Below are 282535 nucleotides of genomic sequence, written 5' to 3' on the forward strand. Positions count from 1 at the left end.
CATGCTGAGACAATGGAGTTGTAGCAAAAACAGTCCAGAGACAGATGAAATCATTCGAGGTTTGAAACAGAAACAAGCACTGGTAAGCAATCTGAGCGGGCTTCTAAAGAAAGATGGGGAATGCATCAGTTCTTTACTCTTGTCTGTCTGTGCCATACTTGGCACATGGCTCTTGTAAGCTGTGTTCATTCTACCCACAGCATTAAAAGTGTTCCAAATTAAGATTCTGAAGGCCAACAAGATGCAAATGTAAGAAAGCCTTTGGAGCACTTCTCACTCTCATTATCATTCCTGAGAGGAAGTAAGAATTCCTACCTCCACCTTCTGCAGATATGTAGAGACATAAGCAACTTTAAAGATGACAACAACCCTTGCTTTTTAAATGCAGATTTACTTGCAACAGGCCATTGTGCTGGATGTCTGACAGTTCTCTCCAGTGTGCTCACATCAAGCTGTTCACAAGTTTGATCTTCACGTTTTAGTGAAGGCTCTAAAAATTAAGAGTAACAACTGTCAGCATGTAAGACTGGTGATTAAAATGACATGCACAGCTGAACAATGCACAGCCTTTATGTGACAGCAGCAGAGACTGGTTTATCAGGTTAGCAAGCATGCAAAGGATGGAAAAGTACAAAAAATAAAAGCAAAAAGTGCAAAGATCTATTGATATATGGGCTGGTCTTCTCACCAAACAAGAGTTCCACATCTAATGGCAGCAAAGCAAAAGCTACAGAGTCTAGGCTGTAGTTGCCATAAGGCAGTGAGATATCAAGAATGAGATTTGTTGACTGGATGTGAGTAAACAGCAGCCACCGACCTGCAGAGTAGAAGTATCTTTGCCTTGAAAATCTGCTAATGTTGAGTTACTGTCAGCTATGTATTGTAGTACAGACTTTCACCTTTTAAAGCACAAACAAATGTGTTACTATAAGGAGTAAAGTGAATTCCCGGTCACACATTTGATCTATTTTAGTGTTAATGGTGACCCTGTATTGTTTACCTGCTCTCTTCCAGGATAAGAAACAGCTATAATTGTCTCTACTGTTTCCTTTCAAAGTGTTGTTCTGCAAAAAAATATTATAACCAATGAAGATCAAACTAATTTTTAATATTATTAGTGTAAAATGGTGCTCTAGAGTCCTGGGGACTAGGAACATGAACTGTACTAAGGGATCATATAACACTCAAAAGACTTTCTGAAGATGGATCATTCACCTTTGTTGAGTAGAATCATTTAGATTAAAGAAAGTCAAGAACTGAACAAGAAAAGCAAATGTGCTCTTTCAGTGGGTTCCTCTTTCACGGCCGGGTTTGTGCACATGGCCAAAATCTGCTCAGGTTCTCCGTCTTGGGTTGAAATGTGGAATGTATCCTTGTTAGGGTAAGAATGTTGAAAAGCACCTCCAAAATCCCATTGTTTCTACTCAGGGACTGAAGTACTGGAAAGGTTTTGAATAGAGATTCTAAGACAAGGGAACTGCCTCGCCTCTATGAGCTGTTACTTTAGCTTCTGTAACTCCTTTATCTCACAGATATTCTGCAAATGATCCTGAACCAGGCCAAGGGTCAAGCTGAATGAATTCGAAGTCACTGAAAATACAGTAAATGAACCACAATTCGGCATACTGTTACACACAATTCATGGCTTGTGCACTGGGATCACCACCTCCAGCTGCCGAGCTGAGATAAAAGTGTATTTCTTCAAACTCTCTAAGGGATAGAAGGGGATGAATGAATCAGTTAAAGTCAGACAGGAAAAGGAACAGACAAAAGGAAAAAAATAAACAGTGGCAAAGAATACCGTGTAAAGCCAAAGCAAGAGCAACTGGCCTTGGTATATTGTAGCTGCTCAGCTGTCTATTTCCTGTTTAATTCTGCAGCAAGCTCCAGACGTTGAATGTTTTCTAATCCAAATAAAGGGTTACAGTTTGTTTTGTCAAATAACTTTACACAAAGCAGATGTTCTTGCAAAAATGCACACTCAGAAGATGCCTTTTGTTTCAATAACCGCAGCATTTTGGATAATAGAATAGAAACAAAGCAGAGATATCCCTTTGTTTCAAGGCACTGGGAAGGGTGAGAGGGAGAGAGTGCAGGGCTCCTTCCAAATCCCAGCAAAACAACATCCAACAAAATGGAGTAATAAAGTAGCTGTTCAAATACCACATAATCAAGATGGTGGTTGCCAGCTCCTCAAATACAGTGTCTGCACAGCTCCCAAAGACTCTCGCCCCTTGGATAATATTTTCCAAAACTGGTGAGTGGATTCAAAATGCTTTGGGAAGCAGGAAGAGACAGATAGATAAATACAGACACACAGCCTGGCTGTGTTAGCCTCTATTTTCTGGAGCTGGACAAAAACAAAAATAGCATGTTAGAAACAGAAAAACAGATTTGGCACTGACTGAGAAGGCAGCAGGCAGAACGACTTCCACAGAACAGCACCAGGCTCCTTCTAAAGCTTCATGCTCCACGGATGTCATAATCTTTATTTGCCCACTCACAAATGTGAGTCTCAGCTGTGACTTTTCTGACAGCGGCTATATTTAAAATGAAAACCATGGGTTTGCACTGAGGAGTCTTGCTCATAAGCTCAGGGAGCAGCGAAACATTGTGACTTATGGTCATCCTGACTTCATTTTCTGTTTCTAAACATTAATTATTGGCTGTAATATCCTACTTTGTTTACTCTGTATCTTATCTCAGAACTTCATCCTTCAGCCCTTAATGGCGTTGTAATCCTTGTTGTCAGTAGGACTGATTGCAAGAAGGAGGATTATTTGTGTAAATAAATTAATTCCAGTTAATAAATTAACTGGAAAGCACATGTACAAGTCCCCACAAGTAGCCTACTCAGCTATTCTGACTCCAGAAATAATCAGTTATTTGCTAAAGGCCTGATCCAGCATCAGTGGATATCAGTGGATATCTGTTGGCTTCAATATGCTTTAGCTTGGGCTTTTGCACTGTGCTTTTGTGTCCTCTGAGATCTGGTAATGACTCTCACTTTCAATACCTCCATCCCGGTGGACAAGGGTTGGGAAGTTTGTAGAGGTATCACCCAGATGGGGAAAAAGGTCCTCCTGCTCCTCCCAGCTCAGCAAAGCCTACAAGGACAATATGAGTGCTACAAATCTAGTGTGTCCTTACTGTTTTACTGCATGCATGACCTTTATTCTAGGTGGTGGCAGTTTTCAGAGGGCTCACACATACTACCTGTGGCCTTGTTTGCTCTCAGAATCATGGTTTATCTGCACTCACCATCTGTACCTCAATCATAACTGGTGCTGTATTGGACACAGAAGAGAACTGACACAAAGGACATCAAATTGTGGGGCTATTTTTCTGTTTTCCCCATGTTTTCTGTGGGGGAGCGCTAGGTCGAGTCCCACAGCACCTAGAAGAAGGACCAGCCCCATGGAGCAGCATCTGAACTTCCCCAGAAAGCAGCTTAAGGGGTGAAATCACAGCCCTTCAAATCATTTGTTCAGTACTGCAGAAGACTTGTGACCAGCTGATTCCAATGGTACTTTGCTGTTCTGATGAGGCAGTAGCCATCACTACAAAGGTCTGCTAACCAGGCCTGGTGTCACTGATGTGCAGAAGCATCATGTGAATATATTTCTTTAGTACCAAGGTTTGCAAAATGAATGCTGGAGATCACAGAGCCTTCCCATCACTGGCTTTGGACAAAACCTGGCTCCTACTCTGGCCTTGCTCAGCAGGAGCTAAGCACAACCTGCTCTTGCTCTACAAAGGCAAAAGTCTTATGTACCTTGCATTTTTGTAGCTGTTTTATTTTTCCCTTCTAAAACATCTAATCTTTATGTCTTCTGTTTCTTGTGGTGTGATGAAGTCTAGTACATAGTCAGACAAAATCTCAAAGCTTCAAAATAGCTTTGGTAGAGCTGGATTTGATGGGAAACTGGAAGGATCTACTGCTGTCTTCAGTCATATTTGTATTGCAATTAATAGACATGGCTTTTTTATCTTCTCAGGCAAAAATGCCACAGTGTATTTTGAATTATTAAGTTATCTAACACTATAACACTATCTTGGACAAGGATAGCAAAGGAAGCATGGGGTATGAAGGTTGATTGATAAGGGAAGACCAGAGAACACTGATAGAATGTCCTTCTAACAGAAGAAGCAGTTTTTCTGGACAAGTTAAAAAAATGGTGATAAAACTGGTCTTTCTATCCGTGGTACCTGAGTGTTTTCTTTGTTTGTCGATGTGCTGAACAGCAGTTAATTTCGATTTTGTAATGTATAAAGGATTACTTGGGGAAAATCTCTGGAAAAAGAAGCCTCGTGTCTCAGATTGCATGTTATACTTCTGCTTGGTAAATTGAGACTTGCAAATGAAGTCAGATTCTCAAGGGTAACATGTTCTACCTTTCACCCTGGGGCAAGATGAGATCATTTTAAATCCAAAGGCTGTGTCACAGCTCAAATACTCTGTACCACTTTAAGGGTAGGCAGAAGTGCAAGTCATGCCCCACCTTTCAACATAAAATACGTACATTGTTTGCCATGATTGCACCATAAAAGAGCATGCTGTTAAGGACTTCCATGCTACTTTCATTCTTTTCATCACACTTCTATTCTTTTCATCCTGTGGTCAAGCCTGTTACACCCCTTGGCTGCTCCTGCCCTTCCAGAGCAAAGGCGTAGACAAATATAACAACCAAAGCAAACATTAAGAGGTAAAAGGAAAGCTGACTTGGCAGTTCTGGAAGATTTTACACTCCAATTGTGGTCATCAACCCCAGACCTCAAACACTGCTTCATAAATGCGTATCTGTGTGAATAGTGCCTCTGATACACTTGAAGAACTAAGAGAATGGTACCCGATTCCAAGACTCAATTGTACAACAGCACAAAAACTTGCATTCAAATGCCAGCAGCAATCTGATGCAATGCAGCCAAGTTCCTTCACTGCAGTGAAGCAATGCTGATGGCCAACTAAGGGCAAAGCTAAACACGAGTCCTTTTATCTACATTTCATCTACTCCCCATATTGTTTCTAAGTTTACCAACCATGAAAGTTACTTTGATTGATATTACAGTTCTTCATACATCCCATCCATGAAAAAGTCATTTTTTAAAAACCCCACCCAGGATATAATCAACTTTCTATTGACAAGTTTGTAATGAGCAAATCAACATCATAGCTTTTTGAGAGGCCATTTGAATGTCAGAGACCCATCTCAAAACAGGAAGCAGATTCCTGACTAAATGCTGCTGAATAGAAATTGCTATGTCAACACTGCCAGTGTCTGGTAGGCGTTAACTCAGTGTGATAACAACTGCCAGCGATAAGAATCTGGGGCACACCTGCAATGGCCTGCTTTGGATGGCCATCAGTCCTCATGAGAACCATGCCCTGGGTTCCTGGAAACTGATCATGAAAGTTTTGATACATCTGCCACATAACAAAAATGACCGTATGTCTTAAAACTCTTTGTATGATCCTATTACTGCCCTGAGCTAGAGGGCAGGTGAAGGTCTGCAAACCTGGGACAGATCACTTCATTTGAGGAATGTGCAACACCTCATGATGAATTAAATGGTTCTCTTTGTTTTCCATCAAAACCTTGGCCCTATTCATGTTGAACTGGCAAAAATCCCACAGCTTCTCACATGGAGCAGAACCAGTACCAAAAATGTTGGTGCTTTATACAAGCTGTGCCATGAGGCTGTCTTGCAGGAAGTGCTGCTTTCTGATACAGTTCCCAGAGTGGCCTACACAGTTCCCAAAGGGAAAGAAACGGTCCCTACAGCAAAGATCTTATTCCAGGAAATAATTCATTTGTTAATTTGTAGAGATAATTACAGGACCTGGTCTTGCAGTCAGTTGTACAAAATGAGGAAGGGCAGAGATGATACAGAAGTAGCTAGATTGATAGATTTTGCTGTCCTGATGGCTGCTTTTGCAAGGTATGAAATCTCTGTCCTTGGGAAACAGCTGCCAGCTGTTTTCCTCTCACCTTTGCAGAGCAAGGGAGGGATGACAGCCTGGCTGGCAACATCAGGAGAAGAACTGGAGCACAGATCCCGGTCAGTGCTGTTCAAGCCACTGGATATGAAGGTTTTCCTATCCACATATTCAGGGAAGCTGTGACTTTTTTCTTGACCAAGAATATTAGCTGTATTTTTCTGAAGCCGTGTAGTTATTTTACACCTCACAGGCGAAAGAGCCATCAGAAATGCCACCAGGAGCACCACTTTTCTCCCAGAGATGGCACAGAGCATGAACATCATCTTTCCCATGAAGAAAAGGGACGCTCTGAGGAGTGAGGTTTGTTCCACTGCACGTAACAGCCATCTACAGACAGGCATCTCCTTTATCTTCCTTTCCTTGCTAAGGGAGGAGAAGGCACTTTTAGAGTAGGGTTATCCTGAGTTGTTTAGACATTTCCTTTAGGATGCAATATGCAGCAGAAGTGCTTGTTTCCTTCCAGTGACTGCAAATTTGCTCAGCTTACTCAGACCCAAAAGCCTGTGCTGTTGGCATAGTCCCCTCCATTACTCCCACATCCAAACACATTGCACTGCTGTACGCGTTTGAGAACACTTGTGAGAACAGAGAGAGGCCCTCTCTTACCCAGAACTCCCAAGCCAAGCTTGAATTTAGACTTCTCCAAGGCCACCTATAGGCTTGCAAGGTGCTCAGGGAGGCAGTTTTCAACAGGAAGGCTGGAAAAAAAAACAACCTCTGTTTTAAGGAGATTATTTTCACTAAAGATTTGAAGCAGAAGTGCAGCCAGGGGTGAAACCAAGGCCTGTGTTCCTATGACCTGTTTACCTTCAGGAAACCTAAGCAGGACAGAAAGGATCTTTGCTTCCATCTGTAGCAGAGCAGGTGAACCTGAAGACATGATAGTCCATAAATACTTTATTCCTTGAAAGAATGATTGCAAGCAATTATTTTTTATTTCTTATCTTTGCTGCCAAGTAGTAGCCTAATGTTGGTGCTGATTTTAATTAACTACCCAATGGGAAGCAGGACTTGCTGATGAGAGAATTAATGCAAATGTTAATTAATGCTCTGACCTAGTTTAAAGTGTTGCTTAAGTGAAAACTGGAGGGAAGTTGGCATGAACCAGTTATGGATCTTTTAGCACTGGTGATCTGTATTACCGGTCAGTTAATGAGGCTGTCCTTAAGTGCGAAGTCCTCCCATGTGGTCCACCAGCACTTAAATTAGCATCCTAGAAGTGAATCAGCACACAAGAAATAAGGAAGTAATTTCTAAGGCAAACATAATTCCTTCTTCACAAGCACACCAGAGTTAGAACAGGAGTAAGCCCTTGTTGCTCGAGCTGAGCACCAGGTTCATGTCTGTGCTGATACCAGGGCAGGCACTGGCTGTCATGGGTCCTGCTGCCTGCCTAGGAAGCAGATCTGCACTGCATCAGACTGCAGTAGCAGAGCTCTGATCCTTAGCTCAGTGCTACTTGTGAGACAGGACAGCATCTTACGTGTTGTGGAAAAGGAGCTGAGTTTGTAGAAGCATCCCGATGATAACTCGCTATCCCTGTAACTCTCTCTGTGTTTCTTCTTTTTGTTCTTCACAGACCTGTTTTAATCATACATACCTCAGATTAATAACTTTCATGCTGATTTATTTTTTCATTACTGAAAATAAGACAGCTCAGGAGTTTATTTAATCTTTCACTATTTGGAAAATGGAAGCTTATTTGTCTTCCTGATCATCTGTAAATTCTTCATACAGAAGATTTCTCCGTATCTCCAAAAACCTCGACCCTCTGTGACTCCCACCTTAGGTGCACAGCTATTTATAACTGCCAAATTACTTTTGCAAACCAGTGCCAATGAATGAAGGACATTAAAGATGTATGAATAAATACACTGCAGGAGAAAGGAAGTTTTAGTTCACTCCGATTTCACAGGTAGGGATCTTGAGGCATGAGGACATTAAATTACTTCACCAAGGTCATGCTAGTACAGAGCCAAACAGTTCCATCTTTGCCCATTCTTCAGCACCACATTGTATTTCTTGCAGCTGAAGGGAAGGCTGGCAAAGCACAGTTGGAAGGGAACTGACAGACATAATAGCAATATTAGTGTACCAGGTCAACTACAGTCCTAGAAGAATCTTTTCCTTTTCACAAACAACTTAATCAAGGAGGTTGGGCATCAGATCCTGAACTCAAGGTCTGTGAACATTGACTCACTGACCAAGCAGCTCTGTTTTAATGACTGAAGCAAAATATTATCAGGCAGCTAAGAATCACATCCTTGTTTAGGTCACTCCATAGCTATCTTATACACTATGCCAGTGGAGCCTCACAGCCTTTTCTAAGGCCATACAGAAGTCCCAGACTGGAAATAAACCTTAATATCTTTCTGAAGCTTATTAAACTCTTTGTGCCAGGGATACACTTAATGTCTTTTTTCTCCTTTTTTACTTACATGCATAATGATTTTTTAATAAGGCATGTTGTCTTGTTGGCATTCAAACCAAAGCTGCCCTCAGAGGAGGTGATGCATCTGCCAAGGCACGTTCTTATTGGGCACATTTTCTTTTCAGGGAAGATCTTGCAGTTGCAAACAACCTCACAGCAAGACACACCTCACCTGCCAGGTAGACAGAATGCTGCTGAGATGTCTTCTCCATAGAGCTGCTGATGCTCTTCTTTGTATACCTCGTATTTCCTCTTGCCTGCATACCTCGCACATTACTCCTGCTCTCTCAAGAAGGGCATCCTGTGAGTTCTGTCTCTCTGAATAATGGCATCCAGAGCCACTGGGGAGCAATATTTTCCTTGCCTCATCTACAAGTGCTTCCCAAACTCTGGGTTTTTACTCCATCATGCTGGTTGATGCTGAGCTCTCTAATGGTCTCCTTTGTCAGTCCTTCCCCCAGATTTCTATGAATATGGCTGAGCTGGACCTGGTCAGAGATGTTCTTCAGTGATACTTCTTACCTTTATTACATACTTCCTCTTTTTTAGTTTACCAGGTGATGATCAATGCAAATGAAAATAGCTCCCATCTGCCCCATCTGTGAAAGATGTGAGAACTGAGTAGGCAGCCTTTAAGAGATTCCTGGGAGAGGGTCTTGCACTTGGCACCCTAACCTAAGGCAGACAGTCACTTGGCTCTGTCTGTATACACCCACTTGCATGAGTACTAAGAGGCTTGTTTGCAGATACAGTGACTACAACTGAAAGGTGCCAGGGGTCCACAAGAATCCAGGAGGACGTTGTTGGTGACCTTCTTAGTGAAGAATGTCCCGCCCTTGGTGCCAGCAACAAAGCCCTGTCATGACCAGGAAACAAAAGAACCACGTAACAGCAGATTTCTTCCTCTTGGAAGGCACTTGAAAAGATAACAGAGCCAAGATCTTCTCAGAGACAAATTCTTCTCAGTGGTGGCGGATGGTGTAACAAGAAGTAAAAGCCACACACTGTAGCTTAGTTTGGATGCTGGGGAAAAAGCTTCCTCCTGGGGAGGATGTGCAGCTCTGGGCAGGTCACCATATTCTATATCAGTAATGATTAATGCACATGTTCAAACACTGGTTAAAACCAATCATACAACTTTCACCCTCCTTGTCCATATCTTATCCAAGACTGTCTAATACCAACACGTGTACTGGCTTAAAGTCTACACTGACATGTAATGTATTAATCTCTGTTACTAGTTAGTGCTAATGACTGCAATTGTTCAGAGGCTGTATTACTTATAGGGATGGTATTGCATTTCTGGAGGTACACAGCATGTTATCTAGGGCATACTCTCAGCTTAATTTTGTCCAGAAGTTCTATTGAATCCAATATCATTGCAGATGGTTGGTCTATTTGGCATTCAGTATTGGCCATTTTGGCCAAGCACAAAGGGCACATATGGCTGCGCTCTGATCCCTGCTAAAGGGTTTGCCTTCCTAGTGACAGTCCAGTGACCCATCTCCAAAAGACTTGGCTGTTGTTGTTGAATACAAAGCTGACATGTAGCCATGACCACAGTGATTCCAAGTCATGCTGGACTTGGACATGTTGCTGGAGCTGCTGGAGACAAACATGAGGATACAGCCCTCTGCCAGCACCTTGTGTTAAACCTACCCTTGTTTAAAACTTGGGTGGCTGGTTCACTGGATCAGTCCATCAAGTGTCTTCTTCCTTTTGACTCATTGTATCTCACGTTTTCTTTATGTGCTGAGTAAAGATGGATTGGAGACCAGCACCAATTTATATTGCAATACCTGTGAGTGGATACCTGTACTTCACAGGAGCTCTCAGTGATGGGGGTCTCTCCCCCTAAATATTAGACCTCCAACTTTTAAAAAAACCCTAAAAGTCAGGTTTTTGCTGCCCCCCCAGTTTTGATTAAAACGATTTAGGTACGCAGGGAGACATGACCGTTTGCTACCTGTAGAGTGGCTGTCTTCTTTCTGCTTCCATTAGGGTTAAAGTTTGCATTGAGTGGTGTGCTCCCACTAACGTAGGTAGAGGTCTCTTACACAGAAAGCCTTTTAAGAGGCATTAGAAGTTGTAATTAGAGCCTTCATTCATTTCTGAAGCCTTCTTTATACTGAATGCCATGAATCATGCCAGCTGATGCCAGCTTGAGTGCTGATGGCCAATGGCATTAGTGTTCCACTTAAACCTCTGCAGAGAAGTCCCATGAATTTTTATGTTTTATTCCATTATCACCAGTTTTCACATCACTTTAGATGGATTTGGTATTTATGTGGATACAGAGGACAGGTAAGGCTTCTATTCCTGGTGTTTCTTCTGACCCGGTCTCAGATTTTTAACCCAATCTGTCAGTTTTAACTGTGGTTCATAGATTTTTGGCTGCTCTACTTAGGCAGGATTTCTAAAGGGAATATTTTTCACTGTCTCCCTGTAATAATAGGAAATTTTGAGCAGGATATTCCATAGATGTTTTGCATTTTTCTGCTTGTCTGTGTCTGTTTTAGTTGCCTTTCAGTCCTCAGTAGTTCCCCGAGTTTGTGATTACATTCTCATTTAACATCCTTTGCTATGGAAACTTGTAGTACTGCCAGGGAACTGCTAAACAACAGCCAATGCAGAGTTTAAGAGTGGGAGGGAAGCATCATGAGCCATGATGTTTATGAGAAAAGTGGAAGATGGAATTCCTTTCACATAAAAAAAACCTGTATCATTAAATCAAATTTCCCCTCCAAATCTTTCTCATGTTTATCTCCCTTTGCACTTTTGTACCCATAAGTATCTGAACAACTGCCCTAATTTATCCCAGAAACAAGGAGTTTTTCTAAGGGAATAATGAGGATATTGTGAGGACACAAGACTTGCTTTGCTAATGCTATCCTCTTCATGGAAAACTGGTGGATGGGGCCTGGAAGGTAGCAGGGTAAGTGAAGGAAGGAAGGATGTACTCACTGCCACTGCAACTTGCAAGAATCACGTAACTGTCTTAATTTCTGTAAAATGAAACATGCTGTGCTCTAAAATGACAAGCTTAATTTCCTAGCGATGAGAAACCGCTTTTATTTTGTAGCTCCAGGTTGTCTTGATGGTGCGTTTCTATTAAATGATGTGAGTCATGGCAATTACAGCTCTGTGGAGATCCAGGTCTGGTGCCTGGCCTCCATGTTTGTGCTTGGCACACACCTGCTGAGCAGTGCTGGGAGCTGCAGGGTCTGATGTGAGGCAACACAGTAATGACAGGAGGAGGGGCTGTCCAAGGAAGCAGCTATTTCTTAGTCTCAGTGACAGATCCCACAAAAATGTTTAGTATAACATTGCAACAGTTATTGATGTAGCAGGAAACTTGGAAAATAGCTGCTTAATCCTTGTAAGTTACAGCCGAATATGCCCTGGTTGTAACAGTTCTGCCTCTTAACCTACTGTAGTGTCATACTGGCTTGCTTTGTGAAAAATATTGTGACACTAGAAAAGAAAATCACAGACTTTTGTGTGGGAAAATTTGGAACTGGCTGAGCTCTCCCAGCTTCAAGTGACTTGTGCTGATGTGTGTGTATTAGAACTCCACCTTGAGAAGAAAATCAGCACTTATCACTGTGGGATGTATGGAAAAAGAAAGGTACATTGGCTCTAGTAATAAGAAATCACAGCATGAGTAAAAATGGTTACTGGGTGGAAACCATTTAAGCACATGCTTTCTGCATTAAAAATAAGAAGAATCTGAACTTTGTTTAAAAACAAGTTTCAGCAGTGATTTGGAGGCCTAAGTGAAGTTAGGTCAGTCTGTTAAGTTACTGATTAGTTCAAAAACACACTGTAAGTATCTCGGCTTGCTTGCCAGAGCCAGTGCTGCCATTTTAGAATGAAAACTTTGACTTAAAACTTTCAGGGTTGTGGAAACAACTGTGATGGGAGGTGCCTCCCCTTTTTATGCTGTGCCCTGGGTAACTTGGGCCAGAAGAAGACTTGCTGGGACTTCTGCACTATAACCAAGGTTTTATTTTTTCTTTTTGGCAGTTTTTTAGAGGGATTCCCCATTAATGCTCTAATCACAGAATCACAGAACAACAGAATGACCCAGGTTGGAAGGGACCTCAAGGATCATGTAGTTCCAACCCCCCTGCCTGGCAGGGCCACCAAACATACACCTTTACTAGATCAGGTTGCCCAGGGCCCGTCCAACCTGGCCTTGAACACCTCCAAGGACGGGGCATCCACAACCTCCCTGGGCAGCCTGTTCCAGGGCCTAACCACTCTCCTAGTAAAGAACTTCCCCCTAACATCCAACCTAAATCTTCCTTCTTTCAACTTAAAACCATTTTCCCTTGTCCTGCTATTACTGGCCCTTTCAAAGAGTTTACTCCCGCTTTTCACACTTGAGCAGATTAGCAAAAAGCTGCTAAGTGTACCTTTCTCAGGTTGGACATATATATCTCATTATATATGAATTCTGCATGGTTATCTACTCTAATAGCCACTTGAAAAACTCCAGACATTCCTTTTAAATGTTTGCCTTCCAAAACTTCAGCATTTCTTTTCAGTTCAGCCATCTTTAGAGTTGGGAACATTTGGCTTTGATGCCTTGGGTGGGGTCTTACAGCCTTGCAGTGCAAAGCCATAGTGACTGGCAGTGTGGTTTGGACTCTCTGGTATTCCTTGGAAGAGGCAGATGGCTGCTGCTCCCTGAGAAGGGAGGTTTGTGTGAAACTGAGAGCTTGGGATCTGCAGAGGTTTTCTCTGTGAGGAGAAAAAATGTCTATTGAGATGCAGTTTTGCGAGCAGTTTTCTCCTGCTTTTTCAGGGGAGACTCCAGTTGAAAGTGCAAGAGTAATATCTGCCTGTATGTCAGCATAACGTAGCCCTGAGGCATGAGCCAAATTCCATCTACTGAAGTCCTGTTTTAAAAAGTGCTGAGAGGCCAAGATTCTACATTGCACCACCTCACTGTGCTGAAAAGAAGTCTCTACCTGGGTGCTGGCCCTATTCCCAGAGAGTGACTCTATTCCCAGGTAATTGAGTCACCACAACTTTGATTTTTATTAATTCTTCTTTTAATTTGAGGTGTTTTTTTTACCATGTCTGCCCAGGTCTAACCCTGACTGTGATCCAGCTAAGTAGAATATGAACTGAAGTGATATGACCACAGATGCAGCAGAGTGTCCACTACTGAGAAACAGGAGCATCAGAAACCTCAGAGTAGGTATACAGTGGGAACCAAGCAAACTCTTAAGAACAGCTAATCTAAAAATAACAGCGATTAGGGAGGGAGCTCTCCCTCAAAGCAGTTAAGGAGCTTATGTCTGGGAACTAAGGACAAAGAACAGGCGTCTGCCTGCTCTTTACCTTTGCCTTTGGGTAATAAATAAGGCCAGAGGGCAGGGCCTCTTCTCTGCTCATCCACCAAGCACTTTGCTGGATGTGAGGAATTTAAGGCCTTCTCCATCTGACTCAAGAGTAGGGAGTGAGAACTGGAGGTCAAGAATAATTGGTACTAGATCGACATCAGAAATACTAACTTAATGCCCACAGCTCCATTTCTTTTTCCATAAAGAAAAAACATTGTTGGCTCAAATCTTTTGGTACTAGGGTGGCCCTTAGGAGCTGTGAGAGTTGAAGCAGCAGGTGGGCATGATAGCTTGGTGTTCTTTCTGAGGTGGTCATGTAGATTTATTGCATGATAACATGGCTTAGAGTTCGTGACACAAGATCAGGGCAGCTCAGGTGAACACTCGCAAACAAGCACAAAGCTGCTGCACAGAGGGGAAGATCAGTTTATGCATTAATGTATTGCTGCCAGGTTTAGCTTGGCTTTCCTCTCTATCTCCAGGCTGGGGGAGAATTTCCATTGTGCTTCCATGCTGCTCTGCTTGCAGCTTCAAAGAGGAAGGCACAAAACCACTTACTGATGAATAGCCTAAGGAAAAAAGTAGCAATGATAAAAGTCTTTACTGATAACTGCTGGGCCTCCCAGACAACTCAGGACTTTGGGAGCATTTCACAGCTCCTGCCCTGAATAAGGAAAGAGCCCTGCTTTGACCAGCTGGAGTACTGGAGACAAGCTAACAGTGCTTGGAATATTCTTATGGAACTTCCTATCAGCAGCACATCTCTAGCTCTTCAGTGCCCCTTTCATGCAGGGGAATTGATGTGTCTTCAGTCCTGTTTAGCTGGGACTAAGCACAGGAAGCTGGACTTCAGGCACTGGAAATGAGCACTTCTTGAATGGACCTTTAGAAGACGTTGGCAGCCATAACCTCATAAAAATCACAGGAAAATGACAATGTAACTACTCTAAACGAGCCATCACCCAAACAGGTGACATTATAGGTAATAAAACTGCTGCCTCAAATCAAAATGCACTGAACCAGATTAGTCAGGAGCCTCCATCATAAAGAGCATCATAAAGATGCTCTCCAACAATTGATGGGTATAATTAATACAAAAGCCCTTGTCAATCTTATGTCTTATGAATGAGAGCCTCAGTTAATTAAAGTACAACAACATGCAGACAGCTACAGAACCTAGTTAGAAATTCCCCAGGGCTGGAGAGAACTGCCAGGGCAGACAATGCCGTGCATAAGTACTGGGCTATTTCTTCCAGCACTCCCTGCTCTCTGGCCTTTGGTTTCTCTGTATTCACCATCACCCCACTTCCAGGAAAGAAGCCTTTTAGATGAAACACATGACTTTTTTCTTTACTTTTAGCCTCGCTTGCAAGGGAAAGAAAGCCAATGTGTTTGTGCTGATCTCAAGTTACTTTTGAACTCTGATCTAACCTGATAAACAGGTAATGGTCTTGGAGCTAATGTGCTTGCTGTAACAAAACTCCGTTACTAGACAGAGGAGAGACCTTACCAGCGTACAAGTGCAGTGAAGGTGGCTCAGCTCTTGAGCACAGGGAGACCAAGAGTGAAGTGCTGTGAATGATGCTGCTGACACTTCTGGCTGGACATCCGTAATACATCAGGCATTGGAAAATCCAGGCAAGAAGCCAATCTTTATTTCCTGTGCTCCTGGGACTATTTACTTCAGATCAGGCTGGAAGCATCTTTTGGAAATTCCCTGGAGATCTGAAGGCATGAGAACATGACAAATCTTTGGGGGATATTTATGTGTGAATAGACATATGTAGGTCCATTTGTAACAGTTTCTGTCCAGTGTCCAAGGAGCTCTCTGGAAATTCTGGATCTGGAACTTCAGACCCACACTTAGCCAGCATAATCACAGTCCTGTTGCTGATTGCTGTGTCTTGTAAGGTTTAGAGAATCTAAGAAGAGACTGGAATTCACTAGGTTCATACAGTTAAAATGAGAGTGAAATGGGATAAACATCAGATCACCAATGCTTAAAGGGTTATTTTGCCCCAAATGGAGAACAAAAGATAGGCCTACATAAGAACTGTCACTCCAAATGTATCTGCTCTTTCCCATGTTTCTCTATCACAACTGCAAAGCACAGGATTTTATACAATTATACAAAAGCCCTGGGAACAGAAATGGAAGGGAAGAGTGTGGGTGCTGAGACTAATACAGAAATACATTTCTGGAGGGGGAATCTGGAAGAAGCAAACAAATGCTACTTAACACAGCCCCAAGTTGTCTTTGGGTACAAGATGAGAGTGTAGCTACAGTGTACTTTGTGTATAACTTCCCTTCACATGATGCTTTTGTTTTATGGTTAGAAAGATGCAGAAAGGCTCCTTTGTTGGGAGGGAAAGAGGCCCCACAGAACCCACCATCTGCATCTACTGTACTGTCATCGGATCAGACGGCCGAAGTCATGACATACATTGGTTATATATAGGGTTAAATCATGCTTCCTGTATTGCCCAAAAAGCCGTTCTTTTATAGCAAACAGATGAGGGCGTTTGAAAATCACACACACTCATCGGTAGAAAGCTTCTACAATAACAACCCCGAGCCCCCCCCTCCAAAGCTGTGAGCTGTTCTTTCTTCTCGTAGAGGTGTCCTTGGTTCTCATGCTGTTTATCTTGCTCCACAGCAATTGCTCTGTAAAGTCCTTCTTGTATTCCCACACTGTACAAAAAGTTTAAGCAGAACAATAATAGTGTTAGCATCATAAAAAGCTTTCCTTCAAAGTTGCTTCAAGATGCAGAGTGGGTAGCACAAGAGAGAAAAGAAGCCACATCAGTAGGAGGGGCCAAGAGTCACATTTCCTGCACTCATTCCAGCAAAGGTGGGAGACAGGATTTGGTAGGGGGTTGTAAGAAATAGGTTTGGCTCCCTAGTTTCCGAACCTGATACTGGTGTCTATCGTTTACTTGAATCAGTTGGTGGAGGATGCAACTGAATGTGCTTGCACCAGAGGCTCCCTCAGAGAGAGCCTTCTGATGGCAGGATGAAGGCATCCTCAACAAGGATGCACCAAAAGAAACTCTGAGGGAGAATGCAGAATACAATAAGGATGGTCACAGAAACCAAGGGAGAGCAAAGAACAAGAACAGCAGAGTGGCTAATGGACAGGAGTGTGGCTCTTATTGGCATCTTGTCTTAGCAAGGGAGAGCTTTGCTAAGGGTCATTTGGATGAAATGCCAAAGGAACCACTGGTTCAGAGGTCACAACTGGTATTGGCAAAGAGGAACATGAAGCACTGGGAGTAAATGGCACTCAGATCCGCAATTGCCATAATTACTGTGATGAGGAGCCTCAAAAGGCAAAAGGGCTGAGAGGAGCAGTGAAAAGGATGTTTCTGTGCAGAGGTGAATGAGGACGGGTGATGAACTATCAAGGCAAGCAGAAGTGTTGGGAAAGAAGAGCGGAGATCTTCCAGGTACTGTAACAGAAGAACAGAAAGGGTGTGAGGCAGCCACACATTGCAAACTCTAGTTCTTACATTTTGTAGTTTCCACCTGTGCATAGAATAGAAGAGGATTTCAGGAATGAATCAGAAATAAAAGGGCTCATATAGGTAAAAGCTCTTCAGGCTCTGAGCTGCCCCAATGAGGCTAACACTGACACCCTGAGTGCTCTAGAGGTTTTGTTTCCATTCCTGATTGTACTGAAATATCCTGAACATTCAGTTTTCCAAACTTTGCCACTGAAAACAAATTTTTGTAGTTTTGAAGTGGTGCCTTAAAATGTCAGATGCCACTTGCAGTTCCATAGCAACATATTCCCAGGAGGGAAAAAAAAAAAAAAAAAGAAGTCAATTTGTTGGCATGTGGTACAGCAGAAATATCACTTGGTCTTTGAAACTTCCTGTACATTAGGGTGTTGATTGCAGCAAGTAAAAGGCTTAAGCTTCTCATTACTGAAAGAGGAAGCAAAAAGCATTATTTATTTTACAGCCAAAGAAGGCCAGCACAGGCTGAGTTTTTCAGATGCTTGGCTGACCCATTTTTAGCACTACAGATTGCTTGCTGTTAGAAACCTTAACCTGTCCCAAAGAGAAGTACTGGAGTATAGTTTATGGGGTGGGGATAATGTGTTAGACTGTGATAGTTCAGTCTGAACTTTGTAGAACAAGCCACACCAAACTCCATTAGCCCCTCATTTATCATTGTTTGGAGTCAGTGATAACAAGGAGGAATATTTCAGTTTAAGTGGAACTGATCCCCTAGAGGGAGGCTTTCTGGTTTAAACGATTGCTTTGATGTGGCAAAACATGACATACACGATGTTTTTATGTGGTCCTGAACACTGTTAATATCCTTTATCTGATGAGCTAACACAGCTGGATAAATCAATCAGTTTAAGGCTATGGTATGCAAGCAAAGGACACAGCTAAAGGCGAAGAGATGATGACTGTGAAAAAAACTTCTGAAGAATGACAATTGTCTTACTCTTTCTGTGTGGTGGTGAACTCTTCTCTGACCTTCCTCTGCCCTTTCCTGGCATAACTGCAAGAGGTCTGTATAGAGCAGAAGCACATGAAGAGCTGTCTGGAGAGCTTGAGAGGGCTTCTCAATAGAAACCCAGCACAGTCTGATTCTCCACCAGTTTTAATAGTAGTCTCTAGGGCTGGGAAACAGAATGTATACATAAAATGGATTTATATACATTTTCATGCTTTCAGTTGTGGGAGTAACAGAACAAACTTATACAATCCAATTGGGAACAAATCAGCCTTGTTTGAACCCCATCTGCATCCCTCCTGCCCTGGGTGCTTCCTGCTGAACTGAAGCTGTTCAGTTATTGTTCCGTTTTCATGCACTAACTTCATGTCTAGTTATTGTGAAAGCAGGAAGTCTTGTTGACAGAGTTACTCCTCTGTGGTGTGACAGTGGGAAAGAAATGAAAAACATGAAGTTCCTAGGCCTGCTGTTTATGACAAGGTCTTTTTTTTCATCTCAATTACTCTTTAAGGTGGTAAGTTAGTAGACACACATTAGCTTTGGCGACATGAAACTGTACAGCTTGAAACCGGTATCGAAACTGTCAACACTTTGAGAGCTCCCGTTGCGACAGAGCTGCAATAGTCAGAAAGCATTTCCTTTTTCCCATGCGTGCGTCTCAGTTATCTTCACAAAATACCAAGAATGAGGCTTCATTCTGCATTTTTTTTGGCCCATGGGCTCGCTTTAACCAACTTCAGAAGTGGCTGCTGGTGTAGTTATGTCATGTGCTAACGTGAACGCACCAATACAAAGGCACATCGTGCACACTGACCTTCCCTTCTTGTGAAGGAATCAAAGGGAAGTCCAAAGATTTACACTGAAATCTGAAAGTAGCTGAAGAAGGCTACTTAGAAACATTACAGCATTCCTCCCGGCCACATCTTCTGGCTGGTTCAGGAGCCAGCAGTACCTTCCAAGTTCCCCACAGTCAGTGCGCTTCTGGCGGCGGAGACTTCACTCCCACGTCGTCATTTTCCCCCCCAGCATTCAACAACCTTCACCCCAACGCCCTTAACCCACATATTCCACCACCCCCAGCCCTCTCAGTCCGTCCTATCCCCCGTATTCTTCTCCCCGCCCCCTACACGGAGGAGCCGCCCCCCGAGCCAAGATGGCGGCGCCGGCTTCTTCTGCGTGTGGAACTGGGGCGGTGGGTCCGCTCGCCTCCCTGATGTCTGCGGGGGGAGAGGGGGGAAAGTGAGCGGGTCGGGGTGCTTTGGCCTTCACCTCATCACCTTCCACTCAGCGTTTTGTTTCAGCCCGATTTTCTCCTCAGTAGCAGGAGGGGGAAAGCTTGCAGCCACGGCTCCCACTGCTCATAGGAAGGAAGGGTTTCACCTGTGACCTGCTCCTTTGCTTCGCGGGTTTTGAGCTTGTACAGAAAGCGTGGGCTTGATTTCTAGTGTGTATTGAGCCCCTTCCAGGAGGTCTCCGTCACTGTTGGAAGATTCAAGGGCATTACTAGATGTTCTATTTCTGATTCCTAGAAAAAATCTTTCCCTGTGCCAGCCCTGACAAACAGCAATGTATGTGGTGACTGGCTGTTGACTTGAGGTGGCATATGTGTTTTGAAAGGTCACGCTGTCCAGTCAGCCCACTCAGCTGATGCAAAGCATGTAACAGGCCTGTTTGTTTCATTCCAGTGAGCTGAGGCTGGCAAACCGTGAAGGAAGGAGAGAATCCTGAAGCAGCAACAAGCTCTTTGTGCCTGGCATCTGTCCCAGAAGACTGCTCCTATACCAGTGCTGTTCCTAGGTATGGCCCAGGGCTAACAGCATGTCCCTTCCACGTGTCTGAAGGGCCAGGGCTGAGCTGAGGTCTTGTTTGTCCTCACAAACACATCTCCCCACCAGTTCTATGAGTAGGACCGCTGTAGCTTCTATTTAAATGTCCTTGTGTGGTCAAAATGCACTGTGAAGTTGTGGGAGCAATTGACAGAGCTGGTCTGAGGGGAGTACTTCAGGAGGGAGAAAAAGAAAAAGAGAGAGAAAAAGTAATCATTAGTTTCCATTAGGAATAGCTGTCTGGTTCTTATAATCACATGGCTGCAAATGCTGTTAACTCTGTTGTAACACAGGGGAAGAGGCCAATACAGACCCCTACAGAGAGGGCCAGGATTGCAGCAGCCCACCTGTGTTAGTGTTGGCCTCAGAGTGTTCTGCTGTGCCAGCTCCTCCTCTTGATATAACCTTCCACTTGCCCATGGTTGAATAGCTTTATTTTGTTTTTCAGACCAAGAACTGAATTAGAATATTCTGTAAAGTATTTCTGTATTGAAAAAGCAACACAGAGTGGTTGTGTGAGCTCCTGGTGGCTAGTGACTGGGGCCTGATTCTGTACTGCTCAGAACCCTCTAGGGAGATCTGATTGTCTGTGGGCTCCTGGATATCCAATTCAGGGCTGAGGGTTATTGTCTGTCATTTTTGGTGTTGCTATGGTGGTGTGGTGTTTTTATTTTTTCAGCTCAGATTTTCATGCTAAACAAATTCGGCTGAGCTAGGTTTGTGTATCTACAGTGGGACCATGGAAGGAGAAGAGACATCACCAAGTCATCACTCAGAGGAGAGCAGCATATTGGATCTCCCTTCTGTCTGTGACCTAGCAGAAGGCCTGTCTCCACATAGCACTGAGAGCAGCGAGGAACTTTTTAGTTCTGTGGATACTTTTCCCTCTCCACTCACAGGTAACAGCTCTATCCTTTACGTTACCTTCCTCTAGCCAGTGCATTATCTCTTTAGGCAGTGTGTCATTTGGATGAGTAACAATGGTCTGATTGTGGTGCATCTGCCTTGTCTTAAAACACAGTTTACTCTTCCAGCCTGATAGATGCAGCGTGCACTGTAGGTAGAGGGAATATATGAGGGGAGTTCAAAGGATGTTCTCTGCTTTTAAAAACACTGTCTCTTCATGTTTAGTGTTATCTTGGTGGAAGAAAGTTGCTTGAACAAATCCACAGAGCAATCCTCTGGGCATCAGGAGGAAATACTGTCTCAAATTACCGTTGTCATTAAGAACTTAAAAAAAAATCTCGCCTGTTAAGCTCTTTATGTGCTCTTGGTATCATGCATCTTTTACCAAAAAGCTCAGGATGTGGCCTCTGTAACCTATTACTTGAGTATTACAAGAGTGAATGTTTGCTTGTGTTAAGACAAGTATGATAAGAGCTGCTTCCTTTCAGCTCTTGGGGAATAGCATTTTCCTCATTTTCCTTAAGGGTGAGCTGATTCCTGCAGAAACAGTGTTTCAGACTGTCCTCTTCTGATTCGTAGGAGCATCAGCATTTCTGAGAAGATGAAATGATAGCATGCTCTGACTACTATACCTTTCAGCCCAACCAATTTGAACGTATGGCAAGAAGCATTAAATCAAAATGTAGTGGCACAGTGACACTTCCTGTCATACATTGATACTGGCTGGACGGAGGATTGTAGTAATTATATGTAATGTAATGGGGGGAAGAAAACTTTGATCACAAATAACATGATGAGATAGTTTTTCAAGGCAAATCCACAGGCTGATGATACTTCTGATTGCTTTGGAATTTGAAGTAGTGTAAAAGCACGTCTTTCTCTAGCACTGGGTGGCATATTTTGGCCTTGTAGAATAAAGAGATCTGCTTGGAATTAGATATGTGAGTGAGGATACTGCTGTTTTGCATGCTAAACAGGTAGGCAGTGGGATCTACCAAACTAATCTTGCTCAGCTGATGTTCATGGCATGCATGTGTGGTTGTCCTCACCTCTAATTGCGAGTCATCCAGAACCTGTTATGAAACATGCAAATAGTAGATATCAAACCTTGCTTGGCTTTCCTCAGGCAAGGAAGTCATGCATCTTAGGTTTCTAATGACGCAGATCTCCTTCTGGATGCTCTAATAAACCATGATCCTTATCTTGTTGGAGGAATAATATCTGCTTTGAAGTTTTGCATTTATTTTTGTGAAAAAGAGTGGTGACCACCTCTGCAAAGAATGTCCTGCATAAGCCCTTTTCTGCTCTTGTGTGAGAAGAGAATGGGGAAGTTCCCTTGATGGTAGGACAGACCGGAAGGCTTTTATCTACTTGTATTTCAAAAGCCCAATGTTGTAGATATGAAGACATTCTGGGAGCTATGAGACAGTTCCTGTAACATGTATAGGGGGGCTTAATTGCTCAAACACGCTTTAGTATATCTTGGGGCATGAAGACTTGATTGTACTGGTGAATGGGGAGCACAGAAGAACTTTGTGACCAATCCTCAGACTGGTGTGAGAGATAGCAGCAATGACATATGCGGAAATGAAGATACACAGTCCTGAGCCCTAATGATAACACTGGGTGATTTGTTTGCAATGAATGCGTAGAATAGATTGCTAAATCTTGGCACTGAGGTATGCTGTGATGCTGGATCCTGCCTCCTTGTTGTCTCTGCAATCCCTGCTGTTTTGAGGGATTCCAGGTATTCTGAGAAAGGCAGAACAGACCCATGAGCCCTCTCCTTCCTCCTCCTTTTTTTGAGGTCACTCACAGCCTAAAACCACTTTGCAGTAGGAGTGGGATGAGCACTGTAGGAGGGAGAGTTCATTAGTGAAGTAACTAAGTATCACAATAAACCCATTTCATGCTCTGAACATCTTCCTTCTTTTCTCTTTATAACAGTATCAAACCGATGTGCTTACTCCCTTGAACTCTTTCTTTTTTTGATGACACTTCAACTCAATAAGCTGAGTTTGGTCAGGGCAGCAGAAAAAGCAGGAGGAGTGTTCTAAAAGCATTGTGCCTCTGTCAAATTTTTTTTTGGCATGCAAATTCTGTCAGCCATGGAAAAGGAAGCTCCTTTGCTTGTTTCTCATATGACATTGTGTACCACTGCTGTGACACAGCCTGGGGTGGTTATAGCCTGCACCCCACAGTGGGCTTGGGCAGCGTGATGATGAGTCTTCCTGCATTCCTCTGATTCAAAATCATTTCCCAAAGGCCTTTGAGTCTCTGGGAATGTGACAGCTTCCTCAGTAAAGAAGCAGACTGACAGTGCAGTCTATCAAATCTGACATCTGTCATATGAGCTGGACTTCAGTCTGACTGAAATGCTGTGCCATCCCAACCTCAGGATTCGGAAATGAATATGTGGTGTTCCTGGTGCCTGAGTCATTGGCAATAGGTCTTATTAAGTCTAGAGAGGCTATGTCATTTGTAATAGCAGAAGATAGTCGCCATTAGCTGTGAAAACAGGACCTCGTGATAGTAGGCATCCCTAAGCAAGGGAAGAGTAGACCTGCAGAAATAATGCTGTCTAAGTTAAGCATAAATTAATGCTTCTAGGATTTGTGAGGAAGAGAGGGCTGCACTCTTGTAACACATGTGTACTGTTTGTTTATTGTTATTGTGAGTTCACGTGTTTGTGCAGCGGTAGACTGAAAAAGATTAAATTGGATCTGTGAACTTTTTGCTATCATTTTTTTATCCTCTATGCTGGAAAGTAATTAAAACATAAAAATAAAAATCAAGGCCAACATTCACTGTCTGTGGTGTTTCTAATCTGCATCACTGCATACAATACTGCAGCAATACCTTACAACTTCCTTTAAACTGGGAAGAATGTCCTGCAAAACTTCTTACTCATCAGTGACCAGGATGAGAGAAAGACCTCCAATGATTTTGTTTTATATTTAAAAGATGGCTAATAAAAGCTGTTTATAATGGGATAAGTCACCGGAGATGTTCCTCTTTCTTGTCTTGTCAGAATCAGAGTGTAATGAGGATGGTGGAAACAGTCTTGGCCTGGAAAGTTCACAACCTAATAAAGGGTTAGAGAGTAGACTGCAGACATGGGGCTGTGCGTGGGGGACTATCCCTGTCTGACACATGGTCAGAACTCAGCCCTGTCTGCCTGCATGGCTTTTTCGAGAGCTCCTGATCTTGGGAAAGACTGAGCCTCCTTGTATGTCACATGGCTTCTCTGTCAGTCTTTTTCTTTGTTATGAGAAGTTAAGAAGATCTGTCCTTAAGAGGATGGGTAGGCAGACAGAGTCATCCAATGAAAGGGGGAGATGTATGGAAAATGTTGCATCATGAAACAGAGAAACTAGAGGAGTAGTAGACAATAGAAGAAAGATGATGATGGAACAGCTGGGTGGAGTGGGGAAACAAAAATAATTTACTGTGCGATTGGAGAGACTTGTGTGTGTCTAAATGCTGGCTTTTAGAAAAACATCAGTTTGGGAAATAGAGGCTTTCAACATTTAGTTACCCTCTCCGGAATCACTACTTCTGTTCTTGCAATTTGCATTGTGTTTGAGTACAAACTTACTTGGTTACCATCCATGGACTGCTGTGACTTCCCCTGCCATACAGCAAGTGTTCCAAGCTGGCCCTGGTTCTTATTCCTGCTCTATCCTTAGTGCTGGCACTGGTACTCAGGTGGGGATATTGATGTGAGGAAGCTACTCTTGCTGGCAGCAACAGGGGTGTGTGTCAAGCTACTGAGGTCTGCAACGTGTCCTGTCTTTCTTATGGGCTTACACTTTTTCCAGAACTGTGGCTCCTGGAAAAAATAATGTTAGAACATAATTGCTTTTTCCTTGTGGGCAGCCAAGCTTAAGGTTCTTTTGATCGATGGTGTTGTTCCTTCAAAAACATGTTGTTTGTAACTACTAGTGAGGGCCTGGGAAAAGCTGAGCAGAACCAAAGAGCAGTTCTGCAGTTGTGTGTGGCCTGGAGCCAGAAAGGCTTGGGTGAAGTGGTGAGTAGCTCATGGCACTGCTGCTGCAGCAAAAATCAAGAGGAGGCCTGACCACAGGATAGTGCTGTCATGGCTTTTGGATTGTTTGGATTGTGTTTTTTTCCTTCTTTTTTTTTCTTTTTTCCCTTCCCCCTCAAGCAGCCTGTGTTAATGAAAGCAGAAATTCCCAACCTGTTGACACACCGCTCAGTTCTACAGGTAATTATGATTTCTCTGAAAAAAATGCTACACATAACTACTGAGTTTACACGCTTCCTTTTGCGGTGGTTTGTCTGTGTCTTTTATTAGCATCTGAGGAGTCACATTAATGTCAGTACATGTGATTTGTCCTTAAATGCTCTCTCCCATTTACCATATCCTCTTTCCTGTCAAGAATTGCTTAATCCCTTGCAGAATCGTGTTGTGTTTACTGAAATCTGGCATGGCTTGTGCTTTTTTTTTTTTTGTAAGGGAGTTGCACACAAGTGCTGATGTAGAAGCTGGAAACGAAAGGAGCAGGCTGTACTTATGTCAGCAGTAATCTTTTGGGGCTGGCACTTGTTGGGTACTTCAGCCCTGAACAGTGTGTCCAGTTTTGGGCCCCTCACCGCAAGAAAAACATTGAGGCCCTGGAATGTGTTTGAAGAAGGGCAACAAAGCTGGTGAGGGGTCTGGAGCACAGGCCGTATGAGGAGAGGCTGAAGGAGCTGAGATTGTTCAGTCTGGAGAAGAGGAGGCTCAGGGGAGACCTTATTGCTCTCTATAACTTCCTGAAGGGAGGTTGTAGTGAGCTGGGGGTCGGCCTCTTCTCTCATGTAATTGGTGATAGGACTAGAGGGAATGGCTTCAAGCTGTGCTATGGGAGATTTATGGATGTCAGAAAATACTACTGCTCTGAAATAGTGATCAGGCAGTGGAACGAGCTGCCTGTAAATGTAAAACACAAATGATATTTTAAATAATGTTGAGAATGAGCCACAGTTGGGCTAAAGACAACCCCTTTAACCTGTATTTCTGACTGCCAAACTTATAGAAATATCTTTACCAAAAATATATAGGCTGCCCAGAGAGTATCTTGCTATTTGATTTGATGTGAAGGTGAAGGCAAAGGTGTAGTAGAAAAATGCTTGGTGCTGCTATGAATATTCTTGGGCTGCACAGTGATAGCATTCTCCCACTTGTTAAAGGCATTTTGGTTTGATCTGTGATCGCAACTGCCTTTAGGAATAACTGTGTCTTTCAAGATAGGTGGCCTGTGCCTAACTGCTTTTGACTTGCTGAGGGTCGTGGCTCCCATTCGGAGAATTACTGGGGTTTTGGTTTGTTTCGGCTGCCCTCTAGTGAGCGATGTTACTCATTTCCTTTGCTACCAGCCTTAGAGGGCTGGTCACTGTTTTTCAGCTGGTGCAGATCATAGATGCGTGCTTCTGTACTGAGCTCAGTCCTGTTAATTTACTGCCACTGAGAAACGATGCTAGACAGTTTCCAAGGCTGATGTGGGAATGCTTCTGGGGAATGTTGACTGCTCACCATTCAGAGCGTGAATTTTGGCATAAGGAAGCTTATATTGCTAATTTGTGGAGGATGTATTTGGTGAAATGTCTCAAATCCTAAGAATGTCGGATAGAGCTGGTTATCCAGTAGGGCGCATACTCAGCTGAAGGGAATTTGTCCTGCTCCATGGGAGTGATGGCCAATCCCTCAGGTGGGATAGCTCTGTGCCTTTGAAGGCTTTAAAATTCCCAGTGTCTCTTTGTGGCATGGTTGTGTTGAATATTGAATGAAGCAGCAAAATGGAATGTGTGTCACTGTCACAAACTCACAAAAAGTGAGGTTTACACTGACTTACTTAGAGCTGTCTTATACTGCCCCTTACCCCAGAATAAGAGGATCTGTGGGTTTGCTTTTTAGACAGTTTGAGCTGCAATACCGATCAAGCTACTGAGTCTCAGGACATAGAAAGGAGCCTAATATGTGTTTTGTGTGTTACCCCCAGCTCCTTTAGAAGTGCTTGCAGAACACAGAATTTGGAACCTGTGTGTTATTTTCCATTTAAAATGTAAAGGGTTAATTTCCATTTCAAATGTCAAGTGCATGCTACAGTGATGATGTTGATTTGTTTGTGGCATGCTGTGTGATCTAGAGCCCTAATACTGAATTGTCAAATTAACTTGTACAAAGCAAGGCTTAGAAACTGAACGTGTGTTTCTTCATCCCTTGCATTACTAAAATATTTTAGTGATGGTTTTGTTTTCCTGCGTGCAGAAGTGCGTGGGGTTATTTTCTTCTAACACCTTTCATTTGGTAGAAATTTCTTTTAAATGCTTCCAGCTGTTCCTTTACAAGTATCAAGTCACCCTACAAAGAAGACATGAGGTGTCGGAGTCTGACTGATAAGGCCTTTGTGAAGCTAAGTCACAGCTTGAATCAGTGATTGAACACCTGGAGGACAAGGCCAATCCAGGGAAGCTCAGGTGCATGCAATGCTCCTGAGTGACCGGAAGGGCTGGAGCCAGGATTCACCCCTTCCCAGACTCATTTAAGGACTGGCAGTGGAGGCAAGAGGATCTTGTTGGAGATCCCTGTGTGCCTGAGTCCTTCTGAAGGTAAGCAGCTTTCTTTCCTTTATTTCTGTGCCTGTGGCTGTTGCTTTTGAACAAATCCTCACTTGCTGCAGCCTGGGACCTTTCTGCTGTAATTGCTTGTGCTTTCCATTGTGTTGCAGCCTCACACTAGCAAACTTGGAATTTATGCACATCTGTCAGTTATAGTTGGTGCACAGTGCAACAGGTAGTGTCTCCAAAGCAGAAAATACTGAGCATGTGAGTACAAGTGGTCAGAGTGGAGATTTGAGTGGTGTTATCTTCAACAGCAGGTACTAGTGGTGTTTAAAGAAAGACCAGTGTAAGCAAAAGTGCAATCCTGTCCCTGTGTTCTTCTAGGGATACAGGGATGAGTACTGTGCACTGTGCAGTGTCTGTGATGTGGCTCAGAACATCCTGTCCAGTGCCATAGTCCTTGCTTTTAGTTCAGTGTATGTTGTTTTGCTGGTTGTTTGCTCTGCACCTGCCGCTGATGTTTGCTTAGTTTGTAGTCCTTGTGTTTTCCAAGGTGCTCTTCCAGTCCTTCCCAGTTACAAGGCTCTAGGATTTGGTTTAGACTCTGAAATGGCGAAACTAAAATATGAAGACAGTGTTAGTGATTTTAGAAAGGTCAGATGGGCTGAAGAGTTGGGTTCAGCAGCAATTACAGGAATTTATGGAATCTCAAGTGAGGGAAATGTATGTATTTGTGTGAAATGTCACGGTAAAAGAAATATTACTGGTGTTCATTTCAGAAAGGAGGCTGCATGGAAGATTCTGCAGGCGTTCAGGCTGCAGTGTAACTAATTCCATGAACATAACATGCAGCTGTAGGTTTTCCTAAAGCTCCATCTACTGGAGATGAGAAACCATGGATGCTTCACCTTACACCAATACTAGCAGGCTGGTTGTTAACTGTAGAATAACAAACTCATGAAGCTCTGAAGAGGGCACACGTTGCATATACAAAGATACATAAGATCTCATTAATCTTTTACCAGTTATCTGGTGTGAGAGAACCTGGTTCACTTACTGGCTATAATGGGCTCGCTGTTGGTGCCAGGTAGCATGGCCTGTGATGGGTGCATATAGCTGTGCCTGCTCTCTGGTGGGACTGGGATCATTCAATCTTGTCTTGCTCTGTGGCTGCAGTATAACAGTCCCTGGGGGCTATTTCTGCCTTATCTTTATCTAGCTGTCATTGCAGTCCAGGGCTTTTATTCCTCTCATTATAGCTATCTGTGTTTGTCTGCTGCTGTGACCTAATCTAATTCAAACTGCAGTAATTTCATTATGGCAATTGTTCTGAAGGTGGCTGGAAGGCAATTTTATACATATTTATGCCAACGCTATTTTATCTTACCAGGCCAGTTAGTAGTCTGAGCTGTTTAAATAAGAGGGAATTAAATCCTGTAAATAAAAAACAGAGAACAAGACTTTGTTCTGTTCTTTATGAATCATTTCCAGTCCTCTGAAGTGCAAATGTGGGCTCCTTTGACATGGAAAACTGTCGATTGGGAACAGAAACCACATAAGTGTGTGTTTTGCAGGAGAGTTGACAGACAAGTTCAGACTCTATAAAGCCTGTGCCTTTCAGTTGTCATTAGTAATCGCTGCACTGCTATTAAATATTATCAGGCCATATAAGAATTTCTAAGGCAGTAGAAGACCACCTCAGTCATTCTTACTGAGTGAGGTAGACTGATATCTGTGGATCAGGATGGGGCCAGGTATCTTTAGGCGGTCAGCTGCTACTAGTTGTGCAAAGCTGCAGAATATTGTTCAGATGTGGCTGGTAAGCTGTTCTTTGTATGAGTTCCTCTTTAAAGGATGCTTCCCTGTTCTGTAGGATTTTACTGAGTATCCAGCACGAAGCTTCTTCTGAGTCTGAAGGAGTTAGTTTTATTTTTTTTCAGTCCTACTCAGCTTTGTCAAAAACATTAGTTCTGTTCTTCTGAATCATCAGTGGAGGTGGATCTGTCCTGGAGCAAGTGGTTGCTTAATGTTGGCAGTGAACTGATGCAGATGTAGCAGAGTGTTTACTGAAGTTAAGTCACCTGTAGACTAAGGTCTGCTTGGGGTACCCTCACTACACTGAGTCCCCATCTGAAATGAGTTTGGTTTTTCTTGCCTGTCATAAGTCACTGAACCTCTGACTTCTCGCTGAAGGAAGACATGGCTGGAGATTCTTGTTTCCTACGGCATCCATTGCAGTGCAAAATTGTGATGTAAATGCTTCAATTTCCAGTGGATTTTGTGTGAGAGAAATGTCTTGCTTTGTCTCACCTGCTTGGTCTTTCCTGTGTTTTTCTTCCCTGTCTGACATTTAGGTGTTGGCTTTGAGTGGGCAAGGAGTGCTGTTTGCTTCATGTGGTCAGGGTGCAAGGCATGGGCTGCTCCTGCTGAGAAGAGCCTTGTCTGAATCCCAGCTGACTCCCTTCCTTTCTGCAATGTTGTGATGCTGTGTGAGGATACGTGTCAATAGAAAGGAAATAAGCTGAAACAAAGTACAGAATTCAGGAAAGGGAAACGGGAAACTAAAGCAGCTCTGAAGTTAGAAGTGGAAGATCCTGTGGAAAACAGGTTTTGTTGTTTAATCTGTCTCTGGAGTTTTGTTTCATTTTGTCACTGTTTTGAAGCAGAGGAGCTCTAGCAATTATCACCAATATTACTGTGGGGCTGGAAGAACATGGGAAGGCCTGTTGCAATGGTGGTGATATTGGAATATGTGTGGGTGCTGGACAGCCTTTCCTCTTTAGCTTTCTTCTTGCAATACCATTTTAATTGTAGTTCATTTCTTCTTTTCCACTGAAGTTACTTTTCTATGTGCTGAGTTCCTGGATAGCTTTCAATAGCTGTACATTTTAACATTGAGAAGTCGCTGCTGATCAGTGTTTTCATGTTTAGATTCAGCAAGTGCCCTGCCTCTCATCTGGGGATATGTGTCTATAAAAGTTGGGTTGGGTTTTTCATGCTTTCTGAACAGGAATAATAGGAACCAGATCTCATTGTATGTGTGAGCAGTGGGTGCTCTGTGTTTGAAAAGCTTCAGTGGCAAGGAAAAGGGTTTATCCCACTATGCTCACACTTGTTTGCATGCGTTCTTTACATCTGTTTGTTATTTTTGTGAGGCTCCCAAGATCTCAGTTCCTTTATTGTATAAAAAAGCAGCTCATCACAACTTGGCATTACGGTCTTGTTGCAGTGCAGATACTGCAAAAATGACTCAAGACATAGATATGCATTTAGCAGCCAGCAAATGGCAAAATGAATGTGATAACCTCATTATGTAAAAATGACATTACCATTCCACGCTGTCTGCAGATTGGGCTTTGGTCTTCCAGCTTGTCAGGCTACATTGCTTAGATGTAGGTGGTAACACACTGTGAAAAAGGCTTAAAAATCCTGATTTAAATCAAGGAGTATGTCTAGTTAGGACAGAATGATGAGGCGAAGCAAATTGGTTTGGAAAGCCATGTGCCAGCTAGCCAGCACACTTCTCTCATAGCACAGCACTGTGTGTCACTCAGCTTAGTTTGAGAATTTGAGGTGTGGTAAAGTTGCATTAGCCTGAAATCCAGCTGTGCTTAGGGCAGAGATCCCAGTAATGGTGCTGCACAGCACTCAGTTTTCTCTGAGCTTCATGCAGCACGCGTTAATTCATTCACTTTGGGGTGTATCGCTCCAAAGTTTTGAGTAGCATTTGTTGTTTAGGGGGAGACTTTGTGTTCTGGTAGTACAAAGCTTAGATTAAAAAAAAAAAAAAAAGACTTCTCGAATCTCTTTGAAAATTGTTGTCCATCTTTTTTTCTCTTAAAGTTTCTGGCTTGTTGACTTTCTGATATTCCCAACTGTACACAGCCTTAACACTTACTGCAAAGCTTTGCCTTCTGCTGTACTCCATGGAAAGACAGTGGTTTGCATCGAAGCACATGTTTGAGCGTGTTTGTTCCTCCCACTCTGACAGTGCTTTTATGTAATCCATCATAGCTACTGCTGAGATAGCAAACAGCCTCCTGGAGCTGCATAAATAAATAATCAGAGATGTTCTTTTATTACCAATTTGCAAGGATAGCTTATGTAAGTAACATGTGCTAGAGCACTGTGTGCTGAAATACTGACATCTCTTGGGCTTGTCTGACTGTCACTGAGATAAGGTGGTAGATGAGCCTGTGTGAGTACCTGCACAGCCTAAGCAGTGGACTTGTTCAGTAATGAAGGCTCTCTCTCTCCTTGTTGTTGTGTTAGCAAGGTATTTCTTTTCTGGTTTGAATATAAAACTTGAGAATCTTGACTTGTAAATTATCTGCCATGTGTCCTGTTAAACAAGATGTCTTGGAAATCTTTTGAAGGCTTAAATAGTTTCTGTGAAGTTCAGTGTTTTCTAGGCATCTCTTGAACAACCATTTGAGCACAGCCTGACTTTCTCCTTTCTCTTTTTCTCTGGAAGGCATTCCCTGCACGAATCTCTATCCTTGAAACCTTTTCTCAGTCATATAGCAGGACTGTGTGCTAGAAAAATGATCGAGTTTGTCAGACCTGAAAAGCTGTGCACTGAAAACTGCAATTGACATGTCGTAAGAGAAAAGATGATATATCTGCCCTGATTGTCGTGGTCTCATATTGCTTCTGAATTTATTCTGTGACTTTGAAGCTTTTTTAGATGCTGCTCTGAATTGACAATAGAGAAACACATCTCAGGGAATCCTCAGTGGCTGGCGGCAGGCAGGAGGAGGAAAAAGGGCTGCTGGCGCTGCTGAAATAAGGAGCTGTCATTCTTGCTATGCTTCCTGGATTCTACTTAGTAGGGAGGCCAGGCTATGAGAGGATGCAGCTTGTTCCAAACCAATTTTGCCGCAGGAAATTTGGAGTAAGAGCCAAGCAGGAGGCTGCAGGCAGGGATGCCCTTGTTCCCTGCGTGTGAGCAGAGCTTCCAGCAGATTCAGTGTCTGGAGCATTGTAGGGGATGCTCTGTGGCTGTGTGACAAGGTAGGGCATAGTGGTGCTACCTGGTCAGCCATACCAGCTTCTGACATGTCAGTGCTCTATGCAGTGAGGTGGCTGGATCTGTCTCAGTATTGTGGGGATCACTGTGGAGTTGGTCCCTGCTTTTTTCTGTGTACTTTTTCAGTCCCTGCTTTTGAATTCACACTCAGCTTTTGATGCCCATTTATTTCTGCTGTATAACATCTGGCTTGTCCCATGTGGATCGGGTCCAGATGAAATATTCCTAGAGCCTCACAGCACAGGCACCTATCACAAAAATAAATTACGTAAGTGAGCAGTCTGGCCCTGGATTTAAACTAGATGTGTATGCCTTACTCTAAGCCTCATTTTCTTTTTTTCCCCCTGTTTCTGTGTTGTACTTAACTGAGCTCATTGATGTGCAGCTGACAAGGCTGCAGCATAAAAGCACATAAAACAGTGACTCATAACCCTTTAGGAGCAGACTGCGAGTATAAAATACAGCCAGCACACTTTCATCATCCACAGTATTTTTTTTAAACAAAACAACGTAGCCCTGTGACTCAGCACCGAAGTGGGTAATAGTGCATAAAGTTTTATCCTGTAGCCCTCTTGCCTCTAATTTCTTCCTTCATTTCCTAGGTTTAACAGCTGCCGCCTTCTCAGTGTTGCATACTGTAGAATTCACAGTAGCGAGGTCCCTTTGCTAGCTCATACAGGCACACGTATATATTTCAATAAAATCTCCACAAACAGATGGAAGGTTGTCAGTCTGAGCAGTGCTTCTGTGTTTGCAGTGAGCGTCTCTTCTAAGGTTATATGCAAAGGGTAGCAGGCACCTGGTTATTTATTGCTGTAATAAGCACTGGCAAGCAAATGGCAGTATTTTGTGCTGCTTGCTGTTCTTTTCAGCATGTTGAAGGTTTTCTCACTGTGCTCTGTTTATGTTCGTTGGTGAATGGAGGTAAGTGGTGGTTTGGTTATTATTTTTTTTCCAGATTGACTGTGTTTTATGAAGAAAGCACTCCCTGTGTTCTACAGATAGTCTTTATTCCAAAAGTTAGTTGTTTGTCAAGGAAATAAATCTTTTGTATTTCCACTACCCATAGCTGTCCACAGACTATTTTGTACAACTCTAATTCTACACTGTGTGGTAGTACTGAAGCCTGCTTTGTACTGCAGGCTGTTCATAGGCCTGTTCATTGATGCCTTACAGGAAAAGTTGTTTTGTTTTGTTTTTTTAATCTGAAAAGACAAAAAAGAGCCAGAGAAGAATTAATATAGAAGAACAGGTAAGTACAGTATAACACCTGCATGTCAGCTCCAGTGGTGTCATAGTGGTATATTTTATACAGACCATTTTGTATAGAGGAAGAAGTCTGGAAAATACTAATGATCTAGAGAGGAATCTGAATGTTATTTCTGCCTGGGTTAGAAGATGAGGAAAAGGAAGGACAGTAAAATCAATATTAAGCACTTTCTTACACAGCAGGTAATAAGATTACAAAACTCACTGCTACAGGAAATTATTGAGGCTGAGAGCTTAGCAATGTTAAGAAAAAGAACTGTGCACTGGGTTGGATAATAAGAATGACCTACGTAAAGTAGTTCTTGCTGACGCAAACATTGCAGAGACATTGAACATACAGGTTGGTATATATAGCTTGTACTAATCACTGCTGGTTGGAAGTGTTGGGTCCCGTGCACATCTCCTTGTTGCTGTGTAGAACAGACCATGAGTGGAAGGGATGTAATGGACTCGGGACACTTGTGATCTGATACTGCCTGGAAACATCTTCCTTACCTCTTTAGAAAGGTCAAGGTTTCTGTTGTAAATTTTGAATGCACACCAGGATCCTATTGGCCTTCTTGGCCACCAGGATGCACTTCTGGTTCATGGCCAACCTGTTCTGTACCAGAACCCCCAGGTCCTCCTCGCAGGGCTCCTCTCCAGCAGGCCAGCCCCTAACATGCACTGAGTCATGCAGTTATTCCTCCCAAGGATTAGACTCCTACATTTGCTCTTGTATCAAGACTGCAGATAAACTTGTCATCTTTACTCCTATTCGTGGTATGGCACAAGTGGGATCTGCTTCAAGGCGTCTTGTAATTTAGGAGTAATTTCTTGAAGAGATGAGCTGTTGGTTGAAATTCTGGATTGAACTGAATGGAAACTGATTTACAAATCTTTCATCTGCAGACATTGCTGAATTTAACATTGCTTTGCTTCGCTTTTTTTTCCTGGATGTCTAATGAGGCTATTCCAAGGTTAATTTTTCTCCTGGTGCTGTTTTAATTAAAATGTAATGAAAGCAATAGAAGTTGCAAAATACAATAACTTGAGAAAATCCATTCCATGCTGCACCAGTGCTTTGTGATGGGATGTTTGTTATTGCTGCTAATTATTATTGTAGGTGAGGCACTTGTCTAATAGCGTGTGTGAATGTGTGAATCATCTGCAGAGCCTGTGGCAGGATTCCAGAAGTGAAGTTTAGTCCAGTGGCTGAGTCACTGAATTTGCGCCAGTGGGTTTCATTCCTGTGTTAGATTAAATGAGATGAAGTTTCAGTGATCTTCAGCCCAGCAACCTTGAAACAGAAAAAGTACTTTTGTACTGTTAAATCCTTTATTAGCCCTCAGCAGTCCACTGAAGCTATGAATGTCTTTCCTCCTAAAAAAGAGAAAGCATTCTTTTGCAGAGGATAAAAGCAAAAGTGAGGTTGAAAGTTGGATCTTATATTGAGAAGGCAAGCGTCATGCTCTATATTTAACAACTGTGAGATGCATAAATGCAGGAGTGAGTTAAATCACGTGGGGAAAAAGGGTGAACATACGTTGTTGGTAGATGTGATTCTTCACACAGAAAACTGAATCTTGTTTTTGTCCGTGTTGTTCCCACACAGGCACAAAATATTCAGTCACTTCAATTCTTGTCAGTTTCTCTTGCATTAACAATATCTGCCAGGGAAACATTTCTAAACAAGCCTTCCTGTTTGATCATAGATTAGTCAACTGCTGTTTCTTTACACCATGCTAAGAGCTGGTCATAGAACAAGGTGATATAAAACCTTATGGTATTTTTTTAGATAATCATAGAATCACAGAATTACTCAGGAAAAGACCTCAAAGATCATCAGGTCGAACTGCAGCCTAACCATAGTACCCTAACAACCCTCTGCTAAGTCATATCTCTGAGCACCACATCCAAATGGCTTTTAAACACATCCAGGGACTGTGACTCAACCACCTCCCTGGGGAGCCTATTCCAGTGTTTAACTACCCATTCTGTAAAGAAGTGCTCCCTAATGTCCAACCTAAACTTACCTTGGTGCAACTTGGGGCCTCGTCCTGTCACCAGTGAGAAGAGACTTACCCCGCTCTCACTGTAAGGACCTTTCAGATACTGGAAGAGAGCAATAAGGTCTCCCCTCAGCAATGTTCCTCCTGCCTCCTTCATCACTCTATTAAAAAAAATAATAATAGAATAGCAAATCAGTGTGGCCACTTCTTAAGAGTAAGTTATTTCGGGAGGAAATTCTTCTGAAAGGCTGTAGCAGGAGTCTCTCCTGCCAGTTCATCTCTTCTCAGCTGTGCTCTAAAAACAGGATTTTCCTTTCCAAACTGATTCTAAACAAATGTGTGGAACAGCCAAATTCTCCTTGCAGCTAAGCTGTAGAAAGAAATATAGAATGTTACAGTGAATAACTGCTGGCCACCTAATAAATAGTATTATTCCATGTGCCTTAAGATCCTGCACATCTCAGTTCTTATTTAGTTCTGGGGTAGATATATCAGTATGACCAGAGCAATCCTAAGACAATGAGAGAAGACAGAAAGCTTGGTTTGGTCCAGTAGCCTCAGTGAACAGATGTAACCTGAATATTTCAGGATATTTGAAGCCCTGCAAGGCCCTTTCCTTCTCCTCACCTCTCAAACAGGCCCTTCTAACTCTTCTCAGCTGACAAGTTACTGGCTTGCTACAGGAATCTGGTTCTCTCCCTTGACTGTTTCATGAGCAAGTAAGCAAGCTTTGGTCCTGTTCTGGAAGCTGTTGTAACTGGTAATGTGTTTGGAGTTTTCCTTTAGTAAAATGCTTTTTCCTGATAAGTTGAAAACAGATTGTTTGTGTTCCTCACTTAGGAGCAAACGTGCTCCTATGGATTTCACTTCTTTTCTGGACACTGTAATGCTCTAATTGTTCTTGCCTTAGTTAATAAATGAACAGCACAGATGACCTGTACTTGAAACTTCAGGGTGCAGAGTTTGGATATGTACCTGAATAACACTGTGTATTGGTTCTAATATTGTTTCCACTTGTGATGAGAGAAAGGAGCAAGCAATGAAGCAGAAGCATAGCCCATTGTCTTCAGGGTTGCAGGGATCAGACACGTGTGCACTGTGGGTGAATGCTGCAGGCACCCTCCTACTCTGCTTGGACAACTTGCCACGTGTTCAGTACCTGTCAGGCTTTTCCTCTGTGCCTTTCTTGCCTTCACAAGGAGGAGTAGCAATGTGAGTATAAATGCTGCAGGGATTATAGAAGTGCATGTAATAGGATTGTGATTATGTTGACTCAAAGTCCTGATGCTCATCTACCTTGCTTGGAGTCCAGTTACTCTGAAGCATTGCGCTTGGGAGAGCATATTGCTTTTATTTCTGGTGGGTTTGAGCAAGCCTTGGCTTTGATAGTAAGGCTGTGAAGGCAAGAGGAACCAAAATGGGGAAGGAGATAGTGTGCCAAGTAGCACCTTTTGGTCTCTGCTTCCTGTCTGAAGGCTGGATTATGACTATAGATCTGGGTACTACTCTGACGTGCCAGGTATACTGCTACCATTACTGCATGTTATTGCGGAGTAAAAGTTATTAGGCCCGAGCTAAACTATTTCTGGAAGTTAAATGGTATGTAGTATTATGACTCACCAAGACTTTAATATGGCTGCCCTTGTCTCTTCCTACAGCTGTTAATTACCTGGAGAACAGGTTAATGTCCTCAATTCTGCAACTGTTAGGGCATCATCTACGTGGCTATGTTGATTTCATTCTTGTTCTTTTCTATAATGCTATTCACAAAACTGTCTTTGTTTTCCTCTGGGAGTGTTTGCAGGAACATCTCTGGTTTCATCAGTGTTCATGTAAATTATTCCCGGAGGCTCAGTATGGTCTTTGAAAAAATACTGCTGTCCCAAATGTGCCTTGGTGCATGTTAAATCCTGCTTAAAGGCAAAAAAAACCCAAAACACTTAAGACAAAGGAGGTGCCGTAAACCATCTGTTGTATATGAGCTCTATATTGATGCAAAGGGTGCTCTTAGAGCTGGATGACATACAGCATGTGACACCTTGAAGCATATGTGCATCTGTAGGACAGCGTGTAAGTGAGCACTAATCAGTTCATTTTGAACAGTGTCAGTCAGTGAATGCCTCCCAAAACCATACTTCTCAGGGCACGTTAGAGAGGACTTGTTATGGATGGTGTAATTATTGAGTGGGTTAATTTGTGTAAGTGAATCCTACTGATCTTTTCCTACCCATCTGTGGCTCCAAACACAAAATGTGTGAGGAAACAAGTGCAGGTGGTGAGGTGTGAGTATGGGAGCTTGGAGGAGAACTCAAGCCTTAACTGAGAGATGACTCCTTTTTTCAGCTGATAATGTATTTGAGAATGGTGCTCATATACAGCTAATGCCTTTGTTTGTCAAAACTGCAGAAACCAATGTGTGCCCTTCCTTGCCTTGAGCTGTAGAACTTTGCTTCAGAAAGGCGGTGGGGACAAACATGTTTGAAGAGTAGCATTTCATGCAGGCTCATTGAGAGGTGCTGTATTGATCAGCTGTTGGCTGGAGATGGGAGGAAGTGGGATGCAATTGTTGGTGTTCCACTGGTCTAGTGGTTCTTTGTCTTAGATTTATTCAATCTATTCATGATGATATCAATAATAAATATGGACATTTCAGGGTGAAAGTGTAGTTGGGAAGCTGTCCAAAGAAAGACTCCTTTGCTTTTCTGGAGACTCTAATTGTAATTCTGCTCAGTAAAGGTTTTTTCATTCATAGTCAATTCCCTTACAAAGAGAGTATGGCAAGTCCTTTGACTGGGAGCTGGAATGCTCCCCACACCACAAGGGCTTTGAGTTGCTTGTGTGTCTGAGCAGTGTCAACACCAGGCAAATAACTGGGCTACTCAAGTGGTGCATCACAGATGCTGGTGTGCGTGTTGCCCTACATGAAATGCAGAGCCAAGAGTGCCCCAAGATGAGGAACACCTCAACGCAGTCAAGATCAGAATAGCAGCAAAGCCAAGGGTCGGTGAGTGGGGTCACTGAACCACACTGTAGCATGGTGAGACTGCGCTCTTCTCTGCTGCTCCAGAGCACAGGAAGAGCTGGACATTGGTGTTACAGTGTGCAGCAGTCTGAAAAGTGGTGCTGGAAAAGCTGCTAGGAAGATGTTGGCATCTCTTGTAACTGTCTTTCAAATCTGTAGGTTTATAGTGAATGGAACAGAATATTGCTGCCTGGACCTTTGGGTGACACTGCAGAATGAACAAACAAGTTAGCTGTAAGAGGGTATTTTATTTTAATACATCTCAGCTTGTTTCCTGTAAAAAAAAAAAAAAAAAAAAAGTTAAACATATTCTTTCATATTTTCTCAGTAATCTGTTCATCTGTTCTTTCATCTTTTTAATATTTTTAAAATATTGGAGACTTTCCTATTTGTAAAGGAAATTGTTTTCAGCCAGGGAGCTTTCATTCAACTCCTGTAGCGTGTCTCTGTAGCGACAGAAGATCCTGATACTGGGCTGTAATTGAGTTTTGGGCTGTCTGAGCAGAGTTCATCTCAAAACCCAAAATCGAGGCGAAAAAATAATTTGTGCAGATGGTCTTCATAAAACAAAGGCAGATTAAATCTGGAGCTGTCACAGAAATGCTCTTATAGATGCATCTTCTGCAAAGTAATTACCTCTCTTGAGCCCAGTAAGTTAATCAACATCTTCTGTTTGTGTCTGCAGTAAAAAACAATTAAAAGCTCAACTCCCATTTTTTAGGTAAACTTAGAGATTCTCTGATTTTTAAGGGTAATTAAATTTATTTTGATGTGTATCACAGTCCACAATGTTCCTGTTGTCCAGCTAGCTGTCTGTAATATAATTTACCTTTAGCCACAATGTAATTACTTTCCAATCACCTTTTTTTTTGCCTTGGTTGTTCTTTTTGTTTGTTTGTTTTGTTAAAGATTATAAGATCCTTTTGTGTCCTTTCATGTACATTATGTTTTAAAAGCATAGGGCTTTCTGTATAGAACATATAGAGCATAAGAACTGCTGGCTTTTTGCGTTTACTTGAAATCTTCTTTAAATTCCTGTTTTGTAACAAGAAGGAAAATTCTGTAAGGAGATAATAGATGCTTTGTTTGTAATCACTGGACACTTGTGCTGGGAGTCTGACCTCTCAGTCATGGGGAGGCACAAATAGACCTCTAGGTGACATGGGGAAGCTGGCATCCTGCAGCTTCTGATGCTGCTGGTGCTCCTTTGACCTAACAGTGCGAACACTGGTGCAGAGGGAGGATAGAAAGCCAGCAGCTACTGTTGACAAAGTTTGCCTGTTATCCCTATCTCTGTTTGAATACTTCAGTCTCTGATTTTTTTCAGGTCCTTGCTACAGCAGACTGGCCTCTTGTTTTCTTTTTTCTTTTTATTTTTTTTTTCTTACAATGACAGTATCTGTGGGACGGGGGGACTTTAGAATCATAGGAACCTTAGAGTTGGAAGGGACCTTTAAATGTTGGCTTTGTCCAACTCCCCTGCAATGAACAAGGATGAACCAGCCTCACCTTGAAAGTCTCCAGGGACAGAACATCAACCACATCAATGGGCAGCCTATTCCAGTGCCTCACCACTCTCCCTGTAAAAGACTTTTCTTATATCCAGCCTAAATATACCTTCTTTAAGCTATTCATAAAATCATAGTCCCTTCCTGTGTTGGAAGGGACCTTTAAGATCACCTAGTTTGACCTCCTTGCTTTAGACAGGGACACCTCCCTCTATACCAAGTATTTGTTTTGTTTTCATTCTCAGTGACCTTTATTATATCTGGATTCAATTCCTCACTCAAAGGCTTCTGCCTTTTTTCATCCCTTTAACACATAAAATATTCTTTCAGGTAAGGGAAGCTTTAGATTGTATCTGTTTTGTCTTAAAAGTCACAGTTAACCTTCAGCAGTGAAAGTGGTCAAAAGGAACTGGAATAATGTGAAAGTAGAGTGGGCAAGATGAAGGGCTGTAGTGCTGTGATAGGTTTTAAAGTTTTGGAGCTGAGGATCCCTTGGATATCAATTTCATTTCCTGAGAGTTGTTCCCAGCTTAATTAAATTAATAGAATATGAACCTACTTATTTAATTTGCAAATTAATGATGTTCATATTCAAGTTGTCCTCGCAATCATGTAATAGAATCATAGAATCATTAAGGTTGGAAAAGATGATTAAGATAATCTAGTTCAAGCATCCACCTACCACTGATACTGCCCACTGTCCGTGTCCCTCAGTGCTGAACTGAACATTTTCTGGCACAGCTTAAGGCCATTCCCTTTTGTCCTATTGCTTTTACATGGAGAAGACTCCAACCCCCACCTCGCTACAACTTCCTTTCAAGCAGCTGTGGGAGCAGTGAGGTCTCCCCTGAGCCTCCTCTTCTCCAGACTGTGCAATCCCAGCTCCCTCAGCCACTCCTCATAAGACTTAAGCTCCAGACCCTTCTCAGCTTTGTTGCCCTTCTTTGACATGCTCCAGGTCCACAATATCTTTTTGATATTAGCATTTTCTGGCATGCTTCTGTACTGGTGGTGATACCATCCATAAGTGACATAAGTGTCCATACAGTCTGCAGAAATGCCTTCTCTCATGAGGGCAGCGAGGCTTTGGGAGTGGCTTAGGAGAAATCAATCTGCTGAGAAAATATAAGATTAAGGAAGCGGGTTGTCAAGGCAGCAGAACACAAATTCATTACTTTTATCCTTGGGTTCCACGTGTTGTGCAGACTTGAACTGAAATAAGCATTAAGTAGACTTTGAAGACCAGTTTCAGCATGGGCTGAAAATGTTCACGGAAAGCTTTTACTTCAGAATTCCCTGCTTTATTTACAAATAAAACAGATGTATTTACTACAATTACAGAATCCAATCTGTTTGAGTTAGGTTTTCTTTAGGCCATTTAAAGCAAAATTATTAATCTGATCATGAATGCTGGGGATTAAAAAAAAAACAAACAACTAAAAGAATATTACCGACTTGTATAGTCTGGCTATATTATCTATATTGTCAAATCCCATCTCACCAACCTATTTAAAATCTGAATGAGGAACCTTTAGCTTATACCAGGGCACAACTGTCAGAAGAAACTCCAGGCTAGACATAAGAAACCGAATACTGTAAAATTTGCCAAAAAAACCCAAGCCCAAAACCCAGAAGAGTGTTAAAGAGATGCTTTCTATCCTATATACATCATTCAATTTTATCATTGGCTATAAATGTCCAATATTTGTTGCTTTAAATATTCGCCTTTTCCTTTCAAGTGCTGAATTGCCATGTTAATATGATGTACTGTTTGCATCAGTGTTTGCCAGGAGCACTAATAAGTGGCTCCCACAGTACCAGAAGTAACTAAATATCATCCTGGTGGGGGTTGATTTAAATATATCTCTCCCATTTATTTCAATGTAGACTGATTTCAAAGCAGGTTTTCTTTTCAGATTACTTTTTCATTTGAGCTAACAACGTGAACTCATTTTTTTCTGTAAGTAGAGCACTGTTCACAGACACAGTGACCTTCCCTTGCTCTTTAGGATGTAGTTGCACATGGGAACCCATGTTCTCATTTAGATGACAAAAGAGCAATGGAAATTGGTAAACGCCACATTGGTTGTTTCACATTTGAAATACAAACCAGACACCTCTGAGATTCTGATCAATTGACTACAAGTTGAGGTGCTGTTCTGACTGTTTTAAAGTTCTGCAGGTATTCACACAAGTCTCAGATGGGTTGTGGAAACGCAGTGCAGTGTTTGTAGATCCATGCAGCTTGTATGGAGGTTAACTTAGCTCTAACTCTCCTACTTATTTTCAAGCTGTGTGCCGTAACGTGAGACCTTTATGTGCCTGAACACTGTTGTGTGGCTTAAACCTCTGTGTCACATATGTAATGGAAAAATGTTATGTTTGCAGTAACTATCACTAACCACAGTTCATCAGTAATTGAGGATGTTACTGAAGAACCAGCAGAGCAAGCGGTTCTCACGTGGCCTCAGGCTCTTGTACAGCCTCTCAGTAGAGCTGCTCAGCACAGAATTGCTGCTGGCCAGCTTGGCAGTGCTTGAAATGGTGAAGGGAATGTGGTCTTCTGCTTTGTTGGCTTTTAAAACAAAATCTGGGCTCTTACTGACCTTCGTGATTTACCTCCAGTTATGTACATGAATAATTCAGTTGAAATCTTAGGTTTGAGGCTGGAATGAGAGGTTTGAGTGTGCACAGATCTGCGCATGGCTAAGAAACCAGCGTAAAATGCAGGATTAATAGGCTGTGGAGCCAGCAAAGGGGTGCAAGCAAACCTGAAGTGTGGAAAAGCTTTTACTGTTTGGCCTCAGAGAACACAGCTGTTAGAGTAGGGTGACACCAAGCCTTTCTCATGACTGGCTGAGAGGACAAGGTGAGAAAATAGGAAAGTTGACTGCTGTATTTTATTGCTGAGTGACTTTTCTCACTTTACTCCTTTTTGAAGTCAAGTCATACTCCTCTGTTAAAGGCTTTCTCCCTTGTGCTCTGTCTTCTTGGTTTTTAGTCCACTCAGAGGCTTATAGAGCCACACAGCCATGCCGCTGTCTGAGAATTGAAGCTTGGCAGGTGAGCCAGCCCATTAATAAGGACCTGAAGATTCACTCCTAATGCACTTCTTACCCGATAACCATTAGCAATTTTGGTTTGTGGTTGCTTGCAATGCAGAAATTCCTGCAGAAAGCAGATTGATTAAATGGCAGAGCACTTCAGTTCAAAACCCAATTTTCTGTGGATCTGATGAAGAGACTTTCAGTGATTCCCAGCAAGACATGCAGATAATTAAAAAGAAACCCTTGTGGTTCTCATTCTCTAGCATTTGTGAATGGCCTCTCAATGTGCCCATCATCCTAGTCTAATATTCTCTTTGCTCATTTCTTGCCTTCATGTACTATTGCAGGAGGACTAAATGGCTCAGATGTTTATACAGCATGCTTTTAAACTGGCAAGTCGAAATGCCACAGACTAGTGATGAACAAATACCTCTAAGTTATTAAACTTGTATATCTCACTTGCTTTTCATTGTACTCTGTTGAAATTACATTTTCTGCCTCTTGAAAATTTCTTGATGACTGCTTGATATGTCTGACTCTCTGCTTTCTTCAATATGAGGACATTTTGTTTAGCCTGTGGAAAGTTCATAGATGCAGATTGGAATCTTACTTCCATACGGAAAGAAGCTTTTCTGAGGGTTTTTTTTTTTTTAAGATAATAATGATTTTAATCAGTATCTGATGTGGAACATTTTCTGGCAGTGCAGAAAAAGCAGCGGCTGTGTGACTGGAGCTGGGGACAGGACAGAGCTGCTCTTTCAGTGCCCAGCTGCTGTGGGGCTGGCTGCATGTCTGCACAGCATCCTTCGTGCACACAGCTGTATCCAGCCTGTGGGGAGGCTGGGGAATGTCCAACTCTGTGTTCAAATCTTTGTCAGGATATCAATAGATTTCTTCACTTCTGCATGTGCTGTTTGCTTTCTAAGGGTTTTCTTTGCTTGCTTTTCTCCTATATTTACATTTATAGTAAGTAAAAGCCTTGCTACGCTTCTGTGACATACAGCATATTTTCAGGAGCATGATGCAGACAAGAGGCACAGCTTCACAATCACTTTGCTGCATGTAATTTCAGAAAACCTACCTTTGCCAATGTCCCTCTGTTGTTCCTGATGAAAGTTAGTCCTAACTGGAGGTAGAAAACTTTGATCTGAAGACAGACTGCATGTGTTCAGCTATTTCTTTGACATCTGGAGAGAGTAAGTCCAATCTCTAAGCACGTCTTTGTTAGGTCCATATTGATGCTTTTGGCCTTAGAAAAAGACAAAAAAGTTGGACTTCCAAATCTAATAGCCAAAGACACCTGTCTCATTTCTCTGTACGATGCATGTACAATGAGCTGCTGCTAAGGAATTAGTAGCATTCAAGTTATTAAAAGTGGCCTCACTGTCTTCCAGGAGGTGAAACCTCTCTGGCTTCTGTGAAACTTGAAAAGAGCACCTGGGTGCTCAAAGCTGCTAAAAATCGATTCACTGATTTGGGATCTAAACCAAAATAAGTTGATAGAAATTTGGACAAAATATAACAGATATAAATGACTAACAGACATATGGGTGTGTAGACTGGGGAGGTTGAAGAATTGGGGGGAAGTTCTATTTAATTTAGTCTTTGCTTTTGTTTACCATATTTGACTGAATTTTCCATCCCTGCTGTTTTTAAAGTGCTTTCTGTTACCCACAGTACCAGGTTTACATGTGCCCTGTGTTACCCAGGCATCATTTTCACGGCAGAATTCAGGCCTCCAAGGCTCCTCTTTAAGATGGATAATGATAATATGATAGAATGTCAGTCTCTTGCTCTCAGAAGTATGTACAAGCAGTATAATTTTCAACCACTATTCAAGAAAGGTGCTTGAAATTATCTTGCTCTGCAGCATTTTCTTGGTCTGGAAGCATCTGGATTACAAAAATAATTGTCACTGCAAGCAATATGAGAATCACAAGAGCTGTGCCTATGTGGTCAGAAGGCTTATCCTCTTCTGCTTTATCTGTATGAATAGTATTGTATTCTTGATCTGTGTGTTGTTTTTTTTTCCAGGAAAACTGTCATGTGTATCACTCTACGATGAAAAGTGGAGAGTAGAATTGTTTTTTTTTTTTTTAAGCTGTTGCTGAAATTTGAGCTATTGATCACCAGTGAGAGCCATCTGTTTGTCTTCTTGCCAAAAGCGTCAGCTGAGAATTGCTGGCTTCTCTTGAGTGCTGAAAATGTGCAACTGAATGAAAGTACTTAATATATCAATGAGGGATATTGCTTTGGGTTTTGTTTTTAATTCCTGGAATTATAATGGTATTGTATTGCCTAGTAAGACTTGTGCTGTAGAGTTGCTTCCTGTCATTGGGAGTGGTCATTATTGGAATGAGAGGTACTTTTCCATCCTTTATTTCATCCCCATCCTCCAGAATGTCTGCAGCATATAAAGCTGTTGAGACCCGTTCTTGTCTCTAGCAGAGGATTTGTTAAAGGAAGGAATTTAATAGCTTCTAGATTTTATTTTATTTTTTGCCAGACTTGTGTATGATCACTAATTGTCATCTAGATAGATGTTCAGGTTCTCTTTTAATTTAAGCTCTCGACATTGGCAGTTCTGCATGGCAACATCAGCAAGTGCAGTATCTTTCCCTCATTATGCATCTTGCCAGAAACTGGAAGTTTTTTTCTTGCTCATCTTTTACCTTGGAGCTGTGAGGAATGATACATTTCATCAGTCCTTTTTGTATCTGCAAGAGATCGCCTGGGATGACTCAGGTTCCCCAATGACTTGCTCACCTCCCAGACAAAGAGGAGGGCATAGCAAGTCTTCCTCCCAATTCTGGAGTTAACTAGCTAGTAACCAGACCCAATGGGCTCAATAAAAATTCCTTAGCTCTCAATTGAGATTCTTTGAAAAATTCTTATGTCAGAAAGCTTAATGGTTCTTGAAGTGCTCATAGAGTCAGCTGGAGAAAGAGAGTAGACGAGACTGGGGATTTATAATCTCTAGGCAGGAAGAAAATACAAAGAGAAACAACTCCATTTGCTTTAGTTGTGCAGTGTAAGTGAGAAAGCTTCTTCAGGCTCCATAAAATGCAAATCCCAATTTTCCCTCATGAAATTCTTTTTGAACCTTATGAAATGAAAATAATGTGAGCAGAATTGTTTCTCACTGGATAGAAAAATATGATCTTTTTAATAAGAGGTTTCTCCCATGTCACAGGAAGAAAGGAATCAAACTTGGCTCAAGTCTCAAATGGTGCAAATCCTCCCCATAGGCAGCACTGGTGTTTTTACAGTGAGGATGAGACTTCACAAGAGAGGATGCTTCTTACTTTCACTCTGGGATAAGGTGGAGGCTTGGTTTAAGGATATTTGTATTGCAACTTGTCTATCAAAGATTGAAAACCCACCGGAATATTTTGCTGTGGCTAAGGAGACACTGATCTAGCACAGCATTGCTGTATCTGTGCCTGTGAACATGCTCTGCTAATGCCTAATTGGAATCTGAGCAATTAGCTTAAGAAGTCTTGTCAGAGTTTCTTCTTGGAAATTGGTGCCTTTTGTATTACACAGACAAGGTCAGTTTGGTTGTCATTGCTCAAGACTCTGTATGTGGTAGGAAAGCAGATAGTCACAGTTTTAACAAAGCCCTTGGTACCCTCATCTACAGGATAATCACTTCAGTAGTTCTCAGCTGCCTGTTTCTGCTCCAGGGAAGGTTATTGTTGGTAGTAGAATCTTTTAACCTTAGATCTTAAGGTGCTGTATTTTATCACGGTTTGAGACAATTAGCATATTCTAGGATTTTTTACTGGCTACAGAACCACTCTAAATAACTTAAACGAGAAGCTCTTTCTAACTTTGCTTTTTCTAATTTTAGAACTTAGAGTAACCTGTTCACAGGCAGTTGCATCCAATTCCCACTGCTGAGGATAAGTCCACACAAGGCTCTTTTTGGTGCACAGCTGTATGTGAAGGTATTTATGGTGTTGCTGCTGCTCCTGCCCATACTTACTGTCCTGGACCATGGTGTTTGGTTGCTTAGGAACAGGTTTGTGAGATGACAGCTGTGATGATGACTTGGCTTTTGGAAAATAAGGGGTGTTAATCAGTTCATACTGTAGCTGACTTGCTCAGTGGTTTATTAAATCCAGGGTGTTTAACGAGTTCATCCTCTGAAAGACTTTGTTTACCTTTTTGTTTAGCTGAGGTTTCCAGCTGTCTTCAAAGGATGGTGCAGCAGGCATCAACTGCGAGCGTTCAGAGCAGGGTAGAGCTTAATACCAAGTGTGACATTTGGAAGAGTGTCTAGGGGGATGAGCTATGCCTGTTTATTGCATTTCAGAAGCACTTTACCATTTGCCAGGCTTTTTCTTGAATTTCGAATTCCTGGGGGAGTTAGAAGAGGAAGGGTTTATGCTTCCCCAGAATAACTGTGTGTGCCTTTTCCCCACACAAATTAAAGATCCCCCCTGCTTCTTCTCCCCTAGCTTTTCACACAAGCAGGTAGAAGAGAAAGGCAGAGAGTCTGACTCAGTACTGGGCTATGACCAGTGCTACTCCTCCATCCCTTTTTGCTCCATACCCCAGATTCCTCTGGCTTCTTCCTTCCATTCTTGCTGCTGCTCACCTTCTCCATGTCTCTTGGCAGAGCAGCCAGCATTTGCACAGCTCCTTAGCCTTGGACACAGCAACATGTGCCTGTCCCTTGGGCTGGTGGATGGACAAAATAGCTGCTTGTGTCACGTGTAAAGCAGAAGCTCAATGATAATTGCCGTGTGAGCTATAGCCTGCTGCATAGTGTGGCATGAGGAGGCTGCATTATGTATCATTGGGGAGATGGCAAAGTAGCAAGGTTTATAATACTCTTATTTTCACTTTCAGTTCATTATTTAAATGCCCACGAGGAGCAAATTTTCTCTTTAAATGTTTGTTTTTTATTTTTGAATGATAATGTCATTGAAAATTCCATTTTGCCTGTGCTTTAACTGCGCTGGAAGGCTTTTCAAACAATGATACAGGAGGAAAACAGCTGTTTTTGGTAAGGTGGAGGTGAGTGCAGAGAAACTGTAAACTCTGCAGTAATTTTTTCAGTACTGTACTCAAAAGGCTTTAGGATCTGTCAGTTACTGGAAGCAACTGGGAGTGATAAGAGAGCTGTACCAGCTCTCTGGTATGGTGCATATGTCCAGGTTTGGTGACTGTCTTAGGAAGGCAGGAGAGTCTTCTTCTCTGAGGAAAAGTTTGGGAGCATCACTTAATTTTCTGCTGCACTGAGCCAAGAAGCAGGATCTCATGAGGTCTCTTGCAGATCTTGAAATTGGCATAAAATCATAGTGATGCCTCAGGCCAGGCAGTATTTTGAGCTCTGACGTGGGAGTCCACAGCTGGAGTTTGTCTCCCCAGCTAGGACATTCTCCTTCTGCTCTTCCACTACTCTGGAAAGAAAAACTGTATTTCAGTTATGCTCAGCCCCATTTGCTCCCAGGTAGAACAGGCAAAGTAGTGATGACTACTGGGTTAGTTCTGCCAAAGAAAGATTTAATCTCTATATAGCTCTTTTTCATGTTTTTCCTTCATATTGTCGCATTGCTCAGTTCTGTGGTAATCGTTGTTCAAGGACATTTGCTCAATTGAGCTGATTCTCGTGGTCTTTTCTGGCCTTCAGAGCATGTAGGATGGCTGTAGTGGGAAGCAGATGTTTTCTCAGTGTACCATCTCATAGTTGAACGCCCAAGTGATCTCTCACTGTGGTTTGCAGTTCCACTGTTGACTTGACAACATAGAGATGTGCTCTACCATCAACTAACTGATGTCTAGTTGAATTTCAGTCACTGCTGTGAATGCAAGGGAGATTTGTGTCATTAACTTAGTTCTGTTCAAATAAGTGATTCACGCTTCCTAATCCTCTAGATTTCTTGATACTTATTTAGGGTGGTACAACAGAGGCACTAAGGAGAAGAATAGCTCTTGATTCAAGTTATCCATTCTATTTGACCGTTCAAATCACTGAAACATGGAGGGCTTGAACTTCAGGAGGAAAAACAAAACCAAACCCAGCCCCAGTAGTACAACAGCCCTCTGCATTTGAATATGGGTCTTTCTGGCTTTGTTGAACATGATTCCTCCAGTAGCACCTGAGAGCATCAGAGCATCTTTAAGGGTGGGTGTGGGTTTGGTGTTGGTTTTGGTGGGCTAGGGCTCCATTTTGCATACAGATGCCAGAAGTGAGTCATTCCTAAGCCACAGGATAAACAATTCCTGCTCTTAAAGAAGTGATATAATTGCCATTTCCATAGCATTGTTGTGAAATTCTGTGACAAACATTCTGGTTTCACTCTCACCTACTCAGATCCACAGCCTATGTCTTCCAGGCACAGCAATAGGACAGGCTTTTGTGCCCTCGGCTGGAAAGGAACCAGCATGTGTGCAGTGGACAACATGGGAGAGGGCAGGAGATGTAGACAAATCCAGCTGCAGGCATAACTCAGGAATAAACAGCTGCTTCTGTCTAGATAAGCTCCTGCAAGGGGCAGAGGCGGGCACCATGGCAGCACCAGCTCTGGTAAGCCCCAAGAACCTGCAGGGATTGCTGCCTACCTCAGTGGGGAAATCTCTTTCCTCATAAATCCAGCATTGTTGGAGCTTTGCTGTTTAAGGGATGTTTTATTTTATATATGTGCTTGAACACAGTTAGACAAACAGCTGCATGAGCTGCCCTTGTAGAAGTGCAAGTAATAATATTGCAGTGCTGTTGTATTGCTGGAAATGGCCCAAGTCCAAAGCAGGATTTGGTTGTGTGCTTCTGGCGGTAAGGTTATGTGCTTGTACCAGATGGAGACTTTAAATTTTCATCAGCGGGCTTATAAACACAAAGAATATCCTTTTATCAGCCCCCAGGCCTCATGCTAATAAGCTGCAAGTGCTGATCTTCAATTAATGTGGAGTGGGGGCGCAGATGAAATAACATACATTCTTCTTGATGATTATCCATCATGTGAAAATGAAATCAAGACATGAGTAATGACCTGTTTGTTTACTTATTTACTTCTCTATCTCCTTTTAACGCCTCTTTGATACTAGCAATGAGTAAAAATCATTAACAGTTATGTGGGACATGTTCTCTAGTGATGAAACTCTATTGGCTACTTGTAGACATTGGGCCAAGCCAACACAAAGATGTGTTAAGTTTGCTATGGAAGGACAAGCAGAGAGATATAGGCTTCACAGCCTGTATAGGCTGCAAGAGAGGTATAGGCTGGCAGTGTAATTTACTGAGGATAGGGCCTGCTGTGGGGAAATAGACCTATGTACATTTGAATCAGTAAATGAAAGAAAACTCTCTTCCTGATAATATAATTCATTATTTTCTGACTATTCAAAAGCCAAAGTACACCTCTGAAATGTTTACTGCTCGCTTCCTTGGTGACTGTATGGACTGTGCTTCATTAGAGGACAGTAGCTAACTATAGCTACAGCTATTTATAATTACAAAGAAAGCCAGAACAGAACTGCGAAGATCTTCCTCAATACTGTGAAGCCAACAGGATTTTGCTTTCCCTGGAGCATGCAATAGGATTGAGATATGTAATTGGAGGCAGCTACTGCTGTTTTACAAAATATAACAGCTAGCTGAGCATAAGAAGTAGCAAGAAGACAGCATGGTACGGGGGTTTGCAATTGCAACTGGAGTCTGGGCACAAGTGAAACTTGATTGAATTATTGGAGATGCGTGAGGTTTCAGTCCTAACTTAACATAGGCACCAAGGCTGTGAAATCGAGGTAAAATAGACCTGTTTCCTTTGATCATCTCTGATTTGCCACTCTGATGGCATATATTCACGTTAAAAGAAGGCCACTGAGCTTGTCTTTGTACTGCATTGGCAATAACATTGCAAGAGAATTTCTTAAAACTGCAGAATCAGACAAAGTGAAAGGAAAGATCAAAGAAAGTAGGGGGAGGGAGGAAGCGGCAACATACAGTATGGCTGCACAAACATCTTAATTTCATTTTAATTAATCTGACCACTCGGGAAGGGAGGTAAGGATCAGCCTTCTGTCATAACCCTGAATTTCCTTTGAATGTCATCTCTTAATGAAATGGAGGGCTGCACTCTGCTTTGTATTTCACAGAATTAGGGAAGATCAAGCAGCGTGCTGATCCCCTGCATTGTGCTTATGAAACCTGCAGATAATGGATATGCAACCTCTGTAAAATTTTCCTGTTGGTGACTCAGGTGCTTGGCAAGCAGGCTGGTGAGGCAGGCTCAAGGTTGACATTGTGGTTAGAAAGACTGACTGGGTACCAGAGCTAAAATCCATATCCCTTTAGGGGCATATGAGAAGGAGAAGCTGAATGTGGCTTCTGGTCATGCCATTGCCAAGCATCTTTGTGCTGCTGGTGTATTAATTATGATAGCTATATCCCCCTTCATTGCACTGGAGCAAAGGAGAACCAGAGCTCTGACTGTTGCTTAGAAATGTGGGTCAGCAAAGGAACAGGAGAAGAGCTGAACAAGAGTAAGTCCTTGGCTTTTATTGGGAGAACTCCATCAGGATGTGGGAAGAGTGACTAGTGTAGCTGGGCTATGAATGTGGAACTTCATGAGAAAACACAAGGTCCTCTTTTATTGATCCCCTTCCCAAACACTGTGCAGTCACCATAACAGTGTTGGCTTAGAGGCTGTAGGTCCTGCTCAAAAATAGAGCAAAGAACTATGAAAAGGGAAGGGTTAAAAAGAAAATGAGAAAAAAAGAAAAAAAAGAAAAACTATTTCAGCTTCAAACTAGACTTTCATGTAGGTCAACTGTTGTCTTTAACAGCGGCAGGTCTCAATTTCCACCTCTTTGAAAGTATGAGAGGAACCTAGAGGTGTGTACCAGCCAGTGACTGCAGAGCTATGAAAGTGGGACATTTATGAGATCCCCAAATACAAGATTCATAATTACTGGTCTATGCAGAAAGCCCTTCTAGCAATGCAGCCATGTTTAAAGCAGAACTTAGCTCGCTCCAGCACAGAGCCTGTTTGCCAGACTGCGTTGAGGGAGGGAGAAAAAAAGATTTTGCCACAGGGGTGACCTGGTGACTAATGAGTTTCACTGATCTTGTGCTTGCAGGAGAAAGCAATCTACCCTCTACAGTTCCTGGAGACTTTTCTGCTGGAGGCTCTGAGAAAGCAAATGTGAGATGTTATCCAGAAACCAGGATGTACGAGCACACTGAACCTAATGATGTTTCTCTCTCAAGTATGTATGAACACGATAGTATGGAAGATGCAAGCATCAGGAAATCTCTTGAAAGCTTTTACAAAACATATTGCAAGAAACAGCCAGGCAGCACTGATCCCACCTATGAAGCTGCATCGCGATGTCTTTCAAAGAAGATTTCAGAACTAGGAGACCAGGGTGGTACCAAATATGCATTGCGCTGCCTGCAGATGGCCCAGCTGGTCTTGAACAGAGATGGATGTAAGATCTTTCCAAACCACCCCACTTCTGCATGTTTTTCCAAGCCAGCTGAGGGAGAAGTCATGCTAGAGGACAGAAAGAGAACACCTGGACTATCAGATGACGTCCTGCAATTCCTCTTCAAACAAACACAGATAGAACGTAGCCCTGATGTGCTGCATGAGAAGTGATTAAAATACTGAATTGTTTGTGTCACTGGTGACTTGGCTTTAATGCAAAGAAGAGGTGACTTTCTCAGAAAGACACTGTTCCTCTTAGCACTACTTTTGACAGCCCATATTCAATGGGAGAGGGCTCATAAGGAGCAGACCTTGCCCACCTGGTTTCTGCAGGGTAGCACCACCTGAAGAGCATCTGTGGTCCAAATTCAGCCCCTGCAGAGGCTTGGAAGTATGTCCGTGTGCTGTTGAGTATACCAGATAACTGAACAAGCTGGCATGATATGCCCCAGACCTAAGGAAGTAACTTAAGATTTTGTTCTTTACCCAGCTGATACTGTAAGGCCTCCGTCCCCGAGATGATGGTTGAAAGTTGGTGTGCCTACCCCACAGACATATGATCCCACAGGTTATCATTGCAGTATGGCTGAGCTTCTTCAACAGAGAAAACATACACACATGAGTTAGAGGAACTACAGCTTCTGAGTAGGTTATTTTTTTACAGGAGGGGAAAAAAAAAGAGAAAGGAAAGCGTTATCACCTTAGTGATGTTTCTAACGCTTCAGATACACTAGCTGAGCAGAGTGAGTTTTTTGCTGATATATATGAGCTGTTATAAGAACAACCTGAAATAGCTGTTTGAGGAGGGACTCAGCAGACATTTTCATAAAGACACAGCAGAGTTGGTGCCTGCTGCTCCGCTATCTGCCTGCTGTGAGATGCAGAGAACTGAAGAAAAGCATAGATCACATCTCAGCATGCACAAGACTGTGGTTTGTTTGGTTCATTCTGTAGCATGGCTCTCCCTGCCCAGTAGGCCCTGCTGATTTCCGCTGTCATGAAGTATGGCCCTGGAGCTTTTACAGAGAGGAAGCCGATCTTGGTGCTTTAGTACAACCTGTTATCTTCATTGACACTGCATGAGACTTTGAGATTACTTTCCTAGTGTGTTCATGGATGAAGTAAAAAAGTTCTATGTGAGTTTTGAACCATGGGGGTGCTTTCTGTGCAGTTATGGATCAGCTGGCACTAGCTGTCAGCATCAAAGACTTATTTCTTCTAACACAGTCTGCTGCTGCTTGTACCCAGAACTTTCTCTGGCTTTAGTTGGCAAAATTACCACTGTTTGTGGTGGAAACTGGCCTAATACGCTGGTTTCCCAGCTTGGATTGTGATGACTCCATCGCTTACCAGATGACATTAAGAGACAACTTGAAGGACTCACTCCCAGCAGTTCTTCATCACTGCCATCTGGGAAATTTACAGAGCGCTGGGTGTGATGCATCACTATGGATTTAGTAACTCTAATTCTGCTTTGCTTTGTGCTTATGGAAACCAGGACTGAATCCCAAGGAAAACTAATTTATGAAGGATGCTGGATTGCTGAAGCTTTGGTGTGAGGGTGCTACTGTCACATAGGACTACAGTTCAGGCCCCTCTGCTCAGCGCATGGGAGTCCTTTGAAGTGGTCATTCAGGTGCAGTCAGAGTTCCTGATTTTTCTCTGTACAGGTAATTACAGGATGGCTTAGATTAGAGGGGTCCTTAACAATCATCTAGTTCCAATCCCCCTATTTTAATCTTTAAAGTTATCAGTCATTAAAGCTGCAATTATTATTATAAATATTCTGTTTTTGAATGATGATGTCTCAGGTTTTAAAAGACCCACTTAAGAGAGAGCAAAGATAGTCATGTGAAAGTTCTTACTGGTGTAACAGAAGTAGTGGGCCTGGTAGCTTTTGCATTGCTTCACAGTTTTCTCAAAGGGCTCGCTGGAAAAACTGTGAGTTTTGTCTTCTTTATTATTAAGTTTCATAACAGTTTGGAAAAAAATTGTTTTATGACAGATCTTCATTTTTTAGGTGCTTAAAGAGGCAGAGCAGAAGTCAGCTGAATAAAGTAAGCTCCAAAGTCCAATTTTTTTTTTTCTTTTAATGATAATAAAGCAAACTAAACTTTTAGGGGAGCCTGACCATTGTGCTGGAGTAAGTAGCCTAACTACATTTGAGTTCAGAATACCTGATCGTTACTACTGTGAAGTTACTGTCTCTATTTCTGGAGGAACACTTAATTTTAGGAGGTGTTTCACTGGGATTTTATAGTTCAATCACTGTTACTAAGTTAAACAAAACTGCTGTACAGAGAATAACACCCATCGCTCCCTTTCCCACTCGCTGCTAATTAATTTTTTACAAACCTGTGTGCTGGAACCTGCTGTATGTATTTCCAAGTCTGCTGAAAGCCAAATGTTTTGCATTACTCATTTCCTTGATAAACATCTCAGTTTCTTCAAGACATGGTGAGATGAACGCATCCCTCCCCTAAGCCACGTGCTCCAAATGAGACTCCCTGGCTGTTTTTGTGAGAAACACAAAATCAATAGTTTCCAGTCAGGCAAAGATCTTGAAGCAGCAGTTTTTGTTATTGCAGTAGTGGGTGTGCACCCCCTCATGGCAAGGGAGAAACTGCATGCTTTTTCAGTGAAATCCATACTATTTTATACCCTTTCTATGACACATACGGCATCTCTCCTGTCGCTCATTGGCTGAGTGTCTCAGGCTCACAATCAACTTGGCACGGTTGCCAAGGTGCACTTCATGTAAGGTTTATCACTCACCTGTTGCTTTTCATTCTTCAAAGGGGGACAGGAGGACAATGTATAGTAAGCTCTCTCTATCCTGCTGTTCATCATAGCTAGTATCGGTGTCTACCCACCTGATCAGAATGTTCTGGAAAAAAGCTTACCTGGCATTCTCACACTACCCTGTACTAAGCTCTGCCTCAACAGCTCATTGTGATCACTGGGACAGGTGGTGGAGTCTCCTTCTCTGGAGGCACTCAAAACCCACTTGGATACATACCTTTGCAGCCTGCGCCGCAGGGGGCTGGACTAAATGATCTCTCTAGGTCCCCTACAAACCCTACAACTGTGTGATTCTGTGATATTCCAGTACAAACACAGCACTTGTATGGATTTTTGCTTTTGATCTTCAGCATTTCTGTTTAGAGATGGCCCTTACCCTGCCAACCCAACTGTTGAGACCTCTAACTGTTCCCTTTTCACACTGGCTAGATCCCCAGCATGGATTTTTTTTTTCATGCATGTTGGATTTTGCTCTGTAGTTTCTTGCAGGGCTGCTATTCCTGGGGACTGGTACAGCTGCTGTATTCTGCATTGCCAGCTAAGGCAATAAAAACTGGGCTCTTGACTTCAACCACAGCAAGAAAGAAGCCCAGCTGGCTGCAAACTATGGCCAAGATGCTTGGGTTTGGTGCGGTCTCTGTGCAGGTAGGTTTATGCTGGGATTGTCTAGGTTTAGGTTTCTGTCCTTGAGTTTGTTGTGAAGCTGAGGTATATGGCTTCCTGATGGTTCTGCTTGATGATTTGCTTTAGCTGATTTTATGGTGAGGATGCTTTAATTGCATACATGCTGGAGGTTGCACAAAACATTGGAGCAGACCTTCAGCTGATCCCCCAGCTACATGAGTTTATAGAACTAGGGGAAAAAAATAGAATTGAGAGGAAATCTGGCAGGTGAAGGGAACCAGTCAGTTCTATAGTAGTAAATATCTCCTCCCAACAGGTGCTTCTCTGTCAGCATCTAGAGGATAGCATCCTGCAGGCAAAGGTTATGGAGGAGGGAAATATCAACTGAAACAACAATAGATATAGATGGAAAAAAATAAACGTACGCTTGAATGTTCTCTTGATAATTAGCCTGTCCCTGCCAGCTCACACTGCTTAACCACCACAGATCTGATGCAGCTACAAGGACATTCATACTGATGAGTGTAGGCAGCTATTGCTAAAGAGGTTCAGTGGGGAAGGTATTCAGTGTGAATCAGATGTCACTTATAATTTTTGCCTGCCTTTATGATGTTCCACTGTGTTAAATGAGATGCTGCACAAAGCAATTTAACTGGCATTTTAAGAAACGTAATCTCACAGAAGGAGAGGTAGAGAAATCAAAGCTGAAGCATCTGAATGCCTTTGTTTGCTGGATTGGGTTTGGTCATGAATTGGTCCGTGCTGTGAACTAGCTCTTAAAAACACCTAGTTTCTTATATAAAAATTGTTATATATATGTATATATATCACCTTCTGCTTCAGGTCCTCTGGGCTGAAGCAACCACTGCCTTCAGCCTCCCAGCTTTCTCAGCAGAAACATTTGATGCAGCAAGAAAAGGGATTGTAGGATGCATTTCTCTTCAGCCTTCCAGGAAATGAGATGCAAGTAATGTCAGAATAGGTGGTTGCTGAAAGAGCATGAAGATAGATATCAGCAAAGGAGAGCATGAAAATCTTTGATTTGAAAGAGAGCCATAGGCAGAGATGGATGTAGCAGAAATACTACATTTATGACTGACATCTACAAGTCTTCGTTGGCATGTCACAGAGGACGTGGTGAGTAAATTCTGTGCAGCTGAAACACACAGTCTTTTCAAAAGTTTGCACTTCTCGTGATCAGGAACACCTGCAGTTCTTCTTTTTCACTGTTCGTTTCCAGATACGATGTTCAGCTGATGCCAATATGCCTGCCAAAAATAGATGTATGTCTCACACTGAGACAGAAGGAAGGGCAAAACAGAGCCCCTTGGAATAAACATCCCTGGAGCAGGTGATATGTTTGACGCAGATCTTGTCTAGAGGAGAGGATGTTTTTTCTTATCTGTATCTGATTTCTTCTCTGGAGTATGAAGCTTGTTCTGGTGTTCAGTGTAGATGATTAAGTGCATAGATTTTGAGGATAGTTAAATTACTTACAAGGAAAATGGAATAGGTCAAGGAGATCCAGGGGGTAGCTCTTGGTTCAGGTGTTGTCTAGGTAGGTGTTAATTTGATATTCTCGGGAGTGGTTTGGAAGTAGTTGGCCATAGAAACAACTGTGAAGTAACCTCTTTGAATGCTTGCCAGGCATCTTCTGAACAACAAAGCAATTCTGGGTCACTAACTTGCAGGCAAAGCTCTACACTTGGTGCAAAGAGAAAAGGAGAGAGGAAACTTGAAGCCTTTAGGAGTGAAACTAGAAGTTCTGTGCTAGGAGCTCCTTCATAGGAAACAATTCAAAGTTCATGTAACTTCAGATAAGTGTAGCAGCTGTACTTAGAACCATACTAGAAGGTCTTTCTTTTTCACATCTGATATCAAAGACATAAACCAACCCATGCTATTTATCCCAAGTCTCAGCCCTTTTGAAGGGATCTCGCTCTGGCACTGCCCCGTCATGTGCTTGTGAAAGGGTTCAAGCTCTTATGCAGGCATTCCTGCCCTTAGATGTTAGTCCTATTAGTCTTAATGGTCTTGAGCGCTGACTTCAGTGCTCTGTTTCCACAGTATACTCCTAGTCTTACACTATCAGGGTGTCTGTTACTGCATGAAGCATTGCCTTCTCCTGTTGTGTTGCTCTTCCCTGAATTTCAGGTACTTAAGAATTTTCAGCCCTGTTGCTTTCTGAGTTGTTTTTGCTTCCTGTGGCTGCAGTGTGCCACAGAAGCACCATGATGGGCTCATGGGTTTTGACCTGCTTTTGCCTGGCTGCCCTCAGAAGGAATGAAGCAGTGGCCTGGAAGTATTGACATTCATGGTTGGATAGATGATAGCTCTTTCCATTCACAGGTGGAGAACTGTTTTCCTTCTGAATGTTTAGGTATTGAGAATGTGGCTTTCAAACCAACTGGCATACCTGGATTTCATACAGGACCCTCACCAAAATGTTCCACGTTTGTACCAGGCTATGTTCTGCATTGCCAGGCTATGAAACAGTGTCTGGGAAACAGTGCACTTGTTCTTCTGAAGGAGCAATATGCTTTCCTCTTTGCCTGGCTCACACTTGACTTTGATATGAAGCATAATTGGCTTTTGCAGCTCAGAGAAGCCCAAACTGTTGTCGTCTTGGAAGCCTTTTGTGGCTCCTTCATTAGTTTGTCTCCATTTGCTTTGCATCTGTGACCTATGCCATCATTTTATTTTTTTTTTCCTCTGCTGCATTATTTAAGACAGGAAATAACCTGTTCTCTTTCAGGTGATAAACCAGTTGATGCGGAACCACTTTGTATTCAAACGTGCTCTGTTAGCTTAGTAGGCAGCTGGGCTGCATTGGTTTAGCTTTTAAAAGCAGACATAGCTTATTTTTAATAGAGGACATCCCTCCAGGTTGCTCTTTTTCCCCTGTTCTGGAACTGGCATGACTTGATATTCTGAGGGGCTGGCTGTGTGACCGCCTGGTAGAGCTGCCTGGAGGGGCAGTCCCAGGCTCTCTCAGATGCCTCCTGCCCTCTGCTGGTTCTATGAACTCTAGGAGGGAATTTTTCCCTAAATTATTCTATGACTGGCAATTTGAACAGATGGGAGAGCAGGGACTCTGAATGTGCAAGTCACATTCATCTCCTCCTGTGTATCATTAACCTTGTCACAAATTCCTCTGTCCATCTTCCCTCTTGTTTGCCCCTATGCGCACTCCAGTAATAAAAGGAGGCTGCTTTGGTGATGGCATTTGGTACCTTCCAATGCAGAACATATCTGAGGATTTTCTTCTTTCTGCTTGCTCAGAGTCTCTTGGCTTGCAGCAGAAGAGCAGCGCTCTGAGCCTGCCTTAGGACAACACTTAACACAGCATTGCTCAAGGTTGAATGTAAACAAGTTCCCACAAGGTCTTCAAGTGAAATGTGTAATAAAAATCAGGAATAATGCTCACCTTACAGGTTTACAAACAGGGCCAAAATTGGTCCTTCATCACCAGTCAAGAGGAACACAGGACACGGTGAGTACATGACAGCCAGTGCCATTTGTCCTCCATACTGTACACAAGCAGGTCTGGAGAGATCATTGACCAGGTACATCTCGATGTTTGTGAGAATGAGAGCAGCATGAGTGGTAAAATCAGCTTAAGAACATTACATAATGTGCTGTGCCTCCCTTTCCCCTGGCTCCCACATGGAGCTATTATTTGAATTGTCTGTAGTGTGTCACAAGGAGTAAGAGCTGACCTCGCTGTGACAAATCTTCTTCAGGGGGAGATGCCCCTGCTTAGCATTGGCTCCCTGCTGCTGCTTAGCACGATGCTGAGCAAATCCCAGGGCATGTCAGCCCTGCAGAGTTCATCTGAAGCCCACCTGAGGTTCTGAGCAGGGCTCTCATTGGAGATGCTTACTCTTTGGTTTGGGTTTTTACCAACTGAAGAGGACTAGCATCCCTTGCTGGGGTGACTCATGCTGCGGCAGGCACAGATCCCCCTGCCCATGCGCACCAGCCGCCCTGGGACTAATCTTTGGACTGAGTCTGGCAGAGCTGAGACTACCTCTCTGTTCCCACAATGAGTCTTACATAAATGCCTGACCCAAATTATTTTGTCATCGTTGATGAATCCTCCCGCTATTAAGTCATTCTCCACTTTCCTCTGCTCCTCCAGGTTGTTTGGTATATATGGCCTCTCTGATGCCTACTCTGACAGAATTTTTATTTCCCCTCCCACGCAGCTTCTAAGTGGGAGGCACTGATTCATGCCAGTGACCTGCCTGATACTGGAGCCGAAAGGCAGGGAAGAAGCTGAGCTCCTGTGCCAGGCAGGCATCGGAGCAGATCCACAGCAGTGTCTGTGGAGTGACTCCCAGCCAGTGAGTGGAGTCAGGGCTGTTTACACCACAGAAGATATTTCTTTAGGAGCTTAAGGTGTTTTGGTATTGTCATGGTTTGAAGAGTTCGTCGCATGACACGTGTGGGTATATCAGGACATATGGTTCCTGAAATCAGAGTACAACAGGCAGTGTACAACCTGTAGAGATGTGTCTGTTTCATTATGGAGCGTAGGTGCCTTTGTGTGGTGTGTGTGTTTTCCCACAACACCAAAGTTCATTTTTAAAAATACCCTCTCCCGTAGGCTTTCCCTAATGACTATTTTCCCCCACGTATCTATTAGACAACAACATATACCAGCTTTTCTTCCTTAAAAGTAGAAACCAACACAGAACATGAAATAGTAAGTAAGATGCAACTAAGACAGTAGCTGGAGCTAACCAAAGACAGAAGGCTCATGGCTGAAAGGTCAAACCTTTATTTAAATTGCCTTTGGTTCTCTGAATTAAGAAGGAAAGCCTTGTAATGAGGGAACATCTGGCATGGAAAATCTCACCTCACTTCAAGTTGAGCAGAGTTTTATTGGCAGAAAAAGGCAGGTTCTTGTAATAGGAAATGTCAGTCACCCTCAGGGCAGGTAACCCTATCTGGTATTATCTGCAATGACGACATTTCTGGCTAAGATGCAGTACACAGGCAGCAGAGTATGCTGCTCAATGAATGCTAGAAATCAGCATATAAAACCAGACAGAGAAACCGAAATATATCTGTGGTTAGAAGTACTGAGATGGAAATACAGCAAGTTTAGTGGATAGTTTCAGTGCTATGCTCTGCAGGGCCTTCACAAATTAGTTCATTCTGCATTCCCTGCAGCTTGTTCTGGACAGCTGAGAGCTTCAGAGGAGGAGGAAGAGGGTGGGATTTACACCCACATCTTTGCCCAGCAGCCAAATTGCAAAGGCTAAAACCCTAAAAAGGCCGCAATTAGCAGTTGAGTTATCAAGTAAGGTTGAATACTGTGAGATGAGAACCACGGGGGGTGATAAGAAAAGCATGTGTATAGACAGGTCTCTCTGGGTCTCTGACTCCTTGAAGGTTCATGCTGGTTGTCTGGTGTTTAAGAGTAAAATTGCCAGGTGTGAATTATTAAGAAAAATCTTATGGGACAGAAAAATGCCCATTTTACACAGGTGGGGCAGTAACACCAGAATATTAGTAGTGCAGCACGTGCTCTCAACAGCCGTCTCTTCCAAGCAGAAGGGATAATGTTGTTAATGTTAGTCCAAGCCAGCTGTGCTTGCAAGGCCCTGCAGAGCCCAGTGGGTCACAAGGATCTACAAAGTGGCTGCTCTGTTTGGGCTGGGTGCAGTGAAAGTGCCAATGTCCTTAGCAAAGATAAGTTGGCTATTCTGGGCAGCAGTATCCACTATGCTGCAATCAAGAGCAGAATGGCTATGGCTTGCTGTAGTGGAAATGCTAAGTCATGGCTTGAACCAGTGATTGAACACCTGGTGAGAAGGCAGGGCCAACCCAGTGGAGCACAGGTGCATGCAATGCATCTAAGTGACTAGAAGGGCTGGAGCCAAGATCCACCCCTTCCCAGACCTCATTTAAAGATTGGCAGTGGGGGCAAAGGTATCTTGTTGAAGATCCCTGTATATCTGAGGCCTTCCAAAGGTAAGCAGCTTTTTTTCTTTGTTTCTATGCCTACAACTGTTGTATTTGAGCAAATCCGCACTTGCTGCAGCCTGGGACCTTTCTGCTGTTATTGCTGTGTTTTCCATCACATTACACTTGCTCTTCCCCACGTCCAGAGTAGTAGAGGTCTCCTTCGGAGTCATTTTTATTTTTATTTGTTTATTCCACTTGGTTCACCTCTTTACCCTGCAGCTGGGTGCTGGGCTGGTACCAGCACAGGTTTTTAATTGTTGTGTTGTTGTTGTTTTCCTCATGGAGTGTTTAAAGTACTTTTTGCTCTGGCTTCTAAGCTTCATATGGACTGGATAAACTGAGTCACCCCGGGGAGCTTGCCTGAACAGCTGCCAGTAGAAAGGCTCAGCAAACTCAGAGGCATTGCTAAGGGCTGTGATATGGAATCAGGCACAGCTGGTAACTGGAAGTCCAGCAGAGAGTGTGCCAGAGGGAATGTCCTATGGGCGGTTCTTTAAGAGAAAAGTCTGACGATCAGGTGGTGCTTAATACAAATGGCAGCAAATATGCCCAGGAGCCCAGAAAGCAACCCTTCCTATGGGGTGCTGGTAGGCCGCCAGTGGGCGCAGGCCAGCTCCACTAGGTCAGAAGGAAGATGTGACAGGTTTCCATGCTAGTGCCCCTGGGTAATAGGTTGTGACTCTTGGCATCTGCGGATTTCCACCTTGTGAGGACATTTAATTTTGAAAGAGCTTTTTCTCTGTATTCCTTGGCAGGCTCTGTGTTACCTCTATATCCCTGGCAAAGGGCCTGCGCTGCTTTGCAATTATTTTTTTTTTGGCTGAAAAGCAGCAGAGGCAGAAGTATATGATGGTATTTTGAACATCAGCAAAGATAACCATTGCTTTCTGCCCAGTCCTACCCGCAGGCTGATAGGTGCCAGCTACAGTGAGCCCCTGTTGTTCACAGTGAGTGCTGCTCCTTGAAAACTGGAGTTTCTCCAGGGAGCTTGGTGTTTGCTTTTTGGCAGCCACAAAGTCATAAACCTTTCATCGAGACCAGCTAAGGTGGATGGGATGGTGGGCAAGTGCCAGGCAGCATGAAGGTAAGACATCTGGTGTTTCTGCTGCACTGTGCTCCTTTGCCAGCTATGGAGAGACCACTGGGGAAGAGACAGGGTGGTATCTGTGATATGGAGCCATGGGATCAACTTGTGATATCAGTGCTGAGAGTGTTGGTGTGCTGGTGCCACCTGGCTTAGGTTGTAAAGCCAGAAGTTTAGTAACCATTTACATTTGAAGTGAAGGACCTAAGTTAAAGTTCTTGGCGAGCAGACAGAGAAGACAGAACCCAAATTAAAGCCTCCCTGAGGGAAAGACAGTTAAAGTCATCTCCTGTCCATCCTGCCAGCTGGTCACTCAGTATGCATCCTGTCAGCTCTTGCATACCTTATGGTTGCACCATGCTCGGTCAGAACAGTTGGAAAAAAAGTCTGGAAAGGGCACTGGAGCCAGGTGGCTGGCTCCATGGGCAGGAGTGAGCTGGAGACCCTGGAAGGAAAGCAGAGAGAGAGAAGGCACAAAATCATTGAGTTCCTATGCCATTATTTCTGCCTCTTGCAGAAAGCAGCTCTACTGTGAGAGTTCTGTGATAATCCTTAAAAGGGTGGTTTTGGGCTACAGTAAGGAAGAGGGAGGTTTATTGTCATTTGATTGCTTTCTCTTTTTAGGAGCAAAGTTCAGAGCACTCTTCCCACAGTGAGAAATGGTCGCTGCGTGGTATTTTGCAGATTAATTAGAGCTATTGTTTGCCTCCTGGAAATTGTCCTTCCATCACAAATGTAGGTGGTTGCGGAGGGAGGAGTGCCTGGAAACTCACTTGTCTGTGAGCCTAAAATGATAGGCTGGGGATATGCTCTCCAGACCTGGCTCCTCAGGTGGTGTCATTTGTAGGCAGTCTACAAAGTTTCTGGGACCAGACAAGCTTATGCTGGCATACTGTCTGCCAGGTACTCTCAGTTCCCGAGGCTGCCTTTTAAACTTAAGTCCCTTAAGCCTTTTTTATAAGCATGTGGCATTTCATGCAGGCAGCCTAAAGTGATGGAGAGCAAAGAAAAAGAGGATTTTCCAGTGGGAAGAGATCTTAGCAAAGACTCTTCCTGTATTTTGTGGGTTTTGCTCTCTCTTTCATAGGGTCTCTTTGTGGCTTGTCTTCTGCTTTTAGTGCCAGTGGCAAATGAAAAATATAATTGATTTAAAATTTCTTTGGCAGTGTGAGTGTTTAACTTTTCCTTTTGCTGTGGGGATGTTAGTGTACTTCTCAGCACCATGCTTTTGCTCTGGAACTTTGTGCGAGGTTGTTGTAATGAGATTTATTTATTTGTTTTTCAGTACATAGTCAGCGATGATGAAAAGTTTCTTTGGAAAAGGTTATGGTTTATTGCAGAAATGTATATATTATTATCTTACAACGTTGAAATTTGCCTCTGTGAAATTTCCATGCCACAATCAACCACAGCACAATATTATTCTTACCAAACAGAACCTGTGCTGGGAGACTAAGAGCCATAAATATTTAAAGAAATGAATTACTAAACCAAACTAGTGCCCCAGTATGTGAATATTAAATGGAACATATGCAGTTGACAAAACGAAGGCAGAAACACTGAATGGGTCCGTTTCATTGCCTAAATGTAATTATTTGTAGTGCAAAGGCAACTGTAAGTCATTTTTCCTTAATGACAAGTAACACTTGGAATACGAGGGCTTAAATCAACATGTGAGTTGCTGAAAGAAATTTCCATCCTGTTTTACAGGAGTTGCACAGGCTCCAAGCTTCTTCATTTAGGAGGTTACAAGCGTGGTTAATTGGATGCTTAAAAAAATGTGGATTTTTTTTTATTTTATGGGGTTGTATAGGGGTGTTGTTGTTGGGTTTTTTTGAGGGAGTGAGGGTGTGGGTATGCAACTTCAGTATGTCTGGGACAGAGGGTGAGGTGCCCAAAGCTCTCAAGCTGTTCTCTGAGCAGTGTTGGCCTGCAAGCTGCAGTCCTGTAGCAATACCAAACATCTGAAAGCTTGGCCTAGCAGATGGGCTGGCACTGTCTGACACTTGTCTCCATTGAGGAGTGTGCCAGGTTTGTACTGCCTTCCTGCCTGTAGATGTGGCTGGGGCTGTGAAGGTTGCTCCTGTTGTCATCAAGGCAATTTCATTACGTCTGGGGCTGGGAAAGGCTTTATCATAGCCAAATTCATAAAGCCATGAGTAATCGTTTAAGGCTTTTTTGAGCTCTGGTGGATTCAATGCTGCATTTTAGTTTGATGATCAGTTAATATTGAGTGTCAGGTTTTGACTGTTATTCCAGTATATTGTTTTCAGACATCAAGTCTGGAATTTATACCAAGGTAAGAAGTGTCAGTGTGGATGAAACGAAGAGACTTGAGACTAAAAATCCCAGTGGTGCAATGGTATTAGGCAAATTCTGACTTCCTCTCGTAGGAGGGCAAGAAATGTGTCATTTTGTACCAACAGCCTGGTTGCCAAACCATTGCAATTGCAAGAGATAAGTTACGTTTACTACCTAAAACAAGCAAGGTAGGAAAGCTGCTGTCCCAGGAGGACCAAGATAGTGGTCTTGACTGAAGTGTTGGTCTTGCAGAGAGTGCAACATGGGAAAATTATCCTTGATTCTGTAGCTTTCTCCTCTCTGGGCTGACAGTGAAAAAGGAATGATAGAAGACAGGTGTGTGTGTGTGTGAGCAGTGTATGTGTGGGTGTTTGTGTAGAAAACAAGGGATGTGGGGGAGATAGTTATGTTTAGATTAAGTCCTGCATCTTTTACCTGTGGTGATTTATCTATTTATTTATTACCTGGTGGTATCTTTACAGCTTCTGTAGAGCTTTAGCTGGAAGACCAGAGCAATGTCTGTACGTAAGTTTTAAAATCCCCAAGTCTCTATGTTGTATAATAGGCATATATGGTGATGCATAACAGCAGCAAAAGCTCAACATCCATGCAACCCCAAACCTGTTATGTTGCAATTGATTTGGTGTGTACTGCTGAAAGGATTTTCAGTGTTGTTAAGGAAGCTCGAATAGAGGATGTTGCTTGAGGTGCTGGGTTTTCAGATTTGTTTGGTGTCTGTTTTGAGGTCGATCCTTTTAGCAACTTCTGAATGAAAGAGATGAATTCACGAAACGAGTTACAAGATTTTCATTCCATGCAAAATAATTGGCTTCCAAGAATGAACATAATCCTGCTAGCACATCTAATTAGAGGATAGCAAGCCCCATATTCCCCAAGCAGTTTCATCTTAGCTTAGAAGGATGTCAGGCATAGAAATTCATATGTCATCCTTTGAAGCTCTAGCTCCTAGGATGAGCCAAATGTGTATTTTTTAAAGCGTTTCTCTTTGAGAGGATCCAGTAGGATAAATACTGTTTATTCATAGAGTGAAAGATTGTCACGTCGTTCTGAGGCATGTCTGTCACTGCAGTGAAAGTTCTGACACATCTGAGAAGGGAGGTTGGGGTGTGCCATTCACAATTGATCCAGTGCAATGTGCTGCCTGCTGTAGTTCTGCCTTTGTGTGCTTTCCTTTCCTAATCTGAGGGGAAGTTGGTACCAGCTGACAGCAGACTGAGGTGACGGAGTGTTTCAGCTCCAGTATATATCAACCTACCAGCAAAGAGGGGGAAAAAAGCCTTTGATGCCCCCGAGGATTGTGGTTACAGTGCAAGGAATGGACTACAAACCAGAGGAGCTAGGAGGGTGGTTTGCTTTTAATTTCAGATGTGTATCGTGCAGCTAGAAGGTTTCTGTGGTGATGGTTGTACACTGTTGAGAGGACTTGCGTGGAACAGGTACCTAGTACAAAAAACCTTTCTGGGTACTGCTTTTGTTCAGGGTCTTTTTATTGCTTGCCTCTTTTGACTTGTCGAGCAGTGTAGCCAAGCAAATGCTGCAATAAGCAGTTTCACAAGGGTGGAACTGACCAGAGTGTGTTTTTTGTATTTCCAGGGAAGTGGAGAATGCTTAAAAGTCAAGTGTTTTACCTGAAGTTCTTTGTCACAAGTGGATGAGGAGGTTGAGGCCTGGCTGAATCCTCATGCACAGAGGCACATGGGAACCTTGGGACCAGTGACATTCTTCAGTTACTTGCATCTGTTTCTCAGCTCCCTGTAGTCAAGACTGGTGGTGTCCAGAGAAGCATCTGCTTGTTGATGTCGGTCTTCTGTAGGTAATACAGGGATGCCATGAAGGAGGATAGGGATGAGGAAGCATGGAAGTAATTGTGGCATTGATTTGCTTTTCAAGGTGGCCAAGTGGCTGGGCTCTGGTATTTTGTAGAGATTGTAATCTGAATGCAAAGTGAACAAGGCATTTGACGCTGCCTCCCAGAGTTGAAGGCTGTCTTTCAAAACAAACCTAGAATGGAGCTTCAGTTCTTGGCTTCCTTTACACACCACTGAGGCTGTATGAGTGGTACCCGTGTGTTGTATCCTTCAGCCCCACTCTGCATGTTTAAAAGATGCATGGTTATAGCAACCAGTCATTGCTAATACACAACATAATGATTGTACAGAACAGTAGAGAACTGCCACTTTGATGTGTAGATTCTTTGTCTTCTGTGAATGCTGGCAATTAGGAGGGCATCTGCTTGTCACCAAGAAGGTACTAAAAAGAGCAATAAGAAACACAGATAAGTTGAAGATGGCCACGAAGAGTTAATGGAAGGAAAACAAATCATGTCCTGGCGTTACAGTGTCTTTGGCTCTGAAGGGAGCAGGGCAAACGTTCAGAATGAACTGGGACAGTTGGTAGGGTTGTTGCAGCTCCCCAGAGCAGTGCCAGAATAAATAGGAGGTTTGTGTGGAGGGGGACGCTGAGTGCAGTGGTTTTCCCAGTGAAAGCTCTTGAGGAACAGTGTCGTTCACTCACTGGCAGAAGCACGGGGAGCACTTTCGAGTAATGCTCTGCTTCTGGGTTTGCTGTGTGCAGCAGGAACAGCGATTTGGATGGAAGGGATCGAAACCCCTCGGGGGGAGGGTGTGGAAATTAAAAAGGATGCCTTGGCACCTGGAAAGGCTCTGGTGAGAACGAATGCAGCGGTGATGCTGAAAGCTGTTCCGGAAGGGACTGATCGCTGCACCTCCTCCCTGCCCTGCTGCGTGTAGCTGACGCTCAGCATCCTATGGATGTGGGAAAGACCTGAGGATGATAGCGCATCCTCACGGCGGGAGGAAAGGGCCGGGGAACCCCCCTCCCTTCTCCTTTCGGCGGGGTGGGCGAAGAGAGCTTCGCCTTAGTGCCGCCGTAGTGACAAAGGGAAACACCCCCCGTGCCGAGGGGCCGTGGCGGCTCTATGCGGAGAGCGGTGGTGGTGGTGGAGGTGGTGGTTGGCGGCGCCTCCCCCGCCGGCCCCGGGGGCTCGCGGTGACGCAGGCTCCCGGCGGGGCCCTCCGCCCCCGCTCCCCCTTTTAAATAGCGGCGAAGCGCCGCTCGGAGCCGAGCCGAGCCAAGCGGAGCCATGGGGCCGATGGCGCTGCTCGGCATCCTGGCGGCCGCCGCCCTGGCAGGTGAGCGGGGCCGCGGGCGGTGCCTGCGGGGAGGGCGCTGTCACAGACGGGGTCCGGCGAGGGAGAGGAGGATTGAAAGCCCCCGCAGGAGTTCATTTTATTTATATATAAATATATATATATAGGGGGTGGGTGGCTGGCAATACTGGCGTTCTGACTGTGCGGCGCCCTGCAGCCGGGGGTCGCCCCGCACAGCCACGCGGGCCGGGGGCTGCACCCACGGGGTGAGGGCTGCGGAGAAGAAATAGCCGATGCCCGAGGTCCCCGGCGAGGAAACTTGTGGTTCTGGGTGCCGGGGAGGCTTGGGCGTTAGCGCTGAGGAGAGCAGAGCAGGTAGAGTGCCGTGGTCCTTCAGCACGGCATTACTCCGGCGCTGTTCGTGCCGTCGGGAGACAACTTTGAATGAGCGGGTCTGCAGCTTTCGTTAACAGCGGCTGGGGCTTTTATTTGCTTATTTTTGCGTGCAGCTTTACATGTTAAAACCGAGCCGTGAAATTGAAATGGAACGCGATAGGATGGGGCGGCTGCCTCTTGGTGTTCCTTCTGGCTCGTTTGTCGAATCAAATGGTGGCCGGGATCAATGAACTAAGGAGCTCGCGGCTAAGGAACACTAACTTCAGGAACTTTCTAGTATTCCTTCTCCAAAGCAATACCTTGAATTTCTGTGATCTTTCCATAGGAAAGATGTCTCCCTGAAATTCTGGTGACCAGTGGCATTGCATGGAGTCACTGGCAGTGCTGAGAACAGGGTCTGCCCTGATAGTGAAGATAGAGGCAAGAGCCATGTGAATTTGTTCTGTGTTATTTTCAAAGGCGTGAAGAGTTTGCGTTTCTCATCCTCTTCACTGATGTTCATCTCAGTGCTTTTGCAAAGTAAATGAATCTGATTGTAACTGCCTGGGCAGATTTGGTTCAGAAGCTCACCCAGAGCTGTCTGTATGGGCAGGGCAAGGCTTTTGTTTTCAGTGTGTGCCATGACTTTGTTTCCTCTGCGCAGCCCCGCAGTGGTACCATCTGCAGGTCCCCGATGGCTCGGTGGGTGGGTGCTCTGCCACCTGGCCATGTTGGCTGTGCTGGGTGGTAGCTTTGCTCTGCAGTCAGGGCACATGTAGAGAGGGTGGCAGAGGTGCTAGCTGCCATCCACAGCTGGCAGCAGACACAGAGAGCTCTCGTCAGCTGGCACGGGTGTGAAGTGGGGTTTGCTGCCTCTCTCAGATCTGGCAAAGCAGCTGCTTCACAGTGTTATTCCAGGCCCTAGAATGAATCGGATACTGATTTTGGCCATCTGCACAGGCTAATGTGATGTACGTCCAATACTGTTTCTTCTGATGGGGTTACAATAGCCTGATGCAGCTCTTTGTGCAAGTCAGCTTTCATCATTAAACAAGCGCTTGCTTTAATGGTCATTAATCTAACTGTAAATCTCCTTGGAGAGAGATGACTTCAAAATGACGGAGCAAAGGCAGTCAGCTCAGCCTGACTTTATATTCATATACCACTGACGTAGTGCCTGAGAGGCAGCCTGAAGTTGGCATCTTTCACAGTAAACAACGTTCAGAAGCTTGTCTGGTCCAGCACTGTCACACCACAGGACAGTGCACCTCACAGGAGGACTGCTGTGAAGGACAAGATCAGGTGTTTGCCCTTGTACATGTCCTGATTTCTCATGACACAAGGAGCCTTGTCAAGAAGAGGAAGAGTGGCAGATCAATGCTTGTCATTAGTGCAGTGCCTCCAAGCTGTAAGAAATGAGAAGAATATATATATATTTTTAGTAAATATCTTTTTCTTCCCCCCCCCCCCCCTCCCCCCCCCTTTTTTTTAGTAGTGGGGTCTTTGCTGACCTTCTAATGCCTCATCCTTGTTCTTTGTGCTCAGATGGAGAATGCAGGCAAGTGAGACTGCAACAGTGTCATCAGTGTGTGATGTGGCAGTTATTTACTAACCTAGTTATGCAAATAAAGTAACCTAAAACCTGCCTAGTTCAGCACTGACTCCAACTAACACTGGGGGAGTGGATTGGCTCTGCATAGCACCATCTCCCCCATACACCACCTGGCATTCTGGGATGATGGCTTGGTTAGGGATGCGGTGCTATTTTAAGGAGATCCCTTCTGTGCTACCCTAGCGTGGGTTCCCTTTTCTGTAGTTGTATACTCGGGCTGGAGAAGCACATTCCTACATGTGTTTCAGGGAGCAAAAATAGAAGACAGTAGGAATATCAAGAGAGCTATTTGCGTAGTATTCAGATATTACACAGAGTCAGTGGAGTCGGTGCTCAATATCTGCTCCCTCTGCAGATGGAAAAGAAGAAGAGTTTTGCTGCCACAGCAGTCTGAAGTTGCACACTGCTCTCCTTTGCAGGAAACTTGCTGGGGAAAATGTCAGTTTTACTGATGCGGGTGTCCAATCTTTTGGCTCATCTCAGCTGTGCTGAGTGAAGAGGAATTTTCTAGGGCTGCATCTAAAAAGGTTGCTCCAAAAGTAATGCCTCCTATTTTTGTCAGTGGAAACTGCAGCAGATGCAGAGAGCACAGTAGCAGTATTTAATAGAGAAAATTCTGAGCTACAAAACAATACAGTCAGCTGTTTTTCAATACAGTCACCATCATTAGCTGTGTATTTTTTTTTTACCAGTGATGAACAAAGAGTCCCCATGCTTCCCTTGTAACAATCTGCACCAGCAGAGGTGACCCGCTGTGCTACTGTGCTGAATCACATCACTCACCCCTGCTGTGCTCACACCCACTGTTTGGTCTTCAGAAACATTCAGCAAGTGTTGGTGAATGTCAACAGATGCAGTTTGTTCAGCGCTGAGGAATTCAGTTCCACACCTTTGATCATATGCACTTCCATGTCAGATGTCTTTGTGTCGACCTGCGCCTCTGCTGCCATCTGTCACATGGTAACAAAATGCAATGGGATATTAGTGGGAAGGTTCAATCTCTATTGCCATGCCACCAAACATCCTCCTTTGACATCCTGGACCAACATAATGAAGCAGGAGGCATTACTTTCAGAGCAGCCCCACTGATGATTATTTTTTGCTTTCACAGGTTTAGCCAATGTATCAAAATCTGTGGACTTATTTACCATAGCTTGAGCTGCTGCTTGTCCAAGCCCTGTGTCCTGGTTTTAGCCCAGATGGTTGGCGCTGAGGGGCCAGGCTACTTGGCATGGCAGATCTGCCACCATGATAGTGTGGGGAAGGGTCTGGGCTGTATGTGATCCAGGGGTTGGGAGTTGGATATGCCTACTGTAAGGTAAATTGGCTTCTGTTCTCCATAATCTTTCTATTCATTGGGTCCAGTACTATACTCCTTGAGGAGTATTGAAGAGAAGGGGATGCTTCTAAAAACTCCAGAACTGCATCCCAAACTGTGTGTCTGGGCATGGAGGTTATAATAAGTGTAGTAAGTCTGTAAAGCAGTGATACAATAACTCTTTTCTTTACCTACTCTTGTGTGGCTGGCAGACTTGTTTAACTTCAGTAAGTCTCTAGGTGGATAAGACTTGACAAAGTTTATTAGTGCCTAACAGACAAGCACGTTCACAGGTCTCTTCCAGCTCTAACAATTCTGTGTTAATGCAGCAGTGATGGCAAAAGTAAAGCAACCTTAAGGTTTTGTTTACAGCAGGTTCTTTCCAAAGGCATATATATTGGACCAGCAGTACAAGTGGTGTGGGGAGCTGTTAATTACCCAAAGTGTCTTTATGATTGAGTTGTACTGCTTCTTTCTGGAGCTTTGTTTGTTTGTTTTTCACTGATATTTAACTTCCAGTTCATTTATTGAGCTTATAATGGACCACTTTGTGAATGGAATAATCCAGGTGAGAGACAGGATTGTTCCAGAAGGATTAAGCCAGTAGTTGTTTTTAATCATTGAAGTTGTCTCTTGCTTGGGGAGATGGTCATGGGGCAAACTAAGCCCCTGCAGAAGGTGAAATACATCTCAATTTGGGAACAGATTTTGTTTCCTCTTCTTTCACCACCAAACAGGTACATCTACATGAATACCCATTATTGTCAGGCTCTATTCCTGTTATTTGGGTTGTATTCTTTCAGTGCTAGAAATGTTGGTGGTCCTGCCTTTTACGGGGTGTTGGAACTTGATCACCTTTGGCATCTGTTCCAACCCAAGCTGTTCTATGATTCTTTCCTTCGAGGGTGAGTCTCCACACTGCCCCATTCTGAGGAAGAAAAGATAAAATGCATCTGGTTTACTTACCCTTCCAACCCAAAGTTTAGGCAGCCTTAATGTGCTGAGGACTTCTGCCAGTGATATTTATGGTCCTGCTAAGACTAATGAGTCTATAATAATTTATTTTTCTTCCAGGTGTCAGCACAGTTCCAGTGGAAAAAGACCACATGGAAGAAATGGTGAGTAGCTTGAAGTCAAAGCAAATTTCATTAAGTATGAGTCTCATGCTCCCTGGCATTCTGGCTCCTGTTTTCTTTTTAAGCTCTCAGGGAAACGTTGGGTTTTGGTTTTATCTTTCTTGGCCGTTGTTTATTCTTTTTTTCCTAAGGGAAAAAGCTCAGAAGTCCCTTTAGCTATCAGTGCGTTTGATGGAAACAGAAGCTGGCTTCTTGTGTCAAACTCTACGTTTTGCAGCTGCCTGAAAAAATGATCTGAAGTATTACTTGATAGTACATGTAATCAGACTGTAAAAAGTGAAATGGTAAATTAGGAGTAAAGTATAATGGTGGAAAATGTCTACAGTTGTTATGTAATGGCCTTTCTAACGCAGTCCTTGCTTGCTCCTTGGAAAGAGGTTCTTAACCTGTTTGATTAAATCTACTGGCTGCTCTCAGGATTTCTAATGTGAACTTAGGATCTCTCCACTGATTAATAGTGTGGTTTTTACATTAGCAAACAGCTGTAAATAATTAAAAGCAGGGAAAAGAAAATCAGCTATACGTACATTTTTCTTGTCCTCTCCCATCCAGTTACCCAGGTTGTCAACCTGAGGAGTGTCTCGGATCCAAAGATCTGAGTGCTTGCTCGCAAACAGCAACTCCAAACTTGAAAACCATTTTGGATGAATTTATATAGAAGAACTACTTTGCTTTTTGCAGTTAGGTGTAAAGGTGGTTGTGCCATTTTCAATATATTTCCTCAGCATTTAGCAGACTCTCCATTTTAAATGTAAAGTACAAAAAGAGGTGGTGCTACAAAGCACATACCCGTCCAAGAAGACAAGATTTTCACAGAGTAAACTCCTCAAATATTTTTGTATAGTATGTCACTTATAAAGGTATTTTTTAGTTTACCCAGAGCCCAAGCAGTACCTTTGTTTTGTCCTCATTTGGGCAGCTCATACTGGATGATCCTCATATTTTGGATGTATTGTGGTGGTGTTTTTGTGTTGTTTGAGTCTCCTTTGTACAGAACAGGATGTTTAAAAACATAGAAAAGGAGCCTGTTAACTATATGTGCATCAGATCTAACTAATGACTGTTCTTGTACTAATAGATGAGTGAGGAGCAGAGCACTTCTTACCCAAAGGCACTGGTAGAGCTGAGGGTTGCCCAAAACTCTTAAGTATGTGCTAAGCTCATAACCATTAACCATGAGCTTTAACCCTAAATTAGCTTCACTTACTGACTAGGTCAAAAGCAGGATTTCTGTTTTCACTGTGAGAATTTGTTGTCTGATTTTTGTTTCTCCTAGATAACAAGGTGCATAGTGGAAGTTCTATCCAATGCTCTGTCTAAGCCAAATGCCCCACCAATTAATCCTGAATGCAAAGAAATCCTCAAGAAGGGTAAGTAAAACCTTATCTGAACTCGTAAACGAAATTTGATATTTGTTTATAAAGCACAATTTTCAAGAGATGAATGATTTTAATTCCACATGTAAGAGTAACGTACTGGACTTACAGTCTTTTTGTCTTGCCTTCTACAAGTCCATCGTCTGAATTTAAGTTCAGAATGTCTGATGTTCCAAGTGCAAACAACATGAATAGTCAGGTTTCTTTTCACTCCCCCAGTCTTAAAACTGATTCTGCTATGGGCATTGAGTGATTTGTTTTTATTTCTAAGACTAACATGGAGTGAGAAGGGCAAGTTAGAAATATTCTTAAAAAAGAAGTGTTTCAGCGTTAGGCTCTCTGGTTGGTAACACTGAGAAAGACAACTTTCAGGTGGATTCTGTCTAGTGCTGGAGCTAGCAAACTGATGGGTCAGCTCGTGAATCTGTTGCCTCCTAATTTCAGTGTCAGAATTCCTGTTTCCCTCTCTTAAGTCTTTCTGGCTTAAAGAACGAGCAGTTGTATCTGGTAATGGTCAGTGATTCAGGGATTCTTGGCTGACAATGTGGCTCTGCTTCAGCCACCTGCAGCTTCTGAGAGAACTTGAAAAGCTCTTGTCTAGCCTGGGAAGTCAACAGGTGCAGCCAGGTTCTGACCAGGTTCTGAATTCATCCCAGAGCATAGGAACTGACTTCAGCTGACCTCCTTTTAAAATCAATAAGGTGTCCAGTGGCAACTGAATCCATGCCCAGCTCAGCAGGGACTCTCACTTGGGTTGTAACCAGCCCAGAAGCGATTAAATTCGTTGTGCTGATTCCAGAGGTCTGGAGACATGTGCTGAATACTCCCTTTGGGAATCCTAATTTCTGATGAGCTTGTTCCTGCAGCTGCCTCAATGTAGAGATATAAGGCTGCATGTGAAATGTGGTAGACACTGTGCCAAACTGCAAAATGCATGTGTTCCTTCAACACAGTATGTGTTTATTTGACTATAGAATGATAAAAGGGCACATTGAACTTACCTACAAGCAAGAAGCAGTGATGAAACTAATCCATCTCGTGCTTGTTTATAGAGGAAATATTACATGGCTGTAATAAATTTATTGGAAAAGGATGAGTTTTGAGCTTTAGAGTTACCTCTATTGGTATCTGTCTAAGCCCTGAGTTTCTGCTTGATGCTGAATGTCATTAGATGTCATGTGGCAGTGTTAGTTTCAGATAACCCTGTGTCTACTTACCACCTTCTGCTAAACAGAAATTTGCTCATTGGAAGGAGAGAATAAGGATCATGCTTTTTATCATTCTGCAAATGTTCTCCATGAACATCAGATAATGAGAAGCTTTTAGTAAAGAAGCAGCTATTTTTAAAGCTGTGAAGCTGTTGTGTGAACCTTTTATAATTTGCTATCTATTTCTGATGTTTCTGAGGCACAAGTGAGGTGGAAATGGCTTCACAGAAATATACTGTTACTTTTGTACTCAGTCAGACTTGTGTTTAGGATTTTCGAAGTAACAGGAGGTGCGTGATTTGATTAAACATAACAATTGCAAGATAACAAGTTCATTTGTGTGCAGTCAGCTTAGTTTTACATTTGCTAAGAGCCTATTTTTACTGTTCCTCATATGGTTGGTTGTTTTTCTTTTTTTTGTGGCTTGAAACAAATGTGTCTTTTTTCTCAGTAAACAAATGTGATAGCGATGACCTGACATTCAAAGAACTGCAGATCTCATTGGTTCTTAATGGGAGCGGGAGTTAGGTTAATTCTAAAAATGCAGTCACCAATAAACAAAAGAGACAAAGAAGCAAAATGATTCTGGAAATTTCCACGGGACTTTGAAAATGCTTAACTGAATGATAAATAATGAATGTTTTTCCAGGCAAATATACAAAATAGATTAAAATAACTATTTTTAAAAGCAGAACTTAAATCAGTCCTTTCCAAATCTTGCTGCTTTGAGGAGCCCGTTATGTGTGTAAAGTGAAACAGCATTTCACTGGAGAGTTGTCTTTCTTCATTTGGCTGCTTTTTTTTTTGTTATAGGTGGTAAAAGTGACAGAGAGAGAAGCGAAGACAAACAGCTTGAAGTCGGGCGTTTGAAAGAGCCATCAGAGTTTGAAAACCCACACTCTGAAAGTGTGGAGAGTGAACAGAGTCAAGCAGAAGATGACTCTAAAAAGCACGTGAAAGGAAGTGATGAAGAGAAGTCTCATCCTGGGGAAGGTAACAGCAAGGAAGATGAGGAAGGACACCACATACCTGTTCACGAAGAGAAACTTCATACAGAAGAAAAGAAACAATATCAGGAAATCAGAAGAGAGAACAGCTACCACAGTGAAGAAGACAAAGAGAACAAGCAAAGTGATGGAGAAGACCATGCTGTTCTCAACAAGAAGTCTCACTCTGCAGGCATGAGCACAGAGGAGGTCTCTGAAGAGAATGATCAACGCCCCATGGGTCACTGGCATTCAGAGGAGGGAATGCAAAGCCCTTACAAAAGAATTCATGAAGGTGAAGAAGGAGAGGCAGAGGAAGAAAGAAGTGAAAAATACCACCTGAGTGAGTCTAAGGGACGTGATTTCTCCCAGCATGAGGAACATGAAGAATCTGATGAGAGTGAAGAAGTGAAGGAAGAAAAAAAGTCCTACAAACCAAAACGTTATCATGGGAAACACAGAATGGGTGATTCCTCTGAAGAGAAGAGAGGCCATGGTGAGGATAAAGAGGAACTATCTGAAGAATCAAATACAGAGGAGTCTCATCTCTGGGACAAAAGGAACAGCCATCAGAAACACCACCACGAAGAATCTGAGCAGCAGCGTGAAGAGAAGAGTAGTTATCGTGGAAGGCATGGATCTGAAGGTATGGAGGAGAAGAGGTATGTGGGCCAGGGAAGTGTGGAGTACAGAGACAGGTGGCAGCAGAGTGAGGAGAAGAGCCAAGAGGAAAATAAGAGGCATCACCACAGTGAAGAAAGTAATGAGAAATGGCATGAAGAGAGGAGACACCATTCTGAGGGAAGGGAGTATCGTGGAGGTGAAAGTGAGGAAAAGCTAGACAGGTATCACAGCGACAGCAGCAAGGAGAAGCAGCATCATGCTGGAGGAAGGAACCGCTTGTGGGACAATGAAGGTGAAGGGACACAAAAAGTGTACACACGAGAGCACAAAGGGCAGGCCAGAACACACTACAGCAACGAGGACAGTGTTGAGCAACAGCTCTACCCTGGTAACAGTGATGAGGAGGAAGAGGAAGTAGAAAAGAAGCACTACAGCAGTGATCAGATAGAAAATGAAGAGGAGAATATGGAACAAGGAGGGTATGCAGAGAAGGAGGAGTACGGAAGCCGTCTCCCTGCAGAGAATGAGAAGAGAACCGCAGCATCCTACAGCTCTCTGTACCCACTTCTGTGGTGGAAGAGCCAGCACTTAGAGAAAAGGAACAGTGCAGGAGAGAGGCTTCCAGAGAGTAAGGAGGAAAGCAGGCCCACCCTAAGCGAGAAGAATCTTTTCCCTGAATACAGTGACTATGACTGGTGGGATAAAAAGCAGCTCCTGAGTGCTCTGAACCATGGGCGCTCTGAGAAGAGAAATCTTAGCAAAAGGAACAGATACGATATGAAAAGGCAATATGACAAGATGGATCAACTTGCACAGCTTCTGAATTACAGGAAGAAATCGGCTGAATTCCTGGAGCTGTACAATTCCGGAGAAGACATGAAGAAACGTCACGTAATCAGGAATGACAAAGGAACTCTGAACCAGAGGCCTCTGACAGAGGAGGAGGTATGTGTACAAATGTTTCTTGGAAAAGGTAGTGGAAGCTGATTTTACATGCATGCTTCTAAATCCATTCCCAAGATGGCTGGTTAACTGCGAGCAGGAAAAAAACACAAAGAAGATTTAGTCATGTTAAAAGCCAGATCTTCACCAACTTAAAAATGTTGCTGTCTTAGAATGAATTTAGTGGAGCTACCTCAGAGCACAGTTTATAAAATAAAGACAATGTGCATCCTCATTAGCTTCTATCTGCTTCAAGACAGGGAGAGAGACTAAATTCTTCCTTTCATCTAGTGTCTTTACAGAATAAAAGAAAGGTGCCCATTGCAACCGGAGCAGGGAGTAATTAAGCAGGCACCAGTTGGTGTGTTGGGATGTTTAATTCATACAGCTGGAAAGTAAACGTTAAATGTATTGAAGGTCAGCTGTGTGCTGGCTTGATATTCTGTCTGTAATTGCAGAGCAGATCTGGGCCCACACTCGTGTGCTTGATCAGTGCATGTAGTTCCCATGTATAGCAATTCCTCCAGTGAGAGCAGTGGAGATTTGACAGGAATTGATGTAGTTTAACAAGTTTGCAAGTTATCACAGTAAGTGAGAACTGACAGCATGACTGTTTTTCCCTTACAATCTGGCAATTTGGAAGATTTCCATCTACTGCACACCACGCTTGCAGTGCGCCACAAGCCAGAACCACTGTGAGCATAAGGCTGTGGTCTCCTAAAGACTGAGGGACTTTCGCACAGGGAGATGTGACTTCATGCTTCTAGGAGTGGCAGCCATGAGGTAGCAGGAAATCGCTATGAGATAATGCTTTTTATATCTGATAAGATCAAATTGTAGCTCAGTCCAGCACTCAAAATGAGTAGCATTATACTCTCCCCAGCACTAATCAGTTAGAAGTATGAATTTGCATGAAGCATGTGCCATGCCACCATTCACTTCCCTGCCCCACAGCCTGTCTAGGGACCTGTACATAGCAGGAAACAATCCTCAGAAACTATCTTTGTCTCTAGTTTTCATGCAATAAAACATTTGCTAATATTAATCGATGTGTTAAATGACCTCTATGTTTTCACAGGCAAAAGAGCTGGAAAACCTGGCTGCTATGGATTTGGAGCTGCAGAAAATAGCTGAGACATTTAATGGCAACAGGAGAGGCTGAAGATGATCTGCTTTGGTGTTTCAAAGCTAGGTGTAGCTGTACTCACAATACCTGTATTTTGTGGTAAATTCACTGCCACTGGATTGTTGTTTGCCCTAAAAACCAAGAAACACTATTTACTGTCCACTATAGTGTAGTGATTTATAAAGCTGGACATGTCTTTAATTTGCTATTTTGCTATTGAAATTTGAATAGCGTGAATTTTAATATTATAACCTTTCATGCAAGGCAGATATTTTTAATATGCTTGTGGAAATAATTGTGTTAGTGTTCTTGGGAAATATATGTCTGAGTTTGAAATAATAAAAAGCATTGATTTTGGAGCAAACTTCCTCCTTGCTTATTTGAATCACCGGGTTATTTCTGTCTAAGCTCTACGAGGTGAACAGGTTGTGTGCAGAACGTGTTGACTCGTGGTTCACTATTATTTCTAAGTTACAGGGAGTCTGCCTCGTCCTGTTACTTGCCAGATAGCAGGAGCATGAAACGTAGGGAAGAATCCTGGTATGTTTGCTGTAGTCACTCAGAAACATCCCGTGAATAACTTAGTTTTGTAAATCAGTCGTTAAGGAAACAAAAAGGTTGCATCACCACATAGTATGTGGTAGAAGCAGGCAGAGTAACAGCATTACAGAGCCCATGCCCTGTGTTTGAGTGATGGTTATGACACTATGTGAGTATCTCAGCAGCAGTAAGCTGAGAGCTGGGTATGTTCTGTGTAAAAAACCGTACAGAATAACAAAGAGTGTGTGAGAGGAGTAATTTGGTAATCGTGTGATGTTGTGAAGCAGTAAAAGAAACAAAACCATAATTAGTTCAAATGACTCAGTATCTGAGGTTCAATTTAACTCATCCAAATTTTTCTTTTTTGCAGACTTTCTGCTGTGACAGTGCTTTTGTATCAGTTGCTTGTGTAACACCACATGCAAGAGGTGCTATACAAAGAACTCAGCTGAGCAACATTATCAGTAAATGTGCAGCATCTCTCATCCCACCTTAACCCATTTAATCCACCTGCTCATTAAAACACAAATATGCTCTCCACTTAATGGTAAGGCAGCATGCAGTGAAGGTATTTGGTGAGATGCTGATCTGTGAACTGTCTGAGCATGGCCTGGGGGTTTTGGTAAGTGCTCTTAAACGTTTCATGTCCTTTGGTTAAGGTATAGGAAGACCGCAACCTCAGAGAAGGTGGTAGAGATTTGACTTCAGCAGGACAGTGATTTCACCAGGTGCTTCCAGCAACAGTAAGGAAAGTTAGATCTGTCCCAGCTGCAGAAACACTTTGTTGTGTTTAATGTCCAACACTCCCTGAAAAAACTTACAGTACAGGAGATAAATACTGCAGAATAGTCATTTTCTTTCTGAGCTGATGCAAAAGAAAACAGCTGTGCATGCAAAAGGCAACGTGTCTGTGCATACTTGGGCACAAATAACTTTAGTTGTAACACAGAAAGCTTTCTAAAATTGTGTGTGTAATTCTTGTAAATGATTATTTTTTAAAAAAAGCTCAGCTTATACAAACATACATTCATGAATCAGCAATGTTTTGCCTGTAAACTTAAGATGTGAAAGAGGTTGCTTTAAAACCAGGTGTCATTTAGTGGGCTCCAAGAGCTCTGACAGCCTCAAACGAAGCAGAACCAAGTGGCTTTGGCTTTAGAGCGTTTCCAGCTCCTGGTGCATGTACCTGTGGGAAATAGCAAATTTGAGGTGTACTTCTAGTAAAACACAGCAATAGAAAGCTTGGTGACTTCTTTCAATCTGCTTGTATTTTCAGCAAATTTACATGGAGAAAGCAGTTCTGTGATTGAAGATAAGAGTAGAAGCAGTTACCTGGCCTTGTGACAGTGATACCTTTACCAAACCAGGTCCTGATCCTGTCATGTTCTTGTTGAAGAAGCTGAGGCTTGAGAATTTCAGTTGGTTTTTGAGACTGGGCATTGCCAGACTGTTAGAGGAAAGCTGAAGGTCCTCTAAGGTGTAAACAGCACCCAGCTCTCCTTTGTCACCTTCATTATGCAGAGGCCAGTCGAGATGAGTACTTCAGGAGATAGAAATGCAGGCAGATACACGAAATGCCTTAACTTCCAGACACCAAGACCAGCTGCCCCAGTCTGTGGGAGCCAAGTTCTCCACCTCATTGAAAGTTGTGCAGAACTTGGTGGGCAGCTTGCTTAAAGCAAGCCATCTTTGGTTTAATATCCCTGACCTTTTTGCATTCTCTATAAGCCACTGATGAAAATTAAATTAGACTGGCTTATGTTCTGTGCCTCCAGGAATGGACGCTCTTGAATCTCAGCTGTGTGTACAGGTATTCAACCGTCATCTTCCCTTTTTCTCTATCTCTTTTTGCATTTGTAAAGTTCCTTTTTACTTTTGTTTTCCAATTTATGCTAAAGATTTTTACAGGATACACTCATTCTCATTTGTTCCAGATTTTGTTTACTTTGTTACTTTTTACAAGGCTTCCTAGAGTTTCAATCATTACCTCACATTTCAACCTCTCCATTATAGCTTTTAGGATGGCATTGTAAGCATTTCAACTGAACTGGGAAGGTTACATCAAGATGGGCTGTTCCAATAATAATATAAGAAATGTTTCATCAGCATTAAAATTAATAATTTGAAGTATTTCACATGAAGTGCTTGATACCTGCTTTCTTACTATGGTAAGTAGGATTTAAACCATATGCTTCTCCTTAGCCCTAACTCTTACTGTGCTACTGTTGTGGCTCTGTGACACCCAATACCAACCAGCTCAGTGCAGATGGCAGAGGAATACTCATGGCTGCTTTACAGGTAAGAACTCCAGCAGTATTTTGGGCTTTTTTTGGTCTGTACCTCCTGGCTTACAGCCATGTCCTCATTTTCCTGCCTTTCACAAGCTTTCAGGCTCCTGTCCTTAAATAGGCTGGCTCACAATTTCATCACACAGCAGGTGTTGGTTTGAAAGTCCCACTTCACCTTCAGCATTCCTATAAAGGAAAACTTTTCCAACCTCTTCCCCTAAAAATTGTTGGGGGGGGGAAAGTTGAGAAAGGCAGCTTTTCAAAAAAGAAAAATCACATTTACTAAAAGCCACACAGTACATTTCTGTTCCAGTTGTGCGATTTACAATACTTAAACTGTATTGAAAGCTAATAAGGGCAAAGTACAACAGATGGCTGTATGCACAGCAGTGAGGGTATAGAAGAGAGGGTGAAATCTGAGTTTTTTCTATGTAAGTAATGAGAAAATCTTTTTTTATGAAAAGAGAGGGGAAAAAAGATTGGAAGCTTCCAGAAAAAAGATAGAAAGTTGAAGATAGGAAATTATTCACTGTAATTATTCACTCAGGAAAACTGGAGCTGTTTTACACAACATACAACCCATTTTTATTTTGAGCTAATAGTCTCCTAAAAGAGTGTTATTAATATAGAGAACTGTACAGCTTTATGAAGTCCAAACACTTGATCCCAAAGCTCCAAATTCCAGTAGTAAAGTTCAAGAAAAGAAGCCCAATGCTGCTGGCTCTGGGTTCCCACATGTGCCTATGGCTCCCAAACAGGGGTTGAGCACCAAGAGTATTTCTTCCCTAAAATTTCTACTTAGTCCTTAACGAGACTGTAATTTTTCCTCTTTTGAGAAATAACAAGAAAATAAAACTCATTAGGAAAAATATCCCACAGTTTAATTAAAACGTAAAATGCAAAGGTTTAAAAAAAAAAACACATTATGAAAGAATGGAACTGTAAAATAAATATATATACAGATGGCAGTTTTCAAAGTGGTCACATCTTAGACATAAAACAACTACCAGGAAAATGACACGTAACACTAACAACAAAGATAGTGTTGAAGTGTTTGGTATTTAATTTACTAACATATGCTTTCCCTTGTATTCATTTCAGGAAACACTGAGGCATTATATAAAGTTCTGGAATTTATGTTCTCTTTATTGCTCCTTTGGAAGGAAAAATACTTCTTTGTATTAATAGTTTTTGCTGCTTATGCTGCTTCCTTACATTACTCAGCACTGCAGGGCTCAGTGTCTGAAGAGGGAGCAGATCACTACACAGAATGTTTTACCCTGATTTTGTTCTAGAAAAATCAGAAGCAAAATTAAGTATGTTAATTTAGACTCAATGTTTTAAAAACTATATAATCCTATCCAGTTTTGGCAACAAACAAGAAAAGATAAAGCATCAGTGAAAGCACTCATGTCCACATTAACTTCTCCACTCGACCATCAGGTCTTTTCTTTGAAGTTAGTGTGCTTTCAGTGTGATGTCTGACACAGGGTTGGCTTCCAACACTTTATCTTCTCATTCTGCCCACATAAACTTGGAAGGAGAGACAGTTCTCCCTACCACATGATTCTGCTTTTTGTTGACTGATGTATGTATGACAGGTACTATTTCTGTGCTGTCAAGAGCACAGAAACTGTACCTGTTATTTTACTAACCACATATCTCCTGAGATCTGAAAAACAAATCAATTCTCCCACTGTTAACAACAAAGGTCTTGAACTTTGCATCTTTTAGCTGATGGCTCTTCCATCTTCAGTGCTTCTGAATTACTGGAATCAGATTTGCCTTTATCCAGCACAACAGTTATACCAGATAGAAGGTACCCTCCGCCTCCGCTCATTGTCAGTTTTGGATGGCTTCGATCTGGTAGGACCTTTAAATAGAACAAAGAAAACAAACTGAAGAACCAAGCAACTGTGAGGAGTCAAGCTCTATGTGCACATCTAATGGCGTATTTCAGTTTACAGTATTTGTTACAGCCACAACATTTGACAAGTGCATTTGCCTTGAAAGGGCAAAGTGTCTGTGTATCAGAAACACCTCCAGAAACACCTGCTGGTTTTATAGCAGAATTACAAATTCAAGGCTCAGACACCTGAAGTCTTATTTATGTGTTTAGAACTCACCTACTTTGTAAGAAGCCACACTGGGTCTAACATACCAGCAGCAATCTTTATGTATCTACTGTCACTGTAAGACACAGCAGTGAGCTAATGCTTTCAGCTCCGCTGTTCTTTTCTGCAAGTCTTCTCCTGTTTGTGTGAACATCCATTTGTCTCACCATCATTCCTGACAGCCAGTAACTATGGCCACCCTTGCCTTAAGTCAGCCCCTGTATAATAAATAATCCCTTATGGACTCTAGAAACCTATGGGTGAGGAGCAATCCAATACAATGCAAGAACCTTGCAGAAGGAGTGAGCTGCTTACAAATGAGGTGTGCTTCTGCTCTTTACAGTGGGGAGGGGGCTCCACTTCTATGCACACCTTGTTTGAACAAAGTCAAATCAGTACTTTTCACTGTTGGAGATTCAGGACCTGAAATTCCTCCTTTAGTTCCAGGAAATGTGTTATGTGAAGACACCAACTTTGGAGGTCGTTACCATTCTTGCACTACAAAAATCTTTTAAGCTATCCAACCAATTAGAAATTAATATAGCATACAAGAAATATACCAAAAATATTATATTAGATTGTCACTTAGTCATTATAACCCCTGAACCAGCACAATTATGAACTTTTTTTGGTGTGCTGCCTTTCTATTTCTGCAAGTATTTCAGTGAATTGCTTTGGAAGTAGAAAATGAAGTATTTCCATTCAAAAAACATTGCCATCTTGCATTAAAATACTTCAAAGTATTTCCTCATCACTGTCATGTAAACAAATGCATGAGCTTGCGCATAATTTCATTTAATCCAAAACACATTTTGCTTCCCCAAATAGCGTAATCCTTACCTGGTAGCTTCGTAGCCATGTTTCAGACAGCTTTAGGTTAACAACACCACCTCTTTCCCTTAGCTTTGTGTAGCACTCTAATAAGGGCTTAAGAAAAGAAATAATGGGTTATATGGCAATATAACCTCAAGCTTACAGTAATAACAGGTAGAGTAACATGCTCCATTTACCTCTTTATATTGGCAGTAGACAACAAAAGGCCGTGAAGGAGCAACAAACTCCAGTAAAGACAGTAATAGAGGAGTGGGGTGAAACTTGCTGGCTACAAGTAAGCTGTAAAAGAAATTTCATGCACATTAGTCTTTGGCTTCTTAAAGCCTGTTCATCAAGCGACATTTTCTAGTTAGCACAGAGTATCAATTACCCTTTAATGTTACACATCATCATATTTTCATGGCTCTAACAATTCCCCAAATATAAAAACAAATTATTTCCTACTGGCATTATTAGGAGGATAAAAAGCTCGTATACAGTACAGCCTATTGAACACACTGCAGAAGCACTCCTTTCAGTTATTCTGAACTCTGCAATAATTCTTACAACCCCATGGACTTTAATGCTGCTTTTATAGCCTATGACAGTTGTTAAAATATAGCTTTCTTTTTTTTGCTGCTAGTTGTTCCTTAGAATGCAGCTTCAGGCATGATTCTATAAACTCCGTAATCTTCCTTAAATATTTATGTAAGTTGTTATTTAAAGAGAAAACAATTTGTGAATGGGCACAACTAGAAATTTGTTTAGAAAAGAACTTACATTCTTGACAACCTAATGTCTTTGTATTTTAATCTTTAATTTTAGTTATCACAGTGTAACTTGTGTTTACAGATGCTTCGCGTTCTGTATAGATACCCACAGTCTTAATAAATAAAGTCACTGCTAAACCTGAAAGGGTTAAGATGGTCAAGAACAGTTAAGATTCAAGTAGTTAACAAGCTGTACTTGTGCAGAAAACAAACTGCTTCTCCACTGTACAAATATATGAGAGGACCTGTCAATCAGTAACTTTTCTCCAGAGGAATGTACAGCACTGGATACTCCGTCAAACCTGCCTAATAAAATGTAGGTAAAGATGTTAATTTTTTTTTTTTTTTAAACACAAATTAGAGATGAAAGAGGCATTATGCAATTGTTTGCATTTTGGTTTTCTATTGGACAGATCCTTTGCAGTCTCCAGGTTTCCCTCAAATCCAAATTGCAAAACATCTGTGCTGAGTAACGAGCCAAGTGGACCACAAGGAAATAACACTCCAAACCAGATTCCAGAAGGGTCTGAGTACTGTACTGACACTGAAAGGAACTCTGCCAGACAGCAGGAAGGTAGGAGAGAGATGAGGGGCAACATGAGAAATCAAGTTATGTTCTTTCATATGGGAGCAGACGTTGCTGTCAGCAGGTGGTCTGTTCAGTCTCAAAATTAGCATAGAGGACAAGAGAGGAGAAGGGAGAGGTGGAGAAAAGACACAGAAGGTACAGAGAGGCTGTGTGGTCTAATTCTGAACACAGGGAGCATCTATAATCCAATTCCCACAAAACAAATGTGGTGATCCATCAGTGCCCGCTCCCTTATGAAACAAAAACTGCATCCCTAACAGATGTCTTCCTTCTTTCCCCTCAGACATACATCTTCTGCCTCGAACTCACAAATGAAACTAATAAACAGGTCTAGTGCAAGTATTCCTTTACCATATAACAGCAGAAAAGAAATATAAATCTTACTAAAGTTGTATCTTCCACATTAAGTAGTAAATGTTGTTACAGTCAAGGTCTCAAGAAGTAATCTCCTAAAGCTGGTGTTCATCTTCACCTAATTACTAGTTTTTCCTTATGCTGACAGCGTCTTAGCCTTTCTCCCTATCTGCAATGTTAGAAGCTTTTACATATCCTTTTCCCATTTCTCTCCTGCAAAACAGAACAAAATCTGGACTTCCTCACCTGCTATTACTCCCATGCCAACTAAGTTATTAGTTTGAAGCGCTTGCTGTATTCCATGCCAGTTTCTTCTGCCTTAGTAGTACATACTGCATGGTTGTTGAACTAAACTAATGCAGGACTACACATGGCAGATGACTACAGAGAGGGGCACTGCTTTCAAGCACCCAGAAGCTTCTTTCCCCCACCATACTCAAGACTTCCTCGAGCAAGTTCTCCCTTCACATATGTGATTTATTACACCCTTCTTGATTTACCAACAAAACAAAAAAAAAAAGAACATTCAAAACATTCATTTTCAATCACTTGTACATGAGACTAATAAAAGACTGATAAGACTAATGGGGCTTCCTTGAACTCAGAATCAACAACTGGATTCTATTTTACTCTGCAGGAAGAATCAAGTGAAGTCCAACACTTCTTTTCTTTGCCAAATCATGCACTGATGTTTATCATTTTATGATGTGCAGGAGAGAGCAGCTGAAACACAGCAAAATGCTGCCACTATTCAGGCAGCTTAGCAGTCATCTGCAGACATCACCGGTGATGCTGATGGCAAGGAGACAGGCAATGCTCTTTGCAAAGCTTCATTATTTTACGACTTCAGAGAACACAGAATGACCTGTATCTGAACTCTCACAGAACAGCCTGATTCTACCGCTGAACCATGCTAGGTGAAATGCACTAAAGTACAAGCGAGCATTAGCCGAAATACTTTGGACTAAAAACAAAGATTAAAAAATGCACATCTGTTGGTTTCCTGAGAAAAGCAGGTCTATTCCCAGTGAGCCACCATGTCAGAATTGTTTTGCTTTGCAGCATGTGACTTCTTTTCTGACTGCATTCTTATAAGGAAAGATGAATATGAATGCTATTAAATAAATCAGTGTTACTTCATTAAATCAAATCACCTCAGCATTTGCTTTCTCATCTCATGAGAAAGGCACAGCCTCAAAGTGCTCTTATGTTACTGTGGGGCTGAACTGCTAGGAATATGTTTATTATATTTCTTCTAAACTTCCAATATTGAAAACATCATGGAAATAAGTTGTTGGGAAAAAAAAATTATGGCTAATGCAGGTAAAATGAAATTAAGTGGCTTTTGTTGTTCTAAAATAAATTAGTTTCTTTTTTTTATATACAAGTACTGTTCTAATTTAGTGAACTTAGGACCTCAACTTCATTTTTACATAAGAGAATCTTGTGATTTTTATCTGCAGTTCTTTAGTATTAAATTCCACCTGGATTCTGCTTACTGTAGAGTAAAACACCTATTTTTTTTTTTACATCACCATCACTTTTAGATCAGGAAATCTCAAACCCTTGAAGTGATGAAAAAAATAAGAACCAGGTGAGAATCAAATGAGACCCAAGACACATCTGCCTTGGCTGCTATCTACGAAATATTAAGAATTAACATATTTCTAAAACAAAGCTTTTATTCATTTCAAAGAGCAGTGATTTTCTATAGATGCACTTTAAACAGAGCAGCTTTCTGACTCACCCATCTGCATTCCTCTCTCTCAGCAAAGCAGCAGTTTCTGTTAGCTTTTTCCTTCTCTCCCATTGTTTTCTTTGCTTTTCTCGAACCTTCGAACAATCAAACATGTTGTGCTTTAACTCATAATCACTACTGCATCAACTGCATTTTCGCTTTATGCACCTTAGACGGCTCAACGTAAGGCAAGTTTTAAACTCAGTTTCAACACCTGAATAAGCCATACTTCAGCAAGCCTGAAATCAGCAACGCTGTACTGACATCATAAAACTCAAATACCCATAATCAATATCCTTACGTTTTCTTTGTTTTCTCTTTCTTTGCTCTCTTTACATTCTGCATCCTCAGCGTTAACGTCCATTGTTTCCTGCTCTTCTGTTTGGTTGATCTCCATAGCTGTTTCAGCAGAAGATTCCTCTTCTGTTCCCTGTACAGAAGTCTGCTTCTCATCAGCCAGTCCATTCATTTCTTCCTCTGTTAATGTGGTGTCTTCAGGTTCTGAAGGCAGAGTCTCCACAGACAGTGTCCCACAGAGCAGACTATCCACTTTGCTGAGTGGAAATTCATGAAGATTATTGAAAAAATGTTTTGGAAATCCAAAACAGCTGGTGGCAGCTCTAACGGGTCCCCCTCCTGGATACATCTGGATAATGGTTCCATAGCCTACCAAAGTGAAAAAAGTATTTTCAAGTAGTTCCTTTTAGAAATATCAAAACCAAGCATTTTCACATTAAGTTTCACATTAGCCCTCATCTTCTGTGTTACTGCATGACTCACCTCCCATTCGTTCCATCACAGCCCCCAGCACAAGGCCTGCACATGTTTCCATTACAACCATCTTGTTGCCGGCACGGACATTTCCTAAAGTAAGCATCTGAGCTAGAGTGTCATAACGCAAATGGCTAGAAGACAAAGGGTTTCAAGAAATATCAGATCTGTTTTCTTAGAATCAGACATATAGCTCAATAGAGGCCAGACGAAGTAGGATGGGGAAGGAGAAGGAAAGAGGTTTGAGAAGCCTTAGATAAAATAAAAAGCAGGTAAGAAGCAAAATACTTTAGACATGCAGAGAGCCATCGCCAGAAGGTCATTTGCAAAACAGCAGTGGCAGGAAATGGTTAAAGCTGATGCTGCATGCAAAAGAATATTTTTTTCCCCACTGCAGGAACATATTGATTCATTTTCTATACCACGTTATTTTTCATTACTTTACAGTCCTTCCATTAACAAGAAAAGAGTGGTATTATATACTCTAGAATCATACTAAAATACTTGTTCAAAAATATCCATGTATTCGTTATCATTCAAGAAGAGCATGAAAATAAAAACTTACCTAATTTTGCCAGGTTCCCTTGCATAATACATCGTTGAAAGAATGCGAGTGGATGGTTTTACAATCGTAATAAGTGCCTCGTACCTGTAAGAAGTACACAGCAGTAGCCTCACTTCAACCACAACAACATCAAGAACTAGTAAATATCTTCCACATTTTAAAATTCACTTACTTTTTTCTCTTCTTCTTTATGTATTTATCTTGAGCAAATTCCGTTTTGTCTCGGAACGTTGTACTGTTCTCTATTAACTGCTGAACAATTTCCTTAGAGGAGACAATTGGTACTTATTACAGCTGGTATGTATTTCTCATTTATGTCATAGTTAGTGGGTGTTTTTGTTTGCATTTTCAAACAAACACAAAAAATATCACATACATTCCTCTACTGGAAGAAAAAGCTCTACTGACGTTAATGACAATGTAAAATTCTACTGATCAGCCAGTGATTGCTTCAGCTCTAACTGTGAAGCCTCAGTACCTACATATTTTTATCTCATGCTGAATACAAAGGAGACTACCCTATTTATCAGGCATCTCCCTTGCCCCACTTAATTACTTGTGTCTTTCAAATTGCGCTAGAGTCCTGTACCACCTCCTTGCAGGACATCAGATTCTTCAGCATTTACTGAAGTACTCCTAGTACTTCTTCCTCCTCCACCTTCCAGATTTTCCCAGATTTCCAGTTTTTGTTTCCAGGTCTCGTTGTAATATCCTCCCTTTGCCAATCCAACTCTCACTTCTCACGCTTTCAGGTTCCAGCTGGAGCGATCATTAAGACCTCCAACAGAAAAAATAACAAGCTTTCAATGTTCAGCTTTGTCTTCATGCCTACAAGCTAATGCTGCACAACACCGTTTTGAATGCTGTGATCAAAGTAGTTGCACTGACAGAATTCTATGCTCCTATGCATGAAGAGCAACAGTGTAATCTGTCCTAATAGGAGTTTGGAGAGTTTGGTGGTAGAAATGACAAAAGGAGTATTTCCAGCACGGACAGCGTATCTCCCACAGTGCTTTGAGAATTTAGTCCAAAATACAGTGGTGCAAGTAGTTTTCACTTGCAACTTTTTCAAGCCTTTAAAAGCTAAAGATGTGTTATTAAGAGGGTGAATCAGTGCATATTTTGCCTTATTCTTGGTAAAAGTTAAACATAATATCTACTTTTTTTTCCAGTAGAGTTTAGTGAGGAAACCAGAGTAGGGTCAACATAACAAGCTAAAAGGAAGCTGCAGCACCTTGCAGTACCCCAGGAATACTACAGCTTAATACCACACACCTGTCCCTCAGAATATGGGAGGAATCTGGGAAGGTGATGGGAAAATCAAAGCTTTATTTCACAGAAGCAACCATCTCTCAAACTAAGCCTGCAGGGTGGGCACTGACATTTTACATAGCCTGATAGTGACAGGACAAAGGAGAATGGCTTTAAATTAATAAAAGGGGAGATGTAGTCTAAATAAGAGGAAGAAATTCTCCATTCAGGATGGTGAGGCCCTGGCACAGCGGCCCACAGAAGCTGTGGTGCCCCATCCTTGGAGGCCCTCAAGGCTAAGTTGGATGGGCCCTGGACAGCCTGAGCTGGGGGAGGCAGCCCTGCTCATGGCTGGGGGTTGGGCTGGGTAGGCTATAAGGTCCCCTCCAACACAAATCATTCTGCAATCTTATGGTGATGACAAAGACATGCCATTCACATACATATATTCAAACTTCACCAGACATTCATGGAAGGATAGTATCTATTGCTGCTAATATAACAGTCTAAAATGAATATTCAGAAATCACAGTTCACAATGTAGACCATTTTAATAACCACTGTTATGAGTATGGTAGATGTACAGCACAGACATGCAGAGGACATAAAGAAAAGACAGAGTGACCTTCTGCCACAGAACTAATGAGAACTAACAGAAAACATCAAAGCTATCAGACTCATTAGTACATTCTTATCAAAGAGAGAACACCAAGAGAAGCACAACCATGGAAACAGGAAATACCATTCTGAACTCCTCAGACTCATCCATTATTAAGCTGGCAAAAGCAAAACAGCTGCTCTGAACAGCAGCAACAAACAGCAAAGTGCAAAGATGAGATGAACTTGATGTAAGCATGAGCAATTTCTTATCTTTTATGAGAAAGGATAAACCAAAGATGAGAGAGGATTTTGGCTGACAATGTCTGCAGAACAGAACATGCTGCAATGGCTGCATTTAAGAAGGTCCCACTTGTTCTGGATTAAGTGTGGGGTATAAACCAACACCTTTTCTAAAAGAACTGATCTCTTGGGAATTTCCTTAGCTTTTGAGGTGCAGATAAAACACGTGCATCACTGTTGGGTAGGCACCAGCCTAAAGGCACACCAATAGTATGCTCGTTACATAGTGTCATTAGTTAATGAGTATGTGTTTATCCATAATCCTTCACTACATCTTTGATACTTTTATTATTGTACAATTTTAATGTCTGTAATATAAAAGTAATATTTTGAATTTTCTAAGAAACAAACTGAAAAAGTGATCACATGAATTATATTTCCTTAGTGGTTTATATTTATTTTATGCCTATTGCATTCCTTTATATGTCCATTGCGACTCAATACAGTGAAAATTCACACTAGACTTTCTACTGATAAAGTTGCCAACCTTACATGAAGTTTTCCCAGAAAACAGCTTTTGCACTTCTGTAAAAGCAGATCTTTAAGAAAAACACAACTCAGGCAGAAGAACAAAGAAAAAGCACTGAAGTCTATGCACCATTAAAAAGAATAGCCTGCTCCATAAACTGAAAGACAACCATCAATTTAGCACAGAAATGACACCAAAACCTTATTTTTACCTGTCCTTTAATACCCTTGTCCTTCAAAGCCTTTATGTCATCATGAGTCAGTTTCTGAGACTTCCCATCGTCAACTATGTTACGATTATCTGTACCTGCTTCTTTTGTTTCTAAGAGAAAAGGACATAGATTTGTAAAATCTAGCTCTGAGTACTTTTCAGTTGGAGAAACATGATTTAAACATCACAGAAAGCAGCCATCTCAGTGTTAAACCCACATGCTTCGTGCTCTTGCCAAGAAACGTGTAAGTTGATTAATTAACATGTAAAATACATCGTTCTCTATATATTCAGCCAAATTAAGGTTCAGATTTTCTCCCATATTAAGAAGTGTTAAAAGACAACTGGAACAGCAGATCAATGCAAAAACATGCACTTTTATGACAGAATGAGTATCAGTAACATAATTTAATGAAAAATAGAAAGGTTTCCTGCCATTCTTAACAAAGAATAACTCAGCAGTGCTTTTCTCCCCAAGCATCCATCAATCCCCTGCAATACCTGTGGGAGTCTCCTCCACCTTTCGCTTCGGCTGAAGGTTTCCATCACTCGTTACTTCAAATGTAGTTCCATAGGCGTGTCCGATGGCTTTATCCAGATAGAACCACTGCTTCTCAAAAATTATTTTTCTGAAACAAGGAGAAAAGTTTATGATCTTTAAAGCATCATTTTAACCACGTCTGAAAGACCAAGTGCCAGGACTTGAAAACCCCCAACAGCCGGACCCATCCCTCACCTCCGTCGCAGCACAGGCACAGCCTTGAAGACGTCTCCCCGCTTCAGCACGGCGCAGTCCCCCTCACAGATCCGCGGGCTCAATGTCCGCTCCACCGCCATGGGCGCTCAACCGCCGGAACTTCCCCCCGTGCTGCTTCCTTTAGCAGTGCGCAGGCGCCGCTGAGGAACCGGTTTCCCGCCTGCGAGGTTCTGTGAGGAGATCCGTGAGCCCTACAGAGATTCGTATTAACGCTGTTCTGCTGCCATGAGCAGGGACCTCAGGGGCAGGGGCTGCCCCCGGGGACGAGGCTTCCAGGGCTGGCGGGGAGGTTGGCGAGGAAGCTGGAGGGGAAGGGCGCAGAAGGTGGAGTTGAAGAGAGCGCCCGATCCTGGTGAGCCGGCTCCTCCTCTGCTTGTCCCCTGGTGCACTCAGAGCGCTGGGATCTGTGAAGCTGCTCGTATCCACCTTGTTTTAATCTCTTTCAGCGAGTTCTCGGCTCGTTCAGTCAACACTGGACCAGTTTATTCCATATAAAGGCTGGAAGCTTTATTTCTCTGAAGGTATTTGCAGACTCGAGTCTAGCTAATAACCTTATCACATTTCTCTAGGTCTAGTTACACGTAGAGGGGATAAGAGGAATAGAAAGCAACTGAAATTACACAGTATCACAGTATCACAGTCTCGTGTGGGTTGGAAGGGACCTTAGAGATCATCGAGTCCAACTCTTGGAATTCGAGCCTCCTGTGTAGCAGCAGAGCAGCACTAAATTCATGTTTGTTGTGTGAGAAGGTGGATGTAATAAAATTAGTCTTGTAGCATACTGAAATATCTGTGGGCTGTGAGCCTTAGGAAGGAGTTTTGAATAGCATGAAGTATAAACTATTGATAAACATGATGAAAATATGTTCAGTTAGCTACATGAAGCATGCAGTCTGTCATGCTGGCATGTAGATGCCTCTGCTGTGCTTTTCTCTTACCTGCTTGACCTCTGTCAGTGTAGACACAGTTCTTTTGTCAGAGACCTTGTAACAGAACATTACTGTATGTATTACTAATACTGTACTGATACTACTGTATTACTTAGTCATACTGTAGAGAGAATCCGTCTTCCTCTGTTACAGAATGCAGAAGTAGAATGAAAGAGGAGCTGCCTGTTTCTGTATTTAGTGAAGTGTTAATAACTGTTTGTCAGTTACTAACGCTGTGTGTTTCTGTTTAGCTTATGCTGACAAGTCACCTTTTGTGCAGAAGACACAAGCCTTTGAGAAGTTTTTTATGCAACGCATTGAACTCTATGATAAAGTAAGTATATATTTGTGCATGTGTGTATGTATCTCATTATATTGATGCAGTTGCATATATTTTTTGTGTTTTTTCTTCCAAAGACGATCTCCATCACAGCGATGAAATGTTTATGACGTTTTCTTTGTGTGGTGCTTATCATTTGAAGTGTATTTTATAACTTGAAATGTTTCACAGGATGAAATAGAAAGAAAGGGAAGCATCCTTGTGGATTATAAGGAACTGATAGAAGACAGAGAATTAACTAAATCCATACCAAATGTGTCTACTGAGTTACGGGATATGCCTCAGAAAATACTGCAGTGCATGGGTCTGGCAATTCATCAGGTAAACTTGAACTGCTGATAGATGTGAATGTTTTATTGTATTTTATATATTTGTCATCAAAACAGTTGACCAAAACTAAGTGGAATTCTAACAGATAGCTAATAGGGACGTCTAATTCCTGTTTTATTAATGTATTGTGGGTTGCCTGGGTGGTTTGCCCCAGCTCATGCAGTGGAGCCATTCCTGGTGGCTGGATGTGGGAGCAGGTGCAGGAATTCCTGGCTCAATTCAGGACCTCCTATAGCATTTCACTAGTTGATGAAAGGCAGATTCTCAGACTCTCCACACATTGACCAGGATTAAAGATTATTATAGATTATTTTTTTAACTAAAGAAACTTAACAAATGTCATTATTTTAAATTCCTCTTAGAATAAAGCTTAGAACTGGGCAGAAGCAGGAAGACACAATAGCGGGAGTCGCTGTCTTCTTTCTAGTCTTCACTTTCTAGTCTTCCCTAATGTGACAGATAGCAGTCAAAGAACAGCCAACTGCATCCATGTTGTATGATGTACTACATTGATGTTTGCCCTTCTATATAGGTGCTAACCAAGGACCTTGAAAGGCATGCTGCAGAGCTGCAGGTGCAGGAAGGGTTGCCATTGGATGGAGAGCCCATAATAAATGTTCCCCTCATCCATGCCAGGTAATGGACATTGGGTATTTGTTCTGTTTGCAGGAACATCTCTTAGCCTATTTTGTAAGGATCGCCCTGTCCATGCATGGTGCTGAAGGTTTACTTGTTTTGCTGAGAGACTCAGCTCCGTGACGCTATTTCCAGACTCACTGCTCAAGGTTACTGTTAGCATGTATGCCTCTTCATTTTGTATGGCTGCAGCATTCTTGGTTCATCCATTAAGTGTGGTAAGCTTTCAAATTGTTCTTGCTTAACATCTTTTGTAGACTGTACAACTATGAGCCACTGACTCAGCTGAAAAATGTTCGGGCCAACTGTTACGGGAAATACATCGCCTTGCGTGGCACTGTTGTACGTGTCAGTAACATTAAGCCTCTGTGCACTAAGCTGGCCTTCGTGTGTGGCACGTGTGGAGATGTTCAGAGCGTTCCTCTGCCTGATGGAAAGTACACTCTTCCAACCAAGGTAAGTTAAAATCATCTAACTTTATGGTTTTCCCTTTTGCATTTCTCTAGGGTTTTGAAACATAGCAACGCTGGTAGTATTCAAAATAGGTGGGTGTGAGGGGGAGTAGTTCAGATGTTTAAAGCTAGATTAAACAATGAACACGTTAGAAAAAGATTGAATTTACCATCCAACTTTGCATTCCTATGTGACCTTGTTTGGAAAAAATGTATCCTGGTGAGACAAAGCACTTTGTAGGATCTCCTGTCAAAAAAGGAGGGGATTGTACCGATCACGTGTGTTTGTTCCAACAGCTGAATCAGGGATCAGCTAGCTGTGCTTGGCAGCTCTTTATTATTGATGTAGATGTTAATTTATAACTTTAATTTGACTTGGATTTTTCCTCTGAAATTGTGTTAATAAATCTCATTGTTTTGCTTACTTTCTTTTTGGGAAAAAAAAAGAAAATAGAAAAAAAAAAAACAACCCAACAAACTGTTATTAAAGAGACTTGAGAATGAATTGGAATTAATACTGTTACAGTGCCTTGTTCCTGAGTGCCGTGGCCGGTCATTCACACCTGACAGGAGCTCTCCTTTAACTACCACAGTGGACTGGCAGTCTGTTAAGTAAGCTTCTTTCCTTTCTGCACAAAAATGTAATACAACAGGGCAGTCCAGTAGTGACAGAGTGGCTCACTCTGTTTTATACTGCGTAACTTTAATCTCTCTATGCTCTTTCAGTTCAGAGCCCTTAGCTCTTGTCCCTTCACTGCTGGTGTCCTTCCCCAGCTTTCCTGTTGTTTCTAGTGCTGATCAAGACATTTCTCGTGCCTCCCATCTCAATTCAGAAAGGACTGGTTAGAAGTTAGTGTCTACAGAATTTGTATGATGTAATTGAATTGGGAATGCTATGCACAGAGTTAGTGTGGTACGGGTTTGTGTGTTGCAGGGTCCAGGAGCTCATGTCAGATGATCAGCGAGAAGCAGGCCGAATCCCTCGCACGATTGAATGTGAGCTGGTTCAAGATCTTGTGGACAGTTGTGTCCCAGGAGACGTGGTCACAATTACGGGGGTAGTTAAGGTGTCCAGCACTGAGGAAGGTAAGAGATGTATCCTGGAAGACTTCTTCCCGTGTCTGTGGCTTTTCTGTTGATTGTACGAGATAAGCAGCCCTCCCGTTCCATTTGAGCTTTCAAAGTTGTTCAAGAGCTAAGTGTATATCTCTAAAAGTTCCCAGAATTTCACAACAAGGCGTCATTTTGAACAAGTAAGGCGCTTTGCTGTTTGAGAGGAGCACTGACTCTAATGTCTAATGATAGCTGGGCATTGTCTTCTGCAACTCACTGGTCTGTGGTAATGCTAGTCCTGAAGTGGCAGTGCTGACACAGAGTGTCATAGTATATCAGCTGATAGGAAAACCTTCTCTGAACTAATAATATGAGAAGGACATCCTTATTTCTTCAAGTCTCATTAAGATTCATTTTTTTGCTTAACCTTTTCCCCTTGATATCTCTTCAAAGGACAGGAAAACCATCACACTACTGTGAAGGCATATTATCTTTCTCAACTTAGTCCTCCCTGGAGAAATCTTAAACTTTTTTTCTCCCAAGTGAAGAACTATGCTGTGCATAGCTGTAGTAGAATGAATGTAATTGTAGAGAATTTCAGTAGTGATTTACTGTGTGCGTTCATTACTGCATTCACTGCTCGGTAATTGTTCTCTCGAGGATATAGAAAATGTTTAATTGCTAAGGTATGTATATACCTAAGAGCATGGAACTTAATGAACAAAATGCAACTAGAAGATGTAAGTCACTGTACATCCATTTTTGAAGATGTAGGTGTTGAAGGGATACATGATTAGGATATTATATGACAGGATATATCATTATATGATAGGATATATTGAGGGATATGATTTAGCTGGGAAGTATTAGTGATGGTTGGACTGGATGATCTTCTAGGTCTTTTCCAACCTTGATAATTCTGTGATTCTGTGAACTATTTAAGATATGAACAGCCTGTATTTTGCACATACCTGTACCTTAGTTTTTTTAATTATCTTGTGCCTTTTTTAAGTAACATTGGTACTTAAAAATCATTGCAAAAATTATTTCTTAATTGTCTGTCAATCTTTCTAACAGGAGCATCTAAAAATAAGAATGACAAGTGTGTGTTCTTGTTGTACATTGAGGCAAATTCTGTCAGCAACAGTAAAGGTCAAAAAACAAAGAATTTTGAGGAGGAGACTTTTCAACGATCGTTCATGGAGTTTTCACTGAAGGACCTCTATGCTGTTCAAGAAATTCAAGCTGAGGAAAATCTCTTCAGGATTATTGTGAAGTAAGTTGTATCAGAGCTAGGTTAGGTGTGAGCAAATTCAGTCCAACATGGCAGCTGTTCTTAAAGCTCTGAGATGTCTGAGGCTTGGACAATATATAGTGTATAGATTTAACACACCATAGTGGGCGAAGGTCTCCAGAGGAAGTATTGCAGTAGGGGATGCAAATGAAAGCTTTGGAATCAGGGAAGTTCAGAATGTTTCAGATCAACCCTGAGATAGAAAGCTACGGGTAAATAAAGCAATTCATTCATTTGTGCTCCTCAGTAACTAATTTTAACTCCTCATGAGCGTGATTTGTTGTCTGCTCTGCTTTTCCACAGCAGAGAAAAGAGGTGAGAGAACTGATTAGAGGGTTCTCTAAAGACCCTCAGCTCAGATGGAAAGGTACCTGTCCAACTGACCATCCCTCAGCTCCTCCCAGTGGAGTCAAAGACAGAAAACTGCAGCACCTTTAGAAGGGAGTTGTATGTAGTTATTTGATAAAGATCAGGATGGTCATTACTGCATGGTTACATGCAATAGCCATGGGGAAACTGGTTCTATGCATTTGTGCAAACTCAGATGAGAGGTTTTTCTTATTGTTTCAAGTATATCTGGTTATCTGAACATTTTGAGGAATTCAATACTGCTTTTATATTTAAACTGACCCTAAGAATTCAACAACTAAGCAAAAAGTGGACGTGTTTATAAAAGTATTTTGGGACAAAGAGACAGAACAAGTGATTAATTAATGAATGTGAGATCTGCATTCCTCCTGGGTTACAGTATGCTTTGTCTTTCAGCTCTCTTTGTCCTGCAATCTACGGCCATGAGGTACGCAATGTATCAGCTCTGCTTGTAGCTGCGGTTTGAAATGTTTGTGCCACATTAAACTCCTGCAGGATGTATGAAGTTTATTGGAGGTGCAGGGAAGGAGCAGGGGCTGTATTTGTGAGTGACTGCACTGTTGTTCCAGTATGTGAACAGACGAGGCAGCTTTATGCCCGTGGAACTTTCTTATGGGATTAAAGTTCTTTCATCCAGAAAGAGTTCTTACAAACAGATGTGGGGAGTTGCCAGTGTTGATCTGCAGGACTGAATACTTACTGGTGTTTGTATGTACCGCTGCAGATTGTAAAGGCAGGCTTGGCCCTGGCCTTGTTTGGAGGATGTCAGAAGTTTGTCGATGACAAGAACAGAATCCCAGTGCGAGGAGATCCACATGTTCTGATCGTCGGAGATCCAGGATTAGGAAAAAGTCAAATGTTGCAAGTATGGATTTATTTGTTCCTACTGTATAATTGCATTTTTCCTGAATTCCTTGCTGCCTTACCTAGCTGGAGAGATCTCTTCGTTTATCATGAAGACCTCAGGTATAGCATGGTTCCCAAATGGGTTTTGAGATGTCTCTTTCCAGAAGAGAACCAGCCTGTTAAAGCACTTATCCAAGCAGATATACTCAGTCAAGCCTGTGAGATTTCAAATACTGCGTAGGCTTGTTGTCCTTCCCTTGTTAGCTCATTTCACTGGCCTTCCTCCCTAGTGAGATGTTTTGCTCCTCCTTGTCTTTTAGCTGACCTGCTGTCAAATTGAATAAGTGCATTCTTATAAGTACCATGCTGCTCACCATCAGCAAGGTCTATTTCCATTCTCTTACACTATTTCTATCTTGCTGGCCCAGATCTTTGACCTTTGGGAAAGGAACCTGCTGCTACTTTTGTAGGAGTCTTGGTGGGCGTATTTGTATGATAGAATTTGCTAGTAGAATTTCTTCCTCTTAAACAATATTTTAAATTATTTTTTGCACTGACTCAGGAAATTCTGGCATCAGAAAAATGTTTCTTTTCTTAATGGCATTCCTAAATAACAGAATGTCATTCAAAATGAACTATTAGTCCAGTCCTTCAATGAGACCCTGAGACAAAGCACCTCTCAGTCATCACTTTCTCTGGGGGAAAAAAAAGACAAAGAGGATAACAAAGCTGTGCAGGAGCCAGACTGTGGTGGTTTTTGTTATTGTGCTTTTTTGTTGTTAGTTTGTTTAACTTTGTAGTTGGTGCCTGTCTTATCTGGCACTGAGCAAATATACAATGGGTGTTATCTTTCCATTTAAGTATAGGCACCACTAACTATGGAGATTTACTAGGAAAATCCAGTGATGATAACTGTATTCTAGAGAAATTTAATTGCAGCACGTCTGTGTTTTGTCGATCTGTTCAAATTACAAACTTTTTTTATTTTATTTATTTTAATTACAACAATTACAATTGTTTTTACAATTAATTACAATTTTATTTTTATTTATTTTAATTACAACAAGTAGTTATTCCTAATAATTTATAGAAATAGGAGTTCTGACTTGACTGTTGGGCCATGTTAAATGGAAAGAAACAGATTTGTTTTACTTTGTACTGCTTCTCTAGAATAAGGCTTATGAAATTGTTCCTTCCTTCTCTTCTAGGCAGTGTGTAACGTTGCTCCTCGAGGTGTGTATGTGTGTGGTAATACTTCCACCAGCTCTGGCCTGACAGTTACTTTGTCTAGAGATGGCGCTTCTGGAGATTTTGCCTTGGAAGCTGGTGCTTTAGTGCTTGGAGATCAAGGTAATGTTACATACTTAATATGAACAAACAGAGTGGGGTGAGGTGCTGCTGAGTTGTAAGACAACCCTGCAGTGCTTGTCTGACTGGGTTGAAAAAGTTTGAAGTACAATACTGGCATAGAATCTAGAAATGGAATTGGGTTTCTGACACTGTGTGGGACTGTAGCATATGCTTGTCCATCAGTTAGTGTGTTTTCTAATGGATCTTTGTCCTGTGCTAATTATTTCCAGGTATTTGTGGAATAGATGAATTTGATAAGATGGGAAGCCAGCATCAGGCTTTGCTGGAAGCCATGGAACAGCAAAGTATCAGCCTTGCCAAGGCTGGTATTGTTTGCAGCTTGCCAGCCAGAACGTCTATTGTTGCTGCAGCAAACCCAGTTGGAGGGCATTATAACAAAGCCAAAACAGTGTCTGAGAACTTAAAGTAAGCACTTCCTGAAATGCTGCTTGTATGGTTCACGTTCTGGAACAGGAGCTTCTGCCAGTCTGCTATAAAATTGATTTCTAGAGTAATTTTTCATGCTTCTTGGGAGACAAATTGCTGTTCTGCTTTGTTTTGATTGAAATGGACAGGATTCTCTGTCTTTGATATACAGCAGAGTTGCTGTAGTCTGCTACTTTTATACAAGCATTGTATTGTTCTTGTTTTTACTGTAGAATGGGGAGTGCTTTACTGTCAAGATTTGACTTAGTTTTTATTTTGCTGGACACCCCAAATGAAGATCACGATCATTTGCTGTCGGAGCACGTGATGGCAATCCGAGCTGGGAAGCAGGCAGCGTGCAGCAGCGCGGCTGTGAGCCGTACCAACGTGCAGGATCGCTCTGTTCTTGAAGTTGTTTCAGATCAGCCCCTGCTTGAAAGACTAAAGGTAGCGCTCCTCCTGTGCTTCCTGCTGTGTCTGTTCCTGTGCTGCTCTTTGCCATGGGCCTGGCAGCCCTGACTTGCTGGATGTCTTCAGTCTCCCATTTTTTCTCATGAGATTTGGCTCTGAATTAAATAACAAGTATTGAAATCTCCAGTTTCTACAACTTATCTGTTGTCGCTGACATCATCTATCTATGCTGGAGTTGCTAAAATTGTGTCAGTTCATACAGGAGAGAATTTATCAGCTGGGCTGCTTTATTATTTGTTATTTTGGGTAACGGGAAGGTATTTTGCATGAAAATGCTCGCTGCTTTCAGTGAAGAGCTACGTCATTTTTTATAACATGATATGCTTTGAAATACTGAATGAAAAGAAAGCAGTGTGTAAGCAAACACTTGGATGTCTGCAAACCAAGGAAGGCTGAGGATTATAGGGGGAAAACTATTTTTTTAGTTAAACTTCTGTGATCAGAAGTGTTTTTGGAAAAGCAAAGTGCTGCCCCTTGCACTCTATGAAATGAGGTGTCAGGAGCAATGGCTTAACCTTCTGTAGTGATGTATCTTGTAACAATTAGGAAATGGGGTTTTCTCTTTTTGAAAAAGAATTCTTGATAAGGTTGATTTATATTTGATGCTAAAGAGCGCAGATTACAAACCTCTGCTTTTTGTGAACTGGCCAAGTGTGTTTAATGACGTGTCTAAATATGGTGCATTGACTTTAAAAGAATACAGCTCATATATGTAGAATCAAAACCCTTCCAATATATGTTTGGATCTTCAGAAAGATGTCACCAGATAAAGCATAGATGAAAAGTTTGTTTAAAAACTGGGTTGTGTTCTATAAGGTTCTGATGGCAGATCAGAAATCTAAGACCCTTGTTTGTGATTGCCTTAGATCTCGCCAGGAGAAAACTTTGATGCCATTCCACATCAGCTGCTGAGGAAGTACGTTGGTTATGCTCGGCAGTACGTTCACCCACACTTATCTCCAGAAGCTGCTCAGGTCCTTCAGGAGTTCTACCTTGAGCTTCGGAAACAGAACCAGGGGCCAAGCAGCACACCAATCACCACCAGGCAGCTGGAGTCGCTGATTCGACTTACGGAGGTAAATTCAAGCTTTAATACTTGAAGGATTGAAAACAAAGACATTATTCCTATGTGACTCCGATACTGCAGAGTTATCGTTTGTGTGTGGGTTTTTTCCATTGTGTTTGTTGTTTTTTTTTTTAAGAGACTTACAAATGCTTTAAGAGCTACTGTTGCTAAAAGCCTATTATGAAATAAAACATCGCTAAGGAGCTAGAAATAAAACCTATTTATCTCTTAAGAGGCAAAGGAAGGTGCTGGCCGGGACAAACTGCTGCCCATCTTGAATTGTTACTATTTTTTGTAACACTGTCTCAGTGACCTTATTTGTGATGTGCAGTTTCCTGAGAAGAAGCTGTTAAAAACTGCAGCCTACATCTTGATATCATGTGTGTGAAAGAGATGATGAAATGCTATCAAAATGAAGCTGTCATCTATATTCTCTATGCTCAGATTCTGTCTTTGAGCTCTTAAAAACTGCTTATTGTAGCATTATGCGGGGCAGGGCTGTAGCTTTTTCTCTCATCAGGCGTAATATCTTCAATATACCTTTCTGATGTACTTTGTTTAAAGGCACGATCCAGGCTGGAGTTAAGGGAGAAATGTACCAAGGAAGACGCTGAGGATGTGATAGAAATCATGAAATACAGGTAATATGCAGTGCTTTACAAATAAAGCACTGTGTTGCTATTCATTCACTTCCTAAAACAAACATGCAAACACAGTGAAGAAATGACTTGAGCAAATGTAGCTCCCAAAAACCAACATTCAGAGTTTTTAATTGCTGTTTAAAACTGACAGCAGCCCTCATTCAAATCCTACCACTTAAACCTTGGAGCTGTATCATTGCAGCAGTTCTTAATATCAGTCCACAGTAATTTAGGTGCTGCCAAAGATTTTCCTCTAGTGTGATCACTGTCTGTTCTTGCTGTTGAACAAATTAAGCTCAGATGTGATTTGGACAGATGCTTTTTCTATGTTCCCTTGATAGGAAACCATTCCCTAGGAGAAAGTCACTGTCATCTGAAAACTCTGCATCTCAAACAGGGATGTTTCAGAAAGGAAGTACACATATTTTTGCCTTCATGTCCCATTTCTTTTGACATATTTATCTTAGCATGCTGGGAACCTACTCGGATGAGTTTGGAAAACTGGACTTTGAACGTTCACAGCATGGCTCTGGGATGAGCAATCGGTCACAGGCAAAAAGATTTGTCTCTGCCCTTAACAGTATTGCAGAAAGAACTTACAACAATCTCTTTGATTTGCAACAACTTCGACAGGTTGCAAAGGAGCTACAAATACAAGTAAGTCTGGAAATCAAACCTGTCTTTAAAGCAGTCAGAATTACTTTTATTGTATTTATTTAGACTGTTGTGTTTATATATTCAATGCAGAATATTGGATGGGCAAAAGGTACATTATAAATACTTGGAAATCAGTGAGAGCTGTCAAGAATAGACTTTTACTCAGCACTTGTGTTTCAGAACTTGGTTTTATATGTGTGCTACTCGGCATTCTTTGGGTGTGTTTGTGAATGGTGTACAGGCAAAGGGTGCAACTGATGGGTGTTACCTGCTTGTAGGTCATTGGTTTGTGAAGGAAACTAACTCAGTTCTAGCTCAATTCAGTTCACTAAGTAATGCACGAATACTACAGTTCTTTTAATTAATTTGTTTTATCAGATGGATTTTATTGTTTCCAGTTTGGCATTTACATTTGTCTCTCCCACCCTTCCTCCAACTGCAGGTATTTGATTTTGAGAGCTTTATTGAATCCCTGAACGATCAGGGTTATCTCCTGAAGAAAGGCTTGAGACTTTACCAGCTTCAGACGATGTGAGAAGAGCTGCTGCAATAAACTTTGGGACGTCATTAGTGTATCTGGAGTGGACTGAGGAACGTGCAGCAGTGGAGTGCCCTGACTTGCAGCCTGCCCCATGAGCACATCTGGATCTGTTTCACGTTGAGCTTCTGCAACTTTACGGCTGTTTTTTCCCCTTTTTAATTCTAAATGATAAGATATATAAACTACAAGAATCTTAGCTTTGGTCTTCCACCTTTTCCATTCAGTGATTTATTTTTTCTCTCCCTTTCCCTCCCTCCCTTTCCCCGTTGCACAATGTGCCCCAGGGCAGTGTTGTGACAGACACAAATACAACAGCACAGCTATTTCACAAGTGGGGCTCTGCTTCGCCTCCCCCTTGTGGGTGCCCCATGTGTGGGGCTGTTCCACCTCCATGTTTGCAGGACTTTGCCCTTCCCTTTGTTGAATGTGATGAGGCTCCTGGCAGGGCAGGGCTGCAGAAATCAACTCCTACCCTTCATCGAGCCAAAGCAAACAAGGCTGGGAGGAGCACAAGAGATCTTTGCTCTTGGAGAAGCCTTATGGCAAAGCAAGCCATCCACTTCTTCCTTCCAGGACTGGTGAAGGCACATATGAGCTAGGAGTTTAGCCCTCCCCCGTCGCACAGCTCCCTGCATGCAGGATGTTGGCCATGCCCTGCCTCCTGCCGGTAGCTGTGGGCCGACTCTCCCGCTGTGCGCCTGCGGGGAGCACTAGGCCCCGGGTGCTGCCGTAAAGCGTCGCAAAGCTTCGCCCCGCCCCTGTCGCATCACGGCCGCATCCCGCGGCTCGCCCCGTGTCGCCGAGCCCCGTGTCTCTGTGTGGAGGCGGATGGCGGCGCCGGGCGGCCGCTCGCTCCGGCGGGCGGTGCCGCACAGCGCGTAGTGTGCGGCGTTGTGTCGGTGTGCCGGCAGCATGCTGACCGCCGCTTGGCTGGGCAGGGGGCTCTGGGGGCTGCTCCGCGGCGCGGGGCGGAGGCGGCCGTACGGCGGGGCCGGGCCTCTGGGCTGCCGGGCCGAGGCGGGGGGCGCCTTGTGCTTAGCCGGGGGGGCCCGAGCCGCATTCGCCTTGCGCGAGCCCCGCTGGGTGCAGCGCGCAGCCCTCGGCGGGACCGGAGCGCGGCGGGCGGGGAGCGGCGGGGCCGCAACTCCACAGCCACCACGGGAACGGAGCGTGGCAGGGCGCTATGCTGAGCTGGTACGTCGGATGCGGGAGCGGGGACGGGTTGTGCCCTGCTCACACGGTGGGGCGCTCCTAATCCCTTCTGCCTATGGCGGCTGTGCGCTGACTGACGGCAGGTCCGCACCACCGGCCTGAAGTGTTCGCTTTCTTACTTTACAGTATGAAAACCCGTGGACGATCCCGAATATCCTGTCAATGGCAAGGATGGGTTTGGCGCCGGTTTTAGGCTATTTGATTGTTGAAGAGAATTTCAATGTTGCACTAGGTGTCTTTGCTTTGGCCGGCGTAACGGATTTGGTATGTTGACGTGAGTTTGGCAATACTTCGGGGGTAGTGTGGGTTGCTGTGATCCCGTTGACATGTGTTGGAGTTTAGAACCTATCTCGCATGGGAATTACACTGTGTAGGAGGAGATGAAGTTTACCGTGTTACATGTATTGCTTTGTAGCAGTGTGACATACATCCCTTGCGGGGGACGTAGTGCCCAGGTGGGCATTGCCTGCTCCATGCTGGTGCAATTGGAGGTGAATTTCAGGTGTGCCTTTTAAAACATCAGTCGTAGTGTTTGTTTGTTTGTTTTAAATAATGAGAATGGAATGTGTTTAAAGACTTCCACAATCTAGAATGGGATGGGGGTGGGAGGAGCAAGACAAGGATCCGCTAACAGGCTTCCTTGTAGTTAGCGTAGCTGGATTGCATGATGTTCATGAAACCTCGCTGTAACAGCACCATATGACACCTGCTTTTATTCTTCGCTTTTTAACACGGTATTCTTGAATGTTGTTCTTTCTAGTTGGATGGGTTCATTGCGCGCAATTGGGCTAATCAGAAATCAGCATTGGGAAGTGCTCTTGATCCTCTGGCTGATAAGATTCTCATCAGCGTGCTCTACGTGAGCCTAACTTGTGCAAACCTTATCCCAGGTGAGAAGATGTCATTGCTTGCATGCACTGTATTAAAAGGAAATCTAATTTAAGTTAAGGTTTCTTCTGTTTCTGGAAGGAAAACCACGTTTAGTTTGCAGCTTGCCAGTTGTACTTTGCTACTTGTTGCTGTTGAATACTCAAACAAAACCCAGCTCCCTGCTGCCCAGACAGAATGCATTGCTGCTACTTTCAAGTGTCATTTCTTCAAAGCTAGATGTAACATGCAGAGATGTAAGATTGCTTAGGCTGGTTGAAGCCATCAGATGAAACCCTTTCAGAAGTCGTGTCAAACATCTTCGGTTGTGCCTAAAACTGTTTCAGAAGTTGACAGTGGTTATTTCTTGCTTCATGTTTTGTGTCCTTTTTTGTCATGTTTTCTTTGTGACCTTGGACGTGGTTTTTGACTAGATGCTGTTGCCTTGGTTTTTCAGTTTCACTTACTTCTATGATCATTCTGAGAGACGTAGCGCTCATTGCTGCTGTTTTTTATGTGCGATACAAAACTCTTTCTCCACCGGTAAGTGTGTAAGATCAAACAAAGTGTTATGAACCTGTCATCTCTTTTCAGTGCGACTGAATCATTTCAAATGTTTTTACGTGTATACATAAAGAATAAGTGTGTAACAAGTTGTAACCAAGAGACTTTCCTCTGGTCTTGATGGTTGCCCCAAACTTGGGTGGATAGCCCAGTGCTGGTTGTTGTGCTGGGTTTGTAAGCAGAACAGTGTTTGGTAGAAGAAATTTGAGTAAGATGAGCCAGAGCTACTGGTAACTTTTTCTCCTACCTCTGTATGATGGCTAATGGTTCATCTAAGGGCAGTAGCGGTGTAATTCTCTTGTACTGTAAGTGATTTTTTGTTGTGTGAATGCGTATATCAAACGGAATATGCTAGAACTGCAATTATTTTTCCCTCTCCTCTCCCAACAGAGAACACTCAGTAGGTATTTTAATCCCTGTTACGCTACAGCCCAGCTAAAACCAACCTTCATTAGCAAGGTAAGAGTAGTAATGTATTATAAAAGATAATCTCACTTTAGCTGGGGCAGTGTGTAGTTTGGAGGGAAGAGACTGTTTCCTACTACTGGATACAGTTTTGGGATAGTGCCGACTGATTTGGAGGCAACTTAAATCCTGAAAGGTTTTCACCATGAGAACCAATCAGGACATGGACATTTTAAGAGTATAAGGTGTTTCAAGGCGACCTGTTACAAATGGTGTCCTCCAGTGGTTGGTTCCGGGGCCCATCTTGTTTAATATCTTCATCGATGACCTAAATGAGGGGATTGAGTGTGCCCTCAGTAAGTTTGCAGATGACACCAAGCTGGGAGGTGGTGTCAGTCTGCCAGAGGGTAGGGAGGCCCTTCAGAGGGATCTGGATAGGCTGGATTGCTGGGCTGAGGTGAATGGGATGAGGCTCAACAAGGCCAAGTGCCAGGTCCCACACTTTAGCCACAGTAACCCCATGCAGTGCTATAGGTTTGGGGATGAGTGGCTGGATGACTGTGAAGAGGAAAGGGACATGGGGGTGTTTGATGCTCAGCTGAACATGAGCCAGCAGTGGGCCCAGGTGGCCAAGAAGGCCAACAGCATCTTGGCCTGTATAAGAAATAGAGTGGCCAGCAGGAGCAGAGAGGTGATTGTTCCCCTGTACTCAGCTCTGGTGAGGCCGCATCTCAAGTATTGTGTTCAGTTTGGGGCTCCTCACTACAAGAAAGACATTGAGGCCCTGGAACGTGTCCAGAGAAGGGCAACGAAACTGGTGAGGGGTCTGGAGCACAAGTCCTGTATGGAGCGACTCAGGGAGCTAGGAGATATGGTTTAGTGGTTTGCTGTAGCTATGGTAATGGGAGGACAGTTGGACTAGATGGTCATGTAAGTCCTTTCCAACTTTGTGATTCTATGATTCTATGATTTTAGTAGTACATAGACTAATATTTAAACAAGTAACAAACCTGTATGTTGGTATTCCTTGTGTAGTACGCTTCGTTTTGGTCACGCTTCTTGTTTTGCTTTTACCAGATGAATACAGCAGTTCAGCTGATTTTGGTGGCGGCTTCTTTAGCAGCTCCTGTTTTCAATTATGTTGACAGCGTGTATCTGCAGACGTTATGGTAACCTATCTCTTCATCTTTCATTTGGTCATTTAAAATAATGTAATGTGCTTCTTAGGAAATGAGTAATTGAAATTAGTCCAGTTGTGGGAGACAAAAAGGCATTGCTCAAATGATCTCAGTCCCCAGTGGCTGAATGTTTACACATTTATTCTTATCTGATGTAGCAACTCTATATTGTTATTTAATGAGGCTCATTAAGATCCAGGAATAGCAGTGAAGAAGGAAGACTTTAGAAAGGCTGTGGTGCACACAAGTACAAAGGGTGTATTCAGATTAGTATCAAAGAAGGAAGTGGGAAGTGAGGCTACACGGGTTGCTTATATTCATGCCATACGTGCCCCTAAAAAGGAAATCTTGATATCAGTAAAAATAGATAGGAAGTATTTTCTTACTTTGCCTTGTACTGTACCTGCTACCCTGGAATCTAGATTTCTGCAGCCTTTTTAAACATCAGCAATTCCTCCTTGACTATAGGAAGGAAGGACAGGCATCAAATGAAAACTGCATCTGTGAAAGACACGCGTTGCTGTTTCTGTGGGACTTTATGAGAGTTTCCACGCTGTGAGTAGTGAAGGAAAGTTAGGTGTGACTTACCAGGGTACTGTGTGAGTACTCTAAAAATAGTGTAGATGAACCTGGCAGTGTGTTGGTGGAGGGCTGGTACTGACTCACACCTGAATGATGTCAGCCTTTGACACAGAGAAGCACTGCTGATTTGGAAATAAAGTCTGGTTATTACCTAATGTCTGGGAAAAGACCAAAAGAGGCTGAAGCCAACACTTGTGCTTTAGCTGTGGGACTTCTTAAAATAAGTTCAAGTCTTTTGCACTTTCTTTTAACAATCCCCTTCCCTGCTCTAAAGGGATAGTTACTTGTGTCTGTCAGTTCTCATGCCAGTAATAATTACAGGTGCTACAAATATGGAAGCAGATTTGTTGCCTTCTCTCAAACAAGTGTTAATGTTTACTGTCATGCTTGAATTCAGATGGCTTACAGGAGCTGTTCTCTTCAAAGGTGCGTCACAGCTTTCACAACGGTAACATCTGCGTACAGCTACTACCACTATGGCCGAAAAACAGTTCAGGTGATAAATAACAAATGAAGTATTCTTCCTGGCAGCATGGTTTGCTGGACTGAAGAAGATGGTTGTAATGCAACTGGGTTTGTGAAAAAGAACTATGTTTTTCTGCTTGAACCATGGCATCACAGTGAAATGAAGTTTGAACGTGTACTGTGTGTATATATAGAGACTTTTCAATGTATTTTTAATTTGTTTAAAGATAAGGTTCTTTATAAAAACAAATAAATAATGTTCTTAAACACATGGGTTACTAATTGCTGCCATACACATCTTTAATGACTTTATATTGGTTTTGAAGTCAGAAATAAGCACTTTTCACCACCTTTTTTTGGCATCTTCGTATAACACACTGACTAGATCTGTGAAGAAAAAGCAATTGTGAGAATTTGTCTTTGTACCTCAACCTCAGTCAATAAAGTAGTTTTCCTTACTAGGATTTATGACATGTTTCAGCCTGCAGCAGAACAAACAATATGATCAAACAGAATCTTCAAAAATCTAAATGCAGTAATAGCCAACACTGTTTCGTTTTCTGGGGGAATATGGCAGCCACTGAAGAGTGATTTCTCTCCCCTGTCCCTTTTATTTATTTATTTCTCTTTGTTTTTATATACGAGCAAATGTTAACTGTACTCAGCAGAGAAGAGTATTGAGTCTTAGAATGGCCAGCTGTGCATTGCAGTCTATCCAAACAAAGTAGGCATGGAATTATGTTTCTCATTACAAATGGTTTCTAGTGAGTGAAATAAAGTGCATCTCCTGCGTCCCCATTTGCTTGACCTCTGGGACCTTTTGATGTTTGGCATTGACCCCCACGATCATTGGTTGGCCTGGGATGGGCTGGCTTAAGTCAGGGCAGCTTTACCTGGCATAGGGCACCTTGGGTTGGGTCAGCGTGGCATGGTTTGTAATAGCTTGGCTCGAATTGGTGCAGCTTGGTTTGGTACCATAAACTGGTTGATCATTAAAAGCTCTTAAGTCTCAGACTGGAGTGTTAGGAAGCAGGCGTTCTTTATTCTTGGCACCAGTGCACAGGGGGATCCTTCCACCTAATTGTATGTCCCTGGTACAAAAGATTATGCAAAGGTTTTCCCAAGTAGCACGTATATGTCCAAACCTTCCCCCCAGATCATTAACATGGGGTTCTGCCTCCTTGCATGTGTTCAGTCTTTTTGTGTTGGTGGTCCTGGAACCATCTGGATGAAGTCAGTTCTCTTCCTCATTGTGTTTGCTGGTTGAACTCTGTATGGGAGCTGTTGGGTCATGGCCTGAACCAGTGATTGCACACCTGGTGAAGAGGTGTAGCTAGCCCTGGGAGCACAGGTGTGAGCAATCCACCTGTGTGACTGGATCCACCTTAATCTCATTTAAGAGCTAGCAGCTGAGAGAGAAACAGCTCTATTGGGAGATTGCTTTCCTCTGGAAGGTTCCAGTGAGTCCTTGCCTTCGAGATGGGGTAAGCTTCTCTTCCATACTACCAGTCTTGTGATTAAATACCTTTCATGTGTCCTAAAAACTAGTTAGAGGCAGTTATTACCTTTTTGCCTGAGTTAAAGTCAGTCTTACATGCTCGTTTAGTTCCTTGCCTTGGTCACACAATACTGGCTTTTGCAGAATTAGCTGATTCAAGCAGAGCTTCCTTATCTGCTTGGCCCAAGGAGTTCAATATATCGTTATTATCTACTTGTTACACAGGCAGAGATTCTTACTGTTTTCTGAACAAGTGACTGGGCTGTCCATCAGTGAGTGTTAACAAGCTTAATGCTGCAACTTGTATCAGGCTGAGATTGGTGGCTGGCCAAGATTGGTTTGGACCAAATCAGCTTGTCTCAGCTCAGAGCAGATGGGGTAAGGTCAGCCCAGTAGTGTTCAGAATGGCTCAGCATAGCACAACTTGGGTTGGCTCGTGTTGGATCAGGTCAGGCTGGCTCGGTGCAGCATGGGCAAGAGTGGCTTAGGTCAAAACTGAATGGTTCAGACCAAGCTGGCCAGGGTCAGTTCAGCTTGGTTTGAAGTGGCCCTGGTCAGATCTGCTTAGCACAGTCCAGCAGAGCTCAGCCTGGCACAGTTTGGCACAACTTGGCTTGGCATAGCTTGGATCAGTATGATTTATTCATGATTCAGTGCTTGGTTTAGTGTAGCTGGGCATGGATTGGCCTAGCTTGGAACTGGTCTGTTCAGCTCCAATAAGATCAGGTAGGATTGGCACAGCTTGGTACTGCATGGCTCCGCTCAGATTGACCTGGGCTGGGTCAACCTGGGACAATTTGGCTTGACTGGGCTCAGAATGGATCAGGTGGAGTTGGCCTAGCGCGATTTGGCGTGGCTCTGTGTGGCTCAGACTGGCACAGCAGGGTTCAAAGTGACTTGGCTCAAGTTGTCGTGAGTTGGGCCAGGTTTGTTCAGATTGGATTGGCTTGAAATGGATGGGGTTGGTTTGACCATGAATGGCATGGCTTAGTACAGCTCCAGCTGGCCTAGCACAAGTCAGCAAAGCTCAGCACAGCACTTTGTTTGGCCTGGCTTGTCTTATAAGGACTCAACATGGTTTGGAATGGCTCCATTTCCACTCCTGCTTTCATTTCTATGTCTGATTCCACTCCTGCAGCCATTTCCACTTCTAGTTATATTACCGTTTCTCTTTTACTTACGTGTCTGGTTCCAAATCCATTTCCAGTTTCACTTTTACTTAGAGTTTACTTTACTGAAGGAGCACAATGTGAATGAAGATCCCCATTTTGCAGTCCCATACTGAACTGAAATGCCAGCACAACTTTACAGCCCTCCAACTATATGTTCTTGTTCTTGCTGGTAGTGCTGGCCCCCCTCTGCTGTGCATCCCCAATGCAACACCCACCTCCCTATAACCACATGCACGTGGAGGTCAGTGCGTGAAGGGGCTAATGGGGAGAGCTGTGTTCCGCAGGCTGTAGGGCAGCAGATGGGGTCACCCAGGCTTCACACCCTTTCAACTCTCTTCCCCCCCCGTGTTTGCGGGGCATTGCACGGCCGCAGCCGCAAGGTGGTGCCGCAGCATCGCTGCAGCTCCCTCGGTGTAACGTGTTGCTCCCGCTGGGCTCGTAGCCGCCGTCCTCCTCCTCGCCGCTGTGATGTTCCCTTGCAAACTCTCACAGTCACACCATGATCACTTCATACCCTCCCCAGAGCCCACCTGCCCAGTGGCACCAGCTCATCTATGGGAACGTGACCAGAGTCGTTTCAAAGTGTGAAGGTGAGCACCCCACCAGCTACAGGGGGGGCTTTGCTCTCACTGTCTCAGCAGTGCAGAGATGGCCGCACTGAAGTGAGGACCCCAGCCAGACCTCTGCTGCCCCATGGGAAGAAACCTCATCTAAATTCAGGCCTGGCAGAGTTTCTCTGGGCTACATAAAGAGAATGTGTTTCGTTCCAGCTGTACAGCAATAGAATATATTTAACTTAAAAAAAAAAAAAGAGAGAGAAAATCCACAGTATCAAAACACAGCACAGCACAACCAGTTGGCAAGATCAGCGGGCACACAAACCCTCCTCCATGACTACAGGGATCAGGTCGGGCGCCAGCATAGAAACAGAAACAGGCTGAACGTTAGGGCACCAGCACCAACTCCATATAGGGAGCAGATGATGCACGCTGGCATCAGTTCCCTCCTCACTAGGGCAGGGGCATACCAAGGGAGAGCTGCTGCCCTCTGGGTGAGTGCAGGGAGAGGTCACAATTACAGATGATGGGGGAAAGGATGGCTGGTAGGAGGTACGGGCTCCTGCTGGGCTTGCTGCACTTATCCCAGCTCATCTGGTGCCACGGTCACTTGGGGTGGTACACAGGCAAATTGGAAATGCTGAGTTCCAGGTAGGAAAATCAATCCCCAAACTGCCTGGAAGTGAGTTGTGTGCACAGAGAAACCTCAGCTGGGAACCACAGGGATGCATCGCCACTGAGCACCTGGGAGAAGCCTCCACTGCAGGCTGGAAGGAACATTAGGTCCATCTGCGTTTATGGCTCTTCTTGGGCCATTCTGAGCACCAATGAAGTGTTGGTGTCGACATGTAGAAGGTGTTGTTCAGGCCGAATAGCTCAAAAAAGAAGCGTACTTGTAGGACAAAGCCTGGTGCAGTGCCCCTGTGGTGCTGTGCAGTGGTAGGGCGAGAGGAGGACACCACAACTTCAGGAAGGCGTTGGGTTTGGTCTCTACCTGACAGTGCTTCCCGACAAGCAGTAAAGCAGCGTTTCAGCCTGGCTGAAACTGCTCCATTGCAGCCCTTTTTGAAAGACATGGTTTTCACAATCAGGAAAAGAGCAGCAGAAAATAGTTTGTTGCTGGCTGATGGTGGCGAAGCAGTCGCAGTCTTCAGAAGTGACTATTGCTCTTTAGCTGTAACACTTGCACCTAAAACACTTATACTCACAAAGCGAGGGATGATACGGAGCCAGCTCAGTGCTGCACGTCTAAGTCCAGGTTGGCAGCTGGATTGTGTGCAGGGATCAGCAAGAAGCACAGCCTGCTTGTGTTTGCTGCACTGTGAAGGGAGGCAGAGGGGAATATTCTGGTGGAAGCATCAGCTGATGTGTCTGGTGAGGAGGGGAGCTGGGGCTTTGCTCCTTCAGGCACAGGTGAGACCTCCAGGACGCAACGTGCACCTGCAGCAGGGGAGGAATGAAGGTGCTGGGTGATTCTTCTGGCCCTAGAACATAACAATGAAAAGCTCTGCTTAGGAGAGAGCTTCAGAGCAGCATTTATATCTGTGCTTTCACTGCATTGCTTTCCTCACCAGCATGTTCCAGCTGGGCTGCAGTGTGTGGGGTAAAGGAAGGACAGGAGCCAAGGGACACACAGCACATCACTGGCAGAGCTCAGACTATCCCGACTCCAGCCCTCAGCTAATTTCTCCCAGACCACACAACTTTTCCTGGTCTCCTGCAGCACGCCCAAAAAGAACAGTTTTTACTGCAGCAGAGGAGTGGCCACTGAATATTCATATCCTTCTGCAAATGAATTCATCCTCGTGGGCACTGAAACACATTGTTCCTGGGTGATACTTGGCTGGTTTCTTGCTGCCCCTGTTTCAAGCCTTGGGAAGGGTTTCTGCCCCCTAAGGGTTTATCTGGCTGCTTTATAATACCAGGGTGATCCTGAGGAACTCATCTCTTGGCTTTAGAGCAGGCTGCTCTCAGATCTTTCCTAGTGCAGCCCACAGCTCATTCACTTGGCATGGATTTCCCAAGCACTGCTGCTGTGCACAGCGTTGAGGGGGGACAGCTGTGCTGCCTTTCCTCTTAAGCACACCTCAGCCCAGCTTAATGAGAAGCAGCTGTTGGCACCAAGAGCCCACTTCACTGCTGCCTGCAGGTGGAGAGGCTTACTGTGAATATCTGGACCTGTGGAATATCAGTTTACATTTAACCTTAAGACTCTTTCCTAAATCCATTCTCTCCTAGTTTATACCTTATTCTCTTGCTAATCACGTGCCCAAAGAGCCTTAGGCTGCAGACCACAGGTACTGCAGAATGTGTGATACCTGGGCCCCAGTACTTACCCTGGGTAGCAGAGCAGAGCTGCAGTGTCAGCCGGTACCGTGGGTTGCACTGCAGGGATCCATTTCCAAAGCAAGGAGATACTGCCAGCACATCCCTCCCAGGGGAAGAGGTGGAAAAGCCTTTACAGCAGGAGCTTTTGGAAGCTTGGGGTGCCCTGTCTGCTGCTTGCAGGAGCCTCCCGGGGCTGGTGGGGGCAGATGCTTGCATGGTGCCCGTGGATCGAAGGAGGGGATGGCCCAACTCAGTTCAGCAGCACAACACGATTTACAGGAAGCACGTTTCTAGGACGTTTGCAATGATAGAGCTTTGCCGAGCATCATAAATACACAGCAGAGGAGGCCGGGCTGAGCCCTTTGTTGCCACGAAGCAGTCAAGAATGGCTTCTTGGAGGGGAAAAATTGTACAACTTGTTTGCTTTTACAGACTGTACACATATCTATTAATAGCTCCTTGGCATTTGATGTTCACAACTGGTTTTCTTTAACAGCGAGCGAAACAGGAGGCAAAACAGCTCTGGCCACTTCCTGCTGGGACATCAGAGAGCGCAGCATCTCCACCCCCTTGGTGCCACTGCCTGACCAGGTGCCACCCTGCCCAGGGGCCTCCCTCCCCTTGGCACCCTCTTCTTCCTCCTCCTCGGCCGCCCATCGCTGGCTCGCTGGGGCCAGTCCTGAGGCGCGGTGCGCTCGCCCCATCTCTGCTGCTCAGTCAGTGCAAGTCTCCCTCGGGTGCTCGGTACCGCCGCTCCGCTGGACAGGCAGGTGGACCGGGGGCAGGCACAAAACAAAAGGAAGAAGAGAGACAAAGGGTAATGAGAAGGTCCATGGCCTACAGCTGCCCAAGGACATCGCTCGCCGTGTTTCTCTGAACATACTTGTCCCAGCCACTACAGCTGCTGTGGGATTCCCTGCTCCTTGGAGCCTGTGAGGAGGATGGGAAGGGAACATGGTTAGTGCCAGTCCCTATGGAGGGCCCGCAGCCGGCTGTACCAGGAGCGTGGGGTACCCCTGTGAGGAGACCTGGGGCTGCCACCTCCCTGCTGCCCCTTTTCACCATGGGCACGGCCACCTGAGCACACAGCCCTGCAGATGCTGGTGGCAGACACAGTGCTTGGCTTTGCTTCTGCAAGGGGTTCCGGAGTGCTGGGGTGCCTGTGGCTGCAGGGCAAGTAACCTCAGTCCTTCACAGGCTCTCGCTGCCTCTTCATTACCCATTTGCTTTGCTTCAGGCCAGCAGAATGAGGTGCTTTGGTCAGGGCACAGCAGCAGCGGGGAAAATGGAGCTTTTCAGTAGCAAATCCAGTGCACATCACCACCAAGTTGTATACAAGCCGCACCTGCAAGGGCTCAAGTGTCCTTTCCTATTCACCACAGCTCCTCAGGGCCAGGGCCCCACTTCTTGCTGTTTGTGCAGCCTTGCCTTTAATAACACACCATAGAACTCCCTTCAGGCTTGTCTCTTGGTTTGCAACTGGCTGGAAGCCAGCTGCAATGGCAGAGCTTTTATCTCTCTTTACATGACCAGAGTAAGTCAAATGAGCTCTCCAATGATAAATTTAGTTACTAAAATACTTATCTGTCATATGAAATAGTTTATATGGGAAAACAGCCACTGTACTCGTGATGTAACAATTGGAGTTTTGTGCAAAGCAGTGCTCTGTTTGTGTGCCTGTGCAGCGATACAGCTGAGGCACAGTCTGGTAAAGCAGACAGCTCCAAGATCAGCATCTGGGCCCTGAATCAACAACTTAACCACATTTACTTGCAATTGTGCTTCTGTAAATCATTACCAAATTGTTTAGAGGCAAAAGGCAACCGACTCCCACACAGACTGTCTGACCAACCACCTCCCTGGGACTGTGTCCCTGCTCAGGATTCTCTGAAAGCAGAGCAGTGTGCTCCAGGGCACCAGGAAACATTTTGACCCTGGTTTGTCATACAGCCATAGCAATACACTGACACCTTCTGCCCAACACCTTGGTGGGCTGTTGTTGGTTCTCCAATGAGAGCTCAGGCATCCTCCCTCTGCTGTGGGATCATTGGGATATGTGGGCACCCGGCTCGCAGGCTGGGGATGCCGGCTGCAGGCCAGAGGCAGCATCCTTCCTGTGCCCCCACATCCACTGGGACAGACAGAGACAGGCAGACAGACAGACAGGCACTCAGACACAGCTGGATGTCAGCTGGGAGTGGGCAGCACCTGCCCCAGCCAGCCCTGAACTCCTCACCCCAGACAGGTACCCGCTGCTTGCTGGGGTCTGCCCTGGGATTCAAGGCTGAGGAGGAGGAACAGAAACAAACTTACCTTGTGAAACTTTGATGGTGAACAAAAGGAGGCAAAGGAACATGAAAGAAAGAGAGAGGGAGAAATGTAACTGTAGACAATATATCCAAAACACATGAAGAACCAGAAAAGAATGGATAAATCAGGGCTGTGGAGTGAACAGAGAACATTGCTCTACAACTGAACGTTCAGACCAGGGCTAGACCTCTTCAAGGCTCTGTTTATCTGAGATCTTTGTGTTTGAATTGGATTGTCTTTGTTTTGGGTTCTTGTTTAGAGAGCACAGGGGAATCCTCCTCTGTTTTTGATGTTCCTGTCCCTAAGCTGAACTCCTCCAAGGCCAAGAGGTGACGCTGCTTCTCCTCAGTGGCACTGCTATTGCATGGGCTGTATGAAAAAGGAATGGCCTAGAATATGTCATCTGTTTGTAGTCCTACAACCAGGAAAACTACGCTTGATGGATTCTCTGCAGGCTGGCTCGTACCCACAGGCAACATGTGGGTGCTATGTATCTTGGCCTGCCTACCTTGAGTACAGCCTGAGGTGCAGCTCTATTTGGATTTTAAAAAACAATAATGGGTCTAAGTAAGCAATTTGCCCTCAGAATTCACTCCATCTCATGGAGGGTCAGCAGCCATTTGGGGATGCTCTGCTCTTCTGAGTCTCTCAACACTTTCCATTCTTTTTCCTAATGAGAGCAACTGCAGAACCTACCCTGGGATGGGCCCTGTATGGAGAAGATGAGCCTTGGTGACAGCTAAAGTCTCTGGGAGCCAAATGTACAGTGCAGTGACCATGCAATCATCTGGTGCTTACAGCAGGGTCTGAACAACACAATTAGCAAAGGAGTGATGAGTGGGCAGTATGAGCACAGGTAATTTCTTGCTACTGGTTGTCAGTGAGTCCTTGAGAGGCCAAAGGTTGCTGCAGCAGGAGACCCCATCCTCTGCAGCTGCAGGTAACAGTGCCTTCACTCAGCCATGGGCACAGCTGCACACACCTGACTGAGAGGGCAGAAGCCCTCTTCCAGTTCTTGCTGTACTGGCTGCTTGCCCACCATCATCCAGTCCTGAATGACAATACTGAGCAGAACAAGTTTCAGGAGGAGCCAAACAAAATATCTCTCACTGTAGCTTCAATTTCATAACAAATTAAAGAAAAAAGTATTCAGAGAAATGCTCTCAAATCTTCCACACAAACCGTGTCTCCTGGCCTGCTTGGAAGAGTGCAGTGTGACACAGTGTCCGTGTCTGAAAGTCAAGATGTACGTCTGATCATCCTCTCAATTCACAAAATGAATTCCTCCACCACAGCAGGGAATGAGGCCAGTTTGACACAGCTTGTTCCTGACAAAACCAGGCTGACTCTCGCTTTATTTCTTTTTATTTCCTAAATGCATGCAAGTCATCCATTTGATTACTTGTTCCAGGAACTGAAGTGCACCTGATTGACTTATAATTCCCCTCATTTTCCCCCTCATTAAAGACAGGCAGTGTGACATTATCCTCAAGGCTCCCCTCTTGGACCAGGCTCCAGCAGGGCTCCTCTCTCAATAGCTGAGAATGAGGGAGCTTTAGGAAGGGGAGAATTGCAACCAGCCTCCCTGACTGCTGCCCAGCACTCTGCCAGCCAGTAACACAAACATGCTTTGCAACATGGGCTCTGCCTGGAGCCTGTCAAAAAGGATCCGATCCCTCACTGCATGGAAATCCAGAGCAAAAGCACTCCAGCACATTTGTCTGGGATATCGCATACTTAGATTGTCCTTTAGCCCACCAAAATCTTGCTACCTGAATGTATGGTGCTATCACAGGGATGCATGGGCTCAGCCATGTAATAGTGAGGAAGAGTAGAGGAGGGCTTTGCATTGGCACCTTTTAACTTCTCCCCAGCCAAAATGCAAACTCAAGTTTTAACAGCTCGCAGCTTTATCCCAGTGCAGAACGAATCACAAACAACTTGTTTCTCCTTTTAAGCAAACCAAACCCAAACAGAGCAAAATATTTTGTGTAGTGGTGTTTTTAGATGAAATGCCTCCTTACTTGCACTTGAAACCTTGTTTCATTTTTTAATGACTGTTTTGGGGAGGGGTTGGTTTTGCTTTGTTTTGTTTCAACATGAAAACAAAGACAAAAAAAAAACAAACCCAAACCATTTCACTTCATCCCTGGCATGCTGTTTGATCCAAGTGAGCACAATGGATCACTTTCTGCTTTGACTGAAAAATGACATTTTCTGTTATCCTCCATTAACCAAGAGCTCCATGATTTCCTCTGTATTGTAAAGAAGCTTAAAACCTGACTATTTAATGAGGCAGCAAGAAACTGCTGAGAGCTGCAACTTGTTGGGTTACATAGAGTTGGTTATCGTGAAGCACATAAGTTCTACTTGCCCTTCTCTTCTAGCAGAAGGAACCAGATGAAGCTGTAATTGTTTTCCCCAGCAATCAACCCAGAAAATCAGGTGGAGCCTCCCCAAAGCCAGCTCCCTGCTTGGCTTACCCGTGTCTGTGCCATATACGAGCAGGACTATGGAGAAAGGTAAATCATAGTTTTAGCTGCAGCTCTTCATCTGAACAGGTGCTTGCCACTGCAAAACTGGTTTTGCCTGCAGTGCCCCACATGCTGAGGACATCCAACAGAGCAATAGCACTGGTGTGTGTAGGTACAAACACTTAATGACCTGATTACACACGGACTGGGCAGGTTCTTAAAGCCATTCCACAGAAAAGGACTCATTCATTTTATCCTCAGCAATAGCTTGGGCTACCCCTGACACACAGATGTGTCTGAGATGAAACCTGGCAGCTGGTTTGCAGGGAAAAGTAAAGTGTAGTGCTGCCTGTGTCCTGAGGAAAGCCTTTTGTTTCACTGGCATTCACGCTTTTAACAACCAACGTTTGCTCTGTGTGGGGATCACCCTGAACTCAGCCCGCAAACTGAGGCTGGCTCAGAAAGCAGCAGCTGGTTTGGTAAGTGGGTTTAACCCATGGGTTTGGCAGCTGATGATGTGCCTGGTCTCCCGCTCCTCCCTTTTAATTCCACTCATTTCATTGTTTTGCAGAGCCTGGGAGTTTCCTGAGATCCTCCTTCCTCGTCCGACAGAGGTCAGCAGAGATGACTACCTGCAGCCCTTGCAAACTAAGTGGCAAAAGCTGCTGATAAGATGTTCTCCATCAGAAGCAGCCACTGTTATTCTCTGCTGTGTGATAAGAAAGGATCCTCCATTGCACACCAGTGAAAGTCTTGAGCAGGTAAAGTGATAAGTCTGGGTTCTAGAGTGATAATATGTGGTTAACCTGCTGGATGACCTAACTTACGTATGTTAAATGAAAGACTCTCCTCTTCTTTCCCGAGACTAATGTTCCAGATCCTTAAAGGGTGTAGGAGAGATGGAAGGTCCTAGAGCATCCCCAGGGCTTTTTTGACAGTCTGATGCTGTTGGAGAGGTGCAGATGGGCCGTGAGGGGAAAAAGGGCTTTCCTGTTCAAAGCCATTCACCAATGAAACCAGGGAGGAAGGGCTCCAGGCAACAGAGCTTACAGTGCTGAGGTCCTTATCCCTTCCTGCACTTCTAATGTTTCAGAAAGGAGCAGAAGATTCTAAGAGACATGCAACAGGGTAGCATGGGTATGAGTGTCCCTAAACACTCCCACAATTCTTCTACCTGCTATTTCTCATCAGCCTGCAGAGCCCATCCTTTGGCTCTTGCACCATACAGAGCTGCGTGGGGGCTGCAGAGGCATAAGTTGTGTCCCAGCAACATAAGGCAAGTAGAGTGGATATTGCACTGTACTTACTTGCAAGAATGACCATGTCCATTCCCCAGAATATACTCATAATCCAGCCGACCATCACAATTGCTGTCAGGATCTGGATCAGCGCAGCAGCAATGTTCAGCCAGAAGACACAGCATATGTGCCTGTCGGGGAGATCAGTCCGGGCTCCACACAGCACAGTGAAAGCTGATACAAACGTTCCTATGGAGGAAGCAGATAAAAAACATAGTGAAGCCACAGATTCATGCCAGATTTCTTCCTCTAAATCTGCTTTTCAGAGCATCTTGCTCCTATTGCTGTACTGGATCTGCAAACACTGTACAAGAGGACAAACGGAGGCACATATTTTCTCCACAGAGCTTTAATTTCCACCCAGACTTACAGTGCTACTGGCTGTACAGAGCAGTACATCTCTGACATATGTCTGTGAAAACTGTCAGTCTGATACTGCTCCTAATACCTCTCCAGAAGGAACATACTTTAAAGAAGGGGTGCTACTGATGCACTGCAGCTCAGCATAATGCTCCCCTCAGTCACAAACTGATATCTGGCAGTGTTTTAACAGGGTAGGAAAAGCTAAACTGATGAGTACGCTCATTTTTGATGTACACCGATGCCTTACTGAACTTTTGGGATAGAGGGGGTCACTTGGCTGCAGGTGGTGGCAGGAAACACTCAGCTTGCATCCATCCTGCAGACTAAAGCAGCCAGACAGAGCAGGAGGTTCTGCTTAGGAGCAAAATGACACTATCCTGCTCTGCCAGGATGGTGGGACAGATGCTCTCTGCTGCTGCTCTGTCTCTTACTTACTGGGTCACAAGAACAGGCAGTTAATGTACTAGGAAGGCTGCCCACAGCCTGTTCTTAATCTCACCATCTTCTGCAGCTGTCAGCTCCAGCATAGTCCTAACACCCCACCAGCTCTCCAAACCCACATGCCTTCTTGCTGCATGCCTATCATCCTCCCACCTGCTCTGTGCTGCAGACAGCACACAGCAGCCATGCTGCAGTGCTGCAGCAGGGTGCAGTGGGAGGCAGCCCTGTAGCTCAGCACTGCTGGGCTGGGAAGAAGAAAAGGGGGAATGGCTTTAATCCCAAATGGTGTTACATCAGCCTCCCTGCTGCAGAGAGAGGTTTGTTGGCTTGCTGGCTTTGGCACCTTCCATGTGGGATCTGAGTGACAGTGCTTAGTGGACATGGTGAACTAAGCTGACTTAGTGCTCTTTTTCAACCTTAATGATTCCATGATGATGATTATCCCAGATCTCTGCCCTGCTCTCCCCACCTTATTTTCTTTCATAGCTTCTTCAGACTAGGACTGGAATACTCCCCTGTGCATCCAAAACAGTTCTCTTCAGAATTACACTGTAGCATGATCTGGGATTAAATAGGGCAGGATTGAGGCAAGGTCAGGAACTGGGTGTTCAAGTTGTCCCATCAGGGTGCTAAATCTTGCCAAATGGCAATGCATTTCTCATTTTAAAATGGAAATGCAAATCCTTCCCTCTCACCTTACCTTTGCTCTTCCAAAATGTGTTAGAAGAAAAAAAGAAAAAGGTTGTAAATGAGCAATAACTCTTAAGAAACAGCTTTGATTCCTTCCAGTGAAGCTTTTAATAATTTTACATCATTAGAGTGAGGTGCTGAATTAGCTGATGAGTCCCTTACATACAGCAGTGACTCAGCTAATACTATCCAGTCCCATTCCAAAGGGAAAAAGCAAACAAGGCAGCTGGTGTCTGTGTCCAGAGGGAGAACTGATACTGAAACTGGGATTTTCTATGGAGCTTTGGCTTCCGGATTCCCATTCAGACCACTTTCCTGCTCATGGGAGCCAAAGCATTTTCTTTATTAGTTAAGATTAATTAACATTTGGGATGTGGTTGGCATTTTTAAATCAAGAATTGAGACAAGCCAGCAGATATATAAAAAAGAAGCAGTTTTCTTCTAGTCAACATAATTTCTTTCAGAGGAAAAGCATTTTATCTGTGTTGCACCCAAGCTGGAGGAAATGCACTTCTTTAGCCTCAGCTTCACTTCGAAATGTGAGGCAGAAGGAAGTCTTAAAACATATTTCCCCACCAGACACTCTCTTGGCTCCACGTTTCCAAATATGGAAGAGTTTGCAACTGGAAGCACATTCTTGAAGAGGAGGAAGAGAAGCTGCATCTGCTGATAGTGTGTAGCCACACCAGTGAGGGCACTCTGCCTTCACCTCCTCATCCCAGCTAAGGGGTACCCACAGCCTGTAACCTAAACACTTATAAGAAAACTGCAACTGGGATTATGTTGGCCAGTTAAACAAGCTATCCCAAAAGATCTCAGGCTGTGAATGTAACAAGCGAACACAAACTGTTAAGGCTGCAAGCAAATGAAAACTAAAAGTCTCTACAGCCGTGCCAGCATAACATGGGATAAGTAAGTTATATGAAGCATTTCTCATATCTACTCAACAGAAAATAGCCCAAACCTGGTGCAATCTGGCATTACTCTAAACCATGTGCTTTCTCTATTTAGCTCTGAGTAGGAGCTGACTGCACTAGCAGACATGGTTTGCTTTGTTCCATGGGTGGGAAACAACAGGATAACTCAGAAACTGAGGTTGTGGGTAGGCTGGAGTCAGGGCCAGGGCTAAACAGAGACATGTTGCACATTAAGAGCTTTTTCTTTTTTTTTCTTCTGTATCAGGACAAAATTCACAGTAAGGACAACACACCCTGTGAATATCTGCACCAGCAGGAGAGGACAGAAGACCCATGAATTGCTGGTTTTCTGGGTTTTACACTGAGTAGTAAGTGAATCATGCATTAATACAACCCCTGTGGGGACACAGCGGGAGGTTGTGGAGAAAGGACATCATGTGCCACATAGCAAGTCTGTTAACTTAGCTAAAGGGCATCAGAGCTCATTGCAAGCACTTGGATGAGCCAAACAGCTCACCTGGTACTAGCAGTCTGCAGATTCATACAGCTGGGCCGCTGCAGAGGTAACAGAGGGAAGTGGGCTTCCATTCTGAAGCAGCTGTAGACACCATGAAGAAGGGAAAGACAAACAAGGGTAGCACACACAGCTGCTGCTAGTCAAGCTCCCTACCCCATAGAAGCATGAAGGTTGGAGCTAGGAAGCGGTTGAGGAAATACCTTTTCCTTTTGTCTTAAGCTTGGGAGCCATATACAATCATTTATTGTATTACTGTGAGGAATCAGGGTGGTAAGCAGCTCTTTTTCTTGCTTCCCAAAGGGAACAAACAACCCGTGTTTTGACTGAGGATCTAGAGCAAGGCTCTAGGATGTGTGCAGCTGCTAGTAAGCACAAGCACAGTGTGGGAGAGCAGGGAGCGGAATGGCATCTGAGGTGTCTGTGGGAACAACGAAGGCTGAAGGATTGATGGTGGGAGATGTAATTAATGAGTGTGTCTTTTGTGGGGGTGGAGACATACCTGTATTGTATCAGGGGAGTGCTCTGTGTGGGGACATGTCTAGTGTGCCTTTGAATTTTTTAAGTAAAATGATTATTAGCTGTCATTAAACAGTGTTGGCAGGTATATGAAGCAGATGTTGTGGATTTGCTGAAAAAGTGATATGCTGGTTCTTGCTTGGGTAAGTCAGAAAAATAGCACAAAAGAGGTAATAAGTTTTGCAGTTTGCTTGGTGTTACAGTGACTCTATTATCTACTGTTTGAGACATCTGGGGGCCCTGAGTGGCCCAAACTCATTTTATACTCCAGTTTGTAAAGAATCGTTTCAGATGGGGAGGCCTCATCATTAGTGGCATCAATTAAAATCTTTGTCTCTAACTCTATGGATTATGATGAGGGAAAGAAAGTTTCTAAAACTCGCAGCTATCTGTATAAAAAAGATTGCACAAGCCAGTGTGCCCTTGGCCTTCTCAGCACTAAGTGAGCTGGGAGAACTGAAGCATTAGTGCTCAGCCCAGGGCACAGAGATCACATATGCAGCAATTCTTCCTCTGTTGGTGGATGCTGGATGGGCTTCTTTTGATGTCTAAAGAAAGTAGAGATGGCAAGACTACACTGTGACGCTGCAGCATCAATAAAACATGGGTGTTGCCTGCAAGAGGACATGTAAACTGAATGTGGTATTCAGTAAGTCCTTCCCCTTGCAATTCATTTCAGCCTTGGAATCAACATAGAGGCCAATGCAATTATTCCCTTTTCTTCTAGAATTAAAGGTATTTTAGCCAGATTTTTAAAAAGCAAGCCTGCATGCAGTGAAAAGGGGCTAGAACAGATGGGTGACTTGTCCAGTTCGAGAGGGGAGAAGAGCGGAACCCATGGACTGCTTAAATAGTAGCAGGTTTGCTTGGTCCTAGACATCACCTTTTAGAACTGAAAATCCCAATCCCCAAATTCACAGGCCAAGAATAATGAACTATGAGTAAGTAATTCTGTGGCCACAAGCTGTCATGGGGAAAATCAATGGCCTGCAGACATCTGGTGGCAAATGCCAGCTGTCACGGGCAGCACTGCATGCAGAACCCAGGCAAGGAAACGAGGAGTGGTGGAGTAGGAGAGGGAGAAGAGGGAAGAGTGGAGGCAGGAAAACGTGACAGAGCCTAGATGTTGCCATGGAGAGCAGCTCATGAATTTTCTTCTGTGGCCTGCTATTAAAAATGTTTTGCTGAGCTCTTGTCAGCATGGTTTTATTTCCTCCTTCCACATAGGAAGGACACTTGAAGTGAATTCTGACTCCACACAGTTCTTCTGGACTCAGTGCAGACAGAAGTATACAGTAACTTGGCAAGTGAAAGCTGGTGTTTGTAGTTCTTGTCTCCACAGGGTTTGTTGTGGCTCCGTCTGTATAAGGTGAGCTTGATGAAGGGTTTGCTTTCTGGTATCCCTAACTATGTGAAAAATGCACAGCGCACCCCAAAAAGTTGCATATTCATGACTGATCACAGCTGCTTCACAATGCTGTAGTGCCAGTGCTCTGTGACTGTTATTAGAAGGTTTGTGTCACGTGCTCAGAACAGACTTGACAGTATTTATGTAGCATCTACAGCACACAGCCCACGTGCATGTAAGATAGCTTTGCTTCTGTATCAAAAATGAGAGCTTTGTCTCATTTTTAATCTTTGGCAAAAAAAAAAACAACAAACAAAAACGACCTCTGCCTTTTCAGAAACTTTGAAGAACAGGCTGCAAACAGCTTTCAGCCGTGGCTTTCCTGTTGGTTTTCTGCAATTCTGCAGCTCTGCTACATTCTTGACACTTAAAAACAGTTATCTTAAACATCCCATACAGGTCCTTCATCATCTCTGTGGCTCTCCACTGGATTCTCTCTAGAAGTTCCCCATCTTTCTTGAACTGAGGAGCTCAGAACTGGGCACGGCACTCCAGATGTGGCCTCACCAGGGCAGAGTAAAGGGGGAGGACCACCTCCCTCATCCTGTTGGCCATGCTCTTTGTAATGCACCCCACTGGCCTTCTCGGCCACTGGGGCACACTGCTGGCTCATGGCTGCCCTGCTGTCCACCAGGAAACACAGGCTTCCTCTCCAGCAGGTCAACCCCCAGAACACTGTGCAGAAACATACATGTATGAAATGAGAAACACATAACAAGCAATACCTATCAGCCACATTCACTCTTAACTAATGCTTAGATCAACTCCAGAAAAATAGATCTGTCACTCATTCCCATCTTCCTGATGCAATGTTAGCACCTTGCTACCAGTTGTCTTAATTTCCTGCCATGTTTTGGCTACTGTATGGGACACCTGAGAACCTCTGGCTGTCCAGGTAGCACCATAGCTGTTGGGGACACCTGTGTTGCTGGTTGTGGTGCAAAAAGATACTCTGCTGGATATAAGCAAGTTGTAATGCAGGTACAGCCAGCAATTTAACAACAGCAGTTTGAGCCTCATACATAAGACCTTGGCTCGTTTCTTATTTGCAGCTAGACAGGCTTGGTGAAAGCTAACGCAGACCTCCAGTAGTGCTCTGCATTTTGAGGCATGCATTTGCAGGCAACAGGCTGTCTGCACATTACAGACAGGGAGGTCATGTCACTTATTCCTCTGCCAGGGAAGGGAACCGATATGAAAAGGACCGAGACAGTGCAGCCTTCCTTCTGCATGATGTTTGCTTTTTTAATTTTGCTAATGAAATTAGGAGAGAATTGTCTTCAATTTGCATCCTTATTAAGTATACCAGTATTGAGAGGAATAGCGCAGTTGGCTTCCAATTATAACAATAAGCATACAGGAGAACAAAAGGCATGACCAACTCTTATGGCACGGGGCTCTTTTCTATGAGCTCTTCTGCCTGAAGTGGATGCAGTCATGCTGTTCTGTAACAGAGCAGCTCTATTGTGTGGAAACAGCTATTCTCAGTTTTTTTTTCTGCTGCCATGTATTCCTTGTATTCATGCCATTCACTGTTAAGCTGGTTGCTTATTCCCTTCTTTCCCCCCTAGCCATGCAGGAACATCAGCTTGTGCTTGGCTCTGTCTCCCCCATCCCAGGTTGCTCTGCACCCACCCAGTGCAGGAGCTCAGGGTCCAAGTGCCAGAAGAACCAAGGAGATGGAGAGAAGCTTTCACTAAAATCTCTAATTTTAAAGATTATGATCTTAATTCACAATTCTTAAGCACCTCCAGAAATAAGTTTTCAGTTTTCTTGATGTACAGCCAAAAACCAGACAAACCTTGAGCCATTCAGTTTATTTCTATTAATATCAAAATAACTTGGATGTGTCTTTTCATCCAAATATTACCAGCCCATAACTTTCAAAAGTAGACTCTCTGGAAACAGCCCCCCTCCTCATTTCAGAGTGGCCCTGAAAGCTGTAAGGAAAGCTTTTTGCTTTTCTCGTACCTTCAGTTCCCAAAGAGTCCTGAAAATAAAAGCTGTCTAACAGTGAAAAATAACAAGGCAAATGCAGTGATTTCACAAGAACTCTGAGAAAGGCTCTCACCAATGAGCTGAGGTTTGTTCTTAATCGTCTATACCAGGGAAAGCTCTGTCTTGTCAGGCACGGAGCAAGAGTCAGGCATCTGTGACACTGAAGTCTCAGCTTCTAGCATAAGGGTTCAAACTGGCACTCTTTTACTGCATGAAGATAGATCAGACACTCACTTGTTTTCCAGCCTCTGCCTTCACACAGTTTAAATAAGTGCCAGCAATGCCCATCTCAGGGTGCTCAAATTTAGCAGAAGAGCAACAGTCTAAGAGCAGTGTAAAGGTCCATCTCTCTTGTCTGTCTGCACTCAATCAAGCACCCACAGTTCAAAGCTAGTCTATACTCATGTTGCCTCCCCCTCTGCTTTTCTGATAACTGCCTTGCAGCTAATTGAGCCCCTTGAAGCTGCCTAACAGCAATTGCTCTGCTTGTGGAAGAACACATTAACTATTGCTGAGATGTACTGAGCAGTGAGTCTTGTCTTGCTGCAATACCCTGGAGTCCTTAATTGTGAAGACAAATCATGTTAATTAGGGACTGCTAAGACATAAGACAGAATTAATCCTGTTAGAAAGTTAGATGGGGAAATAGAGCAATTAAAGGCTTTGCTACAGAACATGATAGCTGAAATGGAAGCAAAATAAATTGCACCAGACTCCAAAGCACGGCAAAGTAGAAGCTATCCTTTAAGCAGCAAAAGAATGCAGAACACAAACATGACACAGGTGTTTGGATGCCTGCAGTGATGACAGAAGACAGACTTTTATACAGAAAACTCAGCACGTACATTTTGTGAGCTGAGGTGTCTCAAGTTGGGACTTAAAGACAACACAGTAGAGTTACACTCTATAGCCTGAAGGTGTGGTTTTGCTCACAGGAGTCTGAGATACGATTTAGGAGACCAGAATTCAGTTCTAACTTTGTTTAGTCAGTCCTGCTCAGATTTACTTCCACTTGCTAAACAGTTCTGAACCTGTAGTTTTATTTCTGTAGTAGCATAATTAGGATGTTAATTTTACTACTTTCAGCTGTTCCTTAAGTAACACATTACCAAAGAGGAATGCTCAAACTTTTTGTGGCTTCTTTACTTTGAATAAGATGACATGATAAAGAAGCATCTTTTTAATTTCTGTTTTCTCTGTTCTCCTTGTTTCAGTTCTCATACTTAGGAACCAAAGTAAGACTATTTTCCTAGCAGCCATCTCAAACTATATTGATTTCTGTAGGGGAATGGTTTCTTTCTCCAGAGTCATATCCTCTTGCCACCACAAAACTAACAGCTCTTGAACATAAGACACTTTGTGACTTCCAATTTATTCTTGAGGCACAATTCTCATTCTTAAACATCAGATGCAATTATTCCCACAGTAATTGGTACCCACAAGGAGAAAGTATAAGTTGCTAATTATGCCAAAACAGGTGGATGTTAAGTACACAACTCCAGTCCTTCGGTGCTGCCCTCCGGGTGCATGTGTGCTCACATCTAACAGCTTCTGAGGGGAGCTTCCTTTTTTCTAAGTTGAATAGCATTTTATATCAAAGTGTGCTACTGCTTTAATAGGGATATTTAAAAGGAATATTGATTCAGATAAAAGAATTCCTGCAGTACCTAGCTACTCTTTTGTCTGAAAGCAAAGCTAATGGGAGGAATATTGCGTAGCTGAGCAGGCCAGAAAAGCAGTTAAGCATCGGGTAGTTTTGTGAGCTGAGTTCTCTGCAGACAGCCCATGTCTCTCTGCCAGCCAAGCTGCTTCCAGCATGGTGTGGGTATGCAACTCGCAGGGTTTTACATGGAGACTTTTCTAAGGATCAAATCAATTCACTTGATTACATCCTCTGGGAAACATCATTTCTAGGAATTCCTATATTCCCAACTTGAGTAATTGGCAACTGTTTTAAGTTACAGGATGGATTTATTTTCCTCTTACAAAGTAACTTCTGATATTAACCATCTAGCTACAGGTAGTTGTTATATAAAAATGCATATACTTTTCAAGATATAGCAGAGATCTGAGTTTCAAGCATCTAAATGCAGCAAGTAATTACCCTGAGTAAAATAGGAATAGTACTGCCTCTTATACAATAAATCAAGGATACCATTGTTCAGTGGTTAGAGAAGGCTTGCTTGGAGTAGGTTATACTGAGGTAAGTGTTATATGAAGAGATACTGGAAACTGCCATAGCTTTATCTGCCTTTTATTCTCTTTTTCTAATTCTCATGTTGAATAGCTTACAATAAGGCTAGACACAGCAGTGTCTAGGAGATTCAACTCTCCTGTGTAAGACTGTTAGAAACACTTAAGTAAAAGCTAAAGGATGCAGCTGAGACTCAGACTTTAAAATGTCCTTTCTTATCCTATTGAAAAACCATCAGACTGGGGCCAGGGGACTAATTTTGATAACCAGCACCAATGTTGTGACATCAGACTTTACAAACTAAACAAAGATGATGCTTTTCTGCTCTTATGTCCTCCAGTTTGACAGACTGTAAAGAGCTACAATTCTTATCCATTTTTCCACAGTGGATTCTAAAATAGAGGCTGCTTTTTCAAGAACTGTGGAATCACGGAAGCTTAGAAGGGACCCACAAAGGTTGTGGAGCCAAACTTGTGGCATTTGGCTCCACACAGCGTAACACCCAAAACTGAGACTCTGGAGTACATTAGGAGCTCTTTGCTCTCCAACATCTTGTCCTCTCTCCTACCAAGTCACCATCTTTCTTTTCCTGCCTCACAGAGGCGCAGACTGGGCCCCTGCCATTCTCTTCCCCTTGTTTTCTTCTTCGTCCAAATCAAGCATTCTTTAAACTTCATCCACACACAAGCCTTTAAGTGCTACCTCTGTCTCTATGACAGTGACTCAAACTCCTACACCTTTGTAGGATACTTCCTTCCCTTTCTTTCTGCTGTTTCTCCTTGTGCATTCCCTTGGCTGAGCTGAAAACTGACAAAGTCCAACTACATTTCTCTGCATGGTGAATGCATTTCACCAATGACAACACCAACAAACTTTCCATCAATCAGGCTTGGCAAGTGAAGAGGAAAGGAAGAGAATTTTGTATTTAACTCCTCCCTCTCCTTTTCCTCTGCATTTAGGTCACCCCAAATACTATTTCTTTTCCTCACACATCAACAAGTTAAACCTTTTCTTTCCATATGTTTGTTTCAGTCACTATGGCCTAGTCTCCAGTCACAGTTCTTTCACATAATATATCAAATGCATTCCATTTCAACACTTAATTTCAGAGCTGATGAACATACGTTGCTATTACCATGTATGTATCCTGCACCCCTACCCCATAACCAGGGATCTGTTTTGGATTCTGACTGACACGAGGTAATCTTGTGTAACAATTTATTTCTGCAATTAATATGTCCCCATCTGTCTTAGAAATTACAAAAGCTAAATCCATTCATTGTTGTGTGATTTATTTAAGACTAACAGGTAGGCCAGGCTTTTTTTCATTTGCATGTAAATAGCTGCATTCCTAACCACCAAACCCACAGAAGGCTGTATATTTTCCTGCCCAAAGTCACTGAATGGTAGCTGAAAGACCAGTGCTGGTGAACACAGCAGGGAGTCCATGTGTCTCCCTTTCCCCCCTGTTACAGTCCAAATGATTAGCACAGCAGAAAGGCAATACAGGATTGGAAAGGCAACAGTTCCCATACACCCTCAAATCCTTCCACCACCTTAGAGCATGAGTACTATGTGCTTTCTGAAAGTGAACCACTGATACAGTTATATCTCACTATTCTCTTCCTACCTACAATTCTTTACTCTTTTATGCTAATCCCCATGGGTTCCTTAAGTGTATTTCTACTCTCATTATAGCTTCCTGCACTTAAGCATTAAATAACCCCATGTTTCTACCTAAAGTAAATCACTTTTCTTCAGTTTTGAGATAAAAACATAGCATTCAATTTTGGTTTTTACAAAAAAGACTTCCAGTACAGTATTGTACAAAAGCGACAGTCTGACATTAGAGCTATTCTGCCATCTTCTATTGTGCCTGCAATGGAAAAATAAGCAAGTATTTTTAGCTAACTGTGCTACAAAGAACAATTTGATAGCAGAAACCTGCTATTGTCATTCAAAGGAACATTTGGTCAACCAGATGCAATTATGAAAAAATCACCTCAGATTTTACAGTGAGTTTTTTCTAGACATAAATGTCTGTTTCACATGAAATTTAGAAATTTCAGGGACCGTATCACAAAGCAACAGCATCTTACTAAACTTTCCTTGTGGAGAAATTGGACAGGACCATCAACACTTGAGGTCATCAGAGCTACCCACAGTGAACTGCCCAACTCCCTCAAACTGGGGTGATTAGGACAGTGTGATAATCTAAGCAGAAGGCCCTACTATGGGATCTCAGGTCCATAATTATTACACCATGCTCTACAAATGGAATGCTATCCTATGGCAGCTCTTTACAGGGGAAGGCAGCAGTAAATTGGTACCAGTAATAGTGGAGGAGAAAGCAAGCTTAAGGACAGTAGATGGGGATCAAACTTCTTACGTTAATAAAAAGTTCCTGAAGTAATGCAGATCACCTGATTTCTCACCCAAAATCTACTTGTCATACTGAAAATGAATTTCTGCATACAATAAAAGCACTGAGAGCTTGAGACTGGGAGCTGAGCAAAATCAGAACTATGGGTGAGCCTGGGATGTAGGCAGAGCACACTAGCTGTTGTGCATGATTCATGGAGGATCACTGAGTACAGCATGAACTCCCATGGCTGTCCCTACTGTATTTCCCTACAAGAAACTGGAGGCCCGGGACTCTTTAGAACTCCTAGCATTTGCCTTTGCAACTAAGGCTATTACAGCACCGGGATGCCATTCTAACTCATGGGTTAGGAAGTCAGAGTGTCATAAGGAATAATGGTATATCAGAAGAACATGTGCTGAAACTTGTTGGCTACCTGTACAGAGCAGAATCTGCATAATGCTGTGGGGAAGTTCAGTGTACTCATTGCAAGCTGAACGACAAACAATACAAGAGCAGCAGAGCTGGTACTGTGCACATGAACCATATTATTTCCAGATCTAGTATTAAGGCAATACGAGTCCACTAGAAAAGTGCTTTTTATCTTTCTGTCAGTGAAGACTAACAGCTTTGCCAAACTGCTCAGCAAGAAGAGAACATGAACAGAGTTCTTATCCTTCTCAGATTTCTGACTCCAAAAAACTCATCCTTCAATATTTTTCAGCATATGCAAATAACTGCATACATTTTTTCTACTTATTCTGTTTTGAACATACTGTCACTCCTCTCCTAAGATCCATACTGAGCAACAGCAGCACTTCATCTAGATTTTTTTTTTATCATAGCATTTTGTCACTATTAATGATCACCTAGCATGAGGCAGTGTCATTATGTATGCTATCATTTTCTGAGGAATGAAAGAAAGGAGGCAGAGGAGCTAAAGCGTGGACTCTTGAAGAATTTTAAGCACCTAATTCCCATTGAATTCAAGGAATTCCAGCCTAAATCATACTTGGGTCATGTCTAAAGCCATAGCAAAAGGGTTGTCAAGTACTTGATCAAATTCGGTATCTCTTTGTTCAGTCTCACTGCACTCCAAGGCTTTTTGCAACAGTAAAGGTTAAACATAGACTAGGATTATGAATCAATTCATTTCTGAAAATAAGGATCTACCAGAAAATGACAGAACTGCAGACTGTTCAAGGTAGTCATGTTTGTCTGGAAAATGTCTTTCCTGTGCTGTCATAATTAGTGTTTCTGTTTAAACAGCACTGGTTTATTTTGTTGGGTGGTTGGTTTGTTGTTTGTTTTTTTACTGAGGAGAACAGAACTGGTCTAATGGTGTATTATCAAATGCTTATATGGTGCCACTACACAAGAAAGAAAAAAATGGTCTAAAGAAAACCAGCTGCCAGGCAGTCACTTTCTTTTTAGTATAGGTTGTAAGCCCGTATCAGAGCCAGCAGAAAGGAACATGCATCTGTGCTACAGCAAATCAAGTGCAAAGTCTTACTGAAGCTTAAATAAGCTTAAATTTAGCTTAGTTTAACCATGGTTTCGCACTATGCACTTCCTAGGAGATGCTTTCTTCTGCTGCCTCTGTTGTGAGGTGGTGTAATCTCACTGCCTCAGTCAAGCTTCTGATGGAGTGGGCCAGTGCTCCAGAAGTCAAAGGAAGAGTGAGATGGGGAACCTCCATTAGCCATTGTAGCCAGAAATCACTGCCAGGCACTGTCTTGGTTGGCTGGGGTGAAGTGAGCTGAGGCAAGAGGAGGAGAAGCAGCTGGCAGTTACAGATACTCATTTGCTAGCCCTATTATTAAATACAGTAGCTCTCAATGCTACATGTAAAGAACATGCAAACATCTCTCCCCTACCTTCTGTGCCACGAACAGTGCATGGAGGAAAGAACCCTGAATGTTCAGCACATGCTTCAAAGAAATGATGTAAGTATCACCATGAGCAGTGAGTGCATTGAGAACACTTGCTCCAGGTGTTCAATAGTCAACAAAGTTAATATGGCTGTAGGCTGTACTAAGGAAAAGATGCTATGGAAGAAGCTATAGTAGCATTACCGAAATGAGGGACATGCTGTGGTTCTTTGGCTTTCATTCATCTTCCTCCATAGGATGGGAGGAGAAAATAAGATTAAAAAGCTTGTGGGTCAAGATAAGGACAGCGAGATCACTTACCAATTACTGTCATAGGCAAAACAGACTTGACTCCAGGAAAATTAATTTATTGCCAATTAAAGTAGGTCTGGATAGAGAGAAACAAAGACATTAAAACATCCTTCCCCCCTTTTTCACCCCAAGTACAGTTTCACTTTTCCATCCCTGATCTTTCTACTTCCTGACTGCAGTGAGCAGTTTAGAGAAGTGGCTGAATGAGGAATGGGAGGAGAGTGTAGTTAGTTCATTGCAGTTTCTCTGTCACTTTTTTCTCATCACACTTTTCCCCTTGTATGGGAAATTGGTAATCACAGCCTGAACCTCTGATTAATCAGCTGAGGCAAGTGTTGGGTCAGCTGTGGGAGCACAGGTGAGAGTAATGTAGCTGTGCTCCTGGAAGGGGTGGAGCTTGACTCCACCTCCTCTAGACCTCATTTAAGAGCTGACCACCACTAAGGCAGCATCTCTTGGAGATTGCTCCTCAGTGGAGATTGCCTCAGTGGTCCCAGCAGATCGAAGGCATCCGTATGGGTGAGTTTTTCCTGTAAATAACCTTTTGGGCATTTACAACTACCATCTTTTCATTATTATAGCTGTACGCTCCTGATCACTGCTAATCATTCAATGGGGCTTTAGTCCCTGCTGGATTACCTGCTCCAATGTTGGCTTTTTGTGCTGATTTCTCTGACCTCTAACAGAGGCTCACCACTATTGACAGCTTGCCACCAACACCCAATAAGCATATTCAGAAAGATCTACCAGAGTTACAGGTAAGAGCAATAATAGGACTAAGAGGACTCATGAGAAAGATAGGTGGTCTAAGTTTCAGAAATATACAAATGTACTGAGGTATGGTAGCTGTTCACACATTAAGAAACAGCCTGGAGATCTTTGATATTTGAGCTCTTTAATGACAAGAGATCTAGCAAGATATGTGGGAAACATATGACGTGTTTTGAAATGATTAAAGTAAATGTCTTGCTTTGCAAACCACCTAATGGGTAGCTTTCATTTAACTTCAGGTATCTGCGAGGGATGGGTCTTTCTCAGGCAGTTATTTTTAGCTCCCTTTTAGTCAAAAAATTAAAAAAAAAAAAAATGACAAAGGACCCCAGAAAGTGTGATTCACTTCACCTGCTTCTGAGCAGTGATGAGCCGCATGCTGATAGTGCCTAATTCCTTCTCACAGATTGTAACAGCAGCCAACTCAGAGTACAGGTAGACAAATCCCATCTAATATGTCCAGTGAAAAGAACACTTGCCAGTAAGCTATTTTGAATAAATAATACTAATACACATCAGCTCTTGATTTGGTATATTAGCTAGCTATTCAACTCCTTTAGGAGGAGCTGCTGTGTCAGGCAGGTTATTGCATCCAAATTTGTCCATTACAGCTCTCTCTCTGAAAATCTAGCGCAGAGCAAAGAGCGAGTTTGGACTCTTCTGCATTCAGCATAGAGTACAGGCATGCTGTTATGGGCACAGAAGGAAGAGAAGACTTAACTATATTTTTATGGTACTCCTGTAGTACTATTGAAAATATACTTAAATGTTATTTTTGCGATTCTTCTGCGGGGAGAAAGAAAATACAAGTTCTTTGTTCTGATCTTTAAGGTCATTCAAAATGATCTTGATTGTTGTCTGAAGGCTTTGTGATGCTGATAAAATCTGTTGGTGTTTTTCTTTTTGCACTGACAGGATGGCATCCCTTAAATCTGATGTTAGCTCCTTTCATATTACCTTTCTCCTTGAGGGTATCTTTTTACAACATGACAATGTTTGAATGGCTCAGATGAGCATTGTTGCTAAGGAACAAGTGCCAACTGTGTATTTAAGACTTTGCCTTTAAACATACAACTCAAGGAAGTATTTTTCTTTTCATTACACCCCTGTATTGTATGTTTCTATTAAGACTTCTGTGATTTGACTCTTGGGGTTACATCTCTACTACAGTCCACTGGGATAAGACCTGTTCTTTTCCCATTGTCTGTGCAGTGCCACAGTGACCTACACAAACTGTATAGGTAACAGATCTGTTTTACAATTGCACATTTTAAGGCCACAGTAAGAGTTCATTCTACACTGTTATGTAAACAAGTGTGGATACAGTGGAGCTGAGCTACTGCAAATATCTGTTGGCACTATACTGCGGTGCACAGTACAAATTAGCATTCTTAGAAATAGCAACTCAAGAGCACATCGCTGCTACAAAGCAAACTTAACTTGAGCTGTTGGATTTTGTGTTGTGCTGTTTTTTGCTTTGTGGTGGTATGTTGTTGTGTTTTTTTTGTTATGTACTAACAAAAACATACTGAAGTTTTTCTCATGTACAAGATGTGTATTTCACAAGCATAACACAGATCACAGGACCATGTGAGGGAGTGACCAGCACCTAGGAACTACAGACTGCCTCATTCATCCTTCCTACTGATTACATTTTCACTAATGCATGGCCCAGACTTCTTGATTCTTGGGAAGTTCAAGAGTGTTTAGAGGCAGCTTAGGAAAAACAGCTTCCTGGGGAGAGATTAAAGGAAACAAAGTATGGCTGTCATCTGAGGCACAGAACTGCAAGAACTCATCTAGATCTCTTGCCATTTCCAACATCAGCTTCATTCAGGAAGATATTTTCCTAGACCTCTCCATTCAGACCACAAACAGTCTAAGTGTGACATGTCTTCCTTCATATTTCTGTTTCCTAGCAGCCTTCTCAAAAAAAAAAAAACAAAAAAAAACCCCTTAATTGCACTGGAATAAGGTCTCATGTCAGGTATTACTCCTTTTATAAAGTATGCTGAAGAACATTTACTAGCATATCTTGAAGTGTCATGAATATATAAAACCATGCTAGTAAGGGTGAAATCAGAATGTCTCGTGATGCAACAGCCTCAATTTGTAGTTTTGTTTATTGACTATTTTGGGACATACAGTTCTCAATGTCTTTCTCACTTATTACAGTAAACTAGGAAGAATGTTGTCTGTTTTTAAGAACATGAGAGCTCAGTCCCACAAATTCGCTTTGAAATAATACTTTTCATAGTAGCAACCACAATAGGTAAACTCATGTTAGTGCTTACCTTTGAGCCTAGTTCTCTTGGTACTTTTAAGGTACCATGACACCATGGATTTGTCTCATAAATGTTACGAAAAAGCAAAAATGGTGAACAGATGTGAGGCAAAGTGTTTCTAGGGGCTCAGCTCCATCATGCTCTGCACAGTGTGGAATCGGGGTTTGGACAAGTGAATTTGTTTTGAAACAGGAACATTTTGTACCTGTTTTGTACTGGCTCGGGTGATCACTGCGCTAAACAGTGTGTCTTGGAGCCCTCAGATGTGTCCTTTTTGTAATTTCTCTGAGCTCTGTCTTGGCACACACTGATTAAGTAAGCAGCGAAAGAATGTATAGTGATATGAGAGTGGAACACACATGCACACAGGCCAGATTTCCAGTCTAGTCAGGGCTACTAGAATCTACCTACCACAAAGAAGAAAAAGCTTTTCTTCCTAGTGTCGATAATACACAATAATTTATTCATTGTGGATTCAGTAGGACTCAGTGTGTAGCTGCCAAGCAACAATGGTTCCTAGGAACTGATACCTGATCTGAATTCCATTCATGGCTCCACCACAGATTTCATTTATCAGCTGCACACATCTCAAGGAGATATGTCCCATTTCTAACTATGTTGCCTTGAATCTACCATTCAAAGAGGCTCCATTCGATCTTCCATTTTGATGGAAATGTGGCTTTTCCTCTTGGCACAATTTTGATTAAGGAGTTATTTGTATTCAGATGTGTTGCTGACACAGAATGGTTGATGTCTACACAGAGTTCCCCTGCTTTCTTCTATCCACGCTCATGACTTGCCTCAAGCTCTGCCTATCTAATTGTATCAATCAATTGTAATACCTATCTAATTGTATCAAAACCAGTTTGCTTATTTTTTCAAGGGGTTACTTGCTAAGCAGACCCATGTAACTGGGCCTAGAAGCAGCACCCTCATCTGCTAGGAGGTGTCCCTACCCACAGCAGTTGGGTAATGATCTAGATGATCTTAAAGGCCTCTTTCAATCCAAACCATTCTACATTTCCATGCCTTTATGGGCCATTTAACACAGCAGTTTCTGTGGTGCCAAGTTGTCATCTCCTTTCCCCAGTGCAGCATATCGCACACAATGCTGAATATTCACACATACAAAAATCATGTTTATGGAAATTAAATTGTCATAGCAACAGAAAAGGTCTCACAAGTACTTTAAAAATAGAGAATTAACAAAACACATTTATGAAATCTAAGATCCATTATTTTATGAATGCACTTAGACAACCATTTGTTGCCTGTTTTTCTACCTACATAAGGACAAAATCATTTAAAACAAAGATTTCACTTCATGATGTTGGTATATGTAATTGATATGTGCATACCTATAAATACATCTTTTAAACTAAAAGAGTAAAGGTCAGTTTCATCTGGACGGTGTTATACTAATGTGATCATCGCGCTCATTATATCTCAAGTACATTATTTTCATATTTTATGATTCATACTTTGTAAAATGAGTCAATTTTTCAACATAGTAAGCTTGTAACCATGGCACATTATAGCACAGTTTATTAATTTCCATTAAAAAAAACTCAGTTCTTCAGTGGCCAATAACACTTACTTTATAAAGTCACATACTCATTTGACTGATTTTTCTTCTCCCAGTTCTCAAGATGAATTTCACCATTTAGGTTTCTCATTCTATAGAAAGTAGCCTGTTATGACTTTTACAAAGCAATTATCCACAGACTTAAGCTGACAGAGTTTGTAAGTGTTATGTGGATATTCATCAATGCTTGTATCGTGCTGAAAAAACCGCCTAAATAAATAACAAGCTGCTGAGATGCTGCAGTATGTTCAAATTCACATTCCCAAAGATGGCGGACTTAGTCCCCTACACAGCACCCTTTATAAACATGAGTGAAGTTAGAATGCAGGACATCTCTGCATTGAACATGACCTTGTTCACCAATTGTGTTCCCAGAGTCCTTCTATTGGCCATATTCACTCTGCCCACTAGCAGGGTTTGACAATTATCCATTCTGGGCATATTCTTTAGGTATGCTTATAACAGGAATTTTTAATGTAAGTTAGCATGCTACCAGGGTTGTTAAGCACTGCAATAGGCTCCTCAGGGAGGTGGCTGAGTCACCATCCCCGGATGTGTTTAAAAACCGTTTGGATGTGGTGCTCAGGGACATGATTTAGCAGAGGGTTGTTAGTTAGGGTCGTATGGTTGGGTTGTGGTTGGACTTGATGATCTTTAAGGTCTTTTCCAACCTGAGTGATTCTGTGATTCTATTCTAATTAGCTTTCTTCAAACATCTCATATTTTCTACTTTGGATGTTTCTTGACCACAGACTTGAATGCATAAGTGCCTGTGGTTTTGTCTAGTCTACTCGAATCACGGATTAGTTGGCATATTTTTAATTTAAAATCTCAGTATAATATTGCTGTCCTCCAGTGTTTAAAAGTCATGATTCAGATTCTTCAATACTAAGATTGAAAAACACGTAACTTATTCTTTCTTCTGCCCTTTCTCCCTCTTTTTTTTTTTCTTGAGAAAGCATCATATCCCCAAATCCTGCTCCAAAGCCATGAAGGTTAGTTACATTTTTTTTCCTCTCCTTTAAAGAATAGTTTCTCATCTAACCAAGAGCCTTAGGGGACAGGGCTCCAAGGAAACACCAAATATTGTGGCAGTCAGGATTGCATTGTTAGGCCTTTTGAAGGACCATCAAGTAGTTAGAGAGAAAATAAGGGTTTGGTCTCTGACTCTCTTGGAATGGAAAAACTGGGCTTTGCACTTTCTATATAATAAAGATGTGTGATGCTAGGTCCAGCTATCTGCTGCCAAATAGTACTCCTACATCAGTTTTGCTATACGTGCATCACTACATAATTGCTCCAATTCACAGACCAACATTTGAAGGGCAAGTGGGCTCAAACTGGAGTTTCAAATAAGACAATACTGAATTGGAGTAGCTGCAGTAGAGGCTGAGTTTTTCTTCTGCTTCCCTTACTGCTGGAGCAGCAATTTCTAGCAGAGGTAGATAAATGAAGACGAGATATAAATGAAGACTAAATACAAAAGAACTATAGAATATCCCAAGTTGGAAGGGACCCATAAGGATCAATGAGTCCAGTCCCTGGTTCCACATAGCACCACACTCTGGTGAAAGGCCTTTTCCTAATGCCCAGGCTAACCATTTCTGACACAGCTCCTTGCCATTCCCTTAGGTTCTGTCACTGTCACCAGAGGGATCAGTGCCTGTGCCTCCACTTCCCTTGTGAGGAAGATGCAGAAAGACTGTTTTAGGTCAGACTGATTTTATAATTTGTAGAAAATAAGAAATGTCATTTATATTTCTCCTTTCCAGGTTATCTCTGAAAGCTTTCATAAATCTGTTGCAAACTTCAAGCTCTTTGACAAATTTAGGGACTATTTTAGAATCCTTTTACCATCCAATCTCATGTCTCTATGAAACATAAAATTGTGTATGGATTCTGAAATTCATTCTTCTGCTTTATGCCAGCTGCTGCCACCTATTGGAGTTTTTATTTAAGGTGCTGTATGTGATCTGATGGGTAAGAAAGGGGCTGAGAAACCTGAGTTCTGCTTCCCTTCTCTCCCTTCACTATCCTATATACAACCCCTCGGTGTTCTTTTCATGTTGGAAAAAAGGAAAGGGCAACAGCTCTATAATAAAGTTTGCAAACCTCTCTAGTGCTCACTGATTCAGATCACTAGAACAATTTACCTAGCCAAAATTCACCTGTTACCTAAGAACTCTCCTCACCCAGCTTGCATCTTCAGTGAGATCATGAGGTCTTCAGCTCTGTGTCTTGCATCAGAGCCCTGCATTTGTGATCCTGCCTGGAGAATTTGAAGTTTGCTCTGTGTTATGGTGGGTATGGAGCTCTTGGAAGAGGAGACCTCCATAAAGGAAGAGGGGGAGTTGGACTCAATAATCCTTACAGGTCCTTTCCAACTTGGGGTATTCTACAATTCTGTTCAAATCCTTTCGTTTGTTTTCTCTCTTACTGCAGGAAGTTCCAGTTCCTTCCCACCAAATCTCTGCTAATGCATTGTCCCAGGCTGTTCTTTTCTCCTTCTGGGCTTGATTCTCTGTTTTTCTCCATGTCACACCCTTCGTCTGGAACAGCTTTCCAGAGTCCTTAAAATTCAGCTGGTTCACTTGGCCATTTAATATTTCTTCTTTGCTGTCTGCCCCCACCTTCACTCTTAATCTTCAAGTACATCTGTCCAAACTGCATTAAATTACAAACTAGGCTGCAAGGTGCTGAGCAAACCCTATCTCCTCTCGTATTCATTAAGTAATTAATATATCCACAGAGCTGCTGAAGCTACAGCAGTGAACAAAAACGCCACTGGCCAGTTCTTTTGTCTTCTATTTTGATGAAAGCAAAAGGTTGGGGGGTGTGAATTTGTTAAGCATATAAGTTGGTCTGGAAATGACCGCAGTTCAGAAAGCAGCAGCACTGGCAAAGTACACAGCTTGACAGTGAAATGAACCAAAAAGTCCTTACAGACACAAGTAGAGCACAACGGCAGACCTTTACCAACCACAATGAATGAAGAGTAAAAACTGACCAAACAACATAAACAGTAGTAAATATTTGGACTGTGGCAGAGCCAGTAGTTAAGAACAAAGTGTTGCTGTGCTTGTGCTGTGTATGTGCATAGCTACATTTGTAAAGCAGGAGCATGAGAGGATGATGAGAAGATGTACAAGTGACCGTATAGTCTCAACAGATTAACACAAGGAAGGGGTCCAATCTAAAACAATAGAAAGGGAGGAAGAAAAGAATATATAAAGTATTTGAGTAAGTCTGAGCTAATAAAATACAACCGCAATGCAGAAAGCAACTTTTTTTCATAAAATACTGCGAGGTACACCTCTGGATGCTGATTAAAACTCAGGGGACATGCCAGAGGCATTAGAGATACAACTCTCATTGGTTTTTGGCTGACTGAACACATAGGTTGGAGTTGTCTCAAATGAGGAGGAAGTTTTTCACTCAGAGGGTGGTGACACACTGGAACAGGTTGCCCAAGGAGGCTGTGGATGTCCCATCCCTGGAGGCATTCGAGGCCAGGCTGGATGTGGCTCTGGGCAGCCTGGTCTGATGGCTGGTGACCCTGCATGTAGCAGGGGGTTGAAACCCGATGGTCATTGTGGTCCTATTCAACCCAGGCCAATCTATGATGATTCTATGATGATGATGAGTAATTAGTCATTTATTCTGATCACAAATTACCTGTAAACTAATTTTGAGTTCTAGAAATTTGTTTGTCATTCTTGATGGTCCAGACACTTCATGGAACAAAAATATTCCAGACTACTGAGTGCTGGCAAGATCTCTGAGTGGCTGTTTGCTACGATCAGCCAAGTAAGTTATATAACACACATCTAATTCTGACTTATATCTCTGTTAAAAAGAAAAGGAGGAAATCAATAACCCTCTCCATGCTGCCCAGAGCAGAATCTGCAACAGTAGAAATCTGTAGATCCGGTTGTCCTTATGCCCAGTGTTATATCTCCACTAAGAATACTTAAGACTACAGCTGGTGCCACTGCTTGTTGTACCATGGATCAGTAACTTGTGAAGGCACACATTCTACTGCAGGTCTCCTTTCCTGCCTTTCACATGCAGGTGAAGAATCTACCACAAAGAACTTCTTGATCTTTTCAGCATATGGGCCATTTTCAGTGGATACACAACTTGATAAGTGAACGCTACAGACAAAAGGGTTGCTCTGTTTAATTACACTGTCATGAAAATACAGCTTCTTCCTGCAGACTACCGCTGGTGTATGCAACAAAGGCTGAAAGACTCTGTGCAGGCTGAGAATCATCCCTTCTGTCTCTGGTTGCCTGTGGGAGAGTGTCACACATGATCTCCACCACAGGCTATTCCATGCCTCACAGGTGGCTGCTCTTCTAGCTTGCGCTAACATAATCTTATGCTATGTATTTCAGTTACTCTCTGCTTAAAAATAGTATAGATGTGTAATTCAGGCTGTGATCCAAAAGTCCACCCCCTTCCTGACACGAGGGATTCATCTTGGAGAATACCTCATACTTAATTTCACTCGCTTCTCACATTCCCCTCAAGTTCCCCCCTTTTGCTTCCCCCTCCTCCCACACACGTGATGTTGAGAGAAGGAAAAACGGGTAGGAAGGAGGGCAAGATTCCTGTGTATCATCTCAGGGAATGACAGAGAGCCAGATCTTCTCCCACACTGACTGGCACGCGGCAGCTCCAGGAGAACACAGTCTGCCAGCTATAGGGCACGGCCAGCCCCTTCCTTCATCTGCCATCTGCAGCATGTACTGGCTGGAGGTGCACGCTGCTCAATCCTGCAGGAACTGGAAAACAAACCATACTCTGCCATCCACTTCTGCCAGCATCTTTGTCTGACTTCCTCCAGATCTTGCTGGGGCATGACTTAGACCCATGGCCTCAGAGACATCCCCAGAACCCCTGTGTCACCTGTGTGATGCAGTGAACACTGGCAGTCAATGTCACCAGGGTCTCTGCTACAGCACTTACTGAGGACACCAGCTCCCTCTTCTCCCTTTCACACCAGCTGCTCCTTCTATGAACCTGAACTAGGGACATGCTCCACCACATTCACATGAGAGGTTCCACAAAACAGACCACAAGCAGGTGGGTTCATCAAGCTTCTCTAGGCTGTATTTGGTCTGAAATTGAATTATTGGCAGGACAAGTTGAACGTATCCCCTGGGTATGAAACATTTCACCTGAGTCTTCTCTAACATTTATACAAAGAGTAATGAACACCCAGTTTGCAATTCAGAACTTGCAGTGCTGGGTTACTACAGGAAACCCTGAAAATTACCCCAGTTTTTCTGTTGAGAAAAAAACAAAAACAAACAAACAAAAAAAAAGTGTGGGGGGGCTGGAGGGAGGAGGGGAGGATAAAAAGAAGAAACAATTGACTATAAACAAAGAGAAAGTGTTACTTCTCCTGTCCAAACAGTACTACAGCAAAGCATAAACAGCATAAGGTCTTTCAGACCACCTGTGTATCTGTTAGCTGGCATTAGCATGCAAGTTCTATGGGGGTGTTTCTGATTTAAGGTGAAGCTCTAGTGAACATGCACTGGTCTCCAAGCAGTGGAACACTTGGGTTTATCCAGGATTGCCCATTTACGTCCCCATCCCAGTGGCTTCTGACCCTTTATTGCAGTTGTGTTGCAGAGACTATAAATCAGTAACAAATACATGCCAAACAGAAGAGGGATTGAATTCAGGGTTTGGAAAACAGATAACTTCCATTATAACATATATACAGATGCACTAAGTAGGAAAAATATACAGCAAGCCTGCAAAGCATTATTTTAACAAGTTATATCTCTGTACTGCAGGAATCAATGGGAATTTTGCCATTTACTTCACTGGGAACAAGTTCAGATGCTAGATGGGAACACTTCACATCACCACTAATATCACTTGTGTTACAAGTGCTGCTCAGTTCACAGAGGAGGCTGAAGAGATCACGAGATCTCTTTTCATCCTGTTCCTACAAGCAGATTTGCTTTCCTCCCGTTTCCCCTCGTGTGTGGGCTGTGTGATACATGACAGGATTTGGTTCAGACAGCAAAAAGCTTTTCTACTTGGGTGTATTATTGCCGAGTAACATTTCTATGAGAACGAACAGGACATTAGCAGCTTCATTAAGAGAACCGTTCATTTATGTTGGACTATGTGCTATGCTTTGCAATGCAGAGCATTGGGTATATCTCCAAAGCAAGAGAGAATGCCACAGGAAAGGGTTTGTTTGTAGTTTGTTTGTTTTGTTACTTTCATGATGGTGACTGGGCAGATGTCTACACCTCAAGGTAATCCCAGCATGGGGATGGCTCATAGGGTTTACCCTCTTAGGATGAGGGAAGAACAGTGGGGGTTTTCTAAGGTGCTGTCAAAAGCAGCATTGTGAAGCGTAGGATTAGTCAGAAGTGGTAGGAAAACTGTACAGGAAATCTCCTCTATAGTTGTTTGTTTTTTGTTCTATGCCTACAGTGGTGACAGCACCTTCAGTGCGATGGGAAGCTACATTCACTTAGCTCTGATTTTGAAAACTTCCCTCTGAAAACGGTGGGGAATTAAGTGCTAAATAACAATAGCTCAAAAAAAGCATGAAAGTACCAGGCTGGGGAGCTTGATTCATTGCTCTGTGTTTTTCAGGTGCCTGCACTAAGGGTTGTGACAACAGCACACCTCAGAGTGGAGCACTACAGCTCCGATACTATTACAGCTTATATCCCAATGCCTTCCTTTCCACAGGAAAACTGAGAGGAACTTAAAAAAGCAAACGTTTTCCTCTGGAACACACCTGTAGGCTAACAGCACACACACACACAAGCAACAGCTTATACATGCTGCACACAGCACACAAGGTTGGGGTCACATTTTAATCAGAAGGACTTTCAGATTCATTAAGGAATGAAGCCACCTGGAACAAATAAAGCAGGTGTGGGTGAGGTGGGAGCTTTTATTACTGCAGGGTGAGTTTCACTATCAGCCCCAGTAGCGGTATATGGGAGCTACAGGAGGCTCAAGGTAGGCTGGGATCTTGTATTTTCCCAAAGAGGAGCACTTTGCTCGCTGCCAGACGGCTTGCACCCTGCCTGCTGTTCGAGGTGGGTTTGTAAGGCTCACTCTTCTGGCTCCGGCTGGCCTCAAGCTGAGTTAAAGGTAAGGATTTCTTAATTAGAAGGGGTCAAACGGAAACATAAAAGGAATCACAGCCGCAACTTAAGGATGCTTTATCTGCATCTCTCACCCGGGACTTGCCAGCAAGAAAAAGAATCACTGTGGTTCCCCGGCACCCGTCCTTCAGGACCTCGGCACAACAGAACTGAGTTCTTCCCTTCGTGGCCCTGGGAGCCACACCGCGATCAGCGGGACCCCACCTCCCACCTCCCCCCTCCTCAGCCCCGGGTCGCGGCCGTCGGGCGGTGCGCGAAGCGCCGCTCCCGTCTCGAAACTTTCCGCAGGGGTTCGCTCCCTCTCTCGGCGGCGGAGCTCCTTACCCAGCCCTGGCACGAAGGTGTTGAGGAAGAGGCAGATGACAGCCACGGGGAACGGCATGTAGGGGATGGCTGCGCGCAAGGGGCCCTTCTTCTCCCGGACCTGCACCACCACCCCGCTGGAGGGGGCAGCGCCCCGGCTGGGCTCCCCGCCCGCCGCGCTCTCGCCGTCTTTGGGCAGCGGATCCATGGCCGGAGCAGCGCTGGAGGTGCCCTGCCGGGCTCCCGGCTGCCGCCGAGCGCGCTCCCGCTGCCGCCTGGCCCCGCCCGGGGGCTGGAGCGCCCGTCCCCCGTGCGCGCTCCCGCCGCTTCTGGCTCAAACCCTTTGGGGATACTCGCCGCCCGGCCGGAGTGCCGTACTGCCCTCGGGGAAGGGTCCCTTCATGGTCAGATGATCGTGTGGTTCTATGAGCAGCTTGATTAACTTCGGTGAAATTAGGGCACTGAACGCGTTAAGTGAAATAGCTGGGAGTGGTGCAGAATGCCCTGCCTAGGTTTAGCGTGTTAGTTTTCTGATAGCTGGATTCTCAACAGTAAGAACAGACATCCCCTCTAAAATGAGTTACTCGTTTGGAGTGGCTCCTACTTATTTCCATGGAAATTGATATAGATGCAAAGACCACAATAGCACTATTTCAGTAGAGCACCTTTTCAGCTACAGAATGATGTCTTTTGGCATAGTCACCACCATTAGCTGAGTTGTGTGGATGAGCTGGTCAAGCTGATCTTCATGTTGTGGTGTGACAGCTGTGCATGGCTGCCCAGAACACAGCTTGTCCTTCATATTGCTGCTGCTGAAATGCACCACCCTCTGCCTTACTGAGCTCTCATCCGCTGTTTGTCTCCATATATGTTTGGTGAATATCAGTGGGGGCCCTTTTTTCTTCATGGAGGAATTCAGTGACACCCTTTTGCCCTGTATGCACTTCCATATCAGACATCACTGCATCAGTCTGTCTCTCTGCTGCCATCTGTCCCACGGCAAAAAAATTTAATGGGATACTACAGAGAAGGTTCAGCCACTGCTGCAATACCAGCAGCATCCACCTGTGAAGTTGTGGGCCAACATCATAAAATAGGAGGCATTATTTTCAGAGCAGTCATTGTATTTCAGTGGTGGGATTTGTTTGTTTACTGCATGCCTTTCATCCAAATATTCTTCTGACTTCTTTTGGATTAAACACACAGCTTAGACATGTTTCTGGAGCATGCTGCCAACCTGGCTTTGCTAGAGGTTATTTGGTTTTTAAAGGGACATCATTTATTAATATATAGGTAGTTCTTGATGTTCTCTTATATCCCCTATGCACAAAGTCACTGAAGAGCCACATCCTTCCTAGAGAAGGATTTGAAGGGACGTGGACTGTTTTTCTCTTTGAGGTGGCCATGCTGCAGCCAGGTGACAAATCCTCATGGCATGAATTCTGGCTAATTAGAGCCTGTGCAAAGCAAAATGCACAGCTGGAATGTAATCAATGACTTACAGTGATATAATTCACTACAGACTCAAGCAGATGATGAGATAATATTGGTTCTAGAAACTGTGTGGGTGATCCCACTAAAAGCAGGCAAAAGGCCATTGTGGAACTCTCCCAAATAGAGAGAAGATGACAAAGAAAAAATGAAACAATATTTGGTCAGAAGTACTTAAGAGAAGGTTGTGTTTTTATGGGGTATTTCCTTGGATTATCTGGAAGCATTCGACAAAAAGGAGTTAATTTGCTTATTTCATGTAAGGTAAGTCAGCTATGTGGTTTGTTATGCTGCAGGTGGATGTTTCTGTGGGAAGAATGTGCTGGAGCTTCAGTCAGCATCCCCAGGTTACTGTGTGCTTGGAAGAATCCAACATGTGGCTCATGGGCACCGAATCCCCAGTCAGAGGGAATAGACTCCTGGCTGAGTTCAGGACTTACAGTCATTCATGTTAGACATTAGCTGACTTTTGAGGAGCTGTATTGTGAGGTTTTTATAGTGGAAGGCTTTTCTTTTACTGGATTTCAATGATGGACAACCAGGCTGTATTTCAAATTATATCTTTTTTCTTCTTTCCTTGCTTCAGGAAAGGAGGAAATCTGCAAACTGAATACCTTTGGCATACCTACAGTAAGCACGGCTCTGTCTCTGAAGTAAGCCCTGCTGCCGAGCTTGGATCCTTCCCAAAGCTGTTGCCTTAAGTATCACCAGCATATTGAGAGATACAGTAGCACAAATCAATTGGGAAATGTTATTAACAAAGACAAGAATGAGCTAAGCAGCACTATTCCTCCCTAACAGTTCCCCGGGGGCAGGAGTAGATCTGTGCTCCAATTACACCAGATTAATTCCAGTGTTGTGCTACGTGTTGTGATTGGTGAGCCTAGTTTAAGGAGCCTGGTTTTCTCTGAATATAAAAGATCAACTAAACCTATTTATGTGCAGGGGAACAGAGTTTTTGGATCTCAGATCTAATAGTGTAATTAACAAATCCATTTGATCAGATGAAATTGGGGATAGAGAGGTGCATAGGTGTGGCTTGTTCACTTGGTACCATTTGTGGCCCATGTAGACTCTTAGGACTGGACTGTTAAGGCACTGAGACCTACACTTCTTGCTTACATAGTACATACATACATTCTGCACATGCAGGGCTGCTGGCGAGGTCACTAGGAGGCACTTTGGGCTCCAGGAAGAGCTGCTCATCTGGATCCTGCCTTCCTTTCCAGGCTGCAGTTTTGAACACAGTGAAAGGGGGAACTTGAATCCCATTCCTGGCTTCACACAGGGCCATCTGAAATTCAGACCCCTTGTCTGAGAGATCGAACAAAACTGAATCTGAGAAATATCCTGCGGTACTAAAAGTTGCGTCTTTGCTCTCTGACGTGTTTTACTTTCTCAAGTCCTGTGTCAGACATGAGGGCTTCTCCCACATAGCATATCAGACTTGTCTAGTGCTCTGTTTTAGAAACTGCCTTCCAGCACCGAGTTAAATGTCAGTTGTCGTGGAGCTTGTGAAAACAGGTGACCTTAACTTAGAGCAGCTGGCTCAGGGCTTACACTCTAAAATCTCTAGTCTGTCTCACCACATTCCAGGTTTTCCAATAAAGTGCTTAAGTGAGATGCAGATAGAAATCTGGAGTCCATTCCCTCCTAGTCTTAAGTTTGGGTCTGCTGCCAGTTCAGCTGCTTGTTTCTGCCTCAGACTAATATGTCTTAGGCTTGTCAGTGTGCACCTGTCTGAAGGGCTGATTTGGCAACACCTTTAGCTCAACTTCCAAAGATTCATAGAGATTCACTCTGCAATTTACCTGTTCCAGGCTAAGGAAGACATTAGCCCACAGTAAAACCAGTAATAGTGTCAGACAGCTGTATCCACTGAGACAGAATAACCTGCATAGAATCCACTCCTACTTTACTTGTCCACTAACACCAACTGCTTGTCAAATAGAAGTCCTTCACTCCGAACTGTATCTTATTGCTATTTCTCTGCTGCAGAAGTAATGTTCTTTTTCTTATTCTTTCCTGTCAAAAAAATCTGTTGCTAGAAATGTACTTGAGTGACAAAATTTAGAAGCAGTTCTTAATTCACTTCCAAAAATCCCCCAGGATCTTTAGGGAAGAATAGGAATTACATATTGTGCAAAATGGATAGGTCAAGGGCCAACATATTTTTTTTTCCTGACTTCTGCCATTGAAACAAACAGTTCTGGAAAACATCAGGAAGGTGATAGAATTACCCCACTGCACCAGCAGCTACCACTGCCACGAGCAATCATTTTGTTGCACTGGCCACTTGTGTTCTCTCAGTGAACAGCTATGAATGTATTTATCCCCATTTTTGCTTATAGAGAGTCTCCTTAATTGCTGAAAGAAAATCATTTTGCTCACAACCGTAACCTCACTTCCACCTTTTTATGGCCTCTTTCTTCTGTGAAACACTTTACCTTATAATACAGCACAGCCATCTTCATTATTCTTTTAGTATTCCTGTGCACTTCCATTGTGTTCTTTGATGTAGCCAGTCTTCTCCACTTCAGAGTGAAGTACTTTGGACAGGCACTGTATGACGCTCTTGGGCATCAAATTTGGTAAGCATGGGGAGCATGATGAAGCTTCTATGAACTAACTGTTGTGATGTTTAGTGTCCTGTAATGCTTAGTCCTCTCATCCCACAGCTCAGTAGATAGGTTACTGTGCCTGGAAATGCCCATGGCTGTTCTGGTTGAGATGTTGGTTTTTTTTGTTTTTCCAGATGCGTTCCTTCACCTCATAAGTCATTTTTTAACTCATTCCTGCTGATCATAGTCTCTTTGCTCAGCCAGTCCCAGTGTCTCCACTTTTCCATTTTTCTCTTCTGCCTTGCCTTATAGCTTCCAGTCCCTGCATCATCTGGACACTACAAGTTCTTGCTGTCCACCAACAACAAAGCTTGTTGGCTTTAAGACTTATACTCCCCTTGGAGTATGACTGTTTGCAGAAGGACACAGACCAGTCAGGCCTAATTTTTTCCCTCTTGTGCTATATTCTGGTCAGTCTTTAGCAGTTCAGAACATGCTACTTGCAAAAATGATCAGCACTTCACCAAAAACAATCAACTTTAATCTAACATAGCTGTGTATGATCCCTACTTATACTCAAAGCCTAAAACAAACCACAGCAGAACTGCAGGTAGGAGAGAGATGCCAGTCTCCATAGAGGAGCACTAATAAGCAGCAATAAATATCTAAAATTACATAACAAGGAAATATCCTGTCTGTTTAGTCAAGCATCTCTCAGTTTGGGTGCTAAACAGTCCTGAAAGGTAAGCAGGACTGGGTTACTGTGAGGAGCATAGAATCACAGAATTGTAGAGGTTGGAAGGAACTTCTAGAGGTCATTGGATCCAACCCCCCTGCAAAGCAGGTTCCCTACCATAGACTGCACAGGTAGGCATCTAGGCAGGTCTTGAATATCTCCAGAGAAGGAGAATCCACCTCCCTGGGCAGCCTGATCTTTGAGTTACAGCTTGAGCAATGCTCGGGTAGAAACAGATTCTTTTTTGTAGGGTTGGGTTGACCTCTCCAGGGTTGTTTTTCTTGGATGTTTTCTAATACAAGTCTGAGATGAGATGGGAGCTTTAATGTGCAGACTGTTACTCTCAAACTGTTTCTGAAGGAATGAAATTACAATCTGCAACTTGAGAGCAACATCAGAGTCTATCAAGTAAACTAATGCAGAGCTGTCATTCTCTGTCTTAAATGAAATTATTCTTCAGATCAGATTTCTTGCCACTTACGACACTTTCTATTTCTCAATTAAAAACTGGTTCAGACAGGATTAAATGTTATGTTTTGTAAGACAGTCTTTTCAGAAAGCTGTTAAATTAAAAAACATATGCTGCTTCCCTTTCTCGAGATTCACTTGAACCATGCTGCTGCTCTTGCTGGCATACATAGATTTTGATCTTAGAGAAAGGCACCCATCTATTTAACAGCTGTGAGAAATAGACTCTTTTGTTTACCAACACAAGAGCAGTGGAAATGCATGCTTTTCTTATACTGTTTTACAGGTCATCTTGAGGGACCTGTTTTTAGAATGAGTTGAAGTTCAATAAGTGTGAGCTATTCAGCCTTTGTCTCTGCTATAATTTTCCTTAGCTTTGTATCGTCAGCTGAACTGAAATCAGCGGCAACTGTGATACTGGTCACATCAGACAGAAGCAGTAAGGAACTGCTGCTCAGCTCAGGGGTTTTCAGCTGGGTGGAGAGTATTGTATGTGAAGTATGAGGAGCTTTGTATTCTCTTACACATGCCTGGTCTGTGGTGGAAGCTTTTGTCCAGCTCTTTGTGGAACACTGTGGTATGAATATTCTCACCGTGAGTTTAACAGTTTCAACCAGGCATGCTGAGAACAGATGAAGGCTTTTGCTTGAGATTGCTTTCTTGAGCTTACCGACGGTCTGTGAAATGTAATCATGAGGGGTGCTGGGTTTTTTCCCTGTGATATGACCCAATGGACTTCAGGCTTTCCAGTAGGGATAAGACTCAATGGGCTCTCATCCTGCAAATTACAGTGGAGCCTCTCTTATGTGTGAAAAAAACTGCATAAATGTATGTCTTCTTGTGCTTCTCAGTAGAAACTGACTTGATATTTACGTATGCATCAGGAGGCCTTTTGTTCTGCTCTGAAGTTTTATCTGTGTGCAGTCAAGTAGTTACTGCAATATTAACTTTCTTAGATGCTGCCAAGTCTGTGTCTCTTATGAGCAAGTAAAGGACTTAATTTTCTGGGACTGTACTTGCCCCTTTTGTAAATACCACATTGACATGGTTCAGAGAGCTGCAAGTCATAGCTGTGCTGCATGGCTATTGGGAATTAAAATTGGAAGAAAAGTGATATTTTTAAGCTTGTTCAGCAAAAGAGGAAATTACAAAGCTTCATTTGAAGTATGATGCACCCAACTAATGCTGGCATGAACTGAGAATGTAAAAGTGAAGATTAGCATAACTGAGAAAGCAATAATGGCAGAAGCTGTTTCTCAGGCAGTGAGAGCTGATACTGGTAGCATGCAGGAGTGAATGCTGTGCTCTGAAAGGTCTCAGGGAAGGGTGTGGGGAGGGATGCCAGTAAAAGAGTTTTTGTACTATCAGCCTGAGCCACAGCTCCCTAAGATATACTTTAATTCCTGAGATTTATCCACTTCTTTCTTATCCTTCCTGCTGGAGCTGAAAGATTATTTTAAATTATTTCTTGGAATAGAAAAACGCCTACTTAAGTTCCTTTTAATCTAGGATGTGATCAGTGTCGCGTCTGCTGATCTCCATTGAGTCAAGTGCAATGTCGACTAGACAGGAAATATTTTCTATGCCATGGAAGGGTGTTTACACTGGAGGTTATTACATTTCTGAACTTCCCAGGCTATGTAGTTTCTAGATAGACAGCTCTGATGAGCTCAGGGAGAGAATACAGCATAGTGGGGGAGCAGCTCAAAGTTCCCCACTCTTGAATAAAACTGCCTGATTTCTTTTGAACAGACTTCTTAAGATTGTAGTTGTTTGTGTCTTTCTCTATCCCAAAATTATTTCTTGCAGTAAAGAAACTGGGAAGCATGCGCTGGGATCTGTGTCACAAATAGCTGGCAAAAATTTCATTCCAGCATACAATTCTCCAGGGCTCCGTAGGAATGTTGGCTGGGCCAACTGGAATGTTAATGGTGCAGTTGTAGAGAGCTGCCCCAGTATGTCACTAGAGATTTACATTCAATCTCATGATCTAACCCTAAGCATCCTAGGCTTTATCTTTAAGACCAATGCACATCTCAAGCTCTTCTCTATCATGAAACCCTTACTCTTGTAATGTGAGTACCTTTGCCCCTGTGTGCTTTCTTGTTAAGCAGACTTCCACATCAGATTTTACTGCTTTTAAAAGAGCATTTCTAACATCCAATTAAATTGGAAAATCCGTGCTCAACAGATTTGTTAAGTATGATTCTTCATCTAGTCATTATCATTAGTGAAGTCATAACTTCCTGAGTGGTTCTTGTGTGTCCTTAATTAGTGCCTCCATTCCTCATCCTCCCCCTCACTGTGGAAATCAAGCTGTGGGTCTCTTCCTGGCTCTTGGATCCCTCACAAACCTCCGTATGTACCAACACCTCTCCAGCCCACCAGAGCCTTTTCTGTGGTATCTCTGTCTTTTAATGCTCTTGTCCCAGAGGCAGTGTCAGCATCCCTCATACTCAACTACCAATAGAAAGTGAACTGTTATGTTCCCAAAAAGTATGTGCTGCCTCACACACAGCATTAAAATGGCTGCAACAGTGTGAAGCTTTTCCCTTGAGAAACAGGATCTTCCTGAGTTTTAGCACATTCCTCATGGCCTTTTCCTGAGGCCAGGCAGGGCTCCGTTGCCCATGTGAAACTGGCAGGGTGAAGCACGATGGACCCAGCTCCTTCAATTCACATACTGCTGTATTTTTGTAGTTAATTGCTTGGTTTTTCTGAGACAGATCCCATCTGGTCCTGATGTTTTGTCAGCCTTGTGACATTCTAAATAACTTTGTAACTATTTTTGGCGTGATCTTAACTTCTGACAGTTTTCTGCTTTCTTCCCTAGAAAATGTATGGCTGTCCTTGGCATCTTCTCCACATTCCCTATTCCTTATAAACACTATGCAGAAAACTTTTTTTTATCAGCGTCTGCTTCTTCTCTATATGATTTACCCTTCTGAGGAGCTGTCTCCTTAAACCTGCAGAGTTCTCCAGCTACTTCTAATTCTTCATCAGAGAAAACATTTGTGCAATAGTTCTGTTAGTCTCCACTTGCTGCTTTGCCTGCCAGCTTTCCATGCAGCTCTGATTTATTTGCATCATGTTACAGATGTTTTCTGACCTCAGGTAGCCTGCTCAGAACTTGAATCCTGAATTGTTTTCTATCACGTGCAAGGGGAATACTTGTGTGGTAACATCTTTGCAGTAGCTACAGATTAAAGATGCCATGTAATATTACCATGGGTTTAGTTCTTAATCCTCCCAAGACAGATGGATCTAATCCTAAAAGTCCCTGAAATTGTTTTCAAATGATGTGAGAGTAGAAAACAGGCCTTCATTTATCCAGCTAATCAAAGAGACGGTCAGCAGGTTTGATCTCTTTATGTGCGTATTTATGCAAAGAGATGTGATCTGGTTACATGGAACACTTCTTGGTCTTGCTTGCCAAGGCATAAGTAGATTGCTCTTGAAGCTAGCAAGAAAGCTTCCCAACCTGGATAGTTCTGGACATATACAAAGGTATTGTGACATTACCCACTCACATACTGAATGCTTCTGGTGTGATGGCAGAATATGTCCACACATATTCAGCACTGACCATGTGTTAATGGAGAACAATGTACCTAGCAAATCGTAGGCTATGTGCCTGAAAGAGGGAGGCAGCAAACATGCTTCACAGCCCCAGCCACTTTGGTTCTACAGAAGTCTGTCAAGCAACATGATGATATTTCTAAAATCTCCCCAAAACTGTCACATGTCAGTAGGATTGTTCTCATTTGGAGCTTGCGATCCTTTCTGTAGTCATGAATACTGTCAGAGTGAACTCCCCTGCTTTCTGAAAAAGAATATGTGATCTGAAATAAAATCATAATTGGTCAGGGTTTGAGGGACTTTCTGTGGTAGAGCAGAAATGTACCAAATCCAGCACTTTTTCTGTTGCTCAGACCTCTAATGGCACATCTTTGGTTTTATTTTTTCAAGGATTTATGAATCTCAGTCTTGGTCAGTATAACGTGTGCCAAGATAGTAGCTGTTCTGGCAATAGTAGCTGTTCTGGTACCAGTGGTTTCTCAAAAAAAGACTAGTTTGTGTCTGTTAGCAATGGTAATTCATTAACATCATGCCATTTTGGTAGGACTTTTGTATTTCAGAGCTTTCTCATTAGTGCTGGCCAGTGGGAAGAAACATATCCTAAAAACCATATGGATCTGATGATAGTTGATTTAATCAACTGCAAGAAGTGACAGCAACAATGGGAAGAATGCAGGGAGCAGGAGGGGAAATTGTGTGGGCAGGGTCTCTCCCTCTTTTCATTTAGTCTCTTAGCAACAGCAGGCCCAATGGGTACAGCACTGCTTGCTGGGTGTGTGCAGTCCCCTTTATCAGGCAAGGAAGAGCAGAAGAGATTTAGCACAGAAAAGATGGGGAAATGAGAGGAGGAAGAGTTGGTGAGAGCACAAGCCATATCACACTATCAAGAAAACCATCACTAATTAATAGTTATTCTAGTGGTAATGTAAAGCCAGTGAGAAAAAAAGTGTTGCAGGGTTTCAGACAAAAATGAGTGTGTGCAGTCTTGGAAATCATTTGTATCCTTCTCATTTTCAACACGGGTAGATATTCTTCACTATTATCTGAGCCAGGCGGCTCACCTGCTGTCTTTACATGATCCCCAAAACATTGCTTGACTCACTGGTGCTTTGCAGGATGGTAGTGTAAGCCCTGAGACTTCCCCTTTGCACTGTCCTGTTGCTATATTGCAATGGAGTGGAAGACCATTCCTGCAAAAAACAGAGGTAGATGCTGAGCTTGGGTGTGTCAGCCACTCCGATGCCTGAGTCTCAAATCCTTCCTTTGCATTTTAACCTCTAGCTCATATGGTCTCTGAGGATCTCCCGCAGTGTATTTCTTGGGTCAGGTGAGTTTAGTAGTCAACGTGGTACCTACATGTAAGCTACGTGTTGCACCCCAATATGTGTTTCTGTGTACTAACTACATATGCTGTAGCAGTGACCTTGGTGATGCCAAGATGGGTGAACACAGACTGAATTGCACATTAGTCAGTTTTCCATATCATTGCTTTCCTTGAAGACTGAAATATGGCTTAAGTTTGCTGTCTAGCAGGAGCTGTGCTTTTCTTCCATGTGAAATAGCCTCTTTGTATATAAAATACATACATCTCAATTGTAGTAGGAAAGGAGAGAAGAAAGAAGAGGGGAGGAAAGGAAGAAAATGAGTTTAAGCAGAATATTTTTAACTTATACCTCCTACTAGAAAAAATATCAGTGTTCACTTTTCCCTGGAACTCTGCCATTAGCTTCTTTATACCTGGAGAGGCATTGTGCTAAAGCCATTACAAAGCATTAGAGGTGGTGATGGTGTGAAAGCCGTGTAACTGTAGCTTCTGAAGTACCTCTTTTTCATAGCTGCCAGGTCAATACTGAATTAGAACGAATTCAGAATTGAAGTATTATTTCTTCCTTACTTGCATGAGTTTCCTTTTCTTCCAATGGCACGCTAGCACATAAAAAATAAGGGGAAGAAAGGTTCTAGTTTTTATTTAAAACCTCATCTTGGCAGCTGGTAATTCCACTGGGAATAATGATGTGAAAAATATCTTGTAAATCAGAACTAGATCTTGAAGTCAGAGCTGTAGTGTGAGACCAGCTGGTATGAATGGGCCTCAGCTTCTCTGCAAACACAGACTCTGAATCCTTTTCCAGATTTAAACCAGATCTCGTTCTGATCACTTTGACATACCTCATGCTACAAATTCCCTATTCAATATGTTGACATTTACTTAGAACTGCAGTTTATCAGCCCTCCTCTCTCATTCAAAAATATGCCTGGAAGAGACACTTTTCAGATGTTTGGGATTATAAGAGAAAATTATTCACCACATATTCACCAACAGGAGATGATCTTACCAACTGTCTCCCATATCTGGTTTATCTCAGGGGAGAGTGCTCCATAGGCACCGCACGTCTGCACCTGCCATTTACTCTAGGTGCAACTGAGGATAAGCTGAAATGGGAAGAGAACTGGTTATTACCTCCTCTTACTTAGACTGTTCCTCACAAATGAACCATTGACTCTAATGTTTTCCTGCGCTATGTTGGTTTGCGTAACAGCTAAAGGTAATGGCTTCCATAATTTTACTTCCAGTGTAAAACACTTCAATATCTGCTCCAATACTAGTTTTAAATTGTCCTGTGCTCGGTTGCTCTCATGTCTTACTGTGCTGTAAGTCAGAAAGAGCCAGAAAGCATGGAGATGAAGTGACTGGCCCATCAAGTAGTAAAAGAAGAAATAAAGAAAAATGAGGGTACTGAAAAGGAGAGAAAGAATGTATATATGTGAGCCACTCTTCAAGAGAGTAATCAGGCCCTGGAACAGGCTGCCCAGGGAGGTGGTAGAGTCACCAACACTGGAGGCATTCAAGAAACATTTAGATGTTGTACTGAGGGACGTGGGTTAGTGGGACATATTGATGATAGGTGGAAAGTTGGACTGGATGCTCTTAGAGGTCTTTTCCAACCTTTGTAATTCTTGTTCAGAAGAAAAGCTTTGAGGTATCTTGTAATCTGTTGGTAGAGATGGCCTGTAATAAGAAGCTGAGGTGTCAGAGGAGATACTGGACTGGGAAGGCAGTAAAACCCAACTCTAGGTAGACTTAGTAGGAATATATAGGATCAGATATTAAAAGCAGTAACTGCTTTCAAAAAACAGGCAGTTTGATCCCCTGACTGAAAGCTGTTAGGTGTGATGCTGAGAGCCCCACACCAGGAAGCCTTCCTTCAGAAAGCAGAACATTGCTTCAGTTGCTAACTAAAATTTACTCTGCTAGATGCCTATGAGGAAAAGATAGGAAAAAATTAGCAAGTCCCTTAGGATGAGATTCACGTCCAGTAAGTCTATATAAATTTGATGCTACTTCTAGCTACGTTAGCAAAACATTTGGCATCATATTCCTGATGTTTGTCTTACAAGCCTGAAAAGCATTGAGTAGAAGGATTATTGAAGCTCACAGTGACTTTTGGAGCTTGACCGTCCCATAATGCTCACTTTGAATTCACTGAGTCTGTATCACAGCAGGGAATCTGACCCTCAGACTCATCCCCTTCCTGAGCAACATGTTCTGTCTCTCACATCACCCAGGCAAGAGAAAATCTACAAATAGCGCTGAGCTGACAGTTCTGCTGGTGGTGCCAGAGACAGGACAGAATCCAGCTCATTCCTTCCTGCTCGCTGTTTCATTAGTAGAGATAAGATTTACAAAACATAGAACAGATAAACTGAGAAAGAATCCCTTTTATAAACTCAGATTTCTGATTTGCTATTTAAGGTATTCCCAGCAAACTCTGTTTCCAAAGACTGCAAAGGAGATGCTGTCAAAACATCCCATGGTTATTGTACTGCTCAGGCAGCACTGAGAAGGTGAGGACAGTGTTTTCCGCAGCATTGTCATGAGTAAGGAGGAATTACAGCAACATAACTGAATTGAACAGCAGGGTTGTTTTAAGAGTGTGTGGAAACCGACTTGCAGTTGATAATAATATCAAGATGGAAAACGACCTTTTATTCATATTCAGTGTGTATAATGTCCAGTCCAGGAATCCATGCTCAGCCAGAAATACCTAGGCAGTGAGAAGGAAGTTCACTGTAAGGAACACAAAGATCAAATTACTGCAGGCTTCCATATATTGACCCACTTCTGACTCTCAGCAGCATAATTGCCAGAGTTTTGGTTCTCACATTTGAATGCTCTGAAACAGCTGAAGGCTTTTGCCCAGTGTCATGCTAAACTAGGTCAGAGATGGAACCAGAGCTTAGGATGTGCGCCTAGAAGATGAATCTAAATATGAACTTTCCATCTAGGGACCATCTCTAGTTTGATCTAGCGTTACAAAGTCAGCTTCACTGTGTAACAGTTCAAGGGTACAGATACTTGGTTTCGTTTTGTTTGTGGAGCAAACATTCCTCACCTTGATGGTACATCCAGACTGGAAATGTCTCAGGATCTAACAGATCTTGTGTAACAACGGATCAGGAGTGTGAGCTGCCTTGTGCACACTGGGCATTGTCTCCTTGGGCACATCAGTACACAAGGTACACTGTTGTTGCCACACTCATGAGTTTTATTTGCTGCTGTAGCTTTCTGTTCTCTAAAACGAGATTTAAGTTTTGCCAGTTCTAAATGGCCAACGCAAGCATTTACATTTTGTTCACTTTCAAATCCAGCAACAGCACTGGACCCTTTAAAGTACAGATACTGAAGCAGTGTTTAATCTAAATGCCATTTCTAAGCAAACACCCACAGAGTTATTAGGCGTTTGCTCAACATAGTACATCCAACTTGCATTAGAGGGACCAAGCTGAGACCCATCTGCTTTTTAAACATTATTTGGCTCAATCCCCAAAACCAAGAGCAATAATAATAATAAATGTAGTGGTTTGTGATTCTCTAAGAGATTTGAAGAAGATAAAATTATTTTTCCTTCATCTCTCTAGCAGTAATTGGAGTGAACCAGAACTGTTCCTAGTGTGACCGCCTCACTGGGACAATGTGTTTTCACTATTAGTAGTTAGTAGCAATGTGGGAAATATTTATGTTGGTTTCTACAGAACCAGCCCTGTGTTCAGGTGAAAATAGCAGAGCTGATCTTAAGGAATTCAGTGTCCACCTATTTGTTAATGAAAGATAAACTTCAGTACCACAAGACAGCACGTTTTTCTTGTGGAATGACATGCTGTTACCTTTGAAGCTAATGATGATTTTGCTTTGACTGTAGTGAATCAAGTATTTCAGCTACATTCTTCATGTGAAATGACAGCACTGTGACAGGGATGTGTAACTGCTTTTTAGAAGCAAAAGGAAAGCCTGTTAATTTGGACAAAATAATGTGCCTTTTCTCTCTTCTCTTACTAGTTTAGGGGAATATCCAACACTAATTCAAACTCAGCCAACATAAGAATCAGTCCGTATCAATGAAGGGTATCAGAGCTATAAGATATCAAAAATGAGATGCCTTAATTACAACCAATCCTGCCTAAAGCGTCCATATCCACAAATAGCTACAAACTGGCACTTATGCATCAAAGCAGGTATTCTCTGAGCAATCCCAGCACACAGCTGCAACAGGTTATTCACTGTGCTCATGTGTGGGTTTCTCTGCCTGTTGATCTCAGGCCAAGGCAGCCATAGAATCGTTTACTGTGAGAACTGTGGTTCAAGGTGAGCTTCTGGCTGAAAGGACAGAAGTAGTGGTTCTCTAAGCAGACCTAAGCCCCAAATCCACAGTTTTGACCCTCAGCCCTTGCTGTAACTTCCAAACCTCACTTTCCCTCCATGTGTTTAAGCCCAGTACAGCCCTACTAGCACACAGTCATCAGTTTGGGTTTGGTGATCCACTCTTTAGCAGCCTTTGTGTTCATGTATATGCATTTGTACTTAATTCTTAGTCCTTAGTTTATAATGACATTATCTGACCTATACATGAAATTAATGTACTCCAAGATGGGAGGCAGCACAAAACTCCACTATCTCTTAAGGTAGACATCCCACTGCTTACCTATCATTGTTGTGTGCTATGAACCATCACTTTTCCAAATAGGTTATTCTTTCTGGACTTGAGTAGCTGTCCTCATCAGGTACCTGGAATTAGTTATTTGCTTTCAAATGAACAGTGAGGATACTCCTTATTCTTTCAAATCAGTATTCCCATATCACACTGCTGTCAGGTTAACATAGAATATGCTTCCATTTGGGTGCTGTAAGGCTTCTCACTTAACAATTAAAATACACTCTAGGAATATTAATTAAATCCAAAAGCACCCAGATGACATCAGTGAGTAGCACGCAGAGATCTATCTCACCCTGGACAGCTTTTTAATTGAGCTTTGCAATACTACATAATGACTTGAAATAGGAAGTAAAGAAATCATGAGCTCACTTGAAACCACTTGAGGTTTATCTGCAAACCTCCTATTTACTAAAGGAACACCAGTTTTGACAGTTTAGAAGGAATCCTGTGAGTCTATTTCCCAACCTGGTAGTGTGTCTAACTGTAATGGTAAGCACTGTATCTGTGGTTTGATACCCTCACAGAACACTTGGAAGAAGACAAGCTGTATTTGTGACCAGCTTGTGCTGTCCAAGGAGAGCAGCAGTTCCAAGCTGCTCACTAACTTGTTTGCAGAGTGGTTGGTAGAGTTCATCTGAGGCTTTTGCAGTGAGAAGTAGAAGAAAACTAGAAAAATTACAAGCAACCAGCTAATCAAGGAGCTGGTAAATAGGCACACTGCTGAGTATGTTTGCATTTTACTGGCACTGCTGTTTTCATTAGAAAATGAATGTGTTTGTCAGACAGGTCAAGGACTGGTACAATGGAGATTGGACTGACATTTTGTCAGCAATAAATTAAAATGTTCTGCTTTTTGTAGCTGCCAGCTTGTCATACTTCACAGAGGAAAATCATAAAAGCCATACTTGCTCAGAGTAAATGTCCATCTGGCTCAGCATCCTGTCTCTGGACAGTGGCCAAGACAGGATGCCCAGGGGTGACTGTAAGAACAAGGAAAATCAACAGTCATTCTTCCTCAGAATACAACTCCAGCCTTGGTTGCCAGTGACTGGATAATATCCAGACTTACTGTCTCAGTGCATTTTCTAGGACTGAGTCGTATTTGATATTCTAGGGGAAGAAAAGAGTATTTGGCTTTGTAGATGCTGATGAGTGTCTGTTAGTGATGTTTTGGTACCTCACTGAGCCTGTTTAACTCAAGGACAGAAGAAGGTCTCAGCTGTTCTCCACCTTGTCACTTCCCACATGTGATGAGCATCTTCCTGTTCAAATACTGGCTTCATTGGTTATTTTCTCTATGTTTTCTTTTGCCACCTCTTGACTCTCCCCTTTCTTATCCTCTCCTCAGGCACGGTTGGATCAGTTCTTTTCTGCATACTGGCTGTAGTGAGTGAGGGGAGAGCACGAGGCCTGCTGTCCTTGTGGTATCTTTAGCAAGAACAGGAGCAGGTCCCACGGGAGCCTCTGCCAGGCCTGCTGATCTCCCTAGGGCTGGAGAAGCAGAGCTGCCTGTCAAAATTATCCAGGGAATTGTCTCCATGTTTATAGGTAGACCTCCCAGCACAGCTTTCCTGGAAAGCTCTTGACTACATCAGGTCCATGTAGGAAGCTTGAGATCCAGTTCATTATAGTAATTATCCTCCAAGATTAGAGGCAGTCAAAACGTGTAGTGCAGGTGAGAAAATATGAAGTAGCCCATCTGGAAGGCAGATCCTTTTGTGTGTTTTAAAATTAACACCTTGTTAAAGTTTCCATAGAAACACAAAGGCAGCATCACAACAGGTAGCTGTACAGACAGTAGACTGGTGACACTTTGAGTGCAGGCTGCTCAAATACCCAAAACTTGCAGGTGTGATATTGTGTGACTTACAAATAGTGAAACTGAAGTGTTGGTGCAGCTTGCAGATGGAGTGGAAGAGCACGTACCTGCAGTGGGAGAATGCAGCCAGCAGAAAAATTCTCGGCTGTAATGCTAATAGATGGTTAGTATAAGCATAATTTATCACCATGCTTTCCATATTAGTGCCTTGCCACGGACATAATTTCAAGGGTGTAATACATCAGTGGGGCCCTAGAACAATCTGCTATGTGTCTCGTATTTGATCCAATTTGCTATCACGCTCTTCGTCTTTCAGCAGAATATGGGCTTATAGGGAGCTGCAAATAAAACTCCTGCTGTAAAGAGGGCCTTACAAATATACACATGTAAAAGCAACATGTGGTCATTCCCTTTGTGGAAGCTTGCCATCTCCTCACAGCTAACTATACACACAAACGAGTACATCTGTGTTGGATATGGGTGCTATGGATAGACTCGGAACTAAGCGAAGAAGTGCACTGAGATCTTCCAGCCTTCAGTTGCTGAGCAGATGGTGGGCCACCATAATTGTTATTTCATATTCCAGCCTCATGGAGAGGGGCTGTGAGCTGGTGATTTCTTTTTCTCAGCTTGAGACCAGCAGATCTTGAGAAGTCACAACATTCTCATTATTCTATTAATCCCTAAAGATCCTCTAAAGTTTGAATTCCTTGGACCTGGTTCCTTGTGCCTTACACAAGTAAGAATCCCTTACCCCAGACAGTTGGAGTGAATATTAAGCCTATGAGTTGTATATTAAAGAGATAGAAATGCTTTGTGCTGGACCCTCTTTGCTGAAAGAGGCATCAATTGCCTGCAGGCAGGTAGCTGGAATGTAATGATCCTTGATCCCAGTGTATTCTAACAGTAACTGTTCACCACACACTACTAATTCCTGCCGTGACCTGATGAAAGCGATTCATCTGTACACATCTTATGTCATGCTGGAGCAGTGCGAGTGCATACAGCTGGTTACCGTGTTTGTTGTAGGGCTGCTGGTACATCTGGTTCAGGCATGACAACATTTTAATCTGTTTCAGTGTAATATCAAGCATTCATCTAATGATAACACTCACATCAGATGAATGTAAAGGCAATAAAAAATCTTGGTAAACAGTTTGTAGTGTCAGATCTGAGCCAAGAAGCAAAAACCACAAGTGTTGTTTCTGCTAGACAGCAGGATAACAGAAGCTGCAACAAACCATTCTTATATAATGAAGCAATTATGACTTCCCACTCTCACAGGTTTTTGAAAACGGCTTTCTCAGGCTTTCCACTGATAATGCTCTGAGGCTTTATTGCTGGGAAAGAGTGATAAATAAGCAGTCACTCTTGCAAGCATGTATTTTATCACCATTTTTTCACCCAGAAATGCATTACATTTTATAACTGTGCTGATAGACTGTCACACCTGAAATAGGTCAAGTATCTGTATAAATACAAGTCACTGAGAGAAGACCCCTGACAAGAGTCCAAAAAATAGGAAGGAAAAGCCATAGTATGTGTGTGAGAAGCAAGCAGCCCAGGCTGGCTTTTGTGGTTGAAAGAAGCAAGTAACAAAGATGTCATAGAGCTTTTTCAAACCATTCTTTTTTAATCCTAATCTTTGTGAAATATTAAATTACAAGAGCTGCAGTCGCAGACTCCCCAGACAAAACTGTGCCACACATACAAATTAAAAATAAATAATACATGGTTCTATATGGGAAAAATGTAATTCTTCCTACCAAAGTATTGAATGAACTGAGGAGAGCATGTCCCCTTTGGCTTGTAGAGATGCTTGAGAAGAGAAGGCTGCCATTTGTCTTGCTAAAGCAATAGCAAACAATATTTGTGGCCAAATTATCCTTTACTCTTTGCAAAGCAAGAAAGCCAACAAAGACTCTTTATACTAATAACAAGGAAAAATGAAAACGATCCCTCGTCCTGTGTTCCAAGTACAAATGACTTGAATGGAGAGGTTTGGATTCCAGTGGTGAAGTTACACATGGGAATATGGCAGCTCAATTCCATCTCAGTGATAACAACGGAGGACACAAGAACCCTGAATATTTGCTATTACACTGGGGCTTCAGTCCCAGCAAATACCAGGAGCACACGCAGGATGCCCAAACACTGCCTGCATGGTAACCATCTGGGTGTGCAAAGGAGTATCCCTGAGATCTCCTGATCTTAATGCAGTTGTGGGGAAGAGAGGGTGCTCCTCTGGAGCACTGTGGCAGCAGTGCTCAGCTGTGACCAAAATTCAAAGTCCTCTGGGCCCACTTGCCCAGAACACCCACAGCTCCATTTTGTGTTCTCTGGAAACTGTAGGAGTCCAGATGGCCAGAATCTGGTTCGCTCTTAAGAGCAATTATTCACCAGTGTCCAGGAGAAATAAAACCTGTAGCAATCTGTTGCTGTTCCAGGCCAGTGGAAGACCCAAAAGGCTGGATCCAAATGTAATTGCTGGCAGGATTTCCTAATATGAAACACAACCAGCAAAATACCTGTATGCATAGTTCTGTTCTTTTGGGAGAAGAATTCTGTGCTCCTTATAGACCACAGGTGGTAACAGCCCCCTTTGAATGTATTTTGAATGGCTGATAACTATGGTAACCTTAATAACTAACAACAAAGTACCCAGCAGAGCTCCTGCTATAGAGATGAATCAGGAGAACAGGGATGACTCAGAAGGTGAAATATTTCACAAAGCACATTGGTGTTCTTCTGAGGTTTCCATCTAAGGCTCAACTTTCATCAGGTTATGAGATCTGACAAGATCACAGTCCTCACCAGCAGACTGTAATACAAAGCACTGCTCTAATTCATGGCCGTTAGATCTGACACCTCAGCTGTAATGTACTAGTGATATTGACATGTCTTACATGTCCCTCAACACTTTAAATATGCAAATGAAAAATAAATCCTTGGATATATATTGAAAATGCAACTGGAAGCATTTCTGTTAATAAATAACTGTGTTAATACTATGTGAAAGTCTATTAAAACAGGCAGGCTTACACATATACACATCTAGTCTCAAATGCTCTCATGAAAAGTAATTAAACTTCAAGAACAACCACTCCTCTGATAAAGACACACAGTCTCTATTTCTCTGTTTCACAGAGCTGCATCAGACATCCAACAAAGAGATCACACGTTTAGGAAGCAGCACAGGAGAGGCAGCCTGGAGTCCTAGTGATGTCCAGGCACCTGGAAAAGGCCAGGGCTGGGCTGTTACTCCTAACTCACAAGTTAAGAAAACTTGCTCCCCTGGCAGAGCAGCTTTTCAGCATGCATCTGAGGTGTGTATCCCATCACATCCCATCACCACCGCAGTGACAGTAGCGTAGACATTGCTTCCCCCCTTTCCAGGAGGGAAGGAGCCATGCACATCTGGGCTGCTATTTCCAAATTATTGCAGGCTCCATTGGTGTACTTAATCCCAGTGTCACACTGCAGTGTAACTCATTGGTGGACTGCAGCTCTTTCCTGCCTGTAAATACATCTCTAAAGTGACTTATCTCCAGTTTCTCTTGCCTGGACAGAGTCTGGCAGGTAGCTGGGCTAGAACCCCAGCTTTGCAGAAAAAGGAGGAATGGGATTTGACCAGCTCAGCTTTGGGTTCTGGCTCACAGTGGCAATGGGTAAATGATGAATCAGGGCTGGGAAGAGGTGGAGCAGGTACAGCTCTGAGCAGCAGGCAGAAAGATAACACAGCTGTGTCCTGAAAGCATGATGCAAGCTTCTTTGGACTTCTTCTTGGAGTTTATTCTGCATTTCAGTTTTCCTCTTAATTTCTTTCTCCAATCAATAATGTGCTATGATTCCAATTTCCAAATATTTTACTGTAAGAGAAGCAGATGTCCAGTCCTGTGAATAACTATTGCTTTACCTGCGAAGGTCCCTTGTTTTCCTTACCAGCTCTCTGGTTAGAGAGAATGATGTGGAAATCCTTTTTCAGGAGGTGAAATTCTGATGGAAACCTATGGCTCTCAACAAAACATACTTCTGTTATTGTGATTGCCTGTGGAAATGTTAGCAGAAAGTCTTCAACCGCCATTGTGTCAGTAGGGTAGGAACAACTTAATTGCAATAATAACAAGGTGGTTCTCAAAGTATAAATCAGCTCTGCAGTAAGCTCTGCCTTGAGTGTAGATCAGTGACATCTCCAAACAATTATTTATAACGCGAGTAGTCACTTAGCGTGGGCTATGGAGCAAAGTGACCCAGCAGCCAGAGCAATTGCTTGCTTTTTTTCCTATCCTTTTTCCTGTCTTTCTTATTTTATTTTATTTTATTTTATTTTATTTTATTTTATTTTATTTTATTTTATTTTATTTTATTTTATTTTATTTTATTTTATTTATGAGCGTGTGTGGAGAAGGGAGGAACAACATGCGGCAACTGAGATTGTGTGTGATTACTATAAGCAAAATGGCCTTTTCTGAGTTAGTCTAATTCACAGATAAGTGGTGGAAGCTTAATTAACAATCATGTGAGACTCGGAATGACACTTGAGTATCTTGCTTACAGATTGCCAACCGGAGCTGACGCAGCTCTTTATCTTCTGAGATCAATGGGGGAGGCTTTAGCCAAATGATTCTGAGCCCCATGGATCAGCCTACGAATAACCTGGGGAAAGGAAAATGAGACCTTGAAGTATGGAACTGTTCACTTCAACTCATAGGTGCCCCTTGGATGGAAATAGTCATTCATTTCATAGGTGCTCTATGGGCTAATGAAATGAGGCATTCAGTTGCTTTACTTATCCAAATTGGATGTTCCATTAAAATAAATGCAAAAGGTGCTTAAATATAATTCTAACATACTTTTCAGAAAATCATATGTGAAAGCCGTACAAGTCAGCAAAGATTTAGGTGTCTAATTCAGTGCAGTTACACAGTTGGTCTCTTATTTCGGCAATACTTGCCCTCCACATAAGCCTACAAATTTCTTTACATATGCTATGGAAAATGAGAGTCATTATGGTTGGAAAGCCACTAAGATCCTCTGGTCCAACATTCAACCCATCACCACCATATCACTAAACCAAGTAACTCAATGCAACATCCTGCCCTTTTCTTGAGCACCTTCAGGGACGACAACTGCATGGTGGTAATTCACACCATGACTATGTGTTATGATGAGTGCTGAGTTTAAAAGGACTGGTTTCTCTGGCAAAAATTCTTCTATTTTTTGCACACCAAACAAGTAGTCCTCTTCAGGAAAATCTCAGAGGGAGTAAATGTTTTTTTATGACTATCCCTCTAGTGTGATTCTTTGTCTCCAGGTGTTTTGCTGGCTTTCTGCTTGAACTCTCTGGGGGAGCTGATGGGACGTGATGATCCAAGGGGATTTTTGATCTGTTCGGGTTGATCATTGAATTTAGGTATTTATCCCAGGGCTGCATTTGTTTGGATGAATTAATTTAAAAGTTGTGCCAATGCAAACACATATCAGGAATTTCATTTTCTAGAACATTAATAAGAGAGTGGAAAATGTATGAAGCCAAACTAATTTGTATCTTCATTCAAGCAAATACTCAGGTAATATATTTGAGCAAATGCCTCAACACTGTGTTTGATGTGTACCAAGGGACTGATATTCATAGATTCTCCTCACAGTTTGCAAAGCTCCCATAGCACTATATGTACTCTGAATAACCAACAAGGACATGTATTAAGTGTACTGAAATAAAATAGAGTTGAAGTTGTGCTGCTTCCAACAGCTGCTGCAACAACTTATTTACAGAACAGGAGGAAATGCTCCTAAGCTATCTCCTTTCCTACCAGCACCAAGAGCTCTGAACTCATTCTGAAGTAGTGAAATAGGTCACTGAGTTCAGTAGATTGAAGAGGGGCTGAAATTCTCTGCCCCTGGGTCTAGCCTGGTTAAGCAAGCCAGTGGGAATTCATTGTCTTCCACTGACTTGAAGTACAGCACTGAGCACTGAGCTACGGCAAAAAGCAGAGTAGTGGAATGGATCTTTATATTTCCTTTATCACTGTGCAGATTGTTTTTGTTCTTCTGTTTTCCTGTACTATTTTGACGTGACTTTAACCTGATGTGGGGATCAGATAGCAAAATGCAAAGAGAGGTCTTATCAGGCACCAATCTCACCAGGCCTTGGCCCTGTCCTGCAGAGCATTGCTGCAAAATGGGGAAGGAGCTCCTAGCACAGGGATGAAGCACTGCAGTGCCCCATCTCCCTGCTGTGCTTCTCCTCCATGGAATGGAGATTGCAGCATTGCCTGTCCTTGCAGCTAAGATGTAAGGGTCAGGGAATTTGAGACTAAGGTAATTGGTGACAAATAGTTGCCTGATATAGACATAGCTTCCCATTCTCTCATGTCCCCTATTTACACAAAGCATTCAAAAGCCTTTTATTTTTCTCTGTGTTACACTGGAACATAGTCTGTAGTGTTTATCGGCAGAAAAGCAATCATGGCAACAGACTGCTGGAGGAAAATTTGATTATAGTTATTTATTACACCAGGATTTTTATTATTTTGCAAAAAATAAGAAGGCTTTCTCACACTTATTCATACTCATTTCCTCCTGTATTGAATTCAGTGCCTCTCCACTCAGGTACTAGTTTACTGGGTGTACTTCAGCTAAACAGGACAGAGAGGTCTCGGGTTAATTTACTGCCCTGAAAGTACTCGTCTTTATGAGCCATAATACTGACAGAACCCTTAAGCAAACATGAGTCTGCCACTTCTCTCTCTCCCCCCAGCCTTCTGGATGATGAGGCATCTAAACCTCCAAGGGGGATGTTAGGAAAATCAGAATGTGAACAATTACTTCCTTCGAAGCAGGCAAACAACAGACCCCTACAAATGAAGATGTGGCAGTTTTCCATGCATCTCAGGGGAATTTTTACCGAATTGGATCCAAAGAGAAGGGTCTGGCAGCCTGGAAATGTTTTAGAAGGTGCTGTCAGGTTGTCAGAAAGACTTGGAACAGCTGGGCACCTAAAGTTCAGGGCAGAAACTATTAGTGCAGCCCTTAACCACTGTGCCAGCCTCCTTAAGGAGAGGTGTGTGAGCCCTATGCAAAGTGCACGGGCTCTTTAGTCCCACAGAACAGCACAAATGTGGTGTCTGGTCCTCTGCACATAGGCAAGGGATCTGAAATGAACTCTCTGTGGTGGCATCCTAATGGAAATTAATGTTAATTAAGGAAAAGTTGTTCCTCTTTAGTATGAAGCAATTGCTAGTTAGGTTGCAGAATTAATCACATGGGGCAGGCTGGCATTTCCCATTCTCTCTAGCTCAAGAGTGGAAACCAATTAGAAGTTGATGACTTTCCATTCCTTCCTGCTATGCTGTCCATCCTTAGGGACTCACCACTCCAAACTGTTCTCTGTGCTCACTCATTTGCAGACGGTACAGGGAGCAGAGCTGCTTGGCTGCCTTCTGTCTAGGAGAGCCAGGCAGTGTTGAGATGGCAGCTTTAACCATTAGCAGAGTGCTGTTACTGCTGTCTCTGGGAGATCCATCAGAGGACGCATCTTTTTGCTTTGTGCAGAGGCCATTTCCACACGAGCAGAGCCAGGAACATTTTCCAAGCTCGCTGCCAAGGAAGCTGTTATGAGAAGCCAGGACAAACCACAAACACTGATTCTCCCAGGGATCATGAGGGTGGAGGGGAGAGAAACTGAACCCTTGGGAAGGGCTTTTCCCTTGTTGTAGATTTCAGCATGCCAGCCTTGATTACAACATTTTTTAAGTGACATATCAAATCCTTATGTTTAGAAACCCTCAGCGGAACGGTTCTCAATCTCTTCCAGTCACATCACTCTTGAGCCTCAAGCTCTATTAAAGTTGTTTCTGGCCCTGTGTTTTTTCTTTTGCACTTCATCTCCTGGGGCTGAGGTTAAACACGATGTCACTGCCAAGGAGAGCAGATCTCTCCATCGGGTTGGCGAGTGGGAGAAAAAACGCAAAGGCAGGAGCCACCAAACCACCATTCCTATGGCTGCTCTGGCCATGGCAGTTCCTCTTATGATGTAATACAAGGAAGTAGTACTGGGAGCACTCATGTCTCCTTCAGTCTTCAGTTCATCAAGCTAAATAAGTCAGCCTCCTTCATTCTCCTCTTTTAACACCAGCTTGCGCGTCTTTACCGTTTTGTATCTATTCCAATTTGGGTTCAGCTTTTCTGAATTTGAACAACCAGAATTGTACATATGTTTGAAAAGAGGTGTTCTTATTCAATGTGACATGTTCCCTTCTCACCTGTGAAACGTTTCCAGGCAGTTTTCACAGATGGGATGAGCCAGTCTAGTAGTTCATAGCTGCTGAAAAAGAGAAGGTTTGAGTTGGAAGGGACCTTTAAAGGTCACCTAGTCCAGTCTCCCTGCAACGAACAAGGACACACACAGCTCAGTCAGGTGCTCAGAGTCCTGTCCAGCCTGACGCTGGATGTCTCCAGGGATGGGATTTCATTGGTCCTGTTTGTGTGAGACTCCCACATTAACCCAGGGTAGAGAAACACAGCAGCAGCGCTCCTAAGAAAAAAGGGGGCCAGGCAGGTGTATGGGAAACTGTTAATCACAGCCCGAACCTCTGATTAAAACCATCTGAGGCAAGTGTCGGTCAGCTGTAGGAGCACAGGTGAAGGTAATTCAGGTGTACTCCCAGAAGGGGAGGAACTTGACTCCACCTCTCCTAGATTTCATTTAAGGGCTGACCACCACTAATGCAGCATCTCTTTCTGGAGTTCTGGTGGCAAGCCTCAACATTTTCCATCTTGACTGACGGTCTCAGAGTTGGTGAGTTTTTCCCATGCGTACCCTCTGGCTATCTATTTACAACTATTTTTGTATTATTCCATCTGTGCATTACTATTCTTGTATTATTCTAACCATACATAACTATTCTTGCATTATTCCAACTGTGCATTTGACTGTACAGCAGGATAGAGGAGCACCCTGTGAGGAAAGAAGATTTGTCACTGTCTGCTGATCTGCTTTAGAGAAACTGTTAGATCACAGCCTGAACCAGTGACTGAGCACCTGATGAAGGGCATAACCAGCTCTGGGAGCGTAGGTGTGAGTAATTTACTTGTGCTACCAGAACCTAACCTTACTTAAGGGCTGGTAGCCATGAGGGAAGCATCTCTGTTTGGAGATGCCCTCCTTTTTCAGTATGCTCTGATCCTTGGAAGAGGGGTGATTCCTTTTCTGTTACTGGATTGTGACTGGAAGACCAGCAAACTGAGCTGTTTAGGGCCAGCTAGTGCTGAGGGGCAGGGTGTTAGTGGGTGGGTGGTGTGCCATTGTGTAGAGAGTGGGGCACTATTCAGTGAGCAGTGGTGGCAGGCGATGAGACTTCACATTGTGAAAGCATGTACCTACAATCAATAAACAGGTTAGACTTATACAGATGTTTGGTTAAGTAAGATTATTGTAATAGAAAGATAATAATCAGTGAAAATGCTCACCAGTGTTGAAGGCTCACAGTAAAACTCCACAAAGGAATGATCCTTCCTTAGTGGCAGTCAGCCCTTAAACAGAGTCTAGGAGAAGTGCAGCCAGACTACACCCCTTCTGGTAGCACAGCTGAATTGCCTTGACTTGTGCTCCTGTGACTAATTCATTGCTTGCCTCAGGTGGTCAGTCAGGCTCAGGCCATGATCAACAGTTCCCATATGTGTGTGAATATATATGTATGTATGTATGTATTGCTATCTTTGCTATTATTTTTCTTTTCTCTTGTCTTCTTTTTCTGTCTTAAAAAATAGCTTTTTATCTCAACTCTCAAATCCTACCTTATTTCCCCCCCCCCCCAGTTCTCTCTCGCATTCCATTTACATGAGGAAAAGTGTGGTGCTGAGCTGCTGCTGGATTAAACCAGAACCGTCCTACCAGCAGAGCCTCTAACAGATGCTTTCCATGGTAATGGGTTTTGCGAGGAGCAAAGCAGTTTTGTATTAATGACTCTGTAGCCCTGTAGGCTTATAGCCAGGTAGGGCAAAGAAAAGAGCCAAGTGCAGACAAAGCAGGGAAGCCAGGTCTTCTGCTGGAAATATGGCAGATGGCAGCAATGCAATTGAAAGTACTCCAGGGCTCACTCCTGATCCAGTGGATTGTTTGGAACAGAAGAGGTAGCAACACATGGCATATTCCTGGCCTCTTGTCAAGAAATGATCTATTATCAGAGGTGTGGTGGTGAGCCATGGCCATTTGAGAGCCCCCACACATTAGTCTTTGCATCAACTTTCAGCCAATTCCAGTGAGAATTTCATTTAATACAGTGTTTATTTTTAGGCTGCTCGTGGTCACTCTGGTTTTGTTTGACCCTTAAGCATCCTTTTCCAAATTACTTCTTTTTGGTCATTTTTCCTCCAGCCCATGTACAAAAGGGCTTGCAATGTGGAATGAAGTGTGTCAGGTTGTTTCTTCCAATGCCTTGCTTGCAACATGCTCCGTCTTCACCTGTTTGCTGGCTGGTGAAGGAGTGGGTTGGTGTTTACTGCAGTTGTGTAGCAGCTGTATCAGGAGACTCTAGGGTAAACTGAGCTTCTCCACTGACTAGACAAGGAGCCTAGGGATGTTAGTCTTCACTGTAAATACCTCAGTTGACTGTCAAAAGTTATATGGGAGGAATTTTCATGGAGAACTTTTCCCTAAGCTTGTGTTCTCCAAAACAACTTTCCGCAATAGTCCTTCCTACAGTGCATCCCTATGAATGCAGAGCTGTTAGTCCCCAGATCCCTCTGTGGTAGAGCTAAGGGCCACTGAGTTAAGTCTGCAGGTAATTGATTTCTTAGAGATACAGGGTGTATCTGTGTGTGCAGTGAGTGAGCTTCTGCAGGTTTATCACCTAACCCAACAATTGTGTGTTCTGAGGGACTAAGTAAAGAGTGGGCTGCAGAAATTGGCACAGCACAGGTGAGCTGAGACAGGTGGAGGGTCTGGATGCACAGCAGGGTATTTCTTGTGTTCCTATGGTTATCTGGTAGCCAAGATAAATAAAAGATACTTTCTGTGGATAAATAGCTGAAGTAGATGATGTGTTTTCTGACTGTCAGATTCAGATGGTTTGTTAAAATTAGAGATGATAGTTTTATAGCTTAGAAGGGATTGTTACAGCATAAGAACAGACCACAGACTTCCCGCTCTTGTTTCTGCATTTGCCTTGTTTAGTGCTATCCATGCTCTCCCTCTAGGGATGAGTCTTTCGTGCACAGCCCCACCATAAGCAGAGATGTGCCTGCCTTGACCAGCATAATGTCAGCAGTCCCAAGGTCCCCGCTCTAGCCCACTTCTAATGAATTTTCTTCCTTGTTAAGCATAATCTAGTTTTCCACACATCTGCCAGTAAAATGTGCATCTCCCATTGCCACAACTCTTTCCTGAGCTCCTCTGCTGTATTTAGCATTCAGATTTCAGCCACTTTTTAAATTGCAGCCATGGTACTTGATGTGGTGCTTGTCCAGTGGGGTGAAATGAGGCACAAGGTGGCAGCTGCAGTCTCTCTCATGTTGTCTGTGGTGCATATGCTGTCATATATCTGTGTTCTGTCGCAGTTTACACAGCCCCTACTAGCTCTGTATCTGCTTTTCCTTTAGTGCTGTTTCCACCATAATTCGATGGGGTAAAGAACTGATTGAAATGTACCAAACTGTATTATCTTGAGTGCTCAGAAAAATCCCTGCAGTTGGTGGGTGGCTCTGGGGGAGGGAGTGATTGATGCAAAATGTCCCCTCTCCCCATGAGTTCTTTCTCCCCCACGCCCATAATCCTACCGCTTTGTACTTATATAATATTGTCATCTTATGTGGCACATATGCCATTGATCTGTCACCAGTAGGAAGGTCCATTAAATCTTGGAGCAGGAGGCTGAGCTGGGTTGCTCTGACCTTTACTGCTGCATGGTGGGCTTGTGGCCTCTTTGCACTGAGAGATCCTACTGATTTTTTTGCCTTGCCTATTAGGTTGAAGTTTATGTTCAAGATTCCTTGATGGAGCATATTAATTTATTAATGGAATCTTATCTAATGATCGAACTCCTTTCAATTAACAAATGAAAATCCTGCGCAAGGGCATAATATGCTGTTCGGCAAGCAAAATAAAAAACCTGAACCCCAGGTAGCATTTCTAGGAGAACAGAGAGAGGCAGCCTGCAAACTCTGTAGATGTTCCTCTAATCTTGCCTGAAGGCAGCTGAGGGGTGGATCAGCCTAAATGCATGCAGTGAAAGCCTTGTATTTATGTAGCAACAGTGGGAGCATTAAGTCACAAGTGCCCCAGGGCTGGGATCTGACAGGGTAAGGAGAGGCCGTGTTAAACTGGAGCACATAAGGGATGGTGGGGATGAAGTAGGGAAGGAAGTGTGCAGTTGCTGTGCAACAGGTTGGGGCTGGGAAAGGAGAACTAATTCTTGCCTGCTGTTCAGTTTAGTGCAGCACCACTGAGTTTCAAATAATTGGAGAGAATTTATTGGACAAGAGTACATTGGGCTACCCAGGAATGGAAACATTTCATTTTAATGTGAGCAAGTGATGCTGCTGGGCCAGGCTCATCTTGGTGATGAGGAAGGAGATGTGTCTGGGATATACTTGAGACCTTGGTGCAGTAGCACAGAGGACTCGTATTATCGTTAAGGTCTGCAAGACCAATAGGATTACCTAGTCTGTCCATCAGACCATGCCTATGACTGCTTCATACCATGTTCCTCAGTGCCATATCTATCCTCTTCTTGAACCCCTTCAGCGATGGTGACTCCACCACCTCTCTGGGCAGCCTGTGCCAATGTATCACCACTCTTCCTGAGAAGTATTTTTTTTCCCAGTATCCAGCCAGTTGTTGGTCTCTTTGGCAGCTGCTCAACAAGCTCACCTCTTATTTTTCTAACTCCCTTCCTGAATTGTTAGGGTTTCTTGCTCTGACAAGTGTATTATTCACCTGTTCTATTGAGGTTAGCCCATCACTGTCAGAAACACCAGGTTTCTATGAATTCAGCCTGCTTTTAAGCAGCAGTTCCTCTCCACTCCATCACTGCTCCCTGCTGTGCTGGAGCTATTCTCACTCCCATTTGCACACAAAAGGCATGCACTGCTCATGTTCCTGCCAGCAGGCTCCATAGGGCAGCAGGAACAGCTGCGTGCCAACTGCCCACGGCCACTGCATCCTGAACGCATCCTCTCCTCCAAACCTCTGGCACAGAGTTTCACTGTGTGACTATGCTGCAAGTGTGTCACATCATCACATCCAGAACGTGCTTTAGTGTGTCTGGTTTATTTCTTGTGTTAGGCTGCTGTCTGTGAACCTTTCTCCTTCCCTCTCTCTTTTACAGAACTTTGGATCTGGTCTTTACCTATAAGGCAGCATTTCTTCAGATGTATTCCAGTGCTCTGTTGTGGACAGGGTTGCCAACCACTGAACCAAGCACTAGATCAGACTGCTCAGGGCCTCATCCAACCTGGTCTTGAACACCTCCCGGGATAATTTCTATCAGTCTACTCTCTAATGTAGGCATTCAGAACTGCCTTCCCCATTATAACCAAACTTGGGTGGTATAACTGCAATTCACAAAGCTCCCCCAATGAAATGGGAGATATCAGCACATTGCTGTCATTTTTCATCACCACTGGAGTCCAGAAGGATTGCTGGCTGGATTTCTTCAGCACTTGTGACTTGTTCTTTATCAGCCAATGCCAACAGCCACCAGTATGTTGTTCCCGTGGCTTCAGATATCCAGGCTTGCACTCCAGAGAAACTGGAAGGTTTGACCTAATAGTCAAAGATGTACTCATAAAGTAGGCTTGGGAAGAAAAAAAAAATTCAAGGCTGTGAAAAGAGGGAAAAGATACAGGTCAAGAATAGTTGATTGTTATTGCAGGTACATTTTCAGAGCTTGTAGCTTCCATCCTGCTGAGCTGCGGGACCTGCAAGATGTACCATGTTAGTGGAATCCCACCCAGGGATGAGGCAGTCCCACTCTGTTCTCAGTGCTCACAGGATGCAGCTCCTGCTGAAGCCTTACTAAAGCAGTATTTTTAATGTGACGTGGAAGAACCGTCAGCTCTCCTGCTGCTGAAAGTTGGGGTATTTTTAGCAATTAGCTGCATTCAAATGTTCCTTGCATGATTTGCACAGACATTGAATGGTTTAGTCGATTAGCAGGAAGGGTCAGATATTCCTCTGGACAAAAGCAATGTTCACCATCTTCAAGGCAGATTGAAATCTCCAAGTTTTATAGTACAAACAGACCTGCTGGTTTCAGGAAGGGCCATGTTGTCCATAGCACTTCACAAAATTAACACTTCTCCCTTGAGGAGGTCTGACATCAGCTATCAGGCTATTGTGGAGTGGCAGGAAGCTCTGATATAGATGGCAATGTAGTATGATCAGTGTCTTGAAGTGGCCCTGATTCTGCTCATATTTGAGTTGCTATTGCGCGAAGCATATGCTTTCACTTTAAGCTTGCAGTCAAGGAGCTTGAGAAGATGCTCAAAATTAAACAAGTTGTTCAACAGATTTGTTATAAGTCCTCCATTTGCTTCCCAGCATTTAGTACTGCAAAGCAATATGAGCATGTCTCTTGTTTGATTTGCAAAGCTGGGGAATTATTCAGCTGGGAAAAAGTGCAGAATATTAATTGCTGGTAATTGGCACATCTCCTTGACTTCTGGACAGGAGCAAGCCCCAAGTCTGCCAGCTTCAGCACTTCTCTGAATGAAGTGTGAGGATGTTGGAGGTAATGGCTGCTGCAAGCAGCTGCCCCATAGCTCAGAGCCTTGCAGGAAAGTCTGGGTGGGAAAATCTCTCTTCAGTCATAAATTGCCTATACTGCAGAGCTGCACCAACACAAATCCTTTTCTATGTCTTGGAAGGGAAGGAAGCAAGGTCTGCCTTTTCTTTCTCTTGACAAGCATCTGCGTGAGTCAAGATTTCCTCTGCAAGCCAATGTAGAAACTTCAATGCCTGACATTAAATATTCATTTTTTAAAGCTGTATTCAACTGGAAAAAAAGTCAATTAGAGTCTCTTGCAAGGGAAAGAAAAAAACTCTATTAGCTAAATTGGTGACATTTCCTTTTGATAGAAACCTGGTGTTTCCAAGAGTCTGAGATAAAGGCTAACAGGCAGTAATCAAAGAACACATGAACTAGGCCTTATGCAATATCTCTTACATCTGTTCAGCACAGATCCATGTGATCCTTACCATTAGGCACTGAGATTTCACTTCATCCCACAAAAGAAATCTCTTGCAGTATGTGAGGAGTGTTATGTCCAGGCCACAGTCTTTCTGCCTGGACTGGTGGGCACACTTCCTCATAGCTGAGCTAAACTGGAACGTAAAGCTTGTTACCAGCAATAAATGTAGGTCTGAGAGGGTCTTGGCTTCACCTGGGATAGTTAACTTTTGCTACTGTAGCTGATGTTGTGCTGTGTTTTGGACTTACTGTGAGAATAATGGAGGTAGTGCAGTGATGGTTAGTTGTTGCTGAGCAGTGCCAGTAGTGATGCTTTGATTATACTTGTTAAGTGCAGACAGATAAAGCACCGAACCCAGCATCCACTCATTATGACGTTTGTTTGTTTTGTGTGTTGTTGTTTTTTTGTGTGTGGATTCCTAAAAGCAGAGCTGCTTTCAAAACAAATAGAAGAAACTGCCTTTATTGGGCTTCCCTCCTTGTGCCTCAATGAGAGCCTCTGGATCTGTACCACGCAGCCCCATTGCTTCAAGCAGCAGAGCTCTGGCTGTGAGTTCCAGTAATCTGAATACTCAGTGAGTATTTTTACTAATGTTCTTTAGAGCAAACACTAATTAGCCTCAATCAAAAGTAAAGAATCTGATGCTTCATCCTCCGGCACTGCTTGTTCCTTGATTGAAAAGAGACAAGCTGGTATTTGTGTCTTTCCTCTGTAGAGGAGACAACTCAATGAGAGAACAGGTTTTGTGGAGAGAGCTGCTGGGAGTCAGAAAGCCATACAGAACTGCTGAGGCCAGGGAAGAAGGGAAGGTAAATGGTTGCAGTCTTGGCCTCCCTTCAGCGAGCAGCCACTGCATCACCTTTATGGGTGTGCCTTCTGTTTTTAGCTTGGAAAAAAAAGGATGGGGTGAGGAATCTTTCACAGATCTTTATCAGCCTTCACCACACTGTACTCTGAGCTTGGAAACAGGCATCCATACTTGCATTCACTCAACTTGAAAGGGATTTTTCAATGTAATTCTGCATAAACAGGATCTAATGCTGGTTCCTTCTCTTATAATGTGAACTTGCAAAATGATGAACAGGCTCAATTCCTGTCAGCTACCAGCAGGATTTGTCCCCTTTGCTTTATGGCCACATAATGATTCTTTCTCCTTAGCTAACATGTTAAAATGCTATATTGCTCCATTGATTCTTTACCAGGAGCATGAGAATTACTGCTCCTTCAAAAAACTGCAAAAGGATTTTTTTTTTTTTCCCCATTAATGGGCTGATGAAGCTAATGGTCTCCATAGAAGTGTCAGAGATTGGTGCAGATGGAAAGGGACCACTGTAGACCTCTCCTCAAACTGAGTCCAGCAACACATTGCATGGGGCCTTGTACAGCTAGCTTTGAGTATCTCCAAGGGTGTAGATCCTAAAACCACCCTGGGCACCTGTTTCAGTTTTTTTTATCACACTCATGATGATCTTTCCTTCTTGGTATCAAAGTTTCCTGTTCCAGATTGTCCATTGCCTTTCATCCTTCTAAGTGTAAACCACTCCAGAGGGTCTGACTCTGCCTTCTCTAAATTCCCAGAATCTGGAGCATATAAGAAAAAAAGGAAAAGAAAAAAACAAAAAGGGCAGAGTGGCAGAATGTACCTCAAGGCTGAGACTTCAGATATTACAGAGCTGCAGGGAGATTAATCAGAGCTACTGCTTCTGACACCATTTAAATGAGGAACAAAAGTGCACAAGAGAACCAAACATTGCTCAGAGCCTCGCACACATCAAGAAGCTCGAGTATTTTTGTCACTAAGAAGATCCAAAGAGGAACAGGTAAGTTTCCAACTAAATTGTTCAGTTTTCTTTTTTATAAAACTGTTCTCTGAGCATCCCAGCATTTTGTGGTACTCACATCTGAGATGGTCATTTGTTTTTTCTGGTTGGATTTTATATGTGCTATTAAGAACAGATTCCACTAGAAATGCAGAATCCCCTAAATCTGGTTGGTATTGTGTGAAAACCAATGATTGACAGGATTGCAGCCCATTACTTTATGTTTTAGGGCTTCAAGGGCAGCTCTGAATTTGGCTCATACGTTGATCACCTGTTGGTATTGACAGCAATGTGGAGTCATGAAAGTGACATCTGTGAAAGAGGAAACCTTACAGAACTGAAAGTGAGATGTCTCTTGGGAGCTGTACTCTTAAGTATCTGTAGAACTGTAGTAAGGCTTTTCTCTTGTTGGAGCTCATACTTTTAGGTGCTTGTACCACCTTGACTGCTGTGCAGAGGCAGTAGGCAGTTGTAGGGACCAAAGAGTTCTCCTTTCAGCCTCTTCTTCTGCAGACTAAATGAAATCAGTTCTCTCAGTCACTCCTCATAACACCTGACCTTGCAGTCTCTGCCCCCACAGACCAGGCATCACAGACTGGCCATGACCAGCACAATCAACACCAAACTCCCTCTGAGGGGCTGCATGCTCAGAAGGGTCATGGAGGTGGGAACATCTGCTGGGGTTGCTTTGCACCAAGGTCCTCCTGGCTGGGATGCTGTGAGATCCAAGGTGTCAAGTAGCCAAAATGGAGATGCAGTGTGAAAGATGCACCATATGAGAGCTGCTATAAACCAGAGTGCTGCTATATGTATTTTTTACTTCGTCCCAAGAAGCGTACACTGTCATCTTCTGGTCTATTTTGGTTCCTGAGGATGCGAATAGAAATATGACGCAGGGTAACTAATTAAGACCAGTTGCAGAATGATTAAACTAGGCAGTATTTTTCTTTGGAAGAACCATGAGCATTTCATGCCTTATCTAAGTGATTTCCATATGTTTCCCTTGGCCAGGAAATGCAAGTTTCTTGCTACATCCCTGCTGGCTTTGGTCGCTGAATTCTTGATGTTAGCGAAAGAGATAATGAAAGTTATCATATCCCATTCTCTCCTACAGACTTTCTGTTCAGTGGGGAGTCTGAGCATTTCCTCCCATCAGCAGTAATGATAATGGATCTCACTTAATGAGCAGCCACTGAGATAAACACACACATGACAACAAATTAGCAGCTATGGATGCAACTCTGAAAGAAAATGACTACAGGACCCCAGAATCTCTCCTGCAGGTCATTGATTTCTTGGTCCCTTAATGAAAATGGAGAATTATCACCTCAGTCAGGAGCGGCTCCTGCACCTGGTTCATTCTTTTAAGAGATGCTGTAAGGAAGGGCCATGCTTTCCAAAAGCAGTTTCTGAAATGTAACTATAGACCACAGGACTGGATTGATGCAGCAGTTTGGCTATGACCTGAGGAGGCTGAGAATAGCTCTGGGGCCTCTGCCAAAGCTGAGGCCACACCTCATCTCTAAGGCATGTGGGGATAACTTTCTTATTCAGACAGAGCAAAAGCAGGACAAGGCAAACAACCTGTAAGCAAGTACCGGTGTGCAAATGTGGAGCCGTCCACTTTGATAAATGCTGGAATGGTATCCCTGCAGCAGCTGCTGCTGCCAGTGCATCTGGGCAGGCAAGAGCTGCTTGTCTCCTGCACCACCCCTGCAGTGCCAAACCACTGCCAGTAGAGTTGCAGGAAGTCAGGGCCACACGATCTCCCCACAGGTCACTGGAAGTTGGTTTTATCTTTAAGTAGCTCCTGTCAGCCTTATGTGCAAAGCCTTATGGAAGCAGTGCCTGGTCTCAGCCCATTTGCAGAGAGGACATGTTCCCTTTGCAGCAATAACCAGGATAGCCAGCTCTGGCTGCACGTGGCCTCAGCACAGAGATGATGTGCTCCCCTCTCACCCAACAGGAGGTCAGCATGCCCTGGAATAAGAGACATGGGTGGCAAAACTGCCCCTTGACTGCCTTTGTGCCATTTTTCTTAGCATGAGGGGATTTCAGTTTCCAGAGCTGCTAATCCACTGTAAAGTTCACCTCATAGCTGGAGGGAGAGCTGCAGCTTTACTTAGAATCGACATATTGCTCTGATATGTGTTGCTTCTGGCTGATGTATTTATCAAGCAGTTGTTTCCATTGCTGCTTTCTCTAATTTATGCAATCACTGCATGGCACGCTTTAACTCTCTGGTGTGCTTTGTGCAGTTTGTCTACAAGCGGAGAGCAGATGAAAGCAACCTGATAGTAGCTGGTTTGCACTCATTAGAGCAGCACTGGAGGGCTTGTGCTCAGTGCTGACACTGTTCTGAGATGAGGAAAGCAGAGATCAGGGCTCTTGGGGTCTGCTTCAAGCCCTCCTTCTCTGTCTGATCGTTACAAATCACAAACTGTGTAAATGGGATCTAAACCAGAACCCTGAAAAAATGTGAGACATCTGAATTAGGTGGCTTAATTTGTTTTGGTAGGTTTGTGAATACACCGCTTGCCCAGACAGGTTTGTGTCTGAAGGCAACTGGAAATGAGGTAGGGCCTGTAAGGGGGGCAATGAGGATGTGGCTGCCAGTGTAAAAGGAACTGTCCTCGCCAAGGGCCAAGTGTGGTGAGTTATGGGGTATCCTCCACTACCACTGCTCATTAGTTGCATTTAATGAATTCGTGGGATTTGCCACATAATGGGTGCTCAAGAGCCAGAAAGCAAATCCTGCTGCACACCTGGGCAGAGCTGCAGAGCATCTGAACAAATGCAAGCCCGGGCTTTGCCTGATAAAAAGAGGTGGTGGAATAAAGTCATAGAACCATTAAGGTTGGAAAAGACTGCTAGTATTGTGGCATGCAACCATCACCACCTGGTGAAAGAAGGTGCTTGGGAACTCAAGTGAGGACACAAGCTTCTGGACAGCATCCACATAAAAAAGCAGGCAGACCAGGATGGAGTCTTCCATAGTTTTGCCCAAGGCTGACCAAATGGATACAGCTGACCCAGATTTGGAGGCCTACGTTCTGCTTTTTGCTTGGAGGTGGTTTTCCTGCTCATGTCAGCAGGCAGCAGAAATCAAGAAAGAGCCACAGGTGCCCACTTGGCCAGCGCTCATCCATCTCCATCAGCATGCTGAGCATCTCAAAGGAAGGCCCCACAGTAAGACTTACAATGTCTTCCCTCTATTATGTCTCCTCATGATCATCATTTATTATGTATGAGTTTAACCTTCAGAGTCCAATGTGTTGTGTCCCTTTTAATGTTTGCAATTAGGAGAACTCTAAATAATTTTTCAGCATTGCTTTGCTCCAACACCTGCCTCTGGCGGTATGGTTTAATTAACCTGCCAGAAGAACAAATTTCCTCTTACCCTTTGTTTAATTTCTCGCTCTCTAATTTCATCAAATAGTCATTTGTGTCTCAGTTGCCACATGGGGACTGTAAAGCAAGGATGATAGCACAGTATTTCCACCTGTGGGTAATGTCAGTGCAAACATTCTGATAATAACTGCGGCAAGTACCATGGCTGTGCTGGGCTCTATGGTATCAACTTTAGACTATGATCTTCCCTAGATGTGCAAGTCACACCCCTGTTATCTTGCCATGTAATTACTGAGATGAGGCTGCTTGGTGGAGTTCTCAGTCGGTTTGAAATCCTGTTTCTCCTCTACCAACAGCTCATTCCTTGCCTCTTCCCACATCCATTTTCCCATGCATCTGGAATGCTAAAAAAACAGAAGCTTATTTAAAGAAGCTTTCTAAAAAAGGGGGAAGCCATCAGAGCTGCTTCCCAGGGAGTTCTGTGCTGGACTGTAATGTAAAACTGCTCAGGACTGATGAGGAGGAATCATAGAGATATTAAGGTTGGAGAACAGCACTAAGTACATCACATCCAACCATCAGCGTGTCAGCACCATGCCCACTAACCTCATCAGTGCCAGACAGCTCTAGGCACCAAAACCCCCCAGGAGCCATGGTAGGAGATACATTCTGTCCCACAGAGTAGGATAATCCCTTTCATTTATACTGTGATACTATGAGATGCTGTGACACACAGAATCACAGAATGACCCGGGTTGGAAGGGACCTCAAGGATCATGTAGTTCCAACCCCCCTGCCTGGCAGGGCCACCAAACATACACCTTTAATGTGGGCTGTATGGCTTTGCTTCCCATTCCCATTGGAGCGGTCTGGCTGATGTCAAGGGGTTGATCGCTGGCACAAAGAGGGAAGGCACAGCTGAGCCATAGCCACTTGTTGCACCTATACAGCTGCCTCAATGCAAGCAAGGTCATACAGCCATAGTGACTGTGTGCAGCACCGTGCAATAAGCAACATATCCATATGGACAGGATAAGTATCCATATAAATATCCATATAGATATCCATATAGATATCCATATAAATACCCATATGGGCAGGGTAACACGGCCCGCAGTGCCCCCACTCGTGCTGTGCTGCTGGCGCCCCCTGCTGCTGTAAGGCGGTATCACACCAAGCGGACAGGAGCACACAAGGCCCCAGCCCATTGATTCCCGCACCGCACCGGAAGGTTCCATGAGCCGCCAGACATGCCGAGTCGCTGCCCGAGCGGCGGATGGCGACCAGGCTGCGGTGCGGGCGGGGCGCTCGACGCTCGGCTATTGCTGCCTGCGGTGGGCGCGCGTCGCGGCTCGGTTCGGCGGGGCCGCGTTGTGGTGTCGGTGGTGGTGGCGATGGCGGAGCCGGGGGACAAGCCGTACCGCGCCGAGTACGCCAAGAGCGGGCGGGCGGCCTGCAAGAAGTGCGGGGACAGCATCGCCAAGGACTCGCTGCGCCTGGCCCTCATGGTGCAGGTACGGCCGCACCGGGGCTCGGCTGCAGTGCCGGGGGCCTCGCGGTTGCCGTCCCCGGGCGCAGAGCGGCGGGTCGGGGCTCGGCCTCACGGTGCTGCGGAGCGCTCGGATCCGAACCGGGGGCGGCGGGGGGCGGCAACGGTACCGCGGGGCGACCGGTGGAGCCGATGGAGCCGAGCTGAGCCGCACGTGGCCACGTTTCATCCGCCTTTTGTCTGCGGGATGCGGCGCCGCGTTCCGCCGCACGAACGGTGCTGAGCGGCCGTGGGCAGGGCCGCCTCAGGGCCGCATCCAGCCCAGCCGGCAGCTCCTCCTGGCCCATCTATGTATGGCCCGGGGCGCACGGAGCGGCCGGCTGTGTTACCGCAGGGCGGGCCTGTGCTCGCAGCCCGCGGTGTTAGTAACGCCGCTGTTGTTTGGTGCCAAACCGCCGGGCCGTGCCCTTTGCTGGGTGCCGCAGCGCTGCCAGGCTGTGACCTGGCGGCTCCAAGTCAGCACAGCACAGCTCTCAGCGGGCGAGGTGCTGCGGAGCTGCGGGGTTGGGCTGTGGTGCCGCCCTGCTGCAGGCTGGGATGTTCCCCTGCCATCGTGGGGACTCTGACACGTTGGTGGCTCTTATGGGGCAAGGCCGGTGTTTACCCAAATACTGTTCACCCCCCACCCCGCTCGCTTGGATCTCAGCTGCTGCACCTCAGCCTCGTGTGCTTTTCCTAGTCGCCCATGTTTGATGGCAAAGTCCCTCACTGGCACCACTACAGCTGCTTCTGGAAACGGGCACGGATCGTGTCCCACGCGGATATTGATGGCTTCCCTGAGCTCCGCTGGGAGGACCAGGAGAAAATCAAGAAGGCCATTGAAACCGGAGGCCCTGGAGGAGGTAAGCAGAGCTCTGCTGGTGTTCAGAGCTGGAACCGTGCTCTGTCATCTCAGGCTGTTGTTACAGTTACTTGATGGCCGTGTCCCTGCAGCAGGTTGATGTCAGCCTGAGGAAGCATATTAATAATTTTAAAATAAAAAAAATAGGAAATGGAAGCTGTCACTTTGAAAGAGGACTTAAATTTTGAGAGGGGTTCTGTTTTGAAGCAGAACACAGAGGCTTATTAATCCAGATCGCTAATAATCTGGAACAGATGGGGAGAAACAAACAAGGAGGGAGGGTGCCTTTTAAAGCTCTGTATTTACCTTTGATCTGCAGGAAAAGGAGGGGACCAGGAAGGAGGTGGCAAAGCGGACAAGAGCCTAACTGACTTTGCTGCAGAGTATGCCAAGTCTAACAGGAGCACTTGCAAAGGCTGCGAGCAGAAAATAGAAAAGGTAAAAAGCTTTTCTTTAGTTCTCCATCTCACCTGTTTTCCCACTGATCCCAGTTCAAACAGAAGCTTCTGCAACTGCATCCTGTATGTCCTGCACTTGGAGGGCAGTTGCAGAGCTGATTTTCTGTGCATGAGGAATGGCTGCGTCTTGAAATACTGACATAAAGGCATGTGCCTCAGGCACTGGAGCCCGGACTTCTGATCTGCTGGTGCTTCCTTTTGCGTGAGCATTATGGCAGACTGAAATGCTGCTTGCTAGTAGATTTGGTTGGAATAAAAGAGTGAGAGAGCCACCACTAACTGTGCCTTCTGCTTGTTCATGCACTGCAGAGATGTTAGCTGCTTCTTCTCCTTTGTTTCTGTGCAGTGTATAAATCAGACAAAAACAGCAGTACGCCTAATTAATGATGCTGCCCCATATTTCAGCCTGTCTTGTTGCCCTACTTTTAAAGACAATCAGCAAAGTGAAGCCACGAGCCTCTGATAGGTGAGAACAGAGCTGCCAGTTCTGTGCAGTTGGTGAGGGACGTGTGACAGCGCTGGTACACTTGTGTTTCCAGAAGTGTTAGTGGCTGGGGTATAGGAAGCATTGCAGTCTAGAAGCACTTAAGCCAAGTACTTCCTTGGGTATCTGAAAAGTAATTTCCAGAGGATGAGATTGTAGTAAAGATTGACTGATAAGGACATAAAGTCAGCTTTCAGAATCCCCTCCATGGGGCTTGGTGATGTGATCTTTGCTTATCTTTGCTTATTCAGGTTAATTGGCAGGGAGTTGAAGTTAAGACTACAGAATTATCTGTTTTAAGTGTTCTTTTTCAACAGAAAGTTACTTAACAGGCACTTTTTCCAACCTAGGACAAGGTATTAGTGAAAGCATTGGAGCTGTAAGGAAAAGGTTTGGACAATTGTTTCAGGCTTTGATGGAGGGGCTATTGGCTTTTAGCAGGTGTGCAGGAAGCATCATGTTGATAACGAGCTTACTAACATCCTGCTCCTCCCAGGACAGCCTAACAATTGCTGTTGTGTCTTTTTAACCTGCCCCAGGGCCAGATTCGGATTTCCAAGAAGATGGTGCATCCTGAAAAACCACAGCTGGGGATGATTGATAACTGGTACCACCCGGACTGCTTCGTGAGCCGCCGGGCAGAGCTGGGCTTCCTCCCTGCATATGGGGCCACCCAGCTCCTGGGCTTCAGCATCTTGAAAGCCGAAGATAAAGAAACTCTGAAGAAGCAACTACCGGCTACTAAGACTGAAGGGTATGTGGGGAATGCGGCAAATCGTGTGATTTCGAGGAACAGTTACTTGCCCTCATATACATTTGTGATGAAAGCGTTGTGGATTTGTTATCTTAGTCTCAAAAGAATAGTGCTTGTAGGAGGATGTGGTCCTCTGGTGCCATTAAGGCTGGTAACAGTGAGCTGATTCCCCATCCCTGGGAGGCTGTAGTTCACTTATTCATTTGCCTGTTGAAGAAAGGCTGAGGCTGGCAGCTCTGACTTTGAGGGCTGCTGGGTTTTCAGCCATAAGTGTTGTGTATGCGATGCAAACAGATATGGGCTCTGTGCTCCTTGTGTGGTGCTGTTGTCAGCCTTGGTTTCCTTGACCTAACCACTTGTTACAGAACTGATTGGACATCTTATCTACAAGCTGCTGATCTGTGACATGCAGAGTCTGATAACGGTGCTTATTGCCTGCATGGTGCTTACACTTGGATGCTTTTGTTTGCTAAATCTTTTATGATAGACAGTTGAAATTTTATTGCTTTGCCTCAAAATTTTGAATGGGGGCTCTTAACAGAAGTTAAACTGATAGAGAAGCCCTTCCATGTGGCTTGCTAGTTTTGGTTGACCTTCTCAGTTTATGAAGGCTTTTGTGTTTGAAGTGATTTTGCATGGCATCACATTTGTTAACACAAGCCATTGTATATTTGCAGCTTTTTGTGTTCCATTTCATCCTAGGGCAGTGAATGAGTTTAATAAGGTTATTTGTAACTTTTTCCCATGTCTTCAGTAAAACACTAGAGATTTGGCTGTTTGTTTTTTTTTTGTGGTTTTTTTTGTCTGCCCTGACTCTGCTTTTCTGGGCCGCTCTCTGGGATGATATTCAAAATATGAAGGCTTTGCAAAGTCACTGTGTAAATAAAAGTCCAGGATTCCATTGGAAAAGAGCTTAGTGTGGTGATGTAGAATAATGTGAACCAGGACCTTGTGGCAGAAAAACAGTAGGAAATGCCACCTTTCCTGCTTCCTAAGTACCACGTGTACAAGCCCCTTGCCTGTGAGGGTGCTGACCGTCTCTTGTGAGTTATCCACTTCTGCCATTTGGGCTGTGTGCTTGACCTGAGGGTATTAAGGATGAATTGGCAAAGAGACCATCTGTCTCGGAGCTAACTGAGTGAGTGGGAGTGTAAATAAGTGGAATGAGTGGAGTGGTGTGGGCGTGCTTCCTACCTGGGGATTGTCTGCCAAGAAAGTACAGAGTTCTTAAGTAGCCAAGAAAAAGATGGGAGGGTATTCCAGTATCCTGGAAGCTTGAATGAGGTGCAGCTGCCTCCCATTGTTTAGCTTGTGTATTTGATCAGATAACAGGTATTAATAACAGTAATTGTAGTTTCTTGCAGAAACAGTATCAGAATATCTGCTGTAAGTGAGATTCTGAAAGTGATCTTCAGTTATCTCTACTTGTGCTGCATCCAAATTACATCCAGTCAGCTGTTTGTAGTTTGGATGCAATGTAACCAAATTCATCTACTTCTGCATGTCTGTCCTGTGCTCAGCAGAGACGCTCTGACTGGGGCTGCTCTGTCAGCCCTTTGCATAAGAGTGGTGATCTCACATATGTGTCGCAGGTGAGTGATACTGAGGCACTGAGCGAGGCTACCAAGAATAGGATGGAAAAATCTCTTCATTCTGAAGGACAAAAATGGGAAGGTTTTGTGCAAGGATCTAAGCTTCTTCCATTGGTTATTGCTGGATGAGACATGCAGTCCTGCCCTGCATGGAACTGCTGCTCAGTACAGTAGTAAAGCCTCATTCTGGAGGTGTTGTTGGGCAGTGCCCAATTAGCTACAGATATTCTGAAGCAGGGAGTAAGTATGTGTATCAGCAACAATCTGCAAGTGCTTTACAGAGTGAGGAAAGGGGTCCCGGTTCCTTCCTATATCAAGTGCTTGCTTTGTCCAGGTTTACTGTGACTGTCCTTATGTCTTTGTTTTCGTTCTTAAAAGAACATGAAAAATCGATATGGCAGCTGTTCTGTACAGGCAAAGCAATCTCTGTCCCCTTGGCTCTGAGAAACTGCCAGAAGTACAGGTCCCTGCTGGGACTTGGATGCTTTCCCTTGGTCTAGGGGCCTCTCAGCAGGGTGACTTCCTTCCAGTGGCTTGGCTTTCCTCCTTTTGGGGGCAAGTTGCTGCACAGCCATCAGCTTTGGTTTGCTGGAGGCACCCTGGCTTTCAGCCTGCTGAGGAGAGACACTGCAGATGCACGGTGTTTGGGCACCCATCCTAAATACTTGCATGATGAAGCCCTCTGGCTTGGGGAGGTGACTCTGGAAAACTGAATGTTCTTCTTATGAGGTCTCGTCGTTCAGAATCCTGCAAAAATCCTTGGCTTTTATTTGGCTTCCTCTTTTTTCCAGTTTTTCTTGAGGAAAGTTTTCTCTACCTTCTCCGTGCACAGCTGTAATCAGCTAATAACAGTACATTTCCTCACACAAAGCTGCACAGTAGTACATCGTGTCACCACCGTCAGCTTGGGAGTACTCTGAAGGCAGGTACTTCATCCCATCTGGTTTCAAAAGTCTGAGTCAGTTCTGGTCTGAAGAGGATCTAGCTGGGAAGTGTCTGTTTTTCTTGTATTATCAAAGTGATTGCATTTGCTGTCCTAGAATTGTTGAGTTGGACCAAGGAGTGGAACACCTCTCCTATGAAGAAGGCTGGAGAAGCTTCAATTGTTTAGCCTGGAAAAGAGAAGACTCTGGGGAGATCTTGCTGTGGCCTTCCAGTACTTCAAGGGATCTTATTGACTTACTGACTTTTTACATGATCTGATAGCGATATCACTTCAAGAGGGGTGATCTAGGTTGGATGTTAGTGGGGAATTCTTTACTCAAAGAGCATTGAGGCACTGAAACAGGTTGACCAGAGAGGGTGTGGGTTCCCCATTCCCGGTGGTGCTCAGTGCCAGGTTTGAAGGGGCCCTGGGCAGCCTGAGCTGGTGGCAGCCCTGCCCACATCTGGGGGTTGCAACTGGATTATCTTTAAGATCTGTTCCAACACAAGGCATTCTCTGATGGTTCTGGAGTAGTCATAACCTTCATTGCTATCCCTTTTCATGAGTGAATAGGTATATGTATGCTCGTGGGTCCTGAGTGTGCCTTTGGAGTAACTAGTACAGATGTGGCTGAATATGCAACTCCCAGTGCTGTAGCATTTTGTGTGCTGTTCTGCCAGATCATAGTTATCCTGTGGAAAACCTCTAAGTGTGCCTGATCTAATTGAGGCAGTGGTTGTTGTAGAGCCAAGTACGTGTCTGTGATGTAGCACTGAGGAATTTTCAAAAGTGGTCTTGCCACTTACTCAAGACTCTGCAGATATCAGTAATCTGAGCTGGACAGGCATTTAAATAACTTGTTTTCAGTGTGTATGCTCTTTATTTTTTCTCTCTTAGAAAGAGAAAAGGAGAAGAGGTAGATGGAAATGTGGTTGCAAAAAAGAAATCGAGAAAAGAAAAAGAGAAAGAATCAAAGCAGGAAAAACAGCTGAAGGTGAGTTTTAGCTGATTAGGTCCTAAAAACTGCCTTGCTAGAAGAATGCAGTGTCACACTGAGTGAAGAGCTGTGGTACTTGGAGAGGAACTGTACCTGCTGCCTAGACAAAGCAGAGTTACAGTACAGCTGGTCCTCATGTCTTTGCACAGGAGGTGGCCTGATGCAGAGCCATTGCTGAAGGCGGTTCTCCCTGCTGTTGTCTCCTGAAATACAGGAAGGAACTTCTCTAGCACTTAGGCTTATTGGATTTAAATAGATTAGGCTAAGTGCCTTCTCTCTCTCAGAGAAGCTGGTTTCGTGATCCTTCCTATTTCATCTAACTATAGTGGCTGAAGCTCTGATACCAAGCACTGTTTCGGAAGAGCTTGGTGACCAATTAATAGCTCACGGTAAAAAAAATTAAGCAATGCTAAGTGTGGAATCAGATTACTGAGAAGTTGTATCTCTCTCACCCTATGAGAAGCGGCGTTCAGTTGTTGAATACAAAGTGTGGTAGATCGCAGCTTTTCTACCTTTTAATTTTGGAATGCTGTGGGAGAAATTCCTAATGGAGCTGTAAGAATTTTGTATTCATTAAAAGTTCAACACAGGTACTTTCCAAGAAAGAAAATAATAAGCAGCTTTGCTAAAGGTAGCACTCAATGGAGTTGTAAAGAAAATGACATTTCTTCTCTGTCTAACCTTTTCACCTTTTGTAGAAAGGCCTAAAAGAATGTGCAGGATTATCTGAGCCATTTCAGGTTTCTGATCTAGCAGACATACTTCTTATCCTAAGTATCTTAAAATAAGGACAATGTCTTCCAGCACTTGTGGTTGTTATTTTAATACAAAGCTCTAATGAGGTGATATCCCCACTGTTGGCAGTGTGAACTGGGTTGGTGATGTTTACAGAGGCTGTTGAGAATTCACTGAGAGTAGGAGTGTGGTGGAAAAACAGGTTCCCCTCCACCTAAAAGCTAACTGTTTTGCTTTAAAAACTTATATCTTTTTGTATGGGGTAGTGCTGTAAAAGTTGTTCCACAGTCTTTCTGCTCACGTATATAATGCAGAAGCAGAAGAATCCGTAGAGCCAACCTTTCCCTTGTGATCTTCTAGTGAGAGTACTTCCAAAAGCTGTCACGTGTGTATATATTCATAGTAAAGTCTGAAGCATATGGCTTTAAAGACCTGATCTAGTTGTTTGGATAAAATGTGTGGTTCTCCCAGTGGTGAAGCTGCTGGCTCTTGGTGCTCTTCATGCTGTGGTTATGGCGGGATGTTCACAATGTCTGTCTGTGAGTAGCTAAGCTGACAGGTTTTGTCCACAGGAGCAGACAGAGCTGATCTGGGGCATCAAGGATGAGCTGAGGAAGGTCTGCTCCACAAATGACCTGAAAGAGCTGCTGATCGCCAACAAGCAGGAGGTGCCTTCAGGGGAGAATGCAGTAAGTTGGTCTGTAGTCACGTTGTGTGTGTGCTGGGTCTTCAGTGTCCCAACTGATCTGTATTTTTGTCACTGACTGCAAAAGCAGATTGGCTGTGGTGCTTCACATTGCCTCCTCCTAACTGTTACATTAGGCTAAAGGAAGCAATAACTTTTCTAGTTATTTTCTGGCATGCTTTCTTAAAAAAGTCACATTTCAGACTGTGTAATTTGCAAAAGGTCTCTCTCTTTCACAGGCACGTGTCACATGAAGCGTTTGTGTTTATTAAGGCTGTAGGGAGCGTGGGATGAGATGTGGGAAGTGTCTAGACTCAAAATGGCCGAGAAAATCTCTAGGCAGGAAAATGGGGGCTTGTCTGAGCCTACGTTCCCACCTACGTACTTGTGCTCAGATACAGTAGCTCATCTCTTCCTTTCCCTCTCCAGCAATGCTGTTTGGTGATGCTCTGTGTGGGGGTTATGCTTTCCTGAATGCCCAGTTTTGTATTCTCTGTTGTTTTAGATCTTGGACCGAGTGGCAGATGGGATGGCGTTTGGAGCTCTGCTTCCCTGTGAGGAGTGCAAAGGGCAGTTTGTGTTCAAGAGCGATGCTTACTACTGTTCAGGGGACATTACTGCCTGGACTAAGTGTGTGGCTAAAACACAGACTCCCAACAGGAAAGACTGGGTAATCCCAAAGGTGGGTGTTAACTCTACATGTGATGATCTGAAGCACGCTTCTTAATTGATGCTTCCTGTTGTGAGGAGTTTAGATGAGCAGCAGTCAGCGCTGGATGCTGGAGAGCAAAGTGTGCTGCAGTGCTGAGTGGCAGGGGATCCTGTTGTAGCTTCATCTCTCTGGAGGCAGTTGATATAGAACAAAGTCATCCCTTTTCCCAGTAACAGTAAATTAAAAGAGATATTACTGATTTGATTTGAAACCAGTCACTTACTCTCCTGTAGCTTAGATTTCTGAGTTAATGAAGTGGGCATTTGCCTATTTTTATATAAGTGTCTCAGAAATCCTTTGAGACCTGTGGTAAATGACACAATCTGGCCAGTGCTTAAGTAGGCTTTTTAATGTTACAGTAATATTTGTTTTAATACTGTGTGATTCTGTCTCACAGGAATTTCGTGAAATTCCGTATCTCAAAAAATTTAAGTGTAAGAAGCAGGACAGGATATTTCCTCCTGAGGCTGCAACTGTCAACTCTGCGCCACCTCCATCTGCATCTGCTCCTTTGACAGAGGCTCTCTCTGCACCCCAAGGTCAGTGGAGTTCAAGGTGGTGTGTGATGCCATTCCTATCCAAAAGAAGAGGCAGGACCTTTCATGCTGTCCAGTTATCAGATGAAGGGCAGCTAAGCAAAGTCGCTAGTAGACAGTTCTGAAGCAGACTTAAAAAATAAATCAAAATTAAACCAAAAAAAAGAAATGCAAGCAAATAATGTGCCCACACATGCATCTTTTCCAGCCTTCCATTCATTCTGTTTGCTGTGTGTGCTGCGCTTTGTCATCTCCCTTAGAGAACGGGAGCTTTCTCCCACTCATTAGTCAGACCTGCTTGGGCTCATCTCCCTGTAGGCTGTGCTGATTGTTGTGTGTGTGGCATGCTGTCTCTTATTATTTGTGCTTATTATTTGTGTGGTGGACTCTATGCTTGTTGCTGATGAGCCATTTGTTTTTGAACCCCTAGACAAACCACTGACCAACATGAAGATCTTGACTCTTGGAAAGCTGTCCAAGAACAAGGAGGAAGTGAAGAATATTGTGGAGGAGTTGGGAGGAAAGATGACAACAACTGCTAACAAGGCTACCCTGTGCATCAGCACACAGAGTGAGTAGCCTTGGCAGTCACTGATAGCACTAGATGCATGTACTTGATTAGAGCTCCTTGTGGGTCAGTGTTTGGGTTAGGGAGTGTGTTTGCACATGCATGAGGTCGTGGAAAAGTAAAAGGAAATGTGAGTTGTTTCAGTTTTACTCACCTAGCAAAAATTAATCGTGGGTTGTGCCATAAAGGCTGGACCAGTCAAGTAAAAATTAAGTGTTCCTGTTCTAGTTCAGTCTGCAGCTTTGTACGTGGTAGAAATGCATCTCCTCAGAGTTTTTCACAGTCCTGAATTGTTGTCAGAAGTCGAGGCTGAAGTCTTGAAACCTCACTATTTTTTGTTTGTTTGTTTTCTTCCCTTTCCTGCCTCTGCAGAGGAGGTGGAGAAAATGAGCAAGAAGATGGAAGAAGTGAAGGATGCCAAAGTTCGTGTGGTCTCAGAGGAGTTTCTTAAGGATGTGAAATCTTCCAGCAAGAGCTTTCAGGAGCTTCTCTCTCTCCATGCCATTTCACCTTGGGGTGCAGAGGTGAAAACAGAGCACCAGGAGGTGGCGGTGGATGGGAAGTGCAGCAAGCCCCCAAATATGAAGAGTGCTGGGAAGATCAAAGAAGAACAAGGTGAAGAATGAAGTTGTTGTTTCTCCAGGGGCCTGTTTAATGCTCTGTGTGCACAAAGAAAATCTGGGTATAGTCCAGCCTCATCCTTTCCTAGAGTTCTCTCACTGTTTGGTTTTTTTCCCTCCCTCATAGTAAATTTTAAATAATGAAGATTTAGGTAAGATCAGGTTTTAGTGAGTATGAAGTTATCTCTTGACAGCTTCTGTCTCAGTGGCACTTTCAGAATCATAGAATTGTTAAGGTTGGAAAAGACCAGTAAGATCATGTAGTTCAACTGTCAGCTCATCACCACCGTGCAGTAGTCTTCACAACTGCCACAGCAACCTTGCATTATTCATGCTGGAATGTGCATAAAACCATTAGATGTGCTCAACTTTTTTCCATAGCCCCCAAGCTTTTAGCTTGTGTCGTTCAGTTTTGTGTTATTGCCACACAAACAGTAGAAGGATCTGCATGAGTACTGAATGTCCCACGTGCCCAGTGAAGTTTTAAAATCCCACTTCAATACAGACGCAAATGTGACCTTCTGTCATGTAGTTGGAAAAATGATATTGGGGTCAGGAGGAAGGAAGGTAGATGTTATCTGGGGAGATCTTGGTTTTCATTTCCTTGTGGGGCGAGGCATCTGTGAATTAGCTGCTAAAGGCAGGTAGAAAGCCATTGAAGTGCTGGGGGTATTGTACTGGGAATCTGATTTGAAGTCTCATTAAGGTAATAATTATGCAAATTGAGAATTTATATCTTGAATCAAGTCAAACTGTATTGCCTTTGAAGGAAAAATAACTTCTTATCCCTGCAGGACCTAGCAAGTCTGAAAAGAAAATGAAGCTAACAGTTAAAGGTGGAGCAGCAGTAGATCCTGATTCTGGTAAGTGCGAACAATAGCACCAAAGTCTTCAGGATGCATGGCTTGTTTGCAGCATTCTTATTTTTAGCTTTCTGTGGAAGTAAAAGGGTTTGCAGTCATTGATGTAAAAGTTAAGGGTGCTGTAAAAGGAAGCAGAATTCTTAAGATAGCTTTTCTCACTATCAAAAGAAGGCTGTTGGTTGACACTTTAAAGCTTGGATGATCTAGGATATTCCAGTGCATCTTTCAGGAGGTTCATTTAAACTAAGCTATATGCATTTTTCAGCTTCAGAAACATTGTGGAGGGGTGGATAAAGGCTTAGGCAGCAGTGCCTGGCATAAGCGTTTGCCTCAGGACTCTTTGAGCAGAAGCAACTGATGCTGCTTTCCAAATTGATAATGTACAGGCATTGTCCTTAAAATTTGTACTGCTGTCCTTCGAATTTGTACTGCAACCAAGGCCAGCCTTCGTTTTTTTCAGTCTGTTTTTTAATGTGACACCTGTAAAGTTATGTCTCTCTTGAGAATTCTTCTAGCCAGTCACGCAGTGTTCAGTGCTAGACTCCTGGTTGCCCTTTCTCAAGTGTACAGTTTTTCTCAGGTCAGGGTTGAGGTTCATTCTAGTGCACCTGAAACCATGTACCTGCAATGTGTACAAAAGTAAGATTTTAATAGATTTTACTGAGCATGTTACCACTCTTCTTTCTGATATTTTGATAATTTTCTCGCAATTTTGAAACACTTTTGTGAACATGAATGTAGGAAAGAAACCTAAAATGGTAACCTCTGTATTCTAATTCTGTTCCTTCTTTGTAGGTTTGGAGGATTCTGCTCATGTCTTTGAAAAAGGTGGGAAGATTTTCAGTGCAACTCTTGGCCTGGTGGATATTGTGAAAGGAACAAATTCCTATTACAAACTGCAGCTGCTAGAGGATGACAGAGAGAGCAGGTGACGTCAGTTTTCCCCAGAAATGACTTTGTTTGCTTTTTTTCCTACTGAGTTCTGGAATTTTGGCTTCTACAAAAGGAAGAAATAAGTAAAATGTTGCTGTAAGGAGTTATGGATAGATATGTTTGTTTTAAAAGGTGGGAGGAGCTAAGGGGGAGCTGTTGAATTGTTTGAATTCATTTGCGCATCGTGGGATGAGTGAGGTGCGTACAATGGATATTCAATTAACCCAGTCCTAAGAAGACAGGAGGGTCTCAGTGCTCTGTGACTGACAGCAGCCCATGAAAATACAGAAGGTTTTTCTGTTTTAACATCCAGGAGCCCACTCATAAGGTCTGTGATGTCGGGAGTCTTCCCCATATTTGTTGTTTTTTTTTTCCCAAATACATGAACTGAAAAGTCTGAAGATGTGTGTTTGTAAAATATTGACTCAAGTGGTAATAGCCTCTTTTTTTCTTTCCCCTTTTCTCTCGTGCTGTGTGTGCAATCATCTTCAGAGCTGTACGTCTGGTGTGTTTACAGCAGGTGTTCTTTACACCTGTTATTGGACATAGATGCTGTGGTGGCTCTTCTGTTGCGTTCTTGCAGAATGTCTACTTAAATTAACAACATGCAAATGGCTGATTCACAGTTGCAGAATCGGTTTCATTTGGGCTGAGGTCTATAGAGCCAGAACCTTTACATCTGCTTTTTTCTTCGGTTTCGCTTCTCTAGGTACTGGGTGTTCAGATCCTGGGGTCGTGTGGGCACTGTCATTGGGAGTAACAAGCTGGAGCAGATGCCATCAAAAGAAGATGCTGTTGAACATTTCCTAAATTTGTATGAAGAAAAAACTGGCAATTCTTGGCATTCAAAGAACTTCACCAAATATCCCAAAAAATTCTACCCACTGGAAATAGATTATGGACAGGTAACTGTTAAATGTCCCTATGCCAGGTAGAGCATTGCTCAGCTGCTTTCCTGTAACTCTTCTGTGCTCGTTGACACTTTAACAAACAAAGGGATGAAGTGCAGGGGTTTTGCTGCACAAATTATTATGATAAGCACAGCAAGGAGACTGCAGGGGGGACAATTATTCTTGTTTACTCTGTGTAATCTTACAGAAGTTAATTTGAGATGAAGTAAGCAGTCATTTCACAAGCTCCCCATTTTGTTCTATTTAAAATTTCATCTATTTTCTGCATTCAAAATTCTCCCAAATGGTGAAATGAATCTTAATGCAGCCCAGTGCTCAGTGTGTATGTTGAGCAAGCTGAGGAGAAAATATTTGTTACCAGTAGGATTTGGCTATTTAGACAGCTATACTAAATAGGAATTCTATCCCTTCTACCCGGTGGGAGTTTATGTACTTGTATAAGGACATACCCATAACTTAGTCTATTTTTAGGTAACATAGGTGAATGCTGCTAGTAGCTATAAAGACATCAGAGGTTTTGAAGCCATTGTATTTTTCTGTAGCCGTGTTACTGGATGTCATCTTTCAGTGTGAAGCAGTCAGTGCTTAGCTTTCTTAATGGAAATTTGAATATTGCAGCAGGAAACTGTCTGTTATACTGCGGTGTGCAATGGCACTGAAGCATCTGGCAGATGCTTTGTGGATGAAACACTCTACCCAGGAAAACTCCTAGGAAGTATTGCTTCTAACTGATGATGCCTGTACACACTGATGGCCATTTTTATTATAAAATCATACCGAAACTAATTACTGTATCTCTACGTTGTTATAAAACAATGAAATAAGCATTCTTTTTTTTCTTAATGCCATGATCTCTACAACAAAACCTTGAAGAATGAGTTAATACTGCTGCTTGAGTTAAAGCAGAGATGTACACAGTTCAATTCCCTTAATTCTACCTTTATTTTACAATGCCACCTCTTGAAACACTTCTGCCCAATTACTGAACAGGCACATTTTTGAAGCCACTTTGCTCCACAAAGTCAGAGCAGCATCCAACACTTCCTATGAACTTCAGGCTAGTATTATTATGTGTACTTTAAATTGGTTTAAATTAGTTACCATGGCAGCCAGTCTGTCACCTTTTCCTTTGTGATTTTACTAATTCTGGTACTACATTTTCTTCCCAGGATGAAGAAGCTGTCAGGAAGCTGACAGTGAGTGCTGGGACTAAATCAAAGCTTGCTAAGCCAATCCAAGACCTTATTAAGATGATTTTTGATGTGGAGAGCATGAAGAAAGCCATGGTGGAATTTGAGGTGACTACACACGTGCATGTGTCTCGATTATTCTCTATATATCATACTTGCACATCCTGAAGTAAGTTCTTTGCAGTCCAGGGTATTGTACTTTGCAGAAGTCACTGCTGGTTTTAGATCAGTATTGAATAAGGGCAGGAGCCTGACCAGGGTTTGACAAGCAGTGGAAGTAGTAACTTAGTTATGATGCACATGAGTGTGTTCTTTGTTCTACAGTAGGGAATGTCTGTATCACATCTCCTTGTGAACTAGGCCACCCTATAGATTTTGTTTGTTGTAGTTTTATTTCTCATTTGTTCTAATGATACCCTCTTTTCATCCATTCTTCTTTCCTTCACACTACTACAGATCAGTCTGGTACTATCTCTCCTTGCATTGAAAGAGCAGAGATCCTGCCAGTTGGTTCTTCTAAATAATATATGGAGATTTAGTGCAAATCTGAAACTCGTTCAAGATCCGTGAATACAAAAGGAACAGCAAGAAATGAAATAAGTTAATAGATAAATGCGGGCAGTCAAAGCACCAATTCTGACTTAGTTGCTTCTCATTTTTTTTAGACATGGATGTGAAGTATCAAGTATCTTGTAACCTCTGTACATTTGACTATTGATTATTGTAGCGTTAAAGCTGGGGGCTCGAGGAGAGTGTGTGTGTTGTGTGTAGTTATACATAAGATCTTATGAGCAGGAATTCTTTCTTTCATATTGCTTCATTGTTAGCCTGAAATGTATGCTTACCACAGTGATTCAGAAGCACCTCTGACAGTAGGTTAATGCTGAAATCCCTGTCAGACACCTAGGATGTGTTTTGTGTTACTCTGCCATGCATGCCTGGTCTACTGTTGCTGCATTGGTCTGTTTATAGAACATCTTTTCTGTAGCAAGAGCTGTCTTTCTGATACTATTGCTTGATTAATACAGAGTCTGAAATGTTTCGTTTCTTTGTGTGAACCAATCTGGAGAGATTTGTTCCCTGGAACATTTTCAGTGTAGTGAAATCCTGTTTTAATTGTTCACAACTTTATCAGATTGACCTGCAGAAGATGCCACTGGGGAAACTGAGCAAGCGACAGATCCAGAGTGCGTACTCCATCCTTAATGAGGTTCAGCAGGTGAGTGGGACAGAGATGTTTGAGCAAGTGGGGAATTCAGTTGTTGTGGGTTTTGGAATGGGGTGAATGGTGAGCTGTGTATGTTTGCTGGATTAGTGATTTTTATTGCTGCTTCTGTTTGTCTGTCCTCAAGTATCCTGTGTGCACCTGTTGCTGTGGAGCCATATTCTGGCCTATTCAGTAATTTTCTTTTGCTGCTTGTTGTCTTGTATAGGCAGTTTCTGATGGTGGTTCAGAATCCCAGATCCTGGACCTCTCAAACCGTTTCTATACGCTGATCCCTCATGACTTTGGGATGAAGAAACCACCTCTTCTCAGTAACTTAGAATACATCCAGGTAATTGCTAGAAATAGTATGTTGTTTGCAGGCAACAGGCCTGATACCAGACACTAAATTCATGAATTGTGAGCAATTATTTCAATTCCTTGCTTTCATGAGGTTAAGCTTGTGGGTTTTTCAGGGTATCTGATTTTTTTGGTTTGTTTATATGTGTGTTTATATATGGAGATTATATATAAGGTTTCAGAAGATACATAAACATAGTTGTAACCTGTGTATATATATGCATGAACGTGCTTATTATATATAAATATATATTCAAAAGGCAGTGTTGTTAAATGCCAGTGCCTGTGCTTCACATATGTTTTTATAATTTGGAAATATTTTATAGTTATTCTGAACATCAGTGATGCGATAAAATAACTTATTTGAATTATTCAGGCTAAAGTGCAGATGTTGGACAACTTGCTTGATATTGAGGTTGCTTACAGTCTTCTCAGAGGTGGAAATGAAGATGGAGATAAAGACCCAATTGATATCAATTATGAAAAGCTCCGAACTGATATTAAGGTAAAAAAAAATAAAAATAAAAGAGTGACTGACAAGGAGTGTGTGCTGATGTCTTGTTGGAGTGTTAACAGATCAGCTAAGCTTAGAGTGGACACATGCATTGAAGAAGGTCCACCAAGATGGCTTTGGTGCTGCAGCATGTGTTGCACAAGGTGATGCTAAGCGATCTAGGGCTTTTTAATGAGGAGGAAAGAAGGCTTTGGGTGTATCTTACCAGTGTGTATAAATACCAGGTGGGGGAAGGGAACAGAGAATATCATGGCAGATTAGTTTTATTTTGGTAGTATATGCTGATAGAATGAAAAGCAATGGGAACAAATTGAAATGAGAGATTATAATTTTTTTTTCTGTGAGAGTTGCCCAGAGAAGCTCTGATGGGTTCTATCTTTGCAAAGCCTGACTGGACTCAGAGCATAGCAATCTGCTATGGTTAACTTTGCTTCGAACAGGGCAATTGAAAGTCATGTAAGTTTCCAGAGGTGCCTTTCTGTTGCCACTGTCAGCAGTTCTCTAGTTGAGTGCTTTCTGCAGACTTCTACATAATTGGGAATAAATTTCCACCTAAATGATCAAATAGAGAGGCAGCTTAAACTGGGGAGCGTTGGGTAAATGTCTTCATTTTATAATAAGTTTGCGAATTTGTATTCTAGAGGAACTTCTCATTTGCTTCTTTGCAGGTGGTTGACAAAGATTCAGAAGAAGCCAAGATTATTAAACAATATGTGAAAAATACTCATGCTGCTACTCACAATGCATATGACCTCAAAGTTGTGGAAGTAAGTATGGAATACTGGGGTTTAAGTTAGTGCAGATTAGCTTTATCAGCCTATTTACTTGCTTATGGCTTCACTATATTTTTGAGTACCTTCTTCCCCTTGTTGAAGGCAGATTTTGATAGACCAGTTAGTATTTTATTAAATAGAAAAGTCTAGACAGAGATGAGACTAAGCTTTTTTTAAATTTCACCTTAATTTGCTGCCTAAAAAGTAGTTGTTTGAAATCAAGTTTTAATTCCCTAGATGATTTTTCAGGAAATGGTGGTCTCATGAAAATACAGAAGAGAGAGTAAAGGATTAATACAATCCTGTGTGATCAAGGCTACCTCTTTTGCGAGCATGACACAGCAAGCTGTGAGCACTGAAAAACAATTAGATCAATTTTCATAGCAGGTAGACCTATTTACCTGATTGTTTGCATGAAGATAATGGCTTATTTACTTAATAGTTCCTTTTCTTCTATCTCATTTCGAACTGAAGATTTTCAGGATTGAACGTGAAGGAGAGAGTCAGCGTTACAAGCCATTTAAGCAGCTTCATAATCGCCAGCTGCTGTGGCATGGCTCCCGCACCACCAACTTTGCTGGTATCCTGTCACAGGGTCTCCGGATAGCTCCCCCTGAAGCTCCTGTGGTATGTTCAACAGATAGATTCTCTGTCTGCCTCCGTTCTTGTGCCCAGAAGTGGTAGAAGTGGTCATGGTCAGAGGGAATCTGAATAGTAGGATTTCTCTTTGGGGCAGGACCCAGTGTTATCTCTGAGCACAAGGACAACATTCAGTGTCCAGAGTGGGTTGCTGTATAGTGTCTATGAGTGTGAGTTGCAGCTTTGCTTTCCTGAGAGCTCAGCCAAATGGATTCAGTACTGCCTCTATATTACCGATATTATTGCATGAATTTTTCAACCTCTTTTCCCACTTCACTCCTCCCCTTGCTGCAGACTGGCTACATGTTTGGGAAGGGCATCTACTTTGCAGACATGGTGTCCAAGAGTGCCAACTACTGTCATACATCTCAGGCTGATCCAATTGGGTTAATACTACTGGGAGAAGTTGCCCTTGGAAATATGTAAGTAGCTCATTAGGAGCATTTTCTAAACATGCTTAAGGGTATTATAATAGAAGCTTGTGTTAAAATTGAAAGCCTCTTCAGTGTGAAAGAAGAGTGCTTTGTATTTCTTTAAAAATAGCGTTGGTCTTTTTGTCAAATGAGAACTGTTGGGTGATGTAAAAACATGCTGCAAGTCTAGAATCATGTTGTAGATGCTGGTATCAATAAAATTAGTCATTGAGATGAAGTATAAAGAAGGCTGCTGAGCTTCAGAAAAACAGAATTTAAATTAACACCAAATTTTGAAGCCTGAAAAAACGTTTTTTTAACCAAGAAATTTTAAGATGAATGTCAAACACTGTTGTGCATTCTTTGTGTTATCCAGGTATGAGCTGAAGAATGCTTCTCACATAACAAAATTGCCCAAGGGCAAACATAGTGTGAAAGGTAAGTTTTCTTTGGCAATGTGTTTTTGATGGCAGAGTCGCTTTATGTCTGTCTCTCTTCTCAGCGGAGAGACCTACAGTGGTTTTGTAGTTGTGATTCCGTAAGAGTTTGCATAGTATGTAGCATTATAATTGCATCTGAATACATGTATATAGAGTGTTTTGAGATGAGAGTCAGTACACTTGAAAATGGAAAACTGAAGTTAATGGGCTGCCTGAAGTTCAGGAGGAGACTTTCATTTCATATTACGAGAACAACAAAGTAAGGTGTGTTCTCCACCATCTTACTCACTTTCAACAGCAATGCAGTAGGAAGAAGCATTAGGCTTGATAGATCAGAGGAATAATTGTTTAGCTTTCAAAGCGTGTTGGAGATGTATAAAGAAGGGAAAGGCTAAGGATGAAAGTTCAGATATAATTGCTGTTCTCATTACACTTCTAGCAGCAAAAAGTTGGGGTAAAATAGAAGTAAAAAAAACCTTCATTCTCTAATTCAAGCACAAGAAATAGTAATCATGACTGTCTTTACAGAGATAGGAAAGATTGATAGTGTTTGGTAATGAATGGCTTCTCTTGAATGCTCAATTTTGAGAGGCTTAATAAATGAGTTTTCTAAAATGTATTAAAACCCAATCTAGCTTTTTTTTTTTTCAGTGCATTCCAACTATTACAAATGTCAAATTTGGATTTGTATTGAAGAGTTTAATGAATAGGGAGAATTTATTAAAACTTCCTGAAAATGTTACAATTTACACGTGTATGTGCTAAGATATGGGAGCAATAAGGATAGTCTGATCTGTCTAATCGTCTAATCTGTATGACAAAGCTAACAGCAAAAAGAGAAAATTCTCTTTTAATGTAGCAAAGTACAACTACTATAAACACAGTGGTGCTGAGATGAATAAACTGACAATGTCCTTTATGTTCTCTTTAAGGTATTTTTCCCTAGTCAGCATGTATATGGGATGTAATACTGACTGGCTGAGTCTTTTTCTTTATGTGCAAAGTCTGATGTCTGCCTTCAAGATTTCTTAACTAATGTTTTTTCCTTTTCTAGGCTTGGGTAAAACTGCACCTGATCCCACAGCCACTACAACCCTTGATGGTGTAGAAGTTCCCTTAGGGAATGGGATCTCAACAGGAATTAATGATACCTGTCTTCTGTACAATGAGTATCCTTTGCGACATTGGTTATACACTGTTGTTGACTTTAGCAGGCTATTGCTAATGCTGGTCAAGAGTTTTGCCAGTGGTTTGTTTTGTTGTTTTTTTTTTTTTAGATCTGTTTTTGAGTACATCTGTTAGACTCTATTTTCAAAGGGAGACAATTTTACAGTTTTCATGCTTAAGTTATCTCGTTAAAAAGGAAACAGTAGCCGTACCGAATAGCTGTTGCTCCAGAAAGACTCAATAGCTGAAGGTATTGAAGTGGCCTTTGGATGCTGCCAAGTACCTTGCTCCCCAGGTATGTGCTAGGACAAGGGAAGGGGAATGCAGCCTGTGGTTTCTTCCTTAGGATGCTGTGGCTGATCAGCTTGACTGGGAGGAGCAGGTTACTTGGAGTCTCATCACACAGCTTCTCTCAGGCCCCCCACATCCTTTGCAAACATGAAGGTAAACATCAGAATGTCTGTCAGAGGGTGTAGCCTTTAAGCCTCTTTCCAGGCATAAGTGCCCCCAAATCATCCTTGATCTGAGAATGTCATGAGAATGTGATGTCAATAGTCTCACTGTAAAGATTGTCGCCTACTTGCTCACTATCATGAAACAAGTAGCTAATTAATACAGTTTCTGGGCTATATAGAAACTGTCTTCTCTCTTGGTAAGTTGTTTTCCTCTTAGAAGCAGACTTGAGGTAAGTTTGTGGCCTAAAGCATTAAGAACAATTGTCAAGAACTATATTCTGAAAAAACACAGTGCAGCCACAAAACATTCCAGCACTGCCAATAATTGTAGAACTATTACAGGTTTGTTGTTTTTGTTTTGTTTATACATTTTAGTTTCTTTGTTTTGTGGTAAATAAAGATGAGTGACTTTGTGCTTGGAGGTAGCAGCAGAACTTACACATAGCTTGTGGCCAAGAATGCCAATGGAATCCTGAGGTGCACTGAAGAGTGTAGCCAGCAGGTCAAGGGAGTTATAGTTTCTAACTCGTATATTTTCAGATTCAAAGAAAAATTTAAAGATTCCCAGCTTGAAATGTTAGAACTGCATAATCACGCACGTATCTGTATGGTAACTTAAGCTCAAAGATGAAGTTTGACTATATTTTGGGTTATGTGTGTTGTTTAATATCAAAAGCTATAATTGTTCCTTAACATTCTTCCTAGATATATTGTGTATGATGTTGCTCAGGTAAATCTGAAGTACCTTCTGAAACTGAAATTCAACTATAAGACATCGCTCTGGTGAACAGTAATTAGGAGTCCTGTTAGTTATACTGTAGTTACACTATAGCATTGACTTCTGACATGCTTAAGCATTGACTTCACTTATCAAGATACTGAGAGCTAAACTGCAAGAGCAGTTACTAAATCCTATTTAGTACAACAGTTAGTGAAAGTTTTTATATAACGTGGCAACACAAGGACCTGAATTCTGTTGAGAATGCTTAGTTGGTTTTGTTTTATACTACTTCTATTTGTGGGAGCTATCAAGTGTTTCTTTTGGTTGGCTGATCAAAATGGATGACAGCAACAGCAACAGAACTGTTTTTTAGCCAGAGGTGGGCAATAGCAGAGAAGGAGCCTGATGGTGTTTGTGATGTTTGCTCTGTTAGGATTCCCACTTGTTTAAGATGCCCTTTTTCAGTTTCCATTTTGAATAAATGATAAATGTGCATTTATTTTGAGGTTAAAAAATAAAAATAAAAGATAATTTCATACTAACAGCTTTATGTTTTAAAATTTCCCAATTGTTCTGCCTTGAATAATCATTTAAATGTACCTGCTGGCGTTTTCTTGAAGATATTTCTCTCTGACAGTCAAATGCCAAACATTAATATCTGCAGCAGTCTTATCTCAGGAAGTCATGGTGAAGTGAAAATTTGGACTTTGCACTGAGACTTCATCTGTCAACAGCTGCTGTGGGAAACATGAGAAATGAACTTGTAGCTGTTCGAATCTAGTGTTGGCCCCAATAAACCTTGTTTAAACAGATGCTTTCAACATGATGTAAATTGGTTGTTGTAGTTCCAAGCCTTATGAACTCCAAGTTGGGTTTGGGTATAAGGGGATGAGTTTCACTTATCATGACCTGGAGTGAGGTATATTGTCCCTCTGTGGGTACACTTGAATGTCCTTTCTTGAACTGTCAATAGAAACCATAGCAGTTTCATTGTTTAGTGATGGTTATTACTGAAACCAACTCACTCTCAGTAAGTCATTGAGCAATATGGAAATAACTTGACTACAGAGCATCATCAGCATAATTTCTATTCTAAAAGTACTAATTTCCCTGAGCCACACATCCACCTTTTGCTCTAGTTTTGAAGGGCAGATTGTCTAATCTCCCGGTACAGCTCTGCATGGACAGTGCAGTTGGTGTCCTCTGCAGTCAAAGTTTCCTTCCAAAAAAAGACCATTCAAGTTTATGCTGACTATTAGTGCGCAAACATCAGATGTATTTCCTAAAATATTGTGATGTCCTGGTACCTTCTGAAAGATGAGCTCCTACCCAGAGCGATTCCTTACAGTGCAGCTGTTTCCAGGATTCTTGAAGGAGAGGAGGATGGAAAATAGTAGATGGAAATCCAAGGAGAGAAAAACATGGGGACTGAGCAGGTAAGTTGTGTGGCTGGAGGACAGCTGAACTGAGAATCCAATAAGGGTGCTGCCCATGGGTTTGAAAAGAAGTGGAAACAGTGGCCTTTTTCTTATGATTCTTCAGTAGCTTTGTTGATGACTAATTGTTTTGCTTACTAAAGAATATTTTTTGTCTGTGACTTAAATGCAATCTTTTCACTCTCTGCAAGAAAATATGAGAACTCATTCTGATTAGTTAAGGTAGAATTTTTTTTCCTCAGAACACCAGCTTGCAGTTCAGTCTTGGACCGGAAAGTAAAGGTTGATGCTTTTGATGTGTCCTTTATCATCTATACCAGAGGTGGCTCAAAGTCCCTTCCTGTTCTGAGAATGTCTTGCCCTGAGATGACTATAAACATTAGGCTCCTGTAACAGTGCAAAGGAGCACTTCATGCTGTGCATGTAGTACTCAGTTTTAATTGCAGCATGTCTAGCAATCTCTAACCTTGCACAGGCAGCCTCCCCTTAGGGCCTGGCTGAGGGAAGCTGTGCAGTGACAGCAGATGAAGGCACCTGGAGGATGCACACAGAGCAGAGCTGGGTGGATGGGTAAGGCCCACTTCTGTCAGCTGCTTGACAGCAGTGAGCTGTTGAGACATTGGGTCCCACAACTTTCTCTGCTTTTCTAGAGATGTGCTGAGGAATGACTTCTGATCTCAATGTTCAACTATGAGCAGATATGTATAAATATTTAATTGTTTATTTAGCATAATAAAATATGAAAATAAATATGAAAATATGAAAAACTGCTAATGAGAGTTTAGGTCGAACGTCCCTTCCTAGTCACATTCTGTTTCTTCTTATTTTGTATGAAAACTCTGTAGTCCAGTGGCTTGCAGAGGTTTAAGGTAGTCTGTATGTATATGTCATGTGAATAAACTGAAGGAACCCAGCTTAGGTTCACTAACTGCTAACTTCTAAATAGTGATTTGTCCATTTTCATGAAGGAAAGAAGTGGCTAAGAAATACTGCACAGATTGTGCAGCTTTGTATTATTATTCATTTGTTCCAATGTGGAGGTAGCACACAAGCCAGTGGGCGATTGTAGGTTGCTTTCACAGAAAGTGAGATGCAAGTGCAGCCTGAAGGCAAGCGGAAGGTACAGCTTTGCAACTACTGAGAGGATAAACCATTGCTTCCCCATTCATTACAAATTCTCATTGCATAAGGTGGGACTGCCTTCACAAGACTGTCCTTCAGTGACTGAGGAGTGTGCTTGTGGCTTCTGCCAGTTATCTCAGCTTTTCTTCCTCCTACCAGGGCCTGCCTAGTGTCTGTGCTACACTGGCACCCTGCTGCTTCCTGTCCCTGAGATGTAGTGCTACCTGTGCTGTGATAACAAGGCTATGGACTCGCTGATTAGGTGGTGGTGTAACCTGTGTTTTAATGTCATCTCCAGTAATTGAGGAAAAATGGAAGTGTTTTTTGCAGCATTTCAGCATGCACCATTAAGGGTAGTTGCTTAACATGACCCTCTGGGAAAGTTAATGGCATGAGTGAAGCCAATTTGAGGATCTTCCTCCACCCGTGCAAGGCAAGTGAGTCAGCAATACCTAATTACAGGTTGTTAGCAGTATGCACAGATGCTCTCGGTCACGGTGTGTGTCTATCAGTATAATTGTGTCATTTCCTCATTGCCCAAGCATGGACTGCAGATTTGCCCACATGGTGTGAAGATGCGCTGGAAGCATTGGATGTTTGTCTACAGACTGTCAGAAGGCACTTGGTGCATCTCTGTCAGTCATGTTGACGTGGCTTGGAAACAGCACGCACAATAGATGTGAAAAAGCCAGAATACAGACATACTTTGTAACAGGAATCCTTACTGCACAGATTGCTAGCTTTTCAACACAGTCAATGGGAATAGCTCTGGCTAAATACTTTCCAAATGCAGAAATATCTGGTGTAATGCTATTTGGAGCTGAGTTTTTCTTTCTGAACTGGTAATTTATAAGATGACCAGTAGCAGATGCCTGGGGGATTGAAGTCTCTTGGGATTTTTCATGTTTTCTAGCTTTATCACAAGGTAAAGAGAATCTGTTAAATCTGTTAGCTTTAATGTGACTGTTGTAGAAAAGTTTTATCCCTTCACCCTCCCCTGAAATTCCCTTGCCTTGGTGAGTAGTGTAGCACTGAGGAGGCGCTGGTAACTGCTGCCTTCAGCACAGCCCAGTGACGAGGTTTATAAATACAGCAGTAGAAATCTCACAGTGTCTGTCAGCTGTGGAAGTCTGTCCCTGCTCTTAGCTGAGCATTAGCATGAAGCTGCTAGAGCACAAACGGCTCTCCTTGTACTTCAAACCATCGACCACTGTTGGCGGCATTAAGCATGGTCGCATCTACCCCGCTCTTCTCAACCTGCTGCAGTACCTAGTGTCTGGGGTGCCAACACTCGCTTTAAGCTCCACTCGCACGGATCAGACTGCCCACGGAGCTCAGGTTGCCCTGGGGCACCGCTCTCAAACACATGGTCTGACTTCTCGGGTGATCCTGCGCGGAGGCAGAAATCGGACTCTGTCATTCACGGCTCCCTTCTAACTCGGCTATTCAGTGGTTCCGTGCCGCTCCCCGGGCTGTGGTAGGAGCTCCCATCAGCTCATCCCGTGCTGTTAGGAGCTCACATCAGCTCACCCCGTGCTGTGGTAGGAGCTCCCATCAGCTCATCCCGTGCTGTGTTAGGAGCTCACATCAGCTCCCCCCGGGCTGTGTTAGGAGCTCACATCAGCTCATCCCGTGCTGTGGTAGGAGCTCACATCAGCTCATCCCGTGCTGTGGTAGGAGCTCCCATCAGCTCATCCCGTGCTGTGTTAGGAGCTCACATCAGCTCCTCCCGTGCTGTGTTAGGAGCTCACATCAGCCCATCCCGTGCTGTTAGGAACTCACATCAGCTCACCTCGGGCTGTGTTAGGAGCTCACATCAGCTCACCTCGTGCTGTGTTAGGAGCTCACATCAGCTTATCCCGTGCTGTTAGGAGCTCACATCAGCTCACCCCGTGCTGTGGTAGGAGCTCACATCAGCTCATCCCGTGCTGTGTTAGGAGCTCCCATCAGCTCATCCCGTGCTGTGTTAGGAGCTCACATCAGCCCATCCCGTGCTGTTAGGAACTCACATCAGCTCACCCCGTGCTGTTAGGAGCTCAGCTCGCCTCACCCCGCTCTGAGGTGACGCTCCGTTACCGCCCCGCGCACGCGCCCCGCCGCGCGCCTCGCCCGCCAGCGCCGCCTCGCGCAAGGCCCCGTCTCCTCCCCCACAATGCCCCGCGCCAGGCAGCCTTTGAAAAAGCGGCGCGGCTCGTTCAAGATGGCGGAGCTGGATCAGCTGCCTGACGAGAGTGAGTACCGACCCGTGCCGCCGCCAGCCCTTCGCCCCTCCGCCGGGCCGCCCGCCCCGCTCCCCGCAGTTGGTCCTTCTCCGTCTCTCCGCGATGCGGCGGCCCGCGCCTCCTCCCTGACGACCGGGCCGCCCCCCCCACAGCCGCCGTCACCCGTCCCCTGCGAGGCCCCGGCCCGGGCGGCGGCGCGAGGCGGGCGGGGGGCTCCGGTCCGGCTGCGCGACCCCGCTGCACTCGGAGCTGCGCGACCTGTCCGGGCGCGGCGGCGGAACGTCACCGGGCGGGGTGCGGGGTGAGGGCTGTGGGGGCGACTAGTGCGGGCGGGGCGGGCGCCGCCGGGGGCTGCGGGCACCGCGGGGTCTGATGGAGACCTACGGGAACACGCGTCGTGTGAGGGAGGGGAAGGGTGGTCGTGTGGGAAAGAAGAGTGGGAGGACAGGTGTGCCCACCTCCAGAGCTGTGCCATGGGGTAGGGTCTGTGTGAGGGTGGTGTTCGGAGCACAAGGATCAGGTGGAAGCTGGAGCACGGATGAGAAAGACGCACCTTGCTTTGTGTGTGGATTAAAGCACCGTGTGCTTGAGTGATATAAGAGAGGGTGTTTTCAGTGTGAAACGTTCCTGCTGACATGTTGTCCTCCTAAATTATGTGGCAGTCTTCCTAAGATGACGTTTCTTAAGCGAGTAACTGAAGCTGCTCGTATGCCAGAATGAGAAAACATGAAGGGAAGAGGGGGTGAATAAAGGAAGAAAGATCATTACTTTGGATTTTGTTTTGTTTTATTTTTCTCTGTGCTCTTCAGTGACATTAGAAGTAGTCGGTGGGACAGTGTATGTGTGTTATGATTTCTAGATGAGCTGTTAGTACGTGCCATAAGGCCTCTAAACTGCCTGCTGGAAAAAATAACCCAAGGGTTCCTTGATACCAGTAGGGGCTGAACAGGGCTCTCAGCCTACAAGGACAGGCTGAGAGAGATGGAGGTGTTCAGCCTGAAGAAGAGAAGGCTCTGGGGAGACCTGAGAGCAGCCTTTCTGTATCTAAAGGGGGGCTGAAAGAAGGAAGGGGTCAGATTCTCTGACAGGGTCTGTGTGATAGGACAGGGGGAAATGGTTCCAAACTAAATGACGGGAGATTAAGATTGGATATAAGGAAGAGGTTGTTTACAGTCAGGGTGGTGAGGCAGTGGCACAGGTTGCCCAGAGAGATGGTGGATACCTCGTCCATGGTGACATTCAGGGTCAGGCTAGAGGGGCTCTGGATACCTGATTGAGCTATGGATGTCCCTGTTCATTGCAGGAGAGTTGAACCAGATGACTTTTAGGGGTCCCTTCCAACTCAATTGGTTTTATGATCCTATGAACTGAAGCTTGTTAAATATTTATATATATAATGGTTTTAGCATTCTGTATTCCAATCTTCCCCTTACTCTATTATTGGTATTTTGGAACCCTTTTGTTTCTAGTGATATGATAAGCAGGAACCATAGTCATAGAGTCATAGAAAATCCTTCGTTGTAAGGGACAGGGATCACTGAACCCATGTCTCCACACAGCACCACCCAAAATCCAAACCCTTTGAGAGCATTTTCCAAACACTCCTTGAACTCTGGCACTGGGGCCATGCCCACCACCCTCTGGTGATGAACCTTTTCCTGACCCCCATCTGATCCTCCCCAATGCAGCTCCATGCTGTTCCCATAGGTTCTGTTGATGGTCACTGTTGTGCCTGCCCCTCTGCTCTGGTGTGCTCCTTGCTCTGAAAACACATGACAAGGAATAGTGTGAGATCAATCACTGTGTTTTATCGAGTGCTTTTGTAATCTGTAATTCTGTGCTTTAAGTCCTTACAGCTGAAGATGGCATCTGAGCAAAGAAGTTTCAGAGGTTGACAGAGGAAGCAGTAGTGAGCAGTAGTTTGGAAGGCCGAGCCCACATTTCTTGCAGGGGTGGTGCACAAGATGGTACTCATAGGTGAGGTGGAAAGGACTGAGCATGAATTCATTGCTTGCAAGGGGTAGGTGCGTGCCTGTAGGCGGGCATAAGTCGTAGCTACTGAAATATGTGGATGTTACTTTTGTGTAACAGTTTAACATAGAAGTACTGTGTCCAGGTTTGGAGCCCTCAGTACAAAAAAGACATGGAGATTTTGGAAAGGGTCCAGAGGAGGGCCATGAAAATGATCAGGGGGCTGGAGCACCTCCCCTATGAGGACAGGCTGAGGGAGTTGGGTTTGTTCAGCCTGGAGAAGAGAAGGTTGCGGGGTGACCTCATTGCAGCCTTTCAATACCTGAAGGGAACTTACTCCCAGGAGGGGAGTAAACTCTTCGAAAGGGCTGATAATAGCAGGACACGGGGAAATGGTTTTAAGTTAAAAGAAGGAAGATTTAGGTTGGATGTTAGGGGGAAGTTCTTTACTAGGAGAGTGGTTAGGCCCTGGAACAGGCTGCCCAGGGAGGTTGTGGATGCCCCGTCCTTGGAGGTGTTCAAGGCCAGGTTGGACGGGGCCCTGGGCAACCTGATCTAGTAAAGGTGTATGTTTGGTGGCCCTGCCAGGCAGGGGGGTTGGAACTACATGATCCTTGAGGTCCCTTCCAACCCGGGTCATTCTGTGATTCTGTGTACTGGTCTGAAGTGTACATTTGTATTTTTACAAGACCAGTGGTGTTACTGTTACAGGTCTTTGTGCAGTGCCTTACTTAGCTCTGGAGTACATGCATCTTACAGTACTGACTTTCAGGCTTGCTCGTGAGATATTAGTGTTGTTGGCTTATGCAGTTGTTTGTATAGGAGGATTCATGTGCTAATTAGTCACTGGGTGGTAGAACATATTCTACAATGTGCTGTATTTTTGCTATTATGTGTCTAACGACCTTTGTTCTAAGGGGAAAAACAATTTGATTGTTAACGCATGAAGACTTTTTTGCAATGATCTGTGGGTGGAACCCATTGTTCTGTGAGTTATAAAGCAAAAAGGAGTTTACAGGTAAAAGGGGGCCTCGCCTCAATGGCTTGACCCATAGTCTTGTAGATCACATCTAGACTATTATCATTGCATAGTCATGACAACAGACGTTTTGATAATGGATCTCAGTTTAATAGTTTTACATCTTTGTAGAAAGTGCCTCTGATTATTCACTAAATAATTCAGCAATTTAGGAAGGCATGCAGACCAATAACCATTTCTTTTTGAAGTTATTCTGACTGTTGCTTTTCCAAAAAGAAGAAATAAAAATCACTTTTGGGATACCCAAGAGGTTTAAAGTCTCTTTCAGACCTCACTTAGTGTCTGTTGTTGTTCTGAACGTCAGCTCTAGCAGAACCACGCTTCCATAAAGCAAATACATGCCAGGCTAAAACTAGGGCAGAGGGGAATTTTGGTGATCGTGTGTACAACAGTGTAGTTCTGTATTTTTAGTGATGCTGCTTTGTGCATCACCGTGGTTTGTGAACATGCCAACAGCTTCTATAGCAGGAGGTGGCTTGGGGTTGAGATCCTGCTTCTGACTGCCTGGCTGTGGATCTTACAGCTCTGACAACTGCAGGGAGAAAAGAGTTAATAGCTTGATGTGGGCAGCGTCATTGTTTTAACCAAGGAGATTTATGAAGGATCGTCAAAAATTAAGGACAGAGGTGATACTCTTCCTTTGGTACAGCTCAGTTGTCTATACTGTACCATGTTAGAATATGATAAATGCAAGTCACGGATCAACTAAGAGAGCCATAACTAATAGATAGCATCATTTTATTGCTTATTAGATCTATTTTACATTCTCACTGGGGCAGTATTTAGGTTACTGTGCCTACTTCGATCATACTCACCTCCAGAGGAAGCACTGTGCATTTCAAGAGGTTAACTCAATATAGTTTTCCCTTTGGCACCTTTATGTTGCCTACAGGGGCACCAGAGAGGTTTGTTAAGTGTGTTGTTTCACCTGGAACAGGTACCCCAATGCACCATGTTGGTGTCACGTAGGGTTGTGCTGTAGTGCAAGCCCTTGCCCATAGTGTGGCTGTCACTGTGTCTGCCTGGCACATGGAGCAGACACACAGTACCTGTGTTTGTGAAGGTCAGGGGAAATACAGACCTTGGGAGCAAGGTCAGCACAGAGAAAACCTCTATTTGGTGCTAGTAGGGGACGTTTAGTTGTTTCATTGGATAGAGAGGGACCTTCATGTTTTACTGAGAACTGGTGAACTGGATGTTACACTGTAACTATTGCTATACCTGGTTATTTTGTTTCCTAGTCTATACTTAGACCGAGCTTGTATCTTCATTCTAGGTTGATTTCACACCATCTTCACGTGGCTTTCTGTACACAACTTAGTTTGTAAGGCATAATAATAACATCACGTTTGTTTGGAATCTTCCATAGTGGTATAAAAATAAGACTCTAAAATGTTAGAATAGCTCATAACTAGCTTATGTGTCATCCTTGTCACTTTTCTCCAGCATAGATTGTGGTCAATAGTGGACTGTAACTGGACGTTCACATATAATTCTAATTAAACACAGTGAGAAGTGACATTTTGTGACATGGTACATCTATGCAGCTTCACTTTCAGATTGGAAATCTGAATCAGTGGAGCTTGTTCTGGTAACACCTGCTGCCCTCTGGCAAGCTGTGTAACACAACTGGGCACTGGGTAATCCTTAACCCAGCAGGGAGTTAACACCAACAACCTCAGCAACCAAACAAGGTGGCAGTGTATAAATTAACGTGTATTTGATGGACTTGAAGTCTTTTCTCGCTAGCGTTGCAAGGAGGAGAGGGATACAGTAACACTGTGTGCAGAAAGTCCTGCAAAGAAAGAGCAATTCTATAGCAAATCCTGTCACTGAAAAATTCCAGAATATTAAAATATGCCAAATTACTTAAATACAGATGATTAGATTTATATTTTGAAGACAGAATTGTTTCTTCAGATGGTTGGGTTGATGCCCAATGAGTGACTAATTTTAGTCAGTCCCTTTTTCCTCCCTTTGTCTCCTGGTGATTCTGCAGTGGAGGTAAGCAGTGGGCAGTTGTACTGTGTGAGCCAGATGGCTGTTTCTCTTGCTCTCAAAAGGGAAAAGCAGTTGATCATAATGAAGTGTAAATAATGTTGCCTTGTCTCTTGCTTCTAGTAATACAACCTTATTTGTGAATTGCTCGGTTTTAAAGTACATGTAGTAAAGCTGAGGTGAGGCATTGATCCAGCTTGTGATGTGCAGCTGTGATTAGCAGACGGGGTTAGTCCCGGCACACAGCTGTGTGTTTGTGCATTCCTGTGCACTAGTAAGCCTACAGAATAGGTTCCATGGAAGAGAGATGCCATCTCTGAAGAAGTACAGGCAGGCCAAGCTTGTATGGGGTCATCAGCATGGGGCCACCAGGAGGAGCGAGCTACTGAGCTGCTGCTGAGTGCTGTGGTTGTGATGTATGTAGATGAACACTACCAAGCTGCAGGTGAATCAGAATGCGGTAGCAGTGGGTAGCACAGTGTTAACCTTGTGCAATGCAAGTACTGACAGTGGTAGTGTGTTGCCAGATCCATATTGGTGAACGTTACTAATACAGTTTGTAGGGGCTTGTGTTTTAGCATAGACAGAAGGGAAGGGAATGAGCATCTTTTATCACACAGATGGAAGCTGCAGCACAGAGTAGTATTTAAGGCAGAAATAATCTTTGCTCTCAGCACATTTTCCAGCCATGGTTCCAAGCACTCTTCCCTGCATAGCCAGTTGTTCTGCTCTGACACTTCCCTCAGCAGCTGGAGTGGGGATGGGACATACCTGTCACCACTTTGGTTTTCCATCCTCAGGGCAAAGCAGCCTGGCTCCGCTCTGGGCTTTTGAGGCAATAAGTCAGCAGAGCCTTGAGATTACAGCACTTGAGAGAGAGCACAAGCCATGTTTTGTGGCTGCTAAACAGTACCTGCAGCAATCATTTTGCTATTATTTGAACAGCTTGCCTTCGGAACTGTCTATTACCATGGTATCAATGTGTTGCCCAATATGAGAATGCAGTGTTTTTAAAACAAGTGCTTTGGCATTGCAGTTATTCTCTGTACAAGTCCTGTAAAAGGACTCACAAGGCTGAGAAAATTGCCTTCCACCCGGAGTTAAATTAGGATTTGGAAATATGTAAATGTCAGTTTTATTAGTGGGCTCAGAACATGAGGAGAATGCTCATTCATCCATCCATCCTAGAAGCTAAAAGTTAGTGGTCTGATGTTACCTGAGGTTTTGGGGAGCTTTTAAGATTTGAAACCCAGGTTTTTGTACTGTGTGTGCTTTTAACTTTCTAAGCTTTCCTGAATGAGTGTTTTAGTGGTCAATCATTTGAGATATTTCCATCGATAAAACAAGTTACACCGAGCTTGTGCAGGTGAATGATGTCTAGGAGGGTTACTGACTCAACCTCTAATAGTGACTTGTGTTTTTCCCTTCTCCACAAGTTTCCTTAGACACACCATTATTAGAGCCAGTTGTGTAGCTTGATGACGTAGGCTTTAGAGATTATCCTGCAACTAGCAATAAAATAAATGCTCATCTGCACCAAATGTAGAAAATGTTTTAACAATCTGATGAAGAAAGTTTTCTTATTATATCATCTCTTATCTGAATGATGTAATTGACTATATTGGTTTAGATATGCTCTTGGAACGGCTCTTTGTGCTCATGTACTAGTAAGATCAGTAGCTGTGGAACATCACTTTGGTTATTTGTAACTTTTGTTTTCAAAACTATAATCAGCTGCTGAAAATTCATTATTTGAAAGAGTGACTGAAAGATCTTTAACCAATTTAATTCTTTTGTCCATGTTCCTGTTGAAATGAAAAGGATAATTGTTGAGAAGCTCTGTTTGCACTGCTTTGCCTTCGTGTTAGTATTGAAAATCTACAGCAGGGCATTCACAGCTGCCCATACTGAATCACAGTTGTATTCCTAGAATCACAGTATGGTTTGAGTTGGAAAAGACCTTAACGATCATAGGTTCATTAAAGTTGGAAAAGGCCTCTGAGATCATCTAGTCCAACTGTCCACCTACCACCAATGCTGCCCACTAAGCCATGTTCCATTGTACCACATCTACACATTTCTCAAAGCCCCCCAGGGACAGTGACTCCACCACCTCCCTGGCAGTAGTTGTAAATTTTGCTATGCTTCATCCCAAGGTTGTCTTAATTCCAGTATTAGTCACCTCCATGATGCACTGAACCCGGAGGACCTGGAAATAGATTTTGGTTGCAACATCCTATGTGATGCGTAGGCTTTTCTTTGCTTCCACCCATTTCTTGTGAAGTGCTTAATGTTCGCACAAATGAAATCTGCCTGATTGTCATAATAGGTATTTACATTCAAGCGTATGTGTGCATTCTGCTTTTATCTCTGTCTGTGTAATTAAAATGCTGGTTAAAAAGACTGCCAGCGATTGTGTAATTGTATTCGGAACAGTAGTAGTGTATAAAATTAGCGCCATTTAATGTGAGGCTGTGATAGTATGAGTCCAGTAATTATTGCAACTGGAAATTAGAATTGTTTCAAAAAACTGAATCTACTCTGGACAATAGTGATTTTATAGTTTCTGAAATGTTTTTATCTGTATTAAGTGTTGGGTGTGTTTCGTTGAAGCCTGTTACCACTCAGAAGGTCATCCTAGCTTCAGATTTTGTGTCCCTGGTTGTACATGAAATACTGCCAAACTAAATGGAAAATAGAGGGATTAGAGTGTTTGCCTTGAAGTTTGAAAAGGTAAGAAAACTTGACGAGAAAATCCATGCATCAGGTTATTGTCTATAAGGTAAAATTAAGCTTAGTTACATGTCTCTGTTGTCATTTTGATGTTCTGTGTTTGTTGTAGTGCTTTAAGCTAGAAATTTTCTGCAATTTGTTATGTTAAAATATTTGTTTTACTTCAAACTCACCTTGATCAGAAAGTATATAATGGCTTTAATTGACCCTGTAATATCTGTGATATAAAGTTACTCCTCAGTTACAAGAGGTGAATTCACTTGGAACCAAGTCAGCATAGTAGCAAGTTCCAGCCACTTTTAGGTCTCCAAGGCAGGTTCTGTCTGACCAACCTGATCCTTCTATGATTGAGTGACCTGCTTGGTAGATGAGAGAAAGGCTGTTGATGTACTCTACCTATACTTCAGCAAAGGTTTTGACACTGCTTTCTACAGTATTGTCGTTGAGAAGTTGGCAGCCTGTGGCTTGGATGGGTACAATCTTGGCTGGATAAGGAACTTGCTGGAGGGCTGGGCCCAGAGAGTGGTGGTGAATGGGGTTACATCCAGCTGGCTATCAGTCACAAGTGGTGTTTGGCAGGGGTCAGTACTGGAGCCTGTCCTGTTTAATAGCTTTACTGATGATCTGGATGAGAGCACTGAGTGCACCTGGGTGTAGGAAAGCCCTTTGGAGGGAGCTGGACAGGCTGGCTGGATGGGCTGAAGCCAACGGGATGAAGTTCAACACAACCAAGTGCTGGGTTTTGCACTTTGGTCACAACAACCTCAGGCAATACTACAGGCTTAGGGGAGAGTAACTGAAAGACCCATGTGGAAGAATGGATGTGGGGGTGTTGGCTGATGCTTGGCTGAACATGAGCCAGCAGTGTGTCCAACTGGCCAAGAAGGTCAATGGCATCCTGGCTTGTGTCATCAAAAGTGCAGCCAGCAGGAGTGGGGCGGTCATTGTCCCCACCTTGGTGAGGCTGTGCCTGGACTGCTGTGTTCAGTGCTGGGCTTCTCACTACAAGAATGTTACTTGGAGTGTGTCTAGAAAAGAGCTGTGAAGGATCTGGAGCACAAGCCTTATGAGGAGCAGCTTGGGGAACTGAGATTGTTTGGTCTGGAGAAGAGAAGGATCAGAGGTGACCTTTTTGCCCTCTACAACTGCCTGAAAGGAGGTTGTGATGAGGTGGTGTTCAGCCTCTTCTCCTGGGTAACCAATGATAGGATGAGAGAGAATGGCCTCAAGTTGTGCCATAGGAGGTTCAGGTTGGAACATTAGGAAAAAATTCTTCTCTGAATGAGTGGTCAGGTGCTGGAATGAGCTGCACAGGAAGGTGGTAGTCACTATCCCTTGAGGTGTTCAAGAAATGTTCAGATGTTGCACTAAGGGACTTGGTTTAGTGGGGGAATATGGGTGGATGGTTGGACTGTATGATTTTGGAGGTCTTTCCCAGCCTTGGTGATTCTATCATTCTGTGATTCAAGCTGTCAAAGTTTATTTCAGCTTTGAAAGAAATGTGCAGGAAGGGCAACGGTTTAGCCCAAGTCTGTTGTTACCTTGCAGTCAAACAGCTTGGGAGAAACTGGGAGAGGAACCTTTTAAAACCACCAATGAGTGAAAAAAAGTTCTGTTCCATTGCTCAAACTGAAACAGATTTTTAATAAATATATATTTTTAAATAGAAAATTTCTTTCCTTTTTTTTTTTTTTAATTGAACATTAATATATATGTTCTAAACAGCGTAATAAGTTGTCAGCAAACAAAATATGTTGAAAGAGTAAGGAATGCAGGTAGTTGGGTTTTTTCCTGTCTTCACTTTTCCTGTCTTCACTTCAGCCTACCCCAAGCCAAAATACTCTGTTCTCTTGGAAAGGGGCAATATTTAATTTATGGCTCCATGGTGTTCCCTGTAATGTGTCCCCTTGAAACAAGGATTTCTGGCATTATGAAGTTAGTGTGTTTAGGGCACCGATACAGAAGAGTCGTGAGCAAAGGGATTTCCAGACCTTTGGAGTAAAAAAAAAAAATCTCTCTGGAACTGCAGTTGGATAGAAGCTGAAGGAAGGACCTGGGGAAAGTGAGGGGGCAGAAGAGGAAGCAGTACTAAAAAGAAGGATTGCAACAGTGGGATGTAAGTGGGAAGGTAAGGTCTATTTGAGAGGAAGCCATGAAGCTCTGGTGGAAACGCTTTAAAGCAAAAAACATCTTTCCCCTTGTCTTCTCCTAATGTAAGTGCTTCCAACATTTTATTCTTAGAGAGCCATTTGCTGACTGCAGAGCATGAGGTCAGTGGTGAGGCCTAGCTTTTACTTTTCTCACCCAGAACCACTGCAGAGGTCTTACAGATGCCATTCAAGGGGAGCAGCGAAGTTCTGATGGATTCACTGCACAGTTTGAAAACTGAAAACAAAGCAAGGATTATGTCTACGTTTCTAATGCCTGAAGCTGCAGCAAGGAGGTACTACTGGGGGCAACTGGCTGACTCCCTGCTTTTGTTCCAAGCTTAGCACACACAAACTACTTCTTCTGTGGATACTTTTGGCACAGAATTTTGATTTTGTTGGATGAATAAAATAAATTTACTTACTGTATCCTAGGAAATCATGCACCTGTGTGTTATTTTGATGTTAAGCTTGTTGAGAAGCTGCTATGATGAATGAAAGCGCTCAGCATCTGGAATAGTTCTTAAGAGTGAAGCTAATGGAAGAACAAAAAGAGTTTTATTGGGTTGTAATCATCTAATGCTGTCCTTAGTGCAATGGGAGGTGTCTTGAGTTCACTTATTCAACTGTAGAAGTTTTAATGTTCTCATTTCTTCCTAAGAATTAACAATGACTAAGTTGCATACTTCAAAAGTGTTCATGTGGATTTTCAATATATTTCAGGTTCTTCAGCAAAAGCGCTTGTGAGCTTGAAAGGTAAGAAGATAACGTGTTATTTACATGGGCAAATGAAACACCCGCTCTGACTTTCATGTGTGCTTAGTTTCTAGCTCTAAAACATGAAGCATATATCACTGAAAAGTATTAGATGTTTTATTGTGTTTTCTTAAAATATCGTTAGTTTTGTTGTGCTTATTAGTTAGCTCTCTAAGATTGATAATTCTTGGTGGTTGGAACTGCATATGTTGTGTTTAGACACTGTTCTTCTGGATGACGTTCCTGAAAAGTGTTTCTTAAGTATTGTTTAGGCGTCAGGTTTGATGAGAAAATTGAGGTAATTTTTCCTTTTTAGGGGGTGAAATAAGAGAATGATTCTTAGTGAGATCTATACATGTGACAAATGTTACATTAGAAAGGAAATAAATAATTTCTTTGTGTTTTCTGTCAGCAAGCTGTAGGCTAACTCAAAAATCTATTTCTTTTCTTTGAAACTGTCTTCATGATAGTTATGTACAACTTTTGACTACTTAGAATCTGCCTAACAATAGAAGTTACATTACATATTACAAGGCTTGTATTACTTCAGGAAGACGACATGGTTTACTGAGTCTCTTTTAATTAACGTAGCTTATTTCAGTTGAATTTATTTCACCTGTTAGTTTGCACCTGCTTGATCACTTTATTTTCCCCAAGATTCAGTTTCAGCCTGTGTCACCCTGACAGGGGAAGTAATGGAAGTAACTGATTCCACCAAAGGAGGTTTTATGAAATCTAAGCTTTGTTTCAGAAATAATAAAGTTCTTTTCATGCTTCTCCTTTTTAAATTGATTTAATAAAAATTACTGAAATCTAAAATCCACTTATAGTTGAATCTAAAGACGACATTGCAAGTAAAATAAATATTTAGTAGTAGTTGATGATGTTATGCTAGGTTTCAGATGGTAGCTCGTATTGTAAGTATATATGCATGTATACGTTTTTATAATGTGTGTGTATTAATGACATGAATTCCTCGCAACAGAGGGAAGTTTGTCCAATACATGGAATGAAAAATATAATTCACTGCAGAAAACTCCCATTTGGAAAAGCAAGAATGCTGGCTCTACTGTGGAAATGGTAAGAAACAATAAAAAGACACTTTTGGGATTGCTAAAATACCACAAAGTTAATCAATTGCAACAATCAACTAAATTTGGCTGAGAATTCATAGTTTTGTAATCTCAGAATGTTAAACTGTCTGCTTCACAAGCAGTCTGCGGGGTTCCAATATGAATTGAAAGCATTTCTTATGAATGAATAAGCAAACAAGTTCAAACCTTATTTGATCATAAGAAAGCTTAGATATACAAGTATTCAGACACCTAACTCATCTGGAAACAAGCAGGAGTTAGGTTCTAAATTCATGTGTGGGACTGGGCCAGCGGTGTGATAATGGGTTGTAGTTAGCATTGGAAAGCCTTGAACCCTAAATTCTTTGTACCTTAAAACTAGTAGGTGGTGATAGAAAAGGCATTCCATGTCTCTCATTGTGAATACTGTGCATGAACAGAGAAATATGTTTGTTTTTTTCTTGTAATTCATTCTCAATTTTGATATATGCAGCCCTTCAGAAATTCAAAACGGAGTCGACTCTTCTGCGAGGACGATGACAGGCAAATAAACACAAGGTCACCCAAAAGAAATCAGAAGGTTGTGATGGTTCCACAGGTACCTACATGTATGCAGATATTTTTACCAAAAATGGGAACGAGCCCATCTGTTTTAGTTGAAGAATAGAATATATTTGCTTTTCAAGTTGCAATATCTGTTTATGAATATGCCTGTGAGGAAAGATGTTGCTAGGAGTTAGCCTCAATTCAAAACAGATTTGTATTTTCTTCATCATAACTTCATCATAACAATTGTTTGAGAGTGCTTGTTCTTTTTGATATTCTTTTTTATGAGAATACAGAGCTAGAAAGCCATGTGTACCATCACCTTGTGAGCCTGGATTTGCCACACTGAACAAGTAGTACTTGAATATGCACCTTGCATGCTTACTGAACTGTATTGTGCAGTGTAGAATGGGGAAGACTTAGCAATTGCTGTTTAGCTGGACTCATTTTGTCAAAAACATTTCATCTTTTGTTACTATGATTTCTTAACAGTCGAAAGGCCTGGATAATGTCCTATGCCTAGTTCACTTGTACTTAAATGTTGGCTTAGGAGGTCCCACGATAGCTAGAAAAACCTTTATGTGAGCCTACAGCTGCTTTAACACATGGATCTTGACACTGTGCTAGCCTTTGTTTCCTGGAGTTCCAGTGGAAGCAAGAGGGTTGTATATGCAAGGTAGTGGTTAAGCGCAACAGGAAGCTTCTTCACAATTTTTCCTGCAATATGTCTACTCAGTGCTTTATTCTGCTATTTCTGCTACTAAAGGTCATTTGTGAGCATTTGGAAAAAGATAACAACTAATTATGGCATAGGGACCCAGTTAAACTAATGTTCTTGAAAAGCTGTTAAGTTTTCAGTAATCTTTTCTTTCTGTCAGTCAGGATAGCCATCCCTGTAAGGAAATTACAGAGCCATTTTTCTAGTCTTCTTTAAACAGTTCTTAGATTATGATCTAAGACAGTGACTTTCTGCAATTTATAAAATAGCTGTCAAACTCAGTTTAAACTTGATTGCTTTTGTCCATGCTAGGTACTATTCCAGTTTTTTAAAAAGTAGATGCTCTGCTCAGGGCTTTGACTATGTTACATTATTGTTCTAGCTTCATCTGAAGTTTAAGAATTACCAAGGCAAGAAGCAATAGGGCAGGTGAGGTAACTGATGTTGCTGTCGTTTGAGCTGCTACATCACATATGCCAACTTGAGACAATATTCTGTAGCGCCTCAAACATTTGAGGCCTATGTGTACTTCAGTACCAATAGTATTATTAGCAATGTGGTTTCAGTGTTGGAAAATGCTTTCCTTAGAAGAGCTTTGTGAGAAGATAATTTGTACTCATTCTCCTAAAGTTTGCCATCTGTTTTGCTTGATTGTGTTGATGATAAAGTGCAGTAAGGTTTATTACAGATTTGCAGCAGCAAAAATTTTTATTGTAACAATATGTGGAATTAAAATGTAGCAATCATTAATGAACGTATGAACTTGTATCGAGAAAATCTAGTTTAATCATTTTAGTACTGAAAAATAGTAGACTGTATTTAACTGTTTCCTTTATTTTTCTTATAGAAGTTTAATACAACGATGTCAACACCAGACAAGAAAGCTTCACAGAAGATTGGTTTACGGCTTCGTAATCTGCTCAAACTTCCCAAAGCTCACAAGTGGTGCATATATGAATGGTTCTACTCTAATATAGATAAGTATGTGTCCTTTGTATAAGCATATAAATATACTATTAGTATAGAAACAAGTTATTTTCTGAAATTGAACTGTAAATTTCCATATACTGATTAGACACTCCAAAATTTATTTTTGAAAATGATTTTCTTTTTTATAATGGGCAATTTTAGCTTTTTAGTTCGTGGAGCGTCTCCTTCATGGATATAATTTACTTTTTATGGCCTCTGCCTCTAACAGTTGCAAGATTTTATTCATTTGTTATTCATCAATCTCTGTTCTCTCCCCATCTCCCGAAACGCACGTGGTCGGGCCGCACCGTGCCGTGCTGCACCTCGCTGCTAGAGAAGGGAGACACTTTTGTTCCTGCTCCCCTGGGTTTGTCCCCACTCTCACGGAGTGAGCTCTAGAGGGAACTGCGTGACAGCTTCTTAGGCATGAAGTTAGCAGAACACTTATGCTTTTTTGAACCCTTGGGTCAATGGGGCACAATGAAGACGGAAATGAGGCTACCTCTTCAAAGATACCCATTCCCTACAAGTTGTAAACCTTTATTACATATATTTCTTCCCAATTGTTCCTGTTATTTTGATTGTGATTGCAAACAGATTACTGGGTTATGACCGTTTGGCTCTTCCCTAGATGTCAGCATCTTCTTAGGTCTCCTAATCAACCTCCCAGGTTGTTTCCAAAGTCTGTTACTTCAGCCTTTGGTACTTTATTGCTTAGCACCACCTAGTAACGTGGTATAAATAGTTTAGAAGAACCATTTTAACCTAGTCCCTAATCAAGGAATAATATGCAAAACTTGTCACGGATTAACTACTATGTGAAACACTAATGTTTAATAAATTAAAGGATGGCTTCAGAGTTAACAAGCATTATTTTCCAGAATTTATTCATAATTACTGCTTTTGTTTCCAAATTTAATAAGAGCTGCAGCTCTTTTTGTTAACTTTAGCAGGCAATCATAGCAACAGAAAAACATTTTCAAATCTGTTCACCACAACCAGAAAAATTACATGTTCATTTCAGTTTGTTCTAAATTCATCTTCTGTGGGAGATGGTCCTTTTTTTTTTTCCTCAGGATGGAAGGGAGTAGAAGCCCTACTTATTCTTAGTCATCATTTTAGTATATGGCATTTACAATTTTTTCTTTTTATTTTTTTATTATACAACAGTCCAAGAACTTTTTATTCCCAAATGTCTATGGAGCTTTAGGTCTATCGGTAAACGAGGATTTGTTTTAGCAGATAAATCCAAAAACCTCCTTCCTAATTATCAGTGTATGCTTGTAATGCTACTCAGTTACAATCCTATGAAGATATTATCATAGTTTAATTTATTGAGAAACTCCATTTCTATGGAAAAAAAACTTTCTTGTTGTGAGTGATAAGATCTAGACAAGGTAAACCATAGAAAAGTTTAAAGCACAGACCTGTTAACTGATGAAATATGGCGCTCTCTACACATCTTGAAATATTTTATCCAAATCTTATCCTAAATTGACATCATCAATTTAAATGCCATTTACTTGCTAAAAGTTTGTAAAATACTTTAATCTTGACAAATGTAATCTGTGGGATTATTAGGTGATTTAAACTGTTTCAGTTGGATTCTATCTACAGTGCTGTATGTAGGACCATTTTTCTGTAAAATTCTGTTCACTTTGTTGTACTTGGAAACTTACTACTGCAAGGATCAGAGGGCCCCAGATTGCTTACACCATTTCCCAGAGCTTCCAGACTTATAAATGCTTTGGGCTTACAGTTTGCCTGTTTAGGATTAAGTGATAGTAAAAATCAAATACAGATTCTTTCTCTTTTCTCTCTCTTTCTTTCAAAAATCTTTCCTCTACATGGATCTTATGTTACTGAAATTAAATATGAATAAAATAGAACTTCTACTGCACTCCCTGATCTGTCTTTCTGAGCATGATTGATGATCCTTAGCAGTTTTTCTTTCCCTTCTTAAATCCCAATGCCCTGCAGAGAGTGGAGGAAAGTGGCTTTATCTAGGATGCAGTTCTTTTCTTCTCACCAGGTGAGATCTATTCCAGTTGCACATGGTCTTTAATAATTAATCTGCTATTAGATAGACATACCCATTGCAGCTCCCTTGTTTCCTCAGCCCAAGAAGAATGTAGTACTAATAAATAAAACACAGTCATAAAATATAAGGTGTATATTTGTGTTATAACAGATAGCAACAAGAGAAGTTCTTAAATTGGTAGGTTCTCTGAACCTTCACTTCTGTTATGGAGACCCTCTGGTTTATCATGGAGTCATGGTATGATGTATCTCTCTCCTGCAGAACTACAATGACAAGTTGGCTCAATTTCTTGTATTTTGGGAAACTTCTGAGAATCTGGTTTATTATTGAATGAACTTAGGAATAGAAAAATAGTTTCTTTTTCATCAGTGTCACCTTGCACATGACTATTGTCCCTTCCTTTATTCTTAATATCTTGCTATATCATAATAGTTTCCTTCAGAGGGTTGCAGTATCTCCGTGACACTTTGTTGGCTTTGCTGAAGTTTCTTTTAATGCCCTTACATATATTACAAAGCAAAATGGCTGTGTCTCCCCATAGTAACAAGACAGATGAACATTTTTAAACATCATTGATAATAAGGCTCAGGCAAAATGATAGTCCTGGAAACTTTCTGTTTTTTGTTTTCAACCGACTTGATTTCAGATTAAATTCATCCTTTAAATAGACTTAGGGTTTTTTATTTTTTTCAATATATTTCTTGTGATTAATGCTTTTTTAAGAATCTTCTGACAAAAGTTTACTAAGTGTAGTTAAAAGAGAGCCAATTATGTTTTAACAGACCGCTATTTGAAGGAGATAATGATTTCTGCGTATGCCTGAAGGAATCTTTTCCAAACTTAAAAACCAGAAAACTGACAAGAGTTGAGTGGGGAAAAATCAGACGATTAATGGGAAAACCACGGAGGTAATTTATTTTTTTCTTTTCCTTTAATAACTGCATGTAGTTTTCATGTTATCTCAATTGTTTTGTTTTGTTTTGTTTTCTGGGATCACTTTGCATGTGGATTGTAAATAACAAGTGCACATAGAACAACTGTTTTTTAAGTAGTGTTCTCTGAACATATCACTCCTCACCCCACTGTTCTCATAAGCCTGTACTTGAAATGTTCTCTACATTGCAGACAAGAATCCAGTATTGAATGAAGATCATAGTTTTTTTTTCTATTTACGTTTCATAACTTTTAAACCCACTAACAACCATTACAGCTTGGAGAAGAAAAGGCTCAGGGTGATCTCATCTATGTGTACAAATACATGAAGGGAGGATATAAGAAAGACAGAGACAGGCTTTTTTCAGTGGTGTCTAGAAAAAATGCAGTGGGCACAAACTCAAACACAGGAGGCTGCCTTCTGAACATAAATAATTGTTTTATTTTTTTTCACTATGAGAGTGACTGAGCAATGGAACAGGTTACCAGGAGAAGTTTCTGCCTTGGAGTTGCTCAGAGGCCATCTGGACATGGTCATGGGCAACCTGCTTTTTGTCAACCTAAAATAGGCATTTCTGTTTGTTACTGTTTTTTTAATACTTTTAAACAAGAAAATAGTCAGCGTTTTTCAAGATCTCAGCAGAAATCTTTTGTCTCAGTTTTAAAAGATTTTGAATGCTTCTAAATCATTCGAGTGTGTTATCAAATAATTTTAATCTACTTCTGGAGTATAAGTGTTTGGGGTTTTTTTTAGCATCACGTGTCTGTTAGAAATTTCCTATATCTATCCTCAGTCATGCTCAAGTAAGATAAATACCATGGCAATACCAATATTTGCCCAGGAGGGAGGAGAAAGCGTGACACTTCATATTCATGTGCTGATAGCAGAAAATAGTAGTGTCTCCATGTTCTTGTGAGCTACAAGAAAGAAATTTTGGAGATTAGCAAAGTGGCTTTGTGAAACAGTTTGAGTGAGGGATATACAGAAGAAAACACAAGAATGTTTATTTCAACATATAATAAGAGTAATAAGCAGACTTGGAAATAGAGGAGCTGACTGCTCAATACTACATGAGATTTGAATAATTAATCTTTGAGTTTTTCTCTGGAGAATAGTTGGTGTAGAATAGGGAGCCAGTAGAGAAATTATCAGTATTGTCTAAAATTCCCTTGTAAAATGGCGCTTTTTATTGATCACTGATCAATACTTAGCTAATAAGTTCTACAGAGAATGTTTAAATTGCATTTGACTACAGTAAAGCAATTAATAAAGTTGTAGTAAATTATATCATAAATAACTACTTCTGCAATTAGGCAGACCTAATTGTTTTTTGTTACCAACACAGGAATGATTCCTTTATTAATAAAGGAATAGAAATAGGAGCAGTGTCTGTGCTTTCAGTATTATTTTCATGTATTGTGCCTGTTCAGGAGATTAAAAGTGAAAATGAATAAAACCAAATAAAGACCTTGTGAGTAAGTCTGCAATCTCTTAGATTACATTCTAAGGCCAAAGCAAAGGGACAGATGAGTTTTAGAGATGATCTGATTTTACACAAGAACCTTCATCCAAACAAATTTATACTGGTACTGTGATCAGTGTCAGAACAATTAATCTACGTAATAGAAACTTGTGTCTAAGAAATACTCAGCATGAATGCTAGTAGAAGAGACAAGGAAAAGCTCTTTTATGTTGAGTCTGCTGCCCTTTCATACTAAGTTTAACCTTCAAAACTTTCTACTGTGTACAGTAGGTGATGGCAGACAGGTAACCTGACAGTAAGTCCTAAGTACAGGCGTGGACATGGTGTTCAGGATAGGCTGAACGTGAGGCTTTCTTCAGCTTTGTTGTGAAACCAGATGGACCACAGTAAGCAGAAAAAGTCCTCAAAATCAGTACTCTTTTGAAATATTAATGCACACAGCATTCCCAAGTCTTTCTGGTTGTTCTTTGGATGGTTCGATGTTTGTTTAGGTTTGTTTGTTGTTGTTTTCTTTGTTTTAATTTTGCATTAAGTGAACTGTTACTCTAGGAGTAATTCCAGAGTAATTCCAGTAATTCCAGAGACTCAGAGCATCTAAATCTCTTCATCAAAATCTTTCTCTCTTGAGCACTTCACTTCAAGCTTTTTCATTTACTCACACTGAGTTGTAAACTGCGCTCATTTGTTTGCTATGTATTTTGTATATGTATGTCTTCAGTGTCAAATTTAAGTATAGTTTTACCTCATTGTATTGTAGGTGCTCCTCTGCATTCTTTGAGGAAGAAAGATCAGCATTAAAACAGAAGCGGCAGAAAATAAGACTTTTGCAGCAACGTAAAGTTGCAGATATTTCACAGTTCAAAGATCTTCCAGATGAAATTCCATTACCCCTTGTAATAGGAACAAAAGTTACAGGTAATTTCTTAAAAACTAATGAACAATACCCAAGATTTTTGCAAATATTTTGGTAAACTGCGGTGTTACTTAGTGTGCATAGGTGAAATAAATTTAAAACATTAAAAATTAATTGCTTTTGTTGCTAGCTCATTGAGAAAGCGCTTATCGTGATTATCTAGTATTTGTAAAACAGTAACATGGTTTTGAGATAAGATCTTGTGGTTTATTATTTCTGGTGTTGAAACTGTAGTTGTTTATTTTTATTGTTGTTGTTTGGGTTTGTTTTGCTTCAAGTAAAGTACCTCCCAACAAATCCTAGAGAGGCTTCAAAGCCAAGAGCTTAGTGCTGCCTGGAAGTTTAAAATACGAGCTAATATAAAACTTAAGCTTGATTTTCCATAAATATAAAAATACATATCTGAAAACAAATATACAATTGATACTGCAGTGTAGTTGAATATATATGCTAAATAGGACATTGTCTTATAGAAAAAAGTACTAATAACTGAGAAAGGGATCTTGTTAAAAATGTTCCTTTTTAAAGGAAATGCATTCAGCTTTGCTTAATTTTGTAAAAAAAATAAAAATAAAAAAAAATCTTGAATTTCTTCTTCCGCTCTGTGAAGGAGGATGCTTTTCACTTGAGCACTGTATCTCCCACTCTGGCCTCTTCTCTTCATTGCTTTCTGAGTTCTTCAGCATCCCTGTCCTTAATTCTTGATGAAAAGCAGGCATACAAAGCACCCTGTATCTTCTCACTCTCCTGGACTAATATACTTCTATATCTTCTTCTTCTCAGTATACAGTCATCACTGCGAGTGCTCATAGAGAAATAGTGTGCAAAATTATTCCAAAATTGATTTTTGCCTGCAAAATCTAATTGGCAGAAAGTATTGGGTGTTAGATAGTATTTTGTCTAGACATAAATGTAGTGCTGAAGATTAGATGTGGGAAATATTTGACTTGCAAAGATAAATTTGACCAAAAAAAATTGGGTGGTGTTTCTAGTGGATACAGCTTTTTTCTGGGTTTACAAGTTTTGCTTGTTTGTTTTTTTATATATATGCGTTGGAATGCATATATAAAAAAAGATTACATATCTGTGCCAAGGTTACATGCGTAACATTTAAGTCTGTTCTTCTCAGTGACATCAGAGCATTATAATATTTGAGTTTTTGTGGAGGTTTTTGTTCTTAATATGTTTTTTCTTTCATATTTTTGTTGTTGTTTTTTTTTTAGCACGATTGCGAGGTGTCCATGATGGGCTGTTTACAGGACAGATAGAAGCTGTAGACACTCTTAACGCTACATACAGAGTCACTTTTGACAGGGCAGGTCTTGGGACACAAACAATCCCAGATTATGAAGTTCTTGTAAGTATTAATGATACATTCCCAAAATAGCTGTAATGCAAATTCTTTGTTGTTGTTGTTGTTGTTTTTTTAATCTACAGTTGTATCCTTTAATCAAGAAGAATGTGTTAATTACATCCAGGTAGTGTTGTCATAAACCAGAAACAAGCATAACAGATGCATGGGAATTTCCAGGAGAATGTGTTTCTGCTGCTGCTTGTTATACAGAATAAGATCACCTTCTCTAATACAAATTGTAGTAACTAAGGCTGGAATAGCAGAATAGAGTTACTTTTATAGGCTGAGTAATGAGTAATGTAAGATTTCACAGAAAGTTCTGCTGTAGGATTTCTGTTAAATAGTTTCTGTTGAATAGTCTGACCTAGACTGCAAGGTTCTTACAGGACAGCATCTTCTTTAGTATTTTGTGTATCGTTCAGTCTACTAAAGGAAGATGAAGTTGTCTGAGGTTTACTCTCTCTTGTGGGATTTGGGTTGGTGGGTTTGTTTGTTTGTTTGTTTTAGTGCAATGCTGTAACACTTTTGCAACGCCAACAGTGGAAGATAGTTTTGAAGCTGCCCCTAGTCCAGAAGCAAAATGCTACTCCTTATTGTTGCTTGGGCTTGGGGTGTGGTTGGGCATGGCTAGTCCAGATTCCAGAAATAAAATATGCATTTGTGAAGGTGTGTTAGGCTTTTTAATTAGCCTGGCACCTGAGGAATTTCCTTATTTTTCTCATCTTGCAGAGTAACGAACCTCATGAAACCATGCCAATTGCTGCCTTCGGGCAGAAACAGCGGCCTTCTAGGTTCTTTATGACCCCTCCCCGGCTGCATTATACACCTTCACTCCAGTCTCCAATTACAGTAAGTTGCTTACTTCTTCTTATTTTGAATATTATTCAGTGAAATATTTTCTGATAAATCTTGAAGCTGTTGCCTTTATACAGTCTTTGAGATAAGTTTTCTCAGGTTCCTCAATAAAGTAATTTTAGCAAATGCCTCTAAAAGTAAGCTAATAAATAAAATATTCTTTCTTGTATAGGACAGTGATCCTTTATTAGGACAGTCGTCGTGGAAAAACAAAATTTCAGGCACAGACAGTGAAACGCTAGGGGGCTTTCCAGTAGAGTTCCTCATTCAAGTGGTAAGTGTTAACTGCAGCACTTAATTTTGTAGGGTATTGCCCTTTCTGTGTTTATTTTGCCTATTCTTTTGCAGTTAAATGAAATTCTGTTGATACATGAAAGGTAGTATCATCAAAATGATGAAATTTTCAGAAGTAATTAGTAGTACATTTTGAGGGTGTTTTTTTTCCTCACTGATTAAGAAGCTTTGAGATATGTTGCTCTTTTCTCAGACCTCAAAAAGGCCTTATGTCTCCAGAAGTCTCTCTTATCTCTCCTAGTTCTAGTAGTTGGTTTAAAAAGATATAATATTAATTCCAAAATCCAAATTGTTTTATGATTCTTCATCATGAAATAATTCTTCAGGGATTTTTGTACAACAGTTCAGAAAATCATAGGCAAGTAATATTAAGAAGTTAGATGTGATCATCCTAATATTGGCTGTGTTAAGAAATGAAATAAACAAAAGATACAATCTTTCCTTATGCTACTATCATCAGCAGTTATCATCTTCCTTGAGTCACTGAGTATGATCAGGGAAGCTTTATGACTTTTGTACTAAACTGATTCATTTGTGGAAGCGTTTCTATATTTCACATCTGAAAGCTGTATAATTTCTGTCATGTTAAGTGGTAAACCATTACTCATGATAAGGAAACCTGAAATTTTGAATCAGAGATTCTAAAGTGTGGGCACTCGAGAGTTACTGTATTAATACATTTTTTTGCTTGGTGATTGTCAGGTTTTTGAAAATAGAGAAGCTGTAGACTTTTGTCATTGGTTTGTGATCATCTTAATACTTGTTTGAGGTTTCTCATACAGGTGTCAAGAGGCTTAAAACAGCTTTTGTTGTGGTAGTTTACATTATCTTTAAGCCTGCAGCATTGACGTTCTTGTTAGAAGTAAAGAATGATTCCGAAACCTGGTGTTGCAAAATACACAGCAATCAATGAATATTGATCACACTGCATTTGCTAATCCAGAAGGAGTTTTATGTTAAAGACCGCTGTGAAACATGTTCTTTCCTTTTTTTGTATTATGCTACAGTAAAAATGTCCAAGCTCTCATTTTGATTTAATGACGATTCAGCAGTTAAGTGGTCAGAAAAACTTTCTGTGAAGGAAAGCATCAGGACAATTATTATTAGGAAGTAGCTTATGATACAATGAAATTAACAATTTCATGGAAAAGCTCTATTTGGAACAAGGGATTTAAAGAGAAAAATAATAAGTGCATATCTTTAAAAAGGTTTCAACCAAGCCTTTTAGTTCTATTTATGGGTCCCAAAACTAATTAACAACAAAAGGAAAGGTGGACAGAAACATGCAGATAGTGATTAAGTGATGAGGACATTCTCCTTAGGAACAACTTGAAGTTGTGCACAAACACTGGGACTTGTAGCAACCACTTTTGATCAACACTGTTGATTTATTATTATTATTATTTTAATTTCTGCATATTTATATTTTGGCATCGGTCTTCTTTCTGATCTTTACTGTGGACAAAGATATGCTTTTCTCTTTGTTTGTTTCTTTTGATTTTGGTTTGGGAAAAGATTAAATTTAGATGGGAGGGAAGCAATCCAAGGCTAAAAAAATGTTTGCAGTGTAACTATATGTCCGGTAGAGGGAGAATGTTAATGCAGTTCAATCAGAGAAGTGTATCAGTCCGATGACTGTGGAAGAAGTATCTTCTCATCTTGAACACAGGAAGAAAGAGCCATGAATACTAGATTTTTGTCGGGTTTTGTATGTGTGTGAGTTCTTGAAATATATTCCCCATCAAGTTATTATATACATTGAAATGCTTGTAAAAAGGTGTAAAACACCTTTTCCAGTTTAGTGAGAACTGTGTAACAATAAGCAGGGTGAGTTATGCTGAAAATGAAGCTGCTAGGCTGGAGTTCAAGGAGATGAAGACTGACCTGAACTAAAGCATTCACCGGTGATACTGGCAAATGAAAATGGAGTTCTGTTTAATAAAATGTAGCACTGGGAGAAAGTTGGTAAACATCTTTATACAGAGGAATATCAGAGTTTCTTGTAGGAAGAGTTAAATTACCTTGGCCACTGGAGTACTTCTGGAAGTAGGATGAGTATAACATAACAACGAAGGTCATGGACTGGATCACATCCTTGAATGTATATGAACATCATCATAGAAGCTTATCACCAAATAATTGTTCCCAAAGCTTGCAAGATAAATTAGCCTGCACTAAGCTGCGAACACCAGCTTCATTGGAGGGGCTGAAATATATTAGTTGCTGGGTGGTGATGACAGCATAGCTTGGCAAAGAACTTTTTGGCAGCACTGTCAGAGACTATTCAGTACTTTCCCTCCACCCAGATGCTGTTTGCCAAAACCTCTGGGTTTAAGTATAGGTGTTTGCGTTGGTTTAATTATATCTATTTACTTCATGTGGGCACCGTGAAGCTTAATTAAATGATTATGTATAGGCTTTGAGAGACTTGCTTGGAAAGCAGTGCAGAAAAACCGAATGTCAATCTTCCTGTTGACTCACAGTATCTGCCCCTGGTGTGATAAAATTAATTTTGAGAACTCAAAGCCAGTTCAATTTAATTTAAAGATAACGCTGATGTTTGTTAGATACCTGATCAGCACAGAACTCGGATGTCCAGCTGTATTAGTCTCTGTGGGCTGTAAAATAGTGTCATAGTTTCTGTGTGCTTGAGAGAGTATGAATAGTTTTAGAAGTGATGTATGCGCTGAGAGCAGTCCCAGTGATTTCCTCTTCAATCTCTTAGGTCCCCAGGGCAGAATAACAGGATATACCCATCCTGAAAGAAACAGGAAAAATGGAATGCCCAGAGCAGGACTGTAGGAAATAGATCCAATCTGTATACCAGGCTTTATTACAAGGATGTACACAAAGAACTAGTGATCAGTCCAGGGCGCAGCTGAGAACAGACCAGAATTCTGAGCAAAAGCTATGGAAGGACAAGTGTGCTGTTAATGTTAGTACATGTTATCACCATGATGATACAGCTTTCCTTCGGGCAAGGAGAAAAATAAGGTTCTTGATTCCTCAGCCTCTAACAATTATGTTAGTCTTCCTAGAGGGAATTCCAGCTGATGGGTTTCAGCTTTCTCCAATCTAAGGTACTTGAAACTGCTTTTAAGAGCCTCTAAAATATCCATTGTTTAGTTTCAATTAATTTTTATTTCTACATTTTGATGTTATAAACAACTGAGAAATGTAGTTTAAAATGATAAAAAAAGACATCCACTTCATTATCTTGAATTTGTATGCAATTTCAGAACTACATAAGGACCTACTCATTCTAAAAATAGCTCCTTTGTTTTAGACCAGGTTATCGAAAATCCTTATGATCAAGAAGGAACACATCAAACAGTTAAGAGAGATGAATACGGAAGCAGAAAAGCTGGTAAGATTGTTCTCAGATCTTAAGGATATACTTTAACAGCTAGTACAAATTGATGCAATTAAAACAAAGTCTAGATGAAAAACTATTTCTTTATTCTTTCTGTAATGTTTGAGTTTTTAATTTTTTTTGTTGTTGAGGTAAGTCGGAGAGGTCAGTTGCTTTAAAAGCATTATGCTTTGGGAACAGGTTAATGTTAACATTGGTATAGTATTTCCTTGTTTTATGTGTCAGTCGATGATGGTATCTCCTTGTTTTGTTTGTCAGTTGATATATGCTACATACTTCAGGGATTTGGGCAATCAGTAAAGCATTTATCTTATTTTGTAGACGGTAGGTGTGCATTTAGGTCTTGGGACAAAGTGGTAACTCAGTTCAGAGTTTTTGTACATAAATCTCTGAGTGCCCTTGGTAATTAAAGTAGATGCAAAAAGAGGCAAGATTAAGACATGCTATTGCAGACAGTAATTCTGATGCAGAAAAACTACCAGCTCTCCTTAATACAAACAGTAAAACTATCTGTTCCAACTGAGTTGTCTTTACCTTCGTAGGGGTAAAGAAATCCACAGGAAGGGCTGAGTTTTCACTAGCTTTCCTCTTGACAAAAATCCAGATATTAGCATGTCAGTTGTCTGCTGCATCATAAATTTAACTTTGTTGTAGAATAAGAATGCCAAGGAAAATAACAACAGTGAGAGAGCAAAGAAATGATAGAGAAGATGATGGTCCAGGAATAAATAAATCTTAACTCAGTTGTAGCATAGATAAGGGCTTGGAGATAGCTGTTAAACACTTCTTCTGCTATTTGCTTTTTCAGTCAGCAGCCGTAAAGCAACTCTCGTCACTATTTATGTCTTGATAAAAATAGAAGACATATACTGGGTCATGTTCTTAGTCTGTCTGTAATGCTTTTTTGTCCTCTTGTTAATCCCATCTTCATTTGTGGCATTTAGTGTGTGTTGCTTCTCCTTTAGAATGCATGTTCTTTGAACGTGACTCTTCAACATTAGGCCGCTTAAATACCATAATCAAACCTAAACATGAGTAAAATAGAATCCTTTGACTTCATTCATGCAAGTAGAGCTTGTCAGACTTTAATAATCATTGATAAAATTGTTCAAGTAAAGTTATTTGCCTAATTTTATTTTTTTTTTAATGATCCAGCATAGATGTAAATGGAACTGACCAAAATCAGAAGTTATATTGAGTGTAGTCCATTTTTATCTGGCAACATTAATAAATTCAAACATACATGAAGCAGGGAAAGGACTGCTTACTAACAATGAAGCATCTTGCCATGTACACAGAAGAGTATCCACTTTATCCACTTTTCTGATGACTAAACATTGTTGCATAGACAAATGCAAATAAGGATAGCTGGCTCTTTTTTTTTTTTCACTTGACCTGCAACAAAGTTGAGGTAAAGGTGATGCTGGTTATTCAAGAGGAGAATAGATGCCCTGTGACAGAGATGTTTTCTGTTTCCATCTACTAAAAGCCAACCAACTTTTGTCTGCAAGCTGAACTGTTTGTCAATGCCTGGATTGCTACTGGGTCATAAATAGTGCTGGTGCTGTTGGAATACATCTTTCGTCTTCACCAATATAGAATGCCATCATCCATGTCTCTCTGATACAGAATTTACGATTCCCTGTGGCTTCCATAGCTAGCCTGTATTAGGCCAGCATGCTCTAGAGGGGGCTGGTCAAGGAAGAAGGTCTTATGTTCTGGAGCTGCTGGACATGTTGTCCTGTACTGTTCTGCTGACAGAAGAATCTTCTGTTCATGCTGTTGAAAGAAGTCATGCCCCACCATGGGTGAAATAAGCATTTCAGGCTGTATTGTCATCTGTACTGTTTAGTGCCATAGATTATCATAGTGCTTTCTGAAGAGAATGAAAGTATAACTGCACCAATTGTCAGTTGGAGTTATAAGCAGTGATACTAGGCTTTAAGTTTTTCATGTTAACATCTCTATTAGGCACTGGGATTTCAAATACCCCAGTATTATTTTAAAGTAAAAATTCCTTTTGATGAGTTCCACTTGTATCTCATTAACTTCAACATGCTTTGTCTTTTCCACAGAAATCCTATTCTATGCCAATAAGCATTGAGTTTCAGAGGAGATATGCAACTATTGTTCTAGATCTAGAACAACTAAACAAAGACTTAAATAAAGTTTTGCATAAAGTTCAGCAGTATTGTTATGAGGTAAGATTTCGCTGGAATTTGTGTTTGTTTCTGCTTAACCTGAGTTAAAAAAATCAAAAAGAAATCAGAATTTTCTAGGAATAGTGCGTAAGCAGGGATCATGTGGAACTGAAATTGGTAGCAGCTGTGTCTGTTTTGTTGTCTTTGTTTCCCTCTGTTTCTCTTACCTGAATGCAGGCACTTCTGATGATACCAGTGGCCAGTTTTGGATTAGGCATTCATGTGTATAAATGAAGAAAAAATAAAGCAGGCTATTAACCTGTGGACTATTTTGCAATCATTTGTCACTTCATATGTGCCCTAAATGCAAAGGAATTATTTAATCTTCATTTATCTTTGTTTCTATCTGTGCAGCTTGCTCCAGACCAAGGCCTCCAGCCCGCAGACCAGCCAACAGATCTGAGGCGGAGGTGTGAAGAGGAGGCTCAGGAAATTGTTAGGCAAGCAAATTCCTCAACAACAGGACAGCTTTGTGTTGAAAGTGAAAATTTAACTGATCTTATCTCTAGACTTACAGCAATATTACTGCAGATTAAGGTAAAATAATAGCAAAAAATAGTGTCTCCCAATTAAGTCCATAATATTAGACCTCTGTCAGGTTCTTTGTATTGAACTGTTAGAACATTTTTTGTTTTCTTCTCCTGCAGTGTCTAGCAGAAGGAGGTGACCTGAATTCCTTTGAATTTAAATCACTAACAGATTCACTAAATGACATTAAGAATTCAATAGATTCCTCAAATATCAGGTACTACTACTTTGAATATTTAATTCCCAATTGCACGTTTTGTGTCAGCAAGCAATTGTTCATGTCTTTTAGAGGTGAATGTGAGTATAAGGGTTTTAGTCTGGTAACTACTTGCTTATGGAAGTGGTCCCATTTAAAGGGATCTTCTTAGAGAGTACAAGATCAGCAGTTTTCTGTTTGAACCTATCAGTGAAGTAACCTGATTAAAGAAAAAAAAAGTGATAAGTTGATACAGCAACAACTAAAATGGCTGAGGAGCAGGAAATTTGACAGCTGTTATTTTAGAATATTTTCTGTACAATTTCCATATTCTTCTTTTTTAATGTTACTCAGTGTCTTGTCTGTGAATATCAGACACTGGCATATGAGACAATTAGAGTTTCTGCCTGGCTTCTATTAACAATATTTTAACTGGAAACAAACAAGCAAACCACAAAAGAACAGCCATATTGTGTCAGATCAAAGGCTGCTCTAGTCCACTGTCCATTTTTCAGCAGTTATCACAAGCAGGTGGGGAGGCATTATAAAAATAGCAAGTACACAGTGATACTCTTCCTGAGTGTGCTGCAAACTCCAACCATTTGTGACCATGGTTTTTTAACCATTATTGCATAGTCACTAAATTACATAATTTTAAAAACAAACAAACAAACAAAACACCTGAAATGCTAAGCATTTCCTTATGCCCTCCACACTGGTATTGCTACATGATTGACTGATTGATTTTTTTGCAATGATAATAGAGCAGCTTTTTGATTCTAAAGGAGGATTTTATAGCACTTTTCCATTTTGATTTAAATAAAAAAAAAAAAAGAAAGAAACTTCCTGTCATCAACACTGCAAGTAAATGTCAGAATGGGTTCAACTAAGGGCTGAGAAACACTGCTAAGAAGGTGACGATCTTTCCATTTCACTGTACTCAGTCTGGGTACTTTACCATCTCTTCACAATGTTTTCCTTTCATTAGCTCCAACCGCTTTACAGTCATCTTTAAAGAACCCAAGTCAGTAACTTTGACTTCATGCAACTGTTTTTGTAAATGCTATTACTAATGCAAGCTGATAACTGATAGGAATGCACTGCTGATTTGACTGCTTGTACCTTGTAGAAGTACTCAGATGCAACCCTTATGTAAGATGTTTAATCCTTTTCTTTTTTTTCCTCTCTCCCTTGTAGTTGTTTTCAGAATAACGTTGAGATCCATGTTGCACATATTCAGAGTGGTCTGAGCCAGATGGGAAATTTACATGCCTTTGCAGCTAATAACACCAACAGAGACTGAAAACTTTCTTTCAAGTGTATAGCAAGTAGTTCTGGAAAATCCTCTTCATTTATATATGCTTCAACAAATACCCTAACTGCCAGAAGATAAGGGAAAAGAAGACCTCTCAGACCCTTTTAAACATATTGTATTTGCTTCTTAAGAAAACCAGCATTACTGGCATTACATTAAATTTCTCCATTTGTTATTCACATGCAGTAGTTTTGCTAACTGGTAATCTCTTAGTAATTGCATTTATTATAATAAACCTGAAAACATACTTTCATATAATTTGAACTTAGTTTTTCAAAGTTCAAATTAATTCTGCCCACCTCTTGTTGTTGGCTCTCCTGGTAGGTTAGATAAAGTGATGAAGAGGAAATGGCTCACATCAGTAGCTATGTGGCAGTCTTTGTTCCTTAAAGCTACACTTATCTAGGTACCTGAGATGCCACCAGCTGGTACAGTGATGGCGTGGGCTGAGTGCTCCAGGTCTAAAGAAGCAGCGGTGGGCTGCGGACGGAGAACTAAAGTTGCAGAAGATGTTGGGCAGGTCTACAGATCAGTCAGTGTCTTGTTGGAACATATAATTTATCATAACTTATATAAGAAGTCTAATGAAGGAATATAAAGATGGAACTGATACCTTTCTAAAAACAGAGTCGTTGCGGCTTTTACCCTTTACGTGGGGCAAAAAGAAATGTTTTAGATGGTATTTTATATAAATGAACGATAAAACGTACTGTTTTTCCAACTTTGGGTTTGTTTTGCACAACTTTTAAATTAGATTCCTGGTTATCTGACATACACAACATATATAAATATGAAGATTTTTATAATAAGATATAACCGTTGAGGTAAACTGCAAAGATGAAAAGTGACAACCTGCCTACGAGTACATTTTGGAATGTTAATCTTGTAAAAAGTGTGTATTTGGTTTGTTTAAATAGTCTTGTAAAGCTTCTGTGTAATGAATCGTTTCCAGATATGGATTTTCAGAGATAGCCGTAGAGTTGTTTTGGATTCCTTTAGATGCCTCATTAAATGAGGCCTTTTATATGTTAATGTATAAAGAATATGTAAACAGGATTATTTTCGATTTTAAAATTTTGTATAGTTTAAAGATGCTTCTGTATTCTGTGTTGGTATTGTGCCACTGCAAAACTTTAGTGCAGAGTTTCTATTTAGCTAAACTTGTTCTGTTAATTAAGAGAAATGCATAAATCTTTTATTCTCGGTGAAATTTGTAACTGAATAAATTGAACTATAAGAGTTGATATATTTCACAAAAATGCAAACTTCTGGTACATGGTTTCAGGTCATTTTTAAAGAGGAGTTAATTGCTGAAAGCGAAACACGATGGCCGGGGTGACAAGGTGAGTGGCTGTTCTAAAGTACCTTGAAAACATACAAGGGGTGTTACAAAACACCAGACACTGCTTTTGCCAGAGTTAGCCACAGAGCTGTCCCTCTCATCATGTAACAGAACATGGCTGTGGCCCTTCCAGTGCTTTCATTTTGTGGTGTTTGGTAAAGTGGATAGAAAGGTTCCCTACACTGGCTGTTTTCATTTAATTAGAGAGAAATGCCAGAGCCTAACTTAATAAGATACAAAGGTTCAGTCTGTTGTGATCTACTGCTGACATGGAGGGGAAAAAATCCTCTTGCAGTTTACTTCCACCCCTCCCCTCACTCCTGGGTGCTCACTGAACCCCTGGTGCACAGTGCTGATGAGAAGCAGCTCACCTTTGTCTCCTTGTTTGCTGCCCATGTGGCTCAGTGAATTCAGTCCCTGCAGAGTGCAATGGAAAATGAGCAGCAGGGGCTGCTGTCCCCAGCAGCAGCTTGCAGGCTCAGTGTGCAAACCACTGTTGCACACTTGGAAGCTGAGCATGTATGTGAATGCTCTGAGTGCTCCATCCCTGACAGCTCCTCGGGCACCCAAGTCCACTTGGGATGAATGGTGTCAGACTTTCATTTTTATTTTTTCGCTCTGCAGTTTGGCCAAGGCCAGCTCTGTTGTTTTGTTTGTGGAGAGAGTTCCTCAGTCAGCGTTCCTGCTTCACCATTCAGCCTCACCAGCTTGCAGCTCCACAGGAATTTGGCTGTCTCAGATCTGGCAAGCACAGGTATGTGATGGGTTACACTGAAGGACTTTTGGATATTGGTTACCTTGTCCTGTGCGGTGTGATTCCTGACGCAGGTTATTTTCAGTAGGACACACACTCCTCGTTTCTGTTTTTGTCTCCAGAAGAGCCTTGTGACGTTCAGGTGTTGTCTCCTGACTGGTGTTCCTCAGGTCATTGCTGGGGCCAGCCCTACTTTAATCTCTTTACTGATCTGGATTGAGTGCACCCTTGGTAAATCTGCAGATGACATCAAGTTGTGAGGAAGTGCCAGTCTGCCTGAGGGCAGGAAGGCCTTGCAAGGGGATCTGCACAGGTTGGACCGATGAGCTGAGGGTAATTGTATGAGCTGCAACAAGACCAAGGGTTGGGTCCTGCGCTTCAGTTACAAAAACCCCATGTATTACTACAGGCTTGGGGCAGAGCGACAGGAAAGGCGTGGAGGAAAAGAATCTGGGGCTGTTAGCTGACAGCTGGCTGAAAATGAGCCTGGAGTGTGCCCAGGTGGCCAAGAAGGCCAGTGGCCTCTTCTCCCAGGTAAAAGGGGTAGGACAAGAGGTCACAGCCTTAAGTTGTACATGAGTAGGTTCAGGTGGGATATTAGGAAATAGTTCATCTCAGAAAGAGTGGTGGTGCATTGTCACAGGCTGTCCAGGTGGAGTCACCTGGAGGGGTTGAGTTGTGCTGATGTGGTACTAAGGAACATGGCTTAGCAGGCTCGGTGAGGATAGAATGACAGTTGGACTGGGTGATATTACTAGTTTTCTTATTCTGTTATCTGGAGTCTGACAGTTTGTTCTACTTCTAGGCAGAAAGAGCTGATGTCCTAAGTTCACACTGTCCCATTTAGGAAAAGAGTGCTGGTTTAGTGCTCTCTTGTTCCCCCTCGCTGCACCCGCGGCTCTCTGGGCCCAGAACAGCCCCCGCTGCGAGGTCAGCAGCCCATCCCTGTCCGCATCACGAACACACACAACTCCCGACTCAGAGCAGCGCAGAACAGAAAAGGGAACCTTTTATTTATTTTTCTCTCTCAAAAAGTAACAACAGCCCTCTCCCACCCCCATCCTCCCTAGAACAGTGCAGTCGGTCGGCTTGGTGGCTTGAAAAGGTTAAATAGAAGCTGTAAACAATATAACACGGTGCCGGCAACCGGCGCGGCCGCCCCCATCTCCCGTCCATAAATAGGCGCAGTCCCTTCGGGATAAAGTGCAAGAGGCGCGGGCAGTGCCGGGCCGCCGTCAGAGGGCTCGGAAGGCGCCGAGTGCGTTCTCCTCCCACTCCAGCCCCGGCTCCGAGAAGCCGCCGCCGGGCTGGATGGGGAACGCGGGGCGGGGCGGGTAGGGCCCGGCCGGGGCGGCTCCGCTCCCCCCGTGCGGGAGCATCCCGGGGCCGGGCGGGACGGCGACGCGGGGCGGCCACTCGCAGCGCTCCTGCCGGGCGCGGAGCAGCGGGGCCGCGCCGCACGGCGGGCGTTGGGGCGGCGGCGGGGCGGGGGGAGCCGGGCGGGGCGGCCCCCGCTGCCGGCGAGACTTGGCGCGGCGGTTCTGGAACCAGACCTGGGGAGAGAGGGGGGTCGTGAGGGCGCGGGGAGGGCGGGCGGTGAGGAGGGCGGGCGGCCCCTGCCCCTCACCTGGATGCGGGACTCGGGGATCTGCGTGGCGTCGGCCAGCCGCTCCCGCAGGTAGATGTCGGGGTACATGGTGTCCTGGAACACCAGCTCCAGCGTCTCCAGCTGCGCCGCCGTGAAGCTCGTCCGTTTCCGACGCTGCGCCGACGGAGTCCCCTCCGCCGCCGGGGGCAGCGCCGCGACGGGCGCCGGGGCCGCGCCGTGCCCTCCCCCGTTATCCCGGGCCGCCCCGCACAGCCACCGGCCCGGCGGGCAGGAGGGCGGCACCGCGGGCAGCTCCGCCGGGGGCGGCCCGAAGCGCAGCGCCGCCATGGCCGAGGGCCGAGAGGGGTCCGGCCGCCCGCGGGGCTTTATAGCCGGGAGGGGACCGGCGGGGGCGGGGGTGCCGAAGGGAGGCGGCCCCGGCACGGGGGGTCCGGCGTGGAGAGGGGGCAGCGGCCCCCTCGGTGCCACGGGGTTGGGCGCCTCGGGCAGGAGCTGGGCACACCGCTGGGTCGTGTGTGGTGCGGCGTCTGGGCTGTACTGCTGTGGGGTTTGCGTCCTCCGAGTGAGGTGCGGGCTGTCATCTGTGCGAGCTGCAGGTGAGACGTTCCTGGGCAGCCCCAGAGCTGAGGTTGCAGCGGACAGAGCCAGGCGATGCCACCACCTTTCCCACCCGTGTGCCTGTGAGGAGCCATTCCCAGCTGCAGCACGGCTGCCATCCCAGCGTGAGATGTACAGGCTGCCCTTAGCGAGCTGTGTGAGATGCTGCTCCCTCTGAAGGGATGGCATTCTGAGCATCAGCTCTGAAAGAGCTTTTATTCGTGAGGTGTTTGTACCTTTGTGCTTTTGCACACACACGCGTGATGATCAGGTGCTCTCACTAACGTAGACTTTCTTCTGCCATCTCTCCCCATAATGTCAGCAACCTCCCACCAGCTCTCACAGAGCTTCACCCCAGCACAGGTGAGCATCACAGGGTGCCTGCATCTGCCCCGAGCTGTGCTGGCTGGGAGCTCAGAGACCTCAGGAAGGTATTGAGACTCTTCCAACCCCTCTGGTTCTGCACCTTGTTAATAACAACCTTCTGTTGTTATTCCTGTTCTGGCTGGGCACAAAGGAGTATCCTACCTCTCACCTTGAAATGCAGACTCTGTACCGTCAGTCTGGAAGTGAATCACTGTTTTCAATTAATACATCTAAAATTGAGATAGCTATTTCTAAATATGGAATGCAGCAACAAAAGCAGGTGAAGAGCATGCTGCCGTGTCATTGCTGCCATCAGCAGCCACCTAATGCAATAAGGAGGGCTCTGAAACACTGCAGCTTTGAAGAGGCTGGAAGAGGTGGCCCTATGTTTGCTGGCCTACTCCATTTCCAAGCTGCTCCGAGTTTCTTCAATTGGAGTGGGTCACAGAGTCACCTTTTAACCATGCGCACTGAGATCCTTCCTTACTGACTGTTGGAGATGAGGTTTGGGTAGTGTCCTGGAATGCCTGCAGGTATAAGCAGCAGCATGGCATTTGGCCATATCTGAAATGGTCTCCTTGGGATACCAAGCACTTGTAGCAATGTTGCTGCTCTGCCTGGAGCAGTATTTGCCAAGCGGTGGTTTGTCAGTCACTAGGGTACATGTCCTGTGTGTGAACCCCTCTTGCTTTTGACTCCTTCATTTGGTTTGTGCTGGGGTTCTGTAGGCAGGGCACTCTAGTATGGTCATTTTTTGTTCTACCAAGTGTATGATATGGGTAGGGGATGGTCCTTAATGTGAATTTTCTCATTTCTAAAAACAGTGTTGAACCTTTTAATAGCACAAATTTAGGTCTCTCTCATCTACTTGAGTGTTTTCACAAATCTCGGTGTCTTAGAGATCCCAATGTACGTGTCATCTTTAATGGAAGGTGGCCAGCAGCTTCAGAAGATGAGGAGAGAAGCCTGACATAAGAAGTGGCAATGGTCATACACCCAGTTTCATCTCCTTAGAGACATTTTTATGGGTGTGTGTGTTTGCTCCAGTTTCTTCTGGCATGACAATGCCACATAGTTCCTAGCTTCCCTATCAGGCCCATTAATGCACACCGGGTTCATGTTTTGAGGGTTTTTTCTTTCTGCCTAAGAGGAAATCTTTAGAATGAATGCTTAATTTCTCTCTAATTGCTCCTAGTTACTGTGTAACTCCTCTGACAAAGCTCTTTACAACCTCCAAAAGCTTTTAGAGGTTTTTCAGGTTTTCCGAAAGCACACACACCAATATCTGTGTATTTTTAGACACATCCGTGCCTTTAAGTTGATCTCACCATGATTTCATGTTGATCATTTACAGCTGTCCTTTAGCAGTGTTGGTGTTTCCAGCTCTCAGGCTGCAAAGAGGAAGAACTCAAGGGAGGCACCTCGTCCTCACTCTGAGACTGTTTGCAGATGTGTGGAACTGTATTACTGAGACCTCCGAGCTGTCAGTCATGGCTCTTCAGCTGTGCTCCTGAGTGCTGAGTTCTTTTGGTCACTGTGGGACTCCACACATCATCCTCACACATCATCCTCTGCTCCAAGGGTGTCCCGGAGCAGTCAGACCCTGCTGACACCAGACCTGTGTGGGACGTGTTCATACAGCTCTGCAGTGCCATAAGGATCCCAGGTCACCAGGTAAAGGTCCAGTCCTGCCCAATGACTGCACACCAATTTTTTCCATGGGGTTAAAGTAAATGGGATCTGACAAGCTTTCTGTCCTTTCTGAAGGATGACTCTATCATGGTTGGCTATTATTGATCACATCTATATATACATGTGTTTTTCTTTAAGAACTGAAACGCTATCTTTCTGCTATCAACAACCAGGCACCGGTAGCACCCTGTGACTCACTCCCTGTGTTTGGGAGGGGGGTGTGACCTGGTGGGGTGAACCATTTCCTCTGAGGTGTGAGACGTGGCTTCAGGACCTCATGGTGTGTTCGTGTATTCCGTCCCGGGGAGTCGATAAGAGCTGCAGACATACAGCAGGCCTGGAAGAAAGCAGTGGGAAAGGCACAAAGACCTCACAAATACATATGAAAGGATCAAGGGTCTGCATGTGCTAAATCCCAACAGGAACAGATTTGGGGTGAGATGCCCAGAGTTCAGAGGGAACTCATGCACAGCAAAGGGGCAAATGCAGAGTATGTCTGACTGCTGGCAGCTGGCTCCCTACCTTATAGTGAGGAAGGTCGAGGATTTGGGAGAGGGAAGGAGATAAAAGCAAACGGAGGAGATGGTGTTAGGAATGGGAAAAGGAGAAGGCAGAAGGGAGCATGCCTCCTGGAGGCAGGCAGCCTGGTTGGAAGACACCTGGGTATTTAGGGGTGAATTAAGACACTGTGAAACCTGAGCCTGTCTTTGAGTTTGGAGATATCCTGACAACAGCCAGATGCACACACCTGGCAGTCACGGGGCTTCAGAAGTGAGAGGGCAGCCTCAAAGATAATTTTGGCAGCAAGCCTTAGGCTGAAGCAAGTCCTGCTGATGCTTGTTTTCTCTGTGCCCTCTCTAGTTTTGTAGTGTGATGCTGCGAAAGAACTTGAAGCTTGTATTTAACTGACTTCTTCCTGTTGCCTGCTCATTCACGTGCTCTGAATGAGATCTGTAGAACAGTCATGCTCTGTTCTTACAGATATTTTCCTTTAAAGAAGGATTTTTAACATTTGTTGTTAGGTGTATTTGTACATGTAAAATTATTGGGTTACCTGAACTTCCAGTGATGTTTATTTAATTCACAGCACAAACAAAAGAGAATTTCTGTCTCTGCCGATGAATCACAAGAGAAAAGGAAGATGAGAAAGGGAGTGTTAAGTTAAAAAGCAGAGCCCTGTTTTTCTCCTCCTTAGGCTGCAGCTCAACTCTTTACCTGGAGCCACTCTGCAGGGTGCAGTCAGAATGTGCAAACCCAGCAAGGCTGGCAGGAAATGGCAGGGTGATATGTAGCACAGGGGCTACATCTTCTTTGACTGCACTGAGTAATTAACAGGCTCTGAAGAGTCCACTATCTACTGCTTTAAAACTTCCTTGTCTTAGCAAGCAGTGTTAAGGCATTGTTTTCTAACACTGTTTGGCAGGCTCCTAAGCCCTCCTCATTCCACACGTGATGAAGTCTTTCTTCTATCGATCCCAGCTTAACAAATGGCAATCACAAGATTTTCTGGTTTTGTTTTGCAGTGTTTGTTATCTGTCTTAGTGCCTTCAGCTTCTGAAATCAATAGATTCTATGAGAATCTCAATTTTATCTTATTTTTGTTCTTACTGTTTTAAAGCTAATGTCTCGTTGTTATGGAGAGAAGAACCCAAAAATGAAGCAAGCTGTATTCTGATTGTTCACAACCAGAAAGCAATGGGAATCACCAGCACTCTCCTGGTAAGGTTGGATGCCCATTACAAGGTTAACTCAGGGCCACTATCCTTCCCCTGGCTGCTCTGTTCAGTTATACCACACAAGTCTTTCCTCTCTGAGTGGTATTGACTGCAAATTTCTTCAGTCCTGTTCTTCCCTTCTGCTTCTGAAGCATGTGTACGTGTTGCGTGCCAAGGCTGATGCTCAGACTTTGCTTTCTTATCATTCAGTCTACATGTTTCCTATCTTCTTTTCTGGCTGGTTTTAGATACAAGGGACTGTTGGTCTTTTTTTCTTGGCACTTGCAAAAAAAGTCATTTTGACATTTTTTTTCTGAGGCGTTTTATTTCAGGCCCCTGTACAGTTGGGAAGATTTCCAGCTTTAAGATGTAGGTGGTATGAGGGGAGTTCCACCTGAGCTGAGGATTTGTGGCTGATGATTAATTAAACCAGCAGTTTCTGATGATCAGAGCTGGGGTGTGCAGCAGTTACTATGCCATTTGATGAAGTGATTCTCTTCCATGCATTAATTGACTCATAGTACTTTGCTATTTAAAACTTCATTGAAGAAAAGCAAAAGAAAGGTAATTCTATGTAACAAACCCAGTAGGCATTATTTCTGTGGCTTACCCTGATTTTTATTAGCATGATTATAGGCATGATTTTCTGATGTCTGACTCACACTGAAGCTCCATATGCTTGCATAGGAAAGTATCTCTTTTCTCCAGCTGTTTTCCTGCCCCATGTCAGCAGCCCAGTACCACCTCAAGGGCTGCCTTGCTTCTCACTGCAAACAGTTTGCCTCCTCCTAGGCACTGTTCCTGCCCTCATCCTGCCCAGTGCCCCTGGTTTCCCAAATCAGCACAATGCCTCATATTCTTTCTCCTGTACTTCACAGAACTGCTGTTATTCCCCATTACTCAAGCTGAGCTCCTGCGTCTTATTTTCTGGTGGCTATATTGTTCTATTTGACTTTGGCCCATTTGTCAAGGGTGCACTGCTGTCACTTCTTTAGTCTGACCCTCTCCTTTGTTGTCAAGAAGTCTTCCTCTTTTCATTGGTACCTTTATCTCTTTCTCAGTTATCTTCTACTCCTGTAGACTCTTTCCCCACTCGTTTAACCAAGCTTGTCTTATCAGTACTGGGGGATTTACTGGGGGATTTTCTTCTTGACAGCTTTTCTTCCCCACTCCCAGGAAGTTTCTCCATGCCACTGGGTGCAGGACAAAGAACAAATGCATTTGTTATTCAAAATAAGTGCAGCCATGCCCTGTATCCTTAGAAGACAGCATTTGTCCTCTTCTGCAATTGTGTTTCACATCTGGGAGGTTGTCCTTAGGACTCTGAGGTAACAGAAGGCATAAGGGAGTAATGAGAATTTGTTGCAAAGCTGACTGATCAACAAAGGGTGCAGCAGCAGCAGCATAGTCTGTATTTCACTTTGCAGTTCCTTCATGACTATCACCACCCTTTGGTCTGGCCAAAGTGCCTGAAGTGTGAACACCAAGGCCATATGACAGTGACCAGAAACTGCAAAACTGGATTCACTATCACATCAGTCACAGCATCACCTGCATGTCTGCACGGAGCAGGCTTCTGCTTGGTAGTTGAAGATAAATTCTTGCTTGTGCTCCTGTTGCTGAAGGAAATGTATGTTTTGTGCCAGCAGGAGCACACAGGATTGTTCCCAGGAGATCCTTGTTCCAGAGCAGGACTGGTGTCTGCTTCCTGCTGCCCAGGCCTCCCTCTAGTCCTGTTTGCAAGGTGTGCAGTGGTGCAACTTCATCAGATTCCTCTGGTTAATCAAAATGGAAAAGTTGGTTTCAAATTAGAATTTTATTTAGGACCATGTAAATGGTATACAGAAAGAGCTGCAGAAGATGAGCACGCTGCAGGTCTGTCTGACCTCCTTTATTAGATGGTGTTTCTGAGGATCAGCTCTCAACTCTTTCCAGCATCTTCAGCAGATACAAAACCATGGACCACATTACACACAGTAGGAAAGGCTGAGTTTTCTTCCCAAGTAAAGGAGAACACCTCCTGTGAAGCATAGTGAACGCATGCCTGGAGGGCAGCATTGCTGGCATCCTGGGGTCACTGTAGGGCAGCACTCTCAGCTGCCCTGCACAATATACAGCCAGGCCAGGAGAGCAGGCAGTCCATCCTTGGCAAGGAGGTGGTGTGACACACTGGGCCAGATCTCCTTCTGTAGCACTAGATGGGAGCACAGCATAAGCAGGGCAGTAACGATGTTGGTGTGAGGCTGGAGTAAGCTTTTGTGCTGCACGGTGTCATATGCTTAGGCAGAAATTCTTCTGACCTTTTTTGGAATGAGGAAGGCAGTGCCGATCATTCTTGGCCACTGTGCTGAATACGTGGTAGTTCATTTGGTGATGGTGACGGTGAGTTTCCCAGCACAGAGGAGGCTTGTGTGCATGCAGCTTTCTCTTAAGGTCAGATTGTGCAGTAAACTGTAAACAGTGACAGACTGTGAAAGATGCTGTACTCATAACTTACCCAGGACGTTTTTGGCATGCCTTATTACCAGTGCCAAGGAAAGGTTTTCAGACTGTGGTGATGCACTGTCTCCTCATATTTTACAGCCTTTCCTGGTGAAGGTAACTTCTTGTTGTGAAGGCAAATCCCTGCAGGATGAAACAGGGCAGTTCAGGGGAAAACTGAGACGCTGACATGTTCCCATGAGGGAAATCTCAGAAGAAAACAGATGAAAACCAAACGTTCTTTGGTCACAGAACCCAAGGAGAGGTGCAGTACATGTCCAACAATGAAAGTTACTTCAGAAAACCCAAGCCATTCATATGGAGTATGTACAATAAGGCAGAAATCTTTTCCAAGCTTAGTGATTATAAAATCATCAAGTCCGACTGTCAAGGCATCACCACAGCCATATAGTAATCTTCAGACACATGCATGTATGGAATGGATTTAGGAGTTCTGGTAGCCAAACCTCATACAGCAAGCACTGGTGAATGTGCTGTACTTAAAGCTATTTATTTAGCTGAATTTCAGCCACCAATGTGACATTATCCCCATTGCCCTTGAGTTCTGACTGAGCCTAAACCCAGCTTCATTATTTTCTTACTAGTGAGTGGCCTGCAGTTGGAAAGCACTCTCCTGAAAGCTCTGAAAGCTCGTGCACTCAGGCTCGTGAGGGAGGTCTGGTGTGGGATATTCCTCACCAATGAATTGTATTGCACAGTTGCTTTTACCCACTGCTCGCAGCAACACAGTGACAGCAGTGTAAAAGCAGCAGCTATGATTTCAGAGGATGCACTCTCTTGCTTTTCTCCAGAGATGGTTGGCCTTCCTGGGGAAGCCTTTCATGATGGGTACAGGGAAAAGGAGCAGCCATATCCCCATACTTTTACTGCCTTTCTGGCACTGTGCTGCTTCCTGTGACCCTCTCTCCTCCCAGCAATGCGTGGCTTTAAGGCTGCATACGCTGGGTGAATTATATTTTAGAGTGAGACTCTATTTAGCTGTGATGTCAACTGCAGCCAACTATAAAAAGATCAGTAATGCTCTTTGAAAGTGTAACAGCTGCTGCTCTACACCCTCACTGCTGTGTTATCAGTCTGCCCCATTTCATGCGTGCACAACCAAAATACAATATTGTGGCAATCATCTCATTATATAGCTCAAGGAATGTGGGATGTAAACTCCCTAGAAGCTGGGAGGAACTCGAGGTGAGCCAAACTGGGCAATTTTACAGTTTGTTAACAAAAAGGTAATTTTGTCTGGGTTTGCAATGTATCCTGCCTTTTCCTTAGCACTCGACTGCATGCCATTAGCAATTCCAACACGGTAACAGCAGACCTGCAAAGCTTTGCTTTGGGCAGCTTTGCTGCATATTACTCACATACAATTATAAACTGAGCTCGTCTGGACTGCATGGAGCGAGTCCAGCAGCGTGCTACCTGGCATATGAAGCACATCTTTGTCCTTAGCAGGGTGTGACCACGTGTTCAAAACCACATTCAGGGTTTCCCTAGAATCAGAATCAGAAAATAAGTTCTGTTTATCCAGAGCGAGCAGACAGCAAGTAATGAATGTGGAATTGTGCTAGCAAAATATACTGCAGCAGTACTGGAAATGGGGCCTTGGCTGGGCCTCTCAATAAGGACGCTACCGTGATATATTTTCCTATTCATTTTTCTGCAAACTTCACTCCTGGAAACAAACAGTTTCTTATAAATGATGTTCAAGAAGTATGCTATAGGCAATATAGCATATTGCTGTAGGTAATATGCTCGGTCAGCTGTGGCAGGCTGGGTGTGCATTAGCACAGACAGCAAAGTGCCGCCTTCAGACCAATGGAAAGCTCCAAGCCTCCTCAGCTCCAGGTTCCTTCCTTGGTGGGACAAACCAATGCAAAAAGGCTGCTCTGTTGTATCTGGGTCGGCTGTGTTTGTTTTGTAGTGCAGATAGGGCCTTTGTAGTGGGGATGGAGAATGGCCTGTTTGTAAGTGACACGCAAAGTCCTTTGACACGGGTCTGAAGTGGCAGTGAGCTCACTTGTCTGAGAGGAAATGGTCGGCTTCCAACACGGCTGTTACCAAAGGTGACAGGACAGTTAGGCAATGTGAGGAGTGATTTTGCATCAGACAAAGCCTCTGGGCTGGAATCAAGCACACCGTGGCACAGGCTCACCTGCGTCTGAGCTCTGCCTGAGCTCACTGAGCTTTGGCACTCAGCTCCCATGCAGGGACATTGCAGAGGCACAGAGAAATTAAAATAAGTGGCCTGAAGACACACAGAAAACTTGTGAGCAAGCCAAGGAGCAGCCTCAGTGCCAGCTTCCTGGCTCTGCTGAAAATCCTTGGGAAGGCTCCCCTGCTTTCACTCACTCCCCACTGTTTGCAGGTGTGAGCAGTGTCTGGCAGCTCCGGTCTCACTTACGTGGAGGCTAGAGAAAAAACAGACTCACCCAGGCTGTTTTCCGGCAGCAGTGCCACATAACGACCCCATGGATTAATGAGCCCAGCAGAGGCTGCTGGGAGCAGGGTCTTGTCATCTGGGGTTTGCTTCTGCTTCGTGATCCCAGAGGCACAAGCAGCAGGCAGCAGCGAGGCACTGCCATCACTTGATTGCTTTGCTCTGGGAACTGCTCAACCAAAACGATCCCCATGGATCTCTGGTTCTTTCTCAGCTCACTGAAACCAGATGTACTTCTCATACAAGCACAGAGATGGTAAAAGATTGTATATTTTTAATCAGCTGTTCATGTTGCAAGCTCATTCAAGAATGAAAACTGAGATAAGTCTCTGAAGACCGCTAGGTCCAAACTGAAGGCACAAAGCACAGCAGTGAACCCAGTGGGGGTCGGCACCCAACCTCACAGTCCGGGAGATGAATTCCTTCAAGGAACAGCTGGGAGTGCAAAATCAGCGGAATAAGGAGCAGAGAGAACTTGTTGCTTGTATGTGGAAATACCCATGCAAACACACTGCACGGCTGCTTGAATAAACTTACACTGAAGAAGGCTGACGTGTCAGCAGAGCTAATTAACATGCTGCAGCGTGTAGCAATATGCTGTCAGGTTAAGAAGTGGCACATCCTTGTGTCCAGTCATGGATACATAATGGTATCACAGGGAGAGCTGAATTGTTGTGGAATTTGAGGTTGTGGGTTTTTAGTGGCTTCTAGAAATCAGGATACTGGAAATCCTCAAGTGTTCAATAACTCCCCAGCCAAAGCCTTCATTTATCCTGTACCATTCTGCAGATTAGGACTTTTCTCTATCCATTGATAACTGAGAATTCGTTTTGTTAGATAACGAGCAGTCTCCAATCTAAACAGGGATACCTGAGACTTTCTGTAAAGCTCTCTCTACCTTTATCTGTGGCTGTGCAGCAGGTAAGTGGCTTCTGCATCTCCAGAGTTGAAACCAGTAAGTCGCTTACAGTGAGCTCATCTGCTCAAAGAAGAGAAAATGGTGTGCAGTCTTACACTGGTGGCAGGATGAAGCTGTCTGTCTCATCCAGTAGCCACAGAAACCTTAGGCTCCTGCTATCTGGATACTATGGCTATAGTTTTCCACAGCGACTAGTTTATGTAATCCTTTCACTACTTCTTTGCAGAGACTTGGAGCTTCACAGCGTCAAAGGGAATTGCTGAACTAACTCCTGCCAATGCGTTAGAAGGTAAGAGCTTGCAGTGGCCACTGGGAAAAATAAGTTTTGTCTGAAAGCAGATGTTCTCCTAATAATGCAATGTACAAGTTTCAGGGAAAAGAAAGCACCTTCAATAATAATAATAATGATAATAATAGAAAACTTGGATTATTTTGCAATCAGTGCGTTGCTAAAACTGTTTTCTTGTGGCTAGAGAGATTTTCCTTTTGGACCTTTAGGACCTCCCAGTCACCCTGATGGATGTTTTTCTCCTATCTATGAAGTGACTGTTGAGAAGATCATAATGACTGGGTTTTTAGTAGTGCATTAAGTTACTTGCATTCACATATACAGTATTATTTACGTTAAACCAGTCATGTTCAACACTTATTTAATTTTGTGGAACTTGGGAGTCCTAATCAGGACCAGCATCTCACTTTCATGATCAGAACAGTCTGGGAACTGAGGCTGGACTTGATGGTCCTCTTGGTTCCCTTCCAACTCGGGATATTGTATGACTCTGTGATTGTTCTGTTTAGGTTATCAACAGAGAGATAACTACATTTCACACACAGAATGACATGAGGGGTCATAATGAATGCCCAGTGACCTGAATGGGGCATTTCACACCACAGGTTCAGCCAGCAAAGATTGCTACTGCCCTCTTTTTGAATGGAGAAGCTTAGCAAGACCTGGCTGCATGTCCTTGCTAGCAGGGTGCTGGGAGGTGCTGGACATACAGCTGCTAATGCTTGGCAATCCATCTGGCAAAGGATTTTCTCATCCAGGTTTGATCTGGAAGGACGTTTCAGTGTTTATTGCAAATTTCAGAGCCTGTCCTTTAACTGGAGTATGTAACAGTATTTCATTATACGTCTTGTATGTATGTGAGTATGTTTTGTTCTCTGTGTTTTGCTGATATATAAAGGCTACTCAATGATTACAATGATAAGTGCTCTATGGAGGCCTGTAACAAAAGCAACATGCAGGAGATTCACATTCACATCCTTTTGAGCCTAAGGGCTTGTCTCTACTAGAAAGATTTTGTTGCTGTGGGTGCCTTGGTGAGGTTGAAGATGTGGTCTTCCTGCCTAGGTCTGTAGAGCTGCATCTAAATGAGGGCTTTTATCAGTGTGACTGTGCCAGCAAAGGATGCAGCTCTTAACTCACATACTTGCACTAGTCAGGCTCTTTGAGCATCAGGCAGTTTCTGAAGACAGAAGAAAGTAAGGGAATTGCTCCTTTCATTATGATAGCATAATATCTTGGGGGCCTAGTGCTGGCATTTCGAGCATTAACCTCTGCTATTTTAGGATTGGTGTGCGGGAGAATGTTACCACTGAATGAAGCATTCAGGCTCTTCTCTCCTGGGAAAACTGTTGAGAAACACAGCCAGTGAGATGTAATCAACTTGGTTAAGATTTTCCTTTATAAACTTCTTTTCTACCTCTTGTTTTGTTTTTCTCTCCTAAAACTGCCTTTAACGCCAGCCACTCCAGACCCTGTTTCATATGAGATACATGAGGTCCCCAGACGATGACTCTGTGACTACATCCAATTATTTGTTATTATGTCTTTCCCTTCCATACCCAAAGATTTCATTATCTTGCAGAAAAGCATGCAAAAGGAAGGGGATTCATAACTCTATATTCAAGAGGGGAAATATATGACCTGTTCAGCAGCAATTCCTCTCAAGTATCAGCAACATAAGGGTGATAAGGCATGTAAATAAGAGAACAGATTCAGGATCTGCCTGTCTACTAGCAGTCCACATATCAGAAGAAATTGAAATTGCCTGCTCTAATGCAATTCTACGAGCACAGATTAAAGGAGATAAAAATACACTTTCTGCACTGAGAATATGTTTGTTAGAGCAGAAGAACACAGGAAAACGAGCTGCCTAGTGATCTGGTTATTTCACTGACAGCAGGGGAGCTGGATTGGTCTAGCTGCTTGTTAGGTGCAGTCTGGTATTACAGCTGAGTTTGCCTACAAGCTAGTTGCTGTCCTTATTTCCCATTTACATTGCTTTCCTTAAATTGCATCTAGTGGCTGTGTGGCCACGGGGCAAAATCTGCTCATCATAGCAGCAGAAAACTGACCATGCCATGAAAATGAATAGTTTTCAGCCAGATCAGCCAGCTGAATCAACTCACCCAGAAGACACTCCATCACTGAATTCAGCACAAGGGAGAAGGATGGAGAACACAGCTGTTTTGGAGTGAGATCACCACAATTTGGCATTAGCTTGCAGCTCTAACTGCAAGGATGACCTGCTTCTATCCTCCCTTCCCTGCTCCCAGCAGCATGTTCCTGCCACTTCCAGTGCTTGCTTGACTTCAGGGAACTAGGCCTGCTCTCTAATAGCAGCAAACTAACCCAGCACCTGAGAAACAGCCTGTATTCTGCCTGCTTAATTAGTTGAAGGAGGTAGGTGGGATGAGCGTAAGTCCTGGCATGAGGATGCTGATGAGCTTATGTGGTGCCTGTGACTGGGAGGAGGCCAGGGTGGCTCCGTCTGACAGCAGCCATTTCACAACAGCTCATTCTCAATTCAACCCAAAGAAGGAAAATAAGCAGCATTAAAAATAAATAAATAAATAATAGAGCCACAGCATGGTGTAGGGGGATGGCTCTGGAACATCAGTAGAACTCAGGGCAGGGTCATGCTGGCCCTGCAGGGCCCGTTGGGAATACATGCTAGTGGGGTTTAGACCCCCAACCAGAGTGCAGTGCCCTTCTTGAAGTGTTTCAAGAGAGCACCAAAAGGTGCTCTGACCTTATATGAATGTAAGTTGTTGTCCTGGTTGTTGATTCCGTTTTTCTCTGGGCAGATAGCCAACAATGCAGTCGCTAATTGCACTGATTTCCATGTCTTCTCTGCTGTAAAATCAGTTCATTAGAGGAGTTGGTTAAATTCAGGAAGTGTTTAAATTCCCAACCATATCTTCCTTAGCAGGAACTTCTTGATAACAGCGTTATACTGCTCTCAGCTCATGTGCCTGTAAAGAGCATGATTGGTTACAGAGCTGTACCCTTGCAGATGCAATTGCATCAGTATAAGATATATTAAACTGGCATAATTATTTTATTAGACTGGATTGCTCTTTTACAATCACCTGTATCTGTTATTACTGCATCCATCCTAAGGAACATTTGTTCTCTGTAAAAATGAGATTATAATGGGAAGATAGCCTTTCACGTGGGTATTTTCCCTTATGAGTCTCTCTAGCACTCTGTCAATAAGGCTGGTTTTCAGCAGTGTTTGCTGACACTGTGAAAAAGGTATTGCCAGACTTTATATCTGATTAACTGTTGTCCTGCAGCTCGTGTCATAATTTAAAGAAGTCAGCGTGAATGTCACCATAAATTACTATATAAATACAGGGCAGCAAGCAGCACAGTGAACTGTGTTACCTTTGAAGTAAAGACAGGTATTGTGCACCCTGCCGTGCAGAGGTCCCAGAAGGGATCCAATGTGTTTTAAAGGTTGCAGCTGTACTGCAGTCATTCAGTTGTCCAACAGGATGTGAAACACACAGCAGTGTTTGTTCTTGTGTGCAAGGCAAGATTACACCGTGCTTTAGAGGAGACCTCTGGGAGGAAAAATACAACAGTGCTGTGGTTATTTTAGGGCATCAACAAAAACGATTCATTGGTTTCTAGTAAAAAAACTTCTATATGTTTTTTTCTTTCTCTGAGTTCCTGGTGATTTCATTATTTCTTAGAAAAACCGAAACTGAAATCTGGAGTTGATTGTAGGGGAGGTCTTGAAGAGGCAGATTGAAAGTGCTCTCTTGCTTAACTGAAAAGCAGAAGCATAAAATCTTGAGTGGGCTTATTTTCCTCTGTAGACTTTATTCAACGTTTGAATAAACAAGTAATGAGAAAGGTCAGATTGAAGTGACTCACTAGGATTTTCACTCAATTAGCCCTGTGGTGCAATTACACGTTATTGTGCCAGCCCTGCTGATCCCAGTAGGTCCAAAACCAATTTACTGCTCATGCACGAGTGCCTGAAGTGTAATCCTTGAGTTAAATGTGTTCAGAACATCTGAAGAGTTCCTGAGAAGATCCGATGGTTCATGCACTTGCAGTAGGGCCACACTGGGCTCCTGGGCTCCAGGAAAAGCTAGAAGCCCCTATGGAAAGCAGCTTTGGTGATGGAAGCCCTACACCAGGGGGAACCTGAAGGCACAGCCCTGGCGGCTGGGAGCACACATTTAACCTACTGTGGGAGAAAGGATACCAGGAAGAGCAGAATGGTTTGTTTAAGCCATTCTGGTGCTCCATAACTTGTTAATGGTTCACTGTGCGCTTGCAGATGGCTGGTATTTTTCACTGCTAAACATTCACCAGCTTGAATTAAATAATTGATTTCTTCTACATAAAGCATCTATGACTGCGTTTCCTAGCGGAGGCTACTGTTGCTGGACTAAACTGCCTCTCTGGGGCTTGAATGTGGTCCAGACATGAATTTCCAGACTCAAAATCTGAACCTGCAATTTTTTTTTTTTGTATTTTGTACTGACATTGTATCTGTCTTTATAAACAGGACCCCAAAGCACATGGAGCAGAGGAGAGTGGATGTAGTGGGTCCATCCGACGCTCACCAGACAGCTGTGCAGAGAGATGCTGAGGGTAAATCTGTGCTGCCTGGTGGCTCTGAACAGCCACACACCAGGCTGCAGAGCTGCAGCAGAGCATGCCGGCCATAGCCATGCTCAGTTGGATGCTACACTGACAGATGTCTTGCTCTCCAGCTGGGACCTCTCCAGCAGACTACACTGCATACAGTGGGGAAACCCGCTCTGCTGGCATGTCTGTTGTAGGACATAGCAGGGCTGGCACAAGAAGAGACGAATAGTCACACGTTTACTAGAAGCATCAAACATTTGCTACAGGAGAGACCCTGCTATGAGATCAATCAGTTTTCTGCCATCCTTCTCCACATCAGCTTGTCAAACTCACGGAGCAGCTTGGATTCAGCTTGGCCTCCAGACGTGGGGAAACTAAGGGCTGCCTGACTGCAGGCAGCTTCTGCCATGAAGCAGAAACGCCTCTGGGTTTGCTGGTGTATAAAATAAACTATTTCCTTCCATCTTGCAGAAGCACAGCAAACCCCACAGGGACCAGTAAGAATGTCAGTTTCTTTAAGGATGTATTTTGGGATAAAGAACTCAACATTTCTTGAAGTGGAAAGATGAATGTTAAGCTTACTATGTGTTAAACCACAGGATTAATGCAAATATATATGTATGTATGTATGTATGTATGAAGGGTGGCCTCTGCAAACCAAGCAGGAAACGTGCCAGATGGAAACTCTGACAGCAGACTGAAGGTCATCTTGCAGATGAACTAACACGTCTTGATACGAAGCCGGATCTGATGCTTGCAAAGCAGGGTGCAGGCATGAACGAGATAGCGTTATCTGTGCTGCCGTTAGCTCGGTGCATGAGATGGTGCCACACAGCCAGAGCTGCGTGCCCTGGGAAGTAAAACTAACTGAAGGAGGCGATGCTCCGTTGTTCTGTAGTCCTGTTTGTGATCCTCAGCCGAAACCTGAACGAACAGAAACGAGAGTAGCCCATCGAGGGGGCGGAGCTGAGAGCGGCCTGCTATGGGGGCGGTACCAGGCGGGACGGGGCCGGATGTTCCGGGTCGGAGGGAACGGGAAGTCGGGACGTGGCCGCCGCAGCGGAGCCGGAGGATGGCGGTGGCTCTGAGCGCGGAGCGGCTGGAGGTGTCTGTGGACGGGCTGACCCTGAGCCCCAACGCCGAGGCGCCGCCCTGCGAAGCGCGGCCCGGACACGGGGATGCGGCCGCGGGGCGGAACCGAGCGGGGCCCGGCTGCCAGAGCCAGGTGGAGGCCGGCGGGGAGGAGGCGGCGCTGAGCCCGGAGCGGAGCTGGGGCTTCGCGCTGGAGGAGCTGTACGGGCTGGCACTGCGCTTCTTCAAGGGTAACTGCACCGGGGAGCTGCGGCGGGGGGTGCGCAGCACCGGCCTGAAAGCGGGAGGAAATAAATTAATTAATAAAGCATCCTCGCTTTTGGATGCTGAGGGAGCAGCCGTGGGAACGCGGGGAGGGCACGTTGGCTTTAAGTGCCGTCGGGGCTGCGCCTCGCACCGCCGTGTCTGTGGGAAGGAGCGGGCTGGGCTGTGTGGGCACAGCCGGGTGTCACACGGGGCTCCCCCGCCAGGTGCAGCACAGCGCTCCGATCCTGCGGGCCGAGATGGGGCTGCTGCTGCTGCTGGTGTCTGCGTTTGCTTTTGTGCTTGTTTTTTAACCCGTGCTGTTCTGTGAACCAGAAGGGGCTGGGTTTTCTGTGCCAGAAGTTGCCGCAGCCACGTGTTGGGCTGGAGGCACTGCAGCTCCCAACGTGCTGCTCTGTAAAACATGGAGCTCGAGGGAGTTTGTTTCCTACTGAGTATTTGTTTGTAAATCACAATGTGGGAAGGAATATCTCTGCAGCGGGAAATTCCTTATCTCAGTCGAGTGTTATCTCATCATGTCTTCAGTTTGATGTTCGACCGAAGCGAGTAGTGGTGTAAAAGTGAAACAACTCAGCCATAGCATGTAGTGTGCTGCCAGTGCTTCTCGTCCTGTGGTAATTACACCTTACATTCATCTCCTTTTGAAGGGTTAGGGGTCATTGAGGTGCTACTTGTACCTAGGTTACAGATATTGCGGTGTATCTGCAATGTCTCGGGTGTCTCTTTCTTGTTGCTGCCTTCTTATTGAAGGCTCAGTTCATTCTACACCTGCATGGCTCTGAAAATAAGTGCTCTTGTTTCCAAGTTGTTTCGGTTTATCCACTGTGACAACAACCATGGATGTGGGCAGCTGTGTGGATGCTGAGAGACACACAGATTCCTGCTTTACTTAAAGGAGTAACATCTGGAGGATGTGAAGGCTGATGCTTGTCAGCATAGATCAGTGCTGAGGCCTCACTTCTCATCGTTATTCTTAAGACTGTGCTGGTCCAGAGGTGGGGTGTTGTTTGGCAGACTTGATCTTAATGCTGGCTAATGCCAGAGCTTCTATGTATGATGTTAACTGCTTATGCTGCTTCCACGAAGCAAGCAGAAAACATAAGCTATTATCTAAGAGTGGCACCTTTGGTATTTGCATAAAGTGCTGCTGTGGGAGCTGGGGCAGGGAGGCTAAAGAAGTCACTGGATGCTGAAGGGTAAGCAGGTGATCACCAGTTAAGCAGCTGCTGTTCTGTATCAGTGTGTAAACTGAGCTCTGCTCATAATGCATTCATAATGCATGCTCTTCCTGGAAAGCTGATTTGGAACAAAATACCTGAGGCATGTTACACTGACTGCTGATGCTTGTCTGAGGTGGTATCTTGCAAAACTGCTCGGAAACAGGACAAGGTGGGAGTGCGTGTAAACACAATGTGAAAAACACCACGGAAGCTGAGCTGCTGTATTGAAGAGCCTTCAAAGCTGCTTTATTCCAGCTCTGAGAAAGACAGAGGCAGCTGACAGAAGCGCTTTTGACAGCTAATTTTGCCTGTGGAACTGGTACAAAGCTCAGTCGGTGGAGATGGCTCAGTGGAGGTGTAGGCTGTATCCTGCACTTGGGGGGGGCAGCGTGCTTAGTGTCAGCAAGTCTGTTCCAGTGTCACCTAGCTGTACAGTTTTCCATATCATATGTTTGAAATATCATCGTACTCCCTGCAGTGTTCATGCGCTGCCTGCAGTGGTTTGCGGAGCCTTATGTCTGGATGGGCAGCATGTTACAAACTGTATCGTTCTGTTATCTGAAGGCTCTCCTGCTATCTTAAGTATTCTAATGTTGTTTGACTGCTCCAAGTTGTTTCCTCTTATCCTGACAAGAATGTAACTTCAGCCTCAGCAGTGTATCGTCCACAGTGAATTGTTTGACCTTGTTGTTTGTGTTCTCATTTGATGGCATGTTTGTAGCTCATTAGTTACATAGATGCTTGCTTTAAAGAAGATGGAAAAACCCTATAATGTATCTGTATCAGATCTGACAGGAAGGGCAGGTTGATTATCCTTCTGTTGATGCTGAGCATAGGAGAGCACTCACTGGGCTCTGCAGGCAGGGATTCGCCTCTCGTGTTTCTCAGTCTTGGTGTCACTCATCAGAGCTCTGCAAATGAGCAGCGTTAATATATGTGATACCTGCTTTTAAAAGCTGTGAGGCAACAAGCTGTTTTCTGGCTTCTTGTAGACAGCTGGGGCTGAAAGCCATCCCGTGGGAACTGGACATTGAGAGGGAGTGCAGTAGGTGAGCGGGAGCAGAAGATGCAGCAAGTTGTGCAGTATATCTGACTTGAGATGTACTTTTTCTGTGTTACAGAGGTGTAACAGTGGTGATGCTGGTAGTGCATTGCCACACAGTGACATCCATTTGCATTATCTGCTTTTCATTACTTGCTGTTGGACTGGCTTCATCTTTTTGTGTTTGTATGCGGGGTCCCTGCTGAGGAATCTCTGTTGGGTGGGCATCTGGACAAAGATTCGCTGTCAGGAGGGCTCTGGCCTCAGTAGCTGATGGTAGGTGTGCAGGGACCTTCCTGCCAGGCCTGGCAGTATAGGGACAGTGCTATGTCTTCATGGCATGCATCTCTGAGGCCTGAGCTGGCAGTAAGTGGGAGCTGGTCCTTCTTGCAGTGTTTGGGTAAGCTGCTTCATGTCACAAGTGAAGTACATATGGGCTGTTACTGCAGCAGGCCTAAAGCCTTGTTCATGCAAGCATACCTTAATTACTACGTAGTCTTGTCTGCCGCTAGTGTGATGTTCAGGTGATGAGCACTGCATTTTCTATGGGTGATGGTTTGAGATATGGTCAATAAGGACTATGAATTGTCTGTAAGACAGCTGGGCCTTTCTCTGGCCTTGCAGCAGGAGGAATACTAGTGGCATACAGAAGGTTGTGAAGTTGCTGTACTGTACTTCTGCATGTCATCAGGATTTCTCAGTGTTACTTGAAACTGATATTCTTCAGCTTCCTGTCAGCTGTATAAGGTATGAAGGTGATGCCTACTTGACTGGTGCTCCACAGATGCTTGAATGGATTCAGTGCTTCTGCTTATCTGGGCTGACTAAAGCTCTCTTAGCGCATTTAGCTCTGCAGATGGCTCCAGCTCCTCTGTTTCATTTTAACTCTCAACACATCTGAGTCTTTGGGGTAATTGTACAGCATGGTTTCTGCTGAAGAATTCAACTGAAAAATGAGTGGGATGTGACTTCATTCCCTCGGCTGACCTGAAATGCTTCACTTAGAGTTTGCTTCTGATCTGCATTATCTCCAAGTCACTGAATGTCTGTCTCTTATTTTTGTCCTCTCTTGTTTAGCTTGCTTTTCTTCTTCCTTTGGGTCACCATTCTCTGTATGTGCAGTTTCCCTTGTTAGTTAAGCCTTGAGCTCTGACTTCTGTTCTGTGAAAATGCAGACGTGCTGCCTTAGCTGTGGAGTGATATGGTCTTTTTCTTTGGCTTTAACCCTATTCAGAAGTGAGTGCAAACCCTTATGCTGGGTGGCTGAGGCAGCAGCTCTGCAGAGCATGTAAGGATATGAAGTGTGCTTTCAGAGAGCTTGCTATTGCTATTTACTGAGGTTAAAAGAAATGCTTGCTAGCTAATAAGTTCTGAGTTAATTGTGAAGTGGGAAGTGAGGGAGAAGCTGAAGGACTCTTGGGGTGGCTGAAGAGCAAGGTAAGAAACCTAGGGAGAGAGTTTTTATCTGTGCTGGCTTTGTTACTGAAAGTGCCATATCCTCAGGTGGAGTTGCAGGATGTGGTGGTTTGATCTCTGAAGGCTCCTGGGGTGGGAAGGGACCACTGGTTCTTGTCAAGGCTGCTGGGCTTTTGGAGCTGAAATAGCTATTTGCTGTAAAGTTACGAGATGCTGGGCAAAGTGCAAGTACTTGAGGTTCTGAAAGAGTGAAATGGACTTCTAGGAGTGGATAATAAAAGATTAAATGCTTACCTTCCTAACACGATCTTAGCTTAAATACTAGTGGCATGCATACAGTCATTCCTTGCTAGTTTTTGACTGAGGAAGTCCAGTGGCATACCAGCCTTACTGTGTCAAAACCAGCCTTCTCGCTGTACCCTGCAAACACTTTCCCTGTGGAGCTGTCTCCGGTTCTCAGCTTTCAGAAATACTCGCTCAGATTCTCAGCAGGCCGCAAGAGAGATTTCCTACCCCCCCTTCTGCTCTGATTTCCCAGTAACAACTCTGCTTACGGTCACAAGCTGAGCAGTTCTGCAATTTGTGTCAGCTCTAATGGCTGACTATGAATTGAAGTGTCCGGTTTGGGGCTCAGAACGATTTGCTCCAGAGCGACCTTCATGATAAAGGAGAGCTGGGGGCCACTGGCAGCTTCGCTCTGATTCACAACTGAATGGAAAGCAGTCGGTACAGCCATGTGAAGTGTCTGTTGTGTTCCTCTGATAGCAGCTTCCTCATTTCAGTCCCTTCAGAAAGAGGTGATGCGAATTTGCTTGTTATTCTGCTCGAGGAAATGGTCTTTTTTTTTAACAGGCAGCATGATTGCATATAGTGATGCCTGTTTCTTAGATCTGTTGTGACAGTTTGATAAATGGGTTGAGTGAAGTCCTAGCTGAGGAATTCAAATGCTTTAAATCAGTGCACATTTTCCTCAATAGGGGAATGTGTGATGGCATCTAACCAGGTTTGCTTTAGAAGGTGGTAATGTGGAACTCCCGGGATTCTGATAGAGTTCTTAAGGCATCTCTGTAGGCTCTGATGCTGATTGAGTCACCTCTAAGATTCCTTATTGTGAGGATTGACTCCAGCAGCCATCGCAATGTGCAGCCATCCAACTGCCTCTGGGAAGATTTCCACTTAATTCTGTTTTGCTCTCTGCAGCTCAGCTGGCGTTAGGTGTGTTTCTTTTGGACAAACTGTTTTATTTGAATGGAGCTTGACTTAAGTTTGTGACTTCACCTTTGGTGTCTTCTTTTTCAGAGAGGAGCTTGTGATTATACAAAATACTCTTTGCTGTCCTGTGCTTAACCAGTTAATCATAACAGTGAAACGTTCTTTTCCTCTACAGAAAAAGATGGCAAAGCCTTTCATCCAACATATGAAGAAAAACTCAGACTTGTGGCACTGCACAAGCAGGTTCTGCTGGGACCTTATAACCCTGATACTTGCCCTGAAGTTGGGTTCTTTGATGTGCTGGGGAATGATAGAAGGTAAAGGCCTTTGTTGATCTTAACTCTGTTTTTCCTGTCTGAAGTAAATGCCATCCAATTTCAACAGTAAAAAAAGCGCATGGATTGCCTCAGTATGGGTGTGTGTGAAAGCAAAAGCAGCCTCTTCAAACACATCACTGAAATCTGAGTCACAATTCAGTAAAGGAGCCATGAGGCAATTATTGGGTGTTTTTTTAACTACGTTAGGAGAAGCTGCTCTGCCAACAGCCCGTTTTTTTTTTAATAGCAGTTTAAAGACTTGTTTAACATGCAGGCCTGAGTATCTTTCTCCTAACTTTACACCAGAGTTGCAACAGGCTGAGTCCCTTGCCAGCGCTAACAGCACTTGGCGGAGCCTTCCTGGTAGTTAGATTAAAGTGAACCTCTGAAATCATCTGTTGCATTCAGACCCCGAGTAGATTTTGATGAGATCAGGACAATCTTTGTTGCTTGCAGTTCTTTTGTTGACTGTTTCTAGTTATGAAGGCCAGTGCTGTGTTGCTCTTTGCTTCTCAGAGCTGTACCCAGTGCACTGTTTCTGCTCAGATGGATTCTTTTAGGAAGAACCAAACTGTTGCATTTGATTTGATTAGGTTAGTTACTGTGTTTGTTCATCTGGGAAAGTGTAGGCATTTTTTCCCATAAACTAGAGTGGAAGAATGATTAAACAAGTGAATTAGCCAGCTGATTTGTATCTGGGAAGTTTTTGGACACAGTTTGGAGTTCTAAGTAGGGTTCATGGTAAGTATTAAATTTCATATAAGCACTTGGTGCTCATGTATGAAATGGTTATTTGGTAGAAGAGAACACTGTAATCTATGGGTTTAAGTTCTGTCTTTGAATGGATCATGTTTTCTCTGAAGTGCTGCATGTTGCTGTTTGCTTACTGGTCTCCCAACTCCTATTCCTTTTCTGGGCTTTCTGAGCGCCCTACTGGCCTGCAAGGAGTTGAGTTGTCTTCTCTCTCTCCCTTAGGAAGGAATGGGCTGCCCTTGGAAACATGTCAAAGCAAGAAGCCATGACAGAATTTGTTAAGCTCCTAAATAGGTGCTGCCACTTGTTCTCAACGTATGTTACTTCACACAAGATAGAAAAAGAAGAACAAGAAAAGAAAAGGTAATGTTTCATTTCTCGGTGTTGGGGAGAATATTGAATATATGATTGTTGATCTATGGACAGTGTCACAGATAGCTTCAGTTCACAACGTTACTTTGGAAGAGAGAGGCTTGAAGTTCAGGTAGCTGCAGCACCACCTGCTCTCATTAAGGCTTTTAACTTTACTAGTAATGGATGGCTGTTTCTGAGGTGTGTATACCTAGAATGCAGGGGCTTTAAAAATGTGGCAAGATGCGCAATTCACAAAATATCTGCCCTCATGGTTTAGTACTAAAGCTGTATAAAACACAGAACTGTCAAATGCTTGGAACTCCTCTTTTAGTAAGAGGTAGTGACTTGATAAAGGCTATTCTGCATCCTTTATACATAATGTGGTCGTTAAGCAGTGGTGTCTGTGATTATTGAACATATATTGAAGCTTGGAAGATGTTTTTCCAGATACTAGTAGCAGAGAATGGAAAAAAGGATTATAGGTTAGAATGAGTTCTGAATTAAAATACAGAGTTTATATTTGTTGCACTGCAAAGCGCAGTAACGCCAAGTGATAGGTTTTCTCCTGGTGTGTAGTAAGACATTTCCCCGAGTTGAAGTGGGAGGAGATGGCGCCAAATGAAAAAGATTCCTTAGGTAGGCAAAAGGTAGGTTACAGCTTGTTGCAAATAACTTGTCCTAGGGTTGTAGAAATGCTGCAATAGCTTATTGAGTGGATGTTGCAGAAGAGAGGAGGAAGAACGAAGGCGCCGTGAAGAAGAGGAGCTTGAGCGGTTACAGAGAGAAGAAGAGAAACGCAGGCAAGAGGAAGAAGAGAGACTGAGAAGAGAAGAAGAGGAGAGGAGGAGAATTGAGGAAGAGCGGCTTCGGATGGAACAGCAAAAGTGAGTAGCTGAAAGCGCCAGCATTAGGAAAAAGTAACTGTCTTGCACTTGAGACAATTCTATCTTGCTGTTTAAGTAGTTCTGCTACAATTGCATATCTGAAATTGAGAGCACTCTAGTCTGACAGGGACATTTGTAGTCCTTAGCTGAGAGAGACATGGTTTGCAAAGAGCCAATAGTATCCCAGCATGCTGCTGTATGCAGCCCTCTCAGCTAAAATTGCTGGGGAGATCTTGTTTGAGGAGAATCTCTGTTTGGGGATTGTGAGTCTGAGCGCTACACCTCATCAAAACGTGTGGCTCTGCTTCTTAAATGGGTTGTGCTGCACTCAGCTGAACTATTTAAGCTGTCACTTGGAAGTTTCTGTCCTTTCATAGAGGACAGTGCCTTAGAAAAGGTAACTGCAGTTCATTGTGTTTTGTTTTTTTCAAATGCATCGTTGAGGTTTTCTAACTTGGAAGTCTGATGCTACCTCCTTGAAGGAGTTCTTTTTCTAGAAGTTGTGAAGTGTTTGCAGATCTCAGCTGTGTGCTGGCAAGGCTTGTTAGAGGAGGGGAGGGAAGGAGGGTGAGGAGAAGAACAACTACTCCTCCATTTGCATGATTCTTTAATCCTCTGAAATATCAGTAGCTCCTTGCTAATGAATGTAATGCATCAGTTAAAAAAAATGAATGCTGGATCAGGGTAGGTGTTTTTTCTATCTGGTTTCTGTTTGCCTTTTTGGAGAAGGAAGGAGAATGGAGGCTTTGCTTGGTGAACCAGTGCATTCCTCCTGAAGCTTCTGCATTTGTCTGCTGGAGATGCAGTTGCCCTATTTTGCAGTTCTTTATGTTTATGAATTAGGCCACAGTCAGTCATGCTTTTCTATGGTTGAATAATATCCTGGGAAATTAAGGTAGTAACACAGTAGGTTTAGACCTAACAAAAAGATATGGCATGCAGTGCCACAGCAGGTCTCTTCCTATTACTAGCTGCACAAGGGCTGCTGGGATGGTTTCTGCATGTTTTCTGGAGGATCCAGACGTGGAATTTTCTCCCTTGTCTGAGAAATACAGCAATGTGTTTGTACCACTGTGTCTGTACTGGGCTATAGATTGAGAGCTGTCTTGAGCTCTTGATTTATTTATTTAACACCCGATGTTTGCAAAACATGAGGCAGACAAAACCCACATTTGCACGTACCTTTAGGCTCTGTTCGGTTACGTAGACTTGTTTGTTTTGTTTTGATATTTTGGTGTGGTTTGGTGGGTTATTTTTGTGGAAATTAACCGTCACTGAAGTACAGGGATTTCCCCAGTAACCCCAGCTGCTTGTAATCTCCATGCTCTCCTCCCACTAATGTAGGCAACAGATCATGGCAGCACTGAACTCCCAGACTGCCATGCAGTTCCAGCAGTACGCTGCTCAGCAGTATCCCGGCAACTATGAACAGCAGCAGATCCTCATTCGACAGCTCCAAGAGCAGCACTATCAGCAATACATGCAGCAGTTGTATCAAGTCCAGCTTGCACAGCAACAGGTAAGGCAGACCAGATGAGAAGCTTGGATTTTTTTTCTTATAAGCTCTTTGGAAGGTGCTAACTTACCTACTTATATCTCCTTGAGAAGCTGATTTCTAGAAGGAGGGAAAAAGAGTGTTCAAGTAATTAAAGCTGCTGCTTTTTCAAACACCAAAAGTCTTTTATTTTATCTTTCCAAATGGCTTTTTGAAGCAGCCATTAGTTAAGAAACTCTTATTAATCACTTGGCTACAATCTCTGAAAAGAGAATGTCAAGTGTTGTGCTATACTATCTATTACACGCCCAGTTTTATGGGAATATGTACCAGTGCAGCTGAGCATGAACAAACTGATGGGTTCAAATGACTGTTCACATACATATCACATGTGAGGATCTGAAGAGCAGCAGGCTTTAGGTGGCCACATGTTTTCAGATCAATGTGTATGTAGCAGTTGCATTGCTAGTGGGTTTGAGGTGGCTGCGCTGTCAGCTTCTGGCAGTACTGACTTCTCTTTCCCTCTTGCATCTCATCTGACATCAGTATCTGGCATGTTGTTTGCCTGTATGCAACAGGCTGTTTGTGTTGGTGGGAGCAGTACCAGGGATTTTGTGTGCGGGCTTGAAAGGATACTCCTATTTTCAGGGGAATCTTGCATCTCTGTTGAATTTGCTGTATTGTCTCAAGTTATTTTTATGTTCAGAGTTGTTCATCTGTAAGCATCCTAAACAGATGTAAGCCAGGCTGTAGACTGTGGCATGTCTGACCTTTGTGGGTAGGACCCAAATCTTAAGTGGCCGATATCTGCCAGCCTGAAGTCTGTAGTTTTTGAGCTAAAGATCTGAAATTAATTGATTAACTTCCTGTGAAGTTATTTGTGTTTGGAAGAGGATGATGCCCTCAGCAGAGAGCTGACTAAAGAAGAAGCAGAGTTGAAGTGGTATGGGGAAATCAGAGGCTTCCTACCCTGCTAAAGTCGCTCTTGAAGCTTAATGCCACCTTGGTACCAATGTTTTGGTGTCATAATAGTAAGTGAAAGCTGCAATCTCATCAGTCTTGTCTTCAGTGCCGTCTGTAATTGGTACCACTCCCTGGAGACTGAGGTGTCTGAGGCACTGCTGCCAATTTTCTTCTGTTCTTTTAGCACTCCTCCTCTCAATCATAGCTGTCTGATTTCTCTGTATGGAAGACTAATGTCTTTTGAGACCCTGGACAAAAACAACATCCTTTCCTTTACAGCAGCTTATGAAATTACACACCTGCCAGGCAATGGGGTTTGTTTCAGATCAATACTTGGACAACTCTTCTAGAGGAAAGGATGAAGAAGAAGTGGTAACAGAGCTAATATTATCTAGTTCCACTTGCATGTTCCTGAGCATTCAGGTAGCTTTCGTAATAACACTTTTGAGGAGTGTTTTCCTTTTGGATTTCTGTAACTCAGTCAACTTGGAATCTGTTAATGCAGTTTAAAAACACTGCTGTGTCATGGCTGTTTCTAGATGAGCTTCTGATCGGATTGAGTTTGGGAAGGCTATATACAGAAGTTTTGTAGGAAAGTTCCTTGCTGCTTCATTATAGAGATTACTGAAATGCAGTACTTTTGTAGCTAGGTCTAAGTTTATTGTACGTGCCCTAATTAATTTAGAAGATGAATCTTCTTGTTCAGATTGTATCCACCAGCCTGGAAAGTCTTCACATGATGTGTAGTACATGCAGTTGTCGCTGGGTAATGAGTACAGCTTCAGGTCCTTCATGCTGAGCCTCTTTGTGGGGAAGAGGGTAGATTTTGTGACTGCCTTTAGACCTTCTACTGGAAGAGGCAGCTCAGGGTTTGTTTTTGTTGCTGTTTTCTTACTTGATTGCATTTCTTTCATTTTAGGCAGCCTTGCAGAAACAGCAGGAGGCGGTTGTGGCAGCAGCAGGGACACCTCTGACTACTGCATCCAAGGTGAATGTACCTGCCCAAGGGGAGATGCCATCTATTAATGGGCAAGCCAGTGCACACACAGACAACCCTGAAAAAGAGCTGGATCCGGAGGCTTTGGAAGAAGCATTAGAGAATGGACCAAAAGGTAGGATTAGCTAGAAAAAGATGAACCACGGAAGCCTTCATGAGGTGTATTAGAACCACAGTTGTTCATACCTGACTTCATTAATCTATGAAAAAGCTAGGTGTGATTTCTGGGTTCTTTTTTTTTTCTGAAGGAGATCATATTGTGTTGGCAAAACAGTTTTTGAGAGGAGAGAAACAGAAAGTAGTGAAAGCACTTCAAGCAGTGTGAATGGCATACAGAAGTTCTTTTCACTCTTGACTTAGACAGCTTTTTTCCAGCGGTGTTGGAAGGGGATGTAACCATTCTTGCAGAAAGCTGTTCTGTGCAGAAATATGTTCAAATTGAGCATTGATTTAGTCTTGGGGATTGAAAGAAGGCCAAATCTTATTCTGTGTCTACTGCCCTCCATGTAGCATAGCCCTGTCCTGTGTGCAGTCCAGACTACTACTCCAACCTTCCTCTGCCTTCCTCTGAGTGCTTTTAGGAAGTCCTCAGAAGACTTGATTGGGTACCCAGTAAGAAACCTTCAGTACCACAGTCCCTGTCTGAGTGGAAGCAACTATGATGCTTATTGTCCTCAAGTGCACCTCAAACACACTTTAGTATTCAATATAAATAACTGAAACAAAAGCTTAACTGGGTTATTCCCACCCTCTAGATTCTGTTCCGGTGATAGCTGCTCCATCGATGTGGACACGACCCCAGATAAAAGACTTCAAAGAAAAAATCCGTCAGGATGCAGACTCTGTGATCACGGTGGGCCGAGGGGAAGTGGTTACAGTTAGAGTACCAACTCATGAAGAGGGGTCGTACCTCTTTTGGGAGTTTGCTACAGACAATTATGACATTGGTTTTGGGGTGTATTTTGAATGGACAGACTCCCCTAATACTGCAGTGAGTGTGCATGTCAGCGAATCCAGTGATGATGAGGATGAAGAGGAAGGTAAGCGTGCTTATTTTTATGAAATTCTAGTCTAGCAGAAATTGCTGTGCAGGGAAACCACGCTGTCTTGTCATTTAGCTTTCACAGCTCTGCCTGCAGTGCATGGCTTCCATCTAACTGGCATCTTGTCTTCAACTTCAAAGAAAAAGCAAATTTCTGACTGTAACTTCAGAAGTCTCATTTGAACATTAGTTGATTGTGATAGTTGAGGATGGGAAGTCCTTTTTTCAGTCTGTTGCTTGTAACTTAAGAATGCCCTCTTGAAACCCGCGCTATAATAGAGCATAGTAAATCTGCATATTGAAAACCCTAAGCAAAATATTCCCCGGCTGTTCATAAACTCTTTTTGAGGAAGAAACTTCCTTGAGGCTTCAACAAAGCAGCTTTGAAGAGCAGTTCCTTATAGTGGCCAAGACCCAGGTTACAGCCTGTGCCTACAGGGGAGCCTGGCATGCCATCAGAAATATGTGTTATGAAACAGTCATGCAACTTGCTTAGATGGAACTGCTCTGCCATAGGAAGAGGTGACCTTCTGCATATTTCTGTTACGTGATCAGTTAGTTGCACATATGTTGAAAGATCAGTGGCAGTCAGGGTGGGAAATGCCTTGATCAGAAATAGTTTAGCATCTTTGCAAACAAGACAGCTATGTTGGATTTGGCATGTTTTAATATCAAGGTGTAAAGCTTGTGTATAAAGCAAGCAATGCCTAGACTGAACCAAAGGCAAACTTGCCTTTCCTCCTGTGCAGTTTTGCAATGGTAAACTGATGATTTGCTTTCTTAAAGGGGCACTAACTGGTACTTTTGCAGCGAATAACCCATGCTTGTTCCTCTTCCCTCTCAGTGCTTTTGCTGCAGGCTTTGTGTGAACTCCTTCAGCTAACAAAGTAGAATGCCTTGTGTGCTTCAAATGGATACAAGGGAGTGTCAGAGCTTGGTTTTAACAGTTACTCACCCTTGTTAACTGATGATTTTTTTTTCTGCTTACAGAAAATGCTAGCAGTGAAGAAAAAGCCAAAAAGAATGCCAACAAGCCTCAGCTAGATGAAATAGTGCCTGTGTACAGACGAGACTGTCACGAAGAAGTGTATGCTGGCAGCCACCAGTACCCAGGGAGAGGAGTTTATCTCCTGAAATTTGACAACTCCTACTCTCTATGGCGGTCAAAAACAGTTTACTACAGAGTTTATTATACTAGATAAGTTTGGCTGTGTTTGAGGCTGGGCTGTGCAGAAGATGCCGTTTTATTTGGAAATTTCTTCAAGCATAATGGATCCTTTTGAGTCTGTCTTATCCTGTCTGTATCTGTATGGTTTGTGTGAACTTTAACAAGTAAACACTGGGATCTTCCTGCTCCATGACACTAATGCATATTGCATTGGGCTTAACACAGGATCTCCCTAGCCCTTTGGGGTATTGGAGTTAACCAATGGAAATCATTGGCTCCAGTGCTTGAGGTCGCATCAGCTGTATTTGTTAAAGCCTCGTGTAAAAAGGGGGAGGGGATCACTAGTTCACTGGCTGGGTGATCTGAGGTTTCCAAGTTTGGATGCTTTCAATAATTTGTTAACAGTTAATGTACAGGTCCCATCAGTAACCAGTAGATTTGGATGCAGTTTGCTGTGTAGCAAGTTTCTCTTAACTGTAATCAAATGTCAGATTTTTACACCATTAAAACTTAAAATTTCAGTTGATGCAAGTTTAGAAACAAGTTGTCTCGAGTCTGTCCTCATCAAAGAAGAAACGTTCAGTTCCTTAAACCAGTGTAAGCTTTAGGCAAGGATGGTCAACATCTTGAAGGTACAGCAGGTAACCTCTTCTGAAGACACAAACTGCAGGACAGTTGTAAGTATACGTAACGAGTAGAGCCTTAATCTCTGCCCTGCTGTTAACCCTAGAACATTTGTGGAGGCAACTGGCTTTGAAATAGGGCACAAACTATTTATAAGTTTGGGAAAGAAAAAAAAATCTGCACAACTCTTTGGTTTGTTTTTTTGTTAAACCTGAGTGGAGCATGTCGTGCATCGGAAGAGCACTAAGTCACTTGGAAGTGTCAAAATTAGTATTGCGCTGATTTTTGCAATCACTGCCTGTCCATTTGAACCTGAGTGGTGGTGCTTTGGTGTGGGCTTTCTGTTCAGTCTGTAACTGTCTGCAGAAAGCCAGGATGCACATACAGACACCTAACAACATAGCTTTCATCTCAGTCTCATCTGGTTTGAATGGCTTTGTTAGGGCATTTCTTGTTCTGTGTAGCCAGAAAATGCAGGTGGCTGCTGGAGAACATGTTAAATACCCACTTTGCTTGGAGCCTTGCGCCCAAGGGGTGATATGTTACGACAACGACTTGTGGGAGGGCTCTCTGCTTCAGCAGTGCACTTTGTTACTGAAATGGTTCCTTAGGGCCTGTCGGATTGGTTTTTGCAGTAAGGTTTCCATTGGTTAGCTGCAGCATGTACAGTTCCACAGCAAATGGCGTTGAGTTTGGGGGTTTTGTTATAATAATCGCTTTGTACATACATGATATTTTACTTTACTCATACCAACCACGGAGGTTCTTCTCCTACAGTGCTTAACTTGTCATCTTACGTTTGGTTCAGCAACACCGTACCAGCTTGTAGCTAGTTAGTGCTGCTTTATCCAACACACTGTACAATGTTCTGCTCTTGTGTACATACAGTATATAAACCGTGGATTTAGAAAGTACTTTGCTTTTAAAGAAAGAAATGTATTTAATGTAAAAACAAAAAAACAAACTTTAAAAAAAAAAAGGCAGGCACTAATATATTTCTTCCAGTCTTGGATTGAGATTTTTTGTCCATACGAAGATGTTACACCTTTTTTCCTCTGAAGAGTTTCTGTCCTTGGAAGCGGTGTTTGTCGCTTTACATGGCAGCACTTACTGTCATGTCTTGATGTTCAACTTTTACGTTTTCAGACTTTTTTTATTGCCTCTGGCTGTTGGTTAGTACAGTACAAGTGCGATTTCAAGATGCCCTGAGATAGTATTTAATCCTAATTAAAATACATTTATCTGTAATACTGTTGGCTTTTCATTAATTTGGGAACCTTGGCATTGCTACGTCTGGCTATTCAGCTGTGATACTGCTTGTCATCTTCCCTTTCCTTTTGGAACAAGTCAGTGCTGTGCTGATGCTGTGGTTTCGGTAGCTGAACCACTTGGGCTAAAAGCTCTCTTCGACAAATGTTTCCAGCTTGCTGGATGATGCTGTCTGTCAATACTGGAACAGCTTGAACAGTGTAATCACTTTGGGAAGTGATTTTCTGTATGAAAAAGGGTCAGGTGCAGGCAGCCAAAAGCTGTGAGCTGGCTTCTGCCTGGGAGAAGTGTGCGTGCCTTTGTCCCTGAGGTTTAACGAGCTGAGCCCAGCCCCAGGAAGCAGCAGACCCTGCTGTGCTCTCCCAAAGAGCCTGAGCCCCCTGCAGCAGTGGGGTGGTTCCAGCTCACTCAGTCAGGTACTGCTGGTGCAGCTGCAGCATTCACACAGTGGTGTTCCCATGTTTTTCTGGGACCTGCTGGTTAGTCCTGGACTGGTACAGGATTTGTGTGGCAGTAACAGATGCCTGAGGTTGTGCTACAGGCTCCTGGGATTACTCTTGGCTCAAAGAGTAAGAGACGGGCAGGACTGTGAGTGGGAGGGAAGGCAAGAAAGCCAAGCTACACTGAGGCTTCTCTTGGCCTAAATCAACCTTGGCTGCATCCAAGCTGCTAGCAAGCAGGGTACTGAAGCCAGGAGAGGGTTTCTCATAGGTTCAGTCATTTTTCAGGTCCTCTTACCATCATTTGTGCCTGCAGCCAGCAGGCTCTTGAGCTTGTGCTTCAGGATCTCACAGGGGAGCAGCAGCGGCCTCTTCAGTAAGAACAAAACAAGTAAGTGCTGTGTTGTCTGAACTTCCTTTTCCTCATCTCTCTTCTAATTGCCCTATATTGGTCTGCTTCTATCACAAATTAGTTTCACGTGAAACTGACAAGTGCATCAAGAAGCAAATTACAGCAGCAAGCCTACCGTAAATGGATGTGTTTCATGTGTACATAAACTCCCCTTTCTCCAATTAAAGGTAAAGTGCTGTACTCCTTACAGCTCACTTAAGGTAGCTCTCTGCTACAAGAGGGTTATTAAATGTTTCTGAGATGAACTGAGTCATTTGCAATAGATCGAGGGGGTGCAACCTAGACTCGGCAATCCTAGATTCCAAACACAGTGGTTTGGCTGCTTGCCTTCACGAACTTCATCACCCTTCCCCACCCCTTGAGTTTTAGCTCTTTATGCCTTTCATTTGTAAGACACAGGGTAAGTGGTGTATGCATCTGAATGCAGCCTTTGAGGTAAGTAAGCTTTAAGGCACCATCTGCTGTCAGAGGAGGGTGAGAGGTAGTTGAACCATTAAACCATCTCCTTCTGCGGTTGCTCTAGAAATTAGGAAAGTAGGCTGTGTGGACCTGTTGAAGTGTAAAGAGAAGCAAAGCAGCCACCCTTCATCCATATTCTAGGTGCTCTTCTCCAAACTAACAGCTCTGTGCAGTTGGAAGCATCTAGGCCAGCAATGCAGAGCCTGCTTTCTGAATTGAGTGATGCTGTCACTCTTCTGGCAGCCAATCCTGCCGTGCCTTTCATTAGTGCATTTGCAGGGAAAGGAGCTGAAGAAAGTCACCCGGGGGCAGCCTGCCTGTGCTGATATGGCAGTCATGTGTGAGTTCTGTACTTGCAGATCTGTTGCTTCAAAAGCATCTGCCTGCTGCATCTGGCACTGTGTATTGGAAGGTAATGGCAGAGTATGAAACTTCATCCCAAACCTTCCCTCACCGACCTTCTGGTTGCACGCTGACAGCCCTTCAGAGGTACCTGGCTCATAGAAACAATGGCTGCTGGGCTTAAAGATGTACATGAAAACATTTGGATCAGTGATACTATGTGTGCAAAGCTCTCATTGGGTATCCTAGGAGAAATGGAATCACAAGGAATGAAGAAAAAAGGTGCCACTTGTTCTTTGTGATAAGTTCTGTTCCTGGCCTTTACCTGTTCTGTGTTATCTGTGCTGCCCACTCTCCCCCTTTCATGTAGTGGGAAACAGGGACAGGAGCTGCAAGATGAACAAACCCATGTGCTAATGCAAGATGCTCAAGGCCTCTGCTCTTTGCAGTGCAGGTGTAGGTTACAGCAGAGGGCTCCAACACTGATAACCTTGGATCTGATTTCTACACTGTGCTTAGCAGTGTGCCTCTGAAGCAGCTTATAAAACACCTGGAAGTTATTTGTGTCCTGCTTGTGGATATTCCCACAAGGCTGCAAAGTGAGTGCAGAGCAACTAGCAGAGGTTTGTGTGACTCTTTTAAAGCCCTTTTACAGTTTGGTTCTGGTTTGCAGAGAATAATTTTTTTCCCTTCTTAAGGAAAAATGTGTTAAGGTTTGGCTTACATTATGTGCAAGTGGGTGCGGGTCCAGTTCAAGTGTGATCCCTGGGAAGGTGATGAAGCCATTTCCAAGCACATGGAGGAGAAGGAAGTCATAGACATAGCATGAATTCACCAAGGGGAAGTCTTGCTTAACCAACTATCGGCCTTAGCAGCAAACGCATGTTGCTGACTCATGTTCAACTCAGTGTCCACAAGGACTCCCAGGCTCTCCTACAGAGCTGCTTTCCAGTTGTGTGGCCCCAGGGGTTGTTCTGCAGATGCAGTGCTTTGCCCTTCTTGAACTCCTTGATGTTCTTTTCCACTCAGCCTGTTGAGGTCCCTCTGGATGGCTGCATTGCCCTCTGAGTTGGACAAGTCCTCTAGTTCTGTCACCAGCACTTCATGGAGCAGCTGTCGTTTGTGCCATTAGATGGGGCTGTGGTTAAAGAATCAGGATTTAGGAATTACAGCTCCAGCTCCAGCAGCCTGCCTTGAGGAAAGGAGGAGGGGGTGGGCCTGCAGGCCATGGAGTTAGTGTTGGGTGAACCTGCATGGAGTTCAGGTAAGCCAGCAGGCTGTGCCTGCAAAGCACGACCGTGAGGGATGGTTTGGTCACAGGACATTCTTCCCCCAAGGGCTCAAGTGCTCAGGATTGACTGACAATCCCTTCTCCATTTACTTATTTCCTCACCGCTGTGGTGTTTCGTAGGCACATCAGGGTGGGTAGGAATAGGGTGGCCACCACAGGAATACCTCCACCGTGGCTTTTGGTTGTGCTGGGCACAGCAGGATTGCTGGAGCACCAGCAGGGCCTGGAAGCTATTTTAAGTATTATTATCATTTTTTTCATTGGCTGTTTAATCCCAAACAAAGGAAATGGCAGGAAAAGCCTCTCTGTTGTCAGAGGCAGCCAGGCTCCTGGCAGCGCTCCCTGCTACCTCCATTATTCCGCAGCCACATCCCCACAGCAGGAGGAGGAGGCGGCTCTGTCCTGCCCCAAACCTGCCCTCCTCCTCTGCTGGAGGGGCAGAGGGCAGTGGGGGACATCCCATGGAGCAAGGGCCACCAGCAGCCTGGCCATGGCGAGCAGGAAAAACAATAGGAAGTGGAAACAAAGCCTTTCTCCAGGGCTACTTTCCGTATGGGAAGCCAGAGCAGCTTTCTGGGCTCCCACAGGACAGCCACCTCTTCTGCCCTCCTCATCCTCAGGCCTTGTCACAGCCAGGTCCCAGACAGGGCAGGATGGGAGGTCCAATATGTGGATAAGCTGTAAGGCAATAATGGTTAATGCTTTAGTTGGGTCAAAAGATTTTTGTAAGCACCCTGGTGTCAGGAATGAGACATGGTTATATCTTATTAGAGGTCTCACTCAGCCTATAGAGCCCATACCACCTCCAAGGCACCTGGCCACACACAGCGGAGGAAAGCAGAGGGGAATTGTGACCCAAGGCCTTCCCCCCTCCTGGTGCTGGGAGGCACCTCAACCTTTCTGGCAACTATTTGGGACCACACTGATGTCTGCTTTGTGCCCCTGGCCTGCCCTGCTGTTCCCAGCAGCTGACTAAGAGGGGTTGGGAGCCCAGCTGTGAAATGTAGTGGTGTTATGGCTGCCGTGCCTGGTTATTAAAGATGCAGGGAGAGGGAGCATGAGGGATCCCCTGCTGTCTACCTCCATGAATGTCACACTGCTTAAAGCAGCATGGATAGGAACAGGGGAGAGGCAGCTGGAACCAACTGTGTGTGTTGGGCTCTGAAGCAATGAACCTGGCGCAGAGGAAGGATGACCCCTGAGACTAGGGCTGAGAAATACGGGAAACCAGTTCTGCTTCACAACAAGAGGAGTGAGCCACCGCCTTCTAGCAGCGTGCAGCCAGGTACAGTGGTATTTATAGCTTCCCCTGTTAATGAGGCCACATTTACACATTCATTAGCTCTCGCTTAGCCTCTAGAAACTTGTGGTGTACCCACAGCACTTGGCTCATCCCAGTGTCCTATGTGCAGGAGCAGGATGGGCCCACCTTGGGCCCAGTGAGCTTGTGCCCCTCTGAGCCATGCTGTCTAACTCTGGAGAGCAGCAGCAGGGAGGAGGATGGAGACAGGGTCCTGCATGGTCCCAAGTCAACTGCAGCCACAGGAGGCACAGGGGAGGGAGGAGAGCACAGAGCAGCCTGATGAGCTGTCCTCCTAAAGCAGAGGGTCACAGAACAGTGGGAGGAGGAAAAATAGGTGAATAGGTGGTAGCTGCTTCACTGCACACTGATTTCCCATGAGAATTAATTAGCTGTAGTTAAAATATATGCTTTTTTGTGAAATGATGCTTCAGTTAGGGCCAGCTGCTTGCTGGCACCATGTGGAACCAAAACTCTCAGCTCACGGGGTCAGTTTGCCCCTCACCATGAGCCCCTTGTGGCTGCTGCCCCAGCACTGCACACGCTGCAGGAAGCAGTAAGGATGGGGCTCTCAGCCAGAAGAGCACTGTGCCATTTGGGTTAAAAAAGAAATCCATTTCCTCAGCTCTCTTTTAAGCAAGGTGGGTACACTTCCTGCTGTTTGAAGCTGTTCAGTGAGGCAGTTATATCATTGCTGACATCTACACTAACAGTGAAAGCATCAGGGAGCTCAGTGCTGCTCCTGGAAATAGAACTCCAGCAGCACAGCCTGTCCCTAATGCCTGCACCATGAGGGCAGGGAAGGCCTGGAGCTGATGCAATTTGCCACCACTTGCACTGAGCAGGGATGTGGAGAAAGGGGGGGAAAAGTGCCTGATGCCAGACTGACCGGGGAGACTGCTGAAGTTGGGCACCTGAAGTTGCTGTTTGCCAAACCCCACCTTTGCAGAGCTCAGCCCTAAGGAGCAAAGCACTGGCTGGGATCCCACCACGGCAGGGCGCTGTTTTGGCACCTAATGAAAGAAAGCGAGAAAGATGGCATCATTAGGACACAGCTCCCAGAGGAGGAAGAGCAGAGGATGGGGGCAGGCAGGGGGGCTGCTCTTCATGCTCTACCATCTCTACCATCCGTGCCCCTGGTCTATAATGCTGGGTGTCACACCTGCCACCAAACACCTGGCTTGCAAATAGCTGACTTCACTGCTGAGAACTTCAAGGCTCCTCTATTAGTGTTTATTAATTTACTGAATAAACAGCAGTGAGGTTCAATACAGTCTGTGGCTTTGGCTGCTTCTTCCGCAGCCTTCAAAGCAATTACTGCCATGAAAGCAAATGGTCCATTTAGTGAGGGAATCTGTAGGGCAGAAATGAGATCAGCTGTGCCCTCCTCCAGCAGGATGCAGCGCCTCGTAGGCCTCAAGCTGACAGCAGGCAGAACCCAGGGATGGCAAACAGGAAGGATTCCTTCGTTGTGGGTGGCACCAAAATAAAAACACCCCCCCCCGTTCTCTAAAAGAAAGCGGCAGTGACGCGCTGCCGGGCCGGGGAACGCCTCCTCCCGCCCCCGGTCTCCTCCAGCCCTTCCGGGTCAGCGCCGAACCCGGGGCGGTTCTGGGTTCTGCTGCGGCCGGTCCGGTAAGTGTGGCCGCAGGACATGGCGGCGGGGAGCGGGCTCCTTCGGCTGGGGCCTCAACGCCGCGTAGGCCGGGGATCGCTCCTCGCTGTCGCGGAACGCGGCCTCTCTCCACACCCCTCCTCTTTTCCCTTCCTTGGCTTTTGGAGATGGTGCTGTTGACCGTGCTTTTGTCTCGCACTAGGGATGGACAGCCAGAAGGATGAGAAAAGCAGAGTGCACAGTGCAGCCCCCACGGAGGACCTGAAGGTCCGAGGTAGGCACAGCTGGTCAGCTTCAGAGCCACGGTGCTGTGTGTGCGATGGTGCCAGTCGCCATCTGTAACAGTGATGCTTACTGTAGTCCCTCACTAATGATGACAGACTGTGGCACACTGGAAGAAGGAAACAAATAAAAGAACCCTTCTCAAAACATGCCTTCGTTATGTTTAATTTCTGTGAGATCATTTCTGTAGCCTGTAGCTACTTGCCGGTGTGTCACTGTTGCCTTGTGTCTTCCTAAGGAAAAGAAAAAAGGAAAAGAAAACGTAGCAGGAGCAGATCATCATCCGTTTCATCCACGTCATCTTCTAGCGCTACATCCACATCTTCTTCCTCGTCACATTCATCGTCAAGGTCGTCATCTTCAAGTAGCAGAGGTGAGCTGGAGCTTTTGTTCATCAGGGGGGGTACACTCTCTTTAGTCTTCCTCTTTTGGCTAATGTTCCTGTAGAATGAATCCTTTATTCTTTGTATCCCTTGCCAAGTTCACCATCAGCTCATAGTTTCTACTTTACCCCCCTTTCCACCTATTCTTTTTTGTAATGAAGTATGGAGTAGTTTTGCTTTTAACAGTGATGGTGTTT

The 282535-nt window shown here is 43.2% G+C and overlaps 11 protein-coding genes and 1 long non-coding RNA gene across 35 annotated transcripts in view; 8 read left to right on the forward strand and 4 right to left on the reverse strand.

Moving 5' to 3' along the window:
• Window positions 1-19383: 19383 nt before the first annotated feature.
• Window positions 19384-79846, forward strand: CHGB (chromogranin B). Of its 7 annotated transcripts, none has more exons than XM_085542898.1 (7): window positions 19384-19448; window positions 19942-20053; window positions 20762-20981; window positions 73159-73202; window positions 74497-74590; window positions 76618-78359; window positions 79435-79846. In XM_085542898.1, exons 3-7 carry the CDS (start codon window positions 20822-20824, stop codon window positions 79516-79518), a joined length of 2124 nt encoding a protein of 707 aa, XP_085399024.1. In that variant the 5' UTR covers window positions 19384-19448; window positions 19942-20053; window positions 20762-20821; the 3' UTR covers window positions 79519-79846. The 7 variants fall into 7 exon arrangements, with proteins under 7 accessions (XP_085399024.1, XP_085399023.1, XP_085399027.1 ...); XM_085542897.1 differs by having other exon boundaries at window positions 20815-20981; XM_085542900.1 differs by lacking the exons at window positions 19384-19448; window positions 19942-20053; window positions 20762-20981 and adding exons at window positions 53679-54531; window positions 54882-54918.
• A 3323-nt stretch (window positions 79847-83169) lies between these two features.
• On the reverse strand, window positions 83170-93703 carry TRMT6 (tRNA methyltransferase 6 non-catalytic subunit). 4 transcript variants are annotated; one of them, XM_015857064.3, is made up of 11 exons: window positions 93591-93703; window positions 93356-93483; window positions 92856-92965; window positions 90197-90288; window positions 90025-90108; window positions 89469-89593; window positions 88990-89354; window positions 88698-88783; window positions 85435-85537; window positions 85265-85351; window positions 83170-84183 (listed from the first exon to the last, which is right to left on the reverse strand). In XM_015857064.3, the coding sequence occupies exons 1-11, from the start codon at window positions 93689-93691 to the stop codon at window positions 84010-84012; spliced, it is 1455 nt and encodes a 484-aa protein (XP_015712550.2). In that variant the 5' UTR covers window positions 93692-93703; the 3' UTR covers window positions 83170-84009. The 4 variants fall into 4 exon arrangements, 2 of the variants coding, with proteins under 2 accessions (XP_015712550.2, XP_015712551.1); XR_014944532.1 differs by lacking the exon at window positions 88698-88783; XM_015857065.2 differs by lacking the exon at window positions 92856-92965.
• On the forward strand, window positions 86184-86581 carry LOC146761301 (uncharacterized). The gene is made up of 2 exons (XR_014944535.1): window positions 86184-86323; window positions 86421-86581. It is a non-coding gene; the product is annotated as an uncharacterized LOC146761301 (long non-coding RNA).
• A 47-nt stretch (window positions 93704-93750) lies between the features above and the next one.
• On the forward strand, window positions 93751-105208 carry MCM8 (minichromosome maintenance 8 homologous recombination repair factor). 3 transcript variants are annotated; one of them, XR_014944531.1, is made up of 18 exons: window positions 93751-93963; window positions 94058-94132; window positions 94792-94874; window positions 95052-95201; window positions 95743-95846; window positions 96104-96302; window positions 96825-96910; window positions 97233-97384; window positions 98429-98627; window positions 99411-99441; window positions 99739-99879; window positions 101069-101210; window positions 101441-101636; window positions 101935-102083; window positions 102974-103183; window positions 103738-103814; window positions 104282-104471; window positions 104914-105208. XR_014944531.1 is itself a non-coding variant. In XM_015857061.3 (18 exons), the coding sequence occupies exons 1-18, from the start codon at window positions 93837-93839 to the stop codon at window positions 105004-105006; spliced, it is 2469 nt and encodes an 822-aa protein (XP_015712547.2). In that variant the 5' UTR covers window positions 93751-93836; the 3' UTR covers window positions 105007-105208. The 3 variants fall into 3 exon arrangements, 2 of the variants coding, with proteins under 2 accessions (XP_015712547.2, XP_085399022.1); XM_015857061.3 differs by having other exon boundaries at window positions 101870-102083; XM_085542896.1 differs by lacking the exons at window positions 93751-93963; window positions 96825-96910 and having other exon boundaries at window positions 101870-102083.
• Window positions 105209-105763: 555 nt separating this feature from the next.
• CRLS1 (cardiolipin synthase 1) lies at window positions 105764-110556 on the forward strand. Of its 3 annotated transcripts, none has more exons than XM_015857066.2 (7): window positions 105764-106206; window positions 106351-106488; window positions 106985-107114; window positions 107549-107634; window positions 108046-108114; window positions 109138-109229; window positions 110247-110556. In XM_015857066.2, exons 1-7 carry the CDS (start codon window positions 105925-105927, stop codon window positions 110332-110334), a joined length of 885 nt encoding a protein of 294 aa, XP_015712552.2. In that variant the 5' UTR covers window positions 105764-105924; the 3' UTR covers window positions 110335-110556. The 3 variants fall into 3 exon arrangements, 2 of the variants coding, with proteins under 2 accessions (XP_015712552.2, XP_015712553.2); XR_014944534.1 differs by having other exon boundaries at window positions 105767-106206; window positions 108046-108128; window positions 108238-109229; XM_015857067.3 differs by having other exon boundaries at window positions 105767-106206; window positions 110218-110556.
• Window positions 110557-110560: 4 nt separating this feature from the next.
• On the reverse strand, window positions 110561-147870 carry STUM (stum, mechanosensory transduction mediator homolog). Of its 4 annotated transcripts, none has more exons than XM_085542903.1 (4): window positions 147631-147870; window positions 121932-122111; window positions 115849-116598; window positions 110561-114952 (listed from the first exon to the last, which is right to left on the reverse strand). In XM_085542903.1, the coding sequence occupies exons 1-3, from the start codon at window positions 147815-147817 to the stop codon at window positions 116558-116560; spliced, it is 408 nt and encodes a 135-aa protein (XP_085399029.1). In that variant the 5' UTR covers window positions 147818-147870; the 3' UTR covers window positions 110561-114952; window positions 115849-116557. The 4 variants fall into 4 exon arrangements, with proteins under 4 accessions (XP_085399029.1, XP_085399030.1, XP_032299530.1 ...); XM_085542904.1 differs by having other exon boundaries at window positions 115849-116770; XM_032443639.2 differs by having other exon boundaries at window positions 113715-114996.
• Window positions 147871-185946: 38076 nt separating this feature from the next.
• PARP1 (poly(ADP-ribose) polymerase 1) lies at window positions 185947-207200 on the forward strand. The gene is made up of 23 exons (XM_015857129.2): window positions 185947-186133; window positions 186848-187010; window positions 187329-187447; window positions 188491-188705; window positions 192120-192216; window positions 193527-193643; window positions 194145-194321; window positions 194749-194890; window positions 195318-195458; window positions 195828-196070; window positions 196870-196938; window positions 197734-197866; window positions 198581-198776; window positions 199952-200080; window positions 201108-201191; window positions 201406-201528; window positions 201913-202041; window positions 202719-202817; window positions 203298-203450; window positions 203757-203884; window positions 204252-204313; window positions 205370-205484; window positions 206643-207200. The coding sequence occupies exons 1-23, from the start codon at window positions 186014-186016 to the stop codon at window positions 206722-206724; spliced, it is 3036 nt and encodes a 1011-aa protein (XP_015712615.2). The 5' UTR covers window positions 185947-186013; the 3' UTR covers window positions 206725-207200.
• A 4116-nt stretch (window positions 207201-211316) lies between these two features.
• On the forward strand, window positions 211317-242140 carry LIN9 (lin-9 DREAM MuvB core complex component). 7 transcript variants are annotated; one of them, XM_085542909.1, is made up of 16 exons: window positions 211392-211447; window positions 221488-221622; window positions 222050-222082; window positions 223068-223162; window positions 223649-223753; window positions 225267-225400; window positions 228212-228337; window positions 230583-230761; window positions 231983-232116; window positions 232843-232962; window positions 233141-233242; window positions 236549-236629; window positions 238711-238836; window positions 239191-239373; window positions 239484-239581; window positions 240758-242140. In XM_085542909.1, the coding sequence occupies exons 4-16, from the start codon at window positions 223160-223162 to the stop codon at window positions 240861-240863; spliced, it is 1497 nt and encodes a 498-aa protein (XP_085399035.1). In that variant the 5' UTR covers window positions 211392-211447; window positions 221488-221622; window positions 222050-222082; window positions 223068-223159; the 3' UTR covers window positions 240864-242140. The 7 variants fall into 7 exon arrangements, with proteins under 7 accessions (XP_032299324.1, XP_085399031.1, XP_085399032.1 ...); XM_032443435.2 differs by having other exon boundaries at window positions 230604-230761; XM_032443433.2 differs by lacking the exon at window positions 221488-221622 and having other exon boundaries at window positions 211317-211447; window positions 230604-230761.
• Window positions 242141-243958: 1818 nt separating this feature from the next.
• On the reverse strand, window positions 243959-245128 carry MIXL1 (Mix paired-like homeobox). Its single transcript, XM_015857104.3, has 2 exons — window positions 244599-245128; window positions 243959-244524 (listed from the first exon to the last, which is right to left on the reverse strand). Exons 1-2 carry the CDS (start codon window positions 244905-244907, stop codon window positions 244207-244209), a joined length of 627 nt encoding a protein of 208 aa, XP_015712590.3. The 5' UTR covers window positions 244908-245128; the 3' UTR covers window positions 243959-244206.
• Window positions 245129-247077: 1949 nt separating this feature from the next.
• ACBD3 (acyl-CoA binding domain containing 3) lies at window positions 247078-275793 on the forward strand. 2 transcript variants are annotated; one of them, XM_085542911.1, is made up of 10 exons: window positions 247078-247217; window positions 248854-248954; window positions 255034-255094; window positions 266124-266265; window positions 267241-267381; window positions 268098-268256; window positions 269601-269775; window positions 271634-271826; window positions 272467-272751; window positions 273744-275793. In XM_085542911.1, the coding sequence occupies exons 2-10, from the start codon at window positions 248931-248933 to the stop codon at window positions 273953-273955; spliced, it is 1392 nt and encodes a 463-aa protein (XP_085399037.1). In that variant the 5' UTR covers window positions 247078-247217; window positions 248854-248930; the 3' UTR covers window positions 273956-275793. The 2 variants fall into 2 exon arrangements, with proteins under 2 accessions (XP_085399037.1, XP_015712589.2); XM_015857103.3 differs by lacking the exons at window positions 247078-247217; window positions 248854-248954; window positions 255034-255094 and adding an exon at window positions 260718-261024.
• A 5293-nt stretch (window positions 275794-281086) lies between these two features.
• Window positions 281087-282535, reverse strand: part of RD3 (RD3 regulator of GUCY2D) — a 27167-nt gene continuing 25718 nt past the window's right edge. The window contains exon 5 of the transcript XR_014944537.1: window positions 281087-282535. This exon is cut by the window's right edge and continues 94 nt beyond it. The gene's annotated coding sequence lies outside the window, so the exon portion shown is untranslated.
• Window positions 281634-282535, forward strand: part of LOC107311095 (uncharacterized) — a 4363-nt gene continuing 3461 nt past the window's right edge. Inside the window, exons 1-3 of the mRNA XM_015857349.3 lie at window positions 281634-281693; window positions 281876-281947; window positions 282194-282328. Of these exons, the coding sequence (XP_015712835.2) occupies window positions 281878-281947; window positions 282194-282328 (205 nt within the window). The 5' untranslated portion in view covers window positions 281634-281693; window positions 281876-281877. The remainder of the gene's footprint in view (window positions 281694-281875; window positions 281948-282193; window positions 282329-282535) is intronic.

The sequence above is a fragment of the Coturnix japonica genome, chromosome 3 (assembly GCF_054131305.1).
Source record: "Coturnix japonica strain WE chromosome 3, WE-NBRP24, whole genome shotgun sequence".
Classification (NCBI taxonomy): Eukaryota; Metazoa; Chordata; class Aves; order Galliformes; family Phasianidae; genus Coturnix; species Coturnix japonica.

Coding starts and splice junctions, on each gene's coding strand:
- STUM (XM_085542903.1), bottom strand. CDS start 147,817: ATGGATCCGCTGCCCAAAGACGGCGAGAGCGCGGCGGGCGGGGAGCCC. Junction 122,112..147,630: donor CACCTTCGTGCCAGGGCTGG/GTAAGGAGCTCC, acceptor CTTCCTCCATAG/GAACGTTTGTATCAGCTTTC. Junction 116,599..121,931: donor GGACATGGTCATTCTTGCAA/GTAAGTACAGTG, acceptor CTGCCTGTCCAG/CGGAGCGGCGGTACCGAGCA.
- MIXL1 (XM_015857104.3), bottom strand. CDS start 244,907: ATGGCGGCGCTGCGCTTCGGGCCGCCCCCGGCGGAGCTGCCCGCGGTG. Junction 244,525..244,598: donor TCCCCGAGTCCCGCATCCAG/GTGAGGGGCAGG, acceptor CTCTCTCCCCAG/GTCTGGTTCCAGAACCGCCG.
- ACBD3 (XM_015857103.3), top strand. CDS start 260,775: ATGGCGGTGGCTCTGAGCGCGGAGCGGCTGGAGGTGTCTGTGGACGGG. Junction 266,266..267,240: donor GTGCTGGGGAATGATAGAAG/GTAAAGGCCTTT, acceptor TCTCTCCCTTAG/GAAGGAATGGGCTGCCCTTG. Junction 269,776..271,633: donor TCCAGCTTGCACAGCAACAG/GTAAGGCAGACC, acceptor CTTTCATTTTAG/GCAGCCTTGCAGAAACAGCA.
- TRMT6 (XM_015857064.3), bottom strand. CDS start 93,691: ATGGCGGTGGAGCGGACATTGAGCCCGCGGATCTGTGAGGGGGACTGC. Junction 93,484..93,590: donor GTGCCTGTGCTGCGACGGAG/GTGAGGGATGGG, acceptor TCCTTGTTTCAG/AAAAATAATTTTTGAGAAGC. Junction 90,289..92,855: donor ACAAGGGTATTAAAGGACAG/GTAAAAATAAGG, acceptor GTCTCCTCTAAG/GAAATTGTTCAGCAGTTAAT.
- LIN9 (XM_085542905.1), top strand. CDS start 211,369: ATGCCCCGCGCCAGGCAGCCTTTGAAAAAGCGGCGCGGCTCGTTCAAG. Junction 223,754..225,266: donor AGGTTGTGATGGTTCCACAG/GTACCTACATGT, acceptor TTTTTCTTATAG/AAGTTTAATACAACGATGTC. Junction 238,837..239,190: donor TTCAGCAGTATTGTTATGAG/GTAAGATTTCGC, acceptor CTATCTGTGCAG/CTTGCTCCAGACCAAGGCCT.
- PARP1 (XM_015857129.2), top strand. CDS start 186,014: ATGGCGGAGCCGGGGGACAAGCCGTACCGCGCCGAGTACGCCAAGAGC. Junction 194,891..195,317: donor GGCTCTCTCTGCACCCCAAG/GTCAGTGGAGTT, acceptor TTGAACCCCTAG/ACAAACCACTGACCAACATG. Junction 205,485..206,642: donor ACCTGTCTTCTGTACAATGA/GTATCCTTTGCG, acceptor CATTCTTCCTAG/ATATATTGTGTATGATGTTG.
- CRLS1 (XM_015857066.2), top strand. CDS start 105,925: ATGCTGACCGCCGCTTGGCTGGGCAGGGGGCTCTGGGGGCTGCTCCGC. Junction 106,489..106,984: donor TGGCCGGCGTAACGGATTTG/GTATGTTGACGT, acceptor TGTTCTTTCTAG/TTGGATGGGTTCATTGCGCG. Junction 108,115..109,137: donor AACCAACCTTCATTAGCAAG/GTAAGAGTAGTA, acceptor TGCTTTTACCAG/ATGAATACAGCAGTTCAGCT.
- MCM8 (XM_015857061.3), top strand. CDS start 93,837: ATGAGCAGGGACCTCAGGGGCAGGGGCTGCCCCCGGGGACGAGGCTTC. Junction 94,875..95,051: donor GCATTGAACTCTATGATAAA/GTAAGTATATAT, acceptor AATGTTTCACAG/GATGAAATAGAAAGAAAGGG. Junction 103,815..104,281: donor ATAGAAATCATGAAATACAG/GTAATATGCAGT, acceptor TATTTATCTTAG/CATGCTGGGAACCTACTCGG.
- CHGB (XM_085542898.1), top strand. CDS start 20,822: ATGGAAGGAGAAGAGACATCACCAAGTCATCACTCAGAGGAGAGCAGC. Junction 74,591..76,617: donor CAAAGAAATCCTCAAGAAGG/GTAAGTAAAACC, acceptor TTTTTGTTATAG/GTGGTAAAAGTGACAGAGAG. Junction 78,360..79,434: donor GGCCTCTGACAGAGGAGGAG/GTATGTGTACAA, acceptor ATGTTTTCACAG/GCAAAAGAGCTGGAAAACCT.